The sequence below is a fragment of the Micromys minutus genome, assembly GCF_963924665.1.
Source record: "Micromys minutus genome assembly, chromosome: 5".
Taxonomy (NCBI): Eukaryota; Metazoa; Chordata; class Mammalia; order Rodentia; family Muridae; genus Micromys; species Micromys minutus.
Window position 1 is genome coordinate 4,556,054 of NC_137974.1, and position 288,358 is coordinate 4,844,411.

At 43.3% G+C, this 288,358-nt stretch overlaps 2 protein-coding genes across 5 annotated transcripts; both read right to left on the reverse strand.

Moving 5' to 3' along the window:
• Positions 1-2,097: 2,097 nt before the first annotated feature.
• On the reverse strand, positions 2,098-46,166 carry AKAP11 (A-kinase anchoring protein 11). Of its 4 annotated transcripts, none has more exons than XM_080916805.1 (13): positions 46,076-46,156; positions 36,526-36,617; positions 35,562-35,672; positions 33,608-33,721; positions 30,720-30,767; positions 26,224-26,358; positions 24,688-24,952; positions 19,747-24,190; positions 17,610-17,765; positions 12,551-12,634; positions 11,806-11,852; positions 8,409-8,566; positions 2,098-5,628 (listed from the first exon to the last, which is right to left on the reverse strand). In XM_080916805.1, the coding sequence occupies exons 3-13, from the start codon at positions 35,619-35,621 to the stop codon at positions 5,488-5,490; spliced, it is 5,652 nt and encodes a 1,883-aa protein (XP_080772931.1). In that variant the 5' UTR covers positions 35,622-35,672; positions 36,526-36,617; positions 46,076-46,156; the 3' UTR covers positions 2,098-5,487. The 4 variants fall into 4 exon arrangements, with proteins under 4 accessions (XP_080772931.1, XP_080772929.1, XP_080772930.1 ...); XM_080916803.1 differs by having other exon boundaries at positions 12,551-12,637; XM_080916804.1 differs by lacking the exon at positions 36,526-36,617 and having other exon boundaries at positions 12,551-12,637; positions 46,076-46,166.
• Positions 46,167-85,184: 39,018 nt separating this feature from the next.
• On the reverse strand, positions 85,185-237,309 carry DGKH (diacylglycerol kinase eta). Its single transcript, XM_080917356.1, has 30 exons — positions 237,187-237,309; positions 229,831-230,025; positions 169,479-169,589; positions 167,410-167,490; positions 144,454-144,558; positions 144,058-144,190; positions 141,691-141,797; positions 140,495-140,620; positions 136,741-136,843; positions 135,504-135,663; positions 135,082-135,190; positions 134,821-134,960; positions 129,406-129,490; positions 126,206-126,291; positions 123,086-123,185; positions 120,361-120,634; positions 119,301-119,408; positions 113,075-113,206; positions 110,825-110,942; positions 109,259-109,369; positions 109,036-109,132; positions 104,362-104,469; positions 101,907-102,020; positions 101,543-101,677; positions 99,885-100,048; positions 98,679-98,784; positions 95,604-95,696; positions 92,965-93,084; positions 92,200-92,308; positions 85,185-85,320 (listed from the first exon to the last, which is right to left on the reverse strand). The coding sequence occupies exons 1-30, from the start codon at positions 237,244-237,246 to the stop codon at positions 85,268-85,270; spliced, it is 3,543 nt and encodes a 1,180-aa protein (XP_080773482.1). The 5' UTR covers positions 237,247-237,309; the 3' UTR covers positions 85,185-85,267.
• Between the last annotated feature and the right edge of the window lie 51,049 nt (positions 237,310-288,358).

The following is a 288,358-nucleotide window of genomic DNA, read 5'->3' on the forward strand; positions in this document are numbered from 1 at the left end:
CAAATGACCATTCTCCAAGACTCAGAACTAAGGCAAAAAAAAGTAGCTAGGAAAGTAGCCTGGGCTACCCAGGGAGTTCCTGTCTCAAAACCAAACCAAGCACCACCTCCACACACAGGTTCCAAGGAAAGAAACAACACACAGAAGACTATGACTTTATCTTGGTACAAGGGCAAATTATCATTCATCTCCGACCGGATTATTATTCTATTGTGGCCACTGAGAATCCAACCAGTGCTCCTGAGCATCCAATTAATAAAACTGATAATTCAAAGCATAATTTAAATGCAGCATCTCCTTTTAGTACTTACCTTAAAATATCTTCTATGAAGCTACAATTTGTCAGTAGAACTCTGCAAACCGAGTCCAGCCTTGGTCCAACAGATGTCTCAGTGGGCACAGGCTGCCATGCCTGAGCTTGATTCCCAGAACCCACAATGCAGAAGACAATCACCTCTCACAAACCGTCCTTTGATTTCAGCATGAATGCTTCGCCATGTACAGCCCAACTTAAAAAATATGGGGTTGTTTGTTGTTGTTTCTGGTTTAGTCTTAACCACTTACTGCAAAAGAAATCCATTCTGGTGTTTATTGAAAGGGGGAATAGGTACAGAGCCAAACAACAACAACAACAAGACCAAAAAAAAAAAAAAAAACAAGTCCTTTTTTAGTCTAATTAAAATTTTTATTGGTCTCTACATTTTAAAAAGTGTGTGTGTGTGTGTGTGTGTGTGTGTGTGTGTGTGTGTGTACACTTGTGTACGAAGACAACTTTGTAAATCAGTTCTCCCACCTTGACATCGGTCCTGAAATCTAAACTCTTAGTCCTCAGGAAGGCCTTGTTCCATAAACATATTTACCCATCTTACTGGGCCTTGAATTTCCTCTCAATGTCTCTTTGTCACTCGTTCCCATCTGCGTGTTTTCATCCTCAGCCTATAGAACAGGACTAAAGTCAGTGTGTGACAATTGCAAAGGACGAGGGAACAGTCACCTGTGCTCTTGCTTGCAGTGTCATAAAAACCTCCAGACTGTCCCTTTACCCTTCTCACATACAGGACACCGTGCAGTGCCCACACTCAGAGAACTGGGAGGACACTTCAAGCCCCACCTCATCCCCAGTTCTGTGCTCCCTAGGAAAGAAGTCCGAAGTGGTCCCGACTTAAATCGGTCAGAAAACTTTTGCTGCATGTCTTATTTTCTGCCCATTCTCTTCTTGGAATCTTCCTTAGTTAGTGTCAATGTTTAATTGTCTTCCTTATACACAATGAAGAACGATGTACTGAACACCCAAGGCTCATGTCTGCCATTATCCCAAGCATCGTGAAGCACTAATGAGCTCTTTTCTAGCTTCTGGGTAGTAAATGCTCACCAGGCAGCAAGTGTACCTGTGTGACCCTACAAGACATTACATGCATGTCCAAACTCACAGGATGAATAATACCAAGAGTAGACCTTAACAGAACACATGGGCTTGCAGGCTTCTAGAGGGTAGCATGCTTCACTCTGAGGTGTGTACATTCAACTCATCTTTGTCTCTATACCCAGTATTTCTAAAAATAAAAAAGCATTTAAATTCTACTAGTAAAATCCCACTATAAACTTAGCCCACACCTGCACATCTATAATACTTTTTCCTCCATTTCCTGTTGCAAACTAATGTAATTGTAGAGTCCCCACTACTGTTAGCATGTTTGCTAACACCCACAACCAAGAGCTACATTTCACATGCACCTGATGTGTCGGGGGATGATGTCTGTGTATTACCAAGAAACGCTGAAGCCAGATCTGAAGAATTTCAGAATCCTGTGCATGTGCTGAGGCAATGGCCTTCAACTTGAGTTAAATCCAAAATGAGCAGCCTAGCTTCAAAGTCTACCACATTACCCACTAAAGGCGCCTCTGAAATAGAATTCAACTCAAAATACTCTTAATTTCTGTCCTGTAAACCTATGATATAAGCACATGGCTCTTCTATGTCTTCTGACACAGCAGTCTTGAGCACCTTTGCTTTGGTTCAGCAGAGTGAACAGGATGTTACATGAAAAAAAACATGGCTTGACATTTCTTAAATTTATTGAATGATTCTTGGCTGGGAGAGGAAAGATCACAGGCTTGAACAAGAGTAAAGACAAAAAACAATTAACTGCAAATTATTACAAAAGTAATTTCTGAAACATTTTTTGAGCCACCACTAAACAAAACTTTAGTGCATCTTGACGTTCCAAGTTTGGTAAATGAACATTAAATTACTCAAGAGCAAAAAGAGAAGTTACTATTACACACTACAAGACCTTAATGCACTAAATGAGCAAACCCAAATAAATGGCCGAAGTTATTTAAAGTTGCTTCTACTAAATATTCATTAAGTGAGCAAGAATGCAGATTACTTGGAACACAGCACAAGTAACTGAAGGCAGCAAATCCAGCAACATATAACCCTGGCATTAAATAGTACAACAGACTGAAGTAGGAACCTGCAGAAATGCAGCTCTAACTATAGGAAAGGAATGTACAGATGGTCAAAATAAATAAACAGAGGCCGGAGTGACCAGCACCGTGCCCGTGTGTGCAGAGCAGGCGCACAGAAAACAAGGGGTGCCTACAGGGCTGCGCACCTGACTTGAGGAGGCCCCTCCCAAACCCCACAGGTGCTCCACGGTTCTCGTGCGCTGCTGACCGGCAGACACATTTTTTTAAACGGAGAGCATTTTCCCTGTCCGTGTGTGGACCCTACATATTTAAACTGTGCAAAGATTTCTTTGAAAAATTACAAAATAATACACTGACTCGAAGCTGCTGAAAGCAGCGGTGGAGAAACACTAGTAGTGGGACCGCAGGTAGCCGCGAGGCTCTGGACAACAGTGGAGAACATGCACCCCCACTGTGGAGTGGCCAGCTGTCAAATGGGTCGACTACCTTTACTTTCTACACAGTGCACTCAATACATAGCTTCTTACCTGCAACATAAATCCTTTGCTAAGCAGAATTACAGTAGTATGGACTGAACTAATTCACATTGAATATCATTAGGGGTAAATGGAGCATTTCTGAAAGGTACTACATGTGTTCAGTGAGGGCTGTTATGTTAGCTTCACACCAAAAGGAGCCAGCTCACCTCCACTGCCATTTCTCCTGTGGGTTTGGTTTGGTTTGTTGGCTGTGTTTTCTGGCAGAGGTCTGTCTATGGATCACAGGATGCTTTTAAAACTGGTGAATCAAGAATCAGCTCATTGCACTTCACACCTTTTTAACAATTTTGAGTAAAATATATTTCTTTAGGAGCAAAATGGATATGACAGTATACAACATTCTACTATAAATATGTCAAGGAACCCGTAATAAGATACAGCGCCTTAACAGAGATGCTCCAAAGACACAGTGCTTTCAAGCAGCCTCCGTTGCTGTGTGTCCGGCCCACAGCACTGCTCGACACGCAAACGCTTTACTTTCTCAGACCCTGCTAATACCTCTTCCTGTTTCCCGTGCTCCTGCACAGAACCAACGCAATGTGAGTTCCGCTTCTGTCACTGCGGCGCTTAATAAAGAGCACAGAGCGTGCGCAGCGTGGCTCCTCCACAATGCAAAGGAAACAGGAGCACACGGTAAAGCTTGCCTCAAGTAACTATACCAGCAACAGAAACATGCCTGGGCACTTCCAAGTTTATAAAAACAACACTGCCATTTGCGCTTCAAGGAAATTTAGAAGTCAGTTTTACTGTTAATCTAAGCAATACATCTCATGCAATTTACATATGTGCAGTGTGCTGGTTCCTCAAACTAGTGTGAGAGAGTGCACATGGGTATTATTCCCTGTGTTTCCCTACTCTGAGAACTACTTGAAGGAACATTCAAAAACCTGTATGTTTAAGGCAGGCCTTATGTTCAATGGAGAAAAAGTAGAGTTTATAATGTAGTTTCAAAATACTTAAATTGCTTCTGGAGTCACAGCAAAGGTGACATGTCTATAAAAATAAGTTCTCCACCTTAAACACTAATTAAAATTAATTCAAGTACCTGGTAAGTGCTGTCTTCTGTTTACTGTAGCTTCTAGAAAAGTCAGAGCTTTTCTAGTAAGGTGGGGGTAGGGGAGAAATACAGTGGAGAAAAATCAACAGCCCCACACAACATGACTTGCCTTAGATTCCAGAATGGGCTAGGGGAGAGCCTCCCTCCCATCTACACACATCTCAGACACACTGAGACAGTCTTTAAAAATACGGTGGGGAATGTAGAGGCCAAAAAACGATCATGAGAGGAACTTTGTAACAGTGCAGACACATTTTACTGGGGGAGGGGTGCTTTAGTGCTACAATGGCAGTTCTCAACCTGTGGGCTGCAACCTCTCTGGGGGTCAAACGACCCCCATAAGACCATCAGAAAACACCAATTTTCACAAGCCATAATGGGAGCAAAATTAGTTATGAAGTATCAACAAATAACTTTATGGTTGGGGGTCAGCACAACATGGGGAACTGTATTAAAGGGTTGCAGCGTTAAGAAGGTTGAGAACCAATGAGCTAAAAGAAATGCTTGGGGAGGTGAGGAGGTTTTTTTTTCTTCTTTTTCTTCAAAAATCCAACACTGAAAATCATTATTAGGCTCCTCTGAGTGTTTTTTACATTAATTTTTTAAATTTCAATGTATTTTACAACCTGAATTTTTATTAGTGGAATAAATCAAAAAGACAAAAAATTCTTACCGCACAACATTTAGACATTTTATTTAATGTTAATAATGGGTTTCTAACTAATGAAACACTAAAGTAAAAGAATAAACTAATGGGAAGGTTAGAATTGCACACACACACCCTTCTCCTCATTTCAGAACACTTGGCAGTATTAGCAAGTAACATCACTTGATGGAAGGCGAGAGGAATTCTTTCATGGTGATCCCAGAAATCTAAATCTCATTAGTCTGCTAAGAAATTAAAGGTCTGGGGAAATCTACAAGGACCAACAGCTGAACTAGGGAAATAAAACTGATTTTAAAGAACAGTACGTAAAGAATGCAAACATCAGAAATAAATAAACAACAAATATCAGCCTCAGTTGTCTTGCTTGGTGTCAGATGACTTATCATAGACGCTGCTTGTTTTCAAAGGAACTGAGTGATCGCCTGGGCCAGGCCAGACACCTCAGCCCTGTTTGCAGCAGCAGCAGCAGCAGCACTATGTGGATCCAAACAAATGCTGTCAGACAATGCACCAGCCTCGGGCGGGGTTAAATCGTCCTTCACAGAATATTATCTCAGGGTAATAACACATACACATGTACAGAAGAATAAGTAAAGAGAATATCTTGATAAAGTTACAAAAGTATGAACTATATACAGTGTCATGACAGAAAGCACTTAAAAAGCTTCTTTCTTTCCTCTCAATTCAATTAAAATGTTAATATTCTGTATTTGAATTTTACCCTACATGTAAATCATCAATTTCTTTACTTTCTAAAACAAGCAATAAGATATACTGGTCTGGAGTTGGTTCTAGGCATTCTCTAAAAGCCAATCAAACAGCGACTTGCGTCTTTCCTCCCTTGAGGACTTTTCCACCACTTCGTAGTATTTAAGCACAGCCTGCAGGACATCTCCCACTTTCCGTCCTTTCTCTTGTAACTGCTTTGAAAGCTAAGAAAGAAGGATTAACAGAAACATTAACAGAAAACCATTTGAGGCAACAAAGTTTTTGTTTTTATTTTCAGACAAAACTAGGAATCCTGCAGTTTACCATGAAATATTCTTTCCCAGTTATAGATCTCCCCACAACCACCAGCCCTTTGCCCAAATTAAACATTTTCCTTTCTTGACCTTTAGAAACACATCTCCACAGAATGATACTTCAGGATTGCTAGAAACAGAAACAAATCTTGGCAGTGGACAATCTGCATGAGAACGCAGAGTAGCTGTCTACAGGAAAATTCTTCACCTAACTAAATACATCTGCCACACCCTCAATTAGGAACATAAAATAACAATGTCAATGTCAAGATTAATAAAAGAATGTGGATTTTCTTTCCATAGCATATGGTGTGGTTTATATTCTGGAAAACACTCCAGAAGCATGGCTTTCTAATTTAAGAAATGTAATGTTTCAACAAAAAAGCAAACAAAACAGTAAACAGGAATTAAGCAAACTCTACCACTGCAAAACAGAACATGACCTTATTCACTTTTCTGTTTACTCAAGTATTTAAAAATTATTAAGTTTTAACAAAGGCTGTAAAATAAATTTTAAAAAACTGTTTTATTGGAAGTGTTCTTTTCTTTAACCAGCTTTGAAATATAATTCATGTGCCATGGGTTCAGTCCGTCACTGAAGACAAGGGCCACAGTCAACACTGATGCTCTCTCCTCCGCATCAGAAGCGCCTCTCCATCTTCCATAGCACCCTCCAGTAAAGCACTCATCCACTTGGGGCCTTGTAGCTTTGCAACTTGGGGGTAATTCATAGAAATGGAACTGTGAACTCTGTGTGTGTCTTGGGCTTAGCATGGTTATCTTGTAGTAAAGCAAGGCTCAGTGCCTTACCACTTTCTACTAAGCCACAAAGCTCCTTCTCCATGCATTAGCCGATAAGACAGATGGAGACCTCTCACTGTTTTGTTCTGGTTTGTTCAAGACAGGGTCTTACTATGACCAGAAAGAACTTGCTTAATTTAGACCAGGGTGGCCTCAAACATACAGTAATCCTCCTGCCTCTGCTTTTGGTGTGCTGGAATTATAGACCTATACTGTAAGCCTAACACTAATCTACCATGAGTAGGTTTCGTGTCCCCCAGTGCACACCGAGCAGTAAAATGCTGGTAACATGGTAATGTCGTACACAGCATTTGGGGGACCTGTCAGGTGTTCTTCCACCACAGCCTGAGAACAGAGTCCCATGTCCTCCCACACTTGCTGTTACACCTTGACAGTCAGTCACCCTGCTGGTGGTGAGGTATGCAGTGATTTTGATTTGTATTTTCCTAATGGCTAGTAAAGTTGATCACCCTCTCATGATTTTATTTTCCAAAGATGGGCAATAATAACACTAAGTCCAATTTAAAATTAGATTTCATGCCTTTTTATTTTTTAAATGAAGAAGTATTTTTTGTATGTGCTAGGGCTAAGAACTTTACAAAAGCAAAATTATAAACATTTCCTCTCATATGTGAACTATCTTCTCGCTTTGGTGACAATGTCTTTCTCTTTTGTTATCTAATATGTTTATATCTTTTTTGACATACAACTGTGTGTCATTTTCTATTTATCCTCAAGATGATACTGTTTGTTCTATTTAATAATGAAAATGTTGAACTTTAATATATGATCCAGAATGATATAAAATATTTCTATTACTTACTACCACCAAACAGAATCTGCACTTGTCAACTGTTTCATGTCTTCAATAGCCTTGTGGAGTCCTAGCTAGAAACAGTCTCTGAGAGTCATTATTTTAAATGAGCAAGTAGTTAGAACGAGCCATAAACATAAAACCCTGCCATCCACCACTGAGCACTGTACTTGACTCTATCAGGCAAAGATCCCCGGGCTAGGTTACATGGTGACAAGACCTCCTTCTCTAACCACTACCTGTCGCCCTCATGTAGCCAAGGCTCATCTTAAGCCTAAATTCTTACAATTCCTCTAGCCACATTTCCACTTGATAATTCACTTGAGTATTTCTTCCCAGACTATTTTTCTCCTCCTTCAAACAGAAGTCTCAAGCTAATTAACTCCATATCAGAGTATTCACATCCTGAACAGTCATCTTCCAACAATACTATCATCAATTTGAACCAGAAAATAAGAGGACCTTGGGTTATTCTTTCCTGCCCTTTTTTGATTGTCTATATTGTTTAGTTACTGAACTGATTTATACTATGGTAAGGTTATACTTTTTTATACAGAAAACTGGGGAAGAACACTCTTAAATCTAAAAACTAAAAATACCTACTTAACAGCATGCTTGGTACATACTGAAGATAAGTATCTAATCTTATATTGGTTTTTCATTATACCTGCCTCTACTCACATAAAGATGAGAAAGATCTAATTAATTAGGTACAATTATGAATCAGAGAAATTTATAACTGGATCTTTTCTTTAGAATTCATTATCTGCTTATTACTGACATCTAACTTCTAGGGTTAGGATATTAGATCAAGTACTTGCTCTTTACGCTATTATAATTAAGCCTCACAAACCTGCAAGGTAAATTCTATGTCTCTAATCCCACATGCAACTAAGGAAACTGAGACATTCACTAGCTCATCTATCTGCCCAATGTTATACCTACTGAAAAGTGGCCTCACTGTAACCCAACTGTAAGACTCTTCCATATCCATATTCTGCAATCAACAAATGAGTTAAGATCATTACATGGCATTACTGTTTCCTCACAACCACTCCAGAAGGCAGGTACTTACTAATATAAACTCCTTCTTTGCAGAGTCCTGAAAATAAAGTTCTCCAACTTCAGCCTCAGAGGCAATGAGCCACTGAAGAATAATCCTCAGCTGAGGGTCTACTGCTCCAGGTTCCATATCAATGTTCATAATTAGCAGGGTCTTTCCATCCTGCAAACCTAGTAGTGAAGTTAAACAGCATGAAGTAAAGTTTATCCACTCCACTTTCAAACCTCTAGTCCTCAGTTAAGATCCCAGGGAATGCTTTCCTTGACTATTATCATATTGTTGGGAAGAAAAGCCCTTGGTCCTGCCAGTGTAGGGAGTGTCAGGGCGGGAAGGTGAGAGGGGAGGGTGGGTAAACACCCTCATAGAAGCAGGGGGAGGGGGATAGGATGGAGGGTATGAAGGAGAGTCCAGGAAAGGGAATAACATTTGAAATGTAAATAAAACATATAAAAAGAAAACTATATCATACTGTTAAATAAAACATTTCTTAAGGACAAAATAATGCTAAAGCAAAGGAATGCCTTTGATTATTTACTATGGCACAAATGTAAAATACTATTTGGAGTGAATTTAAGTAAAACACGAGGAGGAACTGCTCTCAACTTTACTTTCTTGTTAATGAGAATGTTTTCAATACAAAGGAGACAGCCTAGCTGGATGATGAAACCAGTGTCATGTTTAATACTCCCACTCAAAGATAACTAAGGACAAGAAGTATCTAGGGCATGCTGCCATGTTGGTGAATTTCTCTGTTGTTGACAGACGTTTATATTTTATGTTACAGTAGTTAAGGCACTCTAGACTACTGCTAATCATTTTTAGAATTTGGGTTGACCGTCTATTCTTAATGTAAAGGTTTTGATCCATGTTATACTCAGGAATGTATCTTTTTTCACCCTTTGTGTCAGTAAGTCTCAATCAAAAGTAGGCGTATGTTTTCTCTCCTATGCAGAATCTACATTTAATTATACATGTATATATGCACTTACATAATGCATGTTTGTATAGATCGTGAAAGTAGAAGGAAGACCCCCGAGAGGAAGAGGGAAGCAAGGGTAATGGAGTGAGGTGACATGAGCAGAGGGAGGACTGTCGGACAGGGACAAAGAAGCAGAAGCCAGAGGCAAGCATGGGGAATGGGACAATGGAGATGGCAATGAGGAAGAGGAAAGTACAGTGAGATATGTTCAGAAATTACACATGGAATCACCACTTTGTATGTTAAACATAAAAATAAACTTAATAAATGGTTTGTATGTTTGTTTGTTTTAGAGGAGGTCTTAAATACTCTGGGACACACTGTATCGGAGACCCTTCACAGGCCCTGTGTTCCTGGGGTTGGAACTGGGTGAGTTTATGCTGCCCTACAGTCCTATGGCTTCCAGTTAGGGTCTGCTGGTTACCTGGCCTGATGGGAAACTTCATCAGAGCTCAGGGCTGATGCCGCCCAACCAGCAAATAAATACATTGGAAAGAAGGAAGGTTTAAAAAGCTGGTATCTATTATTGTAGAAATCTCTAATTTTGAGGCTTTCTGTCAATCTAAACCATTTTATCTTCTAATGGGACAAATTTCAAAGTTCACTACAGCTTCATACATGATTGATGCCCATCATCTCAAGAGCTGAGGAATGAGGAGGCATCTGCATATAATTAACCTCCTGGTTTCTACATATTATCAGAAGACATTTTCAGGCCTACTACTAAACTATTTTTAAAAATAAATTAATTTATTTATATTAAGTTATATCTCTTTTCTTAATTATTCCTCAGCAAAGTTAGTTAAGTAATAACTAGCTTATTAAAGACCCACAACTTACACAAAGACACACATACACACACAAATAGTTTTTGGAATAATTATGAGTATTATTAGAAGTATCTGACCAACACAATAATGAACAAAATTAAAGCAAACAAAACCTAGATTATCACTAACTCTAAAAATTATAGTAAGGGCTGAAGAGATGATGTACTAGGTTGAGAACACTGGCCACTCTTGCAGGAGCCAGCCTCAACACCCAACTCCTAGCTGTCTGTAACTCCAGTTCCAGGGGAATCAGATGCCCTCTTTTGGCCTTGCTGGGTATTGTTCACAGATGTAGGCAAAATACCCACTGACATAAAATAAAAATAAATCTTTAAAAAATATATAGAATACCTGGGTTAATGGGATGGCTAAGCTAGTAAAGGTACTTACTGCCAACCTTTAAGACCTGAGTTCAAATCTCAGGACCCACATGGTAGAGGGAGAGAAAACCGACTCCATGTGAGATACATGACATGTGGCCTTCATGTGTTCACACACAGGCACACATACAAAACAAACAGATAAATGTAATTTTAAAATATAAAAATAGCAAATTTAAATCAGAATTTTCAACTTAAGAATGGTTATGTAACTTCCATTAACAAGAACAGTGTGGCTGGAAGCAGAGGGATATATGTCGATAATTCTCAACATCTCCTGGTGGCTCAGTGTGCCTACATTACTGGCACGAGGGATGGGGCAGAACTCCCAGCACAGAGCACTAAGCTAGCTCCAGCCCTCATTTTTCCTACTTCTAAAGAAATAATTTTTATTAGTTCAAAAATAATTATATTAAACATTATTTCTAATTTAAATATGCTGTTTTATAGAAAATATTTATCATTTCATACTTTTAAAAACTAAGATCTGAGGCGGATATTAAAAAACCATGTAAGTACAGTGAAATTTTAGGTTTAATATTATGAAGTCTCTAGGTTCTCCTGGATATTCTAATATAAGAATTAAGACCGCAAACTATGTTGGCATAGTAAGACCTCTGCTCACAGAAGAAGACTATTTCCTTTAGGGAAGCATATGAGTGAGTACAGATTCAGAAGTGGAAGAGACAGATGGACATTTAAAGTTTCTCTCCATGTTTACTTTCTGGCTTATAAGTTTGACAAAAGTACTAATTCTGTAAGTTACCAATTTGAAGGAAACTGAGTTTCAGTTTGAGTGAACTCCTCATCCCTGGCTAAGTGGCACTGCTTCGGGACACTGGGAAGTCATTACTGCACGGGGCTGATGTGCAGGTCACTAGGGTGAGCCTGTGAGGACTGCAGCCCACCTGCTCCTGTCGGGTTTCCTGCCTGATTTCCTCTAGTCACCAGTTCCCACTGCCATGTCCCCCTGCATGAAACTCCTTCCCATTTTGCAGGCATTTTGTCACAGCCACAGAGAGTAAGTAATACAGAGTAATAAATAGCATGCTGTAATTACAATATATTAATTTCAGACTTAATTTTGAAAACAAAAATGGATCCTAAGCTTCTTCCTTGAACTTTTTGTTTTTGAAATGATTTGAGATGTTTCATACCAACAATCCAAATAAACCCTAGAGACTTATACAAGCAAACACTGAAGAGAAACTGTGACTCACCTTCAACACCGTCCTCCTGCTGGTCATCTTTATCATCCGGTCCATCACTTTTCAAAGAAACCAAGAGTCGTTTCAAAAAGGGAGGGGGGAGCTTAGTTAGTAATGAATCAAAATCACTTCTCAGAAAGGTAGTAAGGAATGGAATGTTACAATATGACATATGACATTTAGAAAGGAGAAAATGGCAACCAAAAGGAAGCTTTGCTTCTCACATTATTTCATGTTAAAGTCTGAATTACACATGACACCTACAGAAGCCATACCTTATCATGACATTTAAAGTCAAGCAACTTCAGGTGAAGTATTCTAATCTGGTTTTAAGTAATACACTATCTGAATATCATAAAATGTCATGATTGATGAAGTACTACTGCTTCTACTAAGGCCATTTATTGTTTTCAAACAATTTTCCTATACTTTTATTATATATGAAATTAAACTACATAGGAAAACAAAACAAAGTAAAAACAGAAATCCTGTAGGAAGCAAGCTCTTTTCATGAAATCATTGGTAGAATGAAAAACAGCAAGCAGAGCAACCCATGCAGACAGTCACACATTTTGCGATTAGATGTCAGTCACAGTTTAGCTAGTTGAAATTTTCATTAGATGTAAATATATTGAGCAGAACCATGTCAAAGCTCAGGAGAAAAGCAGGTTGACACACACTGGCTCTTTTAAGAATAATGACATCATGCATTAGTGGTGAAAGAGTCATCAGTGTTAAGTGTCTAAACTGGACCAACCTGTCTGATGTTGGAAAGGATAAATTGTCCTCATACAAATCTCCTTCTAACCCAAGACTGCTCCAGCTACTGCTGTTACCATTACTGCTGGAGGGAGAGAAGAACAGAGCTGAACTAGAAAGTGAATAGTGAAAATCACCCATGTTTCCCTGGGACAACATCTGTCCTAAAGCTGCCACAGTGGAGTGGCACATCCACAGAGGGGGCGGGGGACTGTCACTGCTAGTCCATAAAGGATAACTGGCAGGGCTGGAGATGAGGAAATCTTCTCATTGTCCTCTAAACAACATGGAATCATTCTAAACTTACATTGATTTTAAGATTAAACCAACAAAACTGTTAGGATGGCAAATGACTGCATGATAGAATTAATATATCACTTATTAAAAACAACCAAAAAGGCAACACTTTCCTAGAAGGAAAAAGACCAAAGTTGAGGTCTCTGAGATTTCTGAACAGTACAAAGCAATGCTGAGGTGCAGGAGAAACTGTCTCAGACAGCCCTGGCCTTCCTACTTTAAAGAGACCAGACGGACATATGCCAATCATCTTTATTTCTGACATTATGCACACTAAGCAGGTGGCAAACAGCACAGATTTTCTTCAGAAGAAGTCTAGAATAAGCAAGGCTCATTTAAGCAATACATCTGCATGGCTTCTTGTACTACCTAGGCAGAAGGCAGCTGTGTCTACAACTACAGCAAGCATTTGTTTGGGGAAAAGAAAAAAAAGAGCAATCATATTAAAAAACAAAATTATAGGCTACTCTTCAGATTAAAATTTTCAACATGCAACTTAAAAATTCTAATCATTTCTAATTATTAAACAATTAGTAAGCACATTAGTCTGCAGTGACAGGCAGCTTTACTTCCCACTCTCCCCCAGTCAACGCTGACCTATCCTCCATACACACCTACGTTTTCTCTCTGACATGAACTCACTTCTTATGCATCAGCAGGTGTTGTCAAGGTAACCAAAGTCATGATCACCTACAGTTCTAATTCCCAAATAATTTACTTACCCATTTTCACCTTAACAGTATTAAATTTTCACTAATTACAATGTATTCAAGTTAAAAAGTCATTTTTCAACATATATTCAGACAAATATAGTACCTTTATAAAACCATAAAAACCAGAGGTTTATCATCAGTCTGTCATTTGACAAACTAAAATGCAGAAAACACAGTAGCATAGACTAGACAATTATAAACAAAAGAGAATTAATGACCTCAAATCCTGCCTACTTTAAGAAAATGATTTTCTAAAGAATCGAAACCACAAAATTAAATTCTGTTCCATATTCTATTAGCAATACTTTTTCAATCTAATTAGTCATACAAATCCATCATTTAACATTACAGAGGTCTGTCAGATATATTCTGGGCCAGAGGCTGAAGACTCACTTTCACATATTGCTAACAGGGCACTGTGCTAGTGTAGAGTTGTCTCTGCAACTTGTCTCAGTTTTGGAAGCCATGTTAGATTTCGTATATTTATAGATATTTGGCCATTCTCAGATTTCTGATGGAGTTAAAGACTAATTTAGTTTTATAGCCTATGCAAGCTAATGAAGTTTGAGAAAACGGTCATTTAGGTGATTTTCAAGTGGTAATAGTTGTACACAGCTTACATTTGAGAGAAAAGTTTATTTTTAAAGTCAACAGAAAGGGTGACGTGTAGGTGGATGGCAAGGCTTTACATGATTGGACAGTTAGAGAGTGGGCGGGAACAAAAGTTTGGTAAGGCCTAAGAGAAGTAGGAGATTCAAGATGGAGGCGGCAGAGGACAATAGTTCAGATCAAGGTGAACTAGGTCTGTTTTATCTTGTCTAGGTGGGCGGTTTATATATTTATTAATGGGCAGTGAATTTACTGCTTGGAAGTATTGTGGATTGAGAACTTAACATATAAATCTATTTGATAAATTATTGATGAGTCATGAATTTACCGGGCTGTAGAGGACAGTGTGTGAAAGCAATGGCTGAGAGGCAGCTGGAGCGTGCTGATCCAGCTCTGTGCGTGAGGGTGCGTGGAGCCTGTGGAATGAGATGTGTGGGTACCAGGCTTGATATCTAACCTCCTGGAGATCCGTGTGGGACCGGTGCCCAGCTCCACACTGGAGTGAGACTGTGGACCGGTAGCAACAGAATCTTTTTTAATATTTTACCACAATACACACACACACACATACACACATGCACACACACACAAACTTCCTAAACCCTTTTTAAAATCTAATTTTAAAAACTGATGTTCTTTACAGAACTTTCTATTTAAGGTGAAAATTCAAAATGCTTACTGCCAACCTTGATCTCTATACCTGAAAGAACAGTAGCCACAGCAAAGGTCATCAAAAGATTTATTGTAAGGCTACTCTCTCAAATGTGGTCCAGACACTCACACTGAAATCATTAAGGTGCTTCTCAATGCATTTTCAGGCCCCTCGCTGGCCTACTGAGTTGATTAGGTAAGGCTCTGGAAGCCTGTATTCAACACGCACACTATCAACCCAGGACAAGTTCCAAGAGCTGTTTCCTGTCTAAATCTTAAAACCACTGTAACATCACTAGTTCACTAGCTCCTACTGACAGTAGATGAATAAATCAGATCTTCTGACTACACACTCTCAAGCCAGATGTGCTCCCTACCTGAGGTCACATAATTAATTTCTGAGCCTAAATGCATTTGCTCATATTATGTATAGTTTTATTATAAGGCTGTCACTTCAGCCTTGTTTCTGAGTCATCAATATTAACAAACTAAACAGTATAGGCAAAATGAAGGCTAGAGCCCAGTAAAATACTCCCCCTCGCAACAACTCAGTTAAACCCTCTCTAATTACAAAGCTTTCTACAAACCCTCTTAAGACCACTGGCTTCTTCCCAGTTTAACTGTCCTAGGCAGCAACGTCACTCTTGCTGAAGTCTTGGAAGCTTGTTTTTCTTAAAGAAAACAAAACAAAAGAACAAAAAACCTTAAGTGTTATTGTAGTGTTCCAGATAGGGAAAATCATGACTGTGACCTTGCTCTACTTTCCCATTTTAAAGGCTGTATTTTTGCATCCAAATTACAAAAAAATACTCGTTTCCCATAGAATAACAAACAAACAAATAAATAGAAAAAAGAAAAGTAAAAGGAAAGAAAAGAAAATGTGTAACTACATAGAAAACAAACCCTCTTAGCTTTAGGTAGGATGACGTGCTCTACCAGGCCAGAGGCTATCTCCTTTCCTTATGTCAAGTCATGCTCTCCCCAACTTCACATTGTCTCCCTTCCCTCTCCCAACAAGGACATGTCAATAGTCTGGGTCAGCAGGAACCTCACAAGGTTCTTTCCATAGACACCTCCCCACAGAGATATGCTGAAAACTTCTCACTTCCTAAGGTCCAACTGTGCTTGTTGCCTACTATTCCAACTGTCAGTTAATATGGACAAATACTTTATGGGAGTTCATAAGCAACCGATGAATGCCTTTAGTCAGAGGTGAGAATTAAGAAACTAGATCATCATGAAGTATTTCAAAGATGACTTTTGTAAATAAAATTAAAATTTACATGTAAAGTAAATGTCTTCATGTATACAAAACTATTTCATTACAGATTCATGCAAAGTGGAAATTTCTGGATTCCTTGGAGAGTCAGTTGTGTCATGTGATGAGAGGATGTTTTGCTAAAAACAAACACATGGTGTTTTTTTTTTTTTTTTGGAAGCTGCCTGGAAAGGGGGCATGTGATGTTTTGCTATAGAGAACACATGATGTTTGGAAAGGGTCTAAGTACAACCCAACAGACAGTGGACTGCGCTGTGGCACTGGTTTGCCTTGCTGCTCTTTGCTGTTCTTCATTGGGCTTTGCAGACGCTGGGCCTGGCTGATGACACTGTGGCATGGGTTATCCTTGCCTTCTTAGCTAATGTTTGTCATGACCTCATGAAGAGAAATGCATCAAAGAACTTCTGGTGGTGTTCCGGCAGCTTCTCACCACTTCTGTGGACTTGAGCTGACTGGCAGAGTCTCAGTTTCTTTTGGATTGAACTGCCATTGCTGATTTGTGAACAGTATTTGTGAGTGGATGGAGCTACTGCTCCTGATTCGTGTGAACTAAACTGCTGATATCCTGACCATAAAGATTGGAATCATCCCAAAGAACTATTTCTAAACATGTCCACATTCCTCTTTGCCCTATAAACTTTCCTTTCCACTACCTCTGGTGGGTGGTAGACTAGAAGGGAGGTTAAATCATGTATAAACCCTTATTGAAGTAGGTTTTGAAAAAAATCTAAGCCTATACAATGTTGTATTTTCTTTTTTAAAAAATGTTAATTACTCAAAACGCTTATGACATTGTTTTTCTCAGTATACATCTGCTGTATTCATAAGTCAAAACAGATAATGCTTAGGTGATTTATTTATGCGTGAATCCTAGTTGTTGCCTTGAAAAAACATGTAATATATTAGGGAAGGCAATTATTTTTTTTCTCTGTATTTTCTAAGAAGCAACATAACTTGTCACTATTTTGTTCCTAGCAGAAGTCCTGTCCCTAAAGACTTATTTTAGCTTGTAGCAAAAAAACCTAGAGAATTATAGTAATGCCTTTTACAGACACCTAACTACCCTTCTCACTTTCTAATGAAGGTATGCTCTTTCAATAAATTATATTCCCAGAACATCCACAAAAGCTTAAAATGTAAATAAAATATGATGTTGCAATATTTTTTCAAGTCAGCTATCAGTATATCCAATGAACATTAGCTCTGCTCCCTTACTGTACTTAATATGTGTCAAAACCATTTACAAGTCATGGATGGCAATACAATCCACATCATGATCCTGGATAGTTAAGAGAACAACTTAACTTGAAGAGCAGATTGAGCTACACCAGAAGAGAGCCATCCCCTCAAGAAGAATTAAACTAAAAACAACGAAAAGCCACACTGTGAATAATAAAATGGTGGGAGTATAAACAAATTTCCAAAATGAGAAATTTTAAATCATGTAAATCCATTGCTCCCATTTCCCATTGACCTGTATCACACAATTACTATAAAATCAGAGTTACCTTTCACTGAGATGATGGAAACTGCTGCTTTCATCTTGATGGTCATCCTCAAAACTTAAGTTGGACCAGCTGCCCGTGCTGTCCTCACCAACACTGAGGTTCATCTGTTGGCTGCCAAGTGACTCAGCTGACTGAAAATCTTCTATTTCTTTTGAACTAAGAGAAGAGCACATGGTAATAATTTCTACAACTGAAACATCACAAATTGTGACAAAGAAAGAAGATGATAATGCTGACACTAAGGAATGACATACCTGGTCACCCTAGCATCCCTGAACACTTCACTGCATCTGCAAATGATGAGGACCACATCTGCTACCTACACGATACCCTTGTGTATCTACACTCTGTTTAAAGCACTTTACACTTTGTACAGGACACCAAGCAGAAGTACACCTTACTACAAGTTCTAAGCACATCATCTGCCCTATAAAAATAGTACCTTCATTTGGATCTAAAAGAGCCTCCTTCTGGCTTTTAGTGTAAGAAATGCAGTTTGAAATTCTAGCTGTGTCAACCAAGCCTGTATTCAAACTAGACAAATCTCTTCAGAACATGAATCATAAACGTCTTTCTTATTAGGGAGTGATGCTCCAGCGTTTGGGAGGTATCTCTATGATTCAAGACCAGCCTGGTCTACACAATTCTGGGCCAGCCAAGACTACATAGTAATACCCTGTCTTTAAAAAAATTAAACAAAGAGACATTTGTATTTTTATGACATAGTAAATAAAAAACCATTTAGAGCAACTAAACTAATTGTTTTCTCAAACCTTCCATTGGCTTCCAAACATCATGAATGTATTAGCTGGTCCTTCACAAGGTCCACTTTCTTACCTGCCATCCTCCAAGTCGAGTCACTCTACAGCAAACACACATGCAACCCCAGCCCTCTGCCTGAAACACAGTACCCCAAGCTCTTGAAGAATACAATTTTGTTTTGTTTGTTTGGTTGGCTGGCTGGCTGGTTTTTTGCCTGTTTCAGTTTCTTTTATATTCCTAAGACCTAAAATAAGGCATGAACTGCCCTTTCCATTTTGAAGGCACTTCTCACTTTGCATTTAAGATCTAACAACTCAGTTAGGCCTGGCATTCCAAACACAGGTATCTTACACCACAACTTTATTTTGTTTAACACTTCTTCCTGTTACCTACCACATTAAAAAAAAAATGATTCACAAGAGGAGGCTAAAAGAAGGGTTTGTAATGACTGCTAGGTAACTGGACTCATGGTAATTGAAAATAAAGTCTAGATCTATTATTGTTCTAAAATTCCACTATCATATGTTTTCCTATTTAATATTCATATGGCACCCTGGTGAGCAACATGGGTTTGTAATGTCCTATTATATATTCTACCATTATGATTGCTTCCATTGATCAAACAGCTATGAGAAAAGGAACATTAGTGAAACAATTCAGTTAACATCTTAGTGAATTATCTGGATCGATCACTCTTTGATCTTAAATCATTTCAACTTTATAAACTGTGAGCAGAACTACACACAGCTGAGAGGACTGTGCAGGAGGTACAGAGAATGGCACAGCTGAGACGGGAACAGAGTCCGCCAATAGCAGCCTGGGTAAAAACAAGCTAAAGGCAGAACCCAGGCCAGGTCTAAGGAGGAAAATGAACTGTCTCAAGGATGAACAGCAAAGTGATTTGCTGAGTTTTGGGAGTGAAAGCCTGGGAATGGCCACCTGGTCTCCTCTTCTGGAGCTGCTGTGATAGGAGGAAGAATGGAAATAGCCCAAAGCCGTGTGCACAGTTGTCTCGACCATAGAATCAGAGTAGTAAATATTCCAGTCTGAACTCTTGAATAAAACTCACCATTCTATTTATTATTCTATTTATTCACTACTCTATCTGCTTCTTAGTTCTGTGAATGATGTTACCACGCTTTCGCTCATCTTCCAGCCCTGTAAATGAATAATTTCTCTCAAAAGGAACTAGGCAACAAAAATTTCACATATAAACCATGCACATGCAAATATGAAGCCACATACCAATGCAACAGAGATTTCTGTTAAGTTAGAATGAAAATAAGTAGACTTTTTATGAATAAAACCTAAAACATGCAGGGCAAAGTTAACTTTTCATTCTATTACAACACTCCACAGTAAATGTGAAACCTACCTGCTAACAGCATGCCCAGCATCTGTTATAGCCGCTGTCACTATGTCTGTGGTAAGGCTCTCAGCAAAGCTAATGCCATCTTGTCCAATTCCACTGTCAGCTGCCAAACTTGTACTGCTCAACTCTCTCTCTGCTTTCTCGATAGCATCAGCAACTATCTTCTCTGCAAGCAACGCCCGTTTATCAAGATTAACATGAATTTGAGGTACATCAAGGTGAAAAATTCTTGATTTCTGGCGGATGCTACTAAGTTTTAAATGTGAACTTGGCTTAGCACTAGCACATGGAGTCTGCTTTGAAAGGAGCTGAGTAGAATTTCTGGTGCAGCCATGGAATTCCTTAAGATCACAGTATCTGCAAGCTTCGTTTATAAGCGGTGACAATTTTTCTGCGTAAGTAATCTTATCTGCTGATGTTGGGGTCTCTGAATTAAGGAAAACTGCAGGTCCTAAAGTTAGCTCTAAAGTGTCACCCACTACCTTTTTAGCATACTGTTCTACAGCTTGAGGATTCTCTCTACAACTATAGCCACTTAAACTCCCTGCATTCTGGCAAAATCCATGGTTTTGCAAAGGTTGACAAGACTTTGAAAATTCTGGTCCAGTAACACTCTCACTGTTGCCAACACATTCAGATTTTTCAAAAAGACAACAGTCTGTTGAAAATTTTGGCAAATCAACTTTGGGTGCTGTCAGCTGTTTCTTTACATCTCTTGTTATGCTGCTAGCAAGAGAGGCTGAAAAACTGTATAGTTCAGAAAGTTCATTTCTGCATGGATCCGGTATCCTTTCACATGTCTGATATTTGCAAAGATGGCTGTTTCTTCTTCTTTGTCTTTGTCTATCTACTTCTTGGTGATGCTCTTTACTTGAGAAGACCAATAGATCCTTGTTTGTTTTCCCATGAGAGCTGTGCACAGGTAAGAGTTTTGAACCACACTTCATTTTTACTGTCTTAGCTGCTTCTTGTACTCCTGACTTGACAGAGCGGTAGGCCAGTCTACTGGCATACTGATCCACGATTAGTTCACCATTGCCACCTTCCTGCTTCAGCACTTGAATCACATGCCCTGCGTACTCATCAGTCACACTTTCACAACTGGGATACCTATATGTCAGACCTGGCATGCAACTTGGTAATGAAAGAACACACATATCTGCCTCTCTTGGATGTGCAATATCCTCCACATCCAGCTTCTCTTCTGCTTTACTTCGCTCACCTTCAACATAACAAATGTTCCTCTCATGCCTGAAAAGCATACAACTCCTAGCATTCGCAATTTTCTCGGCCTCTGCAATGACATCAGCTGCCATATCACTTGCAAAACTGCAGGTCTGTATGTTTTCATCTGAATGACTTAACAAAGGCAGCTTGCTTCTTTGACTGGGCACACTTACGTGAGAGTTTTGAACCTTGAATTCTTGAGTGAATTCATGATCTAAGTGGGAGGCTGCCACTTCAGTTGCAAGAGAAATGATGTGCGTAGCTAATGCTTCTGCAAACTGAACTTTTTTCCCCGAGTACTCTGACTTCACATACATTTCTGGGTGTTCTTCACCTTCACTGCTCTCAACCTCTTCTGAAAGAGAGCGCATGAGTTTCAACATGAACTCTTCTTTTTCTATAGTAGTTTGTTCATTCTCAGACAAACCTCCAACAGATGAGTTGTGCGGTGTCGAAGGTGGTGTCGCAGGTGCAAATTCTTTGGCTAACTCCCCCTTGAGTTGTTTGCTTAACTTCTTGATGTCCCACTCAGAACTAGTCTGGGATGGTACTAAAGGAGTAGATGGGGGAGTATCAGGAATTACATTTCTGTCTCTGACTTTCTGCTTCTCCTCCACATGCAAACTATCTACACAAGTAAGGACTGCAGATGATAAAGTCTGTGAGGGATGGAAAGAACTTTCCTGTCCAAACAGGGGCTCAAGCGCAGTATTATTCAAATTATGCCTTGTCACTGCTTTATCCTTCACAACTTCCTTCAAGTCAGACTTCTGACTTGTCATCATTGAACAAGGTGGCAGTGTCTCTAAAGAAAATCCAAAACCCACAGAATCTTTACATTCTGTAACACTATACTTTCTGACCAAGAGTGCACGGTGAGGTGAGTTATCTGAAAAGTCAAGGCATTTGGGAGCTTCCCCCAAGGTCAACTGTGATTCTTCTCCACGAACAAGCACGTGTTCCTTACTAACTGGTTCTTTATCTGTATTGGGAAGCACCGACTTGCTTTTATCCAGGGAATGTTTAATAATAGACTTTGATAACTGCTCAGCAAACATGTCCTTACTGCTAGCTTTGTTCTGCTGTGGTGCTGCTTGGTCACAAAGGGAAAGAGAACAGGCTTTTCCCTTTGTTTTCGTTAAATAATCTGCATCTGTATCAACAGTGTTTGTAGCTTTGAAGGATGTCATGGACTCTAAGGTTTCATTTACTATCGTATGTACCATTGCTGCAGAAAAGCTACTAATAATCATAGGGCCACTCGTTAATTCTGGCGGACTCTGCATGTTGCTATCACCGTTAGTAGGTTTGAAGTCACTCTGGTTGCATGGATTGAGTTCGGAAGGTAGACAGACATTTCTGAGACAATCAGCTTCCTCTGCACTGCTTTCTATGGCCATGTGTCCTTGGGTGGAACCACCATGTGCTTTACTGTGCTCAGATGATGAGAGAGACTTGGACTGATACAAAGTAGATGACACATGGTATGGGAGAAGGGCACTACCTGCCAAGGGCACTGGTATGGAAGTGACAATTCCTGAGGTACAAAACAAAGCCTGCTGCACTGTGTACTCCTTCCTGTGCTCCTGCACTGGTTTTGTCATTGTAACTGCTTGACGGCTAAAGGATGAGGAAAATGTAAAGGTCTGCGCAGGTGATACATTTTCTGCACTCTCATACTTGGCATTACCCATGGAAACATTAACTGCTGCCTTTGTTGTGAAGGTCACCTCAGTCTGGGACAGCTCTATGAATGCTTCTTGTATTACAGATTCAGACAAATCTTTGGCATACAACTTCACGACTTTGTCTTCAGAGTCAAATGACTGACACTGTGAAGATGCAGGTGTCTGAGGACATGAAAACTGACACACTTCCATGATACCTTCAAAAACAAGCTCTTCAGCAAGGTCCGCAGCAAACCTAGCAACCGTGTTTGTAAACATCTGCTTTTTCACATACTGTAACTCTTTCAAGGCGTTTGATAAGGCTTCACTCACCAAAAGACTGGCCAGGCTACCAATGGCTCGTTCCTTTAGTGAAAATGCACACTGCCTTCTAAGTTCACTAAATGCCATCTGAAATACAGATGATGTCAACTTGACAGCCAAGTGGCACAATGCATTGGTACACGAAGAAACTCCTTTCTGTAAGTCTTTAAATGCACTGCCAAAACTTTTTCCCACAAGATCTGCTGCAAACTTTTGAACGCTCTCTGTAATCATTGAAGATTTTCTACATTTACTTTTTTGATCAGAGTCTCCATGCTTAAAAGTTACAGTATTATTTCTTCCCCTTTTAATACTATTAATATCTGACATTGGGTTTGCATGTTGAGTATGAAGAACTGAGCCTAGCACTTCACATGAAAGATTGTTTGCATAATCTTCATAAGTGCAGTAATTTTCATGATTCCTATTTTCACTAGTATCTGTTTGGCAAAAACATTCAGCTGGAGTACAGCTTCCAGGAGGACTGAAAGCAGAGGTTCGGATAGGGCTGAACAAACCACTGTCCTCTGACGCCATCACTGGACGAGGGGAATCTGGAGCATCACACAGATGGCCATATGGAGACTCAGGCTTGCGAGGAGTCGGCTTTCTGACATGAGCTGGAAGAGCTGGGCGCTCAAACTTGAATCTCTGAGGATTCATACAAGATTTTTCATATTTGTGCCCCATCTTCTGTGATGACTTCCCTATGCTAGGATCCTCCATGAACAGGTAAGCTTCTAATGTTTGTTCTAGTTCATCAAACTGATCAAAGCTATCAAAAAACTCACTCACTTCTGAGTCTGAATCCTCTACATCATCTTTTGTCACGGGGATTTCAGGCAGCTCAAGTTTCGCCTTTAAACTTTTTTGATATCCCTCTTCATCCAAAAAAATCACAGGGCTTGGGCTTGAGCACTCAGACTCTGAGGAGTGGGCTGGAGAAGGGGGAAAGAATGTTTCCTGTCTGTCCTTGCCTTTATCTGAGGCACTGGGTGACCTGTAGAGACTCCTTTGGGTCCAGGGCTCAGAAATCGATGTTGTAACTGATGTCTTCACAGAAGCAGCTTCTTTGCGTCCCAGAACACTCACTGAAGGTGAGGGCTTAGCCAATGACTTCTGTGATCCGCAACTAACCAACACTTTAAAATCATGGCTTTCTAAATGGTGACCTGAAGTAGTCTGAGAGGCAGCATCACACCGGTTCCTTACTGTAGCAATATTTATCTCTATAGGAAAAGAATAAAATTCTTACATTATTCCAGAAAAAAAAACGCTTCAAAACACTGACATTATAAATGTTTTCTATATGCTACTTAACAAAAAGTTTATCCCCAGTAACACTTGGGAGCAAGTTCACCTTTTAATAAAATAATCCCATTTTACCCTATGCTTACAGATACACTGCCTATGGGAAACTCAGCTCCTTGCCGTTTGTTAGAAAAATCACTAGTGACTGCCAGCTAACCACTCGGACATCTGAACGCAGCAAAGTGCTAGCTAGATACTAGGTTATAAGGCAATCAAGGCTTGAACAATGCAACCATAACAATGGCCTTAAATGTCACAAGAAAAGTAATTCCTTTAATTAAAAAAAAAAAACTATTATACTGTTTAAACTAGGTCAATTTAAAATAAATTTTAATTGTTAAGTCTCCTTGAAACTTTAAAACTGAACTTTGAACTTCGATCTATTTTAGGAAAAAGTCTAATAAAAGGCACACACCATCATTATATAGCTTTGCATTCTCTTCCTCCTCTAACTGCTCAAAAGCAGTGACAAAGTCATCCTCTATGGAAGACACAGACTGGTTCGTATCATCATCATCTTCATCAGTGGTCTCAAGATGGTGCTTCTGATGCAAGTGCGTGTCCAGGGTGTGTCTTATGCCAGCAGCATATTTACTTAGGAGACTAAAGATAAAATCAATTCTGAGTCCTGGTAATGTGGGTGACACTCTCATGACACAAAGCATTCCCGAATGATGACTCTTGGGAGAGATGAAAGATGATAAAAATCAGTTTTAATTTTAAATATAAACCATCTTCTGGAAGTGAAGCCTAAAAGCAAACCTCAGGTGAGAGGGGGAACAAGAAGTGCATGCATCCTGAAAGGTTCCTTCATTCTGCAGTGTTTAATGATTTTAAGTATTTAATTTCCTGAAGATATCTAAAGATGTATATTTATTTTTATTTAAGTATCACTTTAATATTTTTCCTTTCCAATCTTTTTTTTCTCATGTATTCAAATTCTACCCAATCTATCTCCTTAAATGTTACAGAACCTATTATCACAGCAATTGTTTTCTATTACTGTATATTTGTAATGTATCCTCTTTAATATTTACAATCTCACCCGCTACACTATGAATGGGCACAAATCAAAATCTAGTTTACTTGTTATTCCAGTTTCCTATAGCTCCCAACATGTCACCCTCTCTTCTACCACAAAAGAACTCTCCTTATTTCTTAACTTATATGTTTCAGTGTCAAAACTTACATTCATGGTTACAGAATGAATGAGAACACAAGCCATTAGTTTTTTGATTGAGAACACAAGCCATTAGTTTTTTCTATACACACTGCATTTTAAATGCAGACATTGGTAAGTAATTTGTTTTTATAAAGAAACCAAACATAACAGCTGGTCACCCTTTATGTCCCAGCAAATAAAGCAAGTGTGTCAGACTGTACAACACGGTCCAGGAGACAAGGCACAGCTCTAATCACTGGACCTCACAAAGCATTTCACAGCTGCAATAAGTTCTCCAGATCGTAAACCTACTCATACAATTGTAAATGTCTTACTTGCTAAAATGCAAAGCCTTTTTCTTTGATATATTATTAAAAATAATTAGTGATGAACTAAAGACTGTCTTATGAAAACATTTTACACAGACAGTCTTTAATCAGAAAGTGAACTGGAAGTCCATTTTCTGTAACATCCAGCTTGCAACACATATAAATGTGGGATGGCCATAGAGCAGGGGCAGTCCCTCAAATGTGAACAGGAATATTTCACTAGGATATTAGTGCTATGCATGCACAGCAGTGGCAGAACTTCCCTGGCGGGAATTTAGTTTATAAGCCATCATCAGAATTCCCTCACACTCCCAGGCTGGCAGTGCTTTGTGAGTGACTTTTCATCAACACCCTTTCCTTGAGACTAAATCAAAGCAAGGAAGACCTCCATCACACGCTGCTACTGAAAATTACTGTAAAACCTACCCTAAGAAAGCAGATTAGAGGATCCACCAGTTACCTGATTTAGAGGACTACTGCTTACATCTGACGATTTACGGGTATCCTTCATACAAATGATTTCATTTTCACTCAGACTGCAGAAATGGAGCGAATTCAGAAGATCTGGAAGTTCCAGTGAAACTGCAGCCAGATCCTAGTTTTAAATTACAGTGACAGTAATGAACAACACTACAGAGTAACACTGTCAGGTTTCCACAATGTTGTCCATATCCAACGCATCAGCTGCACTGCTCAGTAAATGACCTGCAACAGCTACATGCTTAAACAGTTTATCTGCAGTCACTTTTAAACTCACAGATAAGGCAAAATTTACTTAGTAATACTTTACAGCCTTTCAACCACCCTCTCCTACCTCAGCACCTTGGCATTCCCCTACACTGGGAAAATGAGCCTTCGCTGGATCAAAGGCCTCTCCTCCCATTGATGCCAGAGAATGATACCCTCTGCTGCATATGCACCTGGGGTCATGGGTCTCTTTATAAGAACTCATTGGGTGGTATTTTAGTCCATGAGAGCTGTGGTGGGTTTGGTTAGTTAATAATTATGTTCTTCCCATGGAGCTGCAAACCCTTTCAGCTCCTTCAGTCCTTTCTCTAGCTCCTTCATAGGGGCCCCCGTATTCAGTCAAATGGTTAGCTGCAAGTATCATCCTCTGTATCAGTAGAGCTCTGGCAGAGCCTCTGAGTAGACATCCATATCAGGTTCCTGCCGGGAAGCACTACTTGGCACCAGCCATAGTGCTTGGTTTGGTGGCTGCCATTGTGGTGGATCCCCAGGTGAGGCTGTCTCTGGATGACCTTTTCTTCAGTCCCTGTTCTTCTATTTGTCTCATTATTTCCTCCCACGAGTGTTTTGTTCTCCCTTCTAAGGACTGAGGCATCCACCTTCTGGCCTTCCTTCTCTTTGAGCTCCATAATTTCTGTGAATTGTTTCTTGGGTATTCTGAGGTTTTAGGCTAGTATCCACTTATCAGTGAATACATATCATGAGCGTTCTTTTGTAACTCAGTTACCTAAATAACTCAGGATGATAGCTTCAAGTTCTATCCATTTGCCTAGAAATTTCATGAAGTCATTTTTAATAGCTGAGTAGTTCTCCATTGTGTACATGTACCACAATTTCTGTATCTGTTCCTTTGTTGAAGGATATCTGGGTTCTTTCCAGTTTCTGGCTATTATAAATAAGGATGCTACAAACATGGTGGAACATGGGTCCTTGTTAGATGTTGTAGCTTATTTTCGGTATATGCCCAGGAGTTGTATAGCTGTACTGAGGAACTGCCAGACTGATTTCCAGAGGGATTGCACCAGCTTACAACCCCACCAACAGTGGAGAAGTGTTTTTCTTTCTCCACATCCTCACCAGCATCTGCTGTCACCTGAGTTTTTAATCTTAGCCATTCTGACTGGTGTGAGGTGGAATCTTAGGGTTGTTTTGATTTGCATCTCCCTGATGACTAGGGATGTTGAGCATTTCTTTAGGTGCATGTCAGCCATTCAAAGTCCTCAGTTGAGAATTCTTTGTTTAGCTCTGGACCCCATGTTTTAATAGGATTATTTGATTCTCTAGAGTCTACCTTCTTGAGTTCTTTGTATATACTGGATACTAGCCCTCTGTCAGATGTAGAGTTGGTAAAGATCTTTTCCCAGTCTGATGGTTGCCCTTTGTTATTTTCACAGTGCCCTTTGCCTTACAGAAAGAAGCTTTACAATTTCATGAGGTTCCATTTGTCGATTTTTGATCTTACAGCATAAGCCATTGGTTCACTTTTTAGAAAAACTTCCCCTGTGCCTATGTGTTCTAAGCTCTTCCCCTTCTGTTCAATTAGATTCAGTGTACCTGGTTTTATGTGGAGGCCTTTGATTTACTTGGATTTGAGCTTTATACAAGGAGATAAGAAAGGATCAATTTGCATTCTTCTGCATACTGACTGCCAGTTGAACCAGCACCATTTGTTGAAGAGGCTGTCCTTTTTCCATTGAATGTTTTTAGCTCCGTTGTTGAAGATCAAGTGACCATAGGTGTATGGGTTCATTTCTGGGTCTTCAATTCTATTCCACTGATCTACCTTCCTGTCTCTGTACCAATGCCAGGCAGTTTTTATCATAATTGATCTGTAATACTGCTTGAGGTGAGGAATGGTGATTTCCCCATAAGTTTTTTATTGTTGTGAATATTTTTTGCTATCCTGGGTTTTTTTTTATTATTCCAAATGAATTTGCAAATTGTTCTTTCTAACTCTATGAAGAATTGAGTTGGTATTTTGATGGGGATTGCATTGAACCTGTAGATTGCTTTAGGCAAGATGACCATCTTTACTATGCTGATCCTTCCAATCCATGAACATGGGGATCTTTCTACCTTTCAATTTCCTTCTTCAGAAACTTGAAGTTCTTGTCATACAGCTCCTTCACTGGTTTGGTTAAACTCAAAGGTATTTTATTCTCTTTGTAACTATTGTGAAGGGTGTCGATTCTCTAATTTCTTTCTCAGCATGTTTATCCTTTGAATAGAGGAAGGCTACTGATTTGTTTGAATTAATTTTATATCCAGCCACTTTGCTGAAGTTGTTTATCAGCTGTAGAATCTGGTGCAATTTTGGGAGTCACTTAAGTACACTATCATGTCATCTACAAATAGTGATATTTTTACTTCTTCCTTTCCAATTTGTATCCCTTTGACCTCTTTTTGCTGTCTGATTGCTCTGACTAGGACTTCCAGTACTCTATTGAATAGGTAGGGACAGAGTGGGCAGCCTTGTCTAGTTCCTGATTTTAGTGGGATTGCTTCAAGTTTCTCACCATTTAGTTTGATGTTGGCTACTGGTTGGCTAGCTGTATATTGCTTATACTATGTTTAGGTATGGGCCTTGGATTCCTGATCGTTCCAAGACCTTTAACATGAAGGGGTGTTGGATTTTGTTAACAGTGAAACCTAAATCTGTTTTCCTTAGCAAGAATTATCAACAAGAGCTAGTCATGGCAGCACAGTTATCTAGCACCTGGGAGGTAGAGGCAGCAGACTTTCTACAAGTTTAAGGCCACAGCAAAGATACAGGATAAGACCTTGTCTCATAAATAACAAAAAAGAAATCCTTAGGAAAATGCTGAAATTAAAGATGTACAGATCACACTCAAATGTTATCTTTGTTTCTGAGGGTTTGGGGTATGGACAGAGACTCACTAGGTAGCCCTGGTACAGACCAGCCACTGGTCCTGGACTAAAGTTCAGCCTGCCTTTGTCTCCTGAGTGTTGGAATTAAAGGTATGAACCATTATGCCAGGCTTCAAATGGCATCTTTTAACTTGAATAGATACCTTAAGATTAGTGTAACTCAGCCATTCGATATTCCTCGATTGAGAACATTTTGTTTAACTCTGTACCCCATTTTTAATAGGGTTGTTTGATTCTCTGGTGTCTAAGGAAGTGCTCGACATCCTTAGCCATCAGGGAATGCAAATCAAAACAACCCTGAGATTCCACCTCACACCTGTCAGATTGGCCAAGATCCAAAACTCTGATGACAGCAGATGCTGGCGAGGATGCGGAGAAAGAGGAACACTCCTCCAATGTTGGTGAGGATGTAAACTGATACAACCACTCTGAAAATCAGTCTGGCGATTCCTCAGAAAATTGGACATAGTACTACCTGAATGAAGACCCAGTTATTCCACTTCTGAGCATATAACCCAGAGACACTCCAATATACAACAAAGATACATGCACCACAATGTTCATAGCAGCCTTATTTACAATAGCCAGAAGCTGGAAAGAACCCAGATGTCCTTCAGTAGATGAATGGATACAAAAATTGTGGTACATTTACACAATGGAGCACTACTCAGCTATCAGAAACAATGACTTAACAAAATTCTTAAGAAAATGGATGCATCTAAAGAATATCATCCTGAGATAACCCAGTCACAAAAGAACAGACATAATATGCAGTCACTGATAATGGGATACTAACCCCAGAAAGCTCGGAACACCCCAGAAACAAGTCACAGACTGTGTGAAGTTCAAGAAAAAAAAAAGTAGGTCAGCTTTTCACCCTGCGTATGCATTAGCTCAGCTACACTGCTTTCTGGGATTGTGTTGCTTTGGCTGTGATCTGAGAATGGTGCCTTTATTTCATGTTAGTGGACCAAAATCTTACTTTTAAGACAACAACTATGCTTTTCATATTGTTTCAGCTTTTAACAGTGGCTTTATATTTTAAAGGCCCTGTACTCTGATCAGCTTTTAATTTTCATCAAACTCCCCTAATTTCACACCTGTTTTTGTTCAAAGGGGTTTCTGATAAAGAACAGCTAAGAACACAGACATAGAGAAACAAATTATGCATTGTTACTATTTGTCTGAACCTCCCAGATGTGGATTAAATAAATAAAGGGAAAAAAGATTAGTTTAAAATTTGAGCACTAAAGTAAAATTTTCAGTCTCCAAAATTTAAGTAGTCTCCTAGTCTTTGCCAATTCAATAAATTGACCCTACCTGCATATGAGCAGCATCTGTTTCTTCATTAAAGCCCAGAAATGTGACCTGATTAAAAAACAAAAAAACAGGTCTGTTAGTTTATTGTTTTTAAAGTCCTGGGTCAGGATGTTGACAAGGCATAGTAGGCATTCCTCTACACTGTAGCTCCTGAATCTCCCCGTCCACCTTCCCTCTCCCTCCTCATCCCCATCATCACTGCCACGTGCTCTTTCACCATCAGTGGACTTGTCCACCACCATGCCTCTTGTCCATGCTTCCCAGGGTTTTCATGATGCCTTCAGCCTGACCTCATCTCATTCAAACCCATGAGACCCCTTTCTACATCTAGCACATGCCCTGTACATGACAACTTAAGGTCCCTGCAGCAGTGTCCCCTGGGTATGAATCTCTTTCTTGGACAATTCTAGGCCTGGCTCCTCTTCATTCTGCAAGCTCCTAAAAGTTCAGCAGCCTTCTTAGAAAAACCTTCCCTGTGTAGATGCCCCAGGCTCCTTCCTTACTAGATACAAGTCTACTAACATTCCCTTTAGCACTAATATAGATATACTGCTCCCTGCACACATTTATAAAAGTCAAGTGTCTGTGGCATCTCCAATGGTATGAGGAAATATATTAAGTAAAAGGAATAAGTTATAAAAAGATGTGTCACACACATAATTTCTTCCTTATTCTTAAAAACATATGCATGAAAAATACACTGAAACATTTAGCAGTGGCTAACTGGAAAGTTTCCCATGGCCTTATTTTCCTCTACTTCTGTCCTCTGTGATCTTTTTCCTAATTCACTGGATAAACAATATGCACTTTCTTTTTAAATTTTCAGTACTTTCATTTTCCTACCAAGAACTGCAGACTGAAAAGTTATTTTTTAGATTCATATTTATGTCCTTGTCATCATGCTAGCCCTTTTGGCTAGGGGGGATGGGGTGGGGAGAAAATGATCCACCAAGTAAGTGCTGTGTCTAGAAATATAAAATATTTAAATACTAGCAATTAAAGTACTAGAGAGAAACTGAATGGTTAAAATGTCAGACTACATTGAAGATACTTTGATTTCTTTCTGATGACTAAGAAGCTAGTCAGAATCTAAAATTACCCTGGCACTTTCTTAATTATGGCTACTAATCCAGTGGAGTGTTAGGTTCCCTCTAGGCATTTATAAACTGTTATCCAGTTTATGCCTGTCTTTTCATAGCATTCCAGGCAATATAGCATCCCTTCCTAAACATAGGCACTAATTTCTCTCCTTTTTTCAAACAGATATTTAGTTCATAGATTTTATACAATCCCATGTACTTATTATGTGCTGCGTAAGAGAAATAAAATGGTCTAGAGAAACAGGCTAACAGAAGAGAAGGGATGTGTATACACACACACACACACATACACACACACACACACACACACACACACACACACACACACACACGGATAAAACTGAAAACAACAAAAATTTTAAGTCAGCCAAGCTGCAACACTTTTCATACGCTCAGATACTTGACTTAAAATGAACCAGTACCCTGGGAAGGAAAAAAAACTAAAACTTTGATATTTGAGATATGTATACCCTAAAATGGAACAGAAATCTCTACTATTCTTTCAAGTTTCCTTGCTGAACACAAAAGAGAAAATACGATGACCTTGGATATTGAAGGTACCAAGGGAGCCTGCTCCTTCTGGTGACGTGGAAGATCTCATGCAACAGGCTGAAAGAACAGCCTGAGGACAACTAGGGATACAGCTACAAAACTGGGGGCTGAGCAGGAGACAGAGTAAGAGCAGCTCTGCACTACAGAGATACTGTAAAAGAGGGGCAGAGAAGATAAATCCAGGGGGAGATCCAGGCGGCAGAACACTACTTTGCTAGCATGCTCCTCTTTCTAGGGAACAACGCTTTTCAGGTAAAGAATTCCTCAATGAACAGAAACCTCCCACCCCCAAGTAAGAAATCAAGGTTTATTAGAAACCTAACTTCAGAAAGCTAGATTTAGATATGAGAACCAGTTTTAATCTGTGAAGACCTAATACTAACGTGAGGTTTTGCACATGCTAGGCAGTGATCCACTCTAAGTTATATTCTCAGCCCCCAATAACACATTCCAATTTGTAATACAAATGTAATGATGGAATACAGGTGCTTTAGAAAACATCACTCTTTCTAGTAACAATGAGTTCAAACAAAGATGAGAAACAATTGCTATTGCAGAGAAATAGGTAAACAAGTTATGTATGTAACACACACACATGCATACACACAAATACTTTCCAAGTGGTATCTTAATTCCAAAGATAAACCTACCACTTTATACTTTAAATCAAAGCACTGAGACAGTCAAGAAAAGGACTTTAAAAGTGACTCCATGAAATAAGTGTATTTTCTCATTTCAGGATAAAAGAAACGGTATTAAAGTAGCAGCCACTGAATAAGCCCTTCCTGCCCAGTGAGAGGCCAGTAATGCCTGTGCACTTATAAACAGGCTAATAATCACAGTTGGACAATGACATTAGCGACTAATAATTAAAATAGTTACTTCTTTTCCAGTAACATTTTTATTAATTATTTACAATTTCCCACAATGTATTTTGAGCGTTTTTGGTCTCCCCAATTAATCCCAGATTCACTCCCAACCCCAGACCCACTTTATATGGTGGTTATCATTAAAAAAAAAAAAAAAAAGTCATGTTCAATTAGCGTTGCCCAAATACTTTTCTTTTTGAGGCCTGCCTTGGAACACAGTCAATCTACAAGGTTACACCCTCAAAATAACCTAACTGTTTCCCAATTATTAGTATTATATATAAGTTTTAAAAATAGACCCTGCAGTTAGACCCTGCAGAACATACTGAGCACAGTTGCAAAGGGTTCAGAAAGTTGTATGGCAAACCTCAGTTAACTGGGCATGCTCATCCTGGTTTAAACACTCTCCTGATACACGGCATAGCTCCTTCTCACTCTGTAATAAAGACTTTACAGACTGGAACACATCTTCACTGAAACTCTGTGGAATAAATAAACAAAACAACTTAATTCTAAGACAAGAAAACTTGCAGATAATTTTTACAGTTACTCATTCTCCAAATAATATTTTTATATGATTTGTGAGGCTCAGTTCAGCTGAGAAGAAAAGTCAAGTTACTAGAAGACCAGACAGACCTATGCTCCAGACTCACTTATACTTACCTTCCTACACCAGTGGCTCCCAACCCTCCTGACACTGCCGCCTCATACAGTTCCTCACGTGTGCTGACCCCAACCATAACATTATTTCACTGCTGATATGACCCCCCAAAGGGGGTCAAGAGGGAACACGTTGAAGGTCACTGCCTTACACTAAAACTAGCACACTGCAAATATTCTTCACTAGCAGAGCAGACACACTTCATATGCTGAGTGAGGCGGTGTGGCTAGAAGAGGGCGGGCACAATAGCATCAATTACTCCTCCCTTAAGAACAAAGGACTTAACCGAAAGCAGGTGAGAGACCCCATGTCTGGGAAAGGAAAGAAGTTGTCAAAAATAACAAGTACTTGGAGACAATGAATATTACAGTCAGACAGAAAGGCAACACGAACTTCCCACCAACTCCAACATTCCTCTTCTCATATGTGGCCTGCTCTTGTCGCCTGTGGGAATGCCTCAGACCACAGTCCTGCCCTATAGAAACCCTATCTACACCAAGACTGAAGATGATTCTTCCCACTCTTTAGTTTCCTCCTTTACTGTTTGCAGATTAAGATCACTTGAACTGTTTTATAACATATTGTGATTACAATATTCTTATGTATATCTTTTCTACCCACTATATCCTGAAAGCTATATTCTATTCACTTAATCTCCTCACATTTTATATAAAGCCAACAAACAGCAAACTACAAAAAGTTCATCTAACTCAAATCTGTAATCTAAGAGATAATATTAAGGAATTCAAGAAAAAAGTATGTAATGTTAAATTTCAATCTCACCTATAAAGATGTGTCTATATTTCTTTAAAACACACACACTACCTTTTCTAATGCAGTGTCTTAGAAACAATAACCCTCAAGTAGCAATGAGCAGATCCCACACTCAGATTGTGGTTTCCAAACACTAACCAGCAATTAGAAGAAACAGAGCTCCTTGGAAAATGTCTAGATCTAGATGCTGGACAGAGAGAGCATGCAAAGAGGCTGTACAAACAAACCATGCCAGAACACAGAGAAGTGCTCAAAGACTAATGGGGCAATCTCGAGAGAACACAGAAGTCACTAAAAGACACTAAAATCATCACAGTACAGTACCTCCTCCCTATTTCTTCTTCACACACCTTTTCCATCTTTTTTTAAAAGTCTCTAAGTCTCTAAAATCATTACAATCATGACTTAACATCACTATTTCCATACACATTCATCTTCATAGTATTTTTAAGTTATAATTTATATAAATACTAAGATTCATTTAAAAACTCTAAAAGCCCACATTTTTGTTTTATTTATTTATTTATTTTAGCTGGATATTTTAGTAATTTACATTTCAAATATTATCCCCATCCCGGTTTCCCCTCTGGAAACCCCCTCCCATTTGCCCTCACTCTGCGTCTATGAGGATGCTCCCACCCACCCACTCATTCTCTCCCACCTCCCCACCCTGCATCCCCTACACTGGGGCTTTGAGCCTTCACAGAACCTAGGGCCTCTCCCCTTGCTGACGCCTGACAAGGCCATCCTCCGCTACACATGCAGCTGGAGCCGAGGGTCCCTCCATGTGTGCTCTTTGGTTGGTGGTTGAGAACCTGAGAGCTCTGAAGGGCAAACCCACATATTTTAAAGTTGCACTGAAAGCATCCTAGTGTAATGGACTTACTTTTCGGACAGATGCTTTACTCTTTGCGTGACTATTCCTGAAAGGCTGGAAAGCTGCCATACTGTATTACTGTGATGTGTGATATTGTTAGAGAGTAAATCCTCAGAACACCTAAAGGAGACATAGTAAAAGAAAACGTATTTATTCATCTTTGTGATTCAAGCAAGCACTTTACACTATAGAATTTCTTCAATGTAGACATTTAAAGAAAAGTCTGAACACAAATACTAAGACCTACAAGCTTATTTAGCACCATGGATAGGTATGTGGGGGTGGGAGAATGAAAAGCAGATGAATATGGGCACCTTAATGAGATACAAAAGTATTACAAAATATTTTTAGAGTTACAATTATAGTTTGTTTTTACATTAGATCACACTGCTCCTCTCAGCTGCAAATCTTAACAAAGACAATTGGAAAATGTTTATAAACTTGGACACTGTCACAGAAGGGATCCATTTCCATAGCAGAGTCACTCACCTGTCCCTGAAGCAACACTAAATGGGGCAGGTATTATTACCCCTTCAACAGAAGGCTTTAAACTTCTATATGAGAATGTGAAGTTTGTACATATATTATAAAATGACAGATGAACGAAAACAAATCCTTATCTGGAGTATGCCAATGAGTAAAACTCAGAAAATTACCTGTAGAATTATACACTTTACACACAAAACTCTCAAATTAAAACTAACTTTTAATTGATACTGTCATACAGACTTTGGGGACATCAACAGACTCAAACACTATGCAGCCAGCTGACTACTCTATCTCAGTGTGCAAGCTGTCCGCCCACTAAGGGCAGCTTGCACCACACACTGAGGACAGTGAGAAGACAGTGGTCCTGTTGGACCCGGGCCTGGGTGGGAAATATCTGATTACAATAAAGGCTAAAAGTAGAGAACCAAATTCTAAATAACAAAATGCAGAAAATTACAGTAGTAAGTATTTAAGAAAAGCTCACGTAAGTTCCAATCATCTTCAGTTAGCCACACTGTTTTTCAAAGGCACAGCTAATTGAGGGTTCCAAGGCAGTGTCTTCAGCACAACTTCATTCTAGTCCTCAGAATTTAAAAAGGCTAAATTTTAGTAAAGCTCCAATTTTATATTTTCATACTTTTACTACAGAGGTGTGAGCAATGTGACCACTCATGATCTTAGTCACTGGTCTATTGCTGTGAAGAGACACTATGACCAAGGCAACTCTTATAAAAGAAAGCATTTGACCGCGGGCTTAGAGTTTCAGGTATTAAGTCCATTATCATCATGGAGAGAGACACAAGGCCATGTCACGTTGTATTTAACTCAAACCAAACACCTAACAAAAGAGTATCTGTGCAATATAAAAGTGAACCAGTTTGGAATAACATGGCACTCTTCTAAGAAAAAGAAACAAACAAAAAAAAATTGCAAATCCCCTGAGGAACAGCACAAACACAATACTCATCAGGAAAACCAAGTTTAATACAAACAACTGTACATACATATCTAGAATATTTTTTAATAATCACAAAATGTATAAAGAAACATGAAAAAAACGGAGAAACAACTGTAAAGAACAAAGAACAGAGCCGCAAGGAGCTGAAGAAATCGAGCACTCTGATCCTGCTACTTCACATTTCAAAACCTCCCTGCATACATGCTTTTCCAAAATACAGTGCAAGACTAGTCACTAGTCACTGTCACTTGGACAGAAACAAAACCTAAAAATAATCTAGTATTTCACTGATTTAAATAAATTCCCATATGATCTATTACCCAGCTGTGGGAAAATAAATAGTACACGCTTGAGTGAAGAAGCAGGTTTGCAAAATGCTACAAATGACTTCAGATTAGCAGACAGACGCCATCATGTATGAATGTTTGCACAAGCCTAAGAAACATCTTGAAGACAGTGCTGGAAACTGATAGTGAGGGCTTTCTTTTTTTTAATGTTACAAAATCTATCTGATTTACGGGAAGATGATGAATTATCAAATAAGATAGTGTCATTTCCAGCATGTACACATTATCCCATTCAGTGTAAAATATGTAACTATGTATAAATGTGTGTATACATACGCATGTACATATACATGTATATACCCTATAAATATATAGGGTTTTTACCTATATATTAGTAATGGGTTTTTAAAAACTTACTCTTTGTGAATTTCACATCATGCACCCCAATCTCACTCATCTCCCTGTCCCTTTGTATCTTCCCTCAACCCTCACAACCTCTCCCTTAAAAGAATGTATAAAAATGAAGCTGGCCAGTGTTAAGAGTCCCTAATTTAGAGTTTCAGCTCAGTCCTATGCTTTAGTCTCAGTCCCTCTTATCTAAATGCTCCACTAGGTATTACAGTTAAGTATCTTTGCTGTGGTTTGGACGGGGGTTGTCCCCAGAGGCTCACATCCTAGAGAGCTGGTCACCAGTATGGTAGAGAAAGTGGAATATTTAGACTTGGGCTCTGGGGTCCTCTAGGCCCTGGAGGTACAGCAATCAGAAATGAATTACTGTTGCTCCATGGCAGTTCTGGCTCCCACTGGACTAGAACAAGCACTCAAGAGCTGTTACAAAGCAGCTCCTTCCAGCTCTCTGGCTTCCAGCCCCACCACTCGGTCTCTTCCCCAGCACACATTCAGGCCACGATGTTATCTACTATGTGTCATTTACCTGGAGAGCCCTGACCAGGGGCCGAAAGGTACAGCTCCTCAATATGGGACTTTCAGTCTCCAAATAAGTGAGCTAAATACACTTATTCTCTCTAGAAAAAACTCAGACAACAGCAATGCAGGGTGTAACTGAAACCTCAGAAAGGAAGCACTGCCTGCCAGCTACTTCCAGGCCACAACACAGGACAGCAAAGCCAGGCAGTCTGGCAGTCACAGTAAGTTTTGGAGACAATGCTGGCTCATGCTATAGAACAGAACCTTAAGGAAAAATGCAAGGACAGCAGTGCTCCAGAGTGTGAGGGAAGGTCTCCTGTAACTGTCAGCGCCTGAGCTGAGAAGTGACCCAAGAGCAGCACACCAGCAATACTGAAGACTTCAGACTCTCACCAACAGACAAGAGAAAAGCAAAACTCCTGGAGCCCATCAGACAACATGCAGCCTCCACAGAAGCTTCCCACATTAGGAAATCCAAGCATCACATCACCACTAACAAAACTTTAACATGGGCCTTGACACAACCCTACCTACAGAGTACAAATAATCTAACTGTATATTCCATCTACAGCCAGCTCTCTGGAAAAGTGCACATCCACGAGGCAATAACAACAAACTTAATGGTGGGCAGACAACAGGCAAAGAAGGGAAATCTGACCCTAGCAGGGAGAGAAAAAAGAGCAACAACTGCACACTTAGAAGTGATACACTGGAAAGGGGAGAAAGAGACCATGAATCAGTGTTACGGTGTGTGATGGCTAATTCTGGTTGTCAGCGTAATTTCATCTGCAATCAATGAAAACCCAGGTAGCAGGACATGCCTATGAAAGATTTTCTTGTTTACATCACTTGAGGTGAGAAAATCCCCGAAATCAAAGTCACATGAGGCAGAAGACTCATCCTAAATGTGGGCTACACTTTCTGGCGGCAGCCTACATAAAAGGACTTGAAAAAAGGAAGCTTTTTTGACTGCTTGCTCATTCCTGCTGCCAAGTTCATCTACCCTGTTGCTGAGGCATTGCTTCACTGGTATTAGAGGCTACTTCTGCAGAATACCAGCATAGACCAAAGACCACCCAAGACACTCAACATCAAGGAATAAACAACTGCTGGACTTTTGGGGGTTTTTAGGATCAGCCATTTCTGGCCCAGCCAGCCCATATCCTGTAAGCCACACTAATAAATCCCCTTTTAATACACATAAACACACTCAATGAATTCTATTCCTCTACAGAACTGACTAATACACCATTTTGCTCCATACATTCAAAAGGTAAGGAAACATAATCATGATAAAGAGAGAAACACGAGACACCAGACTAAAACAGAACTTCTGGGAATGTGAGAAGGGGAGCCTACAGATGAGCAGATTGAGGGAAAGGAGTAGTTGGGGAGAAGGGAGAGAGAATGAGGCCAAGGGTCCACAAAACCAAAGATTACAAAAAATGCCATACACATGCTTGATAAAACTAAGTAGGAAGAGGTACCCTGCACAGGTTATTACGTGAACAATTCAATGCCAGGGTAGGATACCTCCTAATGAGTTGTTAGGGAGGTTCTACAGTCCCCAAAATAGTAGAGGTAACTGCTACTGCTGATGGTTGCTGGTGGACCATATTACTGAAGATACCACATGGAAGAGATAGAAGCTTCCTCCCTGCTGGTTAGCCCTCCCTGCTGGTTAGTGCTGGAGTGCTATGTAGGCTGTTGGGGTGGATTTTCATAAACAGGCTTAGTCATCTGTACTACATTACTAACCTGCCAGGCAAGATCTGCCCACAGATGCAATAAGGGCAAATTATGGGAATAACTAATGGCTTTCTAAATGGAACAAGAGTGAGTTCACATCTGGTACTGCAGTACCAAAGGCTTTCATGCAATCCACAACAGCTGGTGGGTGATGGGCCCTAGTAAGGAAGCTACAGCTATAGTCTTACAGAATGATGTGCCCATAAAATTATCTTCTAAATCACTCTTGTTTAACTCCACAGATCAATGATAGTCGGTGGTAAATGCAAACTAGTGATCAGCCAATGGTATGAATAACTGACTACTGAATGCTCAGGAGACCTGCACCACCCTTCTAATTCAGAGACCATCAACAAAAGGGAGACAGATGGAATGCTGTATTCCCTGCATGACTTGGCATGGCACTCTTGAACTCAAAGAAGCTGTACTCACTTAAGACTGGGCCCATCAACATCTATTTCAAAGAAGGAGAGACTCACAAGGCTCAACCCTTCCCTGAGGATTTATAGACCGTTAAAAGTAACTATGAAGTAGGGCCCCATGAGACTTCTCCCCTCACCAACAATCAATAGGGAGTAAATGGTTGATGAGGAAGAGAGATTTCCTTTAGTGTTGTAGCCACTGATGAGGCAGCTCCTGTAAACAATTCCTCACCTATATTATGTAAGCAAGCCTACTGAAACTCACTGAGTCACCAAAAAGTCATCAAAGTAAAAAGAGACTAGTTAGAAAGAGAAAGGGAGTCACTAGGAGTGGGAGGACATAATAAGTTAATGGGGTGAATATGATTAATACAATATATTCATGTACAAAACTGTCGTGACACTATGTAAATCCTATATTAATAAAACGTTAAAAATAAAGAAGGTATTTCTAAAATGAAAAACATGCTAGATACATTAAAAGTAGATTTTATACTGAAGTGAAATTGTAAATAATATAATTGAAAATATCACAGCAAAACACAGAAATTTAAAAACAGGCAATTCGACAACATCAGGACCTATTAAGCATCGTTTTTCAAAAAAGAAAAAAAAAATAGGTACAATGAGCCCCAAAAGTCAGTTGGGGGACTGAACTAAAAATAGAAGGGGGGAGGCAAAGCAGTCGGGAATTGGTCTAGAATATACCAAATTTGATGAATAAAATGACAGATCTAAGAAAATCCAGTAATAAAAACATTTTTTAAAAACCACCCACATGAATCACAACCAAATTGCTAGAAACAAAAGAGCATGTCCCAGCAATGAGGAAGAAGCGTGGGGAGGCCAGCAGGCCTGACACTAGCAGCCTGAAGCAGGACAACGATCACCAGTTCTCACAACAGAAAGAGAAATGTGAACAGCCATACATAGTAACAAATATCTTTCAAAGATTAAGACAAAATAAATTTCTTCTCACTAAGCAGAGCTGTGAGGATTCATCACCAGCTGATCACAAGAAATTAACTATGAAAAGAAACTCTTCAGGCAAAGAAAAACAATACCAGATGGAACCTGGACCTACCAAAGTAATAATGAAGGATGAAAGGGTAAAAACAGTGATAAAAGAGTATTTCCTCAGTTCACGTTAAAGACAGCAATTGATTAGGCACAATAGAGAGAACAAAGGATTGGTGAGTGCGCAGTGAGAAGCCAGCCATTAGATGCTACGTCACATGTGAAATGGTACTGTGCAAACCAGGCTGTGCTGAGCTAAAGCTGTAAGTCGAATTTGAACTAACAGTGAGCAGTGGAAGGACAGGGTGATGCCATCCTCTCCTGCAGAGGTAAGACTAAGGCACGCCTCACTCATGACAACAGCATGGCAAAGCAGGACTCACACGGTGGTTCCTCCCTCAGGCACAGAGTGCTGCCTGACTTACTAAATCTAAAAATACCACAACTGTCTAACTGCCTTCCAAAACAATAGCCAATTATATTAAGAAAGAGCATTTCTACAATGACTAAGACACTTGCTTTCTGATAGTTTCTGGCTTTTATATTTTACTCCTAAGTCAACCCATTCTTGCATGTACAAGATACACCTTGTTCTTACAGCCATAGGTTTTCATAGCTAGCACCAATGGCTAGATCAGTCTTTGCTGTAGGCTGGACCTATCTCTCCTCTGAATGCCAGCAGACCTACTCAGCTGTGAAAATAACTCTTCAGAAGCCATCTCATGTACCTAGCAAAGCTAACTTTAGCACTTGAGACTATGGTGCCTTGTACTACAATTTAATGGACACATCTATGGCTTGCATTAACTACTAGCAACATTCCCTGCCAATCCTGAAGTGTCTGTAACTGTGGCTAAGATACAACAGCTGAAAACCTTTCAGTCAAGAGTTCATTTACACTCCAAGGCCAGGCCTTACTTATCTCTCTGCATTTCTCAAAGGCTTTATCAAAACCAAAACCATTATTTACTGAACTGAACAAACTGGAAGATGAATGAAATTGTAAAGCATATAAAATTGAGGAACACATGCCAACAAGTGACATCACTGAATGTCTAAGTGAGCAGGGTCACTGAGACAAGAACTGTTTGAAGTTAACCATATTTGTTTCCTTTAGACAGCCATAGAAAAATTTAACTGGTCTTTCAACTACATTAGAGGTTTGTCTTCTCTTCTAAAGTACATCTAAGCCCAGCCAGCCATTGGTATTTCAAGTATCAGGGCCTTGTTGACAGATATTAAGTATGAACTGTAACTCCCTCTAAAGCAATTGTAAATAAAACTTCAAAAAGAAAATATACAAACTAAAACCTTAAGAGTTACTGTCAATGTGATCATGCTGTAATGACCATACAGTTATGTTCATAATATTATACACTATCCTCCATAAGATGGTTTCTAAACAAAATCATGGTAGATTTTGGAACCATGGAACAATTTTCTCTTTATCAGTATACCTGTAACTCCCTGACTCCAACAGTACATTACTGAAAAGCATCGCAGATATAGTAAGCCTCTGCCCCCTGCTGCCAAGAGCAAAACTATGTGACTCTGATGCAGAAGGCCTGCTGCCTGGCTCACGGGAGAACTCATATAAGCCTGCACAGAGGCCATTATAAGGAGTATAATGTATACTAGCAGCATGTATAAGGAGTAATTTAAATGGAGTGCGAAACATGAAGTTAAGGTTTGAACTTAAGAGAAGCAGAGGAAACGCAGGCCTTCAACGATTCTGCAACAGCTGGAGGACAGTGCTTTATCTCCATACGGCAGTATCCAAAAAGCAACTAATAAATAGGCAGACCTAATATCACACTTGGAAATGTTACTTTAAGAATCATTTATATATTCAGAATTTAAAGCTGATCAAAGACAGTAGAAGAGAATATAAGATTAACCAAAATTCTAAAGGAATAATTACTATCATTAGTCAAGGCAGGTAAAAAGAAAAGAAAGCAGTGGGGAACCACAATTACACACGTGGCAATATAAAACACAAGTGGTGGAAATTTTTAAGGAATAGTTCTAAGTACATGTGGTTAGCATGAGACTGAAAAGAAAAATGACAATTTCTTCTCTGAACACTCCAGAAGCCCAGACCACAGTCAGCAACAAAAGGTACATGTCATACCTCTGCACTGTGCCTGCCATTTGCCAGCTAGGAAAAATTTTCACACATGTGAATCTACAATTCTCATGGTATCATTATGCCCTTTACATAAATTTTAAGAAGCCTGTCACCTAACAAACCCAGGAAAACCTGTCCTGGAAAGGAACCACTCAATCTGGTTACAACTCACGGTAGCAGAGGCCAAGTGCAATGCAGGGCTTAGGGGAAGAACTCCAACTCCAGATACTACATACAGTACACCAGAGGTGCTCATCATTTCCTCCCAACTACAGACCTCCCCCATCCTAAAGACCTTGCTGAAGCAGTCTGAAAAGTTGACCATCCATCTCCTATTCCCATCTTCCTCCTACTCTATGCTACAACCAACTTGACAAGAAGAGGAAATATGACCATGGCATTCTCTCGATATAGAGACATGTAGAACTAAGAGCTGATAAGGTCGGTGGGAACCATGATGCAAAGTAAAGATGGGTCTGATGTGAGCACTCTGGCAATCCAAACAAAAACCAAGAGGTTTCAAGAGAAGACCATTATTTAACAACTAGTAGTAGAAAACTAAGAGAAAACTTAATAGGCTTCAACCTCATGACTTTGCAGTCTCCAGTCCACTGAGCTAGAATCACAAGGACCTTGGCCTCAGTGCTCCAAAAATGAGACAAACGCCTTTTTCAAGTATGCTAATTCTAATGGCTTTTTATTTTGGCAGCCAAATAATCCTCAAACCATTAAGGAAGGTCAAAGGAAAAGCACCCAGTAAGGCAAAAGCTAACACAAAATCAATAAGCTTCCTCCTGTCAAGTTCAGTCAATAATCCATACATTCTAAATGCTTATCTCCAGGAGGTTATTTTCAATTAATTTATTTCTGTAAGGAAGAACAGAAAAAGAAAATATATGGATCTGCCCCATTTGCTTTTAAGCTGGTAAAGCACATTTTCCCCCTGTGGCAGAACACCCATGTGTATGCCCTGAGCTACTACTCAAGCTAAACACAGTTTTCTAACCTCTCAGCACTCAATTCTGAGTGGTTAATTTTTTTACTACTGGGACCACATCACAAAAAGAAAAAAGAACACTTTACATAAGTAATTACTCTATCCAAAGCTACTTCAATTGCTTTCCAAACATAAAGCAACCATTGCCCTAAAAGTCTGAAACCCTTGCCACAAGTTAGAACTTCATTTCCCCAAGATGAATGGAGGGTAACTTTTGTTATCTCCTTTGCCCATTCACCTAAGTTTTTCAAATCTTTGTGTGTGGTTAGAATTCCCCTATTTATACTGGAAATTTCCCTTTAGACAACCTGCTGCGCTATGGTCTGAATTGGCTGAGTTCCTTTCACAGACACTAAATCTTTGGAATTAAAATAAAATGTACCACTCTTTCTCCCAGAGGATTTTCTTCTGTTTGCTAGATGCAGCTCTGGAATTCAGATGCTAGAGAAGGTTAGCAAATTTCTCACTATAATTATGGGGCTCCAACTTCAGTATCTTCAACAACTGAGAAAAATTACTGGCCACAGAGTATATACTGCCAATTCCTTTCTAGGCAGATCGGTTTAGCAGTTTTGTAGGTATCTACATTAGCCACAGCTTAGCTTATAAACCCACTTCTTCCCCAATTCCCTCCTATCCCTTTATCCCTCCTAAGTCAGTTACGAACACAACTAATTGTTTAATTTACTGCCAACCTATGATTCACAGTTCTGCCTGGAAAACACAATTAAGTATGAATAACCAGGATATTCCTTGAAAAATGTTCCTATAGTTTGAAAGATTAAGAGGCGCTATTTAAAATGACATCAATCATACCAGGCACTAGGCTGCCTTTTCCCAAACACACACACACACACACACACACATACGCACACGCACATGCACACGCACACGCGCGCGCGCGCGCACACACACACACACACCAAACACGAAGATAACAAAACGATCTTTGCATAAATATTTTTTCTGATATTCTTAAGTATTTTTATACATAACAAAATTGGGAATCAACATAACACTGCTAACGAGGTAAGCTGATACAAAGGAAAACCAACGTTTGGGAAGCATATGAATAATTACAAAGCTAAAAAGAACTGCGAATATTAACTCCAGTATGTGCCAAGGCCATTAGCGATGGGTCTCAGCAGTCCTGCTCATCATGAAATGCTTAATGCCTAAAGATAAGCCACCTCCAACTAACAGAGATTGTTTTTTTTCTTTTTAAGGACATAAGCAGAGGTAAAGGACTGTCACCAAAGCATACCAGGGGGTTCGGCTGTACTGTCACTGTGGTCTGACCAGCCCACTTTCTATTTGATAGCGCAGTTCGGATGCTTGCCCAGCCTGTGGGCTATGTGACAGCCATGCAAACCGCCGCATCTGAGGTCAGGGCAGCGCAGGGGACCCGGGCTTGGACGCTGACAGGGAAGGATGCTGCTGCGGAGGACAAAGTGCACTGTCCTCCCGCCCGCGCCCCATGCACCGAGGCCACTGCGCCGGCCGCCGTCTGGACCTGGCCCGCTGGCTCCCAGCTCCCCGCCCAGCTCACCCTGCGACGCAGCCTCTCAGCTCCCGGGCATGTCACCCTCCCGTCACGGCCCGCAACGCCCGGTGGCGCGAGCCACAGCGCAGCGATGCTCCCTCGCCCGCCCAGCCCGCGACGCCACCGCCGCCGCCTCCCCACGCCGCCCACTCACTCTCGCGAGAGCAGTCGCACCTCTCGCGAGAACGACCCCGTGGCCAGGCCCGCGCAAAAGGAACGGGAGGGGGGGAAAAAAATCTTCCCACGTGCTCTGGAGGGCAAAGCTGCGGGTCGCCCGTCACGTGACACGGAGGCGCCTTCTCCATTGGCCAGGCGGCCCTTGGCCCATGGGAGCGTTAAACCCGAAGCTGACCTTCGAACTCTCTGCTGACGTCTTGCGCGCTTCCTGGTGCGTTGCCTTGGGAACAGCTTAACCCTTTCCTATGGCAAGCACAGGAGTCTAGGGAACTGGCATCCGCCTCCCTTAGACTATGTGCCTTGCCCCCCCCCCCCCCCCATCTTCCGGAGGCTGGTTTCCCACAGCCGCAGCCCACTAGATCAAGAGTCCATGCACAGCCCATCCTTCAGAATGGCTCTGCCTGGTCCTCAACATCATCAGTGAAAAGCACTGATGCACCAGGCCTAAGACCTAATCTGAACCTCTGGAGTCAGAACACTCCCCTACCCCACGGGCCGTTGAAATTAGGACATAAGGCTTTGACCACCAAGAAGCCTAGCCTTGGATGACAAGCTTTGTGACTCCTGTTTAAATCCGAAGGATTAGTGCAGTCAAGTTGCATGGTCTCAAGGACGATCAGTCCTCAAATTGGCTGAGAAATGAGAAAGACATTTTGAAGTATATACTCTTTATGGTTTGTTTTGTCCTCTTTAGGGGAGAGGGACAAAAAAAGAGTACATTCATATATTCGTTCTCTTCAACAGGTTTTGACTGTGTGACTTACAGGTTTTAGGCTTTATTCCAGGTTGTCTATCGAACCATGATGAACAAAAAATAGACTAGATTGTAGACGTAGGGGGTGGGTAGGTGTTAATTCACAAATTATCATAATCTGATGGTGGCTACAATTGAGCCACTACTGGGGGCTGTGCCATTCTGGGAGGAGAGATTCAAGCAGGGATTTGGATAACAGCCCTACAAAAATGGGAGAGAAGAACATCTTTAGCAAAAACTGGGATAATTCACAAGCCTGAAATTGGCGTCTCCTCTAGCACATTTGAATGACATGAAATAAACCTGGGGAGAAAATGAAGGCCAGATCCCATACAGCTTTATTATGGAACTGGATTTTTTTTCACATTTTTTAATTGGCTATCTTTTATTTACATTTTAAATGTCATCCTCTTCCCCAGTTTCCCCTCCAGAAATCCCTCTGATTCACTCTGCCTCTGATTCTATGGGGGTGCCCCCTACTCACTCACACTCTTCTGCTCTCCCCCCACCCCAACATTCCCTACACTGGGGCATTGAGTCTTGGCTTCTCTTCAAGGGCTTCTCTTCCCATTGATGCCCAACAAAGCCATCTTCAGCTCCATATGCAGCCGGAGCCATGGGTCAATCTATGTGTGCTCTTTTGATAGTGGTTTAGTACCTTGGAGCTCTAGTTGGTTGATATTGTTGTTCTTAAGGGGTAGCAAATCCCTTCAGCTCCTTCGATTCTTTCTCTAACTTCTCCATTAGGGACTCTGTTCTCAGTTCAATGGTTGACTGCGAGCATCCTCTTCTGTATTTGTCAGGCTCTGGCAGAGCCTCTCAGGAAACAGCTATATAAGGCTCCTGTCAGCAAGCACTTCTTGGCAATAGCAATATTGTCTGGGTTTGGTAGCTGTATATGGACTGGATCTCCAGGTGGGGCAGTCTCTGGATGGCCTTTGCTTCAGTCTCTGCTTCAAACTTTGTCTCTGTATTTCCTCCTGTGAATATTTTGTCCCCCTTTCTAAGAAAGACTGAAGCATCCACTCTTTGGTCTTCCTTCTTCTTGACCTTCATGTGGTCCAAGAATTGTATCTGGAGTAATCTGAGATTTTGGGGCTAATATCCAGTTATCGGTGAGTGCATCCGTGTAGAGTTTTTGTTTGTTTTTGTTTCTGTGACTGGGTTCCCTCACTCAGGGTCATATTTTCTGATTTTATCAATTTGCCTAAGAATTTCATGAAGTCATTTTTAATAGCTGAGTAGTACTCCATTGTGTAAATGTATCATATTTTCTGTATCCATTCTTCTGTTGAAGGACATCTGGGTTTTTTCAAGCTTCTGGCTATTATAAATAAGGCTGTTATAAACATGGTAGAGCATGTGTCCTTGTTGTATGTTGGAACACATTTTGGGTATATTCCCAGGAGTGGTATAGCTGGGTCCTCAGGTAGTACTATGTCCAATTTTCTGAGGAACTACCAGACTGATTTCCAGGTTGTAACAGCTTACAACCCCACCAACAATGGAGGAGTGTACTTCTTTCTCCACATCCTTGCCAGCATCTGCTGTCACCTGAGTTTTTGATCTTGGCCATTCTGACTGGTATGAAGTGGAATCTCAGGATTGTTTTGATTTGTATTTCCCTGATGACTAAGGATGTTGAGCATTTCTTTAGGTGCTTCTCAGCCATTTGATATTCCTTAGTTGAGATTTCTTTGTTTAGCTCTGTATCCCAATTTTAAATAGGGTTATCTGATTCTCTAGAGTCTAACTTCTTCAGTTCTTTGTATGTATTGGATATTAGCACTCTATCAAATGTGGAATTGAGAAAGATGTTTTCCCAATCTCTTGGTTGCCGTTTTGTCCTAATGACAGTGTCCTTTGCCTTAGAGAAGCTTTGTAATTTTATGATGTCCCATTTGTCAATTCTTGATTTTAGAAAATAAACCATTGGTGTTCTGTTTTCCTCAGTGCCCATGTGTTCGAGATTCTTCCCCACTTTCTCTTCTATTAGTTTTAGTATATCTGGTTTTAAGTGGAGCGCCTTAATCCACTTGGACTTGAGATTTGTACATGTCGATAAGAATGAATCGATTTGCATTCTTCTACATGCTGACCAACAGTTGGGCCAGCACCATTTGTTGAAAATGCTGTCTTTTTTTTTCACTGGATGGTTTTAGTTCCTTTGTCAAATATCAAGTGACCATAGGTGTATGAGTTCATTTCTGGGTCTTTAATTCTGTTCCATTAATCTACCTTCCTGTGTCTGGATCAATACCATACAGTTTTTATTACTATTGATATGTAATACAGCTTGAGGTCAGAAATGGTGATTCCCCTAGAAGTTCTTTTGTTGTTGAGAATAGTTTTTATTATCCTGGGCTTTTTATTATTCCAAATGTGTTTGCAAATTTCTCTTTCTAACACTATGAAGAATTGAGTTGGAATTTTGATGGGGATTGCATTGAATCTGTAGATTGCTTTTGGCAAGATGACCATTTTTACTATATTAATCCTGCCAATCCATGAACATGGGAGATCTTTCCATCTTCTAAGGTCTTCTTCAATTTCTTTCTTCAGAGACTTGAAGTTCTTGTCATACAGATTTTTCACTTGCTTGATTAGAGTCACACCAAGATATTTCATATTGTTTGTGACTATCCTGAAAGGTGTCATTTCCCTAATTTCTTTCTCAGCCTGTTTATTCTTTGAGTAGAGGATGACTACTGATTTGCTTGAGTTAATTATATATCCAGCCAGTTTGCTGAAATTGTTTCTCAGCTGTAGAAGTTCTCTAGTAGAATTTTTAGGGTCACTTAAGTATACTATATCATCTGCAAATAGTGATATTTTGACTTATTTCTTTCCTAATTGTATCCCTTTTACCTCCTTTTGTTGTCTAATTGCTCTGGGTAGTACTTTCAGTACTATATTGAATAGGTACGGAGAGAGTTGGCATCTTTGTCTAGTTCCTGATTTTAGTGTAATTGCTTCAAGTTTTTCGCCATTTATATTGATATTGGCTACTAGTTTGCTATATATTGCTTTTACTATGTTTAGGTATGGGCCTTGAATTCCTGATCTTTTCAAGACTTTTAACGTGAAGGGGTGTTGAATTTTGTCAAATGCTTTCTCAGCATCTGATGAGATGATTATGTGGGGTATTTTTCTTTGTTTATATAGTGGATTACATTAATAGATTTTCTTATATTGAACCATCCCTGATCCCCTAGGATGAAGCCTACGTGATCATGATGGATGATCATTTTGATGTGTTCTTGGATTTGGTTTGCAAGAATTTTGTTGAGTATTTTTGCATCAATATTTCATAAGGGAAGTTCTGAAGTTTTCTTTCTTTGTTGGGTCTTTGTATAGTTTAGGTATAAGGGTAATTGTAGCTTCATAGAAGGAATTGGTTAGTATTTCTTCTGTTTCTATTTTGAGGAATAGTTTGGAAAATATTTGTATTAGGTCTTCTATGGAGGTCTGATAGAATTCTGCACTAAATCCATCTGGTCCTGGGCTTCTTTTGGTTGGGAGACTTTTGATGATCATTTCTATTTCTTTAGCACTTACAGGATAATTTAGATGGTTTATCTGATCCTGATTTAACTTCGGCACCCAGTATCTGTCTAGAACATTGTCCATCTACTCCTCTTGGGTGCATTTGCTTCTTTTTGATTTAGGTGTGCTGTGAAGTTGTTAGTGTGTGCTCTCTCCAGTTTCTTTTTGGAAGCTCTCAAAGCTATGAGTCTTCCTTTCAACATTGCTTTCATTGTGTACCATAAGTTTGGGTATGTTGTGGCTTCATTTTCATTAAATTCTAAAAAGTCTCTAATTTCTTTCCTTGTTTCTTCCTTGACCAGTTATCATTGAGTAGAGCTTCCATGTGTATATGGGCTTTTTGTTGTTTTTTTTGTTATAGACAACGAGTCTTAGTCCATGGTGATCTGATAGCATGCATGAGATTATTTCAATCTTCTTGTATCTGATTGAGGCCTCTTTTGTGACTAATTATATGGTCAGTTTTGGAGAAGGTACCATGAGGTGCTCAGAAGAAGGTATGTTCTTTTGTTTTAGGATAAAATGTTCTATAGATATCTGTTAAATTCATTTGGTTCATAACTTCAGTTAGTTTCACTGTGTCTCTGTTTAGTTTCTGTTTTCATGATCTGTCCATTGATGAGAGTTCATTGCTGAAGTTTCCCACTATTATTGTGTGAAGTGCAATATGTGATTAGTAAGATTTCTTTTATGATTGATTGTAGGTGCCCTTGCATTTGAAGCATAAATATTCAGAATTGAGATTTCATGTTGATGGATTTCACTTTGATGAGTATGAAGTGTTTTTCCTTATCTTTTTGATAACATTTGCTTGCAAGTCGTTATTAGAATGTCTACTCCGGTTTGTTTCTTTGGACTATTTGCTTGGAAGATTGTTTTCCAGCCTTTTACTCTGAGGTAGTGTCTATCTTTGTCACTGAAGTGTGTTTTTTGTATGCAGCAAAGTGTTGGGTCCTCCTTATATATCCAGTCTGTTTGGCTATGTCTTTTTATTGGGGAACTGAGTCCATTGATGTTGAGAGATATTAGGGGTCAATGATTGTTGTTTTCTGTTACTTTTGTTGTTAGAAGTGGAATTATGTTTGTGTGGCTGTCTTCTTTTTGGTTAGTTGAAAGAAGATTACTTTCTTGCTTTTTTAGGGTGTAATTTCCCTCCTTGTGTTGGAGTTTTCTATATACTATCCTTTGTAGAGCTGGATTTGTGCAAAGATATTGTGTAAATTTGGTTTTGTCATGAACTATCTTGGTTTCTCCATCTGTGTTAAATGAGAGTTTTGCTGTATATAGTAGCCTGGGCTGGCATTTGGTCTCTTGGGACCTGTACGACATCTGCCCAGGATCTTTTAGCTTTGATAGTCTCTGTTGAGAAGCCTGGTGTGATTCTGATAGGTCTGCCTTCATATGTTACTTGATCTTTTTCTCCTACTACTTTTAATAGTCTTTCTTTGTTTTGTGAATTTGGTGTTTTGACTATTATGTGACAGGAAATTTTTTTTCTGGTTCAATCTATTTGGAGTTCTGTAGGCTTCTTTATGTTCATGGGCATCTTTTTCATTAGGTTAGGAAAATTTTCTTCTATAATTTTGTTGAAGACATTTTCCAGCCCTTTAAGATGGGAATTTTCACTCTCTTCTATATCTATTATTCTCAGGTTTGATCTTCTCATTGTGCCCTGGATCTCCTGGGTGTTTTGAGTTAGGAGCTTTTCACATTTTGCATTTTCTTTGACTCAGTTGTGTCAATGTTTTGTATGGTATCTTCTGCCGCTGAGATTCTTCTCTATCTTGATGCTTGCGTCTATGACTCCTGCTCTCTTTCCTAGGTTTCCATTGCCAGGGCTGTCTCCCTTTGTGATCTCTTTATTGTTTCTATTTTCATTTTTAGATTCTGAATGGTTCTGTTCAATTCCTTCACCTGTTTGGTTGTTTCCTCTTTAAGGGCTTGTACCTGTTTACCTGTGTTGTCCTGTATTTCTTTAAGGGAGTTATTTATGACCTTCTTAAAGTCCTCTAACATCATCTTGGGTTGTGACTTTAAATCAGAATCTCGCTTTTCTGGTGTGTTTGGTATTCCGGATTTGCTGTGGTGGGGAACTGGATTCTGATGATGCCTGAGCGGTCTTAGTTTCTGTTGCTTAGGTTCTTGGACTTGCCTCTCACCATCTGCTTATCTCTGGTGTTAGCTGGTCTTGCTGATTCTGACAGTGGCTTGTCCTTCCTGTGTGCTCTCAGGTGTTTCAGAACTCCGGGGGGGGGGGGGGGGGGGCAGTTCTCTCCCAGTGGATTCTGGGTATAGAGAGCTGTACCACAGGGTCAGCTCCAGGTGCAGGCTGAAAGCGGAAGGATCCCGTCCCAGACTGCTCCACTGTTCTGTGCCCCGAGGGCTCCAGCTGGGTTCCTCGTGAGACTGGAATTTGAGCAGGGGTGTGGTCCCACCTGTGCTCTCAGGTACGTCAGCACACCTATGAGACCGCTCTCGTACAGACTGCTCTGCACAGTGTTAGCTCCGGGCACAGGCAGAAACCGGAAGAAGTGGGAATTCAGTCTACAGTGAAAAGCTTTGAAGACTCATTTTTTAAAAGAGGGATCAATAACAATTACTTTAAAAAGCAAAACAAAACAAACAAAGAAAAACTAGTAAGCTCTTCCCCATAGATTTTAAGGAAGCCAAAGCAGAAGCCAGGAGTCTCCTCCAGGTGAGAGACGATTGTAAGAACCAGTTTCCAATAACCTTGACATTCTCCAAAACCTATCAAGTCAGTGCTGGCTGCGGACTTCTACTTAAAATGTGTAGATTTTTATCGTTTTGTTAAACTACTTAAGAAGCAAATGCCTTTGGCTTTCTGTAAGTTAATTCTAAACAAAATGAAACATAAAATAATGTTTTTTGTAGATATTTATTAGCGTAAGATTAGAAAAGAGGGGTTGGAGGCTGAAAAGAAAAAGAGTTGAGTTCAAATGGGAAGAAATCAGGAAGTCTTCCAGAACAAAACCTCCACTGACTAGTGACACAAGCAAACCAAGGCTCTTTATGATCCTGAGTTTCAACTTCCTCAAACATAAAACAAAGCAATTTGGTCTCCACACAGGCTGCTGAAGACTCCGTTCCACTCTGTCCTGCTTGCCTGGGCAGGGGAAGCTGGAGAGGGAAATGAACTTTGCTGAAAGATGTAAGAGTCAGTGGGTTGTGCAAGCCAGTGAAATTGGACCTCACACACCAACTGAGAGACTGTAACTGATCGAGCCAGATACCAGGAATGCCTTCCTAAGAAATGCTGGGGTGTGAAAACCCAAGTAGCACCACCTGCTCAACCCCATAGTCCCTTCCTCTGGAGCTAGTGTGAAACTGTATCGCATCCAAAACATTCCCATGTGCCTGATCAGAGCAAGACAACATCTACAAGTTAACACCTTACTTTTGACAAGAAAATATAAGAAGGGAAAATGTGTCACAAGTATTATTTTAACAGGCCTTTTAAAAAAAATTCCCCACTCCTTCAAATAAGGCCATTTTAAAGGCTAGTTTGGAGTGCTTTTTGGAATCTTTGCAGCTCTCATAATGATTAATAGAAGCAGCTGCTAGGTATTGCTAATTTAGACAAACAGAGGACTCAACTCTACCATCCAAACATGTTAACAGGATCATAAATCATCCCATTTACTCTAGCTGGGACATGACTGTGGTCCCTTCTGCTAGCTGCTTGGAGTGCTATGGATATACAGTGAGAAGAAATGTAGGACCTCCTATAGTATCTTTAGTTCTTAGATTCTTTCAAAACATCTTTACATACATACATACATACATACATACATACACAAACGCATATATATACATTGTTTATATATAGTTGTACTTCACTATAACCTACATGCATTTTCATGGTTTTTCATATTCACATAACCGTGAACCAACATTATAATCTAATTTCCAAAATGACTTTATCCTCTAATTTTCAAAAAATACCCATTAGCAACCAGTAATCCCCTATCTCACTTCAGTCCTAAGCAATCACTAATAATCTTTGTTTCTATAAACTTGCCTAATCTGGGTATTTGATATTAATGAAAATAAATAGTATATGACAATTTATCCACTTAGTACATTGTTTTCAAGAGTCATTCATGCCATAATGTATCAGAATTTTTGTTTCTTTTTAATAACAATGATTCTATTCTATGCATATATCATATTTTATTGATCATTTTATAGTTGGTAAATATGTGGGTTGTTTTCACTTTAAGCTATTAAAAATGTGAACATTTATCTAAGATTTTATGGTACATGTTGCTTCTCATTCTTAATTTTAAAAATATGTGTATGGGGCTGGAGAGATAGCTCAACAGTTAGAGCACTGGAGGCTCTTCCAGAAGACCTAGATTAGGTTTCCAGCACACACATGACAGCTCACAACTGTCCATAACTCTAGTTCCAGGAGACCTAACACCTCCTTCTGCACATGAAAGCTGTGGGCACTGCATACACCTGGTACACATACATGAATTGAAGTCATGTGCATATACATAACGAATCTTTCTAAAATTGAAGAATGTAAAGTTGTCTAGTTTACAAAGTCCTTACTTCCAGTCTACACACACTTGCTTTGTTCTATGGCTTTTTTTTTTTTTTTTTTTTTTTTTTGTCTGCGCTATTGAGTATGTTTAGTGTACCTGCAGGAGTATTTGTACTCAGACAATTCATACCTGACCACATCATTCACCAGCTTAGAATCCTTTGCTTCTCCCTGAGGCCTGTCTTGATTTCTTTGCTCTCATGCCGTTCTCTTTTTCAGAGTCTCAGAACTGGGTCCGCCCCTGCTTCAGACATTACCCCATTCTCTGCCTTCCACCCTGCACTTATTTTCCTGTTTCCCTTCATCTATGACTGCCCAGAAACCAGGACCTGTCTGCTCTGTTGTCATTTCTGCAGGAAGTTGTGTCCTAACTCCCTACATGAAGTACTCTCTCTTTAGTGAGGACTGTACCTTTTCTCTGAGGCACTTGCCCAAATATACCAATGTTCATTTATGTGATGATATTTCACATTGCCCATCTCTTCCACTACACTAAAGGATCCAAGCAGGCATCACATCTATATTTCTTAGCAGTTAAGTCTTCATGAAAGTTACAGTCTAAACTTGTGTTAAGGGTAGCCAAGGCCAAGGTCTGCTCTAGACTTATTCTGATGCAAACAATTCAGGGTTGAGAAGAAAGGAGGCCAGTGTACAAGAGCCCAGGCAGCAGGCTGCCAAGTTACAGAACACAGTCTGTTTCTAAGGACAACTGTGAAAGTGGCAGAGAAGCCCTCTCATGGCCCCAGCAAATGCTTGTTTCTTGCTTGTGTTTATAGCCCTGGCAATTGAACCCAGGGCTCAGGCACACTAGACAAGCAGTCCCACCCTGGGTTATGGCCATCTCCAGCCATAACCTGTCTATTCTGAGATAGCCCTACTAAATGAACCCAAGCTGGCCTGGAACTCACTCTGTAGACTGGGCAAGCCTTGAGTGTTGGATCCTCAGGTCTCTGCAACCCGAGTAGCTGAGATTACAGGCCAGGCCTGGCACCACAGGGACATTTTAGCAAACAAATTGGTGGTGTCTCCTCCAATGTAACCTTTCGTAATGAATGAAAAGGGTGCTTTCACTTGTAGACATGATCCAGTGCAGCCCACATCCTTAGGTGATAGGCACATAGAAGATCTATGTCTACCAATATTGATCTGTACTTGATCCCATCTGGCACTGTCATAGTGCATGATAAAATCAACTAGTTCAGTCTGCTCCTGCCCATCAGTGAAACTGAGCAGCTACACAAAGCTGACTCCCAACTTAATCTCTGCATGGCATTCTGACCACAAAGGAAGGCATCGTCTTTGCCCAGAAGCTTTGGAGCTTTACACCAGCAACCTCAGATATCCAGGGCGCTTCCTGTTTGAAAACTTGGCGGGCCTCTTGGCTGAGTGGCTGGATTCCTCCCCCAGCCATACTGCATGAGTGATGGACCTAGCTTGTTAAAACCACTGCAAGTTCTAGGACACGCCCTTCAGTTCTTATCTCTGGTTTGTTTGTTATGGCTATATGTTAACACAGACTCGTAAGACATCAGACAACTCCAGAAGAGACAGTGACCCCTCTTGTACTGTGCATTATTGTAGCATTATTACTAAATGATAATGACCCAATGTAAGGACTCTGAAAGTAGAAAATACAAACTATATAAACCAGTTCAATATATTGAAAGCTTTTAAAATTGAACTGATGAAGTTCTTACAACCTTTCTCATTATTTTTGCTGTGTTTGAAGTGGTGGGAATCCAACCTAGGGTCTTGTACTCTACCTCTAAGCTCTCCCCTTAGTCTCCACGCCTGTGTTTCAAGCGTATATTAACAGTGTTTATAAGTGTCTTAACAGTTTCCCATTGTTGTGATAAAATACTATGACCAAAACAATTTAAGAACAAAAGGCATTGTTTCAGCTACAGTTCTAGAGCACTGGAGTCCATTAATAGTGGAGGACCGGGCTTAGTGTCAGGAGCAGAGGTAGATCACATTTTGTCCACACAGGTAGCAGAGCAAAGAACAGCAAGAAGTGGAGTAAGGTATACACCTCAGAGCCTCGGGTGTGTGTGTATGTGTGTGTGTGTTTATGTGCATACATACATAGACATATTTCTTCCATCAAGATATGTATGTGTATCGGTATACATATGCATACACACATCATATATAATATGCTTTATATATATGTATATATACTGTACTCCAACTCCTGAAGGACCCATAACCTCCCCAAACAAGAGCAGAGGACCAAGTAACTGAACCTATCGAGGGAATTTCTCATCCAGACAATTACAGGAGCATATACATCCTATCGCAGCCTATTATAATGTGTATAACATATAACATATACATCTATTACTTCACAGCAAGTCTCTAGACCTATAGAAACACAAGTGCACCATTATTAGAATATAGTACCTAGTAATGTTTTCATATACAGAAAGTAGTCATTAAATACTCAAAGGATTCTAAAGCCATAACTCTGCTTACACTTTGTGTATATGTTTTGGGGGGTCTGTATACTGCATGTATATGTTCATATATACATATGATGTCTGCAGAAGCCAGCAGAAGGTACCAAATTGTGTGATCCGAAATGCTTGAGAGCTAGGAACCAAACTCTGGTCCTCTTCATAAGCACTGAGTCAAGTCTCCTGCAACCACAACTGTTATTAATAAATAGCACAGGGGCAAATTCAGAAGCACTGCTTCAAGTTAAGACCTTATAGAATAATTATTCTGATTAAGTCATCAAACCTTAGGTATCAACAATTTCCAATGTATAACAGTAGAGTATATTTTCTTTTAAGAAAATGTAATGTGTGATTGTCTAAAATTCAAAAGCAAACATTTTTGAAAGGATGTACTCAATGCATTTACTTAATAAGACAGTTGTCATTGCCTTGCTCACTTTAAATGGCCCCTATATAGAGAAGCACAAAGCCTAATAAAAAGCTATTTTTAGATGTAACAAGTTCAAAAACAAATCACAAAAGGTACCAAGGGTGCACTTGAGGACATCAAAGTGGGGAAACGATGTCCACTTTTGCTTGATGAACCTTTTTATCATGTGATAGCACATGCTGAAAGAGCCCAGATCTGCCCTTACACTACATGGTTACAGGTCAGGGCACTTGTTTGTTTTGGTTGCTCTCACAATGAGAACAGATAGAAGAACAGATTTAGAGTGGGCTGATCCATTCCCAGCCCCCGTTTGTTCTCTTCTCCATGGTGGCAAGAGCCTCTTCGTTCCTTAGTTAATGTGAAATGTCACACGAAACGAGAGCTTTAGTCAGAGCTCATGTATGTGAAAGATGGATGTGATATGTGTATTTCAGTTATTAGATGCTATGATAAATGTCTAGGGCAAAAACAACAGAACTTTGAAGACACCTTGACTGTAGGAATTCTCTGATCTACTTGGAATTTTAGGTTATTAAATTATACTAGACACATAAGCCATTAAATTATACTAGACAGGTATAGTCTGGCTCTACGCTGTTTCCTGCTTGTTTCAGATTCTCTGAGGACATCTTAAATAAACATGGCCAGTTCCCCACAATGGATCGTCAGAAAGCCGCCTCTATAGCCAGTCTTCATGAACACAAAAGTAACCGCCATCGCTGGCCTGTCTCATCCCATGATGAGTCTAAGCTCCTTCATCTGAAGGATACTGTTATCAAAAAAAGGACAGCAGGAACAGGAGAGGCACAGAGCCTGATGGTTTGGGCTAGCGTGCCTCACATTGCCCAAGTGAACTAGTGTCGGAGGTGAAGCGACTAGGAAACACGGTACACATTTCAACCTGTTTGTATATACTCTGGGGACATCCAAGATAACTAGCATATTTCCCCAAAGTTAATAAGTTCAAATGCTGTGGTGGCCAAGGTCAATGCTAAAGAATCTTCATCTTCTCAATAACATCTTGGCAACTGTTCTCCCCATATGTCATTGTGGCCGACTCACTGGCAGGTTTCTACAGAGCCTCATGTTCTCCATTTCTACAGTGGACATCTTTAACTCTGCCCCATTCAGTTCTTCATACTAATCAAGAAGATGAAGCTCATGTCATATCAGAATCTTGAATCCCCTAGAATCAGACCTATTCCAGCAAATACAATCCAAACACGAATGCTAAGAGGCTGACACTTCATCTCTACGACCCATCTGGAATCTTCTGTGCACTGATAGGAAACGCTCAGTGTGGTGGTTTGGATAAGAAATGTCCTGCTCAAGCTCAGGCATTTGAACACTGCTCCAGTGGTAGCACCATTTGGGGAGCTTAGCTGGCTTTTCTAGAGGAAGTATGTCACAGGAGCTTTGAGAGTCCAGTTCAGTCGTTCTGTTTCATGCATGCTGATAAATAAACATGTGGTCTCTCAGTGTCCTGCCACGCCTCCTACCATGGATGGAATAAGCTCAAATAACTCTTCCTTCCATAGTTGTTTTGGTCATGGTGTTCTATTACAGTAACCAAAAGCAAAGTAATGCAACCAGAGACCCAGAATACTGGAATTCCCACGGCCTGTTGTCCCTAGGGAGTTCTTTATCCTTCACCTACTCCCAAGGATTTGACTCTCCTCAAGAATTTCTAAGGAATCATTTGTCAGAGACTCCACATGAGATTAATTTCCCCTAGCCGGTTAATCTATTTTACTCATTAGCTTCGATTCTACAGAACCAGTTTGGTCACAATGCCACTTAAACACAGTCAGAAACCAAGTCTTATCATTCCTGATTCCCAAGGATGTGTCGCGGAATTGGAAAATAGGCATTAACTGGAGTCCAAGCGTATCTCTGCTGATCCACAGCACCCCCTAATTCGCTCTTTTCATATGCTTTCTGGGGGGTCTGGGACTGAAAACTCGCAACCAAGCCAGGAGCAGACAAGAAATTCAGTGTCGGTACCCTGGAGAAAACACAGCTCCAAGGTATGATGTCATCCAGTTGCTAAAAAAGCTAAGTTAGGTAAGTCTGAGCTGCCTGTAATAGAATAAACAGAGGTGGCTTGAAGCAAAGCAAGAAGTCAGCCTAGGGTACAACCAAAGCAAAATCTTCAGATAGCAGGAAGGCCTAACTGATCAATGCAGAGTTGAAACCAAAAAGTCTGCCATGTCCCCCAAAGCAAGTAGTTTTCAGGTAAGTCTTCTGGAATGCAACTTAGAGAACATGTCTGTCCCCATCACTCAAGGCAAAGGGTTTCACTTCCGAAAGGATTTAATCTTAAGAGCCACTGAGGGACAGCTGTGTCCTAATAAATGTTCTATTTTAGGAGCCTGGCTCTCCAGAGTGCCTCATATGATCAGTCTGACACAGGCTAGGAGGAAGTCAGGAAGCTTAGCAAGTATTGAAAGCTGTGCAGGTCGTGAGAGCATTTCCGTCCCCCACATTGGGGAATCTACTGCACCCCGCACAAAGTAGGAATGGGTTTCAGGCAACAGAGCTAAGTGAAAATCCAGGCTGGAACTCAGGGTTCCATATCCCAAAGATAGCATGTAAATTTGGCAGGTGTCAAACAGTTCAACCTAGAGAATGAGAGGTAACCCAACATGCAGACCAAATGGAGCATCAGGGAATCTAAGCTCAAGACACTCAAAACATGCAGGCCAACATGACTCTTGACAAAGGGATAAAAAGCATGAATTAAGAAAAGACCAGAGAAGATGTGTCTTTGACAAACAGCATTGGAAAGCTAGGAAGAATGATACAAGAGCCTCATCTCTCAGCCTGCACAAAGATGGATTAAAGGCATGGTAATAAGACATAAACTTGAAGAGTCTTAGGAAAAGCATGAGGGAAAGTCTCCAGGGCATAGGCTTGGGCATGTGACATGTGGCTCTGTAGGACAGTGCTCACCTTTCATGCACAAGGCTTGGGATTTAATCCCTGGTGCTTCCAAACAAACAAAAACAAGGGAAAAAAAGAGATAGACAACAAAAATGACAGACAGGCTTATGTCAAACTAAAAAGGTTGCAGAGCAAAAGAAGCAACCCAGAAGGGGAGGGATTTTATCAGCTATGAGTTCAACAAAGAATTAATATGCAGGTAACGACTTTAAAACATCAAAAGAATGAATGATGCACCCAATAAACAGACATGTGAACCAAACAGACAATTCTTACAAAATGCAAATGGGACCCCTGCTGTAAGTACCCAGAGGCTCCATTCCTGCCCATAATCCTAGAAAGGACTGCATGCCAACACAGGGGTGAGCACACTGCCCAGAAGGCTCCGGTCATACCCATCCCCTGGTAAGCACAGGCAGCTGGGAGGCCCCAATGCCCATCTTCACCCCACTGACCGTAGCATACCCAGGAGGTTCCATCAGCCCAGAGAGGACTGGCCACCTGGAAGAGTCCAACCCCACACATTGACTAGAGAGCACAGTGTGCACAGAAGGCTCCAGCCCTGTCCACAATCCCAAGAAGCACAGTGTGCCTCTAATGTAGATGTAAAGTCACAAACTAAAGCCCATCATAAGCAACAGTGGGCAATGTTAGCATCTTACTGTCATTAACTGATAACTCAAACAAGTAACATCCTAGGCTAGTGAATTTAAGAGAAATCTACAGAACATTCTATCTGAACACTGAAGAAAAAAAAAAAAAACATTTTTCTCAGGAGCCCATGAACTTTTTCTAAAGTGTATTATACATTAAGATACAACACAAGTCTTAAGGGAAAAAAAATCACAGAAAAAGTATAATATAATTCCTTGTATTTTATTTGATCACAATGGACTAAAAGTACAAATCAACAGCAAGAGAAACTAGAATATTTATAAACTTGTAGGGATTAAACAACACTATTGGACCATGAATGGGCCAGTGAAGAAATCAAGAAAGAAATTAAGTTCCTAGAAATGAATGGAAATGGATATGCAATACATTAAAACCCATGGGAATAGGGAGAAAGCAATCTGAAGAGGGAAGTTCCAAACCAGCAAACACGAGGACCAGAGTCCATATCTCTAGCAGCTCACAAATGTCACCTCCCATGATGGCCGTCCTGTAATTCCAGGGCTTTGAAGGTAGAGAGGTGATCCCTGGGGTAAGCTGACTGACCAGCTAGACTGGCAATATTAGCAAGCTATGGATTAAGCTGAAAGGCCACGCCTCGGTACAGAAGATGGGAGAGGGATGAGGAAGGCCCATGGCGCCATTCTTGAGCCAGCCCACTCGTACCCATTCAAACAGGCACACACAGACATACAAAAAAAATCAGAGCTCCAGAATAACTTAATGACACTCCTTGGAGTCATAGAATAACAATAGGGCCAAGTCCAAATTCAGCAGGAAGAAAAGAATGATGGGTAAAGGCAGAGGTTAAGGAAACAAAGAACTGTAACCTACCATGGAAACACCCACAAATCGGTGTTTGTTGTTTCTCTAGTCACAATAGCTAAGAAATCAGGACAGATCATCCACTGTGACACATACACAAGGGTATATTATTAATCCATGAAGAAAAATGAGGTTATGATTTTGCAGGAAAATAAACGAGACTGGAAAGTCTTGACCTCAGGTTAACCAGGCCCACAAAGACAAGCAGGGCGTGTTCTCACTCATATTTGGTCCAAATCTTCACCAGAAAGCCACCAGGAGGAGGGAGGGAAAGAGGGCTTAAAGTGGGGGTGGGACTCATATGGGGGTATGGGAAAATAGAGGACAGATATAGAAAGGTTGAAATGGAGATAGGGGTTTGGAGTTAAAGGTGGGCAAGAGAGGGTAAACTGAAACTAAGTATGCTTGAAAGAGTTCTATAAAAACCTAGTACCTCTTAAGTTAACACACACATACACACACACACACACACAGAGTGTTTAAACAAAAGTACATGTGTGATGTGTCTAATGATGTTCCCAGAAGCCATGATTTTAATTTCTTTGCATTTTTATCGGATATTTTATGTATTTACATCCCAAATGTTATCCCCTTTCTTAGTCCCCCCACCCCACCCCCCCTGCTCCTGTGAAGATGCTTCCCCTCCCACCCACTCACTCCCACCTCACCACCCTAGCATTCCCCTACACTAGGGAATCGAGCCTTCAAGAACCAAGGGCTTCTCCTTCTATTGATGCTAGACAAGGCCATCCTCTGCTACATATGCAGCTGGAGCCACGGGTTCCCCCATGTGTGTTCTTTGGTTGGTGGTTTAGTCCCGGGGAGCTCTGGGGGGTCTCGTTGGTTGATATTGTTCTTCCTATGGGGTTGCAAACACCTTAAGCTCCTTCAGTCCTTTCTCTAACTCCTCCATTGAGAATCCCCGTGCTCAGTCCAATGGTTAGCTGCAAGCATCCTCATCTGTATCAGTAAGGCTCTGACAGAGCCTCTCAGGAGACATCCATAGCAAGCTCCCGTCAGCATGCACTTCTTGGCATCAGCAATATTATCTGGGTTTGGTGGCTGCATATAGGATGGATTCCTAGGCGGGGCAGTCTCTAGATGGCCTTTCTTTCAGCCTCTACTCCAATCTTTGTCCCTGTATTTCCTCCCTTGTGTATTTTGTTCCTCCTTCTAAGAAGGACTGAAGCATCCACACTTTGGTCTTCCTTCTTCTTGAGCTTCATGTGGTCTGTGAATTGTATCTTGGATATTCCAAGCCTTTGGGCTAATATCCACTTATCAGTGAGTGTATACCATGTGTATTCTTTTGTGACTGGGTTACCTCACTCAGGATGATATTTTCTAGTTTCATCCATTTGCCTGTGAGTTTCATGAAGCATTGTTTTTAATAGATGAGTAGTACTCCATTATGTAAATGCAACATATTTTCTGTATCCATTCCTCTGTTGAAGGACATCTGGGTTCTTTCCAGCTTCTGGCTATTATAAGTAAGGCTGCTATGAATATAGCAGAGCATGTTATATATTAGAGTATCTTTTGGGTATATGCCCAGGAGTGCTATAGCTGGGTCCTCAGATAGCACTATGTCTAATTTTTTGAACAACCACCAGACTGATTTCCAGAATGGCTGTACCAGCTTACAATCTCACCAACAATGGAGAAGTGTTCCTCTTTCTCCACATCTTCACCAGCATCTACTGTCACCTGAGTTTTTGATTTTGGCCATTCTGACTGGTATGAGGTGGAACCTCAGGGTTGTCTGGATTTGCATTTCTCTGATGCCTAAGGATGTTGAGCATTTCTTTAGGTGAAGCCATAAGTTTTAAAATGAAAGAACTCAGTGCCAAGTTATTGGCCATGGAGTTTCCAGGAGCCCCCATGGCAATCAATAGAAGCTACGGTTATTACCTCTGGTTACCAACAAGAACCAGATGTTAAGACCCCTATTGCTGAAGATACCAGACATTTTGGTTGCAGAGCACAGAGAAATGAAGCTAAACCTGAGCTGGAAGCTCCTAGATTTCATAGGCCCAGAAGTTACTATGCAGCTGCAGGGGGTGAGGGGCCATCGATGGCCTTAGCTACCTAATGATAACATCGTGTGTTACCTGTGGAACACGCATGCCAACTCAGGTAAGATGTACACTGCCAGATAAGGGATACTCACCAGGTAAGACATGCCCACGCAAAGTAAGGTATAACCGGTGGCTCCGGAGTGGGGAAGCTGCTTTGGAGGTAACCAGCCACGTTCGCATTGGATTTGAGGCCTGCTGCTGATGAGAGAATTGATCTCCAATACCCAAGACAAGGCTGGCCAGAGGTCCAGGGGGGACCCTATTATTGCCGTTTCACTAATCGGATACGTTTCAAACTGCCTCTGAATATTTATACTCATAAATCTTGGTCGGAGAAGTTTCTTTTTTACAGTGGGCAGTGGTTAATACAGAGACTCAGAAGTGGTCAGTGCCAAGAATAAGTAAGTACTGGGTGCTCATCCCAAACAGAATACCCATTTCACACACACACACACACACACACACACACACACACATACACACACACACACACACACACACACACACAATTAATCAATAGTCAGTCAAATGTATGCCTTTTCAAGGGACTTTTGAATGTCATATTAAAATACTCCCCGAGATCAACTGTATAAAATATATGTGTGTAATAACGGTACATCTTATTTAGTTTTAAAACTTTTCAAGTTGGTTTTAAAATTATTAGTTCTTTGAGAGTTTTGTAGGTTTTTAAAAATCATATTCACCTCGCAAATGTTTCCCAGATTAACCTGATTCCTAATCAACTTTGTGTCTTTTTTCATTAAACAACCCATCAAGTCCAATTTGTCTGCCCAAATATTCTTGGATGTGTGGTCTTCCACTGGGACACACTCAGTTTACCAGGGACTACACACTTATAAAAAACTGTCTTTCCTGTTCCCAGAAGCTAACAATCACACCCGCTCCACAGCTTGGGACAGGAGTTCATGTCCAGCTCTCATATCTGTGCTTGGATTTGGTTTGCCTTGGGCTTGCACAGGTCTTATGAATGCTATAAGTTCTTATGAACAGCTGCTCGGCTATGTCTGGAAGACCTTATTTCCTTGGAGTCATCTACTGCCTGAGGCTCTTACATTTTTTGTATCCTCATCCACGAAGATCCTTGAGTGTGGGAAGAGGTGTTGGGGGTGCTATACATGCTCTGGTTAGGACTGAGCAGTCTGGAGTCTCCCACTCTTCACTTCGGCTGGTTGTGGGTCTCTGGGATAATCACTACAAATAGAGGCTTTTCAACACACACACACACAGAGAGAGAGAAAGAGATAGAGAGGAAGGGAGGGAGGGAGGGTAGGAGGGGAGAGGGAGGGAAGGAGGGTGGAAGGGGAGAGGGAGGGAGAGAGGGAAAGAGGGAGGGAAGGAGGGAGGGAGGGAGGGAGAGAGAGAGAGAGAAAAAGAGAGAGAGAGAGGGAGGGAGGGAGGGCGAGCGAATGGAGTTGCCCTGTAACAGGGAAACAAGGCCCTACGATGCGTGAGAGGATAACAAATGGAAAGGTAACTGTGGTAAGACCCCGTTATCCAAGTCACACATATCTGAGTTGCAGAACATAGAGAACTGAAGCTGGTACTGACCTGGAAGCTTTATGTCTGCTGTGTAGCTTCCACAGTGCTGGAAGGTGCTGTGCCCGATGTCAGAGGACATCCCCAGCTGTGGACCGTCTGCTGCTGTCCTGACTATCCTGTGGCATAAATATCACAGGAATACCTACCACTTTCTAATTGGGTTAAGTCCTACTCCATAAGGTGAAACCATACCTGGTACCATTACCAGACCATGAACCTATAGCCAGATAGGTCATAGGCTTTATTTAGGGGAGAACCTATGACAATTCTTCTGCTAAATAGACATCATATTGAACTGATTCCTAATAACTTTTACTCATAGATAAATGGATTCCTTAACCTTTCTTAGAGAAGCCTTTATTTTCAATAAATGGAGACCCACAGAAAGATCCACAATTCTGAATTTTATATATTCTTTCTTTATCAGGAATTCAGATTTTGAGTTATAATTTTGTCCTTTCCTTATTTAAACAAAACAAAACAAAACAAAACATGTTGCGCTGTGGAACCAGGGCTAATCTATTCTGGAAGGCACAGCCCAGCCCAAGCAGGCCTGTAGCTCACAGCACTGCTGAGATCATGGGAGGGAATCACCAGGCCCACTTCTTTAATTGTAAGTATCAACTTTTTCCTAGGACATGCTTGTCCTAGTTCTGATTTATCTATCCTCTTTCTTTATATGAGATTTATTTTTAATTTCAATTATGTGTCTGTCTGTCTCTGTGTGTGAGTACCATGTTTGTGGACGTGACAGACTCCTGGTGCTGGAGAGATGGGCAATTGTGAGCATCCCATGTGGGTGCTGAGAGCTGAACTCAGGTCCTCTTAGCCACTGAGTCATTTCTCTAGCCCCCAGCCTCACATGACACTGTCTAAAGTATCATTGTGACATTTTACGATTAAAATGCCCCCACATAGTGGAGAACACTGGCCCAATTAAGAGAAATTATGTAAATCAGTCTCATTAATTTCCAGAGAGTGCATGTGCTGGGTTTTAAAACAAACATTATAGAAAATATCTAGAACTTTGGGTGTCCCTGTCTAAGCTAATTTTTAAAAGAAATTGTTATTCGTCAATAAAATAAAATCTTTCTGGAGGTGATGGTGTATGTCCACAATCCTATGGTAGCTCAATGGTAGACTTGCATTCATAAGAATCCTTGTCTTCTATGAAAATAGATCTCCACTCATGTTCATGAAATGTGACCCTTCTTCCAAGTATCCTGTCATGAATATTGGGCAGACTGTACACAAGAGATTAATCTAGAATCACGCTTATAAATGACAGAATTTTTTTTTCCTAAATCAAGTCTTCACCTCTGATCACTTTTTGCCAGAGGAAATTTTACCTATATATGTGTAAATGTAAAATGAGTATTCTAATAAAACACTCACTAGTATTAAGTCACAAAGAAGTGTCTCTGTTTACTTACATATTTGTTATTTAATGACATATTTAAATAGCTATTTTGAGACAAGGTGTCATGTGTTCCAGGCTGGCCTCATACTTGCCATATAGTGAAGTCTAACCTTGAACTCCTGACCCACCCACTCTCTTGCTCTGTCTCTAAGTAAGAGAATTAAAGTCATTTGCCACCAAATCCAGCTTCAACCCATTTATTTGAAACAGGTTAAGTTGGGAACCTGAACAATTTTTCCCATTTTACTGTATGTGTGTGGGGGCTTCCCTGCCCGTGTATCTGTGCACCACATGCCCTGCTTCTATGAGGGTGCCCCCCATTAACTCCCTCCTGCCCTGGCATTCCCTAACACTGGGGCATCGACCCTTGACAGGACCAAGGGCTTCTCCTTCTATTGATGCTTGACAATCCTCTGCTACATTTTCAGCTGGAGCCATGGGTCTCTCTGTGTGTACATATTGGATGATGGTTTAGTTCCTGGGAGCTCTGGGGAGGAAGGGTCTGCTTGGTTAGTATTGTTGTTCTTCCTATGAGGTTGCAAACACCTTTAGCTCCTTTAGTCCTTTCTTTAATTCCTCCACTGGGGACCCCATTCTCAGTACAATGGTTGGCTGCGAGCATCCGCCTCTGTATGTGTCATGCTCTGGCATAGCCTCTCAGGAGACAGTTACAACAGGCTCCTGTCAGCAAGCACTTCTTGGCATCAGCAATATTGTCTGGGTTTGGTGGTCCCATATGGGATGGATTCCCCAGGTGAGGCAGTCTCTGGATGGCCTTTCCTTCAGTATCTGCTCCACTCTTTGCCCCTGTATTTTCTCCCATGAGTATTTTGTTCCTCCGTCTAAAAAGGACTGTAGCATCCACACTTTGGTCTTCCTTATTTTTAGCTTCATGTGGTCTGTGAATAGTATCTTGGATATTCTGAGCCTTTGGGCTAATATCCACTTATCAGTGTATACCATGTGTATTCTTTTATGACTGGGTTACCTCATTCAGGATGATATTTTCTAGTTCCATCTATTTTCTTGTGAATTTCATTATTTTTAATAGTTGAGTAGTACTCCATTGTATAAATGTACCACATTCTCTGTATCCATTCTTCTGTTGAAGAATATCTGGGTTCTTTCCAGCTTCTGGCTATTATAAATAAGGCTGCTATGAACATGGTGGAGCATGTGTTAGGAAAAAGATGAAGAGAGTGGGGGGAGGGCATGCTCCATGGAGGTGTGGAGAGGCACAGGAGGAAGGGGGATGTCTCTGGGGAACCCAAGTTGGGAATTCCTTTCCCCTGAGGGACCAGCCACACGGCGGTATAGTACAGAATAGAGTTTATTCAGAGCATGGAGAGGAGAGTTGAGAGGTAGTAAAAGCAGAGAGAGGGAGGGAGGCAGGGAGGGAGGGAAGGAGGGAGGGAGGGAGAGAGAGAGAGAGAGAGAGAGAGAGAGAGAAGAGGAAGAGGAGTAGAGAAGCCGGCCATGAGCACACGGAGGGGGAAGGTCTAGGGTGTAAGAGGGCAAGAGAGAGAGGAGAGGCAAGGAGCCCCCTTTATAGTGTCAAGTAACTTAGGGCAGAACATACCTGGCTGTGGCCAGGTAACTGTGGGGTGGGGGTTACACAATCCCAACTGTATGTGTTTTTGTTATATGTTGGAACATCTTTTGGGCATATTCCCAGAAGTGGAATAATTGGGTCCTCAGGTTGGACTATGTCCAATTTTCTGAGGAACCACAGACTGATTTCCAGAGTAGTTGTACCATCTTGCAATCCCAATAGCAATGGAGAAGTGTTCCCCTTTCTCCACATCCTCACCAGCATCTGCTGTCACCTGAGTTTTTGATTTTAGCCATTCCGACTGGTGTGAGGTGGAATCTCAGGGTCGTTTTGCTTTGCATTTCCCTGATGACTACGGATATTGAACATTTCTTTCACCCATTTTATCTCAATAGACTGAAGTCTCTATGTAGAACCTCCTTCAACATCATTTGTGTAGTGGCAATAATGAAGCCAACTTGTGCTTTTTAAATTAAAGAATGCTCTAGGCAATAAAATGTTAGGAACAGTAGTCAGCTGTTGTAACTGCTTTCCTTAACAATCCCATTTCCAGTTGGAGCCGTGCAGGTTCTCAGATCATAAGATCTGTCATTCTGGAGTAATGAGCCCTTATACATTTCAGCCTTGAGATGCTCAATACTCTTATTATCAGTGAGGGGTGTTGGCCCCGTTCCTTTAGTCAGTTATGAACAATTTATGATAAAGCTATGTTCATGTCCAGGTTCGTGAACATTGCTAGTGTGACTGACTGACTGCACGGCGCTCCGAATCGCCCCATCTGTACATCCCAGAGACTTCGTATTCGTTTCTTTTCACGCTACTGAGGGGTGCGTCTTCACTTCTGTGGATACTCGGCAAGTGCTCTACTATTGACTTACTTCCCATCTATCTCTTCAGTTAAAATAATTTTTTTTAAGATAACGTCTAAGTTACCCAGGCTGGTTTTGAACTCCCTCTGTAGCCAAACCAGGCCTCAAACTTGTGATCCTCCAGCATCCACCTCCCATGTAATTTATATACATATATAAGCAATGTGTACATCATGTTTAATAACAGCATTTATAATGGCTCCGCTCCCATTCTTCTGTATGTATGGTGTGTGTGTGTGTGAATACAGGCACTCATGTGTGTGCGTGTCCATATGGAGGTCAAAGGTCAACAGTGAGTTCTGCTCCTCAGCAGCCCACCTTGTTTTTTGAGACAGGGTCTCTCATTTGAACTAGGCCTTCACAATTAGGTTATTCAGGCTGGCGAGTGACCCTCGGGGACCCTCCTGTTTCTACCTGGATTACAAGCAAGAACCCCTTCTTTAATGCGAGGTTTCGAGGATTAAAGCCAGGCATGAATGTACCTTACTGACTGAGGCATCTCTCTAGCTCAAAAAAAAATTTTTTTGTTTGCTGGTACCAATAATCAAAATGACAAAACCTTCAAAACTTACATGGTTATGACTTGTGTGACTCTTGCTATGACATCTCTCGCTTGTAGCCTCAATCGGTGACACTGTGTTATGTGGCAAGCAGAGATTTTAGTAGGACAGTGAATTTCATCAGGGTGGAGCTGAGCAGGGAACAAGGTCCACAGGACTGTGGTTCTTGGAGCTGCTTCTCCCTATTAGTGCCAGTCTCTCAAGGGACAACGCCATTAAAAGGACCACGTTCATTAAAAATATCATCGGAAAGAAGTGTCAATGTCTTGGCCTATGAATATTCAAATGGGGCCAATGCTAAACTTGTGTTTTGCACCCTTGTTGTAGATATAATGGCATAAACTGAAAGTTGCTGCATTCTGCTAGGATGCTACTAGGTTTGCTTTATTTTTCTTGTAGCCCCTTATCCTTGTGGCTGGCACCACCCTTGCAGCCATGACACCAGGCAGCCATTGCCAGATTTTGTGAATGTCCCTATGGTGGCACCAGGAGAAACCTACACCAGGCCCAGAGCAAGGAAGGATCTTAGGGAATTTGAATGGCTCCTGGTGTTCTCATCAGGAACATCAGCACGAGTTAGATTTCCTGGCGAAAAGCCTAAAATGCTGGCCTCAGAAGCCACTAGCTTCTGAAAGCAGAGACTGGGTCTGGTGATTATCTGGGACTTGAAGCTACACAAACAGATTGAATTAGCATGGAGGACAATATGATCTGCATTTGGAAATGATCTGATGACTCAGAAAGTCCATCAGGAGCAGACGACGTCATGGGATCCTCATGTAGATGCACAGAAGCACTGGCTAATCAGGGTTTCCTTTAGAGGGGCACTAGACTACTCTTTGAGAGTTTAAGTTTAAGCTGAAGTTCAGATGCATACTTTGTATTTATATATGTGATCAACTGTAAACAAAATGAAAGTGACCTAAGACTCTCTGGTCCTTTGATTTGACATAATAATTTCCAATTTATTCAACTAAATAATGTGTCGAGCACTGTCGTACACATTTGGATACAGAGAGGAAATGGTTCTCTTCCCTGTATTTCCATGGGTACTGTAATGGCTAATCTTGGCTATGACTTCGGCACATCTGAGGAAAGGAAATCTCAGTTGAAGAATTACTCAGTCATGCTGGTCTGTGGGTGTGTCGGTGAGACATTTTCTTGATTGTTAACTGATGTAGGAGTGCCCAACCCACTGTGGGTGCTACCACTCCTGTGCAGGTAGAGCCTAGGCTGTGTAAGAAATGTAGCTGAGAAACAAAGCTGTGAGCAGCTTTCTCCCATGGACCCCTCCCTGACTTCCTTCAGTGATGGGCAGTAACCCAGAAGTGGAAACAGAAGAGACAATCCCTATTCCCCAGACTGTCTTGGTAAGTTTTGTATCACAGCATGGGAGAGCAAACTAGAACAGGTTCCAAGCAGTTTCCAGGTGGTTTTGTACCCCCGCCTCTTAGGAAATCTTTTCCTATGATGTATCAGGCCTTCAGACGTCAGTGTTTTCCATCGGTTTCATTTTTCTCATTGGTGAGCCTGCTTTCCCATGACGATCCCTTCCATATTTGAACAGTTCTCCTGTCCACCTTTATTCCTTCTGGTTTGACCCCACTCTCAACGACCTCCACTCCTCCTGGGCACAGTGCCCTGTGAATGAGGTGAAAACCAGGTTATCCTAAAAGTGCTTTTTTTGGTTCTGGTCACAAATGGGAGCTCTTCCACTGCTCTGCCGCCCTGGGCGTGGGGCTCCACACACAGCTTCTCTTCCTGCCTCGTCCCTTTCCGTCCACAGCAGCCTTCGAGACTGGGCAGCAGCAGGAAGGACGCTTGTCTGTCAGGCTATTGTCAGCGTCCTAACAGTGTGGGCTCTGATTCTGACTGAGGCAGTTGGCTCCATTTTCTACTCTCCTCTGGGCCGAAGTCTGTGGGGCTCACTTTCTGTGTTCACACGGGGTTTTTCTAGGACAACTTCCCTCTCTCTAATGACTTTAGCTCACAAGAGATTGTCCTTCACATCTGCATTTCCTTTCAGAAGTTCTCCCAGTATTATGTTTGCTGTGAACATCCTACCCACGGTCACTTTAAACTCCTGTGAAACCAACCCAGACGTCTGAGCTCATGCTCCTTATCGTCTACAGCCAACCTCCAAGACCAGGCCATAACTGAAGCATTTGTCATTGTTCCCTCCTTTCTGTCTCATTAAGATTGCCCCCAGTACTCACTGCCTGCCTGCCCCGTCTTTGGCCCCTTTCCAGTTCACTTCTGTACATGCACACATACCCCACACCCATCTTCTGCTTCACCCTGCAGATAGGTTCTAGTCACGCTGTACCATCTTCCCCACTGTGCTGTTCTGCTCTCTTTTAAAAAATATTTGTGTGTGCATACAGGCACACATGCATGCAGAGGCCTGGCGAGGGTCCTGATGCTCTCCAGATGTTTGAGTTACCCATCGTGGAGTGGAGTCACATTTTCTCAGCAAGCCTGTCCCCAGAGGTACCCTCCTCAAGATGGTCAGGCCTGTTATAGGAGTGCTGGGACTTAAACTCCAGTCTCCCTGATTGGGAAGCACACATTTTTAATAGCTGAGTTATCTCTCTAACTCCCACGCTGGGAACTTATATCAATTAAAAAACAAAAAAACCCAAAAATGCACACTGATATGTACCATGATTTGGATGTATCTGGGCGGTGGTGTGAGTCATATAAAGTCATGAACTGTATGATCCTACTAACTCTTGAAATAAGAAAGTTCTGCAATGGAAACAGATTATCAGTTGCCTGGAGTTGAGAAGTAGCCAAAGAAAGCAAACAGGAAGCAGCTGTGTTCATAAATGGGCATCGAGAGGAGCCTTGGTGTGGGTGACTCAACTGTTGAGCAGTATTGGTACCAGCATCCTGGTGATACCGGCTGGACTATTGCCAGTTATCAAGAAGGGTGCGTGTGGGAGGCGGAGTGTGGTTATGTGTACTTTATTTTTCCTACAACCATCACGACGACTTCCCTCCAGAAAGAACACAGACCTCACACCTTCCAATGCAGTCTTTTATTTGAGAAGGTCAATCTGAAGGCAGTGCCTGTGGGAAAGACGCGCCTCATCATCTTGTACATCAACCATTACTCTCAGCAAAGTACAAAAATACACACATCAGTGACTTCCTTACAATAAATTCAGAGCCATGCATCCCACAAGAGAAGGCACCAAAACTGGTCACTTAGTAGTCATAAAAATTATTAGCTACATTAACAAAGCCACCCAAATTATCTGTACAAGGAAATGTAACAATATATTCCAAAGGTGAAAACACATTAAAACATCTTTAAAATAGTATGCAATAAATATCTCAGTTCTCATATAGATTTTTAAAAATTATGCCATTGTAAACAGCATGTAAACAAACAAAACTCACGTCTTATCATTATTAAAAGTAATTAGAGCCAAAGTTAGAACCTCTGCTCTGTCAGGTCCGTTTCAATGGCAAGTGTGCTAAGCTGGGAACGTTTCACTCCTTTCTGTAGCAAACAGAGCCCACGGTGTAAGAAATAGGCAGACTTTATCTGCATCTTTAAGATATAAGCTTTTAGTTTCAAAACAAACTACCAAAATGTAGTAAATTCTTAGCTATAAATATGGCAAGACTAAATTAAAACTATCTTTTGCAATATAGAGAAGAGAAGGAACTACACTGTTCGGTGTTTACAGTGGTGGTGACAGGCGGGAAGTTAGTCCTGACTGTGCCTATTGAAATGTGAAATGGGTGCCCTGGGCAGAAGGACACAGTGCCCAGCCTCCCCTGTCTCTTTCTTTTATAGAACATTTACAAAGTTGAACTAAGCATAAAAGTTATCAAGTTAAGACCTTTCTTCTGCTAAGAGATGCATCTCTTATTTTATATGGTATTTTATATGATGGGAAATAGTGATTCCAAAATATGCTTATTGGAATGTGAAAACACAAACCTGCAGATCCCCTCCCCCCAAACTTTACTTACAGTCAAAATAAAGGCAGTTTATTTCTTCATCCAACAAAGGAAACCTATAGCCTACCTGTCAATAAATGTTCAGAAGTCAGCATCATAACACAAATGTTTCGGCAGCTCATCTATACATCAGAACCCTGGGGGACGCACGTATCACTAATGCTGAGATAACAGCTGTGCTCCCTGCTAAGTGTCATTGCTTCCTACCTCCACCATCAGGACATCTAAGGCAACACCAACCCACTTCATGCAGCTTCAAATGAAGCCTTCTGGTCTACAAAGCATCACTGTGTGACCTCCATCCTCTCCTGTGGCTTTGCAATGTCACCTCATGTACCTTCCTAAAAAGGTCGTGAATTTCTTCTGTCCTCCCAAAATAAACCTGAGACTGATTCCTGTTCTATAAACCAGACATGTGTTCAGCGCAGCCCCTCTACTATCAGAAGTAGCATGGTGCAGGGTTAATGAGGCTCACTCTTGGTCAGCAATGGCCAGAAGTGTGGCTGACAGGGCAATATAATCATTGTGGGAATAAAAATAGGATTGCTTTGTGGCGACTCAGATTTGGTTAGTGTGGAAGGTGTTGGGGCGGAAGGAGACAAGGCCAAGATAACTGGAGAGAAGAAACTGCTTTTGTTTGTTTTAAAGTCCTCCCAATTTTTCAACAGACTTTAGAAAGATCAATTCGAGAACAAACTTAAAGCCTGCCAGACAAGAGGCCTGTCTTATTTCACCTGTGTCCTCAGCATCTAAGGGTTGTCAAGGTTACAAAGAAGTAGGAAATGCTTACCAAGTACCTAGAAGAGGCACTATAATTAATAAAGTTGACTAGTGTTCACTCAAGAAATTTAACTTAGAGAGCACTGCGATAACGTTTATCATCATTTGGCGACACGGCAGAGTAGGTTTCTGAGAGTCATAAAGAAAAGCAGTCCCATAGTAACAGCAGATTTTTAGTTACTATGTTTTATAAGATAGTCACAGCTCTTCCTACATTTGTAATGCAATAATCATTACCAGTAAATGGCCCCCCAAAAATCATGCAAATTTCATCTGTGTCTTCTTGGGCAAATACTGTCTAAAAATTTCACCTTTATTATTGTTTCTTATTCTTTTCCAAGTCCATAATCAATACATATTTGTCTATGAAGACTGTCAATAGTCAGTGTATAGAATGGAAGACAATCTGTAGGCAGGCGTATGATTTACAAGCAAGAGTTTGGCAGGAATGTTGAAAATTATGTGTCCCTTTCAGAAACAAGAATTCATATCTGACAGATATTTTTGATGTAAAGAAATGTGATTATTATATGAGGAACAAAACAATTGCTTTTCCCTGATGATGTTCTTTTGTTTGTACAGGGGGCATGCATCCTTGCAAGCACAAGACTTTGAAGGTATTTTGAGTTTTTATCTCAGACAGTATGAAAATAGAATTGAGAAACATTTGTCAAGGTCCTATGTGCTAGCTATCCTATGGGACTAAAAAATAGAGAAAAAAATCAGTGAGGGGTGTGTGTGTGTGTGTGTGTGTGTGTGTGTGTGTGTGTAACTGGGTACGGCATGAACAGAAAACTTTAAATATACATGAAGTATGGATGAAATATTGGCCTGAAAGTTACCACTGAGATTGATTAACAACCACCACCACCACCAAAAACCCAACAAAAAGCATGCTGTACGGAGACCGAAGCGAAGACTTTACTAGTTGGAGGCCATCCAACAATGCTTCCGAGAAGGTTGGATGTGCACTGTTTCCTGGATGAGCTGACCCGTGCCAGGTCATTCTGCCAAAGCAGTAAACCCCAAGCTGGGGCTGCTCTGCATCCCTGGGTTAGAAAGGTTAAGAGACAAAGACAGGGCTTAGTGGGCGGGGCGGGGCTTAGTGGGCGGGGCGGGGCTTAGTGGGCGGGGCAGGCAGTACTGGGCTCATCAGCCCTCTGCTCCCCTGCAGTGCGCTCATTAAGCCATTCTTGAGGCAACGTCCTAGGGACTGATCCACACTGCTATGGGACAGGAAAGCTTACTCCATGACTTTCAGCAAAGGGAACACAAAGCAAATTTGGGGTGTGAGAATCCACATAGGAAATGGAATTGCTGAAGAATTAGCAAAAGGACTGAACAAAAAAATGGCAAAGTTGGAGCCAAGGCTGTGGAATTATTACTTTACTATAGCCAAGGCGACACAGAACTAAAGATGCCATTTGAACCTTTGAGATAATTTAAAAAAAAAGGAAATACACAGCTGCATTAAAAAATACTATAAAAATTTACCTCTATTTTCCAAAATCCACTAGGATGAGCATTTGTTTTGTTCCGTAGTTTAGGTTATAAATTTCTTGTCAGAAAAACATAATGTCATAAACACTGTGTTACCTTTTTGATGGCTTTACAAGTAAAAGTTGAGGAAACAAAAGAATTATGGGTCCCAAGACCTGTCTCATTTGCATATCAAAACACTGTGCTATTCAGCTGCCATCCACAGGACCAGCTTTGAAGTTACAGTTAGGTGGGGGCAGCTCCATGACAAGTCATTGTGGAAACAAATTCCCAGCAAAATAATTTCTCCAAGTCAATGTGCTACAGCATTCTAGAATAATCATTTAGAGATCTGTCACCATGAGAGTTGAGTTGTTGTTATGATACACAAACAACTTGCTATGGTGGTATGTGGAAAAGGAATACAAGTCGGGGCTATCTTGAGCTACATTGTGAGTTTGAGGCCAGCCTGGACTATGGCCATCTGTTAAGACTGTATCTGAAAATTCAAATAAGCTCAAAGCAAACAAAAGTCATGTAGATGAATGCTAGTTTAGGGTCTTTCCTTGTCACATGGGGGAGGAGATGCCACGGGAGCTCTGAGCATCAAGCTATGCCACAACAATTCCCAGCTTTGAGGAAGAACCCTTCAGAGCAGAAATCAGATATCATGGCTTCGTCACCAACTAGCTAAAACCAAAAGAATCAGTTTGTGACTAGATCAAAATGTCACGTGAGCATACGCTCACATTTCTTGGTGTACAGTTACAATCTGAAGCTAGCACATTTCTCTCAGTCCACTGTGGCATCAATCAGGACGACATCTGCTTGGTTCTCTGTGGGATGTTTTTGGAGCTGTGCTGCACACCAGAATTCCAAGCCTGTCAGGACGGGGGAATGCTCCAGCTTAAAGATGACGTTGTCGAAGGTGCTTAAATATCAAGAATGTAACATCCCAGGGGAAAGCTAGCCAGGAATCCTGTTGCTTTGCTTTTAGGTGACTGCTTTTCTGTGATGTCTTTTTTGGGGGCACTCTAAGGAAATATGTGTGGGCCATAACTGGAAACTATATTCGTCTCAATAAACTAGCTACTTAACAGGAACATAGCAAGCCTAATATGGAGATTTAAGGACCCATGACGTCCTCTGGGTAGATGTTACTCATTCAACTTCACTTCCATTTTGTTGTGGTTGTCCGCGTCTACTATTGCAATGGTGGGAGTGAGCCAGGGTTTCCCACTTGCAGTATATACACTCTGCCACTGAGACACCTACTTGCCTTCCACTTTTACTTGTAAATGCGATGTCAAGGGTTACCAGATTGGACCATTCCTTTTTCATGTTAGATCTGGAATGCCTTTCTTCATAAAATGTCACTGGAGAAAACACAGTAAATTTAGGTAGGACTGACGACATCTGTCCTTTTTTATGGTAGAAAACAATTTGCCTACTTGTAACTGTCAGTGTCGGGCAACTCTTAGAGCTGGGGAGTGCAGGCACCAAAATATATTAGTGTACACAGAGGACACAGTGGGCCAGCGACAGGGTGTGACCAGATGAGGTGAGAGAAAAACAAGTATTGTCTCAAAGGGAAACATACCACAAACAACACACTTCGTGGCTCAGTTAAGTCATGAAAATGTCTTTGGTGTTCATCATATGGACTGAGCCACCTTTATCAAGTCCTTTAAAGGAACCAGCTAACCGCCCCTCCCCCATGCCTGGATCCACCTGTGTCCGTTCAGTATCGAAAGCACAGACAGCTCTGCCCTGGGATTAAACATCTGCAACGGCTTTTCTAAACGTCTAAGAGGTTAGCTCACCCACCCGGATGACCTCCTCAACTGACTGTAAGTTTCTGCAGTAAAATGGGCCCCTGGAGAGTTAATTAGCTCACTTCTAGCTAGGACTTTAGATTTGTCCAGTGGAGCGCTTTCTGAGGTGCTCACCACACCACACATCTTACATGAGTTCAGTCTGTCTGCAATACAAAGAGAAAGATGTGTTCAAACTCTTTGCTCCAGGGTCTCGCCAAACTGCCTCAAGTTACTATGACATCTATGTTTCTAACACATTCTCACTTTTTCCTATCCTCAATAAATACATCTATGGTAGGGAAATAAATATAATGCACTGTCATTAAAAGCAAGTTAATTTTTAATCTCTTGAATGGGTTTATATGACACCTGAGTCACCTGGTGTTTACATCATAAAACAGAAAAAAAACGGCTAGATTTAGGGACTAAAGCAATTTCTCTGCCCTGCAACATTCAGCGGGATTTTTGTTCCTTCCTTGAGAGATGAGTGATTTTTATTCTGCATGACGTGCTGTGTAATTACATTTTAAATGCTTAGGATTCTAAATTTGAGTCAAGAATGCAACTAAAACGTAGCCAAAATTTCTGGTTACTTGATAGAAATGAGCAAAGGTTATCCATTGTGGTTCCATTTGCAGTGTATCCCGAAGCCAGAGAACGGGTTTCAGACGTCGATTCTGGAACCATGGGCTAGGTATTAGAGGTATGAGATTTGTGGTAGGATTCAAGATTCAGCATTAATCGGAATGCCACATTGGCTAGTGCAATCACAGACATGTCCCCACCAAAATAATTAAAAACCCACCACAAGAAAAACCTTACAGATCAAAGAAATAACATATACCAGGCCAAATCTATCATAATGGAGCTCACCACTACATTACCCATTTTAGCCTTTCTTTCTGCTTTGTGCCTTTTTAGATATAAAAATCATTTTGTAGAAAAGTTCTTATGATTGGTAACTATGACTCAGTTACCTAAGACAGGAGAGAAAATATTTTTTCTTTTTTTTTTCTTTTTTTTGACAGAAGAAATACACTGGGTGTCTGTTTCACAGAAATGAGCATTTCAAGTATATAAGTCAACCATTAACAGAGCTATTACACTCCAGGCAACAGCAGTAAAAGTGAAAAGAGCTAAACAACATATTCTGTATAAAGATTACATCTCACAACATAATAAATAAAGGGACTGATTTATACAACCATTCTAAGTAATACTGTCAAGGGGCAAGGCTGATGTCAGCATTGTCCCATGGAGGGCAAATCAAAGGTACAGTTCTGTCCCCTAAAGCCACAAAATATACAAAGCTTTTGTATCTGCTTGTTATGAAGTATTTTTATCTGCCAAAAGTCTTGCAAACTCAAATACATCTTGGCAAGTTTGAATAACCAGCAGGAGAATTCTTTTGGTATAAAAAGGTAAGAAAACCTGCAGTATGAAAATTAATCACACCGGTAGGAGAAAGCTGTTGTACAAATAGAGATTTAAACACACGAGTGACTTTTATCTCACCTAAAGAGAAAAGTCAATCTCATTTACTTGATGGTTCGAAAATAATTTTCTTATTTACCAGCTCTAGAGAAATATATCACTCCACTGTATTAGTCATCTTCAGTGTATAATGTATAACCACACGACTGTGTTCTAATCCCCAAACCATCCAGAGAAGGAGCTAACAGCACTGTTAGCAACCTTCGGGCACATATGTGGTTAGTACTCAGATTGTAGAAGCGGAAATAGCTATGCTGTGTGAACAATGCAACAATGAAATAGTAAGGACCACAAAAACGCCCTCTTCCTGGTTTGCTTATGCACCAAACTGCACTATTCCACTTTGATAGCATCAGCTGAGCATGAAATGTCTTTACTTTAATGCACTTTATAAGTAACCCTGTGTTCTTTGATTCATTTACTTTTGAAATGCAGATAAGAAGAAATGTCCAAACTATTTACAAAGTCTTACACATAGGTAACTTGTAGCTAATAGGAAATGTTCTTATGTGGATTTTTTAAGTAACTTTTAGGCTGTGGCTTGGTTTTTATTTCCAACTAAAACTTGAAGTGCAAAAAAAAAAAATAGAAGCATATTAAATAATGTAAATATTATATCTTAAATTACATAAACGGAAGTGAGCTGCCCATCTGTATACAATGAGGAGTCTATCCTAAGCACTGTCACCGAGTAAATGTACTCTTGATTTAATTTCTTTCCCTGAAAATAACAGAGTATTATACAGAAAGACAGGCACAGTCCAGCTGCCTTTAGCTCTTTGTTGTCTGTATCAACAAACCATTATATATTTCTTCTAACATAAATATCTCTAAACAAAACCTAGAAAACAATATAAAGAAAAATAATGTTTTGCTCATTATAAAAAAAAAATTACCACCCTTTCTTTGTGAAGAAATCCTATTGCTCAGGTAACACTACCAATGTGACAGACTGTGCCACAGAAGTCACCTGAGGGACAGCACAGCAGAAACAAGGACTTGCTTCCCTTGGGGTGGGTGGTGAGAGAAGGGAGACCAGTGAGCCCTTAGCATAGCAGTCCCACTGGTCGAGAGTCCCTCCGAGGATGCATCATTTCTAATGCCTTTATCCCCACCTGTACTGGGTAGAGTTTGACAACTGCTATTTTTTTTAACCCAACCATAAATCCCATATCTGATAAACTCACAGTTGACAGACAGAGAATGTGTCCATTGAGGTTGGGGGCGGTGGACAAGAGAGAATCCAGATGTTAAAGTTGGGACTGACTTTTACAGCTAAATTAAAATGGATATCCCTAAAGAATTCATCCTTGGAAAATGAAAGTTCATAATGTACTCTAGTTCAGTTGCAAGTATAAATGACTTACTTAAGAAGTTATGTATAACCTATAAATTTTCAATTAGTAGCCTGTCAATTCATATAAGAATAGTAAGATCTTATATATCAAAGAAGCTAGGAAGTTATGTTTGGGTTATTTATACTAAAATACAAAAATCTTTAAGGGACAGATTCCTGACAATAAATCACTGGAAAACATCTCAGTGTAGAATTAATTTGAATTTGGAGGCCAAGAACATACTGCCTTTAGCAACTATTTTTAAGAGATTATGAACCACATGCAAATCAAGATAGGTTGTCATAAATAAAAAGATCCAAATCTAGCAAAAATATGCCTGCTTTCAAAGTTCAAAAGGCACATCCAGTTGTTTTACAATCATTCTGGTTCTTTCATTTTTTTCTTTTGCACACCTAATGACTCACTTAGCATGCATGCATGGGCTGCCTTGTCCCTTTGGACATGAAGTGTGTCCACAGGATGCTCTACTGATATAGGAAAATGAGAACATGCACACTGGAGGAGACTGCCTAATCTTTATCTCGGTACATGTTCTCCTGAAATGGTTATTGTGAATGAAGTCATGGGCAACTGAGCAAGAACAAACTAAGCCTAGTGTAGGACAAGGGAAGCTAATGTCCCCAAGGGCAGGAGAGGGGCCCCAGGAGTGTCATCAAGAGGAAGACTCCAGAGGCTGACCTGTAGTGAGTCTGAAGTTCTGCATTTTAAAAATGTACCTATTATTGTACGTATGTGTGTGAAGACACCATTCTGGAAAGATGGAGGTCAGAGGACAAGTTTATATGTGTTTCTCTTTCCACTGTTATATGGCTTCTGGCATCACACCTGTTGCCAGATCTGTTGAAACCATCTTGACATTTCCAACAGTCTGCATTTTCCTGAGCTCCTAGGGAGCAGTGACGCTGACTGGCAGCCCAGGAACCACATTTTGTTAGCAGCGATACTTGTTCTCTGCTGTCAAGTGAAATATTTTTGTAATGGTGGAAATGTTCTTCCTTTGTATTTACAGGGTTCTCAAGATTAGGTAGTGAAACTGATAAACTGAATCTAAGAATAAACTTCAACTTAATAGCCACAGGTGTCCAGTGGCTAAAATGCCAAACGGCACAGATCTGATCTGGACTCCACAGTTTGCATTTCTCAGCCACAGCAATGTCTCCAAACGATCTAACCCATTAACTCATTTAAATCGTCTCGCAAACTGGAAACGCATGTAATCCCCTCCAACATTTCGCCATGGGGAAACTGATGGAGAAAGATGCGCAGAAGCCAGAGAGAATGTGAGTGGACGTGAATGAGAACTGCCTAGTCATCTGAGAACATCCCATTCTGTTCCCTTCCTGGGGTGCGGGAGTGCACATGAAATGCTTTGGAGGGGAGAGAGCGAGCAACAGAGGGGTGCACAGCTGAACATCTCTCTCTACCAGCCCTCAGCACTCCGGATGTGGCTGGATCCGAGTGAAGGGCAGGCAACTCACACTTTCCTCTGAAACCTCACAGAAGATAAGACAGCTTCTCTGTGACACTAGAAGAGACTAGAAGGGAGCTCGGGGAGTACAGTGCTGGTGAGCAGGTGTCAGAACTCACTGGAGTCCAATCCAGACCCATGAAGGCATGGATTAGAGAGAAATGTTCACGTTCAGACAAAATTGTTCATCCAAACTGTTATCTTAAAGAATTTCCATCATCCCAAAGCCATTCCACTTAAGTGTTTCCATGAGTCAGGATTTTACAGAATATATAAAAGGTGTTCGCAGGAACTGAAAAGATTACCAAGCAAAATCTGCCAACCATTGTGCACCCCCAGGGCAGCAGCCATTAGAATGTCTTTTCTGTTGACAATGATGTATTTGGGGGGAGATGAAAACTCAATAATGTGTTTCATATTAATACACTCTTTATACACTCGAGTCCTCTCCCCACCCCACCTCTTTCTCTCGAGTAATGATCTGGGGAGTGTTCTAGGATGATCTGGTTTCACAGACAAAGTTGGCAAGGTGATGTAGAATAGGGACTTCACAGGCATGGAGCTTAACATTGAAATTATTAAGCGACTGGTTTATTATCAGCTCAAAAGCTTTGATAGGAATTATCTTTGGAAAGTGTTCATGTGCACAACTTAGGTAAAATATAACATACCTTTATGGCCAAAAACCCACTGGGTTTCTCTGTTGACCCCTTTGTTTTTGCCCTGCTCTGGGTGCAGCCAAGGCCCTTGTCTGTCTTAAGCAAGCTCTTTGCCACTGAACTTCATGCTAGGCCTTTATTTATTTTTAAGGTATTTAAATTTTGTGATTTTTTTGGTAGCAAATACCCAAGTTAGAAGTTAAAATAAAACATTAAGCATCAGGCAAATGATTGTCTAAAAAGTACCAGGGATCCTATATCTCAAGATATTATATGTCAGTAAGTGTATACATGCAGGTAAAGGTGCATGGCTTCTGTATGCACATGTATGGGTTTGTATGTTTACTGAGCACATAGCGGATTACTTTGCCAAAACCATCTCCTCTGGGTCAGCAATCCTGCTTGCTTCTCTTATAGAACATTCAAATATTACAATTGATTTTTGGCATATAATGACCAGAAAACAAAGATTATTTTTTTACTTTTTTGACATGTATACCTTTGGCTTTCAAATAATTGATAGCTCTACTTAGCAACACTGACACATAATGACTTAGAAAAAGGGGGAAATCTACCTGATAGACTATCACAATGTGAGATAACAATACAAAAAGCCCTTAAAAAATAAAATAAAACTCACTCCATTGCTGAGTTCCTGTCAACAGTCACCTCACCTAGTCCCCAGAACTCAGTGTAGGAATCTCAGTCAAGACCTTGGAAAACTCCTGGATGTCAAGTCTTACAAATTCAAGCAGAAACTCAAAATGGTTATTAAATTGAAATGAAAAAACATGGAAACAAAATGTGCCATTTTGGGTTTGGAAAGCTGGAATAAGTTTTGTTAGGCAACAGATCATGTGAACTTATGGAAATGCCTAATAATTCTCTTTTGCGCACACTGTGGCTTGGGACAGGGAAATAATTTGGTTTGCATAAGACGCATATCATTTGTTGATCATGGCACAGACAAACATTCACAGTCTTATGTGTGGAATATTTACTCAAAAGTGCCCTTAATCAACCAAAAAGTGCTTGGGTAGTTGGGTGGTAATAAGTTAAATTTCATTATAACAGACATTAAAGCTATTGAGCTATTACAATAATATATATGACATGCAAGAAAAAGAAAGACAACTCAGGCAAGAACACCGTGCATCGGGTCTGCATCAGTCATAGTGTGTGATGGGGTTGGTCTCACCATATTCTTTGACCAGTGGATACTGGGAACTTAGGGTGAACAACTTAAAGCACAGCTCCTATCTTTATCTCCTAACCAGCGGCTTCTAGGGAGGAGCCAATGCCTTCCTTGGGAATCCTGTGAAGCTTCAGAGGCAGTGTACACTGTTACCCCAGCTGCAGGCGCACCCAGGAACCTCCTGGGGGCCCAGATCTAAAGACACCAGACGATGGGCAAGCAAGCCCACCTTCTAGACAAGGCAGTCATGTCTGATCCGTCTTCCTACTGTGAGCATATCTTAGCATGTCAGGTTTGCACAATGAGAATCATGGCTTTGTAGAACGGTCTCTTTTTTTGGCACAAAAATTATTTTCTAATACCTCAGATCAAAACCTTCACCCACAGCAAGATATCAACCGAGAGAGGTGCTCCAGAGGTGCTTATCTGTGCAGTAAATCTCGAGGACAGCCAGCAGCTTCCAAGGACTCTGTATTGAGTGGTAAGGATTTCTCTTCCAGAAATAGCACCAGGGTGAGCGCATCTCACGCCAAGCTGGGAGGGTTCCGTTCAAGCTCTTTAATTCCCTGGAGAATTCGCTTCATGTGGCCCACTTTCGGAATCCCCAGGTCCTGAAAAAATAAGAGAAAAAGGTTAATAAGAAAGGAAAGATAGTAAGAAAAACAACAGTAATCGAATGAGAGGGAGAAAAAAAAAAAAAGACACGTTTACCAATAAGCATTTCAGCTAGTAATTAGCTAATTAGCATTTACTTCATTTTTATCAACAGTTCACATTGGTTGGCTCTGGAAATGACAGTTAGAAAACTAGGTTAAATAAAACAAAATACCATACTTAAAAATGATCAGTCAATAAAAAGATACATGCAAACTCCTCTTAAATATAATATTTTCATGAATTATGTACAGCTAGGGAAAGTGTTCAAGAGTCAAAACTGATATGGTTTCTTCCTCTCTCTCTTTTTAAACTGGCTCCTCTGTGATCTGAGACAAAGGATGGAGGTCAACTGGACTTTTAGGGCACAGGTTCTTATCGTGCACACACATACATTTTTCTTTCTTTTCCTTTTGTAGACAAGGCTCTGCTATCTTGTCCAGCTTACTCTTGGATTTAGTGATCCTCCTGCCTCAGCTTCCCAACCTTTGGGAATGTGTGCCACCACACCCCATTCTTGAGCTTTGTTTATATCTTGTACTATATGACACTTAAGCTTGAGGTCTGCTAGGCAGAATGCTACATGCCTGAAGTCTCAGGATGTACTACTCAGGGGTTGGCGGCTAACAATGTTAAGGTCATCTTTGGCCACATAGCAAGTTTGGAACCAGCTTAAGCTACAGGAGACCCAGGATTTGGGGAGGAAAAGGAGTGAGGTTAAAACATAGAGTAAGATACCAGTGCCCACTACGTATAATTTAAATTTTGATTTATTTGTATTTGTATCAGGAGTCCTAATTTGATGAGAATATCTTATCAAGTAGTGTGTGTGTGTGTGTGTGTGTGTGTGTGTGTGTGTGTGTGTGGCCAGCTTTTGGAAGTTGGTTCTCTCCCCCCACTCCTTGAGATTCAGTCACTCTTGTTGATTCCTTTGCATAGCATCCTAGGCTAGCTGGCCTCAGCCCTTGGCACTTCTAAGTGATTCTCTTGTTTTTCTCTCCTCTCTTGCTTGACACTCCTTTCCAAAAGCTAACTACAAGATGACCAAAACGAAATGTCCCAAGAACGTTCACACAGTTCTATAGTGTAGGGACTGGATTTATTTTTGAAGTTATACAAGAAGCAGATCAAACTGGTTTGAATCGCACACAAAGACACAGCAGACACATTCTCTCTCACACACTTTAGCACAGTGATCATAACCATTCTACATCCTTCTAGAAAACCATGTCTCCAGAGCCAGCACAATTCAGACTTGAGATAACGTTAGGGTAACATACATATCAAACTTAAATGACAAATGACAAATATTCCCATGCCACCTGGGTAAACAAGATTAGTCCTAAGTTTATTTCACAGTTCCTGGGTATCTGAGGGTAAGCCCAAATTCATGTCTGCTATGTAAATTTACAGTGTAAATGAGTGTTTGAATGGGACTGGAGGGTTGGCTCAGTGGCTAAGAGGGCTTGCCACTTTGCCGAAGACATATGTTCAGCTCCCAGCAACCATGCCAAGTGGCTTACATCTACGTCTCACTACAGATCCAGTGACCCTTTGACTTCTGTTGGCCCCCTGGGCACATGCTCACATAGCATTCCCTTACACAGACACACACAAAAACAGAATTTCTCTTTTGGCAAAAAGAATGTGAATGCTACATTTCAGAGTTCCCATTTGAACAGAAGACTTATTCTTTAGACTTTGCAATAATATGCTGCTTATAAAATATTATTTAAATATTAACTGTGTTGTTTTAGGCCACACAAACACTGCTTTCTCCAGAACACAAACTTTATCTTTGATGTTCTACTCAGAATTTAATGCTTTGGTACAACAAGAGTAACGCTTTCTAGAGGGCAAGACAGTCATGCTGGCTTCGTAGCGACAGCCTCGGGGCCTTCATGAGTTCTAGTCATTAGGCTATGAGAAAAGATTTGCTTTACATTTGATAGAGTGCTCACTTCAGCGAGTATTGTGGGCATAACATACTTGGATCACTGTATACTTACTCCTGATATGTATGTGTTTGTGTGGGGGATGTACGTATATAGACAGATGTGTGGTTTGCTCATGCAGGTAGAAGTCAAAGGTCAACATGAAGTGTCTTTTTAAGTTGTCGCCCCTCTTATTTTTGTGATGGGGCATCCCTGAGCCTGGGGATGGTGGACTTGGCTGGATTCCTGCCCAGTCTTCATCTCCATGGATCTACATTCTCAGTCATTGTAGCTATTATATTCGTTATTATTGATTTTTGTGTTTCTCTGGATGAAGAGATATAATTTCGCCAAATATCCCTTTGTAGATATTGAGTTCCAGCCAGCATATACAACTTTCTGGGTGTGTGTGGAGGCATCGCCCCACCATGCCTTTACCATCTTCTCCAGTATCCCCACTGGGTTCCAGCAAGGGAAAGACCACTGCCTGCCTCCTCCTCTGCTAAAGTGTGTTAGAAATGTCTCTCTCGGCCACGTTAGGCTGCCAGGTTGTTATGGTCGGTTGTTCGGGAATGCTTAGGCTGCACTGTGGGGCAGAGTTAGCTGGGTGAGGGACAGTGAGACATAAGCCATCAGCACACATCCTCATGGTCAGAAATAGCATCTTTAAGCAGGAGGGTCAAAGTGGATGGGCCATGAAGCAGTAAGGAGCCAGAGACAAGAGGGAGTGAATAAACAGGCAGTGCCTTTGGGCCCCCACAGGGATAGACGCCACTATTCTCACACAAATGAGAAGCCTCTGGAAGGTCTAAGCAGAAAAGTAATATACTTGATTGAAGGTGACAACCTATCCTGGTGGTTCCATGTGGATTATACGGAAGGCCAGAGGAACAGTGAGAAGATCAAAATGAAAACTACTGATCTTCCGAGGAAAGGTGGGCTGCAGCGTGAAGGAAGGGCCTGGGAGAACTGGAGAGCAGCGTTGGAGCGGAATCTACAACAGAAGAGTTAGGCAAGAATTGCCAAGCCGGGTCAGGACGGGCAAGATGCTAAATGTTTCTCCGCTTCCGGCACCCGAGGGGCTAAGGACATGGTTCAGCAAAAGGCAGAGCTGGTGAGGAAACAGAGCAGGAGGGAGACAGAAGATGAGAGTCTGTCTTGGGATACGGTAAGATCTATGCCCTTTGTGATGTCCAAGTATCAGCAGCCGGTTGGTAAGAGAACCCTGAAGCTCGCTAATGAGGTCATGGTTAGAGAAGCTTGTGAGTCCCTGACATGTTCATAAGCAGGAGCTGAAGCGCTGTGTGCCTGGGAGAAGACTCAGCTCGGCAGTAGGTAATCCTTCCCCAGCAGGTAGGAACCAGTCTGTGGCAGCTCAGACACAGGCAGGAAGGAAACGGTTCTTCAGTTTTGTGGTTTTCTATAAAAATGGCCTCTTCCCTTTGCCCATCCCCCGTTTTAGAACCCAAGGTCTTACGTGTCACTACAGAGTTCTAAAATGGCAAGGGAGAGAATATAACCAGCATGAAGAACACAAAGAAAGCAAAACCAGGCCATGAAAAACGAATGAGGACGTTTACTAAGTTAACCCTCTGCCATCCCTGTCTTTCTCTTTCCCCCCACAGGTCACTCTAATTCAGCTTCTGTGTGTATGCATGAGCGTTAACATTGGGCAAATACTTGCTATATTCAATATGTGTGTTTGCATACATACACATCTGTGTTGAGTATACACCTGTATATGTATTCATATAACATGAACATGTATACATCTCTGTGTACTTTAAGACACACAAGTTCTGAATGTGTATAGTGTGAACCTCCAGAAAGACAGCACTGGTAGAATGTAGCATAATCCATTAACCAGCAACTGGCTCTTCAATAAATGGTGCAACCTGCCAAGGTCACCAGAAGCCACACACACACTAGTTAAAATAAGGCACCACAGTTCTGGGGATGTGTCATGTGTGCCCATGTATATGCGTTCATTTCGAGTTTTGAGGTCAATCTTTGCTTTATGAGCTCGAGCTCTGTGTATCTCGAACTGCATCAGTGAGGACGAACAGAGTAAGTCATTATTTTATTACCATCGGCGCTAACATGCTTAGATAGGCGCAGTGTGCTCCATTGGATCTGTTAAATCACTGCACAACTCTGTAACGAAGAGAGAAACTTTACACTATGGGCCAAGAGCTCCACTGAACTACACAGATGAAAGCACCAGAGATGAATGCGCTGAAAGGGCAGAGCTCTGCGAATTCTAGAACATTCTATTGGAAAGGGACAGATTGCATCACAATGCTATTTACTGGAGTTGTAAAGGGGCAGGTATGTGCAGAGAAAATATAGCAAACCCCTACCATGCATGGCTTTCCGCATGCATGTGAAGCCGACCTGTGTCTCCCAGCAGCACTCACGACCTTGCGTTCTGAGTCAGGGTCTCTCATTGGCTAAACTGGCTGGCCATAGAGCTCTTGGGAATCATCTATTTGCCCCAGTTCTGAGGTTTAAGACACAAGCCACTGCCCCTGTCGCTGTTATCGCCGCTGTTGCTGTTGTTGTCTGCATGTGTGCTGTGACTGACCTCGGGGCTCCAGGCTCCTGCAGCAGGGCTTTAGTGACTGAGCCATCTCTCTAGCTCCTGTCATTCTCCTCAAACCCTGGGCAGAGTAATCCCACCTACACTACTCTGAAACGTACAGAGATTAAAAAGGAATTGCTGCTTGTCGTCAATGAAGGTGTTCCTCCTCTGGCGTACGTGACAGAGAAAGCAGCTATGCACATGTTTAGCTCCATTTACTAAGAAAAGAAAGCATTTCTTAGACAACTAAGACATGAAAGGACGTTTCAATATATTGTTTAGTTATTCCTGTGACCTTTAAAGTACAGCTAGAAACACAGCAAAATCAGAGGGCTCTAAATTATCACTGTTGTCTCATCTGTAACTTCATACTGTATTTTACATTAATTTTAGTGAACCTTACAGTCCGCTCATCTTTGGTCTTTTCCAACAACAGTCATTGCCATCCATGAAGCTGCGACACCGTGAGGTGGAGAGACGTGACCCACGTGAGGACATTAGGACAGTAACACCAATGGATACAGAGAGAAGTTCTGAGGCGCATGCTGTGCCTCTGCTCTGAGAGTCAGAGTGGTCCCGGCAGCAAAATACTGCTAACAGTCTCACTGTGAAAGCACCCAGGGACATCAGACTACAAATAAATGTGAGAGATGACTGCACATTTGCATAACACAAGCCAAGCCGAAAGCACATGACAGGGGACTCACAGGAGAAAAGATTCTGTACTGCAAGAAAAATATCAAAAGCCAAAGAGAAGCGCAAAAAAAAAAAAAAAAGAAAAGAAAAAGGAAAAAAAAAAATACCTTAAGATCTCGTCTTTCCAGATGCAAAAGTTCAGCCCCTCTGACGTCATGACGGATGAAGATTTCTTTGTACTCTCCCAAATTGAGCAGATCCAGCCAAGCAACAACTTCCTCTGTGCCCCAATTCTGAACTACCAAAGTTAAGAGCAAAACCCCCTTAATGTCTACATGCGCGATGCATTACGAAGCAAAGGTCAGCCAGAAGACAGACAGCAGGGGGCGCTAGCAAAGGAACAGTGAAAGCGGATGTTTCCACGGGGCTGCTTGCCCCTCCCCATGCAGGGTACCGACTGCTGACAAGGGTGTGACTACACAAAGATGGTGCCACCTGCACCCTCGCCTCCGCTCACAGTCCCGCTTCTCACCAAAAGCCACACAACGTGCGTCAAGGGCATTAATTTTGCACTACTAGGTCCCACGATGCCAAGCTCAGAATGAGCGCTGCCTAAGCCCGCAGGTGAACGTGTTTACTTTAGAAACGCACTACAAATGCAAGTTAGAATCTGATCTGGGCTACTTGGTTTGACCACTGCTTAAAGCCTCGCTGACTTTAAGTGTTGCCTCTATTGACTCTGTCACTGATAACTGCAACAATAAATGGCCACAAGTCACTACTTCAATGTCATTAAAAAACTCTCCAAGCTGCTGCCCAAGACTAGTGGGACTGCTACTTTTCAGTATGGATAACTGTTCTTTCAAATCTTCCACCCAAAAACCTACTTTCCACCCCCTGTGTTTGGTTTTTAAACATGTCTCAATAGCATGCCTAATAATAATAAATCCTGTAGATGTAAGATTTTATATCACTGTTTATTAAAAACCACAGAGCTAATTCAGAAGAATTTATAAATTTCTCCTAAGGACATACAAAATTCTAAGAATGTATAAAGTGATTTCATTACAAGAGGCAGATCTAGACATGGAACCCAAGGTGCAGACAGCATAAAGTCAATCTCTAAGGGACGGAGCTTGGGAAAGCAACAGGGTACAGAAAACCTTGTCTTCGCTGAGAATGTAAGCACACACGCTCTGGTATTATCAAAGGGTGAAATGGTGTCCTTAAAACAGAAAAAGGGGGATTTGGAGCTTCAGTGAAAACATATATTCAGCAAATCGAGTAAAAGAAAATATCTATGCTTCCCTTACCAAAGGCATCTGGATTTTTAACTCTGAGAAGAAAATGAAGTTACACACTGATGCCCGGAGGCAGCTGTTGAGAAGATAAACCCCCTTTCATGGACACATTGACTCAACTGGGCAGAACAGAAACAACTCAGTGAAGGCCTTGTCTCCTTCCTTGTCTTCCAGGACAGATTCCTGCCAATACCTGGACGTGTTGGGTATGACATGACTTGTGTGGTTCACTGTGCTCTTAGCCATTTTACAGCTTACAGTTCAATGACAGCATATTTACAATGTTGGGACGTCATCACCACTGCCTAGTTCTAAAATATTCCTCTGCCTTCATCGGGAACTTTTCAGCAAGCCCTCCCTCCCCCGCACCATGGGACCACCTACCAGGCTGCGAACTTGTTTTCTGTTTCTGAGCCTTTTCCTTTTTAAACTTTGGCACTATGCGAAAGACTGTGCTTTTGTTGTTTCTTTTGGTGCAATCCATAGGCGGCTCCTGCAAAATGCAAGCAAAAAAAAAAAAAAAAAAAAAAAAAACCCAAACAAACAAACAAAAACAAAACAAAGCAACACTCTTGTTACCAAGTATAAACTAAGAATAGCATCCTAATTAGGGTTTCTATTACTGTGATGAAACACCATGACCAAAAGTAACACAAGGAGGACAGGATTAAGGCTTCAGCTTCCAGTGAGGGCAGGCGCTGATGCAGAGGCCATGGAGGGGTGCTGCTTACTGGCTTGTTCCTCAGGGCTTAACTCAGCCAGCTTTCTCATAGAACCCAGACCACCAACCCAGGAATGGCCTTACCTACAAAGGACTGAGCCTTTCCCCAACAATTACTGACAAGGAACATGCCTTACAGGTGTTCCTACAGTTTGATCTAGTAGGTACATTTCCTAACTAAGGTTCCCTCTTCCCAAACATCTCTAGCTTTCGTCTAGCTGACATAAAACTAGCCAGCACAAATGGATTCTGAATATTGACCATGTGCTACTCTACGGAGTGCCCACGTTCACAAAAAAGGCCCTTTCTCTCTTAATGACAACACATTTCAAAGTAGTATTCAAACTTCATTTCCCTGAAATGTCTTTTTTCAAAGTTAAGTTTAAATTCTAGTCTTACTGTCCACATTCGATAGTGGATTGAAGTACCTCGTCCTCATTGGGCTGGAGGATGTAATACAGCCAGGGGATCTCCGTTAACTTCCGCAGCTCCATCTCCACAGTGTGCAAGGCACTGGACACTCGCTCTTCATGAGGAGATTCCAAGTGCTAGTCATCAGTAGGGGGAGAAAGCAAAACAAAGTGAGACTCAGGGAGGGACCAACTTTATACAACTAGGCCACTTTGAGCATCTTTCCTTCTGGTTGCTTTTGTCCTAACTCCTAATCCCAAAGCCAGTATGTAACTGATGTGACTGAATAATTTCCCTCTAAACCTACTGAGTTTACTGTTTCTTGATCCTCACACCCATCCCTTCCCATTCTAACTGTTTTTTCACTGCTCTAAGCACATGGTCTGTTAACCGTCAGATTTTCAAAATTCTTCTGACTTATATACTTGTTCCATGAACAAATAACAAATTTTAAAACTAATCATAACCAAATACCTAGCATATAAAAAGCACATCACTCACACATACACACATATCCTGGCAAATCAAAAGAACAAGTTTTAGGGAAAAAATCAATTTCCGAAAATTTTATGATAAAGAACTATTATGAAAAATCAGGAGGCTCACAGGGCTAGTAATCTGAAACTGGCTGTGGTCACTTTAAAGAGAGTATAGTTGCCATTTGTTATTCACCGGAACATATTTGAGGTAGTTACTATGATGCGCAGACCTGGAAGGCGGTCGACGAGATTCTAGTGGTCACTAACTACAGATTTAGGATGGGTGACTGACTTTCAGGTACCTTAGTGTCTGTTCTCTCTCAGAAACAGCCCAACGTCGTGACTAGAGTATTTCTGAGAATCCTTTCAGCAACTCCATCCTTTCCTTGACTATTTTAAAACCCCACAGTACCAACACTGATGTTCACAGAATTTTGCAAAGTTATGAGATTATTATCATTGTCTATTATAAGCATCTTTTTGTTGTAGATTCCACATATTTCCCAGTTAATAAATATAAGATTTTTCACTCTACTGTATGACATTTACTGTTTTCTTTTAATATAGGAATGCATATCTGACAAATTGATTAGATGGTATTTCACAATTGTTCTGGAAGATGGCAAATCTTGGTGCTTTCAAATATAATAAGCTATTATCATATCATTATTGTTAAGTCTTTGGGTAAAAATTACCAGGACATATTTCAAACCAAACATCTATGTTTGAGGATCACAGAGGATTAGAAATGGAGGGGAAAGTTCTTATGTTTTAATATAATCACTAAATATAAGACACCTTGGTGTAAAGGACGAAGTTATGCTTTTATTTCTTATCATAAATGTCCTTAAAAGTCTTTCAAGTGACACAAAAAACGCGCATCCTAATCTGAAAACTGGAACCTTAGTCACAGCCCACAAGATTTCTGGTAGGCTTATTTTGGAAAAGCAATGGAAGATTCTGGTTAACAAAAGCAGTATCAGCAATCTCCAAGGCGGGGCCTCCATTGATCCTACCAACAGGTAACCAATACTTCTTCCTACTGGCTCTGCATCGCAAGAGTGGAGACAGCCAGCCTGCACTGTGTTCCCTTCCCTGGGAGGTGGTAAAGAGAACTGGACCCAACAGAGTGTCTGTGTGTCCGGAAGCTGAAGGGAGACTCTGGTGGCGGCATCCTGCTGGGCCACCATCACAACCCAGTGGGAAGTCCACTGATTCAAGGACTTACATGATTTTACGTCCGTTTATGTTTGCCCAAACAAATGACACTACTTTAACAAGAAATGCTTTGGGGTCATTCAGAGAGATGCACGGAAAGGAAAGACCGCTGACGTAGGAGGCTGTCCATATGTCTAACTCCAGGTGGTGACAAGACTCAATGTCAGAACATTCAAGAACAGTTCGGGTGATTTTACAGAAAGGGTTGTATTTATGCCCCAGGCCTGTGGGCTTTCGCCAGATTCACACTTTCTTACGCTTAATTTCCAGGACCAAACTGAATTAAACTAGAAACAGCTCTTGAAACACAGTGTTTAGAGAGCAAATCTGGAAGACCATACCAATCATCTTTCCAGCACTTACTGGGGGCATGAGGCCAACGTCTCCTAGGTTTGTGCGTGTGTGGGCAGCTGTGGACAGCCACTGTACCTATACTCAAATCTCTCAAAGCGAGGGAGGGATGGTGTGAGAAGATGGTGGCCTGAAGTCCCCCTCTACAGTTTAGCACTGCTTTCCTGAAGGCAAAATTCTGACCAAAAGGAAGGTCCAAAGATGGAGGTCAGAGGTCAACCAACACACATTCACTAATGAAGCAAGGCTCAGCCTCTTGGTCCATCTGGACGACTGTCAGCATGAGCTTCCAGTGTCCACGTGACCCAAACCTAGAGTCGCACGGCAAAAAAGGAACTTCGGCTGAGGAATTTCCTTCATCAGATTGGCCTGGTGGGCAGTGCCCTGCACAGGCTCCGGGCAAGGAAGCAAGGCAGTGAACCGATTCCACCATGTTCACTCCTTCCCCCACAGCCTCTGGGACGCTGCCCTGACTTCCCTCAGTGATGGGTGATGGCCTGGGTGTTGTAAGATGAAACAATCCCTTTCCTCTCTAATTTGCTATTGGCTACAGTGTGTCACAGGCAAGAAGCAAACTAGAACAGCCATCAGTCACTTCTTTCTCTTACCAAAGGAACCCTGCCAACTAGCAAAGACTCGGTTTCATTATAGAGCGCCTTGACGTTGATGGCTATTTCAGTAGCAGTGTCTCTCGTAAGACTCTAGAAGAGAATGACAAAGATATGTATTTCCACATTAAATTAAACCCCCCACCAATGCATTCTGTAAATTGCCTTCTCATTACAAGTGATTTTAAAGAAAAACTACCAAAGTTCTATAACAGGTTCAAATTTTGTACACAGGTTTGTTAATAAGGTTATCTCTGTTAATAAATAAATCACAGAACCAAAAGAATGAACTAAAATATCTATAATCTATATATATTTACTCAGGATCACATCTCCCATCTACAAGTACACATATGCTAAAAAATACATATTTTTATGTGTGTGTGCATTGGTGTGTGTGTTAAAAGAAAGTTATGCCTTGAAAGAGAATGTTATCGAATTACACAGAGGATCTTTGCATATTATGGGTTTGAACAGTGGAGTTATGCATATTTTTGTTGATTTTTGACAATTTGAAAAATCTTTAAGATGAATTACGTAACTAAGAGATATCAGACAAAATTAAAAGAAAGTTAAATAGGTCATAAGTAGTAAAATATAGGCAACAGATTAAACAATCAAAATGTGGCGAAAGGGAGATAAATGCTCATCAGATAAGAGCACTTGCTGTTCTTACAGGACCTGAGTTCAGTTCCTAGGACAGTGTCAGGTGGCTCACAACTTATGAACTCTACTCCATGGAATTCAAGCCCCTCTTCTGTCCTCCTGGGGTGATACCTGCAGTCACAGGCTGCACAAACACATATATCCCCACAGACACATAAACACATAGACACACATACAGAGTTGAAAACAGAATAAATTCCTTTAAAATATGTACTCATGCACTCACTAAAATAGTGCCACTCAGTTGAGGAAAGTGTACACAAATGTAAAGTGCACTATTAAATCACAATTTGGTGCAATGAAGAATAGACATCACTATGGTAACCAGCTCAGGGGCGCTCTGTTGACCTTGTGGTGAATCACATATTGACGGTATCTGCTTAAAGGTCTAAGTGACATAACCAATCTCTGTCTGAGCAGCTTCCCAGGCCGTCATGTGCTGCAATAAAAGTGCTTTCTCACGATTCTTGAATATCTTCCACCATATGTAATGTATACAATGTGTGCTAAGGGGCTGGAGAGGTGGCTCATCCAGAGGATCCAGGTTCAGTTTCAAACACCCACATGACAGGCAGCTCACAATCATCTGTAACTCCAGTCCCGGGCGATCTGATACCTTCTTCTGGCTTCCACGGGTACCGCATACATATAATGTACAGATATTCAGACACATACTACATACTCATACACTAAAATAAATACATGCGTGTAAAACATAAATAAGTAAAATCACAAAAAAATATGTTTAAGTTACTCTTTGACATCACTGGTCAATAGCAGACAATTCTAGTGACCCATCTGTGGAAGAGTTGCGGGTTACACAGATATTTCTGCTGGGCATAGGGGCTCACCCTCCATGGTGTTCCCACTGTGGTCCTGTCTGTTTTCACTCAGTGGCTCCAAATACATTGACTTTTGAGCTTTAATCATGAGCAATAACATTTAGTAGAACACTGGTTTGAGTAGTTTCAATTGAATCAAAGAATAAAATAAAGGTGTGAGCTTTCCCTAGACTCCCACTGCCCAGTAGTTCACAGTACAAGACTTACAGTATACCCACTCCATTTATCAACACATACAGTAAAAACTACAGAAACATCAACTTAACAATTTAACAAAAAGTGAAGCCCAACATTAGAGCCAAACCAAGAAATGACTGAACATCTCCAACCAAGCTCACATGAGCATTTCTAGGTTTGTCTTTTCTTTTAGATTCAGGGGAGATGAGGGTAAATCAAAAGGAAGGAGAAAGAAAGAAAGACAGATGAAAAGGCTGGCCTGTGGGATGACTCAACAGGAAAGGGAATTAATCAGCAAATAAAGATGCTTGCCATCCAGCCTGAGGACTCAGTTTAATCCCAGAAACCACATGGTAGACAGGAGAATTAACTCTTGCAAATTGTCTTCTGATCTCCATATGTGCTCTGTGGCTTATTTCCATCCCCAAAATGAATGAACGGATAAATGAAATTCAATGAAAGCAGTAGAAAGACTTGAAAGGAGATGTCAAGGTAACAAATGATTGATTCCAAGTGAAATAGAAAGAAATATAGAAAATTTGAGAGTAGGGAGATTATAGATGATGGATGGATGGATGGGTGGGTGGATGGATAGATGGGTGGATGATAGATGGATGATAGATGGGTGGATGATAGATGGATAGATGGATGGATGGATGGATGGATGGATATATGGGTGGATAATAGATGGATGATAGATGGGTGGATGATAGATGGATGATAGATGAATGGATGGATGATGGATGGATGGATGGATGATGGATGGATGGATGGATGGATGGATGGATGGATGGATGATAGATGGATGGATGGATGGGTGGTTGATAGATGGATGGATGGACGAACAGATAGACAGATGGATGTCAGAAAAAGGGAAACAAAACTGTGGCCACAGATTTGCTATAAGCTTCTTGTAGAAAGTCATAAAGAACCTGGGATCACCGAATTACCAACTTGACACAAACTACAGTCTTCTAGGAAGAGCAAACCTCCACTGAGAAAATGCCTTCATTAGACTGGCCTTCAGTCTTCACTGATGATTGATGTGGGGGCCCAGCCCACTGTGGGCCGTGCCACCTGAGTAAAGTGGTCCTGCGGGGTACAAGTCAACAGAAGGTGAACCTGGAGAGCAAGGCAGAGCAACATTCCTCCCTGTCTTCTGCTCTGGTTCCTGCCTGAGGCGTAAGACAATTTCATGATGGACAGTGGTGGAGACAAGTCAGCCAAATAAGACTAAGGCTTGCTCATTGAGTTGCTCTTGGTTACGGTGTTTTAACCACAGCAACAGAAAGACACTACTGTCCTTCACAGAGAGCGTCTCCACAGAATTTTACAGTAGCTGAAAAGCCAAAAGAATCTGTGGAGTGAGAATTTACCATTAAATCCTCACCTCCGGGGAACGTGGGTTGGCTTTGTTCAGGGCATGTGAGCACGCGTTCACCGCGTGTGCCAGCTCCTGCTCCAGGAGACAGTGAATCGTGGCCGCATCACAAATCCTAGAAGGAAGAATGAGACAAAGTAAACGCTTTGTGGCATCACTGAAGACGAGCCCTTTGAAGAGTGTCCCCTGACCTGGAGAGAGCAGTGCTGGAAAGGCACAAACAGTGTGGCTTTCGTGTCACCAAGACATCACCTCATTGTGGGTTTGCTGAGGTGCGCGGTTGAGCCCAGGACCGGAATGTACAAAGTTGCTGTTCTATCATTTGCGCCCCAGTCCTGAAATTTATCTTTCATTCTTTGAAACATCAAATGCACTGCACCAGGGGACAACTTACCATATTCATCACCTGCATGGTAACTGGTAATTATACATATTATAAAAGTTAACGTTCACAGCCCAATGATGCACTCTCTCAGGTCCTCAGATGAACACATGGAGGCTCACAGAGACTGAATATGTGTACGGAGTGGCAGGCTGATAATCCATTCCCACTCGGTAGGGGACAGCCTCTCTTCCATTCTGAAATGTAGCTCCGTCATAGTGGTTTATATAGCTTGTTTTCTGTTGGTTTGTTTTTTGAGGAAGGGTCTCTCTGTGTAACCATGGCTGTCCTAGAACTCACTCTGTAGGCCAGGGTGGCCTCTGCTGCCCAGGTACTGAGGTAACAGCATGAGTCACCACCTTCGACTTTTATATCTTTTATATCCATCAATTTTCAAAGGTGTCTCCCATTTCTGTCTAGAAGGATCAGTATGTGGGGTCTCTCAATCTTTGGAATATACTGCCAGAGTCTACTCTACAACCGTTTGTTCTGTCTCATGACGTGTGGGAACATGGTACATGTTCAGACCTCTTCCAACATCCCAGAAACAGTGAGTAGTTCCAGGGTAACATGTGAGCAGAAATACTAATGAGAGGGTGTGTCAGGACGTTTATCATTGTTTCTAAAGCTGTGTAAGATGTAGACTACAGGCAGCGTGTGTGGAAGACCCACCCGAGAAAAGGGGTAAGATACAGCTGGACCACAGAAGGCAGGTAACAAAATAAGCAAATACATCCCTCAGTAACACCCTCTCATCAAGACAACTTTAAAGAAGACAACACAACTGGCTAAAACCAGAGTTCTCCTGGCCACAATCTCCAGCAGCACTTCACCTGGTGATGAGTTCCTCCGCGGCCTGGGAGCAGAGCCGCATCTGGGACACTTCCTCTGTCGCCAGGTCGGCGGCGGGGTGGATGTACAGGTTGGTTCGAAGAACCGGCTTCCCAGAGTCACACTTCTGCTTGTCTTCCCAAGACTTCAGTGTGCTCTCAAAGGCCTGTTTAAAACCAGGATAGCAAGGAACAGCTGCGTTAGACCACGGAGAGGAACATAACAAAACACACACACACACACACACACACGCACACGCACACGCACACGCACACGCAGAAATATGGATATATGGTAGCTAGGCATTACCTAAGAGTCTGAAACTCCAAGTCCTTTGCTCTACTCTAAAGATTCATTAAATTGGTGAAGGGAATTCTCAGCTCTGTCACTGCACCCCATCAAATCCCATCAAAGAGAGAGAAGTGAACACTAAGGAGAATCACACCACCGATGGTCACAAATGGCGCTGTTTCAGTCCTACTTATCCAATTAGTGATCGATCATAATTTTACCTCACTCTTTTACCACGTGATAGGAATGCTGCCAGCCTTATTAGGTAAGGGCTAACCTTAACTAAAAATACTTACTTTGGGTAAGACCAAACTATGGAGGTGGTTAGAAAGATCAGTCGCTGCCAGGGATAAGGGTGAGAAAGGCAGAAAGAAGATGGAGTACAGCGCAGCAACAGGGAGAGCAATGGCATCTGGGAGTGTGAATGTAAGGTGTGTGTGTGTGTGTGTGTGTGTGTGTGTGTGTGTGTGTGTGTGTGTGTATGTGTGTGTATGTGTGTGTATGTGTGTGTGTGTATGTGTGTGTGTATGTGTGTGTGTGTGTGTTTGCATGTGCACACATAAGTGAAACATACATGTGCCCATGTATGTTTCTGTATGTGTGTGTGTATGTGCATATGTTTGAGACAGTTTCACTGTACAGTCCTGGCTAGCCTGGAACTCAATATGTAAACCAGGCTGGCTTGAACTAACAGAGCCTGACCTGCCTCCGCCTCCCAAGTGTTGAAATTAAAGGTGGGTGCCACCATGCCTGGCAGTTACAAAATATTAATAGATTATTAGTTGTAAAACTGTGCCACACTACATGTGTGCATAACCTATGAGTGAGAGGGATGTCTGTGTGCTGGGGGGGAGAGAAATATATAGGAAGAGAAGTAGAGGCCTATGTACTTGCTGATCAATTGCTCAATAGACCTAAAAGTTGTTTAAAAAAAAACAAAAACAAAAACAAAAACCCAAGTACTCAATTTAAAATAAAACTGAGTGGCTACTCATATTTAAAACTCCAGTGACATAGATGCAGCAGACATGCTACACAGTGTATCTAAGAGATAACTTAAGTTACTGTCAATGTTTTCTATTTTTCGTAATTTCCAACTTTTAAAAGATTTGAAAGAATTCTAGGAGTCTATCTGGGGGACAGAGAGATGGCTCAACAGTTAGAACACGGAATGCAGAGGACCCAGCACCCACCACAGGTGGCTCACAACCACTTGTAACTCCAGCTCCAGGGAGAGCCAACATCGTCTTCTGGCTTGGGTCGGCACCACACTTACATGCACCACACCTCCCCAACACACACACACACACACACACACACACACACACACACAGAGAGAGAGTTAAAAATTAAAGTTAAAGTTACATACCCTGTCTCTGGTTAGCATCTGAGCTCTGTTTTTGTGCACAATTTTGATGATTCCTGGAGGCTGGACCCATGCTTCCCCATCCACCTGCACTGGGACTCCCTCGTCACCAAATATAGTGATTTTTACTGTACGGCACTGAAACAAAGCCAACAGAATATTTGAGAGCACATGCCCACCTGAGCACCAACGCAGGCTACGTTATCTGACTTGGGTTGACTCCACTCTGGAACAGAGCACCATACTTTAGCACTACAGTGACACAGTGAGGCAGGACAGAAAGCCAGTCATGACTTTTACAACAGTGGTACGCATTTCTGCGGTCCTTATCCAGGAAGGACGGTGTGCTTGGATCTGAGAGACCAACCTGCGCTATCCGGTGATGCTGCAACTTGATGACCCGCGACACTGCCATCTGCACACTGTCAAACACTGCGACAACTTCCAGAATCTTGTCATCAAAGGACGGGGCAGCAAATATCTACGAGGAAAAAAACCATATCGCACACACTTCTGCCAACGGTTTAGGTAGAACGGAATATCAGGCCCCCAAAACCCTGCCGTACAGATATACCAAAAACATAAAAGCAAAAAGGGAAACATTCATAAGTAATAATAACCCATGGACATATTCAAGGGCAGTTCAAAAAAAATGTAATTTCAAAATAGGTTCAACGTCTACATAAATATGATATTCAACATCTCATATAGCACTCTGGACCAACATGTTTCTAAAGGACTCATCTTGATATGAACTGTTAAATACTCCACATATAACTGGTAGACATCTTCATAAGATGACATGTTTTCAGAAATCTACAAAGACCCAAAAGTTGGTGCTAAAACACATGCAAATCGTGATCTTATGCACCTGGCATGTTTTAAAGACACACTTGTGAAATACTCAAAGCAACATGCATCTGTGCTGTTACTTTTTTAAATGGTTTGTTTTTATTTTTAATTACACACATGTGGGTGTATCTGCATGTATGTGCAGGTGCGGGCAGGCGTCTGAAGAGACCAAAAGAGTGCATTAGTTTCTATCATCTTGGCACAGGCTGCGGGTCACCTGGGAAGAGGAAACCCCAGTGGAAGAAGTGCCTCCATGAAACTGGCTTGTAGTCATGTCTCGTAGGTGTTTCCTTGATTACTGGTTGATGTGTGAGGGGCTTGCCTACTGTAGGCAACACCACCCCTAAGGAGGGAGCCCTAGATTGTGTAAGAAAGCCAGTTGAGTAAGAGTCACAGGAAAAAAGTCAGTTAGTAGCACGCTCCATGTGGTCTCTGCTTCAGTTCCTGTCTTGATTTCCTTCCATGGTCAACTGTGATCAGGACAACAGAGCTAAATGCACCCTTTCCTCCCCAAGTTGCTGATGGCATGAAGTTTCGCATAGTAATAGGAAGCAAGCTGGGATAGACTGAGCTGCCGGGGGTGGTATGAGCTCGTGCTGGGTGCTGGTGCTGGGTGCTGGGTGCTGGGAACTGAACCTGGGTCCTCTGCAAGAACAGGAAGTGCCCTCAACTGCTGAACCATCTCTCCAACTCTGTGCCTTATATTTTAATATAACAACCTTTCAGGGCATTCATGAGTATGGAAACAGAAACCTCAGGGGACAAAAGTTCCCCAGACATGCGCTCCTTTTATGTTAAGTGCATGTTCACAAAACTGATGTCAAGAGTTTAAGTTTAGTCATGGCCACATAGCTGCTGTTACTTCTCACTCACTGAATAGAACAGGTAATGATGACTGGAAGAAACTCACTCTAAAGGAATACCCTAACTAATACCTGTACTGGAAAAATGAGGCCACAAACCTGCTGACGCTGACATAAATTCTGTCACCACACTGCCTGGATCCAAGTTGCTTCTTTATTAGTAACTGGAAACTTTCCTTTGTTTCAAGGGTGAAAGTAAAAAGTTAACGCTTGGGCTTGAAGATGTAGGTCAGTGTTACAGGGTTCTTCTAGTGTGTGCTGGGACCTTAGTTCTTATCCACTGGCTCAACCACTCGGAAGGAAGGAAGAAAGGAAGGGAGGAAGAGAGGGAGGGATGGATGGAGGGAGGGAGGGAGGAAGAAAGGGAAAAGGAAGGGAGGGAGGAAAGAAAGAGAAAGAGAGGGGGAAGAAAGAGGGGGAATAGAAGGGAGAAGAAAAGGAGAAGATGAGGAAGAAGATAAGGAGGAGAAAAATATCCCATCACATTGGCATTAAACAATGGCTACAAAGCTCTTTGAATGGTGAGTGCCTAGTGAATGCCCAGGAATGCCGACTTTATCTGACTCTACTGATTTCACATCTTCAGAATATCTGAGTGGCGGTGTAGGACCGGAAATCTATCCACGTCATGAGCACTATACCTTGCATGTTCGTTTAAACCTCAAACTGAAATCAGAGTAAGACTCCTCAGGAGCATGACAACATCACTTTTCACCATGGCCCACTCCAATCACTGTGTCCTCCTCTTCATCCCTTCCAGAGCAACGGCCATGTGCCATACAAATGTGACTCTGGCTGTTCTATCATAATGCAGGGAAACATACAAAGAAAACAGAAATCGTCCCAAACCTTACCAGGGGTGGTGGTGCACACCTTTAATGGCAAAACTCTGGAGAAACTTAAGAGTGTAATCATCACTCTTGTAATCATCAATGTTGAAATAAGTTGCTAGGAATTCTACCTCACACCTTCCAAATATTGTAAAACACTTAGCATGTTAATATTGACATATGCAATTAGTATCATGAAGCACATTTTAAAAGCTAGGCGTTCTAGGAATTTAATTACCACCGAGGACATACACTCCAACCCCACCACGCTACTTACGTCGTCCTCTTTGGTTCCGCCCCAGAAGTTGGTGCCTCCTGCATAGCTAGGGATGTTCAACACTGCTATGCCTTGTAAACTGGGGAGAGGAATATACTGCCCATCACACTGCAAGGCAAAAAGCTTAGGTTAGAGGGCCTATAGTCTAGCACTTTGAAGTGGATGCAGGAAGAGCAGGGACTCATGAGCATCCTCTGCTACATGGCAAGATCAGACACAAGTGCAACACTGTTACTTCAGAGCTATGGAGACAGGAAGGTGTCCATGGTGCTTCCTCTCTTGTAAACACACTTTCACATCACAAAGGTTGAGACACACTGCAGTTTCTCTCTGGTGCTAGCTTGCAGATACACTCATACATTACAAAGGCCTTTATCTATTCTCTTACTAAAACAATTAAAGCATAAATAACTAAAGAAACCTTTATAACGAATTAAAACCATACTTTCCTTTATCTTTCCTCTCAGAGCATGCAGTCCTCCTTCAGACTGCCTACAAACTTCTAGCCCAGCGATCTTCAACCTTCCTAATGCTGTGACCATTTAATACAGTTCCTCATGGTGTGGTGACCCCCAGTCACAAACTTACTGCTACTTCATAACTGTGATTTTGCTACTGTCAAGTCATAATTATCTGTGTTGTCCAATGATCCTATGTGAACCCTGTGAAAGGTCACTCACTCCCCAAGGGGGTCTCGGACCCACGGGTTTAGAACTGCTGTTCTGGTGTCTGAGCTTGTTTTAGACATTCTGTCTAAATGATCACCTCACTCGAAACTGCCATAACTGGGTACTCACCTGGGCTTGGTAACTAACCAGCAACCATCTGAACAGGGGCTGATGAGAGGGTTGGGTGGGAAACAGTGCTTGGCACCAACCCCGACAAATTGAGTCGAATATGGAAAACCCACAGTATATGAAAAGAACAAAATCCTCAGGTTGTCCTCTGACCTCCACATGTGTGCCTTGGCACATGTGTACATATGCAATCACACACACACACACACACACACACACACACACACGCACAATCAACATTTTTAATCAAAGCTGTATTGTATAGCTAGATGCAGAGGCAAGGAGAAACTGCATACTGGCTAGCACAGTACCCTCCCACCTTCTAATTCACCTGAAGGAAAATTACCACTTAGATGGGAAAGGGTAATTACATGCTATCAATGAACACGGTGCCTGAAGAGGCCAGAAGAGGGTGACAGAACCCGGAAGCCAGAGCTACACTTGGTCACTGGCCCATGTGAGTGACAGGAGCTGAAACTTAATTCTCTGAAAGCAGCCAGTGCTCTTAAAGACTGAGCCTCTTCAGCCCCTCTCCAGATGTAAAACAAAACAAAAAGCAGAGAAAATGTATAGTAAGTGTGTTGGCACACATCTGCAATCCATACTTGTGGGGTGGAGGCAGGAGAGTGGCTACAAGTTCCCAGCTAGTTTAGACTAGAGAGTGAGACCCTGTCTGAAAAATACAAAACAAGGCAAAAGTACTTTTTATATTTGCAAATGAGCGAATTTTCCTTGGAATAAGCAAAACTGGCATTTTCATAAATGTCCCTCCACAAAGGTATTTTAATTTCATGGATTTTTATTCTCTTTATCGGTTTTTAAATAAAGCTTAGATTTTGAGATGGTCAGCAGCTACCTCCACATCTCAAGTGTCATGATTACAGGTACGAGTGACCAGGCCACACTCATCTGGCCTGTTGATACCCGTATATACACATCTCAGCTTGAAGGATGAAAATCAGGAGGCAATGGACGAGTCCAAACAACGGAAACTTATTCATTTTTTTTTCAGCCACTAATTAACCTATGAATTTAGCGTTGCCTCGGTTACACAATGCAGACTATATCAAAGTATGGCGTTCCACTATCATTTCATTATCATTATCACTTGTCGCTCTGCATTTCCGCCACGCTGAGAGGTGTCAGATCCCCGCGGAGATACCGCACAGTGGAGGCAGGACATGTGCATCTCGTCTCACCCAGTCCAGTCGGGAGCTTGACCTCGCCAGTTCTTCTGTCTGGTGGCTCAGTTCCACTTAGGCCACAATAATTATTTATTTTAGTGTGCGTGCGCGCGTGAGAGCATTCATGTATGCACATGTGCGTTGGCCAGAGGACAAACTGCAGTAGTCACTTCTCCCTCCTACCATGCGGCCCCAGGAACTGAAGTCTGGTGGTCAGGCTCAGCAGAAGGCACCTCACAGGCCTCTCATTTGTTTATCCCCACTTTGAAACATTGTATTGATTAGATACCTGTTTGATTTTTATTTGATTGGCAATAATAAGATACGTTAGAAAAATACTTAACTGAGTTTTATACTATCCACTACATCCACACAGCTTATTTAATGCATTAAAAACTTTATTAAAGTGATCCAGTTTCAGCACGTGTCAAAGGATCCCCACTATCAGGGTCTCTGAAAACAAAAGAAAGAGCTCAGGGATCCGCAACAAAGACCGCTTCCAGTCACAGAGGCCACTCAGCAACGCAGGCTGAGAAGCAGTTTTTCTGCTTTTAGCTTTGTACCCAGAATCCTATAAACTACATGCCAGAGTCAACACTTCCTCACAAAGCAGCACTTGGGTCAGGACATCAACTATGGGCGAAGTGAGCATTCTGAGCATCTGTGGGGTTGGCAAGCCCATGAGAAGCTGTTTAGCTTATGTGATGGTTTGCACATGCTTGGTCCAGGGAGGAGCACTATTAGGAGGTGTGGCCTTGTTTAGAGTAGGTGTGTCACTGTGGGCGTGGTCTTGAGACCCTCATCCTAGCTGCCTAGAAGTCAGTCTTCCACTAGCAGCCTTCAGATGAAGATGTAGAACTTCAGATGAAGAGTAAAATTCTCAACTCTGCCTGCACCTTGTCTGTCTGGAGGCTGCCATGCTTCCACCTTCATGATAATGGACTGAACCTCTGAATCCGTAAGCCAGCCCCAATTAAACGTCCTTTATAAGACTTGCCTTTGTCATGGTGTCTGTTCGCAGCAGTAAAACCCTAACTAAGATAGTTTTACAAGTATTAAATGGTTTTATAGTTGTTCTGTTTGTTTGCTTTGGTCATTCTTTATAGCCTTGGCTGGCCTGAAACTCCAGGCCTGAATATGGGCAACTGTCCTGCTTCCAAACCAGAAGAGCTGGGATTACAAACATTTGCCACCACACCTGGCTCTCAGTATATCTAAGCCTGTCCCCTCCAACCCAATTTATGATCAGACTCATTTGTAGGGAGCAGAGAAGTACTGAATGAGTAAAATCCTGACTGTATTGTAGACACAGGCACAACCATGTCAAGGACCCTGTAGCCTCGGGCTCGGAGGCATGGCAAAGCCTTCCACAGGAGACCACTGTCAACTATAGACCACTGCAGACAGTCTGTGCAGAGTTTGTTCGTTATATCATTTTGCCCCTGGACGTTTACTGCCTGAAGCTGTAACCTTACAGAGACAGCTCCTAAAAGGCTAGCCAAACACTCTCCTGATCCAGCTATAGGCCATAAACCCTACAGGCTTCTCATTACAATAACCCCGCCTCTGTGCTGCACAGTTCCTGGGATGCTCAGCTCCTGCAGCTCCGGGCCTGTCACCAATCCCAGCTTTCTGTCCGTGCTTCTGTGTGTCAGTCCCTCATTCCCTCATGCCCCACTCAAGTCTGTTCCGGGAACCATGCATGCTGCACCATGACAGTCATCATTATTTGAGGAGCCTCTTCCTTATCTAATTATCATTTCCCTGCCCACCTCTTCCTGGAGGCGGTGTCAGTTACTGTGTTACACACTAGGGTTAACAGCAACAATTACAACTAACTGTTCCTAAGAAGTGTGGGCACATGGGGCCAAGGATCAAGAGTGACAGAAGTTATACAATACAGACAAGGGCACCTACATTGACCGAGGGAGGGGCTGTGGAGTCTTGCAAAGGGTGAACCTTCCTGATTTGTAGCCTTTCAGGTGATAGTCTGTATTTTAATTTCACAAGCAATCATGAATCAAGGCAGCTGATCACCTAGAGATAGGTCTAGGGTGGTAAGGACCAAAAGGCTTATTGTTATGACATTTAGCTGATAAGAGTCTGAACCGCCTAGTGAACCTACACCCACTGGTAAGATAATGCCAAGACAACAATACTCAGTTTAGTTAGCTGACCAGAGCATTTAAGACAAGAACTATAAATTCCTCTGTATTAGTGATATGCCTTAAATAAAAATATTTGATCATAAAAGGAAGATGGAAAAGATCTGTCTTGGACAAAAGATTTTAAAAATTACAGTAATTGACAGACTTCAAAGATTCCCAATCATAAGTAACTTTTGTTATCCTGAAGTTTCTACTTAAATTAGAAAAAAATGTCAAAGTCTTATTTTTAACTAACTTGTTAGGAATCATTGGATCAAAATAAATATATGTTTAAATCAAGATGTATGAGCTGCAAATACTACTTTCAAGGATGTTATAAAAATATTGGCCATTGCAGACTGGAACACTTGAGTGTAGAAATCCATTATTAAAGACACTATTCTACTGAAGTACTTGCATGGCTCCACCCTGGTTTTTCAGGACCAGATGAGACTGGTCAGGTTAAGTCTGTTGTTTCTAGGCAGGATTGACACTACCTTTACAATGTATTTAATCACTAGTTAAGAGAAAATTTGGTCAACTCACCTCAAGTTGAACCCTTTGCTCCAGATTCTTGTATGATCTCTGTAACAACTCCCGGGTGCCAAGGACTCCGTACCACATCAAGTTTTTAGTTCGGCTTCTGAAAATAAATATGGTTGTGCAATCTCAGGAAATGTTACGTATTTGCTCCTTAATCAAGACATAGTAAATAAGATTAAATTGAATTGCCTTCATATAACAACATTATAGCTACTGTTGAAATTACCTGCATTTTCCAGGGTGTTCCTCTCTCTTATTATTAAATTCTAATGAAATTTTTGCATCTAATCCAATCCCAAAGTAGTTGTTCATGACACATTTTTCTGAGTATCCATCCCTATGATAATAAGGAAAGGCACATAGAAGTCAATTTCAGATTCATTACAGGTACAGTTTACTTACACGGTTACACTTACACCTTAGGTAGCTATTCTTCTGAGAGAACTAAAAAGCAGAAGCCATACCCGACAGAAACCCTATGGCACAAGTGCCATTAAGTGACATCATTTTTGGTATGAGGCAAAAGTTGGGCAAAGAGGGCCATTGCTTTTTTTTCTACTAAACTTGGCAGCCTTAAGCCTTCTCTTGCATGCCAGGGTCTGCCTGTGCGGACTGTCTATGGGAAGACTTTCCAGTCAGTGCAAGGCCCTCCCTATTCATGAGAGCGTTTCTTCCATTTCAACCCTCGGTAGTGGACAAACTAAGAAAAACAACTTCTGAATTCAATGCATTCTTAGAGATATTGTCCATACTTGATGTCTTCTGATTTTCAGAATTACTTTTTGATGGGGTGGATGGGCGTTGCACAAATGCTATGACATATTATAAACATCTGAAGACAATGTCTATAAATATCAGAATGTAATCTGCAAGAGTCAGTTCTCTCTTCCTACCACGGTAAAGGTGCTTGCCACAAAACTTGAGGATCTGAGTTCAATTCCCAGGACACACATGGTTGACAGAAAGAACTGACTCCTGCAAGCTGTCCTCTGACCATGTGTTATAGTATGTACACACACACACACACACACACACACACACACACACACACATAAAAGAAAAATTCTTAAAATAAAATACTGTCCTTGAGAAGTGACACTACAAAAAAAAAAAAAGATTTAAGAAAAGCATTTCTGAGTTAGGGAGATTGCTAAGTGGAGAAAGCTCAGCGTGGTACAAGTGTGGGAAGACAAGAGGTCAAGCCAGCCAGCATGCAATCTCAGCACACAGGAGGAGACAGGGAGTAAGCTGCCTGCATATGTCTAGACATGCCAAACTGGCAGGTCAGCTCTAGGTTCACATGAGAGACCCTGCCTTGGCAGGTAGAACACTGGTCAAGGAAGACTCCCACCTCTGGCCTCCACCTATGTATGTGTACTCATTCACATGTGAACGGAGACACACAGACACACATACACACAGACACACACACACACACACACACACACACACACACACACACACACACATTCATAAAACAATTTTTAAAATGAAAACAAAATAAATATATCTCAGGCTTCCCAAGCATTTTTGGGAGTCTAAAAAGAGATGCAATCATTGTGGGTCAGAAACTAGAAATGAGCTCTAGGTCACCCTTCAGGGTGAGGCACAGAGTTCTAGACCAGGCCTGAGCAGTTGAGAAAGGGGCCTGCTTCAGGGACATAATCAAAATTCTCACCACCCTTTTAGCAGACAGGCTCCTGCACTTTAAAACACATGCAAAATGTTAGGATTTGAACAAAACAGAACACAAACAAAACGGAAGCTAAGTAGCTACAAAAGTGTTCCTTACAGTGAATCTAGATCCGGGTCAATAAACGGCGTTGCACCGAAGGGGTCGATGTTCGCCAGCAACATCTTGTTGATGATAGAGCTCCCAGCAATGGAGGCGGCCAGTCCTGCTCTCAGACCTGCCAGAGACATCAGGATACTGTGTTAAGAGGAAACAGAGTCAAGCCTGGTCCACCTAACCTGTCCTTATCTCAAACAGCCTCCTATCAAAGCCTGATTTCCAGTGACCACTCAGTAGCCAAAGCCCAAAGGATGATGCTCACGAGCATGAATGTCTACATGTTGTAATAAAGAATTATGAGGAAAACATGAAACGGACTATCTGTGATGCTTTCTCACCACTCAGCAACTCTACAATTTGTAGCTTTCAGCATTTCACTTTCTGGATTAAACTCATTCCTTAGTATTTTGACATGATGCAATTTCAAGTGGACTTTTTGTCGTAGTTGCACAGACAAAATGCTCAGTTGTGGTGTACAGAAATATAGTGACAAAGATGAAATGCCTACAAACTGATCATTTACTCTATAACCCCGATGCACTCCCTTATTAGCTTTGGTGGCTTAGCTGGCTTGTGTGCACATATGAGCACATGTATGCACATGTATGCCGCCCTCAGGGTTTTCCTTTCTTACTCGTCCCTCCCTGAGCAGTATCCCCTCACATAAGTCTCCCCCACCCCCCTAGAAGGAGAAGGCCCACTCTGGGTACTATATGCAAATAAGTGTGGAAAGGCAGTTATGCTTCCTCTTTCCTGGTTTATTAAGACATTTACTATGTAGTCCTGGTTGTTCTGCAGCTTGGTAGGTCAGGCTGGCCTTGAACTCACAGAGATCCACTTGCCTCTGCCTCCTGAGTACTGGAATTAAATGCATGTGCTCCCACTCCTGGTTTTTATTTCTAGTAATTTTTTTCTTCTTGAATGGGTTTTTTAGTTTATATTTTTTTGTGCATTTTCCTGTTCCCTCTGAGTTCTGATTGGTCATCCCAGTTTATATTTCTCTAAGCTCCTCGGTGACGGCTCAAGACTCCTCCCATTCCTGAATTTAGTGAATTGAATCTTCTCTCTTCAACTCCGTGTTCATTTCCTCTACTGGTTTTTAATTCCTGTGTTTATTTCCACTCTCACATTTATTCTTTGCTTCCCCATTAGCTCCCATTAGTTAGCTCTTGTCCTTGTCTCCCAAGGTGTGTCCAGTGCTCCACGTAAGATGAATGTACACTCCCTCGGCCGGCCCTCCCTCCACTCTTGGCAGGCTTCAGCTGCATCAGCTAAGTTTTAGGATGTGTTTCTGTTCTCATTTGTTTTCAGTTGTTTCATTATCTTCCCTAATTTACTCCCCTCCAGGGTTCCACAGTTGTGTGACCACATGCCTCATCCTCCCCACACACAGTGTTCAGTTCACTGTGCTGGGAACAGAGCTGTGGACTGGAGATCCTCTTGGTCTCAGTGAGAATGCTGTGTGGTCTCATCGGCTCGCGGACTATCCTAGAGTGTCCCACATACTCCTGTAAGAAGTGCATACTCTTCTGTGTCTGTATGTCCTTCAGATGCTGACTGGGTCCTACTGTTTCATGTGACTTCTGGATACACTATGTCCCTGACCATCTGTCTGGTTGATCTGTCACTATAAAAAGAGAGGAACAAAAGTCTCCAACCGGTACTTGAATTAAAGCCCATATTTAAAGAGAAATTCCATGAGAAGGTATGTTCCAGGGTCTAAATGGATTCCAACATGTTCTAAATGATGACCAAAGGAATTAAAAAACCTCTGTAGATTTAGGAAGCTCTAAGAGACATGTATAGCTCCCTCCGACTCCCACCTGTACTCTTTGGTGTCTACCTGTATCGGCCTAATCAAGGCAAACTCATTTTGTCCAGGTTGAAACAAATACAGGCTAAAAATGTCTACAGAGAAAGTAGTGGCTTAAAACCACAGGGAAAGCTGTGGGGATCCCTGGAAGTCAAAGAATAGACTCTCCAATTTGGGTACAGACTCCTAGGTTCTGACCTAGAACCAATGAATTAACATTTTTTAGGGTAAGGCCTAAATGTGAGTTTGAATGTGTCTCATACATGGGATGATCTAAAGACCCGGATTTCTTCAACTAAGTTTGGCAAAAATATTCTCTTAAGGAAACATTTATTACTAAGGACATCTTTCTGTAGTTCACGAATAAGAGAGGTTGAAGCTACTCATTTTCCCAGATATCTTAAGCATGCACGGACCACATCACACAACTATACTACCTGGGCAGATTATTCTAGTGTTGAGCACAGGGAGGTTTTCTTTGGTGGTGGCTGTAGCTGGACCAGCAACAGAATCAGTTTGGAAGTGGCCACGGCTTGCCTGGGCATCAGGAGACTGAGATGTGGCTTTGGCTGTTGACAAAAATCCAGATTAAAAATGGCAACTGAAACCAGTATAAAATTAAAGAAGCCCCTCTAAACAGACACACGGCAACAAGCGACCGTCTACTTAAATCAGCGAGTAGAACTAAAGAAGTTCATTATATTTAACTTCACTGTCAGTTTACTTGATTTTCTTTGTCTTCCAAGGGAGACATACTGACCTCTGGGTTTGAGTAGATGCTACCAGAGCATAGATATCTACTGTCATTAAAAGTCAATAAAATGCTTAATTTGAGTGTGATCGACTCACATTTGATGAGTAGACATTTTAAACCCTGGTAACTGTTATGCTGCATACTATGCCAATCACCCATTAATCATGAACACTGGGTACATGATCTGATGTAAGTGATCTGACTCCTAGCAGAGCATGTGAAGGCATGTGAACGCACATGAACACACATGAAGTGGGAGTTAATATAGACTTAAATTACTGGAGACACTTGGCTGGACTCAGAGCTGGGCATCACTCAACCCACATCAGAAAAGCTTCTTCTTGCCACAGATGGTAATTAACTAGACCCACAACTAGACAGTGTGCAGACAGTGAATGACTTTGGAGCATTCAAACTTTATGTCTTTACTATAAAGAATTTTTTATCATATCATTTATCATTTATCACATCATCTTGATAAATGTCTTTTTCAAACTCCTCTTCAGAAAGCTCAGGGAGCTATGCAGAGGAGGAGGCAGAAAGATTCTGAAAGCCAAAGGTGGTGGATGGCTCCAAACTTGGTTCCAGACACCTGAGTACACACATGAACTCACAGAGGAGATATCATGTACAAGATATACATGATTTCAAACCAGACAGAATAGTGGGACGGAAAAGAAAGTGTAGACACAAAGTCTCACCTCTAACCAAGAAGCTATTTGCAACTCAACTGATAACCTTCTGGGACAGGGAAAACCAGTTTTCTCCAATGGAATGTCTTTGGGTATGTCACCCACACGCCAGTGCAGGCTCTAGGCAACACATAATAGACCTCCATGTGGTTTTGTGTGTGCTGTTTTGTCTGTTTCATTTGTTTGTTTTGGTCTTTATTTTTGTTGGAAGAGAAAGAGGGAAGGAAGTTTTTATTGGGGTGGAAGGGAGAGAGATCATCAACTTGGGTTGGTAGGGAGTTAGGGAGGATCTGAGAAATTGGAGGAGGAAAAGAAATATGGTCAAAATAAACAATTGAGAAAATATATTATTTATTTTCAAATAAAGCTTCCTTGCCATCATTTATTTGAATGATAATACGCTCCAAATGGCTTTGTTATGCTTTTGTAAAAGCTTCATACAGTTAAAATATTCAGGAAAATATAAAAAAGGAAGATTTAATTCTATCAAACAGGAGGAAAGTTAATGGAGCAAAAACAGCACCTTGAACTAATCTAGAGGCCAGCAATAGGTATTAAAAAAACAGTTGCGATTAAATTCAATTTAAAAGTACTCTAAAACTTAATTATCCTCACTCTCCCTTAGACTAATTACAAACATAACTACATTAATCTTGCATGTATTTTCTCTGATCAGAAACAGTCCAGCTGCACAAAACAAACAGAAGAGTCACACTTGTGACTGTGTGACAGATGGAGCTCCTGGAACTAATTCCTAACACAAAGCACCTTTTGATGTTTACCTCTGATAAAAAGCAGAAAGTACAGTACTGACGAAGATCAGTGTTCTGCGGCAGGGAATCAAATTAGTGCCTCATGTGCCTTTCTAAGTAAGACACCACCTTGAACCCACTGATATACTGTATTTCTCACATCTCCGACACCGAATGCATAATTTAATAATGACACAATACGGATGATTCAATAAAGATAATGGAAGGAACCCTTCGATTGCCAGTGATTTTCAGTAAGTTGGGTTATAGGCAAGATTGGCATCAAATGTGGCAAGATTAAAGACTTTCCTAATCTAAGTTTATCTCTTTATTTAGCACCCCAACAGTATCTTTCTGTTTCCCCTCTAGGCAATGGCAGTGTGAGTCTATGAGGGGGTGGTGAGGTGGAACAAGGGCTGACTGGAAGGCATGGGCAACAGTGCACACCTAGAGAGCAGACATGTGGACGCCACCATTGCTAGCCCTCCTATGGCCAGTAAGTAGTTTAGCTCACAAGCCTGATTACCAACTTCACAGATAAAATCCACTGAGATAACAGAAAAATTTAACAGGTGGAAATGTGATGGGTCCAAAAAGAAAGGAAGGAAGGTCATAAAGACGAGGGAAAGCTATTGCAGTTAAATGTGGTAAGAAACTCAGTAGTTTTCACATCAAAATGTGCTCGATGAGTCTGGGGAATATCTATGCCATTGCCTTACAGAAAACTCCTGGAGTTTGTTCAAAACATTTAAGCAGACACTGGCCTAATGGATAGATGCAGCCAGAAAAATAAACAATTCAAAAGTCACCAAATCACAGACTAGTGGAAGAAGGTAAGTGACACCAGATATGAGAGAAAACATCAGATGTATCAGGGATCTTTATAGCACCATCTACGGGCTCCATAGGGAAGAAGGGGAGACAGCCCCAGAAGACAGATTCAACTTAGAATTGGTAAAATGCCATCTGGGAAATTAACTCTTATGCCATTTCTAAAAATACCATATTAATGCCAGGAGTTCTTACTGCCTACAGTGTGCCACATAAAATCACTAACATTCTCCATCATGGATTGAATTTTAAGGGAGGAAATGCAAATTTATGATAAAGAATATTCTTCTAACAGTTACAGCCAGACACTAGAGAGAAACATATTAGAACTGAATACCCAGAAGGTTCAGTGACCATCTGGAAAGTGAATATAAGAATTTGCATGCAAACATATACGTCAACTTCTGAACTTCACCAAACCTAATTTTGATTTTTCTTGAGAGTTTTTAGTACAAACACATTTTCTCGAGGCAAAAGCAACAGCAGCAACAACAAAAATGACAGAGAAAAGCCGATGATGAAACCAAGTACAGCAGACGCCATTCTGGGCACTTTCATACGGTAAATTAGTCAGCCTTCACTATAAGCCGATTCAAATCAGATGCTACCATCTTCATTTTTAGTTGAGAAAACTACAGAAAAGCATAGAAACCACTGGCAATCAGTCCAAGTTTGGAAACAAAATGTTAATGATTTTATCCAATCTCACTTATAAACACTGATGCAAAAATACTCAACAAAATCCTTGCAAACCTAATCCAAGAACACATCAAAACGATCATTCACCATGATCAAGTAGGCTTCATCCCTGGGATGCAGGGATGGTTTAATATACGGAAATCCATCAAGGTTATCCACCATATAAACAAACTCAAAGAACAAAACCACATGGTCATCTCACTAGATGCTGAGAAAGCATTTGACAAAATCCAACACCCCTTCATGTTAAAAGTCTTGGAAGATCAGGAATCCAAGGTCTATACCTAAACATAATAAAAGCAATATACATCAAACCAACAGCCAACATTAAACTTAACGGTGGGAAACTTGAAGCAATTCCACTAAAATCAGGGACTCGACAGGGCTGCCCACTCTCCCCCTACCTATTCAACATAGTACTGGAAGTCCTGGCTGGAGCAATTAAACAGCAAAAGGAAATCAAAGGGATATAAATTGGAAAAGAAGAAGTAAAAACATCACTTTTTGCAGATGACACGATAGTGTACTTAAGTGACCCCACAAATTACACCAGAGAACTCCTACAGCTGATAAACAAGTTCAGCAAAGTGACCGGATATAAAATTAACTCAAACAAATCAGCAGCCTTCCTATAATCAAAGGACAAACATGTGGAGAAAGAAATTAGGGAAAAGATACCCTTCACAATAGTCACAAAAACTATGAAATACCTTGGTGTGACTCTAACTAAGCAAGTAAAGGACCTGTATGACAAGAACTTCAAACCTCTAAAAAAGGAAATTGAGGAAGATCTCAGAAAATGGAAAGATCTCCCATGCTCATGGATTAGCAGGATCAACATTTTAAAAATGGCCATCTTACCAAAAGCAATCTACAGAGTCAATGCAATCCCCATCAAAATTCCAACCCAATTCTTCATTGAGTTGGAAAGAGCAATGTGCAAATTCATCTGGAATAACAAAAGACCTACAATAGCAAAATCCATCCTCAACAACAAGAAAATATCTGGGGAAATCACCATCCCTGACCTCAAGCTATATTACAAGGCAATTGTGCTAAAAACTACATGGTACTGGTACAGAAATAAGCACGTGGATCAATGGAATAGAATAGAAGATCCAGAAATGAGCCCTCACATATATGGTCACCTGATTTTTGACAAAGGAGCTGTAAACATTCAATGGAAAAAGGACAGCCTATTCAACAAATGGTGTTGGTCCAACTGGCACTCAGCATGCAGAAGAATGAAAATAGACCCTTTCTTATCTCCTTGTACAAAGCTCAAGTGCAAGTGGACCAAAGATCTCCACATTAAACTAGGTACACTGAAACTATTAGATGAGAAAGTAGGGAAAACCTTAGAACACATAGGCACAGGAGAAAATTTCCTGAACAGAACACCAATGGCTCAGGCTCTAAGGTCAAATATCGACAAATGGGACTTAATGAGATTGCAAAGTTTCTGTAAGGCTAAGGACACTGTCAAGAAAACAAACAGCAGCCAACAGAGTGGGAAAAGATCTTTACCAACCCCACATCAGATAGAGGCCTAATATCCAAGGTATACAAAGAACTCAAAAAGCTAGACACCAGAGAATCAAACAACCCTATTAAAAATGGGGTACAGAGCTAAAGAAAACATTCTCAATTGAGGAATATCGAATGGCTGAGAAACATCTAAGAAAGTGCTCAACATCCTTAGCCATCAGGGAAATGCAAATAAAAACAACCCTGAGATTCCACCTCACACCAGTCAGATTGGGCAAGATCCAAAACTCAGATGACAGTGCTTAGCTTTTTTTTTCCCAAAGGTTTGATAGTGTGCATTAAGATCTTACTAGTTACAATGAGCAAAAAGTACATGTAAAACAGGATGTAACCCGGAATTAGTCAAAGTTTTCTTGGTGTGTAAGAATTGAGCATAATGTTTATTTTTTTTCTTGAAATTCATGCAGTCTGTGAGTTGTTTCTGGAGTGTTCAGAGCTTTCTGGGGTTAGTATCCCATTATCAGTGACTGCATATTATGTCTGTTCTTTTGTGACTGGGTTATCTCACACAGGATGACATTCTCTACATGCATCCATTTTCTTAAGAATTTATATACATTTATGCAAAAATGCTTAAAATTTGTTCTCTTATCTATCTTTGTTTTTTAAAATAAAGTTGTTCAAAAAAAACCCAATTTTTTGAAACAGTCCTAATATATTATGCTGACTTTTCTTGAGTACATTATAATTATTTTCATATTACTTCATATCATTATTATTTTAACTTCTGTCTGTCTGAACCACAGTAACTGGAAACTTTCACTTACATTATCTGAGTACTAAATGGACAAATTTATTTCCTTTGAGATCAGAGGCGGGGAAACAGTTAATAATCTTCAAGCTACAATAGAATCATTTCTAGGCAAAAAAGAAATTGGGTAGAGACAGAGTTGTAATTAGATGTCTTTTGGTTTTAAGGCTTAACATAGCAGCAAGCATTGGTCAATTAGCAAAATATAAGGCTCTACTGAATCTTTCAAAGGCCCAGCTCATTGCAGGAAAGGCCAACACCTTTCTTGTAAATCACCAAGGAATCTCAAGGCAGCCCCAGGCTCAAGCTGGGAAACTTGGGTATTTATTCTAAGGAAATCATCTTTAGTCCCACCACACTCAGTTTATTGTTGGTCTCTGGATATCTCCAGCTTCCTCTTAGATCTCACAAGGGATATATGAATACTTGTCAAGCTAACTGATCTGTTCCCGTTACAATTTTAGTGTTCATGAATAACACAAACTCTCCAAAGGCCTTTAGGAAAATAGAAATTCAGTTTATTTCAAACTTAATAACTAAATGCAAAGTCAGTTGTAACCGATTTCCAAATGACATCATCACTGACTTCTAAATGAGATCACTGATTTTCAAATGATGTCATCACTGATTTCTCACCTGATACTGACTCTTTTGTGTCATCCTCTTTAGCTTCATCCGCTTCTGTATCACAGTCACAAGATGGACTGGCTGGTTCATACGGTTGCATTGTCTGCTCCTCTACAACTTTAAGTAGTAAGAAGGGAAACAGACTTGTGTAAGCGGAAATAAAAATGAATTCATATTAAGATATGCTCGGGAAAGAGAAACTAAACCAAGTACCAACAGAAATTGTACATTTACAAAACATTATTTATTAACAGAATTGGGAGTGATGCCTGTGCGTACTGGAGAGCCTAAGACTAAATAAATTTTTTATGGTTACATATTTACTAGGATAAAATTATGCATGAATTTAAATCAAAATCCAAAGCCCAATTACAAGTTCCACACCTGGAAGTGGATTCCCAGCATCAGCCATATTTCAGTAACTTTGATCTGGCCCTAAAATTCTAAGAAGTGTGTATATTATACTCATATAGAAGCTTAACTCTAGGGGCTGCAGACGTGGCTCAGTGGCTGAGAGCACAGACTGCTTGTGTTCACGTTTGGGTCTGAACATCCACAAGCGCCCGTCACCTCCATCTTGGAGGATCCAGTGCCTCCTGTGGCACCTGCTCTGCCTCACACACTCCCCCACACAGACACTCCTGCACGCACAGAAGCACAAGTAGAACGTCAATCTTTAAAAACTCAGAGATGCATATACTATTAAAATGTAAATGATTTTTAAGAAATCAACATTATTATTCCATTATCAGCAGCTATAGGAGTCATCTTAAGAAGAGATGACGATTAAGTAGAAAGACTGAAAATTGTAGGTTGGCTCTATAACTGTCTTTCTATGTGAGTTGGGATAGAATACGACTCCAATTACTTCGGAAATCCTAGTTTGCAGATCTTCACTTCTGAAGTCAGATACGTCTAAGTACAAATTCCCTTCAGTGAACTTACTGTCTTCTATCACATCACAAGCCCCGTTTGCAAATGTGCACCACATCCGAGCTCTATGCATACTATACTGTTCATGCTTGCAGCAGGGATGCTGAGGCCTCTTTGAAGCTAATTTTGTGTGTACCTTTTCCAGCTTCTTCAATGACTTGCCTCACTGCTTTCTTCAGGCTGTTGGCCCGCAGCATTATTTCCCGGGGTTTCATGGCCTTCTGGGAGGAGGGTTTCCCAATGTCATTCACCAGCTGGTCCTTGCTTTCACCCAAGGATTCTTCGCTGGCAGAGTCTACAGTGTCTTCTTCAGGGATTGCAGGGCCGACCCCTGGAGGAACTCGGCTGGTCTGACATTCCGCATGCAGGGCTTGTAGCAGTTGTTCAAGCTTCTCGTTCAGAACTGAGCACTAAGAAAACAAACAAAAGGTCAACGGTGGTGACAAGCGAACAAACTGGTGTCAGCAAGGGCGATGGTGATAATATAAGATGTATCTTTATGTAAGATAAATCTTTAACCATTGGGAATGAAGACTTCAACATTCAAGTCTTTTATTCTGTAGACTTTTTGTTTTAAATTTACTGAAGACAAAAAATAATCTTTGAGTGGGTGGTTCTTAATGTATAAAACTGCTTGCTGTTATGTGACTGTCAAACATAAATCTACAGCATAAATGACTGAAACCACTCCAACTCTTATGTGTATCTATTAACTCATACTTCAAAATCATTAAATGGCATCTAAGACTGAAAGTCTTCTTAGAACAATTTTTGTGTATATGGAAATTTTGCCGGAATGCATGCATGTATACCATGTGTGTGTCTGGTGCCAACAGAAGCCAGAAGAGGGTTTCAAGTCACCTGGAACAGATGCTATGTGACCCACCACATGGGTGCTAGAAACCAAACCTGGGTCCACTTTAAGAGTTGCAAGTGCTCATAGCCCCTGAATCATCTCTCTGGCAACCACAGGTTCAAAGTTCTACAGCCTAGGAACTGCTTTTCTTCCTTAGAACTCGACCAATACTAAGTTGAAAGATACCCAATACACAAAAACCCCAGAATTCCCTTTAAAGTTACTGACTTAGCACACACTTTCTAACATCAGGAGTTGTGGGCACAGCTGAGCTGAAGGTCTACTTTGCAAAGAACTGAACAGTGCCCACAGGACTACTAGGTGCAAGAAAGACCATGAAGGAAAATGCACAGGAATGAGGAGGGGAAAGAGGAGGGCTACAGAAAGATCAAGCACACAGGTCTTGTTTCTTTCTGCTTTGCTTGTTTTTCCACAGGTGGGAAAAAAATTTAAACAGTTAATGCTGCCGCCTGTAATCTCCACGGAATTCCTGGTCTATCCTCCTCTATTCTACTCCATCTATGATGAGAAGCCAAGAAAAGTCACACGTGAAGGACGTGTGAGACAGAGGTGTGGCTAAGCGAGTGTCCCTGCTTTCTGAAGTTCTCCATAGAGCATCTGAGTGAAACACCTCACGTTTATTTCTCTGTCACTGTCAACGGTGCACAAAAGGCTGCTGAATTTTTTGTGCTATCTCTGTATTCTGCGCCTTTGCTGGAGGCTTCATCAGTTCTAAGAGCACTCTGGTCGAGTCCTTAGGCTTATGGGAAGAATCGTAACATCTATAAATGGTCATAGATGTGAGACATCACATCAAAACCCTCCCCACCCTCAAGTCTCAGGGAAGGAACAGGGCAGAAGGAGGGGCAGAAAACATGTGGAGCTCAGGGAGAAGGAGTGTGGAATGGTGGCCTCCATACATGGACCCACAGCAGCTGTGATTACGCACACAAGACCTGCATACGATCAGCAGCTAAATAGTCCAGCTTTGGGGACAGGAAAAGTTCTGGAGGTCCCGCCCATCAGCTAGTAGGTTATTTACAGCTGATGACTTCTGGGAGAGGGAGGACTGTGGCCACTGGCGGAATTCCTATTCCCCAGGGGACAACCCCACGCCCACATCCACATGAGCAGCACCAACTGTGGGATAAAAATGATAACTATGCAAGGAACACCTAAAATTGTGATGGCTATGTGACGGGGTGGGGTCCTGTGGAGATGTGATGGGGTCCTGTGGAGATGTGATGGGGTCCTGTGGAGATGTGATGGGGTGGGGTCCTGTGGAGATGTGATGGGGTGGGGTCCTGTGGAGATGTGATGGGGTCCTGTGGAGATGGGGTGGGGTCCTGTGGAGATGTGATGGGGTCCTGTGGAGATGTGATGGGGTCCTGTGGAGATGTGACAGGGTGGGGTCCTGTGGAGATGTGGTGGGGTGGGGAAGCTAGTGGGGGGAAGAGAGCAATGGATATACGTGTGAATAAAACTGTGAAAGACTAAATAAAACTTTAAAGGAAAATTTTCCACTTTCTTTTTCTTCCACTTGATTCTGTTGTATTGCTTGAACCTAAGGGACAGAAATCCTTCCCAAGCCTTAAGTAAAATGACCCTTTCATGAACTTTAAAAGTGGAAGTAGAAATGCTGGCCTGTAAAGTCTATATGCTATTCTCTTCTTACCTTAGCATCAGAAAGCTCATAAAGGAGGAAAAAGTCTGTAAAGGTATGAAAGAAAAGGTCATGAAAGAAACAGAACTTCAAGGGAGACAAGGACTTGAGTCTAGAGAACTGAGATGCCCGTGCTGGGAGGAAACTGGGCCACCAACGTTTGCTTGACATGGAACAGGACCACGGGTCCCCTAACATCCTCCCCTTCATGTCCCTTTCACAATGTCAATCACAGAGAAAGGCTGGCTTGCTGAATACTTCCAGCAATGATCTTTACAGCACAGCTTCATGCTCAGAATATCAACAAACAACTCGAGTGCCCTTGATGTGTGTCCCCCTTACTTTACTGGCCACGGCTTCGGCTACTACGGCATTTTCCAGTGTTTTGTCCTGTGCCTTCTCCACTTTGGCAACGAAGTCCTTCACGGTTTCACAGAGTATCCTTTTAGGAAGAGAAGATACGCCATTACAGTCTGTGCGCCCTCATATACAAACATAGCTAAAAGTAAGTGCAAGGAGCCAGGCTCTGAATACCCGGGATTATGGCTTACATAAGACCACACTTCCGTCAGTGGTAACAGATCTATTTACAACTTTCAAGTGAAAAACCCATACACAAGTAAGCCTCGCTTCCTATGCTTATAGTGAGGCTGCGCTAAACCACCTTAAAATGCTTAAAATGGCTTTATAAGCCCTAAGAAGAATACTTTCGGGTCCTTTAAAAATGTAGTATCTTCCAGTTTAGATGCATTTCTTCATGTTGAACAGACACAAGGTCTTCACTATCTCCAGGATCTACTGGGTTGTCCTGGTAGCACACTACCTGAAGAACAAGGAGGTTGTGTGCATTGGTTACCAACCAATCAGACACTTGAATCCAGTTATATTCTCTGTGAATTCATCCATTTTCCCCTTAAGATAACCAATGCAATAATATAGAACCCTAATTCAATTTAGGTCTTATTAGTGTCAGCAGTATATGGCTAACTTGTTTATTTCTTTTAATTATATCTGGTGTATTTGCAAAAAAAAAGTGGACTAAAAAAAAACAAAAACAAAAAACAAAACCAATGTGCAACTCGTCTGCCTCTCAGAAGGTTGTATAAAATATGGCCAGCAGAAAGGCATGTGGATAGATCAGCTTTGGCAAAAAGTGTACTTGGATAGAAATGTCTTGAAAGTAAAACATTTCTGTTTCTATCATTGATACAGTAAGAATTTAAAGACAAAGAAAAACGTGTTCCACCAGTGGTTTTTTTCTACTAAGTTCACAACTTTCTCTGGTGGTCAAGAAATGGTAGCTTCTGTGTCACCAATATTACAAACCGGACTATGTGACAGGCACAGGGCACACAAATATGTGCCCTCTTACACTCCAGACCGTTGAAACGGCCGTCTGGGTGCATTATTCAGAACCATTTCTGCCTCACTTCTTGCCCAGGGGTTAGATCTGCTAGCACAGCCCTCGGCCTGCTCCCTGGTGCACAGCTAGAACCCGTGCCTCAAGTGTGCTGAGCAAACAGTGCACCACTGATCTCTCGGCACAATTCTCTTGGAACCAGCTGACATTTCACATTCTGGTTTCTAGTCTCTACTTTTCATCAAGATTAAAACAATGCGTGTGTCTGTGTGTGCTTGCATGTCATGCACGTACGTGCACTCCACTCAGTGACTGAGGACACACACATCAGACCTCCGGGACTGGAGTCCTCCACAAGAGCAGCAGGCTCTTAAATGCTGAGCCATTACTCCAGCCCCGTAATTTCTAGCCTGTAAGTGAATTAGGAGAGTCTCCTTCATGTACTTCCTAGATAATGTTCTTCTGTGTTAATGTATAATATGCCTTTATAGAATCTCTTGACATATGTCAGATTATAAACATTCTTGTACATGCTAACAGAGGATCACTCCTGAGAGCAGACACTGCAACTCTCACCAGCTTGTGTAACTCCAACCTAGAGCTCCGGTTTGCCCTAATTTCCTCCTGGGCCTGTGAAGCTGCTCGTGCCAGAGCAATGACCACTGCAGTGCTTGTGTTGACTGATTCAGGGATGGAGCCCTTCCGTGCATCACTGTAGAGGGGAAAGGGGCAGCCAAGGTGTCCTACCCCAGTTCCCCCGCATCTCAGGTGGGGAGAGGCTGAGGGAACAGCCCGGCTCTGTGTACCTTGTGTGAACAGGACTCATGACTGATGCACACATTAGGGGAGTGCTCGGTGCCCCCACTGTGGGAATAGTCAGAAGTGCCCTGCCTTATGGCTCTATGGCCATTACAAAAGGAATGTGGGATGTTTATATTCTGGAGGGAAGAACATAAATAGCGAAGTTAGAGTAGTAAAATATGTACTGAAGGTGGGCCAGGTGGTGTGGGGATGGAATTTTATCTAGTCGATGTAGGTTCAAAGACTGCCTGCAATACAGGGAGTCAAAGATGTGCCCTATTTTCTACAGACATACATTTGATTGATGGATCAAGGTTGGCAAAGTCAAATGTCTGCTGAGGCCAGGGGGATAACAGGTGGGTGGAACCCAGGACAAGGGAGACAAGGATTGCAGGGGCCTGAGCAATTTGGAAGCACAGCTCCATAAGCAACACAATTCATCAATCAAACACAAACCAGCCGGAACCTCTGACCGAAGTGTATCTAGCACAGTGGCCCACGGCCTGAAGCCATTTCCCCTTCCTATTGCTCAGTGCTGTTTCCTGTTCCTGGGGGATATATCCTCAAAAGCAGCTGTTACTACATTTGTACTTCTGATAGACATAAACTTGTTTTATAATGACTTTTTTGTGATTCTTCTTCATTACAAATTAGGTACGCAATGATTAAAATTTGCGTTTTCCTTCTGGATTTCCATCTTTTGCTTCCCACATAACAGTAATAAGTTCACTAAGCTGGATGTTAAAGAGCATCCCTTGTTTATGAGCTGACATTTCAGCAGCTTCTGACCTCCTTGAAATGCAAGTACAGGATGCTTCAAACGTAAATTCCAAATCCCACATTTGGGATGACATCATAAAGCTTTGGCTCCATGTTTAGAAGTAAAATCTGATGACTTCGAAATAAATTATAATTATGGATTTTAAACACACCAAGAGATGTCATTTTGGAGAATCTCACTATTATCCTTTTGGTGATATAAACAGTTGCTAAATAAAAAGTAAATTGTACAGGAAATAATAAATTACAAGATAGGATTTCCGTCTTATAATTAATCATTGATGATTTGCAAATATATATTTAAATTCTAAACATTTTTTATACTTTTATGACTGAATGTTTCAAAATAAGCAGCAAAACATACTCTCTGAATAGTCTCTGTGCAGATGCTAACGGGACGAAAACTCCAGTTCAAACTATTATCTAAGAAAAATCACCAGAAATGGTCCCCGTCAGGAAATACCTTTCCTCTCATGCTCTCACGTAACTAATACCTTCTTCACTTCAGCCCCACAACTCACTTGGCAGACGATATGACCACTGCATGTTCATCAGAATTGAGGATTTTCGTAAGATGATTTGCAACAGAGTCTTCATAAATTGTCATCTGGAAAAGAAAACTCTACACTATATGGTTGCTCACAACCCAGTTATGACTGCTTCAGAAATGCACTATTCATGACACTTGGAAAACATGGCAAAGGCTGTCATGAAAAATTAGTGTGGGGGGCATGTCACTATGCAAAACAAAATGTACCCTGACTCCCATTTTGTAGAACCTGGAGTTCTTTATGTTTACAAAATCCAATTGATTTTTCATTGTGTTTTTTAAATTATGTAAAAGTGAATTATATATAAATATAATATTACCAAAAGAAGTATTATTTAAAATAAGTACACTAAAGCCAGTCTAGCACTTACAGAACACAGAGAGAACACTAGAGATGCAGGTAGAATAGCCCAGTGATAGACACTCAGCTTCTTCACACATCTGCAGAACGAAAACTGAAACCAGACACAAAATCGCTAAACTGTGAACGGCAGCCAGTGGAACCTGCCAACTGGCACACGTGATGGGAATATAAATCTCTCCTTCATCAAAACTGACAGGCCCTAGGAAGCTACTGGACAGTGTCTGTTAGACCTGAACACAGGCCAACACCAAAGGACCAAGAAACTCAAGCTCTACATACACACCCCAAAGAAACAGACGTGTGTTCCCCAATAGACATGGCCTAGGTGGGATGTAGACACAGTGTCGAATGCAATGTATTTATTCCACAGGAACACTATAGGACACTGGGAAGAACTGAGCTTAGTCATGGTGCAGTACAGAGGAATCAGACAAGCCTGCAGTGGGGAGAAGGATACAAAATGACTTCCATTTTATAATCTACTTTTCACATTTTCCTAGCCAGTCTAGGCTGGCACAGTGACAAGTGGCCATCTGTAAGGAATGTGGGGAGGTGCTCACAAGGGCAGGAGAGGGGATTCTCGGGCACTTAATGCTGTCCTGTGATCTAGGTGTCTGTTACATAGGTTTTCTAATTTATAAGAATCTCCTAAGCTGTGCATCTAAGACATGTATGCCTTTCTGCCATATATTACACCTCAGTCACAAAAGGCTTTTTAAAATTGGGTTGTGTAGCCAAACAATCTGGTACGTAACCATAAAATTATGTAAATAAATATTTCTAAGACAGTGGCTCTCAGCCTCCCAAATGCTGTGACACTGGGAAGTTTAATGCAGTTCCTCATGCTAAATGACCCCCAGCTACAAAATCACTTTGTTCCTACTTCATAACTGTAATTTTGCTGCTGTTATGAATCACAGTGTAAATATCTGTTCTGCAGGATGTCTGACCCAATAGGGTTACAACCCACAGGTTGAGAACGGCTGTCTTAGGACAGTGAAACACACTACATTGCCCAATGTCCTGTAGGGACTCAAACCATAACATCCCATCAAAAGAACACACTTTATGATATATAGAAATGTGCACACTACTTATGTGCATTGTACCTCATGTACAGAGGCTCTGTCAAATGCTTTCTTCATATGCATCACATGTCATAAACTAGGGATTTTCCAGTAGAAATGATAATCCTGTTCAAGCCGGTATCCAGTGTTTGTCCACCTTGCTTGGGCTTCTTTTCACCGAGCATCATTTTATTCACACACAAATGGAGTTTCTGTAAATATTCTCCCCAGCAAAGCCATTCTGACTGGCATCTTCCCAAAGAAATCTCATTTTAAACTTATGGTCAGGTCCACCAGTGGCTAATTTTCAATGTCTACCTCACCTCCTTCAACTGCAAACTACACCTGGAAAAGCAATTTCACACCAGAGTAGCCACGAGTCTCCCAAATTACCCAATATTGCGCTGTCCGACTAACTTCTTGGCTTAAATACAAGAATCTCTATCTTTAAAGATCAGGACAATGGAAGGGAATCTTTAAAAGATGCAAACGGGGGAAATGTTCTTCAGGGATCACCTTATTCCCTTCACTGTGGGGTGGGCAATATATGGTATGGCCCCTAATGCTATGAAGAAATGCATTCATTAATGTCACTAATTAATTTATTAATTACTGTAATTTAATTAGTGCTACTTAAAGCTCGTGTTTATTTGTTCATTAAGGATAATTAGGAAGAAGATCATATTTATGTCAAAGGACATAATTTATAGATGCCACAGTTTAATCTACTACAGTGTCACTTAGGGTCATGACCTCCTCTCCTCATTTTGGGCAAAAAGTTAGTAACTATTGAAAAGTGCTACTGAGAAGATTGGCCTCCAGAAAACCAGGCACTATAGGTATAATCAGACAGAATTATACAACGAAGAGTTTCGACGGAAATTAAACAGTAAACATATTAACGTCAACAGTTGTGTCTTTTCAGATGACGGCCCTGTACATCACTTGTTTCCATTTCATGACTCTGCTTTTTCATGTTTTAGAATTTCTAAAATATTTTCCTATCTGAAAAAATACAAGTATGCTCTCTAAGAATGCCCCTTTCCTAGCTTTGACAAGATAATAATTTTCCCAATGGAAACATAAAGATTTCAGCTCTAAAGAGGTGAATTTTCCTAGAGAGGTAGATCAAAGGGCCTTAATGAGTCAGAGCTAATCTCCTGGAAGCTAGATTGTTTTAAGTTTCCACTGCTCCGAGGTTTAAACATGTCTGAAAGGTTTAGACATTCATGGTCAGCAGCAGAGACAAAAGGAAGTGAGCAGCTATTGTTCCTTTGCTTGCTCAGGCTTAACGTGGGTCTCATCCGAGAAAGTAAACGGGAAGAGAGAAACTGCAGGACCAGTGCTGGAACACGAGTGGGAGGGGATTATCCGAAGCTAGGGGGCGCCAGTAATAAAGCAGGTGCTCACGGCAGATGCAGAGGGCGAGTGAGCCCCCACTGGAAGCCGCTATCTGTTGACCTCCTGGGTCATGTCTGATGCTGTATGTGCGTCTGCACCATTAAATCCTTGGGGCACCAGGGCCCATGTTACAGACAAAGTGGTAAGGTCCAAGAAGGTCGGTGACTTAGGGTCCATTGTCACAGAGGGACTCTAACTTTGATCCTCAGGATTCTTTGCTCTGAGAGAGAAGACTGGAAGCAGGCAGCGACTCCTGAAACAAGCATGTCGCCACTGCCGTCTCCCCCGTCCCCGAGATACCCCATTTCTAATGATCAGTAGATAAAAGATTAGTCTTACGTAAAATTCTTCAGTGGCTTCCGCAGGTTCAGGAAGCAGAGAAGCCTTTGCTGGCAATTTGAGTTCATAGGTCATTATACTCCACCTGATGGGAGAAAGTCCTTTGGTCTAAAACATAAATCTTTACATTAAAACTTTAAATCTTAACAAGCTATTCCTGAGTCACACACGCACACACGCACACACACACGCGCACACACACACACGCACACACACACACGCACACGCACACACACACACACGCACACACACACATTTGTGGTGTATAGTTTTATTCTATCTTAAACGGAGGCTGGGACAACCACAAAACTGTAACAATCCCACAGAACACTGGATTCATAGTTTATGATTTCCACATTCTACCATTTCTCTGTCCAGTTAAAAACATCCAAACATTTCAACACCAGGTCACAGCGGGAAATGCTGGTCACTCTGTGCCTTTCTACTCTAGATGCAATGCGACCTAGCCTTCTCTCTTCCATTTTCTAAGTAAGGCTCATTATAAAGTACTAACTAGATGTGTTACTCACATGCTGCAACCCAGAATTCCAAAAACAATGTCCTGGATGAAATAAATGCCTATTACTCATGAAAAGAAACCATTTCTCATTCAGCAAATGCTCTTGGCCAAAAGATATGAGTGCAAGTGTGTGTGTGTGTGTGTGTGTGTGTGTGTGTGTGTGTGCATGTGTGTATATATGTGCATATGTAAGTGTGGTTATGTGAGCATGTGTGCATGCATGTAAGTGTGTGTATATGTATGCATGTGATGAAAATAAGGTAAACATTCCTTAATTTAGGAAAAAGTAATTTAAACATGAGATGAAAGGAAATTATTTATAGAAATAATACTTCATTGAAGAAAACGTACTCCAATTATCACTAAGTAGTCACTATGCATTACTAAGTAGTAATTCCAATGTTGAATCATTTGACAAAGCAATCAACTTGGTTACTTCCAGATTAATATTTAAAACAATTTCCAAATTTGGAGAGAATAATGGGGCAAGACATTAATATAGTCTAAGCAGATAAGAGAGAAGAATTTCTTATAGATAAAAATCATTATAAAAGCAATATTACAACACATACAAGAAATTTATAAGAAGCACAAACAGCCAATGATCTAACCTTCAGGCGAACCCTAAACTCCATAACTAAATCCTAGTGGATCATTCAGACTAATGAGAGTAAGTCTTCACAAAAAAAAAAAAACAAACTTCCAGAAACTTCCCCAATAGGCATTTGTTATTTAGACTCTGTGAACTCAACAGCTACTGTAGCTACGGTTCAAGTCCCCATCCACATGGACTGGCTCCATGGCTTCAGCACCTGCTGTGAAAGCGGAAGACTAGAGTTCAGACGCCCAGAGCCCATGGCAGTGCGGGGGCGGAAGCCAGAAGCTGGACAGCCAGAGTAGCCATCTCAGCCAGCTCAGGGTTTGAATGGGAGACCCTGCCTCACTGAATAAGAGGAAAGACCAATCAAGGATGATTCCAACAAGCTTAGACCTCCACAAACACGAGCAAACACACATGCGTACACTCATGTACATGCGTGCATACACACACAAAACCAAAGAAGAAAACATTACAAGTATAGCTGTGTTTATTTAATTTTCCATCCCTCACAGATATATACACTGAACATCACAAAGCAAAGGAATGGCAGGGTCTGGACACAGCCTCAACAGGCTTCCAAATGAGGCACATGAACAGGCGCAGAAATTAGAGACCGCACAAATACCCAAGTAAGAGAAAGCTGCAACCATGTGAAAGCCAACCTTCTGGGGTTGGGGATTGAGCTCAGTTGGTAGAGCAACTGTCTAGCAAGTACAGGGCCCTGGGTTCAGTCCTTAGCTCTGAGGGGAAAGGCAAAATGACAAAAAGACCAAAACCAGACCAAACCGGAACAAGGGAGCAGCTTGCTTACAGCTGACCTACTTCTGTAGTCAAAGACAGGCAGCAGGAAAGGATTCCTCCGACAACCATGACCTCCCCTGCTGCAACTCTCCCCGACCCCGGACAGAGAACTCCCAGGGAACAGAAGAGTGGCTACAAGCGAAGGCTGAGGTGCGCATGAGCACTGACTACGAGTCGGTCAGGGCTTCTCTGGTGCCCATGTGCTAAGAGGCAGAGACTGAATGCAGACTGGGAATCTGTTAAAACACCAGCCCGACTGCTTCCAGCCCTACTGCCTGCAAGCTATGTGACTTTGATGGTGTCAGGAGCGGAGAGGAAGAGGCTCGCTCATTTGGGGGTTGTAGTGGCAGCGACACGGGATGGGCAGCCCAGAATGCCAGGCAAACAGCCGGGCTCCTTTCTGTCCTGTCTGCAGAAGCCCTTGTCTGATCTTCAGAAAATCGTCATAATGACGCTGTTAAGAACCAAGCGATAGTGTCGCTACAAAGGTCAAGTAAATACTATTGAAAAGCATAAATAACACAAACTATTAAATCGATTTTTCATCCCCATTTTTACGGGGATTAGGATCGCCTGTTTTTTACAAACAGGAAAGCCACAAGGAAAACAAAACAATTCTAATAAAGACCCCCACCTTTTTCCTCGGCTGTTTGTGGCACACCAGTGGACGTCAAGGATTCTGGCCACAGGGGTGCTATCTCTCAGCTAGCCACTTGGGGGAGTGAATTTCTAGAAAGCATTTCCTAGGCTGCATCAGGACAGCCCTGTAAATCTGTCTCAGAAACAAGCATTTCAAACACTGAGCTGGGGCTGGTGAGACAGCACAGGAGTAAAGGTGCTTGCTACGAAGCCTGACACACTGAATTAGATCCTGGGAGCCACGTGGTTCAAGGAGAGAACTGACTCTGGAAAGACCTCCACGTGACAAACGTGACAAACACGCGCACCACTAAATATTTTAAAAGCCTCGGCAAATACTCAATGTTGTTTGTAAAGCGATGCACCAAACCATTTAGGAAATTACTTTCAGGCTGCTCTCCTCTCGCCCCCAAAGCTGACTTTACTACATGCAAACCCTTCCTGACCCTCTGCTTTACTAAGGTGAAGACTGCAACATACTGTGTCGCCGATCTACAACTGCTGTTTTCACATCCATACACCCGAGAAGTACGACACCTAGGCTAGTTACTCATCTGTCACCAGCTACTTCTACTTTCTGTTTCTGTGTGTGTGTGTGTGTGTGTGTGTGTGTGTGTGTAGGGAGAGTAGGTGTGTGCGTGTTTGTGCACGCATGTTCAAGTATGCATGTGCCACATGTGTAGATGGTGTGTCGGTTCTCATTTTCCACCTCGTTTGTCACTAGGTCTCCTTGTTTGCAGCTTATGTGCCAGGAGAGCTAGCCTGGGAACTTCTGGGGACTCTCCTGCTCCTTCCTCCCATTTTGCCAGAAGGAGCACTGTAAAGACACTTTGAACAGGCTCTGGAGAACCAAATTCAGGCTTGCACCAAGACACTTCCCCAGCACTACTGTACCGCTTTTATCCCCTGGTCCTTCCTTCCTTCCTTTCTTCCTTCCTTCCTTCCTTCATTCATTCATTCCTTCCTTCCTTCCTTCATTCCTTCATTCCTTCCTTCCTTTCTTCCATCACCTTGGAGATTCTGAATTTACCTCCATCCCAGATTATAAAGTACTGTGGCCCAAATGAGTATCCCTATCATGCCATTTTGAATCTATGCAGGCTAAGGGTCTGCCATCCAGGCTAAGGGTCTGCCATCCAGGCTAAGACTCTGCCACTCAGGCTAAGGGTCTGCCGTCCAGGCTAAGACTCTGTCACTCAGGCTAAGGGTCTGCCGTCCAGGCTAAGACTCTGTCACTCAGGCTAAGGGTCTGCCGTCCAGGCTAAGACTCTGTCACTCAGGCTAAGGGTCTGCCGTCCAGGCTAAGACTCTGTCACTCAGGCTAAGGGTCTGCCGTCCAGGCTAAGACTCTGTCACTCAGGCTAAGGGTCTGCCGTCCAGGCTAAGACTCTGTCACTCAGGCTAAGGGTCTGCCGTCCAGGCTAAGACTCTGTCACTCAGGCTAAGGGTCTGCCGTCCAGGCTAAGACTCTGTCACTCAGGCTAAGGGTCTGCCGTCCAGGCTAAGACTCTGTCACTCAGGCTAAGGGTCTGCTGTCCAGGCTAAGGGTCTGCCGTCCAGGCTAAGGGTCTGCCATCCAGGCTAAGGGTCTGCCATCCAGGCTAAGACTCTGCCACTCAGGCTAAGGGTCTGCCATCCATGCTAAGGCTCTGCCATCCAGGCTAAGGGTCTGCCGTCCAGGCTAAGGCTCTGCCACTCAGGCTAAGGGTCTGCTGTCCAGGTCTATTTTTCAACGTGTCCTCAGCAGAGGACTCAGGCACTACATTACAGCGTGACAGACAAGGTTACCACACTGAGGTTAGTGCTCATCTGAGGATAATTACATTTTTGACTGGTGGCTCCCTGATGCGATTTTGTTCTCAGGAAGAGCTCCACAGATGGCTAATCCTATCAACGTTGTTTTGATTCATGCGAGCTCAGGTCTGTAATGATATTTTGATATTTGACTTGTACTCTTGGGGGCGGGGTAATTATGGCTTACCGAATCTTGTTGTTCTCTTAACCCAAATACTAAATGCCTTCGCCACACGCAGTTAGGCTTCACAAACTGACTTCTGTTTTATACATGGCCTTTCAAAATGGGGTAGTGGTGAGGACAAGGGAGGGGACCGAGGGCAGGGTGAACAGTGACAGGGCCTTCTTCTTCATGGGTGTTCCTGATAATTCCCTGTCTCTGGGACAGGACTCATATTCTCCCTCCCTCCTTCCTCCTCCCCCAATCTTTCCCCTCCCCCTCAGCCAAGGCAAGCATTCTTCTATCACTGAGCTACATCTCCAGCCTGGGCAGGACTCCCTTACCTTTTTACCATTTATTATTTGGGGAACTAGTGTAGGAGGAGCCTCTCCAGCAAAGCGAAAATGACAGTGCTTTTCTTAGGTCGGCTGAAAGCTCGAGCTGCTGGGTCTCACTAGTCCGTTATGAGATGCCCCAGCTGCAAAGCTAACTTCTTAGCTTTCTGACTTGAACAGTGGTTAAAGGCAGTTGGTAGCCCAGGCATGGTGGTACACCGATAGAATACTGTAGCTCAGAGACAGGAGATCTCAAGTGTGAAGTCAGTCTGAGTTACAGAGGGAAAGCCTATCCCCAAACCACAACAAAACAAGAATTAGTAACTTCACAGTCATCTATATTTAAACATGGAATTCACTGGAATTATCTTCAGGCTTTGGCCATCCATCCATTCATCTATTCATCATTCAAATGCACCTTTTACTGAGTGTCTACTTTGTGCAAATTCTATTCAGGATCTCAAAGATTAATGAACAAGACCAGGGATCTTGGACTTACAGTTGCTAAAACTGAAAAGATCAAATAACCTCACGCTGACATTTTCAGAAGGAAAACTTCTTTTACCTGTCCAACATTTTGGTACTGGCTCGTTCCAGCTTCTCGAGTATCTGAGGAAGTTGGGTGTCGTCATCATACGAACCTCCCCAGCCAAGAACTCGAGCAAGGTCATTGCCTGTACCCAAGGGTAGCACCCCGAGCTGGCACTGCAAAAGAATGCAATGCTGACACTTTCAGGAAAGTTGGGGGATAAGGGACTTGGGGGGTTCAAGGCTCGCTTAAGCTACACGGCAAGACCCCACCTCAAACACCCCAGTGTGTACTTGCCTGTTTATTCAAGTTCAGTTTATCGATCTCTGACAAAACCCAGCCTACACTTCCATCTCCTCCACAGACAAGGATCCGAAAATTGTCAAACTTTTGGAACAATCTCAAGCTGCAAGTAAAACAGTCAATTTTAGTGTTGAGTACATAAAAAGTATTTTTCTCCAGTTACCATTCACTCTGTATCCGTATCTTCTTTCATTTAAAATATAAGAGTTCATGTGTGAAAATTAACCTGAGTGCCATAGTTCACTCAAGAAAACCTTTGAAGAAAGGGGGGGAGAAAATCAAGTGAGGCAGAGCCAGGAATGAGAACTGAAGGCCAAGCAGGCGGTGGCACGTGGCTTTTCCATTACAGACAAGGGAGACGCATCTTGTGCTCAGAACTGTGTTTTACTCGAGTAGGATTATCATAAGTGAATTACCCTAAATAAGGCCCTCCGTTCATTAAATCAAACACCTGAGCCGGGTTGAGCAACTGCTTAAAGCGACGAAGGAACTTCACCCCCTGATTATCTCCACTCTTAGAGTTGACAAACACCAAGAGAGGGCTGACGCAGAACGAGAAGGTTGCTCGGCAGAAACCTGCAAAACAAGCCCGGGACAAGGTTAATATGAAAGTCTTCTCTCTTAACTTATTAGCAGGCATTCAGAAAAAGCAAGCGAAATGGGTAAAGGTGAGGACCCTCTGTCACTGCTGGCACACCACTGTCCAGTCCCCTGTTGAACTAGTTCAGTATTTGCATCCTAGCGATATAAAACTCGTGTTTTAGGACACACTTTGCAGTGAAAAAAACACACCAGAGGCACTAAGACCCTCAGTCATGGAGTATTTGAAATGGACCACCAAATTTACCAATCTGTGCAAGAGAAGTAAAACTGGGCTATGGGTTCACAGTTGTCAAATAATTCATGCCTACACACGGTATTTTACAATGTTCTAATTGTCTTTGTAGAGGTCTGAGAAGATACTTTAGACTGTATAATAGGTGAAAGACATATCGGGGTGGGGAGAGTTATCGAGAGCACGTCCCTCAGCTGCTGAACATCTGTGTGGAAACACGGCAGACTAGAACAACATTGCAAAGCCATTTGTAGTGCGGCTTGTGGAGAAGAAAGCGTCCCATTCTAAAACTGGCGATGTCAGAAAGTTAAGCCTCGCCAGGTTCTAGAAATAGCAAATGCATTTAGAGGGAGACAGATTCCTGCAATGAAATTACAGGAGAGCAAATCTGAATAGTAGCCCATGCTAATGGGCAGTTTCAATTATGGAGAGAGAGCACAAATTAACCTTTCAGGAGTTCGGTACAAAATGACGACCTTCCTTCATTTGTTGGGATATTTAAAAAAAAAAAAAAAAAAAAACTGCAAGTCTTGTGCACTATGATCCGGCCAATGTATTATTGGCTGCACTATAACCTTCATTTCAAAATAATTCGTTTGGACTGGGGATGTAGCTCAGTGGTTAGACGCATGCTTAGCTCTTCAGGACCCTGGGGTTTATCCCCAGAATCAAAAGAACCAATTAATTAGTTAAATAATCAAATATGCCTTCCAGCATTTACAAAAACTTACTAGAAAAGCCAATTACAGTTTATCATAGGAAATTAAGTCAACATTAGACATGCCAGAAGTACACATACTTACAGTACTGCTACGTACCATCAGAATCTGTGCTATTTAGTGCAATAGGAGGGATGATGGATACTTTACACTGGCCTAGTGGACAGACGGGGTGGTACACGTCTTTGCAGGCAGTGTGTACCTGACAACAAACAAAGAAACGGTCAAGAATTGTAACAACAACAAGCCAACACCATGACACCTACAGACCTGCGCTCGGAATCAACACCATCAGAAAACGTTCAGTGTTTAGGAAACCACTAAAGGCGCATTTACCCTTCTGGGAAGCAGGCTCACACGTACCCGAGGTTGGCTAAAGGGAGTGCTATTAGTCAGTGCAGCTAGTGAAGGGGAGGGAGATGAGGAATGGGATACAGAGGAGGGAGAGAGGGAGGGTGGGGAGGGAAGAAAGAGGAAAGATGGAGAAACGGTATCTCAAAGTCATGGTCATAAAATTTAATAAAAGTGAATAAAATCCGCCATGTGCAAGCTCTTTTTGCAACGATCCTACAACCTTCTAGCCTAATTTGTCTTAGTGTACGAGTGCCGTAAAGCACGTGGTTTCCTCCTCAGCCAGACCACTGCCCTGCAAGACCGGGAGAGATGCAGACCAGTGAAGCCACTGTGAGACACTCTGAGTGAGAAAACACGGCTTACTTCACCACAGAGGAGCCTGGTAGCTCAGAAAAGTTCGTGTGTCCACCTACAGAACCTTTCAAACTGTCGGCTGGTCAAGCGCACGCTCCACAAACAGTTATTTAAAATGGCTTTATTTAATTGGTCCTTTATGAAATACATGCATTAACTAAGCCAAACCTTTCAGAGTATTCTCCTGATGACCTATTTGGGGACAATTCTCAATCACGACATAATAATTAACAGAACTGTTTTCCAGAAAAATTAATGTGCACAAATAGTTCTGAGAGTGTTTTTCCCCCAAGCCAGGATTTCTCTGTGTAGCCCTGACTGTCCTCGAACTCGCTCTGAAGATCAGGCATTGTGCAGCTCTCTTCCTGTGCCACTCCACGATTCTCACACGTTTCTAGCGTTGAAACTACCAACCAAGCAATGGTTTTAGTCTCAGCTCTCAGGGGCAGAGGCGGTGGAACTCTGAGTTTGAGGCCAGCCTGATCTTCAGAGCGAGTTCGAGGTCAGTCAGGGCTACACAGAGAAATCCTGGTGGGTCAGCATTACTGGAACGCAGTGTCCAGGATGGTGGACCCTCAGGCTTTGCTTGGGTTCTCCTTTGCTTTGTTGGCCCTTTACATGATGGTAGCAAGCCCTAGGGACCCTCAGGTACAATGTCCTCATCCGAAGGCAAAGAGCAAGCACAGCATAAATGATAGAGTGTAGGAAGTATTAGGTTAAAGGAGTTGTCCGGGGAAAGGTGAAGGAGGCCAGTATATGTAACTGACAGAGGATAGAAATAACTAGTGTGAGAGTTTGGTTCACCAGGGAAGAGCAGGGAAAGAAGGACATTCCGGGATGCCACGTGCACCACCTGTAACAGCAACGCCGGTCTATACAATTTGTCTAAATGCAGAATTGCTCTTAAGTACAGTCTCATTAGCTCAGACTGCTAAGGGCTGCTAAAAACTAGTGAGTGTGCAAAGTCAGTGCAAAGTCAGTGCACGGGCACCTCAGATGAAGGCAACCTGCACAAAGCCTGACACAGTTAGTTCATCACGCATCCATGTGCTTTCCAAAAGTCAGAAATGAACAGCTAAGCCCCAGAGGAGCAAGGAGTGAGTGCACAGTGGGGGCAGCAGGAATCGGCAGCAGGAATCAGGAGGAGCCCTGGGCCCCAAAGGAAATCAACGGTGGGAGGGGGCTGAGAGCACAGGCCAGGACTTAGGGCCTCCCTTAACTCAGCTCTCGGGGAATCTGGCGCCACCTTCTGGCCTCCATGGCACCAGACGCACACACACATTGCACATACATGCATCCAAGAAAAATACTCACGCACGGAGAATGAAAACTAATAAATAAGTCTGGGGTTTTAAAAACTGTTGTTTGTGTGTGGTGTTCCTTTAAAATAAGGAATGGTTTAAGAGGGCTCTAGGAGCTAGAGTTTCACTGAGATGCAAAGGGCACCCGTTATAGTCTACACGGAAAGTCCTGCTAGTTAGGTTTCTGTGAACTTGACACATGCTAGGGGCCACTTAGAAGAGGGGACCTCAACTGAGAAGATGCCTTCGTAAGACCATCCTGTAGGCAAGCCAGTGGGGCATTCTCTTGATTGGATGAATGCGGAGGCTCAGCCACAGGAGGAGGTGTCACTCCTGGGCTGGTGGCCCTGGACTGTGTACTGTGCAAGAAGACAGGCTGAGAAAGCCATGGTAGCAGGCCAGTAAGTGGCTCTTCTCTGTGGAATCTGCTCCAGTTTCCACCTCCAGGTCCTGGCTTCCATCCGTGATGGGCTGTAATGAGCAGCCAAATGAACGCTTTCCTCTCACTTTCACTGTGGCCACGGAGTCTCTACCACAGCAACAGAAGCCTCCCAAAGACAAGAAGGATGGAACAGGCCACAGCACCAGTACGAGAGTCTCACTAGATCTAAAAGCAGGCGGAAGCACGGGCCACACGGACTGAAATGCTGTAGCATTTAGAAGTCAGTCTCATTAATTAGTCAATACATCAGAACCACAGCCTTTGTGCTTTCTGCTGATCTGCCTCACAGTTAACAAAAGCAACAGGTTTTACACATTTAAAATGTGTGTGTGAGTGTGTGTGAGTGTGTGTCCATGTGTGTGTGAGTGAGTATGTGTGTATGTGTGTGTGTGTGTCCATGTGTGTGTGAGTATGTGTGTATGTGTGTGTGAGTGTGTCTGTGTGAGTGTATGTGAGTGAGTGTGTATCTATGTGTGTGTAAGTGTGTATGTGTGTGAGTGTGTGAGTGTATGTGTGTGAGTGTGTGTGTAAGTGTCTATATGTGTGTGTAAGTATGTGTGTGTATGTGTGTGTATGTGTGTGTGAGAGTGTGTGTGTGAGTGTATGTGAGTGAGTGTATATCTATGTGTGTGTGAGTGTGTGTGAGTGTGCATGTGTGAGTGTGTGTGTGTGTGTGTGTGTGTGTAGGGGGTCAACTGCCAAATCTAAAAGACTAAAAGACTCAAAACATGGCCATGCAAACCAGCCCAGTGGAAGGCAGTCACCGCTGTGGCAGGTCCACAGGGCGGCAATAAGCAGAGTGCACACGGCCGCCTGTCCCAGAGCTGTCTGCACACTGCCACCCCGTCACACCGGCTCTCCTCACGCAGTCCGAAACAGAAAGAAAATTATTCCTTGGACCATACGCAAAAATTTAAAACTATGAATTTCTATCACAGACATGCATAACCTCCTGAGTCTGGTCTTGTGTCAGAGGACAGACACTGGGCTGCAGCAAAATGACAGCAATGACAACCTACTGGCACCTTGGAGCGAGCAAGGTTTTCTGAGGGTGGCTTAAGTGGGGGCGGGGCTGAACAGAGGCGGCAACGTGATGACACCGATGTAGAAAACCTGTATGAGACAGGGATCCTTCTGAACACAACCTCTAAATGGGCCACTTGAAAAAAGACCAGGAGGGAAATGAGAGCACACGCGTGTGCGCATGAACACACACACACACTCACACACACCGCTGCCATGCTAGAGGGAACGAGTATTCTTCAGAGACATGAATGAGTACCATTATGTCACAAAGGAACGTAAGTGCAGCCAGGGTTATTTGCTTTGCCTCTAGACCACACAGAGGAGCCAGCTAGGGAAAGATGCGACTTTAAAAGTACAGACTAACGCTCAGCCTTACCATGGTCTTACACCACAGGCATTTCCAATCTTGCAGGCGAAGAACACTGCCACATGTTTTGTCACAGACTGCACACTTGGCACTCACAGGCAAGTTGCCTTCAAGCCACTGGTGAGGCATGGCGACCTACGGACAGGGAAGAGGAGTGGTCAGAGCAAGGCCGGAGGAGACGGGGAAGAGTTTCTTACTCTACAGACTCAACCATGTGTATCCTGGGAGCTCTCCGCTCACTTCATTCACATCTGTGTATTATCTAGCCTTCCTGGGTCCCGGAGGTACACACAGGAAGGACAAAGGCTCACTTCAGCAGAAATCTAGCTGGGGAGAAAGGCTTATAGTACAGTGATCGCCAAAGGTTTCACACGCAGGATGCGGTGGAGTCCAGGCTGGAAGGGGCACTGCTGAGGGGCAGACCCAGAACGGGCAGCATGAGCTGTTCAGCTGATCACTGAAGACCACTGGGTTCCTCAGAGGACGGTCTTTCACAGCAGCCCAGCCAAGAGACATTCCTAAGCCTTTCTTAGAACAGATTCCCTTACAAGCAGAAAACTGAGGGACGCTATGAAACAGCTAAGTAAAAAAAAAATCAAAGCTCACAATAAGCTAACACTTGCAATGCTACTCAACCCACATTCCCATTTAACTTGGTCATCACACTCCACAAAAGCATGGGGCAGGGAGGGGCGAGTGCAGGGATGGGACAAGGCAGGAGACGGGGGCGGAGACAGGGCGGGGCGAGTGCAGGGATAGGACGAGGCGGAGAAGGGGCGGGGACGGGGCGGGGATGGGGTGGGGCGAATGCAGGGATGGGACGAGACGGGGACGGGGGGGGGGGGGTGGGGGTGGGGGGGGTGGGAACGGGGCGGGGCGAGTGCAGGGATAGGACGAGGCGGGGACGGGGCGGGGACGGGGCGGGGACGGGGCGGGGATGGGGTGGGACGAGTGCAGGGATGGGACGAGGCGGGAACGGGGTTGGGGACTGGGGCGGGGATGGGGTGGGGCGAGTGCAGGGATGGGACAAGGCAGGAGACAGGGGCGGAGACGGGATGGGGCGAGTGCAGGGATGGGACGAGGAGGGGACGGGGCGGGGACGGGGCGGAGATGGAGTGGGGCGAGTGCAAGGATGGGAGGAGGCGGGGACGGGGGTGGGGACGGGGGCGGGGACAGGGTGGGGACGGGGCGGAGCCCCAGCTTACACCATCCTCATCCTCTATGATGTCTTTCCCGATGGAAGCCAAAGTGGTCCATTTGCAGTTGTTTGTTGCCCTTACCGCACATCTTTTGTGAGCCTTGAATTTACATACTAAAAAGATAACAATAATCATAAAAAGGTTAGTGGTCTTCAAGTGAAGGAACTTACAACATGGCATTTTTAAAGGAGAAAAGAGGCAAGTTTTGTTTTGTTTTTTAAAGTTTAAGATCCAGTGTCTTTGTTATATATAAAGCAGTTATAATGTAATATAATAGATTGCTGATAGGAGGAGAAATTAAATAAACTCCAAAGAATTAGTTCTTCAGAAGAAAAATGTATAGACGTGCACATACCCAAAGTAATCCAGTACCAAGAATACTGTAAAAACCCACTCCTCACTCTGGGTGTGGACTCCCCTCTTTGGATGTGTTTAATCTGAGAAAATCCATGGAGGTAAATATTTCTGACATTTGCATTGCTGTGCATTTATATTATCCGTGGGAAGAAGATTCAGAGGTGTTTCACGGTGCAAGCACAGTAAGAAAACAACCAGGCGGCTTGGGAAACTGTCACAAAGACAGCAAAGCAGTCAGTTGGAACTGGGCTTCTGGCTTATTCCTTTAATCCCAACACACAGAACCTCAAGGCTGCCTGAAATATAGTGAGTTCCATGCAAGGACATAGAAGACGATAAAAATTATATAATTCCTTCATTACTTCAAAAGCTTGACATTAAAAATGAAACAGCTCTTTGGTTGGTGGTTTAGTCCCTGGGAGCTCTGGGGGGGTCTGGTTGGTTGATATTGTTGTTCTTCCTATGGGGTTGTTCTTCTCTAACTCCTCCTTTGGGGTCCCTGGGCTCAGTCTAATGGGGGACAACATTTAAAGTGTAAATTAATAAAAAAATGAAACAGCTCATTTAAAACAAAAATGGAGCTTTGTAATACTAAAGGACTTCGCGCAAGGGGCCTTGAGACTCACAGCCCTGCATAACAAGTAATGATGACAAGCCAGCTGTTGCTATGGTCACCAAGAAATGCAAGTAACTCTTCTGCACCTATATTTTGTAAGGTGGCAACTGAGTTCCTCCAGAGAGGGATGAAAAACATTGCATTCCCTGGCCTACAATATTATTACCTAAAACCACAAAAACATCACAAATACTGTGGTAAACGTATGAGTTTTATTCCAATAATTAGTCTTTACCATACTGAATCTTCCAAAATATTAAACAGCAGTTAAGTGTCCATATTTATTATATTTGACATTATTGATTTTTTTAAAATTACCACTTAAACTTGTTTTGCTCAGATACTATTTAACTGTGACAGATAATTACTCCCTGGAACTGTACTTAACACTCTCAGTTAAATTAGGGGATTGTGAAACGTATTGCTTTAATTTTTTACGGTGAGTCTATCTGACCTCCATGTGAGTTAAGCGCACACACAGCCTGAACCGGCAGCCGAGGGAGAGGGTGTGACCCCAGAGCTCAGCCCCAGCCTGTGTGGAGTCAGCAAGCAGTGGACAAGGGAAATTTCAGATTTTGTCCTTTGGAATCTACTGGGAGTGGGATTCTTTCAGTACTTTAACTTAAACAGGAAATGTTCGTGCTCAGAATTACTCACGGTGTGACTGTGTTTGAGAAGCAGCTAGTACTAGTCTATACACAATTCAAAAATAGTGCCCAACACTCTCCACTCGACCCCACTGAAGAAGTCGTGAGCTTTCCCTTGGTGGCGACTGGCAGGCTTACATTTGGTCCTCCCAGTTCCTAAATTGAGTTATAATGCACATCTTATCACTAAAGCCTCTAGCAGAAGAAAAGGAAACAAAGAAGGCCAACGCCAGCCTGGGCCTTATTTTTCGAGAAGAGTCACGAACTTTGATGTCATGAGGGTGGAGGACGGTGCTCGCCTAGTGCACGAAGCTCTGGCCTCAACCCCCAGTGTTGTGCACACAAGAAAGGAAATTACAATATAAAGTCCACTTAAATGAACCATGAGTAAAGGGAAATATTTCAAATAATGCAATAGAAATAACCATTAGGAATTCCGTGGAAGTTTATACACTGGTCTCCGAAGTCAGAACAATGAAAACTGGAATGTACTGAGCTCAGGGGATTTACACAGAGGTAGTGCCTTCAAGAGAACACTGAATTTGGGCGTCGAGCAACAGTATTCCCCCCAGATCAGTCCCATGTGTGTAGAGCCTGGGCACTGAGCAAGAACAGAACTGGAATCCTGACTTAAACAAGTCTCCCAGGCCTGGCCCTGACCTGCTGCTTCCTTCACTAAGACACAGTGCCCACGATAAGGCATCTATGGGACGCCAGCCGTCGGTAGGACAAAAATGCAGAATGCTGCTGTACCTTCGCAGGACAGGCCGTGGGAGGTGACTCCAGAGAGGCTCTCTCTGCACACGTTACAGAAGGTGGGCCGGGCGTGGGAGCAGGCGTACCAGTTATGCATCCCTGAGAAATGTTCCACATTAAACTGGGCCACCTAGAAAGACAATGTTCAGGCAGAGTTGTCAAAGAGGAGAGCCGGGGCTATAGACTCAGGATGATGTGCAATTGTGCGTGCTACAGGGACGACCAAACTTTCAACCTCTTACTCTCAGAACCAGGGCACTTTAAGGAAAAACAAAATCTACTTGTTCCAATGAGCTTGCCAAGACTGATTCTGCACAGGCTAGCTTTAGCTCCTCGGCTACTCTCATGGATGCCGGTGCTCTGAGGACAGGAAACGAGTGGATGGTACATTACCTCATAGGGTTCTCTGCTCTGCACTGACTTCAGAGAGCTGATCCAATCCTCCATCTCCTTCCTGTTCTCAGCACATAGCATCAGCCTTCGGAACGGAGTGATTATCTGAAAGAGACGGTTCAATCTAATGATCGCAAATAACCAATGGTGGGGGTGGGAGGGGCGTTCTCTACCGAGTCTTTATGTCCTTGGTGAAGGAAAGAGAGACCACGATCACACAGATGAGTTTTGTTCTGTGTGGTCTCCAGGAAAGGACGGCCCTTGGAGTCTTTGCTGGTTTCTGAAGGTGTCGCCACTAACCCGGCTTCTTAGCCCTTTCTAAAGATGACTCCCACAAGCAAACAACAATCCTTACTGCACAAATTGTATCTTGAAACCTGGTTTTAAATATGCTTTGAAGTAATTTGAAAAAGGTTTGAATGTGGGAAAGAATTTTAAACTGAAAATAAAAAGAAATGTGGTATTAAATTTCCTAATTTACTACAGTACTTCTTCCTATGTGATCCAGACTCACATGAAGGCCTGTCCTTCACTGTGCAGAAATGTACACTGCCACCCTTCAGAGCACAGCAGAAGACCTAGACAAAAATCTTTTGTTTAGTGTGAAGAAAAAACAATTGTGACTTCATTTTTTCTCATGTTGTTGAAAAAAAAAGCAAATTAAGTGTATTAAGGACCTGTATATAGAAAGGAAAACCCCCAGATGTGATAGCAGCAAAGGTGTTCCAAACTCAAATTCTGACGTTCTGCTTCTAAGTGCAGTATCACGCACGCTGTGTTGAATTACTGAGACCTTAGCATTCACTGCAAGGAAGAGATCATTTATATACTTGTAGCACAAAAGCGAGACATTTTACACAGCCAATATAAAATTTTCCCAAGCCCAACCACTTGATCAACTAATAAACATAAATATTTTACTATATACACAGCAGATATCATGAGTAATAATTACAAAGATTACAAATCTGTAAGAAGAATTAAAGGGGACCATTCTCTAAAGTGGAAACTAGGGGACTGAGCCACCACTGATCTAAGCAAGTCTACAGTGGCAAGGAAGAGGAGCGAGCTCATCTGAACCACTCACCAACCATGGTCTTCTTGCTTGTTTTTAGACTACGCCGTCTTCCTGAAGCCCAGAAGCCTGCATTGCTTCTGACAGGCATGTGCACTTAAATAGACCATGCACGGCCACGTGGTGCCGGGGCCCCACCTGCTCTGTTTGCGTCTCTGTTAATTGCACATGAAATCGAAGGCAGTCTCGCTTTCACATTTTTCTTGTTTTAAGCGACCTTCTTTGGGTAAAGCTTATTAGCAGTTGGTCACTTCTCTTCCTGAATAAATAGTTAATGCAAAGAGCAGTGCCTCTCTCATTACGTGGGAGCCAAATGGATGCTTTATTGCTTCAAAATGTTTTTCTAGGGCAGTTCATCAAATGTGGCAGAGAGGTACCATTAAATCATAATACACTCCTGGCTCCGGCGGCTGGCACGGCGTCCACAAACTGCCATGTTTCCCTGGATCACTGCTGTTATCTGAGTAAGCATTGCCTCCAGCCTTTATTTGACTTTAGCTGTGTGTCAGGGTTCCTTTTAGGTGTTTTGTGGAATTCTGAGCAAGGCATAGTGACCAACAGCCAAAACTAAAGAGCGTTTAAAACCATCTTGAATGTAAAAGGCAGAACAGAAGGCAGGCGATGACTTAGAACTAGACCCAGGCTTCCGTTCTAAAGGGTTCCAGCAAGACTGCATAGCTCCGTGCTCGGCACCTCCCACTCAAGTTAAGAATACGTACTTGGGATTTTCTTAAAGATTGCTTAAGATTTCCTAAAGTGTAATAACCAGTAAGCTAAGAGCATCACATACTTCAGACCAAGAACTCATTTTTTCAAAGACAAAAACAACTAGAGCTATTTTGATGGGTGGGTCTTGTGATCGCAATTAAAAATCTATTTATCATAAAGCCACACTCTAGGAACTCAGTGTGAAAAAGCAGTATCAGCTCTCTGATATGAAACAAAGATGGCTCACCGTGTGGCTATGGCATCAAAAAGCCCACGCCGTCTGGGCAAAGTCAAGCTTGGCTCAGCCGGCAGACCTGGCGCTTCCAAGCCTAGCCCTTTCCCAAGGCTAGCCCCCAAGCCAGCTTCCACACACTACATCTCCTCCCCAACTGCCCATACCGGGCAGAAGCCCACGGCCGTAGGGCTGACCAATCTGGTTTTCCTCCATCACTCCAGACCCACTGCTCACCAAATTTTGCAAGGGAAAAGTTTGAGGAAGGGAAAATCCAGGAAATTATTTGCTTCTTAGCTGAAAATATACCTGACTCGGACTTCATTATAATCACAGGCAGCCCAGGACTAATGGCAGATGGGGCTTTCCTCCATCATCTACTGGGGCAGGTTGGGGAAGTTTGTGGAACCAGAGCTGTGTTACCTTCTCCAAAGGCTCTGAAGCTTACCCATCCCGCAGTGCTCCCTATTCTCTCTGCAACTCTTTCTTCTTGTCACCCCAACGTGCACTCACTGATCGCATGGCCATCTGAACTTGTGTTCCCCCGACTACGGCAGCCCCCAAGACACATAAGCCCATTGGTCATTTGCTAAGTGTGTGCAGTGAGCCAAAGCAGGTTTGTCAGAAGTTTGTAAGGGAGGAAAGGAAAACATGGACTTGCTTGTCTGGAAAACTGTGTGATGCTAAGCAGTAGTATCTAAATTGGTTTCTTAAATGGTGCCTCAGAAAACAGACAAAAAAAACCCTGTAGTAGGCATAGTTAACAGTGAGTTACCGGCAAAATGACCAATCCAGCCACACCATTACTCACGTCTAAGACTCAAGAATATCTCAGCCTGGCTGGGGAGGGAGTCGCTTTAATCCCAGAAATTGAGGAGGCTGAGGCAGAAAAAAATGTCTTGAATTTGAGGCCTTCCTGGGCAAGATAGTAAGTTGCTGGGCTGGGTACACGGTGAGAAAAAAAATCAGTCTGATAAAGCATTAAATATAAAATCCTATGAACATGTAACACCATGGCACATAAACTAAAAAACAAAACCCAGATAGACAGCCGAATACTATCAAGAGATTATAGGCCAGTTTAATCTTTCTTGTTTATTTATCTGCAGATTTTAGAGCAAATATATAGTACCTTTTTAATAAAAACCATTTAATTTTTTTTACTGACAGATGGAGGTTTAAAATATAAAGTGTGCAGGAAGGTTTATATGGGAAGAGAAATGAGGGGAGAGGGAAGAATGAGAAGGCCAGAGGGATAGGTAACCAATCCTAGAGAGGCTTGGGAAGCCATGTGGAAACCTACAGTTTTGTAAGCTTCCTAAACAGATTAACTAAAGTTACCCTCTGTGGGGGATAATGGTCCTATCAGAAGCAAAAGGTTGTCAAAACAAACAAACAAACAAAAACAACAAAAAAACAAACCAACTGTCAGATGTAGGGTACCTGCCTTCCAGTTGTTGGTTAACTGTGTCCCAGAGGATAGAGGACCCCACACCCCACTCCTAACACTCTCTCTCTCTCTCTCTCTCTCTCTCTCTCTCTCTCTCTCTCTCTCTCTCTCTCTCATACACACACACACACACACACACACACACACACACAGTTACATCATTGCTCTTGGTTGACCACAAGAACTCCATGTTAAGACCCTATTGCTGAAGACACACCATACTCTTTTGTCACAGGACATGGAAAAATCAAGCTGGTTCTGACCGGAAACAGTCCTCCCTGCTAGCTAGCTTTCGTGTCACTGGAAAACGTGATGCTAGGTGCTTGGAGCGGGACGGAGAGTCACCATCTTACCCAGCTGTGAACCCAGGTAACTAAGGCACTCAAGAGAGTGGCAAGATATATCCACAGGTGAAGGATGGCCCAAATGTTCTGGGGCTAACCCACCGCTTTCTGGTTGGCTTTAAAGCACACTCCACGGGAGGAGATGCATGCAGGTGCTGTAAACCTAGCCAAGAATCCAGGGCTGGAGAGTTGAGAGGCCCCTGGGGTGAACCTACTATGGTTATTCTGCTAAATGGATACAATGTCAAACTGCCCTCTAAAATCACAGTCTCTCAAACCCTACATTAGTGCAGACCTCAGACCTCATCAGAGAAATTTCCTTTCAGCAATGGACTGTGGTTAGTGCAGAAACCCACAACTGGTCCAAGCACAGAGAATGAATGTCTGAGGAAGGCTCAGCTTCAAATAGGATTCTCTATCTCCTCTCATCAGCATCACCCTCACACTCCAGAGATCCCTACAGACAAAGACTGGGGGAGCCTGGAGGGGGAGGGAAGGTGTGAAAGCCAGCAGCTGGGGAGGACTGGAGCAAAGCAATGTCTTCAGACGTAACTCCATTGTACTGTGCAGTCACGAAGCAGTTCCGGTTCCCTGCAGGAGACCTGCACAAGGTGAAGCCAGTGACCAGCACAGCACCGGGAGAGCTCATGAGTTCTCAGGAGATGCTGTGACCAGCACAGCACAGCACAGGGAGAGCTCATGAGTTCTCGGTGACCAGCACAGCACAGCACCGGGAGAGCTCATGAGTTCTCAGGAGATGCTGTGGAAGGGAGAGTCGGTTTTCCTCAACTGTGTGACCTCTGGTAGGTAAACCCCACTGCCGAGGTTGGCTCCATATCCAAAAGTAAACAAGAAGCTCAGACTGGACTCAGCGGAAAGAGAAAGAGAGGAGGAGGTGGGGGAGGAGGAGAAAGAGGAGGAGGGAGGAAAAGGAGGAAGGAGAGGAGGAGGAGGAGGAGGAGGAGGAGGAGGAGGAGGAGACAAGGACAAGAAAAAGTTAGGAGAGTGCAGAGAGGTGGGAGGTATATCTGGAAGGAACTGGGGAGAAAGGTGGGAGATGAATTTGATCAAAATGCATTGTATGAAAATTTAAAGAATAAAATATATGTCTCTAAAAGACTATTTAAATGTATGGCAGACCTAAGTAGGATACCTCAAGCTCCTCTATATCTCAGAATAACCTGGTTTGCTTGCTTTTCAAATCCCAGTTTACAAGCTACCTCTCTCCCATCCAATGAAGGTATAGGTAAGTACCAATTCTTAAAAAAACAAAACAAGCAAACAAACAAAAAAATCCAGGTGATTCAAAAGTAAGGATAAGTTTGAGAACCAATGTCTACAGGTAATTTTCGTTCTATACAACGTTTGAGCTCCCAAAGGAAAGATGTTTCCAAGAAGTGAATCAGAGGAAACTGTCTGGAGTCATGGCAACCTAGCCTGAATCATACCAGAAACTTCTTTTATGTCTGGGCTGTAACCATGCTTCTGAGCCTCACTCTTTCTGCTGCTAACTAGGAACAGAGCAATAACTCAGTGGTGGTCGGGTTCATTCGATGAGACAATCCAGGTTAGGCTTAGCTAATGGCTGACTATCTCTTACCAAAAACAGAGACCTGCAGTGTTATTTAGATTCCATACATATTATTTCTTGTATTTGTGGCCCAAGATAAAAGTCATAAGAGCTTTAATTTTTAAATAAAAATGGAAGTATCTACCAATAAAACTGTCTAATTACAACCACCATCAGAATTATGACAATTGCCTACTGACATCCTCCGTGGACAAAGAAAATAACCAACATATTAAGGCTGTGGGAAGGAGATTCTCCCAATACAGTATAACCAGCCTTACCTAAAACAACAGTGGTGTCTGAATACAGCTTGCAAAAATAAGAGAGTCAAAGTCCCTCTCCAGCGGAGATGCCTTTAGTACACCATTGTGACTGTTGATCAGAGTCACACTACAGAAGACAGACAGCTTTAACTCAGATACCTGACATTCTTGGGTCATTATGGGTCTGCCAATGTTTTCCATTAAGAAATCTTATTTCTGACCTAACATTCTGACTACATCCACTCTGTTCAGGACTAGCTGTGTTTTCATCTGGAACTGCCTTTGCTACAATACAAGTAGACACAGGGTGAGAAGTCTTTCAGGAGAACAGGGTAAGCAGGAACTGTGCTGAGGCTCCGTCTTCGCTGTCTATATTTACTATGACGTGACTAATCCGCTCTAACGGTAGTGTACCTTTTCAATACCAGCTTCGCTCTCTCTGTAGCTGCCAGCTGCTCGGTCTTAATATATTTCTTCCATCGTCCCTACCGAAATCTAGATGCAGCTGTTTAATTATGTATGTTGCTTTTTTTTTTTTCTCTCATTCTTTTTTTATGGAGTGAAATAATTCACTTTGACAACTTAAATGTGCCAAACTGCAATGTGATCATGTATCATAAGTGACTATTTTAGAAGCAGAGATGCTCACATTTTTCAGTGTAGCCTGGGGACCTCCACTACCCAACCACATAGACATGTAAGGGCCCAGGTGCACACCTTCGTCACAACGTGCTCAGCCCAGCCCTCACTTGGCTTTCAGAAGCGCCTTCATGGGAGGTATAAGGAGGTGACAACGTTTTGGGGTGTAATTTTGGATGTGCTCTGGCACAACTACCCAGACAATATTGTCACTTACCAGGTTATCAACCATGAAAGGTCATTTATGTGCCTAACTTCCCATTGATGGGCCTCGATTATGTCAAAAAGGTAACCTTTGTGGGGCTTGGTCCCTCTTTTGGCATCCTTCTGATCCCAAACCACGTTACTCCCATTTGCCTGCAACATTACTCCTTTTGGGGTCACTATAGCATTGCATGTAAAACACCTGATATAATATACAAGATCATGGTTTCTGATGCTTCATTTGGTTGTCCTACATAAACTCTGTACTACTGAGCTGTCTGAAATAGACTGAGATCTACCAGAATTTGATAGGTAGAAATAAAAACAGCTAAAGTCCCTATTTTCACCCTGGCCAGTTCATGAACTTCCATGAGTCCTGGTCCCTGTATGGATTTGCATTTTGTAAACCTTACGTTGGGCTTCCCAAGTGCTCTGGTTTCGGGGTCAGTACTCCTCCTAACTGCTCACCCCACTGCTGAAGCCCCGTGTGTCCTCTCAGCGGCAATGAGTTGCTCCAGCTCTTCCGAGGTATTGATAAATTTAACGTGTTGCTGACATCTTAGTGGAAGAAATGGCATCTCACTGTGGTACAGCACACAATGACACTGAACAGTAACATGGTGTCACAGTGAGTTCATTCGGGGCACTCTGACCATTGAAAGGGCCTGAGTATTTTCAACTGACAATAAAATTTAAGTGAGTAGAATTTCGGGGTAAGAATAGGCCTTGTGGTGCTAGAGACGTGGCTCAGAAAGAGCACTTCTTCTCTTCCGTAGGACCTGGATTCAACCCCCAGCACCCACATGATGGCTCACAGCCGTCTGCACTCCAGCTCCGGGGCCTCTGGAATCCTCTTCTGGCCTCTGTTAGTACTGTTAGTGCACAGACAGAAGAAAACTTTTTAAAAGAGAAGGCACAAGCCAGGTGGTGTTGGTGCACATCCTTAATCCCAGTACTTGGTTGGGAGGCAGAAACAGACAGATCTCTGAGTTCGAGGCCAGCCTGGTCTACATAGTAAGTTCCAGTACAGCCTGGGCTACACAGAGAAACTCTTGTCTTGGAAAGAAAGAACTAAAACTAATAATAAAAAGGTGTGCTTCTCAAATTGATTCGATATCCACACACTTACTGTGTGAACAGTACAGAATCTCCTCTGAGCAGTCAAGGAGAAAAAGAAGTTCCACTGAAGTTCTGAAACAAATTTTACCATATCCAAGGAGAAATAAAATGATTTATAAAAATGCTGCAGAACACTGATAAAATTCACACACACACACACACACACACACACACACACACACACACCAGTACTAATCTACAGACAAAATACTAAGAAAGGTTCTGTTTAGGCAGCACACCGTGAACAGGGCTCTGGATCACTCCCTGTGGAAGGTCGACAACAAGCCACGTTTACATTTGTGCACAAAGATGCCTCCTGGGCTTTTGCTTCTCCCTGGCCAGTCACTTTCACTGAACTGACTAAAATAAAAACTTACAAATCCGTGATGGGGGTGGGGATCCCTGTCATGGAGTCTGGCAATCTCAGATCACAGGCACTGAGAACAAAGGAAGTCTGCGCTGTGCCCGCTGATCTATCTGGCCTGAAGACTATGTACCTTCTACAAAGCCAGTAATCCTCATACACAACTACACTGATGTGGAGAACTCTGTAGCAGCATCAAACCAAACACTATTCACTTGTGACAAGGACCAAGGGAGACAGAAGCACACGTACTGAAGAGTAACTTCTGATGGGAACTTTTAAAGTACAGAAGCGATTATTCTAGGTCAGTGAATGACAGAGGGACATGGGCAGAAAGGCACTGCCTCGTTGACCCCCACTGTCTCAAACATCAGGTGATCTCTCCACAGTCTGTCATTTCTGATGTAGACACAAAAACAGCCACAGTGGTGTCACGGTGAGGAAAATGAAGCGACAAGCTGGGCCCTCACTGCGCAGTGGTAAACTGCACAGCTGCACTGAGTTCCCCTCACAGCAGCCTCGCTTCCGTAGCCGCAGGGATGTCCACGGAAGTGTGGTGTGACGAGGTGAGCTTTGCCTCTTCACCTCGGGTAGGAGGGAAGAGAATGGATGGAGCAACAGACAAAATGAGGAACAGGGAGTGGGCGGGGCAAGAGGCAGCCATCAGAGAGCCGTCCTGTGTTCCCCAGTGTTTTAAATGTGTCCCATTTCAAATGACCGTGGTGGCTAATCTCCAACATTAACTTTATACACATGGCAAGAGGGATCCTCGAATGAAGAACTGCCTCGTTCAGACTGGCCTGCGACTACATCTGTGAGGCATTTTCTTGGTGACTAACTGGTACAGGAGGTCCACCTACTGTGCGCTGCTACTATCCCTAGGCAGGTGGGCCGTGTAAGACAGGATGCTGCACTTGAGCCTCTGAGGTGAGCCAGTCAGCAGCGCTGCTTGGCTCCATCCTCCGTTCTCGACCTGTGGCCACATTCACTTCCCTCAGTGCTGAACTGTGACCTGCAAGTGGAGGCCAAATAAGCTCTTTCCTCTCCATCTTGCTTTTAGTCATGGTGTTGATCATGACAGAAAGCAAACTGAGAAAACACTGATAGGTTTTGAACCCCAACCTAAACTCTTTAAGGGATAAAGTGGAACACATGAGGGTCTCAGTCTCCTTACAAATACGAATATACTAAGCAATGGTTGGCCCTCAACTCTAACACCCCCTGACCAAGTGTCTGGCCTCCCACCTCCTTCCCAAGACCAAACTCACTTCCCACAAATATGTCGTCTTCCTTTTTGGTGTAACTAAATGTCCACAGAAGCTAATGAATTGAGGCTTTTGAGCATTGTATATGATGGGAAAGGCGTACTGACTGATAACAGCTATCAAATTCAACTTCCATAATTCATGAAGTCAGAGGCTTTTCTTAAGAGAAAGTCAGCTTGTCTCCCCTCACACATTACAAAGTGTTCTTGGAGCTAGGGGTATATCTTGGTGGCCCAGTATGTTTATCCTGAAGCCTTCAGTTTAACCCTCAGCACCCACAAAACAGAACAAATCTGAGCTCACGCCTCTTTCAAGACTAAGAAGTCAGGGGCAGTATTGCATTCCATGTTAATCTAACTTGCATCTACAGCTGGAGTTGTTTTTTTAACTGTCTTAATGTAAAACAAAATTTAATGCCAATTTCCCTGAAAGAAATAGACATGAATTTAGTGCCCTCTCAGTACTAATGTATACACAGACTTCCTCATATTCTCCTCTCTTCTCTCTCTCTCCTCCTCTCCCCTAGCATTTCTACAAAAATATCAAGTACTAAAAACTAAGTTTTATGTAAACTTTAAAAATAGCATAAAACTAAAATTTTCCTCAACAGTGGGAAAGGCATGAGAAGTGTGAGCTAGGATGCAGAGAGGCAGCTATGGCTGGAACATTCCATTAGGATCTCAGCACATGCTAGAAAGGAGGATCATGCTAGAGTCACATGCTAGAGTCAGCATTAATAGCATGGGACACGGCTGCAAGGTTAGATAGTGTCCGTGTAAAATTGTGTAAGTCTGCATGTTATGAAGAGTTATTTATGGAACAATTGTAACAGGCCAAGAATACATCCTCATTGTGCTGGTATAATCAAGAAGTAGTAATCTCTGTTTTCCTGGTATGACGCTAAAGCTCTAAACAAAGGTTTAGAAGTCAGCAAAGGACATGAATTGGGTTTGACCTAAAGTCTTCTACCTGTGGAGCCATCAGACACGGAAGAATGGGAACGATTGTGCTGATCAGTCTGGAAGCTCAGGCAAGTGTGCACACCCTCTCTCTCTTATTCAAATAATAATGGTGGGTACTGGACAGATGGTGAAGTGCCAGCCTTGCAAATAGGAGGAGCTGAGTTTTAGTCTCCAGGTCCCAAAGGCAGGCATGGTGCTGTGCACTTCTAACTCCAGACCCAAGCGTTGGAAACAACAAATTCCCCAGACTTTCTGGCCAGGCAGAACAGTACACCTAATGACTTCCAGGTTAGTGAGAGGCTCTGCTTCAAAAAACAACCTGCTATGTATGACCGGAAGGATTATAGCCAATCAACAATGTCCTCTGATGTACACACATGCAAGCACAGCACACATATGTGCGTGAGCACATGCAAAAACACAGGCACCTATACATATGTACCATGCACATACACACATACACACACACATACACACAGGCACCTATACATATGTATCATGCACAGACACACACACAGGCACTCATACATATGTATCATGCACACACACACACACACACAGGCACCTATACATATGTATCATGCACATACACACACAGGCACCTATAAATATGTACCGTGCACATATACACAGCCCTATAGATATATGCGTGCTTTTAAAGATGAACAATAAAAACGTAAGAAAGCCTCTGCCAAAAATTAATCATAATGATCATAATCATAGCTTCATCGACTAATAAAAAGGTCACTAAAAACCAGGTACCCTCAAGGAACAAAATATTTGCAAGGTACACAATCTGACATGGCATTGGGGGTTTTACAGTGTATGTGAGAAACAGAATTTTCTGCATTAATTGTAAGGCTGAGAATCACAGTGTTCCAGGAATTACTTACGTAGGTTCCTACAGACACACCCACTGTAAATTAGTGGTATTAGTTAATGGGCACATTAAAAGTGTGACCATTCACTTAGTATTTTCAGAGTGTGCCTGAGACTGGAACAATGCATTAGCTTCTTTCCCCTGGCGCAAGCTCTTTGCTTTGTAACTGTAAATGGCTTTGTACAGGCCACATGTGCAACGGGAAATTTCAAAACAAAATAGTTCTCTTGCTTTGTACTGCTCACTACAAAATGGGACACTTCTTTAAATTTTCCATTAGTCCATGCTCAAACTTAAGGATACTTGACTTGGCTGTAAACTTAAAACAAGCCATGGAAATAACAACCCTCAATCACTTTGATAGAGTTGGACGCACCTCTATAATTGCCTACTTGATGTTCCCAGGAGATCTTACAATTACTTCAAATTCATACCGTCCAGTTTTCACTCCTTCAAACCTGCTTTCATATCTATTACCTACCCTTGATTCAAGCACAAATTATTCCCAGATCCAGCTCTGCATTAGCTTCCTCCTCTCTCACCACACTTGGGACACAGCCCTCTAGTCTCTGCACAGGGCTCCTGTCCACTTCTTCCTTCCCGTGGTAGACAGCCAGACTCCAACAGTATTGCCCAAGGTGCTTCCCAAGCTAAGTGCCAGCTCTTGTCTAGTGCATCAGACGAGAAGCTGCCAAGAAAGTTGATAATACATAATTCTTGATAGAAATTAGAATGGAACTGTCTGATGCTTAGGCCTGTTTCAGTTACCAACTTCCCTTTCTACAGATAAACACTGTCCAGCTTCCTTGTGTATGTCTTCAGAGACCATCTCTCTATGCATGAGAACTATGTGCTCTCGTGAAGCTTAAATACACAAAACGGAGTGCATACACAGCACACAGTGATATTATGAAATCTTAACTGGTCTATATCTGGGTTTTTCTCCCGGAATAAAATGCGGAATTCAGCCCTGTACTGTTACACACACAGCTGACTCAAATGGATGTACTGAATTCTCGGGTGACCGTTTTCTGTCAGTCCTCTCTGATTGACATCCCTGGGGTTCTTTCCAGTCTTTTGCTACAACAATGTGAAGTCGATGCCCAGGTAATGCACCCTTGGCAAACAGACACAGAATGGCACACTATCCATCTGATCCTGAGGCTGAGGCAGGGAAGGCTCGAGCAAGACGGAAGCAATTCCTTTATGTCCCTTCTTGTGAAATGTGTGTCCTGTTTACATTAACTCCCAAGTTAGAATCTATCAGATATTTTTATACAATCACTTTGAGAATAACAACTTCAGTTCTTGCTAGTGGACATAACTCTACCCATCATGAGAAGCTTGTTAAGTACAGTAATGTGAAATGTTACAAAGCCTCCAAGAAGGCACAACTGCCCTGCAGACAGCACAATTGCTCCCAACAAACGTGGCTCTGCAACACTCCAGTCACCGTGATGTTTACTGATTGATGGGACTCTGACAAAGAAAATTAACAAGGTTTACGCAGAAACCAGAACGTAACTGGAAAGATGCTTCAGTCAGTAGAGAGCTTGCCAAGCACGCATAGGGGGCCAAAGTCTACCCCAGTGCTCACATAAAAGCTGAAAGGGAAAGCAGGCACCCGTAATCCCAGCACTGGGAAGGGAACAGGAGAATTCTGGGGCTTACTGGCCAGCCTGTCTAGCTGAAGAGCAGAAGGAAGACATGGTCACACTGGGAAGAAGCAACGAGTTCCAGAATCCTGAAGTCCATCTTCGGGGTCTCAATGTACAATTTAGGTTAAACTGAAAACCTCGCGCATGCACACACTCACACACACATACCTAAGCAATTCTGGCCACAGTGTACTCTCAGTCTCTATCACTGATTTGGTTCCTGTCTCTCCTGCAAGTTGGTCTGACCAATTGTCAGAACTATGCGTGAAATCTCTTTCTTAGAGACAAGTTCCTCCTCTGGCTGGCACCAGGCTTCAGCATTTTGTCTGCCAGAATAAGGTTCCCAGGGAAACTCTAATTTCTTTAGGGACCACTGTTTCAGACATCTGATAGCCAAGGATATCCTTCATTATGATATCCTCTAGGCTCTTAACAGTTCTTTGTTACTAGCCTGTTTTCTCTCAAAACGAAAAGACTTTGGCCTAGAGCTCCCTGGCAGTGTGTGGGAGCTTCTGAGAGGGTCCTGGGAGGGCTGGTGGACCCTCCCACTCAACCCTGGTTAGCCAATGCAGCCTGGGTTTCAGGATTGTCTGGCTTCCTTAGCTCACCCACCAACAGGTCTCAGCTGCTGAGCCCAGTGAGAATGGAAGTCCACAGCAGGTCATCAATGGTCATCAGAGAGGTCACTGTTACACTGAGGCCAGTCTGTCAGCTGTCCTGCACTAACACAAACCCATCTCTGTCATCAGGAATCAAGATGTGGATGGTGTCCAAGAGCACAAAAATGGATAAGGCAATAACTTCTACAAAAACTTAAAGAATATCACCACCACCAGCAGCAGCAGTAACACCATCACTACCCCCACCATCACCACCACCAGCACCATCACTACCACCATCACCACCACCAGCACCATCACTACCACCATCATCACCACCATCACTACCATCACCATCACTACCCCCACCATTACCACCACCAGCACCACCATCACCACCACCAGCACCAGCACCATTACTACCACCATCACCATCACTACCACCACCATCACCACCATCACCACCACCAGCACCATCACCATCACTACCACCATCATCACCACCATCAACACCAGCACCATCACTACCACCAGAAGCACCAGCACTACCTCCAGAAGCACCAGCACCACCACCATCACCACCAGCACCACCACCATCACCACCAGCACCACCACCACCACCACCATTACCACCACCACCACCATTACCATCACCATTTATGGAAAACCTCTTTCTGGCAACATCTAACTTAGTGACTTTTTCAGAAAACTGGATTCCTCCCTAAGACACTAAGTAAAGTGGCTATTCCCCAGTTGTCTAATAGGGACAGCCCAGCAACCAGCATAGGGCTTGACGCTAGACAATAAGCAAGTTCTCTACTCACTGCTAACTGTTCCCTAACTACGATCTTTATGCTTAATCGATGATGAAGGTTCACCGTGAATGGATAGATTAGAACACATCCTATTAACAATGGTGATCCCTGGAGCTGGAGAAAGTGCTCAGCACTGAGGAGCATTGGCAGTTCTTGCAAAGGTTCAGTTCCAAGTATCCATGTGGCAGCTCACAACAATCAGTAACTACAGTTCCAAGGGACTAGACACCCTCTGCTGGTCTCTGTGGACACCAGGCCTACACATGGTGTGTATACACATAGGCTGGGAAATATTCATAAATATAAAATAATTTCTAAAACGCAGACCTTTGCCAGGTTACTACCATCCCATGAGCCTGAAAATTCTAACATGCCAATCATCCTCACAGACAACACTCAAAATTTAAATATGAATTATGCTATTAGATGACTAAAAAAGTTCAACCTGAGTGAGTTGTCTGAACCTCTCAGCCCCTTTAACCTGTTTACCGGAAGAAGGAACATTCCCCGGGGTCACTGAGGTAATGGGGTGAGATACAAAATGAAAAGTAGCTACATACGTGCTATTCACTATGGTTTATACACCAGAGCTTTCGGAATCAAAGGTATGATTTGCCCCTGTATAATAAATACCTTCAACTACTAAGATCTTGAAAAATAACAGGCTTTCCTTAGTACTATTTTAATTTTTAACATTCAACATAGACCATAATTATTAAGATACATTTTTAAAACCTAAAGGTTGATACTTTAAATTGTCCGATGAAGCTAAAATCTGTGCTGTCTGAGAATTGCTCTATTCTTCAGAGCACATATCTCAGGATGCAGGGCCTCTGCAGCTCAGAGTCCTGCTGCCTCATTCAGAAGGCTGTCACCTAGCAGGCCCTCTTTGGACATATCCAGATACTTAACATTCTATTTTTAAGATTGTTACTACGGCCAGTAACACATTTGCCCGCATTAGGCTCCTAGTCCAAGCACTGTGACCAAACACCTCGTGAGAAGCAGAGCAGGGTGACCATAGAGACTGTGGCTGCTGCTTCAGTACCTGAGACAGGGACTCTTACCAGTACCCACAAAGTTCTACAGGAAAAGGGTGGCTCTTAATGTTTAACTCCGTATACGTAATTATACAGGTCAGTTGCAGGCCCTGGTGAATGTGTTGTCATCAGCTCACAACCATGTATTTGGAACGGATGAAGGGCCTTGAACATGAAACATCCACAGGAAATAGATTTATCATTTGTCCCAAGGCCAAGAAGGCTGTGTGGCATGCTACATTCACAGGGCACTGCAATGTGACAGAAACACTAGGGAGGTCAGTCCTCTAAGACACCAAGTATGAGAACCTTCATCCAGACAGAAATGCCCTACTGGTCTTGCACAGAGTGCCTCAGATTAAAGCCCACTTAGGACACCAGTTTCATACATTCCTGGCAACAGGCCCAGTGATATGAAAAAGAAAAGTTGGTCTGCTGTAGCCTAGACTGGCCTCAAACTCACGGCAACGCTCCTGCCTCAGCTTCTAACAGTATGTTAACAAGGAACCATTTTAAAGTACCATAAAATATTTTAATCAACATAGATATAAAATAATTAGGCTGGCTTACTCTTAGGATTCCAACAGTTATGTAATCAAAGCTGAGACCACTGCAATGAATCATATCTGTAAGACTTACTGGTTTAAAAACTACCTGAGTCACTGTATATAATATAAAAATTTCATGAAGATGCAGATACTTACAGTGATATTATAAAAACCCAAACATCATAGAGGGAAATGGGGGAAATTCTGTGCCTACGTGAAATTCTGTGTTAAACATGAAAGGCTACTGCTTACCCAAAGAAAACAATAAGTTTATAAATATCAGTCATTAATGCATCCAGTTCACAAATCTGTACTAGCTTTACTTTCTGTGCCAAGCGCCAAGCTGGGGAGTCAGTGAAGCCGCAGCATTTGAAGCTAGAGGGGAATTTATTTCCATCAGCGAGCGGCTCATTGCTCCTGTCACTGACACCGGGTCACTGACCCCTCAAAGCCTTCTTGAAGGAAGCTCACTGAGTTCTTGCTGCGTGGGATCATGGCCCAGCCTATGGTGAGGGGTGACATTCACAGTCGTTTCAGTCCATGCTTCTGTGACTATCTAAACCAACAAGAGCCCCATATTTACACAGGTCTTCCTCGCCCAACCTTGAGAGGTTCATTTCAGCTCTGAGCCTGGGCCCGTCCTGAAGACTGTGGAAGCCCCTTTCTGCTGACAGGGAAGAAGAGACTACAGAGTTCCAACAATGGGCAAGGTCGTTACCTCACAACGGGCCTGTTCTATTCGATGATTCTAGCTAGAAAGTTCTTTTATGTTGAGCTGAAGTCAACCTTCTGTGGATTCAACCACACAAACCCATCACTGCCTTTCCTATACAAAACTTTCTCTGAAAACTTTAAAACTTAAAGAATGTCACCACCATCACCACCACCACCACCACCACCACCACCATCACTACCATTACCATCACTACCATCACTGTCACTACCCCCACCATCACCACCACCACCACCATCAGCAGCAGGTATATATATATATATGTATGGAAGTCACAGGACAGCTCTGTGGAGTCAGTTCTCCGCTTCCACCTTTACATGGGCTCTGAGGACTGAACTAAACTTGCCAGCCTTGCGTGACAAGATCTGTAACCTGCTGGGCCCATGTTGCCTATATTCCCAATTTTATCATCGTCATCATCATCCTCCTCCAATTTATATCCAAAGTTTTAATTTAAAAAAGTCCTTACATGCCATCCAATCCCAAGACTCCCAAGCAGTTCTAGAATACCGCCCACCTTCTTCTACATTTCTCTTTAAGATCCAGCGCCCAGAATGTAGGGAAATATTCTAGATTTGTAGTCTGGCCAGCATGTGTGTCCTATACATTGGGTAGTGTAGCCTAAGATTCTCACTGAGTTGACGTAGAAAAGACAGCTGAACCCAGGAGACCGACAACAGGATCACCATCCTCGCCACAGAGATTTAAATAACAAGCAAGGAGGTCAGCAGAGAGGCGGAGAGTAGAGACCGAGGCAACCGCCCACGTGGCTTCCATGATTTAGAGACTGTCCTCTCTGTTTCTTGCCCATACAGTAGTATGGCTTCATTGGATTGGTATAAAAAAATTAAACAGCTCGTCAGGTATAAAACATATAGCACAGGAATCCATGTTATTAACTAGGGTAGGTGACTTGTTTAGCTAAGGGATCCTTCATTAGGGTGATTATCTATGTACCTTTTACACGACATTCTTCCGCAGATCACATGGGAAAAGGCCAGTTCCAGTCTTTTCCTTCAGGATTAAATATTGAGATGTTACTGGATGAAAACAAACTGACCCTTTCTTAGGTTCAAAGGATGCAATGTCCCTCTGCAGAGAGACAGTTGATCAAAGGATGTGATGTCCCTCGGCAGAGACACAGCTATGCAATGTCAACTTCGAGGAAGCTGAGGAAGAGCGGCATAAACAGAAAGCAAGCACTTCAGAAACAAACTGTGGGGAATACTTCTCCTTCCCAGGAAACCCAGGCTGCTCTGCCAAAGACGGCATGGATGCAGAATTCCTGTGCCGCAAGGCCCACAACAGCATGCTCTCCTTCTTGACGGTTTCTTTGAAAGTAAAAACACTTCATATCCTCCTGTGAGAATCAGAATCAAATCTAATAGTGGCATCTTTTCCAGGCACTGTGACCAAACACCTCATGAGAAGCAAGTGTGGGAGAAAGGACTTATCTGGGCTCACAGGCTGAGCTCCGTCACAACAGCTGCCCATCAGCTCTACGGGCACAGGACTAGATGCCCCTCCCCCATGTCTGAAGAGCAGGGCACAGAGAAAGGAGACAGTAACACTTACTGGGCTTTCTTCTTCTGTTCTAGGCTCAGTGCAGGGACGAGGCAAGACAATTGCAAGGCTAATGCATCTGAGCAACTTAGTTGGACCTTGTCTCACAAGAAGACGTAAGACAAAAGTTGGGCGAAGGGAGAGGAGAGGAGTCCACCTCTGCCTGTCTGCGATTACTGAGGATCAAAGGCCGTAGGCACTGGGGCCAGGTGGCAAAAGATGGCAGAAAGCCTCATGGGGTGTTTGTGTGCAGAGTCTTTGGTTAATCTAGCCTTCCTTAGCATTTTCCATTGAGCCGTGTGAAGTTCAATTCTCAGTGCATCTGCACCTGGGTGTCTGACTGCATCAAATGTTTGGCCACGTGAGCAGAAGCCTTTATGTTTTTCTCTGGAAGAACAAAGAGCTGTTCTGCCCAGGGTTCCTCATCGGAAGGAACGGGACGCTGAAAGCTGCTTGCACACCAACTTCCACTTGATTTGGGATCATCTGGAAACACATCTCTCTCTGTATAAGGGCTTCTCCAGAGAGGTTTCATCAAGAACTTGAGACCTGTGACTCAGCCATCAAGTGTGATTACAGACCTGGGTCACAAAGCCTAGCCCCTGTCATCTCAGAAGATTTAAATACCAATGCAGCTTCTTTAAAATGAGGAAACACTTATCCAAAGTTTATCTTAATCTTCACTAAAATTTAAAGGACCCACAGAACAGCTCCAAAAAGCTGTGATTTGGGGCAGTGTTTAAATCATCCCAAAGCCCTCCATCAGTAAATAACATTGCCCTAATAATCTATGACTGGCATGTCACTGCTAATTGGTTGCTTTTACCAATCATTCTTATTAACCTAGAACAAAAAGTAGACATAAATCTTCCCTAAACCTCTCAAAGACAGGAAGGATACAATGTTTTCTCAAGATGGAATTCATCTAAATAGCCTCTGAAGTTCCCAAACATTCATGAGTTGGCCACATAGTGCCAACTGTGAAGGGAAAGATAGACACTGCGTTCGGAATAAAAGCCACTACCATCCACTAAATGGCACGTGCTCAATACTGCCCTGGGTACTCTATACATTAACTGATATTCAGGGCCATAGAAGGCAGATACTTTATTGCTGTGGCTCTCAACAGACTTGAGGAAATGTGGATCTAAAGAGGTTAACTCATGTGGCCTAGGTTGGGTAACAGGGCTGAGCTAGAAGCCAAACCCAGGTTTTGTGACTTTATAACAGAAAATTCTGCCCATCACAGGAGAATTTAAGCTAGCGATAACTTAGTGAACAGCAACCTCCTTTATTCACTTACTGGGAAGGGTATCTGTGACTGTCCTCTTTTACCCCTTGGCTGCAGCACCGCCACCCGAAGTCACAGAAAGGTGCTTTCAATGTTAGCAGGCTTTAGTGGTTGCCTCCACAAAGCCTACTCAAAACTAACAAAAAAAGCCCAATTTAAGACCATTAAAATTTGGTGTGGGGGCTCATGTGATGGTGCAGTGGGGAAAGGCGCTTGCTGTCAAACCTGAGGACCTGAGTTCAAATCCCCCAGAACTTACACTGGAAGGACAGAACCAACTCCTAAGTGTTGTCCTCTGACATCCACATACCAGAGTGTGCACACACACCTACCCACCCCTACACAAATAAGTGTAATTAAAAATAATAAGTAAATCTGTAAAATTCATCTGCCAGTTTTTTAATTTGCCAACAGTGTGAGACTTGGGGAAGAGGAGTCCAGCTTTGCTTCTCAGCCCAGGGACTGTCAGATCGATGGGCAGCTTTTGAAATCTACTGTGATCATGACGGTGCAATCCATAGCAGAAAACTGATTTAATGCCCATGATGATTTAGACAACTTTAAAAAAATCATTGATGACCGGGGAGGAAAGGAAGGTGTGGACTGGGAGGCTGTAAGCAGGACCCTCGGTATACACGTCTTAAGCCACACCCACAAGCCGCTGGCTGTAGTCTTGGCGTCCTCGGGCCTCATGGAACTCATGGATCCTGACCACAGAAGGGACTCTGAGCTGCTTCAAGGGTAAGTTGGCAGCTGCACTGCTTTGTGGGACACTCACTAGGGAAGCTATCCTTGCAGAGTTGAGCATTCGCTGTTCAAGTGTAACGTACATTTTCTATTTTCCACCAACTATTTATACATTGCCCACGTACCACCACTTCTTGTCAATATATGACCCGTGGGGACTTCAGGAAGGGCAGAATGTGGCCACTCCCAGAGTCTTTAGCGGCAGTCCCGTCATACTGCACCATTAACCTCTGACATGAACCAGCTAGAATAGCGGTGTCGGGAGCAGCCAAGAGGATCTAGGAAGACAGGATATTTAAATATTTAAGCGGGAGGGTTGTCAATTACCTTTTTTTTTTTTTTTTGCTCCATTTTATGCTGTGGAAAGTTCTACCATGTTTCTATCTCACTTTCCTGCCTCTACATCACCAGTGTGATGAACTTCAGAAAGAGCAGTTTGAAATACCCAAGCCGCTGTGTCTTCTCATGCTGATAGAAACTTTGACCTTCTATATCAAAGCCAACAGACACTCCTGAGGAAAGTACTTTGAAGTATAAAGACAGTCAGAGTCCCTACCCTCAGGGAGGCCATGATAAAAACACAGATTTACCTACGTACAGGGCAGGCTAGGGACAAGTTCTGTTGATAACAGGGATAAACAAGAGCAGCTGGGGGCAAGGCAGAGTTGCACAAGTGATTTGCATAATCTTTACCAACCCAGGTGCTTCTATTTCTTTTGCCTGTATATAGTCTAAGTCCCAAACCATACCTGAAATCAGTCTAACCACCACAAACTCTCGGTCCTTCCTCCAGATTAGCTCTCTGTGACATGGATGGACGAACAGATGGATAGATAGATAGATAGATAGATAGATAGATAGATAGATAGATAGATAGGCAGGCAGACAGGCAGATAAATCCTTTGTTCACTCCTAGAGGAAGGCAAATCGCTAGTTCCAATGGTAGGGCTAGCAAGGTACATTCTATCTCAGGCTACCCTACCCTAACTTGGATAATAAACAACATTTCAGCTTTAAAGGTAAATATAGAATATTTACATATGTAAATGGAGATCGATATAATCTCCATTTCTGAATTTCTCTGCTTATCATAAATGCCAATGATATAATGGGAAGTCAATTTATATTCTGTGAATGAAAGAAGCCAAAGAACTGGAGAAGAGGTAGGGTCTCAAGAGCCACAAGGAGAAGCCACCAGCACACAACAGTCTCACACGTAAGCCAGACGGAGAAAAAAGGTCATGAAAGCTACATTCCACGTGTTTACTGGCGCCTGCTCTGAGAGGCAAAGCTACCTCTGCCTTCTAGTGTTTTAGCCTCCAACACTGAGCATAGAGAGAAGAAGCTATAAGCTGCTGAGGCTTCATCACCCAGCATTATCTTCACCCCTGTGCCCCAAGGCCTTGTAAACCACACTGCTCTGGATCAATTCATTTGCTTGCTATCTATTAACTGAAAGACTATTCTATAAGCACAGAGAGCATGGGCATCTCTACAAAGCCAGTCTTTAGTGGCTTTACAGGTCCCCGATGCTTTCTGCGCTGGCTCTCTGCAGAAGCTATTCTAAGCCTTCCAGAGCTCCCACTCAGCCACACAACCTTGTCTTCAGGTTCACCTAGAAAATGGCACTATTTGGGCTTGAAATACACATTCTTGCTGCCCACACCTGCCCCCATCTCGGCTCTGCTCACGCCACACACTGCCTCTTACACCCATCAGCTCAGTCAGCAACCCTGCCCCATCGAACAGCTCCTTCTGATCTTCATATAAACACATTCAAAGGTTTTAAAGCACAGAAAAAGGGGCAACAAAACCACAATGCTCTCATCGTCCAAATGCTCCCCGGCTGTATCTGGCTCCTAACAGCCAAGCCGCAGGAAGAAGCCTGCTGCCCCACTCCAAAGTAACAGCCTAATGCACACCACCCGGCCCTGAAAACCACCCCCAGCCACGTGACCACGCAAGTCCCAAGTTCACAAATTCAAGTCACCTCTCGATTCCTCCCGGGCCTGCCCTCTCCACAGCACCTGACATTTAGCAACCTCCATCTTGGAACTGTCTGATGCTGGGGTCCTATGACATCACCGCCGGGGTGACGCTACTCTTCACTTAAGAATGCTCTTGCTCAGCCTTCTGGTCAACCTTGCATTTTAACATTTTCCCAGGATTCTATTCTTGGCTTTCCTCTTCTCAAACTCAGCTCTCCCTGGGGAGAAGGAGCGGCAGAGCACTGTTTACACTATGAATTATCCCACACGCCCGTAAATCAGTAAGACAGACTCTGCACCCACTCGCTTCCTCTCCTGCCTTATCCCACCAGCGCTCACCTCTGTCACGGTCCTTTCTGTTTGCTTCCCTGGCTGTCCCGTGCTCCGTGCACCCAACCACCAGACACTAGTGTCGCAGTGGGGATGTCCTGGTGGGAGGGTTGGAAGTGTGGGTGGGTGTGATGACTTAGCAAAAGCAGTGCATCACAGGGGAGTTAAAAAGTGTGTCACTGCGAGAAGAGCCACCACAGCTCCCTAAACTAAGAAAAATCTAGAGGGAGATTTACATATGTCTGAAACACAGTCTAATTGTGTAGCTCAGGCTGCCCTGAAATTCACGGCAATTCTTCTGCCTCAGCCTCCCACGTGCTAGGATTATAGATATGGGCTACTGTGTGTGTGTGTGTTTTATGTATGAATGTATTTTAAATATACATATTCAAATATATATATGTGTGTGTGTGTGTAAAAAACATTTAAACCCAAGTTTACTGAGGCAAAACGGATAATATATCTGGTGTTAGAACATAAAACATTCATCAGAAGTGATGGTGTCGGTGAGGACCGAACATTAGAACAGCCTCCCCCAGGCCTTGAACAGGGAACATAACCGTACCTACCGTGAAGCTGTTGTTGGCATTTTTTGTGCTTGCTTCGGCGACACTGGCATCTGAGAGGTCAACTTCGTCAAATATCAAGGACTGTTGACAAGAACACAAACACGTTATGCAGAGCCCCAGCTCCAGGCTCTTCACCATCAGCCCGTGGCCATAAAGGCAATGGCAAGAGTTAGGGATCAAAAATGAGGTACCTTAGGGACACTGCATGATTTTGTCTCGAGAATGAGCAAAACCGTGAGACACGGCTGCCCTATAAAGCTGTGCAGCTTCCACACAAATGACTGCTAGCCCTGTCTGTCATGGTGATGGAGCAGTAACTGAGGGACACACACACACATGTGCACACACATACACACACATATACTCACACATACACACACAAGCACACACACATATACACACATACACACATACATACTCACACATACACACACACAAGCACACACACATATACACATACACACACACAAGCACACACATACTCACACACACACACACAAGCACACACACACATACACACATACACATACTCACACATATACACACACACACAAGCACACATACATACACACACACACACACACACACACACACACATGCACACACATGCAAGCTGTGGCCCATAGGTTTGTTGAGTGTAGACTGAGAACTAGCCCTGGCTCAGATCTTGGTAATGAATGCTTTAGACACTGACTGTTTCTTTCAAACTCTTAAACATTATTTTCATCGAAAAGTGTCAGTGGTGAAGGCTCTGGGGAAAAAAATTGGCATTTTTTAAAGGAACAAATTAGTCATTAGTACATACGAGTAAATACATATCTTTCCCATTTTTAGTGAGTCAGTCATTGTTCAACTTTCAGGCACACGTGGAGGTAGACTCTGCAGTCTACCTCCAAGGCTGCAGAGAAACATCGCCCCCTTTGTCTGATAGGTTCCACTCCCACACCTCCAGGGCCTTGCTGTTTGCTACACTAGTTTTCTTTAACTCAATCAGACTTGCTTCCTAACCAGAAGGGATGTGCATCGTAGCCAGCAGATGAACAGCAAGGCTCACCGCACTGAAGACAGACCTCAACCTGGAGGCCTGGAGAGGCAATGCGGTGGAAAGTCACCAGCAATCTCAGCAGAGAACAAACTCACCGTCTCATACATGGGACTAGCTGAGGGCCCTTAACTGGACATACAGTCATGGCGAACACAAAGCTGATGTCTCTACAGGGCAATGCACAATGACACGATGGAGCGGACCAGGGACAACAGTCAACATCGGACTTTAAAAATAAGATTACTTTGTTATTACTTAAACATAAGTATTCAGCTATTCCTTCTACTGCATTCCACAGACTAACAATTAGGTTTCTTGACTGGTTGGTTTTTCAGTTTCTACTAATGGCTCTACTGATTATATCAGGAACATACACTTTTGAAAATGGAAATGATTAGTTCTGTGGCATCCAGGCAACATTAAAATGTTAGTTTTAATAGGGATCTACATTATTGTTTCATTCAACTGTAATATAAAAATTATTTTGTCTCAGTTGTATTACAATATGTTTCTCACTCTGAACGTCTATCATAACGAAAGCATTATTTATGCCAGGGATTCTGAAAGCACTCGGCATGCATGGCCTTAAGCTTTCTCTCAGCAGCACATGGTAACCCCAACACACGGTGAACTGGGAGTGAGTTGAGCTCTGAGTTTATGTCTGACCCCAGAATGTAATTCCTCACCTCTACTGCAACCCTCACTCTCTTGTAGTCAGAAAAATTCAGAAGGGGAGAGGGAAAAAAGCCAAAGTTTTGAATCTATTTTAAGTTGTTTATAACTTATTTTAATGAAAAAGAAAGGGGAATCAAACAATATTAGATAATCTTAGGTCCCCATAAGATTATCCCTCAAGAATAGGACTGACTCGATAACTCCCCCTTGTGGTGGGGTGCAAGATGACCACATTTATAATAAATATTATGAGGACAATTAAGCTATAATGAATCCAAGACAAATGCAGCTTGTACAACCGAGGCTTTATAGTCTGAGAGCAGTGCCGAGAGCAGTCTTCTTGAGTTACCTTGGAGTCTTTCGCATAATAAAGTGTGCGGCCTCGAAGCTTGAAGTATCTCTTTTTCCACCTTTGGAAAGAGCTGGTTTGCTTGAGCAGCTGCCCTTCTTTAATACTGGTCTGGGGACAAAACAGAACCATAATGACAAGATGAAAATGAAACCCCAAACCAGACACAAGATCATTAGCATTCTTCCCACCGTGGCTTATATCTTACAGATTACAAGAGAGAATATTTTGTTCACACCATAGGGCAATCGAGAGAAGGTACATTAAGTGCCAGAAAATAAAAGTGAATTTGACATAGTTCTCAAAGATCATTTACAGGTAGGATTGGCTACCGACAGCATCTAGGAGACCTGGAGTCATTGTGTCCAGCTGGATACCCCTGAGAAATCTACCACGATCTTCTGGACAGTTACAAAACAAAACAAATGAATGTAAGAGACTTGTTGGGAGAGAGGGCTCCGTTAAGAAGGAGATAAAGAAAGTAGGGTAGAAAACAGCCAGAATTCATCAATGAAATTGTCAAAGAAAAAAAATTAACAAAATAGTTTATGAACAGTTTAAAAGGCGCATGCACCTAAACTAACATCCGCTAGAGAGTGACTTTCACACTGCTTGCATACAGTGAGAATGTTAGAGGTGCAGCGTCAGAAGCTGACTATTCAGGCAAACGACCTCTGGAGCCAGAAACAGGTTTCATTCCCAGCTGCAATACAGGCAACTGATGAACTCAGACAAGTCTTTAATGTCCTCATATTCATTTGTACAAAGTATATTGCCAGGACATAATGGACAGCTTAGTGTAATAAACAAGGATGCTTGTTCTTACAGCCAACGCAGATGCGAAACAGTACATGTGCTAGCCCAGCATCAACATCAGCAACCCAAGTGGGAGTCGAGGGTGCCCTCCGCAGAAGGCCTTTATACAACAAAGTCAGCATATGTGGGGTACACAAAGGTAGAGAGGCTGGAATTTGTTATGGCCCTAAAAGGCTCACATATTGAAGGCTTAGTCACCAGTGCGGCAGTGATTGGGACAGACATCAATCATGAGGGCGTGAACTTCACTTATCCATTGATCTATTCCTGAGCCATCAGGAGACAGAAGAATCGGCCTCCCCAGGAAATTAGGTCATTCATTGGGGGAAGGTGGGGGAGGCACCAAGTGGATACATTTTGTCCCCTACCTCTCTCAGTCTCTGTCTCCTTGCTTAGCCCTGCGTGTCTTCCCACAGCACACCACCTCACCACAGGACACTGGCGATGGACCCAACTGACCACCTGCCGAACCTTCGAAAACTTGTGAACCAAAATAAGATCCTTCCTCCTTTCAACTGTTCTCCCGGGGACTCTGTCAGCGCGAAGCAGATTCACAGACAGAAGACAGCACAGACATCCGAGAAGTCTTCAGAGAGCATTGTGTAACAAATGCATGTGTCTGCAATGGGCAGCAGGAGAAGGGTCTGGAAGACACAGTGGGCCTCTGTGACTCTGGACTAGATCCTGATGACTACACGGTTCACTTCCACTGTCAGCAGCAAAAAAAACTGAACTTCTCTAACTACACACAGCTAGTCTCCGACTCTCTCAGGCCCCTCCATTCACAATCAGCCCAGGGAAAGCATGGCTCAGGTATGCCTACGACCTGGTCCCTCAGAGAGCCATCTGGTTAACTCTTGCACTTCCCTCAAGTCTTTGGGCCAGGCGAGGATGTTCACATCCGTACATGTTTATATGTTGGTTGCGCACATACATGCACATGTGTGTGCACTTTTGTTCACCTGTGGAGAGGTGAAATGATATTTGTGGGTGTCATTCTTCAGGAGCCATCCACCATCTCACTGGGCTGCACCACACAGATGGGCCTGGCTGACTAGTGGGCCCCGGGGCCCCACAGGCCCTCCTGTGTCTGCCCCCCCAACTCTGGGATTGCAACAGTACACCACTGGGTCCAGCTTCCTTTAAGCTTTGATCTCAGTGACTTCCACCTCACATGGAGAATCACAATGCCTGCAAACTACTCCCGGTGATAATGAAGACTTTGTGAATGTCTGATTTCAGGATTTATTTGCAAGCTTTATAATAATGCCTTGTATAGTCAATGAGCTAGAAAACCTGAGGAAACGTTGTTTGCTAAAGCAATAAGGTCATGTTAATGTTTGCTTTGATTTTCAGTCAGATGTCCACTTTGCAATGTGCTCTAAGTATCCACTGGGAAATCACTGCATCTTAATGGTAACAAAATACTTCTGAAATTTCGGTACCAGAGAAACGGGTCTAGAATCAGCCAGATTTCCAGCCAGGCTCTGTGACACATGAACAGTACAGATCTAGGTCACTCTACTTCGTTATGACCACATTTTCTACCCCACGCCCCTCCCTCCAAAAGCCAGAACAATACCAATTTTACAAGCTTGTTGCTTCTAGGTTCGTGAAACAGTAACAACTGGAGAACATTCGGCACAGAGTCCAGGCCAGTCTCAGCAAGTGGGACCAAGTGTTATTATGATGATATCATTATGCTATTAAGTTCAGGCAGTATTTTCCAGGCATGAATTCTAAGAGCTTCTTGGAAAAGGTAAATAAGTGTTTGCTAGCTGCTGTCAGGACAAATAATCGCCGGAGCAGACAGAAAGGATCAAGACATGAAGGTTCCGGAGACCAGAGTCATGATCGGCCAGCCTGGAGAGAGGACCTGCCTTTCACTGAGAAATGTTTGAAGCAGGTAAGTAGCTTCTACAAGACATGTGAGACACGCTCAATGACAGAAAAGCCAGGAGACTTCATCCCAGGCAGCTAAAGGCAGAAAAGTGGTCAAAATGGGCGGCTGCTAGGGGGATGGAGGCTGGGGGCGGGGCTAAGTCCCACTCTTATTTCCTATCAGGAATGCAATAGAAACTACGGCGAACAGGTGAAAACCCAGGCTCCCCCTGAAGTCAAGGCCTCCCAGAAACAGCTCTGATGGGCTCTCAGAAGCCAGCATGCCAAGATCAGAGCAAGTGGTGGCCACACACTGGGTCACCCCCTCACAGATCCGAGCAGCCCACATTCTGGCACCTTCCTTGCGCTGCACAAGATGGCTCATCTCAAAAGCTCTCCCTCCCAGAACCCGAACAGAACGATATAAATCATGAAGAGACTCTCGCTTAAGGAAGCAGCATGTAACAGGTCACAGGACACCACACGCACACATCCCCCGCTCTCCTGTCACAGGACACCACAGGGCACACATCCCCCCACACCCCCGCTCTCCTACCTGCAGCATCTACTTCCACCTCTTAGCCTTTCCCTTTGGGCAACCAAGCAGCATATGTGACCTCTACCAAAAACCTAAAATACAACTGCGGGGAACTGTCACCGCTCATCAAGAACCTTCTCTGGTAGAAAGAACAGACACTTCACACTGTACTTTATTTAGGTCTGATTACAAAGATTTCGAACAAATGGCCACTGGTCACGGAACACTCCTTTTGAGAGAGACTCCAGAGTTGAGACAGCGTCCCAGGTCATGACACAGAGGCTGGTGACCCAGGAGCCTCACACTGGGGACACACCTTTGGTGGCATACAACTGCCTTTATTGAGTCTCTGGATCCCAAGGAGACTGCTCCAAAGCTGTCACAGACACATCTTCCCACTGAGGATGGAAACTTAAGAGCAAACATCTCTCCTCCCCCCACTTCTGAACTGAAGCTCTTGGTGTGAGAGAATTGATCCTGATGCACTGGGGGATACAGAGACAGGAGAATCCTTAGGGCTCACAGACCAGCCAACCTACCACATATGCAAGTGGCAAGTTCACTGTGAACCACTGTCTCAAAAACCAAGAGGAAGACACCTGACATCTTTGGCCTTCACACACCTGTGCTCGTGTACACACACACACACACACACACACACACACACATGCATGCAAACTCACAAAACAAAACAAACAACAAACAAATATATATAAATGTGTGTGTGTGTAACAATTTCACTCTGCATGGCTTATTTTAAATAGTAATTAGCCTTGTGGAATTCTCTGGGTAATCTGATTTTAGTTTGAGACAATGGAAATTCGTACTTTCTTACACCTTAATAGCCTACAATTTCTGAATAACAGTTTCCAGCCTTAATCTATTCTGTTTCATTGCTTGGAGCTTCAGAAATATAACTATGACTCATAAAAGGACAACAACACGAAAAGGTCGAGAGGGGATTCGGGAAGATATTAGACACTACAATAGTGTGGTGATTTGAATAAGAATGCCCCTAACAGGCCACCATATTTGAATGCTTAGTCATCAAGGAGTGGCACTATTTGAAAGGATTGGAAGGATTGGAAGGGGTGGCCTTGTGAAGAAGGAAGTATGTCTCTGAGGATGTGGAGATGGCTTTGAGGTTTCAAAAGCCCATGCCAAGGCCATTGCTCAGTGCCCCCTCCCCCTCCCGACTCTTTCTCCCTCAATCTCTCTCTGCTTGTGGATCAGGTTGTAGCTCTCGGCTGCTTCTCCAGCCCCATGCCTGTGTGGCACTATGCTCTCTGCCATAACATGATGATAACCGACTGAAGTCAGCCCTAATTAAATGGCTTCTTCGTAACAGTCGCTGTGGTCAATGACGTCTCTCCACAGCAATAGAGCCGTGATGAGACATGAGGGAAGAGAGCATCAATGGCTACACTTAGGAAATCTCCCATGAGTAATTCTAGGATCAGTCAGTCCTTGAAGAAATGTTAACTTAGCATCTGTGCTTAAGATGGGAAGCTCGGTCTACAACTTAGTTGCTTGCATGTTTTATAAGCTTTTCACTGGACACGTGTTCTGCTTCATGGTTCATCTAGTCAGGGGAGATCCACAAAGTCAAAGGACTTGCACATTTTCCTCTTTGTTTATGATAGAAGATACAGACTTGTCTCGATTTGAAAGAAAAAATGTACAAAACATAAATGCTTCATGGCTTATCTAGAGATAACGTGGAAAATATTGTTGTCATTTTAGTGAAGAAAATCAATTTTATATAGCTTACTTCAACATAAGTAAAAAGTGAGTTTCTTTGAAAACTCTCTGGTCTGAAAAGACTGAAGTTTTAGTATACAAGCAAAAAGACTGAGCAAAGACAGAGAAGAGACTGGAGGGTGAGGTCCTACTCCACTCTAAACCATTTCCTATGGACACATTCGGAGCAAGAAGACAATTTCCGCCTTCCAGTTGTCTATCCACTAATAACCAGGCCCCAGTGGATAACCAAATCCAGTAGCCACGTCGATGGCTGATTAAACATGGGCCACACAACAAAAGCAAAAGTCATGAAGAGGACCAGTGGGGTAGGGGAGGCATTGGTAAGGCTGGGAGGAAAGATAAGAAAAGAAGAGAGAGGGACCAAGCCAAGTAACTAACTAACGACCATATTGCTGGACAATGTAACTACGTACTAAACACTACTGAAATGTGTGCGTGTGCGTGCTAAGACAGTAAACTTTATGTTCCGTGATATCTTTTAGCAAAATAAAAAAATATATTTTTAAAAGAATTTAAAATGCAGCTAATAGTCCAAAAGCCACTGGAATAACAATGCCCTTGGCAAAATATTCCTTAAAGGGGGCAGTGTCTGAATCTATTTTAAACCTGGTAATAGAAAGAAAACCACAGTGAGGGACAAGAGCCATCCGTATCTCCAGCCCAAGCCTAAACACCTGGCATCTCCCACAGGGCTGCCTTTCAGACCAGACAAGGCCACTGTGGAGGCTGCATGAAAGCAGGCTCCGGCAGCATGGCTGCGGCCCTACATTAGTTACTGCCAATCTGTCCTCTTGAAATAGTTGCTGTTTCTTTTTCACGTACAAAGTATTTACTTTTCACCCTACAACTGTTTTAAAGCATACAGAACAGACATGTCCCTCTGCCGTGGCCTCGTTTCCAGACATTTTGAGGTTACCAAGGAGAGATGGGAAGAAGGGGACAAGGGGAGTACACCCCTTCTGAAGCATCTCAAATCTCTTGTGGTAGAATCCTCGGATCCTCGGGTATAGACAGTGTTAAGACACTGTTAAAATCAAATTTATCCTAGGAATAAATCATTGAGAAATTCAAATTGGAGCAGTACAAGTATTGAGATATTTGTAAAGTTCTGTTCACAATAATGAAGAAGCTAAATACAATGCACAGTTGAGAGGGGGTTTTTCTTGGTTTTTGGTTTTTTTTTTTTAAAAATAAAGAAGTCACAAATGGATCTACTTTTCTTATACAAGCACTATTTTACAAAGACACAAATAACCTACTTCCATCCTTCCCTTGGTCATCAAGATAATTTTTTAAAATGAAGCCCTGAATATTCTATGCCTTCGATGCCTGCACTAGCAAATCCACAGCCATCAGAAAGACTAGAAGTGATGCTCTCTAACCTCTGACCTGTGGCTTCCAGGATCCCTTTGCTTTGAACCTCCTCCTTTAATTTGCCTATTTTGAAACCTAAATACCTCCCTCTGATGCCACCACACTGTGGCTGCCTGGAATCTCCCTGCCCACCTCTGTTTCTCTGGTTCTTCCTCACACCACTGTGCTAACAGCTCTTACTCTCAAGAGCACTGACAGCCTGATTCAGCTGACTTTTCTGAAGAGAAGGCATCCGTGATCTTTACCCAGAGATGGACCCTTGTGCAGGGTGCAGCACTCACCTGCCCAGCAGAAGTGTCTCCTGAGGTAGCCACTTCTTGATTAGACTTGACACCTGCTCCCACAGGAGGGAACTATCCTCCCAGATTATACTACAGAGCTATAGTAGCTAAAACAGCATGACACTGACACTAAAATAGACACAAAAACAAAATTGAAGACCCAGACTTAACCCCATCCACCTACAGGCACCTGGTTTTTCAAAGAACCCAAAAAACACTCTGGAGAAGAGGTAACATCTTCAACAAATAGTGCTATCAAGCTGGCTAGCTGCATTTCGGAGAATTAAAAGAAATACTTGTCTAAACAGAGCTCTCAAAAGATGAAGCACAAATCGTTGAGAACCAGTCTGCAGACGTGTTCAGCATCCTTGGCCATCAGGGAAATGCAAATTGAAGCTACTTTGAGATTCATCTTTCCCCAGTCAGAATGGCCAAGATCAATAAACAAAGGGCGGCTCCTGCAGGTGGGGATGTGGGGGACCGGGAACATTCGATCATTGCTGGTGGGGGTGGAAACTGGTAAAGCCACTATGGAAATCAGTGTGGAGGTTTCTCAAAAGGCTCCTCTGCATCTGACCAGAACCTATCACAGCTCTCGGCCTTCCAAGTAGCTCGGAATAATTGTTCAATGACCAAGTAAGCAGGAGCAAAGACTGGCGTTCAAATAACACTGCAGAAACGACCTTGTGGGAAACTGGAGCTGCGGGCTGTCCTTAGGAACTGCTCAGGCACAACCTAGGCAGGAAAGCTGGCTACATCCTGAGGCCTACAGCCAAGGTGCCTGCCTTGTAGCCAACCTGTCTTTTTCATAAGCAAATGCCCCTGTGGCCAGTGTAAGCAGTTGATTGTCCAATAATCTGAAGTTTATGCCAAAATTAGAAGCTTTTCTGTTTTCATGCACTGCTGGCTCCTAAGGGAAGCATCTGTCTCATGAGCACTCCTTGGGCGGTGTATAAAGGAGGCGTGCCTATGAAGTACTCCATCCCTGCCGGCACAATGCCTACAAGGGAGGAGAGGCATGTCTGGCTCAGCTGATGATCCAGTCCGCCATGAAATAGAAAGTCATGCCCGCAGCTGCGGGAGTTCCCTCTGTGTCGGCAGGAACTTGTTCATACAGGCTCTGAGCCAGGAGAGGTGGTGATGCCTGGTTCCAGCACGCAGAAGGTAGATCTCTGTAAGTTCAAGGACAGCCAGTGCTACACAGTGAGACCCTGTCTCCCATAAAAGGGGAAGGGGGACAGAATGTCAGGCTACAACTGCCACTCACCTCTGGAAACTCAGTTGTTCCTATCTCCTTGTTCATGAGTATAAGGAGGACTTAAAATAAATAAATCAATAAATCAATCTTACTTCATCTGGTAGGCTTGAGTCAATAAGCCAGATAGGTAAAGGAATTTACACATATTAACACCTTCTGAGTCAGCCTGACATCTCAGGTCTAGAGTCAGGAGGAGGGGCAGGAAGATCACAAGTGGGTGAGCTCTGTAAAAGGTAACTCAGTATTTTGGGTCCTTTTCTTTACTCGTGTTGTTCAGTGTATGCATTTACTCTCACCTAGCTTTAAACATTTAAAAAACTTCTGTGTGGGGCTGGAGAGACCACTCAGAGATTAAGGGTACTGACCCCTCTTGCTGAAAACCTGGGTTGGTTCCTAGCATCTACACAGAGGCTCACAACCACCTGTGACCAAATTCCAGGAGATTCAATGCCCTCTTCTAACCTAAGTAAGCTCCTGAATACATATGACACTGACACACACACACACACACACACACACACGCACACACATTAAATTTTTAAAATATTTTAGCGTTAAATATTTTTTGACAAGACACATTCACAGGAAACAACTGTCTCCTCACCCAGTGTTTCTTTCCTTGTGTGGAGCCCTAGTCACTAAGACTCTATTCTTTCTCCTCCACCATCAGTCTGGTTCCCCGCCTCAGAAAGGTAGATGGGTGTAGATTGTCCTGAAGCTGTTTGTATTTTATGTTAATTCCACTTCCCCAAAGAAGGGCTGCCTACTCTGAACCTTCCCATTTTAATTTAAAAAATAAAGGAGAGCCAGTGACTGGGTGGAGTGAGGGAGGTGGAGAGAGGGGTCAGAGAAAGGAGGAGGAGGAGAGAAACTCCAAGGTGAAGATCCAGAAAGATGAGCTAGATCCAGTGGGAATAATTGGCATTAAACAGCTATGAACATTAAGGATTTTACAGGTCTAATATCTCATATAGAAGGGCAGTTTGTATCTCTGTCTATTTGATGTAATCTTGTTGTGTAGTGGGTTTGTGGATTGAGAACTGAATACATAAACCTGTATGAAAAGCTACTGGGCCGTAGAGTTGTGTTTCTATGGATTTTGGGGTGAACAAACACCCCGGGACAGAGGCGGAAAACAGGCAGTGGAAAACCGCCAGAGAAGGGAGTCGTGCGGACAGTTAGAACGTGGGGGTGGCTCGGACCAGGCGACAGAGGTGCGGTGGCTCCAATAAAGAGATAAACCATTTTTATTATTTAATATTTACTGCAACAGATGGGCACCTGAACTTCATGACTGCACATGCTCACTTGCGACAACGCTTCCCATCTTCCTCTTGAAGGCCCACTTGCCCACACTTACCAAGCTATACCCAGCTACAGCTCAGACTGACACTGGATTTCCCAGCAGATGAAGATAGCCACATGTGCACAGCAGTAAGAGCTCAACACTGTCACCCAAAGCCAGTGCTGGCTCCAGCCGGATCCAACCCAAAATAAAACCTCTCCTACCAATGCTGAGTTAATTTTTTTTTAAATCAGAAAGCAACAAAGCTGGAGGGGAAAGACTACAGTGTGGACCATGAGGGACAACAGTATCCCAGCTCAGAGGAGAAGAAGCATTCAGAGAAGTTTCTAGAATCAATACTTAATATGAAGAGTGGAGGATGACACAGTGCATTGTCATTTAGAATATCACAAGCATTTCCCTGCTTTTAAGCTACAGTTGGTGCAGTGTGTTCAAACAGTTTTGTGTATCAGCCTAATCTGGGGTGTTTTCCCAAAGGTATATGGCCAGACACTCGCAGGGGAGACCCACACCAGGGCCAGCTCAGGTTTCTGGCCCAAGATATCATCTAGGATTCTTATAGCAACAGAGTTCAAAGGCCTGGTCAAACAAAATGAATTTACAGAACAAAATTAATGTTCAAAATAGTTTAGTTTTATGCACACAAAAATACGTTTTAATTATCAGAAATAACTGCTTAATTTTACATACCAAACACACATCAGTGTACACTTTCCTATTCTGGTTCTTTGGGGTGTCTGTAATGACGGGAAGCCGTAGTCTGGCCACCAGAGGGGGGTTCCAACAAATGCAGCTCACACCAGTGACTTAGGAAGGGAAAGCAAGCAATGGCCTGCAGCCTCATGGGGTTTCCTGGCTGTGGGAATTCCTATGACTTCATCTTTATTTAAGGAAAAGGTTCAATTTGTGAAAACACAAGCCGATTATACCATAGGCTGAACGGACACACGGGGTGAGAAGTGAGGTATGCCTACCTAAACTGGAGCAACAGATGCTCAGGAAAGCATCTAGGGGACTCCACCCACCTCTAAGTAGATCCAAAAGACCTACATTATGTATGTAATATTGTAAAATGTTAAGATAGCTGTGCTTAAATGCAAATTAGTATGTTCTAAAGCAAAGCAGTAGTGACCATATAATATAGTCAAATTACCCTTCATACAAAATGCCCAGTAGTTTTTAATATATTCTTTTCCTTGACTAGTTCATAATTTTCTTTTCTAAGAAAAGGTATAAAAGTAAAGTCAATTGGAAAATAATTATATCCTGTGAATTCTTATTTAATCCCTAAAATTAATCATTCTGTTTTTAATATGTACTCTCTTTATAGAAGTTCATAAGTATAAATTTCTAATTATAGAGATAAAACTGCATGGTTTTAAAAAGGGTTATTTTACCGAGAAGGAACAAAATATCCACGTCTCCTTAGAAACATTCTTTCACACATTACAATGAACTGCAAAATCTGACCACAAGGTGGCAGGAGCGTCACACTGATGCTCAGTCCTGGCTTGTTTCATGGGTGGTGTAAGGGAACTGTCATAAATGGTTATAAGACCTTGGCTGGGTGTGGTGGCACACACCTTTAATCCCAGCACTTGGGAAACAGAAGCAGGCAGATCTCTGAGTTTGGGACCAACCTGGCCTAATATAGCAAGTTCCAGGTCTGTCAGGACTACATACATACAGGCCTGTTTTTAAAAGAAAAACTCTTTCTAATCCTGAATTAACTTCTGCTTTATCAAGTGCCCATACTCATTCCCAAAAATAACCCTTTTTCCCACACATGACATTTTGATGTAACCACTTTCCCATGTGGCCACAATGATAAGGCTACTTTAAGAGGGGCATGTTGATGGGGCCTAAAATTAACTACTAAACACTATGTCCGGTTTTTAATAACTAGTAACTCATGTGCAAAACAGAAAACCACACCATTCCTGGCCCTCCGTAAGCCTGGCAGTCAGCATGCTCCCATTTCTGGTTCAGGGCTAGGGACGGGCTGGGGTTACTGGTGTTGTCAAGAACAGGATAGAAAGAAGGAAGTACAAGGAGCAATGATGGGCCATGTGCAGAGCATTGTACCATTCATACGATGTCAGGAAGAGCCAGTCCTCCCTATTCATATATACACACCCATGTCTGATTTCTGGAATTTTAGTCATGTGTTCAATATTCTCATGGTTTCTAGTTCTTCCCCCAAGAGAATATCCGGGTCCTGATAACACAGAAATACTCAATTAGACAGTCGACACCTCTAAGAATTCAGTCTCATGGGCTAATTTACATACAAATACATAGTGCCAGAAATTCCAAAAAAAAGACAAGCTAGTTTGTGTTGTTTTGTGTTTTTCTTAGTACCATAATTTCTCACAGATACACATAAACGCGCTCGTTCACGAGCACGCGCGCACACACACACACACACACACCACATACCACACACCACACAATAGAAACACATTTGACTGTCCTCCGTATTTAAGATGAGACAGAGGAAGAACCAGAGATGGGAGTCTGAGCAAATTTCTGGATTTAACAGCAGTAAACCCAGGGAGCTCCTCAACAGATTCCTAACTGTTGACAGCAGCATGCTCCCTTACCTGGATCCGTCCCTAACGTCATCAGAAAGGAAAGTCTCAAGTGAGAAAGTGCTTCCCTAAGATCCTGCCCGTAGGGAATTTTCTTAATTAGAGATTGATGGGGGAAGGTCTGGCCTATTGTGGGTGGAGCCATCCCTGGGCTGGTGGTCCTGAATTCTACAAGAAAGCAGGCTGAGCAAACCATGGGGAGCAAGCCAGTAAGCAGCACTCCTCCATGGCCTCTGCATCAGCTCCTGCCTCCAGGTTCCTGCCTTGTTTTAGTTCCTATCCTGATTTTTGTCTTCAGTGATAATATGTTCTCAACCTGTGCATTGAGACTCCTTTGGGTGACTGAATGACCCTTTCACAGGGGTCACCTAAGATCATTGGAAAACACAGATCTCCACATTTCGTAACATGAGCAAAATTAGTTATGAAGTTAGCAATGAAAATAATTTTATGATTGGCGGTCACCACAGCATGAGCAGCTGTACTGAAGGGTCACAGCCTTAGGAAGGTGGGGCCCTGAACTATGACAACCTGTCAGCAGAAGAAACACTTTCCCCTTAACTTGCCCGTGGCAACTTGCCTTTGGTCATGCGGTTTCGTTACAGCGATAGAAACCCTAACTCAGACACCCGTCTTCTGACTCAGGGACCTTTGGCGACTCCACCCCGCGCTACTTCTCCACGGGGACCTCACCTCCAGCTTTCACCCAGTGCAGGCGTTTGTCTTAACGCACAGAGCTGCAGAATTCTGACCCCAGATGGCCGCTGGAGACCCGGAGCAAATCGCTGCTTCTGAACCTGGATCTCCTCTTCTTATGGAGAGTAACCACAGCCAGTAGCACGCTGAGGTTTTGTGGGTCCGAAGTGTTTGCCCAGTGCCACGCTGACAGCTGAGTGGATGCTACAGTTTGTTAAACCATCCCGACCCCTTCCTTGTGTCAACAATCATTCCCTCTCCACCTACTTCCCTTATCTGAAAAGGTAAAACCTGTTCACTCTTGGCTCTGCCCCGTGTTGCAAGCCAAGGCCCCTCTACTACAGCAAGCCATGAAAGGCAGATGCTCCCCGGTCTTGTCCATCAACTGTCACCTTGCAGCACACGTGGGCCGTGACTGCTCTCTGTTCTTCCAGTTGAAGAGAGCTGCTCCATTGGCTATTTCCAATTACAGCCCGTGTGCAAATCCATGCGAAAACTCTTTCCACGACTGCTCCAATTATCCCCTCTAAATAGATATGCGCATACACAACTCCCAAAATAAGTGTCTCTCTTTATTCACAATTTTCATTGCCTGCACAACCCCACCACCTGGGGAGGCCATCCCACCTTAGACGCCTTAGTCTGTGTACGTAGTCTCAGGCCAGCAGAATTCACTGGCTTCAGGAAGTCTCAATTCTATTTCCAAGCTTCCTGTAACTAACCAGGTACATGACAATCTGTGGAAGTACCTCCTGCAACCACTCTGCCCTTCTGCCTGTGATGTCGCCCGTTAGCAATACCATCACCTCCCTAATCTGCAACTTGCAAACAACCTTTTTAATCTTCTTGCCCTCTGTGTCTTAAAATGCCATCCAACTGCCGCCTGCCCAAAGATGCAGCAATCTGTGTGGCTTCACTCTTTCTGCTCCTGTGACGGGAACCCGAGGAAGGGGCTCGTGAGGACAGCAGAGCGGAAGCTCGCCACACAGCACCCCACTAACCCTCACACACAGACCAGATTTCCTCCCGAGCTGGACCCACATGTCTACTCTTCCTTTTATATTGAATTCCATTGTAAGTGAAATGTAAACGTACACCTTTTATGGGGTGTTTCAAGACATGTACACATGTTTAAAGTTCAGTCGCACTGAGCCACCTCCGTGATGAGAACGTATGCTCTTCCACCCGATCTTCAAGCTCTGGCGCACACAGGCATCCTCCGTGACATGCCAGGATTTCGGACTCTCTAGCTGCAGAACCACATCACCAATCCTGATCCGACCCTGTGTCCCCTCTGAGACACCCCAGCCTGGCGGCCATTGTGCTGAGACCGACGCTTGGATCCACACAGGAGTACAACCCTGCAGCACTCGCCCTCGGTGCCTGGCTGATTTACACAATACGATGAGATACAGCTCCGTCCGTATCTACAAACGGCAGGGCTTCATCCTGTTTGTGGCTGACTGCATTCCACCGCATCCTTCCTCCTACAACTCTACTCACAATAAAGCAGGGGGGAGAGATGCAAGCACAATTTTACTAAAGCTTGACAACAGCCAAGCATGTGGTCGTCATGACAACCAAAACACCCCCTAGTCCTCCATGTCTGTAAGCCCAAAAAGAGAAGCTAATGGCTTTCTGTCTCAGGCTGCCCAGGAGAGGTATACCAGGGGTCCCCTAGAAGCAGAGTATAAGCACAGGGCCACCACATTCAAGGTCTACAAGCAGAGCCTAGAGAAGTCTAAAGCAACCTCTCTTGCTCCCCTACTCCCCATCTGTGCTGGTGTCAATAGAAATGGCCCCCAGACTCATCTATTCAAAAGCTTGGCCCATAGGGAGTGTCACTGTTATGGATTATGGCCTGGCTGGAGTGGCTGTGGCCTTGTTAGAGGAAGTGTATCGCTGTGGGGGGTGTGTTTTGGGGTCTCCTATGCTCAAGCTATGCCCGGTGTGGTGTAGTTTCTTCTGCTGCCTGTGGATGAAGATGCAGAATTCTCAGCTGCTTCTCCAGCAGCACGCCTGCTGCTCGCTGTCACGCTCCCCTCAGTGACGATAATGAACTGAATTATAAGCCAACCCCAATTAAATGTTTTCCTTCCTAAGAGTTGCCGTGGGCACGGTGTCTCTTCACAGCAATAGAGATTCTAACTAAGACTCTAACTACAGCTTTTTCTCATAGCCTGTCCCCCACAGGATTACTGCCTTGAGTAAACAGACCTCACTCCATCCCTACCACCACGCAAAAGCCACGGCTGGTCTCCAAGAACACATGAACACGAAATCCATGCACTTCCATACCAGGTCTGCCCTGCCTCCTAATCAACACCCTTGACATTTTCTGAGACCCAGATGAGCTGCGACTCTCCAGGTCAGCTTGCAGCCCCACACAGACATAGCAACTTTGTATGAGGAGATCTCTCTTCACCTTTCCACAGGCCAGGGCATTTCCCCAGGGCTCCTCGTTCCTCGCCGCCTCACTTAAAATCTTGGTTTTCGTGCCCACTCGTCTAAATGTCACCCACGTGGAGCTCACGCATCTGCACGCCCTAGCTCTGCGGCTCCACTCACCACACACATTAGAGTCTTACAGATCACACTAAGGCTGTGTTTGCCCTGGAGGCTTATGTTCTCATTATGTCCCCTCCTCTTATACCTCCCTCCCTCCTGTGCACTTCCCTTGGAAGGTGGCGTGACTAAAGATACTTCCATTGGATGCCTGGGTAAGGCACATCCAGCAGAGCGGGCCGCATGACCTGGCACACATGATACACACACATACATGCAAGCACTAAATAGTCACCTATTTTAACCTTCCCAGGCTTCCAGAAGGTTCTCCTGACAGTCGCTGAGAAGACTGCATAGCCCACTGGCCTTGTCATGAAAGACTCACCAGCAGGCCCTCTCCTGGCCCGTGGAAAATCAGACCACTGTTATTAAGGAAGCAGAGCTGTGTCCCTGTAGGCGTCCCTTGGCAGGCAGGCAGGAGTCACTACAGCAAGCATTTGCAGGATCCAGTATCTCTGAAGCCTCCAGAGATTGCATTTCATATTCTTATTAACTCTCCATGCAACTCGAGGTAAGCCGGACTCATTCCTTCCTGACTGGATCTCCAGCCACATCTTGGACATGTTCAAGATGTGGAGCTAGGCCCCTTGACTAGCATTAGATTCCATCCCAGGCACAAGATGGGAGAATGGGAAACAGCATCAGGTTAGGGCTACAAACCTCTGCTAGACCGCGTGGGTGTTGCTACCACATACTGTTCTGTCTGCGGCATTTGGGGACCTCAGCCCAAACTTAGGCAGAAGGAAACCTATTCCAACAGCATCCATTACAGTCTTTCTCGCAGCATCCGGCGGGTCTCCTTCCTACAGATTCCTCCTGATATGTCTAGAATAGGTTCAGTCTTTCCTCTGTCACACTTCCTAGCTTGATTTAAGGGTGCTCTTTTCCTCCCCTGCCCTCCTCCACCTCAAAGCTCTTCACTCTCTCCTCCTCTCCTTTCACTTGGCTGTGATGTTTCCTTTCCACTTTTGTCCTGCCACCATCAGGCTCTCGACTCAACAGTACAAACCACATCTTTCTGAAGCTCTCTTCCAGGAAGCTGTGTCAAGCTCTGCCCACCAGGTCTCCCTGTAGACTGGAGAAGGTCCTTAGCTATGCTGCTAAAGGAGCAGCCACCAGGGATGGTGGATAGTGACACGGAATCTGAGTTTTCTGACATGCTCAATTAATTGGTTTTCATTTAAACCGACACGCTTGGCCAGCGACAGGGGAGCTCTCCAGTCATCAAATGACCCAGCCAGTTCCAGTCCACCTCCTTTCTGAATCGTTCGTGTAAGAAACTGTCTCTTCTGTTTTGGTTTTTGGTTTTCTGAGAGAGTGTTACAGCTATCTGGGGCTGGCCTGGAAGTCACTGTGTGGCTCAAGCCAGCCTCAAACTGAAGCAATTTTCTGGCCTCAGCCTTCCGAGCGCTGCAGTCTACAGGGAGCAGCTGCCACATCGAACTCCAAGAAACTTTCTTTATACACTCTACAGGACTGTGTATCAAGAATGTGAAGAATTTAAATTAATGAGCTTAGGAGGTCAGTCTGGCTTGGGAAACAATATGCAGATATGCCGAATGTAATTGATCGGCAGACAATATCTACTTCGGGGACAGGAAAGATGGAACAACGAAAGAGGAATGCACAGGGGGAGGGCAGGCAGGAATGGGGGTGAGGGGCTAGAAGAATTAGTTACAGGAAGATCGTAAAGGTTAGGGGCAAAATTAAAGGTGAATCACAGAGGAAGACAATTACAAGGCAATAAAGCTTTGCTTGGGCTCAAAGCTCTGTGGGAGTGTCACAGGTAATGGGTAGTTCTACTCTCCCACACAGCACCCTTAGAGCTGCAGGCATTTAGTTCAAGCACCAAGAGGTCTCCTCCTTTAATCCCAGCACTCAGGAGTCAGAGGCAGGAGAATCTCTGTGAGTTCAAGACAAGCCTAGTCTACATAGGGAGTTCCAGGAGAGCCAAGACTACACAGAGAGTCTCAAAAATGAAGACAAAACCTCCAAGTCTGTCCAGTTCACCGTGTCAGTGAGAGAGGAGGGGGAGAAGCGACAGAACCCTGAGTGAAAAGATTGTTCACTCAGCATCTAATTCTCTGTCTATGATAGTGAGATATTTTGTTCATTCTTGTAAAGTCAATCAATACAAATAAAACTGCATTGAGGTCCAAGCTTTTCCCCAAACATAAGCAGCATAAATAAGTCACATGGGTACCATCCAAGGATGAACGTGTGAGGGTAACACATCTCTGTGCCCATGATATGTTGGCCAGTGCCTCCAAAGCATCCTAAGAAATACAGTTCCAGTCTGGTGTGGGGACTTACACCTGCAATTCTGGCACATAGGAGGAGGAGGCAGGTAGAGTCTGTGAATCTGAATTGGTCTATGCAGCCAGGGCTACAACAGAGTGGCCATGTCTCAAAAACAAAACAGTAAAATAAACTTCCCAGCAAGTGCTTCTAGACCCCATGATGCACTTCTGTGGCTTCTGAGTTCTGGGAAAATCCTTAAACTTCAGATGAGGGTGGATGACCAGAACAACCTGTCTGGTCCTTTTCCTGTTGGTACCTCTGACCACCATGTGACACCAACATATTTGTCTAGCTAGGGTCCCTACCTATGAAGGCAGGGATTTACTGTTTGGGTAATTTCTACATTCAGTGACAAAACAGTTGGCTGGTACATAGTTGACTACACACACACACACACACACACACACACACACACACACACACACACATTTGCTTAATAAAACCTCGAGCTTTACCCTTGCTAACTGGGCTGTCTGACAAACAGTGGAGCTGCCTCAGTGAAGATGCTCTTACATATCAGTAACTACACTCGGCTACTCCCTGCTATCTTAGGTCACCATCCAAGTCCACTGACCTTGAGGCTGCCCTAGAATCCTGGTCAATACACAATACCCAGCACATAAGAGGGTCCAAATAAAAGTGTAGAGATGCTAGAGATGGAGGAGCAGACTGGGGACATTATTGGGGTCACTAACGAGCCTCCATAAGTGGGGGAAAGACACACTGAGGTCGAGCCAGAAATGGCTGGGAAAGAAACAGAGACTTACTGGTTACTTACAGATCTATGGAATGGTCACTTACAATGCTACAGTTACTCACAAATTCTATGAACGGGGGATGGGGGATAAAAAGATGAGGAGCTCAATCTTAAATAGATGTTAGTGACAAAAGGGAACCCACAAGCAGAGACAGCAGTCATCTTGGCCCACTACGGCTTCACACCTCCATTGCTTTTACAGAGGCGAACTTCTGATGAAATACTACATGTAAATCCGGAAGGAAACAGTGCCATGTTAAAACATGGGAAAGGAAGACTAGAAGGACCACACTTAAGGATCTTGTTTTGGAGGTTGGGAGGGGGATGCAATACTACCCAAAGAACTCTCTTAAAACACAGCTCCACTGTAACCACCCATCAGCAAACAGAGCTTAACTGTTCATGATCATGAGTTTATGATATTAACTCATTGTATGTTTTCAATATTTTTCAGAATCCATATTTAAGACTGCTAGTTTCACACAGGCTTCTGAGCTCTCATCACTCTCAGCCTTTGGAGTCCCAGAGGGTTCTGGAAAGGCAGAAGATGGTGAGGTTCAGCCAAATGAGAGATCAAAGCTGCACCATTTACAATCGATGAGGCAGATGGATGAAGGAGGACTTGGTACAGCAGTGCGAACAGCTGAGAGCCAACCCTCTGGGGCAGACAGTCCCCGAAGAGCTCAAGATCTGACAGCAGCAGGTACCTCTAGTAAAGCAAAGACAAAAGCAAAGAGCTGGGTGGTTTAGAACCGCTGTCCCCGACCCCACACCAGCACCCCCTCCCCAACCCCTCTTTTCATTTCTTCAGCTCTGCGTTATCCCAAATGTCCCTCTCCCACAGCAGAACAAGGCTGGGGGCTTATTCTGGAGAGAGCCGAAAGGAGCGCGTCTAGAATAAAAGACCCAGAAATAGCTGGAGGCAGATGTGGAAATGTGAGCAGCTCCAGCTCCCTGGACTTGCTCTGTAACAGACGTCCAAGCTGATGGCAGCCAGGACTACAATTTGCCACTAGGAAGCCCTTTGGGGACCTGGCAAAGCAAAGGGGCGATGATGTCACAGGTTGCCGAGCAAAAGAAACACCTGTATAGAGACATCAAACAGCCTCAGGGGTGCAGCTCAGGGGATGATGGTTCTATGGTGTTTGGGGGTGGGAAGATGTTCTATATCCATGGAATCAGCTGACCACAAATTGAAACTTCTGGGGAAAAAAAAAGTATTTCTAACTGAACTTAAGAGACACACTTTTTTCTTGTCATTGTTCCCTAAACAATACAGGACAGCTGTTACTCACATACCATTATTAACACCCACCCTGTGCTAGATATGAGTTATGCAGAGATGGTCAAAAGCTCACAGAAGGGTGTGCCTGTGTTAAATACAAACGTTCACATTATGTAACATACATTTGATCTTCTGCAGACTTTTTTTTTGCATCCTTTAGGGAGCATTAAAACCAAGCCCACATAGATGCTAAAGTATGATACCCATCACAGGAAACCCCGTGTGCATGCACAAATGTTTATGTATTTATCCAAAAAGAAGGAAAAATACAATAGAAAGATTGCAAAATAAAGTCAAGAAATCTCATAGGAAGCACAATGAACAGGCAAAAATGGTACAGAATGGGGAGCAGGGGAGAGACCGGGAACCTGAGATGACAAACCCAGGGGCCAACGCCCAAACAACGATAATCCCAAACAGAATACGTGGAGCAAACGGAAGGAAGAAATAACTCAAGGTGATTTCCCAGAACTGAGCACTGAATGGGGAGAAGCCCACACAGCCGGTGAGAATAAACCCACACTGTGGATTCTGCTGTGAAGTTACAGATCCCTGAGAAGTAGAGAAGATCCTGAACACCTGGGGGGGCCACTCCACAGCATCACACAGACTGACTGCACAGGCTTCTTAGTGCCGGGAGCTACACAGCAGAGGGGTGGTTTCGGAGTTGCTCCAGTGATCTGAGCAGGGTTTTGTTTGTTTGTTTGTTTGTTTGTTTTGTCTAGCAGAACACTTTCAAGTTCCTGCTTCTCTTCTCCTGTACTGGCATCCATCATGATGGGCTCCAGGAAGACAATTTCTTTCAGTCTTAAACCCATGTGAGAGAAAGGTCCAGCGTGAGGGGAAATGGTATCATCAAACATGGAAGCCCAGCTCATGGTTCCCTCTTACTAGAGGCTCAAACCAACACACTTCAGTAATTTTTGCTTACTTTCCTCTCTCAATAATTCCTTCAACCTCACGGCCAATAGGCTTTCACCTTTTTAATGGCCCCCATTCAGACAGGAACATCACCTCCCCTAAGACAGTTGCTTATTAATTGTGTAAATTGTACAAACCCTTGAAGAATATATAGTACATTGTATCTCTGTAGGTGAAGGGGAGACTGGAGAGATTGAGAGGTTTGCAACATAAATAAGATACATAATAGTTACTTTTCTAATGCTGGGGGTCAACACCTGGTAAGAAGCAATGACTGTGGCCAAATTATTATTTTTAGCCCCCAGATTGAGCAATACATCCATCCTAGCATGGAGGCGGGGCAGTAGGAACTTGACACACTAGCCACACAGCCCGGACAGTCAGGAAGCCGGAAGGAGACAGGAAGTAGAGCCAGGCTTCGTGTCCTCAAGGCCTACCACAGAGACCTATTTCCTCTAGAGTAGCCCCACCTCCTCAGGCTCCACCACCTCCCCTACAATGTCACCAGCTGAAGACCCATAGCCAAACATGAGAACCTGTGGGGAACATTCTACGTCCAAACCACATCAGGATCTGGAGTGATTCTGAAAAAAGGGTTACTTGTGATCTCAAACTGCTGAGTTTACACAAATAAAAACTTAACTATTCACAAAAACAGAAAATCTTATGAAACAAGCAAAACACAGAAATAAACGTAATTTCAAGATAAAAATGACATTTACAGGTGTGACTCTCTTCTTCTAGCTTTAGGCACAGAGTTGTCTCACACAGAAAAATGTTATTTATACCAGAATATCGCCAAATGAATAAATGGCCTGCCAGTCACGGAAATGTCAAGTCAAAACCTTAATTAAGCTGTGTCAATTATGCAAATTGTAAGCTAGTGGTTTTATATAGCTCCTGAATTAACTATTTTATAAATGGATAAATGTAAAAACATATTGTTCATACCAACACATAGCAGCAGTAACATTTTTAATTCATATGCGCGCGCATGCACACACACACACACACACACACACACACACAAAGAACTGGTTTTTCTCCAAGTGAAAGAAACAAAGTTGAGAGGTACAAAAACACGATTAGCTATCGGTGTCTAAGTCAAGTTAACAGTGGATGAGCGTCTCTAAGAACACAACCACTACGGACATCATCGAATTCCTCCTTCCGACAAGGATTCCTAGTTCAGCATCTGTGCCATCTCTGAAGCCCTGCTGCTCACTGGCAACAAGAACAGTGAAGTCCTGGAGGAAGCCTACTCACGATCCAAGGTCCATGCCCCCCACCCCACCCTTTCTCCTTCATCAAGTTTCCTGATGAATTTCAAGTCTGCTTCTAGCCAGGGAAACTAATGACATCAGAGTTCCTATCTGTTTTCCGAGAGCTTTGCGTAGGTTTTCTTTAAATGAATGTTAGCTGTGTTCCAGGAGTATCTTTCAAGATATGAAGTCAGGAATCTGTCCACCTCCTGGTTTACCTGAGACTGTGTAAAATAACCAAACTCTAAGCCTCTCTCTACATAGAAACTTGACAGTATGAAATTTTAAATCTTTTCAGAATAAGTCTGTAAAGTGTCTAGTGCTGCACACTCGGCTCTTAATGCCTACCGAGTAAGATTTCCCAGTTCACTATCATATCTGTACATTTAAGACTTAAAAAGTGAATATATACATACATAGTACATAATACGAACATACGTATGTCTGTATTACACACACGTGCACACACACACAAACCTATGTGAAGCAAGACTGTATGTATCCATAGGTCCAAGGTCTTTGAACTTTCTCATGTTTTATAGAAACCTAGGCTAACACTCAGTATTTCCTCCCAAGCCCAACTGGAAACACACTTTAAGGAAAACCCTGACAATTTGGAGTCAAAGTGTGCATCTGAAAGCCACTTTCAATCCCTCTTTCTGACCCTACGAACTTGACCAATTCAGGTAGCATTTAGGTGCTTATCTGTTTTCAGGAGACTTGTTTCATAGCATGATGTCCTCCTCTGTGTAAATCAGTTTCCTATCCCGTTTCAGATGACTAAGTATCATTTCTTTCATCAACACGTGGGATTCTTCTACCTTTCAGACATTATGAACTGAGTATACAAATGTCACTTGGAGACCCTGAATTCAACTGTTCTGAGTAATGACCTAGAAGCAGCACCGCTGGGTGATAAGTTGGGAGCCGACTTCACAGTCCCACATGTGTGCAGAGTCCAATTTCCCACACCCCTTTCACCTGATTTGCATCCATGACAATACTCCGCACCCCCTTCTCTTTGCTCATCATAGGAAGCATCTAAATGCATATCAGGCCATGACCCATTTTGGTTATTTATGTAGCCCTGGCTGGCCTGGGGGCTGCAGTGTAGACAGACCGTGGAGCCTCAAACTCTTCCAGGCCCACCCACCTTCACCTCCCTCGTGGTTTTGATTTGAAGTTCCCCTTCGTGTGTGTGCATCGACAACCCAAGTGTCTCTTCTGCAGCCCACTCTGTACACGTCGTGTGCACTTATACACACATCTGTGGTGTGCTCAGGGGCACCTTCTTCAGTCACCCACTGAGCCTGGAGCTGGATGTCTTCATTAGCCTGTCGGGATCCACCTGTCTCCAGTCGGCCAAGAGGAGTTTCCATGAGTGCCGGGATCCAGTCAGGTCCTTGTCCTGCGTGAGGCGCCCGCCCAGAGGCGCACGCCCAGAGGCACCTTCAGCTGTGTCCTGCTCCTCAGTCACCTGACGCGTGACTTAGAAACACCCCTCCTATTCCGTGGTCACCATTCACTCTGAAACGTCTGCTCTTCACCGCCAGGGTTTCTGTTAGTGACAGTACTGGTTGTTTCTTTCTTTCTTTCTTTTTCTTTTTTTTTTTTTTTTTTTGGTTTTAAGATTACTATTTTTAATGACATTAAGTGCATTTATATCACTGTGCCCCCAACACCACTATGTATTTTCCCAGCCTCTGCCACCATTTCAAATAGAAACTAGAGACTCTTTAAACACAGTTTCCCTACTTTCCAGCTCCACCCAGCCCTGCAACTGCTATAGTACTTGGTCTCTGTGAATCTCTGTTCCAACGATATAATACTTATAATGGACGATTCTTATTTTTATATAGTCTAATTTAACATCTCCTCCTCTTATTGTTTATGCTTTGGGTACCATATCTACAAAATCATCAGCAAATCGAATTTCTTGAAACTTTTCTCCTGTTTCATCTTAGAGTTTTAAAAGCGTTAACTCTTACTTTGGGGTCAGTCCTTGAATAAATCTGAACTGACATTGGTATATCTGTAAATGGGGGGGGGGGTTCCCATGGATTGCTTCTCCATGTAGACACCAAGTTTTGGGTTTGTTACAAATTGCCATTTGTCTTCTTGATGCTCTTGGCATTTGTAGTGATTTTAATAGGAACAGTCCCCATAGCCTCATAGGGAGTGGCATTATTTGAAAGGATTAAGGCAGGGGGCCTTGTGAGAGTAAGTGTGGCTTTGTTGGAGGAAGTCTGTCACAGTGGGTGGGCTTTGGGGTTTCAAATGCTCAAGCCAGGCCTGGTGTCTCTCTTCTGGCTGCCTGCAGATCCACATGTAGAACTCTCAGCTCCTCCAGCACCATGCCTGCCTGGATGCTGCCATGCTTCCCACCATGATGACAATGGACTGAACCTCTGAGACTGTAAGCCAGCCCCAGTTAAATGTTGCTCTTTGTAAAAGTTGCTGTGGTCATGGTGCCTCCTCACCGCAATAGAACACTGACTAAGACAGCATCCTTGCAGGATATCCTCTGACCAACACACACAAGCTTCTGGGCCTTCTTTACAAGCAGTGTATATGCAAGTACCTCGCTGTTTTTATAGCTCCAGCTCTGGTGTAGGTTTTGGTATCAGAAAGTGTGAGATATCCAACACAGTCCATTTCGTGATGGCTGCCTATCTGGGATACCTTGAGAATTTACGTGACTTTTAGAAGACATTTTTGTATGTTTGAAAAAGATGCCATTGGGATCCTGAGACGGTTCCTGCCAGCTCTGTAGATCACTCTGCGGGTAGCAGTCTCAACAATCTGAAACCTGCCTACCTCAGACCCAAGCTATCTTTGTGTCTACTTTTGCTTCATTATACCCGGCACACAGGTTTCTCTCCTTTTCGTAGGAAGTATCGGTAGCTCGTCCACATTCCTGCACTCAGCCCACTCACGGCTTCTGTAACTGCTTCAGAATCTCTTTCTACAGTTAGGCTGCCTCCGAATGAAGGCTGTTTTCTTTCTTTTCAAGCCTATGTCCCTCCTTTTTTACTCACTGCCTTAACCAGGACCTCCCCAGCATGGTGCTGAACAAAAACATCCTAAGGCTGAAGTCATTCTAGAGGCTTTATCATCAGGACCTCAGCAGATTGGCCCGTTAACTGTTTCATGTGTACTGATAGAAGACAAATTCCAGGTGAAGGGAAAAGACCTTTGCTATTCTCAGCACAGCAAGCATAAAGAGCAAGGTTCACTGGTTTCTCCTGTCCTTCACAGTGGTGGAAGGATGCTCAGACAGACGCTTCTGCACGCAGAAGCCTGTGCTTCTGAACAACCGGCTTTGGGTATCCATTGCTTTAAGTACCAAGCCACCCTCCTCTGTCCCTCAGACAAACATAATCACATTCTTCATAGGTGCTCCCTACAAATACTCTGAGAAATGACTCAGGTTAAAAGTGTTTGGGGCATGTTTAGGTAGTCATGTTGGTGAGACTTCCTGATGAAGTTTCTCTGACATTTCTAGGAGACGCAATTTCACACCAAACTTCTATTCTGGCTCTCACGATCTTTCTAACCTCTTCTTCCAAAACAATCTCTAAGCCTTAGGTGTAAGAGCTGTGTTGTGGATATTTCAGTTGGGACTGTGTCAGACATGCTGATATGGAAAAGGGAAAGCTCATGAGACCTCTACCACACACAAAGGACTACAGACAACTAAGAAATGCTGAAAGCACCAGCTGGTTCTCCAATATCGTAGGATCAGCCCTGAAAACACACATGCAAAGCAATATATATATATTATATATATATATATATATTATATATATATATATATATATTAATCAGTCTATTTACTATATAAGTACATTTATCTCATTGCACCCCTAAAACCACTATGTACTTCCTAGCTGTGTGTGAGTGAGTGTGTGTGTGTGTGTGTGTGTAATTACAATTAAAGAAAAAAGGTATGATTTTTGACTGAGGGCAGGGGGTATGAAGAGTTTGAAGGGAGGAAAGGGAAGAAGAGAAATGATATGATTATGTTATACTATCAAAAAACTTAAAAGAAAGAGAAAGGAAATTGATTTTTAGAAGATGTTTAAGATTCCACAATCCTGGCATAGCGACAAGATGTCCTAGATCGCAGGAAACCCACGGACCACCATCTCTCTCCACAACACAATCTTTTGACACACTGATTTCTAGCAATGTACACATTGCCTTGACATCCAGGTAGTTGGATGTTCTAATTAGTCCATCAGAGACTAGAACCTAATCTGATTAATTGGTATCGTACAATATGTAACGAAAGCTATTGTCCTGAGGAAGCCAACTGTAATACTGGCCACACCTACTCCTTCTAGACTCTTAGACTCTCAGCCTTAGGGGAATCCTAAATAACCAGGATGTAGTCTAAGGGCCGGGCAGTCAGTTATTCTTAAATCTGATACAATGGAGTTTTAAGTGATCTTAAACATTACAGAAACACTGCATACAGTTAACATTGCAGAAATAGTGACTTATTTCTGTAATGTTAACAATCAGAGGGAGTGACAGGCCAAAAGCAGCCTCCATGTTCACCCCAGCGTATACACAAACATGAAGGAGCAAGCCACTGGAGGATTTACTGCTAAACTCAATCTGAATCACAATGACAGTGGCAGTGGCTTATTTAAGCTGCTGCCCAGCAATGGAGGTCCTCGGAAAACTTAGACTTCTGGAATGACAGGAAGAGCAAATGAATTTATATTAGATTAAGACAAAGGATGCTCACACCCAACCACTGAACTGAGAACGGAGTTCCTAATGGAGGGGTTAAAGAAAGGACTGAAGGAGCTGAAGGGATTTGCAACCCCATAAGAACAACAATACAAACCAACCAGAGCTCCCAGGGTCCAAACCACTATCCAAAGAGCAGAAATGGACGGACCCATGGCTCCGGCTGCACACGGAGCAGAGGATGGCCTTGTTGGGCATCAATGGGAAGAGAAGCCCCTGGTCCTGCCAAGACTTGATGCTCCAGTGTAGGGGATGTCAGGGCAGGCAGGCAGGATGGGGTTGGTGGGTGGGGGGCATCCTGGGGAGGGGTTAACAGAGGGGAAACCAGGAAAGGGGATAACATTTGAAATGTAAATAAAATATATTCTATTAGAAAAAAAAAGAAATATTTGGAATTCTGGGTACTTTTCTGAGGGTAAATATATGCCAGGGACCTGAAAGGCGGTTTATTAGCTGTTCCATTGCTGTTGCTTCCAACTTCTTAAGTATGTAAAGAAGAAACAACAAAAAGTAATTAGATTTAAAAAAAGACAAAGGAGATGGGGAGATGGCTCAGTCAGCAAACTGCATGTCCCACGAGCAGGAAGACCTGTGTTTATACCCCCAGCATCCATGGGATGACCAGGAACGGTGGCTAAGTCTCCAAATCCCCGCTAGGGGATAGGCTAGGTAGCTCCCTGAGTTCAGGGACAAACTGTTTCAAAAGATAAGGCCAACAGCAAGAAAGACACCCACGTGGATACCTGCTTCCACAGGTACATGTGGTCCAGCACGTGTGCGCTCATGTACCCCGATCAACACACATCTATCACACATTCTCTCACCCATCCCAACACACACATACATACCACAAACGTTCGCTCTCTCAAATGCAGGCACGGGAGAAACCGTTAACAAAGCATGTTCATAATTCAGGCCCCAGAGCCTCTGCTGCTGACATCAGGCGCAGCTTCTCAACTCTGCGCCAATACCAAGTTTCCTGATTTGTGTGACATGGGAGTGACCAAACCAACGGCCGGCCAGCTGCTGCTTGTTACAGAGTCCACTGTTATTCTCCTGGTTGTACCAGGGAAAATAATCGCTTGCTCCAAATCCTTAGCTTGAGATCCAGCCTTTCCCCATCCCAAGTGCCAACTCGCAGCTCCAGAAAGCAGTGTGCCCCCTTCCCAAACCTCCTTTTCCTGTCAGCTTCTCCGGGCACTTCCTCTACTATTCCAAGCAATAAACTGAAAATATCATTTCTTTTTTGGCCCATGGATTGCTTTCCTTGATTTCTAAGCATTTGATGGTTTTTAAAACCCCACTTCTGACTCCTCCCCTGCCACCACCCCTAATTCAAGTCCCATAAAGTCAGAGAACAAACCTGGTCAACCATTGAAAGGACAAGAGAGAGACTGATGACCTCTTTGCAGTGTCGGGATCCCCGGAACCTGGGAACACCTGATCCCTTTCGTGACACAGGGTAATAAGGTTCCTGTCGATTTAAAGTTCACTCGCCTACTAACCTACCAGTGGGCCCAGCATAACCACAAGGGTCTCTACAAGCAGAAAGAGAAGCAACAGACAAAGGGCCAGACAGATGGTGGTAGAAGAAAAACCATTGCCGCTGCTGAACCGGCTAACCTAGAACAGCAATAAAACATGAGCGAGCTTCAGCAGGAGAAGGCCAGAGAACAGTCTTCACCTATAGCTTCCAGAAGGGATCCTGCTTTCTGAGAGGAGATTTTAGCCTGAGGAGACCCAGCAGCGACTTTAGACTTTCAGACCCGAACGATAACGTATATGGCTTCTGCTAAGCCGATAAGTCTGTGGCAATTGTCACCCCATCCTAAAAAATGAGGACACTAAATACTCTGAGACCGGTTTATGACCAGAATATATGCTCTGCTGGGTAATGAACTTACAAGAGTACCCTGCCACTGGGCTGAGTGCTCTGCAATGACCAGTTAGTCCAAGTTCTTGAAGGATGGTGTTCGGTATTAATGTCACTGCTAGTGTCTATTGGGAAGGGGTGGGGAAATTTTAAAATATAACTGGAAATTTGCCAGCTTATTTGTTTTCCTTTACAGACTTTAAGGCTGTTTTATCTGCCTATGAAATTAGAACCACTGTATTCTTAATGAATTCCTCCTTGTTCCTGATAGTAACATTTTTTGAATACTTTTTAAAGATTTGTTTATTTACTTTATATGGAATAGTGGCTTGACTTTGTGTATAATGTGCACTGCGTGCGTGCCTGATGCCTTCAAGACTGGAAGAGAGTGTCGGATGGAGTTACAGGTAGTTCCAAGCCTCCTGACCCGGGTGCAAGTCCTTCGGAAAAGCGCCAGAACTCTGAACCACCGGGCCATCTCTCCAGCTCCCTCTGTTTGTCTTTGATTAGCATTTGCATGTTGTAACCTCTTTTTTTAAAGATTTATTTATGTATCATGTATACAGCACTCTGGCTGTATGTGTGCCTGCAGCCCAGAAGATTCGTATAGATGTTATTACATATCTCATTATATGATGGTTGTGAGCCACCATGTGGATGCTGGGAATTGAACTCAGGACCTCCAGAGTAACAGCCAGTGCTCTTAGCCTCTGAGCCATCACTCCAGCCCCGAGACCGTTTCACACTTAACATAGATGCATTGGTAAATTTGACATGGGTCTCAAGAGACAGCAGTAATTGGATTGTACTTATCTACCTACTCTAAGAGGTCACTCATTCACAATCACTATGCCTACTAATATTGCTGTTGTCCTGTTCTTCCTTCCAAGTATCTTTTAGGATTCTACATTTGGACAGTTAGAGAGGGTTTTTCTTTGGTTGTTTTGGGTTTTTGTTTTTTGATTCGTTTACTTTGTGTGTGTGCCTACGGGAAGCAGGGCATGCATGGGCCATGGTCTATCTTTGGAGGTCAAAGAACAACTTGCAGGACTCGGTTCAACCTACCATGTAGACCCTGGGATTTGAACTGGAGTCACCAAACTTAGCATCTTACTAGCCCTGTGATGGTTAGTTTCGTCAACCTGACACCATCCAGAATCACCTAGGAAGAAAGTCCCCGGAGATCCGTCCCGTGGATGGTAGATGGGGATTTTCCTTGGTTGGGTTCACTGAGACTCACCCTGCCGGGGTGTGGGTGGGGCCCAGGGCTGTAGACGAGGAGAGAAAGTGAGCTGAGCAGTAAGCACGCACGCATTCGTTCTGTCTACTCTTGACTGGATGGAACTAGCTACTTCCAGCTCCTGCCATCAGAAATGATGGGCTGGGACCTGGAACTGGATAAACCTTTTATCCCTCAAAATTGCTTCTGCTGGGATATTTGATCACAGCAACAGAAATGACGCTAGAACAAATGTCCTCTCTGTCACTGGCTTACCGGTCACACTTCAGGCTAGCTTACTTACTCTGTTTTCAGAGGTTTCGGTTTTTTAAAGTGATTTCTCCATGGTTTACCTCATCCGTTCCTTCAGTTTACCACAGTGAACACTCAAAAGGTACTTTATTTGCGTGGACACGGTGGTAAACATCCATTTCCTCCCCCACATTCCCCCCTCCTTTGTTCTACTGTTATCTCAGATTTTATTTCCACTGCTTTGTAAGTCCCACGGTGCATTGGTTAATCTCAGTTTAAAGGAAAGTTTTGAAAATCAGAGAAGGTATTTTGTATTTAACCACAGCCTGACTCACTACTGCTCTGCAACCCTGTCTGTGTTTCTGGATCTCAGGTGGGACAGCAACCATTCCTTTGCCCAGCGAGCCTCCCTTGGCATTCTTCCCTTAAGGTCTGTGGGTTGGATTTTTTTCAGGTTTCATTTGTTTGAAAGTTTTCATTCATTCCTCAGAAATTCAACTATACTTATCTGCTGCGTGTGTGTGTGTGTGTGTGTGTGTGTGTGTGTGTGTTTGGGAACTAGGGGAGGGGACAGCCACAGCCATAACAGTCTCATGGAGGTTGGCTGATAACTTACAGCAGCCTCTGCTTCTGCTTCCTAGGTGCCACAGGCCAATCTCAAGCTGTCAGGGTCACAGGTGTCCTAGCTCCTGAGCCAGCTTGCAGGCCATTCGCGGTAGAATTTTGCTGGGGATGTACTTACTGATTGGTAGCCTCTACCAGCAAATGTCTGCTTTAACATTTGTCTGTTTGTCTGGCTTACTCTCTGCTGAGAAACCTGCCTGTTCTTATCTTTGTTCTGTACTCGACTCACGCCCCTGGCTGCACTTAGAAATGGATCCTTACTGGTTTCCGGCAGTTAGATACTGATGGGTCTTCACGCTGTTTCCTCCTCAACTACTTCCTTGAAGACACACATTTATAATTATAAAATTTGAGGGGGGGGGGAACTGTGGCCATTCTTCCTTTTATCTGAAGATGAGATCTTACGTATTCCAGTCTGACCTTGAAATTGCTATATAATCAATAAGTGACCTTCGGTTCCTGATCCCCTGCTTCTAGTCCCCAAATGCCAAGACTGCTGACATACAGTCTGCTATTGCTTTTCATTTTCTTTGGTTTTTTTTTTTTTTTTTTTTTTTTTTTTTTTGTTTTTCCTGTTCTATGGGGACTTCAAATTATTAGTAGATATATAATTGTGTATATGAGGCTTATTGGGGAAAAAAAAAACCGCAGAGCACCAGCCTCCCCCTCCCTACTACTGACGATCACTTCCAAGCCTCATGGCCACTCACCAAGGTCAACCAGTAAGCTCCTGCCCCACTCTGTTTCTTCACGTTTTTACTGGGAACGGCTCTCACGAAGTTGCCCAGGAGGCCTTGAAATCCTTATCCTTCCGCTGTGGCCTCCTAAGCAGATGAGGTTACAAGCATTCAGCACCAAGCTGGGTTTCGATTGGATAGCTTCACAGCCTATGTTGTCTAATTCGGTGCACTTTCTTCTGCAGTATTTAACCTACAACTAGTAACAGTATTTCAGCATTTAAGAGAGTACACTGTTTATTACTAGAACTTAAATTGGGGTAATTTTCTATGCATATGTTGTACGTGTTTATATGCATGCATGTGTGCATTCCAAGATATGTAGATGTGTGTTGGTGTACACAGAGACCAGAAGCTGGCAATAAATGTCTTTTTAACACACATGTGGTAACCTCCAACTATCCATAACTATAGTTCTAGGAATTCTGATGGCCTCTGATCGCCTCAACCGGCACTGAACTCACACGGTACACAAACACACATGCAGACAAAACACACATACACATAAAATAATTTTTAAAACTATAAAAAAATTAAAGAATCTTTGTATGATTTCTAGGCCTGTTCTTGTATCTATATTTAGATACTGCAAAGTAAGAGATGGCAAGGCAGGCCTGCCTACATCACTCATTAATAAACACTTTTTAAATACCTGCTTATAACTCGGGAAGTGCTTTAGGCACCAAGACTGAAACAAAGATACCTGCAAGGAGCCTGTTCTCGTTGCCCTCACAGGAAACTTAAAGTCTAGGCAGTGAGATAAAAATGCAGACACTACAGATTTAGATGTGTACACAAAGGCATGTAATAACTAGTACAAAATAAACATCATTAGAAAGGTTTTTAAGCAGTATGAAAAATGGCAGAGCAGAAGTAGCCCTCAGACACGAACTTTAGGTACGCCTAAGTAATGTAAGAACTAAACTGGATCTTAAAGAGACATTATTTAAGTGGATAATTTCTAGCTACTCCAGCATCAGGCACCAAGCAGAGGATGGTGTCTCAGATTCTGACTCCTTAAAAATGTTGGTTCTAGAGTGGCGCAGGGTGGAGCAGATCTTCAACCTCAGCATCCAGGAAGGAGATGCAGAGCACAGGTGGTTAAGCCCATGGGTATCCATGTGCACTGAAGGCCAGCCTGGGCTCCATGGACTTGTCTCAAAAGAAAAAGTTAATGCTGAATGCATTTACTCTGGCGTTTGCCACAAAACAATCTACTGTCGCATAAACAATGGGTGGCCTCTGCTGCAATCCTGCCATGTTTGTTGGGTTCTTTCTCGTACGTCACAAGGTGTGCATGAACCAAAACAATGTTTTAAGCTGTCTACTGGCATCAACTCCAAACCACAATCACAGTGCACTACGCTAGCATCTGTGTGTCTCCGCCCTCGCAGGATGCTGTGGCCGTCCTGGAGTTCAGGAAAATGTTCAAAGGGACCATGGGTCGGGGTTGGGGTTAATCAAGAAATGAAGGGAAGTCTCATGACATCATGAGATGTCATGCGACTACATTTCACAAATATGAAATTTATTATGATCCACACATCGCTCATATCCTCAGCTACTGGGATTTTTAATATTTGCTCAGTCTTTGAAAAGTTTTTGGCCCTCTACTGTGCTGAAGCTTAAACGTGCTAGAACATGTTCTTAGTGTGGTTGGGGAGGCGGCTCTATGTTTGCTGAACAAGTGTGACGGCCCGAGTCAGGATCTCCAGAGCCCAGGAGGAAGGCGAATATAACATACTCATCTCTAATGCAGCTGTGGGGGACTAGGAGGAGACAGAGGCACCCCCCCCCCCAGAACTCTTTGTTCAGACGATGTAGCCATTAAGCAAGTTCCAGTTTCTATAAGAAATCCTGTCTCAAAAGAAAGTGAAGGGCAACTGAGGAAGACTCTGCATCAGTGCATCCATACATGTATAGGCAGACATGCAGGGGCACCACACGCACTCCTGAACACCAAAACACACTTTCTGGTAACGACATCCTATATCTATGTAAAACTGGCCTGAGTGTCAATTTTTAATCGTGAAACTCTTTGGATGAATAAAGCTATTGGGAATAACTTCCCTCCGCCCACCCCACCAAAAAAAAAAAAAAAACCAAAAAACCCTCATTGTTTACACGTCAGCTAAAACCTCACAAGCACTCTTACACACAGCCCTGAACAGCAGATGGGATTGTCTCCCATGATGCAGTAGCTACGGAAGAGCAGACTGTACTGTTTATGTTTACACAACGCAGGGTGAGCAGCCAGCCAAGAACATCCAACAGATACCTGTGACTAAACACAGCACGGACACATTGTTTCTTACATCCACTTTTTGTCTCAAGTATCTGTAAACACATAAAGAACACATGTGCACACACACATCTTCATGCCACATGCTGAATACACTCACACAGACACAGATAAATGGGAGTCGTTTTATTACTGAGAATCTTATCTACACTGGGATTAAGGGTTATGAGCCATCTGGAGCCGTGAGTCCACTTCAGTTGGGGTCTGGATCCATTCACTTCTTCTCCCTGGACTGCCCCGGCCTTCCCCCCACCTCTCCCTCACACTTCTTAGCACTGGTTTTAAAGGTTGTTTTTGTTTGTCTGTTATTGTTTTTGCATATGTGTGTGAGTCTGTGAGAGTTTATGTATACACATTCCTGGAGGAGGGACTCATAAAAGAGAGCATCTGGCCCCCTGGAACTGAGTTACAGATGCTTTTGAGTTGCCATGGGGATGCTGAGAACTGAACTTGGGTCCTCTGCAAGAACACTGAGTACTCCTAACCACTGAGACATCTCTGCAGCCCCTTCATATTGGGCTTACTGTCAGATCCACTTTTATTTGTCTTGAGAAAGTCTAAAAGAGGGAAAGAATAGCTGGCTAGAAGGTATTTTACTCTCTTCTAAGAGAGATGGAACTTTTGTTTCAGTGTCTCTCTTAAACCTTTGGAGACTGTTCTAGCAGCCCCGGCTCCCTGGAGAGGGCATCCAAGAAGAAAAAAAACGAGGAAAGGAGACCAGCAAATAGGAGGGTGTGCGCAGTGGGGCAAGCTGGGGTTGCAGGGGCAGCCAGCTGGTGAGTGTTGGAAGATGTGCAGAACCCAGGTCAGGGCTAGGTGCCCTCCCTGGCAGTGCCAGGCTTGGTCAATTCCACTCCCCAGCAAGCAGTTCATCCTGGCTCTTGCTGGCCATGCCCTGTAAGGTGGCTGTGTGAATCTGGGCTGGACCCCATCATTACTGCACAGCCCAGGACAGTTTCTCCAGCTGCATATCACAGATGAATAAGGTAGAAAGGAAAGGTGTGGCCCTGACCTCTCCAGTCTTAGTGCATTTATTTAATTCTCAAGTTCCTAGAGGCAGGATCCCATTCTCTGTTTAATAGGTTATTTTGTTTCTTTCATTTTGATATTTGCTCATTTATTTTTGTTTTCTGCTTTGCTCAAACGTTCCTAAATGCTGACAACTGCCAGCATATTTACTGAGTGCCATCATTAAAATAAACATCTTCTTTGAATTCATTAATCTTGAAAATCCATGGGATCTGAGCAGTTTTTGTTTGTAAGGAGCCCGAGCCCCGAAGTGTCCCATATGTTCCTGAAATCACTGCTGTTGCTCTAGCTGAGGTAGAAATTTCTAGAATTCATTTCCTAAAACTGAAATAGAAAGAGACTCTCAGCAGTAAGAGCCCCTGACATAAACGGTTTTAGCTCCCCGTATTCCCAAAGCTCTCGAACTGGCTGACTATTCATGCCCACACTTTAGTTCACAAGATTCAAGAAGTCCTGTGCTGGGCCCTGGGGGGTGCTTTATAGCAAATGAGGACAGTGTGGAGGCTTTAGTGCAAAAGCAAATGTAAACTGTAAGTGTGAGGAATCTGGGAATTTGGTGACACTCCCCTGAGGAGCCCACATGCTTGGGTATGTCCTGGTCTTTCTCTAAGCACCTCTGTATGTACCAACCTCTGTCCTCAAGTCTCTGTTGAAATTTCCTTTTAATAACTGAGAGGGAGGGAGAGAGAGGGGGAGGGGGAGAAGGAGGAGAAAGATAAAGGGGGAGGGGAATAAAGGGGGTGGGGAGACAGAGACTTGCATTTGCTGCCTTTCTCTGAACAAAGTAGCGTGTTCTGAAACTAGATAAAAATGATTCTTAGAAAATACTAGGAGCATGTGTGGTGGCAAACACTGGCACTTAAGATTAATGGCCAGACAGATGCCAGACCCTAGGCCAAGATACACACAATGTCAATTGATGCTTTGAACACTAACATTAGTTTGCAGCCATTAATTTTGCTATAAGATAATCAATGGGAGCCGATCACGTACACAGGCAAACTACCATGAAGTTTAAAAAAGCCTCTGCTTCAGAAACAGTAACCCTGGGGGGACAAGTCTCGAGAACAGAGCTGAGTCTGGAGAGGTGGCTCAGGGGTTAAGAGCTCTTGCAGCAGACCAAGCTCAGTTCCCAGAACCCACAAGTCTCACAGCAGTCTGTAACTCGGGTTCCAGGGGGTCTAACACCCTCTTCTGGGTTCCTCAGGCACTAGGCACACAATTGGGACACAGACATGTGCAGGCAAACACGGCACATATCTTTAAAATAAAATTTAAACAAATAATAAAAACTAGGGAAGGAAAGAGTCTAACTAACACTGCAGACCCGGCTTCTCTTTCACCCTGAAGCACCCCACACTCCCTCCCCAGTAATTTCCCCAGAATCTTGCTCTCACGGGAAGATTGCTGGAGATTGTTATCTGAAATGGAAACAGTTCTGCATCATTATGCCAACCATGATCCTCAGTCGACAGATTTTATGTGAATATTGCCCATGTGTGGGCTTCTGAGATGCCAGCGTAAATGCCGGAAATGTGGGGAAGGTGGGGGTCATCTCTCTAAGACTCCTATCCCAGAAGGCACAGCTCATGACCTCACAAGCACTGTGTACCTCTAAGATAGGTGAGACAGCACTTCCTAAGAACAGAATCTGACCAACCTCAAACCGGGCCTCTCAATGCCCCAACCCGGCCACTGGCTGCACCATATCACAAGCCTGAAGCACTGGGGTGCAGAAAGGCCAGAGGGACCTCAGGTACAGTGTGTAGCCGCACTGGATTTTTCTATTTGGGAAAAGCAGACATCAAATTACCAAACTTCAAGTGAAGAAACACAGTATGAAAAATTAGGCCAACCCAGCAATTCTCAACAATAAAAAACTCCAGCAGACAATAGAAGAAACCTCAGAGAGAAGAAAAATAAGATGGAGTGTGAGGAGGAGGAAGATGTGGCTCAGTGGACACTTGCCAACCAGCCTGTGATCCCTGGAACATACACGGGGAAGGGGAGGGGGAGGGGAGAACGGAATCCTCCAAGTTGTCCTCTGATGTCCACACAGGTGTCATGGCACATGTCCACATAATACACGTCACATTTACACACATACATGGACGGTTTTTCAAATGAAAAAAGGAGAAACATGAATAAAAAATATTATAATCAGCCATGTTATTGATGTGCACGTGTGTGTGTGTGTGTGTGTGTGTGTGTGTGTGTGTGTGCTTTCCTAGAAATTAAACTCACGTCAGCAGGCATGCTAAAAAACTGAATGCCCGGTGTCCTTTCCCTCACAATGCGTGAGCTGGAAAAAGAAGTTTAAACGCTGCATTCCCAAGGTTTCCTTAGGTTCTGCCAATCAAAGGTACAGGCTTGAAAGTTGCCAATGAAGGAAAAGCTATGTTCTAACTACTGGACAGTGTGTCTGGTACAGCAACCAGAATCCATAATACGGTGTGTAGAACAGCCCTGTAGGGTGAGGCTCCTAGGGTAGTGTTGGGTGCACCCTGGGAAACAGCAGCAGCCTCCTACCCCTGGGAGCTACTGTAACCCTGTTAGACTGCTGTCCAGTGCCTCAGACCTACACTTACCCAAGACCCTCAAGGGTTTTCTAGGAACCCAGTCCTGCACCAAAACTTCACTGATGGCACACCTCAGTTATGAACACTGCAAAAAGTCATTTTAGCTTAAGAAAAGAAAAGAGTAGAAGAAACTCTAAAAAGATAGCCATGCTTCTTAATTATGAAATCCACTTGAATTTTCTATATCACCCCCCCCCCAAAAAAAAGCAACTCTTTTTCACAGGAGCAGGATTACATTAGCCACTTAGGGAGCAAGACTAGAATCAGGCAAACCCCTTAGAATGTTCCTGCAGTAACCCCAGACTACCCTTGCAGCCCACATTACAACTGGGTATTTTTATCCTAAATCTATTTGGATGAAATAGAAGACTTCATTTAATACGGGTGCTCAGCAGGCCCTGCCGCCATCTTTAGACGGAAGAGAAATGAGCTCCTTCAACCAGGAGGCAAAGTCATGCACCATGTCATTCAGAGGGATCACCCTGACATTCCCATTAAACAGATAAAAAGGTCAAGTCCGTGGCATGGCCAGAGAGTTGCTTTCCACGAGCAGTAAGTATTCTGAACACTGCATCTGGCGCCCACTGGATGCACATATTACTAGGCCTCTTCTGATTTCTTAGGTAGAGGACTATAGCCCTTCTTGGCTTGCAGCTTAGCCAAGTGGCACCAATGATAACCAATAGCAGAGCATCCTGACGCTTCTCTGATGATGTGTTTTCTGCTCTGAAGTTTGCAATGCTGTCCTTTCCAGTATTAGCAAAAAAAAAAAAAGTGACAAAGACATTTTTCTTTCCTTTAAAAAAAAAATTTACCTAAAGTTGCTTTTCACAAAAATGTAAAGGCATAGTTTAATATCCTATAAAACTTTGTAAAGAAGAACTTTGGAAGCTTTTATTTTAATGAAAGTCTTAACTACAATGTATAACATAACAAATGTGCACACAAACAAAATCAATGATTTCCTTCCTGGTATCATAAAAGTTTGGTCTCTATCAAATTCCATTGATGAGCCCTAAGCAGGTCCCCTGGGATGGACTGTGCTATCAAATCTGTAGCTAAAAAAAATCTCAACAGCACACTTCCCCCCCTTTTAACAAAATCAATAATCTGTTGCTAACATATTCTGGGAAGTGCCACATGATACTTTTGAAAAAATTAATAAAGAACTAAAATTTTAACATTAGAGCTCTGCAGTCAAGGATCCAATATAAGGAGTGATTAGGCTGGACTTAAAGAGCTGTAAGGTTTCTGGAAAAGTGGGAAGTAAAAAATCCTAGTGCTTTCTTCCAAAACTCTATTGCTAACAATGTTTCCTTCCTTCCCAGCCCCATGTTATGGGCGGATTCTCTTCAACTGGTCACCGAGTAAAGGGCAGGCACATAAGGTGTCCTGAGACTAACCAAACATCCACACACGAAATTTTATGGTCAGTCTTCCATTGTGAGGTCTAACCAAAAACTGGGCTGTCTTTTTATGTTCTTTTATACTGTGTATGTTTTACCTGCATGCCTGACTGTGCACCACATGCACACAGTAAGTACTCTTAGAGGCTAGAAGAGGGCATCAGATCCCCTGGAACTGGAGTTAAAGACGGTTGTTAGCCATGTGAGTGCTGGGAATTGAGCCCAGGTCCTCTGGATGAGGAGCAAGTACTCTTATCTGCTAAGCCATCTCTCCAGCCTTGGCTGACCTATCCAATCCTGGGGGCTCTTACACAGGCAGCAAACAAGAATAGTACTTTAAATCGGGTAGGGGGTGTCATGGGCACAGACATCATGCATGCTTGTGCAGGTGCGTGTGAGTGTGTGTGCATGTGTGCGTGCAAGTGAGTATGTCAGCATTTTATTTTAGGGCAAGGGTCCCTCACAGATCTTGGATCCCCATTTCAGTTCAGCCAACTGACCAGCAAACCTCCAGAATCTTCCTGTCTCCTTCCCCCCAACACTAGGGCTACAGGAGCACACGATTTCTCATTCTGGCTTTGTGCCCCCACCTGTGCAAGCGCTGTGCCCTCTGAAGCATCTCCCTGGTCCCAGTCAAGGAGCACTTTCTAATTTATTTTAAGTCCCTGTCTTGATGCCTTGAGACATTTTTTTTAATTATAGACTAACTTTTGAGAAGTTTATTTATAAGGCTTTTGGCTTGATATGAACACCAGTCTGGAATTCCCCGTCCGAGGCCCTCAGGGGATTACAAGTGACAGTGCGCAGTGGAGCTGCATTGCAAGTGGCCTCCCGGGGCAGAAAAGCTATTATTGCATGAGATTTAAAATTCTATAAAATTGCTCAAGAGATTTAGTTCCTTCAAAAAATAGGAAGTTTTGGTTCGAAGCACAGAAATCAGGGGTGGAACGAGGTGACAGTGGTAGAGTGGAGGTGATGAGTGTGTGAAATGAAGGGAGTCCAAAAATAGGATGGAGTAGGAGGAAGCGGCTGAAACAGGTAGCAGCTAGCGCTTGCCATGGTAACCATGATCAACAGATGGGCATCCATCACAGCATGAGGCTTAAAAGAGCCCCCATCTGTGCTACACTCAAATTTCAATTGGTGGGGACAGCTATCAGTGGACATTAATAAATAACATTTAAGTAGACTAAACATGCTGGTAGCCGCAATACTGACTAGTGGACAAACCTGTTATGAACCCTTACTGCAAATTAAGAGAATGACGGTATTTTATTTATAGGTTATCCGCGGTACACAAATAACACTGGTGAAGCTGGACCTGGAATTTATAGCACTTTTACACACACATCTCATATCATTGATGTCCTTAGCCCCAGGAGACATGCTTTGGTGATGAAGTAAATATTTTAGTTACTGAGTTCTTTCCCTCTAGATCAGTGAGAAGCAGCGTGGCCACAAGTCTGCCAGCTCAAAATTCATACTCTCAGGGTTTTGCCAAGTCAGAGGGATTAGTGAACTGTCAAACAAACTAGCCAATTTATACTCAAGCATAACAAATGTCACCAGCTTGACCTAAGACAAGAAAAAGTACAAAAGAGACAGTGAGATTGAAATGCACCCTAAGTCTGTGTGAAGGAGGAATCTAAGGGTCTTGGTTTCAAAGGCTTTTGCAGGAGTTAAACAGTTCACCTTTTATTATACAATTTCTATCCATAAGAGGTGAAAGGAAGACCGAGGCTGTAGGTCAATGGTAGAACCCTCGATTGTCAGGCACACAGCCCCCGGAACAACCTGCAACACCTTTCCTGCAAAACTCTGACAAGAGGCAGAAAGTCTATCTGCTCTAAACACCAGTACAGCTCCAGTGCCCACCAGTGCAGCTTTAGTGCCCACCAGTGCCCACCAGTACAGCTCCAGTGCCCACCAGTGCCCACCAGTACAGCTCCAGTGCCCACCAGTACAGCTCCAGTGCCCATCAGTACAGCTCCAGTGCCCACCAGTGCCCACCAGTACAGCTCCAGTGCACGTGAATCCTGACGCCCCGGCTCAAGGACTAAGGCTCAGACTGTGCCCATTTCAAGAGTGGAGTATACTTGAAAATATTTCATTCTACTCACAAAAATAAAATTTTTGCACCTATTAAAAACAGAGCTACTGCTTTTACAGACACACCAGCTAGTGAACAGCAAAGAACATGGGCAGGAAGCCAGACATGGAAGTGCACATGTCAGTTCCAGCCGATAGGGAGGGTCATTCCAATTCTGAGGTGAGCCCAGACCCATTTAGAGACACTTTGTTTCAAAAGACCAAGCAAATAAACAGAATAACTAAATACTGAAATGCCAATGTGTTATATTAATCTCTGTAGTTCTAGCACCTAAATAAAATGTAAGCTCAAGGTGTTAGGGGATGAGGGTAAAACGGAGTGGGAGGGTGGATGAGGTGGGCACACGGACAGGGTGGGTAGAAGGGATGGGTACCATACTGCCACCTCTGAGGATCACATGTTCTGGGCAGCACACAGATGTACTTCATACATTACAGCAGAGAGACAGCAGCTCAAGAAAAACCTTAATATTTTTAGAGTGATACTGATAAATAAAAATTTTGCAAATGTTCCCTTTATTTAATTTAGACAAAGGGAAAGCTGAAAGCTATGTACTTTTCATCACTGGTTTTGAGGGACATAACTGAACGTCCACAGTGTCAGCAGACACCGGTAAGTAGGTGCTGGCAGAAGAGAAACTGAAAATGACTAGGTTTGCTCTGCGTCTCATGTCTGAGCAGGTGTCCAGGTGAGCACGTGTGCGCAGTGACAGAACAAACTCAGTGTCGTTCCTCAAGCCACCCACCTTGTTTTTCCTCTGCCTGGGAAGACATTTTATTAGAGGAAGATTCTCTTTCCTTTGCTTAAAACCGTGGCTAAGCCATAACTGTGTCCTGTAAGACGGTGGCTATAAAGGTCCACATACATCATCCCGTCTAGACCTCCATGATGAGATTTCACAATTCAACAACTTCAGACACCGGCTAAAGCAGAACCAGCAGGAGGCCACGGCCTTACCACAGTCGGCATGTTTATGTTTCCTTATAAAGGGCAGACTTTCCTCTCCCTCTCGTACAATTGGAGTTTGTTTTAGAGGCTGGGTTTATTTTAAACATTGAACTCACTGTGGTACAGCCTCAGCATGAACATAACAACTGACCAGTTCCTGCATCGCTGGGTTCCAGCCCTGCTTCTAAATATCTGTGTTGTTTACAGCCTGGAAACTGAGGAAACTCGGTTAGTATCCTAATTGTAGAGATAAATTTTGTTTGTCACATGGGAGACATTTGGGACGCAAAACCAGTTCCTCTCTCAAATAAATCCATCACCTTACCCAGAGCACTCTCCTGCCCCGGACATATTCCACGGCAGCCCTGAGGCACACCTGCCGATAGAAACTGAGAGAGAGAGAGAGAGAGAGAGAGAGAGAGAGAGAGAGAGAGAGAGAGAGAGAGAGAGAGAGAGAGAGAGAGAGAGAGCTCAAAGGGAAGGCTCAGGACAAATGCTTTTCTTGCAATACCTCCCTTACAAAACTGGAGCTCATAAAAGCAAGTAGAACCTCGACTTTTAAATGCCATCCTGAGAGCCTACTGTATACACACAGCAAGTGACAAATGCCGGAAGGCTCACACTGAGCAGGCAGAGATCAAATGTACGGCAAAACAAAGGGAAGCCGCATCCTTGCCTCCAAGATTATCTCTGATCTCAGAGTTGTTCCATTTACATCAAACTGACATCTCAATGAAAAATGTATCACTGATTGCTAGATCGATTGAAGCAACAATGAATAATTAAAACTGATGGTTAAGAACTAATGAAAACTGTCGGCGCTAGCACACAGGAACATACATACATATATATATGTGTATACACACACACACACACATATATATGCTTGTCATCTCAAGCCTTTCTGGGCTAACAGCCATCATCTACTCTGTGACATAAACAGGTTACGTCAAAACCAAATGTGTATTTAATGTTGAGGAAAAATGGGTCATCTTAATGAGCAATTATTCTGTGTTCCATCTCCAAAACCCTTTTTTAAGTACAGAAAACTAGAACATTCAAGCTTAGTAAAGTATATCCAGACTTACTATTCTGCCAGAAGGACTTTTTTTCCCCTGATGTGCCGTTATGATTGACAGGTTTTGAACTAATGGGTTTCAACACGAGTAGTTTTTACAACACTTTCCCTTTCAAGAAGTTTCACAGGCAACTGTTTCACGTTATGTGCCAGTCTCGTGTTCTATGACACGGCTGCATCGCTGAAGGAGCAATACTGAACGTGGAGGGAATATCTTCTCTTAGGACATCAGTCCCTGCAAAGGCCTGGTCACATATTTTACACCCAATCGAAAGCCTTAGCATGTATGTGCTTCTGCTTTGAAGATGCCTTATTGGAGGGAGGGTATATATATAAATATATATATACATATATATTATGTTATACTTGTACACATACATATACAACACATACATATATGATTCATGAACATTGAGTTTAGTGCTGTTCTGTAACTCAAGCCAAAAAAAAAAAAAAAAAAACAAACAAACAAAAAAAAAAAAAAAACCAACCTCCTCATCTTATACCCATTTTCTGCATAAGACACCTCCCAGCATTCTTGCTTTTAGGAACATCAAAGGCACGCTAGCATGACGCTGAGGGCAGGGTCGTGCCTGTTAGACGCACAGGATGTCAAAATAAGGGCTGAGGGGCAACAGAACACCCCTTGGAGCACCTCGGGAACATGTCCATGTAAGGCAACTCGAGCTTCTCACGGCTTTAAAGGTGTCCACAGGCGACGAGAAAACCCAAGAGTTGATTCTGAAGTTACAAAGACACCTTACTGAGACGGCGAACTGGAACGTTGGGAAGACATGAACAAGCCATCGACTCTGTAAAATGTCAAGTCATTCCATAATGCTTTCATTACCTGGGCAAACTCACTAAATACTATGCTGAATTCAGCCAACACAGGCAACTGTACTAAAGGCCACCCGATGGGGGTAAGCAGACAGCTCAGTTGGTAATGTACTTGGTTTTCAAGTATGAGGGCCAGGCTTCAGGTCTACATAAAAAGCAAGGCACAGAGGCTGGAGAACCGCTCAGCTGCACGAGCGCTGGCTGCCCTCCTGGAAGACTCTGGTTCCAGGTTCAGTGACCTCAAAATCATCTATAACTCCAGTCCCAGGGAATTCAACGCCCTCTTCTGGCTTCCAAAGGCACTGCATGCACGTGGTGCATAAACACATCCATACAAATAAATTCATAGGAACAACAAACTCCAGGTAGAATAGTGGGAAGAGAAGGAGGCTAATGACGCATTTGGGTCCCTAGAGCTGGCTGGCCAGCTAGTGTAGCCAACCAATGAGCTCCGGTTTCAGTGAGAGATTTCAACAATGACAACAACAGAAGCTGGAGTGACCTCCCCAGTGGTACAGTTTATGAGGTGGCCTTCCGGAGAAGCTGGAGACTTTGAATACCCCAAGGTTGTCTGGCTGATGGGTGTCTGTTTTCTCCAGAACTACCTGAGTCCAAAGTGACCCTAGTGTGTGAGCATACAGACCAGGACAAACACATATGTGAACAGGGCACACCCAGCAGGTTTGTGACCCGAGATGTGAAGGATCTAATGCACTAATTTAAAAGAGGTCCAGATTCCCTTCATAAAAATTGCATAGTACACGGAGAACCAAAGCCAGAGAACATTCTAGCGCCGAGTAGTGAGACAGTCAAGCTGGCTGATTTTGTCTTAGCCAGAATCTACAGCTAACAGATGGCCCTCACACCTGTGGTTGCTACACTCTGGGCACCACACTCCTGGAATTCTTCTACAGTCTACATAGGCAGCGCCTGTGGACATGTGGAGTGTTGGCTGTATCTCTGCAGAGATGTTTCAACAAAACCTTCTCTCCTGTGGACATTCTGAAGCTGACTGGTTAGACAAAATCTGTGACCAGATTGCCCTACCTCCAGAGGATACGGTGGCCTGGAAACATCTCTCCCCAGAGCCTTTGTCCCAAAAGGGACTCGGCCAGTACAGTCCATGGTGACAGACGAAGGAGCCTGGAGCACGGTCCATCTGGAAGGGCTGACCTCTGAAGCACATGAGCAAAGCTTCACCTCTGAGCCCTGCAGCCTGTGACCTCCACAGCAGGACCCTGACGCAGACAGCAGTGGGTCTGGTGCTGTCCCCATTTCTGTCCACTTCTGTGGACAGAGCCCTACAGAGACCAAGAGCTCTGTCTTCCTCCAAAGCCAGGGAGACCCCCCTCCAACGTTTTACCTCTTTAAATGACACCTGTACCTTCCTTCTGAGGTACTACAAAAATGATACAAAAACACCTAAAACACAGGCCCACTTTAAGGTAAATTCAATTTACAAGTCAGACCGTTGTGTCTATAAAATGGTAAGTTTTAGCACACTCTTTAGAAGCTATTGGTTCTAGTATCAGGATTTAACCCTTTACTTGTAATTTTAAAGTTGGCTTATACAGACTAATTTGAGCTCTAAACCTATGTCACCATTTCTTTTTAACAGTAAAGACGAAGGAGGTTTTTAAAATCTTATTATTATGGAATCTGTGAAGTACTGAATTAGAGCCATCAGGATCACTCACATCTAAGGTACTTGGCACCAAGCTTGATGGCCCCGGTTCCATCCTGGGATCCATCTATTCCAGACCCTACACATTGTCCTCTTTCCTCCCCATGCCTGTGGCAGATACTCATGAGCACAATAAATAAACAAAATTAATATATCTTTATTTTTAAGCATTGAATTACTATTATTCTATTGTTATTTCATGTAGTAATTAAATTTAATAGTGTTCGTGAGTAATTAATATCATTTCTTACTACTCCAAGAAAAATATTTAATCTCCCTCTAGAAATATGAAGCTCTGTGTAATCTAATTACGGAATGTTTTACTAATACAGCCAATTTGTATTCTTGAGTAGATTGAAGAACACATTTTTTTTGCAATATAATGAACTGTATCCAAATTCAAAAGCCAAAGTTTTTTATTACAAAAACAAACATGTTGCCAAAAAAAATTTAATGGGAATGAGCAAAGAAAAGTAAAAAAATAAACAATAAATACTTCTGGGACTGGGTGCTTATAATATAGACTCACAGACCTGAACTGATCCCCAGAACCTACATAAAAAGCCAGAGGTCAGAAGCAGGCGGATCTCCGTGAGTCTGAGACGATACTCAGTGAGTTCCAGGCCAGCCAGGGCTACATAATGACACCCTGTCACATAACAGTAATAAAAAGAAAGAGGAGGAGGAAGAGCAGGAAGAGGAGGGAGAGCAGGAGGAGGAAAAGGAGGAGGGTGAGCAGGAGGTAGTGGGTAGAGGAGAGAAGGGGAGTAGGAGGAGGAGGGGCAGGAGCAGGAGGAGCAGGAGGGGCAGGAGAAGGGGGAGCAGAAGGAGGAGCAGGAGGAGGAGCAGTCTCAGCAGAAGCAGCATGGTAGCCTGCACTAGCAATCCCAGTGTGGGGAGGCTGAGACAGGAGACTCCCTGTGGTCCCAGTATAAGACTGAGAGAAATAAGGCAGGTGGATGGCTCCTGAGGGATGAGGCTGAGGTTGACCTCTTGTCTCCAAACACAGGAATACGCACCCAGACACACAAAGCATGCTCTTCCCAGACCTTTCCCAACGCCCCTGCTCTAACATATATATACACAGTCAGAGAATAATGCCACCCGTGATATTTCCCCCGGCCCTCCACTATATCTACTCTCCTTCCCATCCCACAGAAGGAAAGAGCAGAGCCAACAGGCAAGGGTGACTTTTGCTTTAAGAGAACAGCCATGACTACTCAGAGGGTTGAGACAGAAATGGATGGTGATGAGGAAGACGTGTTTATTACCACAGACAGGCTGGATCTCCTTCAACATTCTTTTCTTCTTACTGTGGAATTTTAACAACATCTATGATTTTAAAAAGATCTCTGTCTACTCCTCAGATGAGACCCAATCTACAAAACAGGGTCACAATCAGAATCTCCAGTTTCTGGCTCATCAGAGACAGACAAGAATCCTTTGCCTATGCTTGTGAGATTTCATTGTGCCCCTGCTCATGTGAAAACTTCTTAAGAAAGGGGGTCCCCTACTAGGAAAAGTGCCATTCACCTCAGTATCCCTAGCATTTGGCTGCTGGCATCTACTAGGTGGTAGGCATGAGCAGAGGGTTTCCTCTTACCTACCCACAGCATCCTACTAGGTTCACCTGAGGAGAAAGTTCTATCCAGCTTTCCTAATAAGAATTGGAACCAGAGCTGGGTGTGATGGTGCTTGCTTACAACCCCAGAACTCGGGAGACAAGAGGAAATGAGTTCAAGACCCACACACACACACACACACACACACACACACACACACTGCTAGAACCTGAACTCACTTTATTTTATGCATTTCATGGTTTTGTACATAGTTTTTTTTAATTCCAAACTAGATTTATTTGTTTGTTTGGGCAATCTTTCTTTTCATTTTCTAAGTAAATGTATCTTTGTATTTTACAGAAGGTATACCAAGCTTCATATAGATAACCTGGGGGTTTCCCCCCAGCAAAACCTATTACTAATGCATCTCTAAACCGCACATAAAGAATTGAAGCTGTATAGTTTCTTTTAACAGACTTTCGTTTTTCTTCTTCCTTTTTAAATTTGAAGAACGTTTCAATCTTAATTCCACCTCTAAACTGTCTCTTCTCGGTCTCTCAGTCACTTGTGTGCAGATGACTTCCAGAACTCACTCTGTGACCTCTTCTCCCCGGGATCCTCCTGCAGCCCCCTGTCCCCTCTTCCCTGGGCATGCCTAGACAACCTGCATGCAATTCTGTCTATCACAGATCTCTATTTACCCTGCAGTGATCAGGGTCCCAGGGTGGCAGTGTCTACTTGACCTTCCTGGAGAAGGCCCCTCAGGCTGGTATGCACTAGGCATTCCTCAGTCCCTTGGCTTCCATTTTTAAAGTCAGGGATTTCCTCTCCTGAGCCTCACCTTCCCCTCTCCAAATCTCCACATCTCTTCTGCCTCGATTCTCAGCTGCAACTTAGCTTACACTTTTACTGAGGAAATCAAAACTATAAAAGAACTTCCAGAAACATCCCTCCTCCCTCTGCTTCATGCTGAGGCCAAGCTGATAGGGTCCTAGGAAGGGCCATCCCAACCTGCTCAAAAGAATCAGTCTTCCCTCTCTGCTGCAGCTACCTTGCCCTCCCAACTAGACGGTCCTCTTGGTTCATTCAGGTCAGGGATCAGGCACCACTGCTCTTGAGAAGCAACCACGTTCAGTTCACAGCACCCAGTTCCAAGGGGCATGATGCCTCAGCAGGCACCTGCACATGCCTGCACAAACATACACGCGTGCGCGTGCACACACACACACACGCACGCACACACACGAAAACAAAAATTAAAAAGAAGGTTTCAAAAAATGTTGTCACTTAAATAAAGCCTTCGAGTACTCTCCAAAACCCTCTTCAATTATGGTTCATGTCTCTACTGACATCTAGAAGATTTTAAATTCTGACTTTATCTTCAACTGTACCTTCCTTATGAACACAGTAACGTGCATCTAAGGCCTAATTACATGCTCTCACGGAGCTAAGTTGTCAGGGGCAGTGTCTCAGCAACCTGTCTGCTCACCCCACCCACTGACCTGTAAGTTTTTCCTGCTGCTCAGCAACCCTCACACACAGTGCCCCAGGAACCCTTCCCCACAGCATGCTGGGTAGTGTCAGTGCGACATCACAGCTTTTCTTTGCAACCTCTATTCTTTCAGCTTGCTCTGTTCCTCCTTTAGATAAGTTCATAGGCAAAAGGAAGAAAGGAAGGAGGAAGGGAGGGAGGGAGGGAAATGGAAGAAAGGAAAGGAAAGGGGAAACACACATACACTGTAGTAACCCAAGGATTATTCAAGGGTTCACAGGATCAACACTATTCTCACAATAATATTGTGAAACCATCTAAGCACACTTTCAAACATTTTTGTACAAGGGTCTCATCATTTTCCCATGATCTTTAAAGCCACCAAGAACTGCCAGACTTCCCTTGCATTCTTACATACTGTCCAACCCATACTGTCTCCACTGCACAGATGGGAATAAAAGCAGAAGTCTGAGTTCTGCAAGGAAACCCAGTTTAAAGACAGGGCTATTCAAAATCCTGATGCTTATTCAATCTTCAGAGACCGTTTGGAAGGTGGCGTGGGAGGATCAGGAGTTCAAGGCCTTTGAAGCACTGCCTCAGAAAAGCCAAAGGGATAAAAACTGCTTGGGCCTTTGTGCTTCCCAGAATGACAAGTGTCTCACTTAGATCTCCTGAGTGGCAGCTGTCATTCAGTTAAATTTGGGTTCTATGTGTCCCTACATGTGAGGATGTCATCATGGTACCTTCTGGGTTTGGTATGATGGATGTGATGAATGTCCAGGAGAAAACACAGCATGTCCTGTCTGAACACGCTGCTTGCTCCACATATACTGTCTAGTAACCGTCCTCCTAGACACGGCCGCCCTTCCATACTTTACCAAACAGCACCTGATATGGCGTGTAGAACATAAGAAAAATAACAATGCACAGAACCTAACCGGGGAGAGAAACGGAGAAAGTGGGCAGGATGACACAGGCACACATTCACAAGCACCTGCCTTGCTCTGGAAACAGACACCAGTCTAATCTGATTGGCCAGGCAGCGGCTCTCAACCTTCACCATCTCAACTCTTTACAGTTCCTCGAGCTGTGGTCGTAACGGAGATGCCTGACAGGTAGGGTGTTTGATGTGACCCTTGTGAGGGTCGTGACCCACAGGCTGAGACAAAACCACTGGCTTATAGGTTGACAAAGCTGAGGATTTTAGTGCATTATAAACATGTGACATGCAAAACATTAAAATTATGAAGCAGTCAAACTCCACGCTTACAGAAGCGTTATGTATAAGATCCCTTGTCTTACTTCAGGTCACTGTTTCCGTGATGAAACACCAGAACCAAAAGCAACTTGGGGAGGAAAGGGTTTATTTCCGCTGACACTCCTACATCACCGTCCGTCTCTGAGCGAAGGGCTCATGCACAGGCCGTGGAGGGTTGCTGCTGACTGGCTTGCCCACAGGCTGAGAACCACTGGGCCAGAAGAAGGGCAGAAACTGCACCTCCGACTATGTTGATGTGTCTCTGGTCTGTCTTCTTTCTGCCCTAAAATTTCCTCTTACAAATCAATGGTTTCAGCCTCTGAGCGTGCACACAGACTAAATACAGAAGGATGTCCAACACCCAGGCGAACGTTACAGATGCACAGACTCCGCTAAGAACCACGCAGTGTCTTACTGTTGGCCCTGCTAACCGGCTTCCGACCTCTCCATCCTGCGGAGGGCTCTTCTGAAGGGCCACACAGCACAGCTGGAACATGGCCTTCTGGGAGAACACCTCTCCTTCAGCTCTGCCCACCAGACCCCACTAGCATGACCTTCACGTCACCTTCTGTAGACTCCTCCTCTTCACAGATGTCGTGCACTCTACATGCTTACATAACTCATCATGCACTCTACATGCTTACATACTCATCATGCACTCTACATGCTTACATAACTCATCATGCACTCTACATGCTTACATAACTCATCATGCACTCTACATGCTTACATACTCATCCTGCACTCTACACGCTTACATACTCATCATGCACTCTACACACTTACATAACTCATCATGCACTCTACATGCTTACATACTCATCATGCACTCTACATGCTTACGCCTTCATCATGCACTCTACATGCTTATATACTCATCATGCACTCTACACGCTTACATACTCATCATGCACTCTACATGCTTACATAACTCATCATGCACTCTACATGCTTACGCCTTCATTATGCACTCTACACGCTTACATAACTCATCATGCACTCTACATGCTTACATACTCATCATGCACTCTACATGCTTACGCCTTCATCATGCACTCTACACGCTTACATACTCATCATGCACTCTACATGCTTACATACTCATCATGCACTCTACATGCTTACGCCTTCATCATGCACTCTACATGCTTACGCCCTCATCATGCTTATGCCTTCATAAATTCGATCGGTTCTCATTGTCTGCCTGGCTTCCGGTGCTATCCCTGGCACCTACCACAGTAATGGAACTGCTGTATTTTTAGAATGCGTGACCCAAGGTGCGACAAAGATTTAAAAAACACAATGCACAGTCAGAAAATGTTTTCAAATGAATGTGGTGGTCCACACCAGTAAGATCTCCTGGGCTAGCATCTCTCCCTCTCTCTCCCTCTCTCTCGATTAGTGTGTGCACACCTGTGTCACACACACATACGCACACACCTTTTATGTACTTATTTCACGCTCTGTATGTTTAGTTTGCTTTTATTTTAGAGATGGGGGTGTCGTTTGGATTATTTGGGGTATTTTTATAAAAAGATGGGGTCCTGTGTTCTTTATACCTAAAACCCCTGGCCTGAAACTATCCTCCTGCCTCGGTTTACTGAGTAGCTGAATCTATAGCACACAGCACTGTGTCTGGCCATCTCAGAGAGTACTTTTCTACCTAGTGCTTTGTTTACAAACACTCTTTGTTTGTTTGTTTGTTTCAATTGGCTTTTAGAGATAGGGTCTTTTGCTTCATGGCCCTGATTATACACCAGGCTGACCTTGACCTCACAGAGACACACCTGCCTCTGCCTCCGTGTTAAAGCACCACTGGGACCAGCCAGATTAAACAGTTGGATAAAATTACCTAAGTTTTCAAGGGGGAAAAAAACAAACAAACCTGAGTCTGACACTAAAATTTAACTGCTGAATTAATGGTACGGCCTGACCTCAAAACAGGTCTTCAGCCTTCGGGTCCTTACCCTTGAGCCCCAAGGAGTGTGGTGAAGGAGGCAGCAATGGCTGGGGTTCTGGCCTCAGCGCTCATGGCAGGGAAGCCATGAGAGGCAGCACAAGAGAAAGAGCCTGTGGTAAGCTCCTGGCTTTCCCTCCCGCTCCCCCACTTCTCCTTCGTCCCACCCCACCATTGTTAACATGCTAAATCTATAATCATATCTCTCACCTCGGTTTAGATTCCATAATACCTTTCTGCAAGTGAACCCTTTTGCAAGAACATCCTTTTACTGATAAGCATGAGTCAGTACTTGAAATATAGAGTTCAGACTTACATATTTCAGCTAGAATTTTCATGAATTCTAGCTAAAATTAATAGAAATCATTTAATTGTTTTTTTGTTTTGTTTTTTTAATCCTCAGAAGTCCTAATTTAGTAGAAAATATTTCTAGGTTCCTAACTTTTTAAATGGGTTTTCATAGAAGATTTAGTTTCACTTCTGTAAGGTACACTGGTATTTTTAAAAGGTCACAGTACAGCTTAAAAGACTCATATGAAGTAATTTTCCATTTGGACTATTAAGATATATTTTTGGAAAACATATGAGTAAAATTTATTTTTAAGGAATGAAAAATGACAGGTTTTGGAGGCCGGTTTTTACCACCTGACTGTTTTATCTAGAAAGAAAACCTACATCAGTCTGTCCCTGAGCAGGCAGGACATTTTAGGTTGGACTGTTAGTACAAACTCCCACGCTGCTCTAAAACCCTGAAGTATCCTAATATTCAACGTCTACATAAGAATGAGCCGTGTCCACACCACATGTGACACACAGTAGGCAGGAAAATGGACACCCATGAATCCAGATTTCGAATAAGAATACTTTCTGTTCTCTGTCAAAAGACAAGATCTCAAAATGGTAGTGAATTAGAGACAACTCTCCTGTCTCAGTCTCCAGAGAACACAACTTAGGGGCATGACCCATGACACTTGGCTGTAAAGCACCAGTGATGTTAAATTGCATCATGGTAGTCTGATAGTTCAAAGGCAGGAGAGAGGGACTGTTAAGGCTTCCGGTCCTTTAAAATCAGTAACGGCAGTTAAGATTTTATAGTGCTCCCACAGAGGAACTGAATTCAGTTCCTAACACCAACACCGCAGCTTATAACTGCCTATAGCTTCAACTCCAGGGGATCTGACACCTTACTTCTTTTGACCCTCTAGGGCATCTGTACTCAAATGCATATATCCAAATATAGAAACACAGAATTGAAAATTAAAATACTTTTTAAAGCATCCAGAGCTGAGCAAGACCACTCACTCCTGTAAGCTAAGAACTAGGGAGCTGGAGCAGGAGGATTGCTGAAAGTTTGAGTTCTAGGTTACCTGGGCTAAAATAAGACCCTGTCTCAAAAGATAAAAATAAAAATTTAAAAACCTACCTATGTAAAATGGCCAGCTCCCCCCTCTAAACAACAACAACGAAAGACCAGGGAGCACTGAATGCTCTGTTAAAGCTGTGATCAATGATAACATTGGCCATCTTAACCCACATGGCCAAACATAAATGGCTAAAGAGTCACAGAATGAAGCCACATTTGTCCAGGGCGACTGTAACGTACTAACATGTTCTTACATGTAAAACAAACTCTCTTTAGCTAAAGCCTTCCATTGTAAACAGTTCCCAGTATCAACTAATCCAGTATCAGAGCAAGGCTGAAGGGAGCCCCTAGCCCTCTCTCCCGCCAGCCTAACAGCAAACATGCAATCTTCGACTAAGCCAAAGAATTCTAAATTTAGACACGCTGAAGCAACGCATCTTAAGCTATATGTAAACGTTTAGTAAATTATTTATGCCTCTTATCTTTAATAATGGCCCATCATGCTTGACTTGTAATTAACATGGAAAGAAAGCTGTTGTCCTATACTGTACCCCAGAGTCAGAGTCTCCGGGCTATATTTAGCTCACATTAAAATGGAAGCAAAGACGCAAACCAAGCTAAAAATAAAATGTTCTACAAAGATGGGTTTTTTTTTTTCAAATGGATTGAAATTTAGCTTTATTTGGTGCCTTATATGCCGATATTTAGCAACGCTTTAACTGTGCATGCCTTTGAGAGCCCTAACCACACACCAGCTCAGTCTCCTACGGTGGAGGCCAGCCTTGGCCAACAACAGCCACATCCTGCTGGTACTTGATTTTTACGCAGTCCACAAGTGAGAAAGGGTTTTACATATTTAAACAGGTTGATTTTTTTTTAAGTTGTATTTTTAACCCAGTAAACTTAGTTGATGTTAAAATCCGGGTTCGTTACATGAAGCTTTACTGGGGTACAGTGACACTCACTCAAGCACTCTCTGCAAACCATGTGACAGTGGCAGAGAAACTATTGGGATGGGGTGGGTGGGTTGCTTCATTTTATTTTCTTGGTTGGGGCCCCCGGGGGTTCTCTGTGTATACCTGGCTGTCCTAGGACCCACTCCGTAGACCAGACTGGCCTTGAACTCAAGGATCTTCCTGCCCCTGCCTCTGGAGTGCTGACCTAAAGGTGTGCAGTTCCCACCACCCACTTTGTTATCCTTTTTCTTGTTTAGGTATTACTGACAAGAATTATGAGCTAATGTTGATATTTGACAGCTTCTGGGGAAGGGAAAGTCATTTTAAGGGTGTGGCCCCTGTTAGGTCTAGCTTATGCCTGTGGGTGGCCCATCACACTTAAGTAAACGGACAGCACAAACTAGACATGGTGGTTTGAGGAGGAGGAGCAGAAGGAAGAGAATGGAAAGAGGGAAGCAATGGCTCTGGTAAGGAATAAGGGAAGGATGGAGTGAATATGAGCAAAATACATAAAATCTCAAAAAAGTAATAAAATATACCAAAACCAGTAAGATGATCACAGTAGCTCATAACTATAATCCTACCAACTGTGAAGGCTGAGACAGGAGGCCTACAAACTGAAGATTAGCCTTAGGCAACTTAGGGAAACCCTACTGCTAACATAACTTGAAGGAAAGCGAAGACAGATTGGCAAGGAGCCCACTCAGTGGTCAAGTAGCCAGTGTGCTGGCTAATTTTATCAACCTGACGCAGGCTAGAGTCACCTGACAGGAGGGAACTCTGAAAGAGAAAAATGCCTCCATAAGGCTGCAGGCAAGCCTGTAGGGCATTTTCTTAATTAGGATTGGTGTGGGAGAGACCAGCCCACTGTGGGTGCTGCCATCCTGGGCAGATAGTTCGGGGTCTATAGGAAAGCAGGCTGAGCAAGTCAGTAAGAGCACTTCTCCATGGCCTCTGCATCCAGTCCTACCTCAGGATCCTGCCCTGTGTGAGTTCCTGTCCTGGCTTCCTGCAGTAATGAATGTGGAAGCGTCCGCCAGAGAAACCCTTTTATCCTCACCTGCTTTCGGTCAGGGTGTTTCACCACAGTAACTCTACCTAGGACACTTACCACGCTCAAGGTCCTGGGTTCAATCTCCAGCACCCTGCATATGTTACATTAATGTTATGTTATATGCTATGAATTTTTCATATTTACAACAGTATGAAATCATTCAATCAGCACCATGATAGTTCCAGTAGAACTTATTCTGCAGTGCAGACCATACCTAAACAATCCAACCGAAACTTTGCACCCTCTGACAAACACCACTCCACCTCTCTTTCACCTTCCTTCCTGCTCCATCATACTCAGAGCTAAGCAATTCTGAGGGAATCCTAACAGCCCGAAACTTACCATCTTTAGTGCTCTAATCAGTTCATCTGATGAACTGGTCAAATGCAGACATTCTTCTTTGCCTCTAACTTGTCTGGAAACCTTTGGTCTTGATTTTCCCTTTTCATCTTATTTGGATCTTGATTCCACTATTTCTACAGAGAAGACAGGCTGAAGATTCTTAATGATACCTTGTGGTTTGTTGTTAGAAACTCCCATGACCCCCTAAGACACTGTCACAATTTGAAACTCAGTGGCCAAATGCCTTCTGGTCTCCACCCAAAAATTATGATTAAAATATTAATAATAATAATCTGTGGTGGTAGAGTGCTTTGTTTGGTTTTTGTTTCTGCTGTGTAGCCCTCACGGCTGGGAACTTACAACATAGACCAGGGCTGGCCTCAAACTCACAGAGATCTACCTGCCTCTGCCTCCCAAGTGGTGGGATTAAAGTCGGGCACTACCACATCAGATAATAACATTTTAATTGCATAAACTGTATCTCATAAAGCAAAAGAAAACAAAAGTCCAAATTGCCTCACCAAAAAGATAAACTTTCTTGATAAATTAAAACCAAGGTACTTATCGGCTGACTGTGTTCTCTGCTTAGCATGTTTTTGCCAAATTTAGAGAACAACTTATAGCCACTCAGAATTAATATATGAATACACATAAATGTCAAACAAAATAAAAACTCTATTTCCTAATCAGGAGATATTTCTGACACACAAAGCTTCCTGACCTTGGCCGAGAAAATTCAATGGCTGAAAGTCATTGAGACAGTTCCCATCCATTTTGCACCACTGTGTGACAGTTAACCATGCCTGCTTGCAAGCTGAGCAGCAACCTCCAGCCATTGCTGCAAAATGAAAGATTATTGCACCCACATGCCAACAAGAGGCGCACAGTCTTCACACAATCTTCTTCAGGCATGAAACCTAACTTGAGGGTTTATAGTGATGTCCTTTCAGACCCTCAGTACCTATGAAATGCATATGAAACATTCTACGGCACCAAGTCTATAGGGGACTCAATCCCACAGGGAACATACACATGGTAAAGGGGCAGCCGAAGAAACTAGAGAAGAAACAGAGACTGGGAACCTAACTGCTCCTGTTTGGCTTTTTCGAGCCAGCAAATCTTTGACCCCTACAGAGTTTTTTGCCTTTGGGAAATAAAGTTCGATACAAAATTATCTGTTTAGCTCCTGGGAAGTTAGATGTAAGTACCTGAAGTTCTTCTACTCAGCTGAGAGAGAAAAGATACACCTGAAAAGCAGAGATGAGTAAAGAGGAAAAAAGATGTACCTAGAAAATAACCCAGCTATTCCACTTCTGGGCATATACCCCAGAGACACTTTAATACACAACAAAGATATATGCACCACAATGTTCATAGCGGCTCTATTTATAATAGCCAGAAGCTGGAAGGAACCCAGATGTCCCTCAGAAGATGAATGGATACAAAAATTGTGGTACATATACACAATGGAATACTACTCAGCCACCAGAAACAGTGATTTAACCAAATTCTTAAGAAAATGGCTGCATCTAGAGAATATCATCCTGAGTGAGATAACCCAGTCACAAAAGAACAGACATAATATGCAGTCACTGATAGTGGGATGCTAACCCCAGAGGCTTGCACTGCCCCAGAAACAACTCACAGACTGTATGAAGTCCAAGAAATAAAGAAAACAAAAAAAAAAAAATATTTACAAAACAAGAAAAAAAAAAAGAAAATAGGAAGAAAAATGAAATGGACCAAAACATCCAACAGATGGAGGTGAGGAGAGGGCTAAAATATTGGAGGTCACTGTCGAACTACGTTCCCCTTAAAGCACATGCTTACCCTTGGGCTGGAGAAGCACCAATGCCTAGCATGTGTGAGGCTCCATCTTAAGCACCTGTCTGTCTGTCTGTCTGCCCCCCCACCCCATCTCTCTCTCTCACACACACAGTCCTATTCTTTACATTAAAAGTTGGCAAAATTTCCACTACAAAAAAAAATGCTGTGATTAGTGTACTGTCCTAAAATGACCAATTTCCTTCCACAAAGCTGATTAATTACATGATCACGTACCATGTCAGTTCAGCCAAATGAAACTTTTACACTTTGCCAATTTTGAACTACTGAGAGCATTTGGCATAGCTCAGCTGAATGGCATAGCTACTATCACTAAAAAGAATAAAGACCATTAGAAAACAGTCCCAAGTAGCAGTCTTTTAAAATAGTGTATATTTGTATGTGCAGTATATATACATATATACAACATGCATATGTGTGTGAATACCTATGAATATAAAAATAGACAGTGAAATCTTCTAAATATCTATTTTTTGAGAGAGGGTCTCACTATGCCACCCAGGTTAGCCTTGATCTTGAGGCAATCCTGCCTCAGTTTCCCCAGTGCTGTGATTATAGGTGTATGCCATGATATTTGGCTATTTTAAAGAAATATATAAATGCATTACTATACATATATATAATACATATATATATCCTTACATGTGTGTTGTACATATATAATATACAACACTTGTAAGTGCATAGAAATTTTCTGCAAACATCACTTATGTCTGCCTCTGAAAAGCAACCAGAGGTCAGTGACGAGATAGGATTTCTTTCATGGCTAGGATCGCACCAGACCTGCCTGGACGCTGCCATGCTCCTGCCTTGATAATAATGGACTGAACCTCTGAACCTGTAAGCCAGCCCCAATTAAATGTTGTCCTTATAAGAGATGGTTGTGGTGTCTCTTCGTAGAAATGAAACCCTAACTAAGACAGTATGTCTGACTACATGCATGGACTATTGTTTTAAGATCCTTCTGTGTCTGCCTAGCCCACACTTGGCTTTTTCAAACATGGTAGAAAGGTTTGAATGAGAATGACATACACCCCCAGCGCACCCCAAGTCTGTGGAATTTAAACACCTGAGCCTTGGTTGGTGGAAGGTTTAGGAGGTCCTTTCTGGCGGAAGTACGTCACTGGGGGGCGGGGTTTGGGCGCTCTCTCTGCTCCTGGGTTTCAATGCATCATGGGACACCGGCCTGCTTCTACTGCTATGCCTGTCACATGCTGCAGTGCAAAAGCCCAAACAATCTTCTTTATACACTCTCTGGATCACAGTATTTCTGTCACAACAACAGAGAAGTAACAAAGACACACGGGTAGTGGACGTCTCTCAAGTAGGGGAAGCACTTCACAGACCAAGTCATCAACTCTAGCCCTGAACTATCTCACTACTGGATCAGAAGCAGATTTACACATCGTACGCAAGCAAGTAGTGTGTATGGGGTACAGAACTAAAGGCACTATTTTAACCATAGCCCATCATACTTTGCGGGTCTTAATGTACTTCAGGATCACTGAGAAAGAACTATTAGTGTTGCCTCAAAAACAACTAAGCTTTGAGCTAAATCTGGGACCTGAGCCTCCCCTCTCCCAGCCCCTCCCCCCCCACCCCCCCCCCCCGCTCCCCTCCTTCCCCTCCCTCCTTCCTTCCCCTCCCCCCCCCTCCAGCCTCTCTCATCTTACAGCCCTACAGAGAAGATGAGGAAAAATCAACATTTTTCGAAGGGTGCTTCTCTTCCTATCTGGATAATTCCCCCAAATCAGGGACCTTCAGTACTTCTACTTGAATGAACCCCCACTGGCCTCCCCCTCCCCCTCAGAAGCAGTGTGAACTAGAGCCTAGGTGATGAATTTGTTACAGTCTGGACTGCAGGAGATGGGGTGAGGCTGAGGCCCACTAGTCTTGGCAACTTAATGCTCTCATCAGATGTTCGCACACAAAAACATTTTATATCAATACTGTTATATTTATATCAATAATGTTAATATGAGACAGTAAAAAATGTAGATTTTTCTGACATTCTCTTATGAATAAATATCAGAAGCAGTACTCCAAAGCTTGATAATTAGCCACAATTGTGGCAAATGTTTATCAGAAAACAGAAAAAAAAAAAAACACAAAAACAAAAAAACCCACTTTCTTACACTTAGTTTAGTCTTCATAAACATGTTTTATCCAAAAATAATACGATATAATCTTTCAAGTTCATTAAACCCAAAAATTAGTAGTACTTTCTATCAAAGTTTTTGTTTAATTTTATTTCCTCAGCCCAATGTATAACCATCCCCAATTTTTTTCAAATGGCATAAATCTTACTAGCCAATCTTGATATTAATCTGCATGGAATTCTGACCATTGCATATAAGTATATGATTTTTGAAACCTTCTGTTTTTCTCTTCACTCAGTTTTTCAGGTTTTTTTTGTTTTTAGATTAAGATTTCATATGTTAAAAGCATTGTTAGTAAAGACTCTATATTGGTTGGCTTTAGTTTTCAAAAAAGAAAAATCTAAATCCAGAAGTAGTACAAATGCTTTAAAATTCAAACTCCATCTCTATTAAGAAGTAGTTCCAAGATGTTTGAGAAAAAGTTGAAGCAGCCCTTGACTCTAGTAACTGCAGTCATTACCCTGTATTCTCTGCTTCATTTTAGAATCCAACAGGCACTCAAGCAAACAGTAATCCAAACTGTTTCCATGCAAAACTCCCATCAGCCTTAGGAAGCTAATTGTCATGAAATAACTGTAGAATGAATTGCTTTTGCAAGTCTGTTACTAGAGGGAGCATCCACTAATTGAATCAGCTCTTCCTTTAACTCCTCCACTAATAACAGCCTAGGTGTTGAAGACGTCTATACTAAGAAGAACATTAGACTAACTTTGTCAACACCCAGTAGCCCCTACTGTCTGTTCATCATTACAGGAAAGCTCAACTTTGAGACTGATCAGCACAACGCCACAAAAGAACTACCTCACCCTGCAATACCCTGAGCCTCACCCTGCAATACCCTGAAGAGGTAACTTGTGATGAGCCACCAAGAGTGTCTGAGCTCTGCACTTTGAGGAAACATGTAACACAGAAGCCTTGCCAGCCTGTGAGCACAGCACACCAGAGAAACTGAGAGGAGCAAACAGCTTGCTGTGGGTGGGAACGCGCGGTGGCTGGCGTTACACAGCTTCCCGCCGGTCTTCCTGCGCGCAGGGGGTTGAACAACTAAACTCCCTTTAAGTTTCCTAGGTGGGACCCCCCAACGCAGCTTTAACCATGCTCCAAGCCGCTTGCTCTGACGGCTAGCCGGGCGCCCGTTCTAGAAAGCACCCTGGATATCTCTGAAACCCCAGGCAGGAATCCCGAGAGCACCATCCAGCCCCCTGAGCGAGGCCACACCCCATCCAGGCTGCGCCCCCGCGCCCCTCCTTCCAGTACCAGTTCTTGGGATCTCCGGAGCGCTCCCCTTACCCACAGCCCTCCCGCAGATCCCCGGCCCAGCCTCACCTTGGTCCGGATCTGTCCAGAGGTGGACACTTTGCGAATCAGTTTCTGGGGTCCCTCCTGCTCCGCTTCACTGTCGGACGAGTCCTCTCCCGGTCCTGCAGCAGTGGGGGAAACCGCGCCGGCCCCAGCGACCGCTCCTCCCGCGACGCCCTGAGGGTGGTGCTGGCTGCCGGCCCCGGCCATCCTCTCGGATTCCTGCAGGGACACAGCAGCGCCCCGAGGGGCTGTGGTCAGCTGCTGGGCTCTGCCCGAGCGTCTGAGCCCTGCGCCTAGCTGGCGCCATCTTCCGCGATCCCCGCCGAGCGGCTCAGGGGACCCGAGACCACACGCCGCCCCTGCCGAGACCTCCTCGGTCCTCTGCCAGCTTCACGTCTGTGCGCCCAGCCTTGGGATGTTTTGGGGTTGCTGACCCAGGATATGACCAGCACCGGAATGAGAGGATGGAAGTCGCGATAAGCCTTGGACAACCTCCCTCTAAAACCTCCTAGGGTCTGGAAGGGCTCAGAGGGAAAGGAGAGCAGAAATAGGCGGGAGCGTGCTGCGGCAGGTTAGGCAGTGGCGATGCCCCTCCCCTGGTTCTAGGCAGTGGGAGTGAGAAGGCTCCTGCGGGAAAGGGGAACAGGGAGCTACCTCCTACGTCCTGGGGTGCACCTCTGGACCCCGAATCCCTCCACATACTCGGGCCTGTGGCACCATTCCAGCTAAGTAAAAGTTTCCTCTACCCGAGAGATGAACTGGGTCTCAAGGACCCTGAGCACCATTGCTAGGACCTTACCTCCCAACCTCTGCCCGGGAGTTCGGGTCCTTTCGGCCTTCTCAACCGTGCGGTTTAGTTTCGGGCCCACCCCCATCCGGCTCACACGGAAGAGAAGAGCATTTTCCGGGAGGTTCAGCTCCGCTCTGAGAACTTTTGGTTCAGAAAGAGCGATTCCCTTTGGCTAACAGGAAGCTGGGAAGGGCGTGGAGAGATCGCAGAAACAAGAGAGGACACGCAGCCCAAGACGACAATATGCTGAAATAAATGTTAGGCTAAAGCGCTCATCCAGAATGCCTGGAAGAACGGACTCAGCGGCGTGAGCAAGTATTAAGCAAAGAATGTATATATACAAACATACACATGAGAGAGCGCCACTCCCTAGTCCAGACTAAAGTCTGAGGAGAGAATCCACAGGCTGGAGCCTGGGTTCCAGAGGCTTCCCTAGCCAGCTGCAGGGCAATGGCAGGGAAGAGCAACCTCGCAGCAGCAGAGAATGCACATTCGACCTCGAAATCTTACACAGGCTGGCGGGTGGTGAGGGAAGGGGCACTAAAAGGACAACTTCCCTGCTGTCAATGGAAGAGAACTTCACAGTGCTGTTAGTGATTTTCCAACTAAGTAAGGAGTCCCTACCGACTCTGGAGGCTTTCCTTGGTAGAGCAATCTTAGTTAGCCCTTGCCCTTCAGATTCTTCTCCTAGTTTGTCACTTGGTCTTGACCTTGAAAATTCCAGGAAACTAAGATTTGGGGTTTTGTTTCTTTCCAGGTGCAACCATCAAGGCCAGCAATGACTCGGCTCAGCATGAGAGCGGCCTAAGTGCCTCCATGTTCCTCAAAGACAACCTCTCGAGCTTCAGTTACTCCCTTTAGTAAAGCACAGGGTGACGCGGATTTCAAAGGTCCCATGGCCCTATGATAAGAAATTCTGTACCTACAAGAACACACTGCTGGGAGATTTTTAAGAAACATTAACATTAAATGTCCAGGCTGGAGATCCAGATCGGTGCTTAGAATACAGAAGGCCCATCACAGCCAAAAACAAAAAAACGATGCCCTTTAGTGACCTTTATCCTGCTCTGGCTATTTGGTCACAGACAAGTCTAATGGTTTGGCAACACAAAGACCCCTAGTAAAGAGAAAAAGAACACAGTTCAGACTTTTAACGTAGAGAAGACAGAGAGCACAAGCTGGGACCAAAGTATAAAGAGAAAAAAAGGGGGTTATGATTCTAACGCTCTCTTCCCCACTCTCCATATAGCTAAATATATATACAACTACTGTGTATTCACGCCACACATTAAACTTTCAGGTTTTATACAGCAACATTTCCAGCCAAGGGTGATTGAAGTGAAAGGGGGTCTAATACCCATGCCTATTTGGTGAAGAAGATGGGGTCCATTTCTTATTCTGAAAGGATACTATTGCTTCAAGACACATTACACAGCTGCACATCCAGGAGCCAGGCAGTTAATTCCTCAAAGTGTGGGTATCTGTTACTTATAAAAACAGTCTTGCAGCCAGCTCTGCTCTACACGGGGTTCGGGGAACAGCTCCTCAGGCTTGTGAGGTTGGAAGCAAAGCCAGTGTGCACTGGTTCCTGCTAAGTAAACGGCTGCTACCCTGCAGCACCTGCAGTTAGAGGGGAACCCAGGATGGATGAAAGTACTGTGTAGGCAAAAAAAAGAGAGCTGCCTTATTTCCCACTAAAGACAGCTCAAGGAAAAAAAAACGCTGGTGGAGGACCATCTCTGCCGAGAAACTTTCAAGGAATCCCTAATTTAAAATAGTATCTGACCTACTAACTGCTTCTCCCAGGGCTAAGCACTCAAAATGATTATCTGATCTAACTGAAGTGCACATGCTTTTGCTTTGTTTAGTTTGTTTCTCTGTTTCGAGATAGCCCTATAGCACCCCTCAGGCTGGCCTGGAACTCGTTACATAGCCCCATCTGACTTTTTTATGGCAGGTCTCCTGCATCAGCCTCAATTTCTTGAAGTGGTTATTAAAATGGTCTCATTTGACTTATAAAAAGTTCCTTGGCTTTTTCTTTAGTGTTTTGGATTTTCAAATAATTTCTCCGATGCTGCTCATGAATTCCTTTTCACTGCTGTTACTTTGTCGACAAGTTGCGGTAGTGCACGCCTCTGGTCACAGAACTCCAGAGGCAGAGAGGCAGGCAGGCCTCTGTAAGGTGAGGCCAGCCTGTGCTATACAAAGAAACCTCCACTGGACCATAGCCATAACCAAAACCATAACCTCCAGTGGACTCACATATTGGAGTTTGACGCTGGAAGCCAGTCTGAGTTACATAGTGAGTGACAGGCCCACAAAGGCTACACAGCAAGAATGTTTCCAAACAAACAAAAGCAACAAAGATTCTGACCATACACTCTATAGATGCTACAGTCAGGATCAACCGGAAAGGAGCAAAGCTGACCATGGTTTCTACTCAATAAGGTGCCATACCAATAATAATAATGATAATAATAATAATAATAATAATAATAATAAAGTACTAAAGAGACATATGCCAAACCTGATTAAAACTTATGAACACTATATTACTACTTACAGAGGTATTGTGAATGAGTCAACTGCTCACAACAAGCAGGACCGTTAGTCACTTAAAGTGCTTACTCCCATGTTCTATGGTTTTACCTTCAATTGTGATATAACATAGGGGTCACATGTTATACCTTGAAAACCGTAAATGGGTACTTGATAAACCATGTTCCAGGACTCGTGTTCCCGATTAGTACAGAGCCAAAGGACTGCAGATTGGACCAGCACAGACCAGGAAGGCTGCTGTGATTTCAATATGGAACGAACTCCACAACCTCTATTTATTATATACTCAGAACCTAACATCCAAAAAGTTTACCCTGTGTGAATCCTCTCAGTTGTTACCAGGTAACAAAACATTCCAAGAGCAATGGTGCTGTCAATCACAGGAACATACTGTGGTCCTAACCCACAAGGCAAAACCGCTCATCATCCTGGCAGAAAGTGCGACTGTATGACCTCTTGCTTGTATTTTGGCTTGTTTGCTTTGAAACACTTCCCTTTCTAAGTGTCCATTAATTCTGGACTATTAACCAGTATAATGTTAACAGCTAATGCTAACTGGTACAAAGCAATTTGAAAATAAAAACCAATTTTGAAAATGAAGCAGATTCAAGCTTCCCTCCACTTTAAAAAAAGGGGGGGGGGGAAGGTATTTTGTAAATATTCCTACGTTTTTAAACTGAGCTAGAATTCTAACTACCTACCTGCTACCCACTCCCACCCAAGATTAAGTACCACTTTGATAAATATCTTCCTACTTGCTCATTCCCAACAGAAAAATGCGTTTTGTTTACTTATTCATCTTAGTGATGCTAGGCCTTGCACCAGCATGTGCTCTTTCACAGATCTACATCCCGGCCCCATTAGTTTCTTTACTTGGTTTCTGGATACAGAGTCTCACTATGTAGCCTGAGCTGGCCCCACAGTCTGAACCCTCCTTCCACACTTGCTTGTTATGATTACAGGTGTGCAGCACCTCACCCAATTCACCAAATACTTCTTGGTCTGAAATTTAAGTTATGCCTGTGTTCACTAGCACTCGACTATATTCTAAAGCTATCATCAAAGAAAACCCGAGAAACTGACTGTGCTAGCAAGTATCTCCTCCAGGCTCAATACTTAACCAGAATAATGCTACATAAAGCTAATATGTATCCAAATGTTCTGACTGAACTACTAACCTAGTCTCACCCCCTCACAGAGAGAACATCAGCAAGTCCCAGAAATTCCTTCTGCTCCACATCAATCTCCAAAGAGTCCTTTGATTTTTTTTTCTCTGAATAGTAAAAATCACATCATCATGATTTCGGCTCCATCAAAAAAAAATGGAGAGAAAAAAAATAAATTCTTACATGCATGCTGCCACATGCCAAAACAATATAGTAATTCCATTTCCTCAAGTTTGTATGGTAAAATATTAAATTGCCTATATTTAAACTTTTAAGAAGTTTTAAAAAAAATACAACTCAGAATTGGAATCCCCATGAAAGCAGGTTTGTTTTCTTTGCTGTTGTTTCATTTTGTTTTAAGAAAAGAAGAATTTATTTTGGCTCAGAGGATAAATGTATCTTGGTGGGAAAGGCATGGAGCTAGGGCTCCACCTCTGGTAGCCAGAGCAGCGCCAGCTACTTATTCTGTGACACCTACTAGGAAGCAATGGGGGGGCGGGGTGGGGAGAACACAGGTATTTCAAAATGGGCTTCAGGAAAGCTGTGATTCCACTATGTTTAGATCTGTCTGTCTGTCTGTCTCTCTCTCTCTCTCTCTCTGTGTGTGTGTGTGTGTGTGTGTGTGTGAGAGAGAGAGAGAGAGAGAGAGAGAGAGAGAGAGAGAGAGAGAGAGGTTTCTTACAGTTATATAGGTTAGAATTAATGTTCTAAGTATAGCATGCTGCATGACTGTCATCTAGGTTCATTTTGAAGGAAACCAGAACTCACTTCATTCAGATTCTTGAGATTACTGAATCAAAGTTAAAAAACCTAATTTTTGAGGACTTCATGATAATTATGATGCCTAGTACTCTGCTGATCGAGCAGGGCGTGCAGTCCCAAGCCTGCTTGGCTATCTAGTAAATCCCAAATTCGCTTGTCCTACAGTGTGAGGCTCTGTCCCCAACATAAACAAAACCGACTCTGATGGACCCAGAGTTCCTTCAAAACATATTTAGATTAAAACTAACATCAACCCCTTTGCTCCCCAAGCCAGACATATTTAACATTTAAAGCTGTTTCCTCTAATGGATTCTCGATTTCTCCCTTTTTAGTAGTGCAAGTAACTCAATTATATAAAGCTTTTGAAAATCTTTAAATGTTGTAGTCATTACACAAAGTTCAGAATAAAATCACTAATGAGAACTGTTTTATGACACATACTTGAATAGATTTCAACTTCGGCTATAAAAATGTACGTTTCTTGGGGGCAAAGCTTGTCTGAGAGTTAACGGCTTGCCCAGCAACCTCAGAATGTGATATGTGCTGGATATAAATATCTGCTGAACTAATAAAATGCCTTAGCCACTTAAATACACCTAGTTTTGAAGAGTTCAAAATTTAGCTAGTATTACTGCTCCATCTCGCATCTCTGTGAAGGTTTTAGTTTTAAAAGTTCATGTTTGGAGACTAATACTTAAGATTTTTCTATGAGAATAAGAAAGGACTTGGGTTCTTGGCACTTTGGAGAAGAAAGCGGGGATCTCTGATTTTCTAACAGCAACTAGGTCCTAACATTCAGCACCCAAAAAGCACTACACATAACTCAGAGTTTCCCACTGTAAATGGTGTGAGCTGATAGGACTTTATACAGTAATGTTCAAAACAGGTCACAGGATTTACTTCCCAATGATCTTAAATGTCAAGACTGAATTGTATTTTTAACCAAGAATAGCTTACTACCTACCAATGATCGCAATAGAACATGGGCAGATGGGATGCCTAACGCGCAAACTCACAAAAACAAAGGCGGCTGCAGAGGGATCAAAGTCGAAGGACACTCCTGAAAGGTCAGGAAGCAGAAGGCAGAGAAAAGTACCCTGGCAAAAGGGCTGGAAGTCTATGGGTAAGAAAAGGAGAAGCAAGCCTGGCACCTGACCTACAAGCTCTCAACAGGCAGAGGGCCCGCCTGAGCAGACTCAGGAAGTCCCTAGGAAAACATCTCAGAAACAGCACCGCAGCACGGATGAAGCCAGAAATTTTGGACCAGGCTTTTGAGACGGTTCACAATGTCAATCAAAAAGGATTAACAAATACGTAGACAGGGCATGCATGGCCAAAATTCATTGCCCACTGGAGATTACTGGGATCTACGCGGGACGGGGATTCCTGGGAGGAATCCCTGGAGGAATGGGTAACAGACGGTTGTTTGAGGTGCAAGAAATAAGTTAAAGGAGTTAAAGTTCAGGGAACAAATCCAAAGACCCCGACTCTCATCTTCTCACACGCAACACTGAGCCCCTAAAATGACTCAGTCTCCGCGTGGCGTGTGCTGTGAAATCCAGGCGAAAGCGAAGTTAGCTGGTGGTTGGATCCCGGACCAGGTCCCCTGACCCTCGGAGCAGTTCGGGGCAGCCACGGCCACGGAGTCGGAGGCGTGGCTCTGGGCTTCTGGCAGCCACCGGCCTCCCCAGGCGGCGGTCCTCGGGAACCTGCTGCGCCCAGGTGACTGCCAGGGCGCGGTCAAGAGGTGAGCCCCGTCTCCTCCCGGCACCACCCGTTGACCGCACAATCCCGCCGCCTCCACTCCCCCGGCCGCCGCGCCACACTCGGGAATGAAGTGCAAAGTTGAGGAAAGGATGGAGCGCAGAAACGGTCCTCGAAGGACCGTCGCCAGAGGCCCCTCGGGGAAGAGCTCCTGCCGACCGGACAAAGGCGCTCCGGGCGGCGAGCAAGGAGGAGCCCGGGCGCCGGAGGAAGCGCTGCCCGGGCTGGGAAGCAGCTGGGGACCTCATCCCGGACCGCTTCCTGAACGGAACCTGGGCCGGGAGGGGGAGGCAGGGAGCAAGGACAAGCGGGAGGGGTGGGCGCGGGCGCGGTACCCACCGGTTCCTCCCAGGCCGGGCTCCGGGCTCCAAGCACCGGGCGCACGTGCTGCGGCTCCATCGCGCCGGCCCGCGCCCGCTGGCCGCCGGAGCGCACGGACACCGGCCCCCGCCGCCGCCTGCGCCTCCCTCGCCGCCGCGATCGCTGTCGCTGCCGCCCCGGCTCCCGCCCGGGGCCAGCCACGGGCCCTCCCGCGCTCTCTGGCTTCCGCCGCGCTCGCCCGCCCCCGCGCCGGTCCCTTCCTCCGCCGCCGCCTCCGCAGCCGCCTGAGTCCCGCTGCCCGGCGCGGCCGCGAGCGCTCGGCTCCCCAAGCCGCCGCCGCCGCCTCCCACGGCCGCAGAATCCGCCCCTCTCTCTCCTGTCTCCGCCCCCGACTCCCTCCCCTTTCCTCCCGCCGTCCGCCCCTCCCCCAGCGGCCCCTCCCGGCGGGCGGCCCGGGACGCACGTGACCCCCCTGCCAGGCCTTATAAGGCGCGGAACCGAAAGCGGCCACCGGGTGGTCACGGGCACCGGGCTGTGGTGCGGCTGGGAGAGGCGGCCTCCCCGCGGGGCCGGGCTCGCCGGGAGCATCGGGGGGATGTCGGGGCCGAGTGGCTCGCGCCAGGCGGGCGTGCGGGTCCTGGCACCCCTTTCCCTCCGCCTCCCTCGCCCCAGCAGCCTGTAGCCCTGGCGGCCGCCTCCGGGGCTGAGGCTGGAGCCAACTGCCCAAGACAGTACCCGGCTTCAACAGAGCGAGGCTGCGCTTCGCACCCCTGAGCCGCTCCCGAGCACCCATTCCAGCAGCTGGGATGGATGGCTGGCTTGCCATCTCCAAGAAAGGTTAAGCGTGGGGAGCCCGCTTTTGTTCCTTTTCTACGGCTGAAGGGTTTCGTTGAAAGGAAACCAGCTAAGGAGCCGGTCTGTGGTCCGCTGTGAGCGCTCCACTCAAATTAGGGACAGGGGCAGTTTCCGAGAGAGCTCAAATGTCAACTACCTCCTCCTGCTGCTATCCGGGAAGAAGAACATGAAAATTGCAAGGAGCGTTTTAAATCATCTTTCCTGAAATCATCCTTACTGGCACCGAAGACGGTTTCCATGTAGTTGCAACCGAGCAATGACTACATTTACATGGGTCATTTCCTCTCGTGGACTTCAGACTCCTGCCAGCACCGTGGCCCTCAGTCTGGTAGACAGATGCATTCACACATTTTGGAACCGAAAAATCAAAACACTTACTTTATCCAGCATGCTCCCACGTCATACTAATTTCCGAGGCTAATATTCCGCTGAAGCTACACTCATAAAGGTCACCTAAGGATTGTGGAGAGAGCTAAACCGCTGGATGTTTTCCAGCCCTCACTTTCTATGACTTGACTGACTAGATTTGTATTCCTCAATCTCTCCCTTAAACAGGCCCTTCTTAACAGGGTCTTCTTTGTTTCTGACTAGGCTTTGTTCAGTGGCCGCCCACCTACTGCCTAAGTAGCCTGTCTTTCATTTACTTCGAATGAAGGTTAGGTGCTTTTAGCACCCATGATAATTCACAGATTTCCATCATTTCTGACCATGCTGCGTTTACCTCGGCGCTGGGATTGCAGCTTCAGAACCGCTCAACCCCAGCCCTTCATTCCTGTTGGCAAGCATTTACCTGCCAGCCAAGCGATCCCAGACCAGATGCAAACGTCTCCTTTTCAAACACTGTTTAAAATTTTTTCACTTAGGTGTCTGTGTCTGAGTGTCTGAGCCCATGAATGCCGATTCTCATGGAGGCCAGAGGCATCCAGTGCACCTGGAGATGGAGTTAGGAGGCTAACTAATTCCGTGTAGGTGCTACCAATCAAACGCCTGTCCTCTGCAGGAACAGTGTGTGCTCTTAATCACTGAACCATCTCTCCAGCGCAGAAGCCAGCCAACTTCCTAACCAGAAATATCTACCTTTATCCCCCTGGCCTTCTTTTCAGCCTGTCTAAAATAATGTGCTTTCCTGACAGCTGACTTCTCTCTCTAGTCTTATGTAAATGTCACTACAATTCACTTGGTCATGCAAAGGAAAAGCAAAAAAAAAAAAAAAAAAAAAAAAAAAAAATCTGGGCTCCTCCTTCCCTCATTGCTTCCCCTTCCCACCACTTTCTCTCCCCTACTGCTCTGCCTGTGTTACTTTCCTTACTAATTTTGAATTTCCCATCCTATTTCTACTTGTCTGTGGGCCCGAGGGCAAGTGTGGCGGTCAGAAGATAACTTGCAGGAATTGTTTCTCTCCAGCCACACGAGAGCTGGGTACTGAACTCAGGCCGTCAGGTGCCTGACCCATCGAGCTGCCCCTCCAACCCTCTAGTTCCACTCATTGGCTGTGTGGCCTCTAAACTGCTTATATCTCATCCCTCTTGCTGTGGCCCAAGTCACAAGTTGAAGTCCTTTGCCTTCACTAATATCTACATCGCTACCCCCTTCAAATGCTGGGTTCCTTGCACTTGTTTTTATTCTGTGCCCTGTTCTGGAATGTTCTTCCTCCTTACTCAGTCCTGTATAACATGACTTAGCTGCATGGTAAAAAAAAAAAAAAAAAAAAAAAAAAAAAAGTCTGCTCTCTCTACACTAAATGACTACATGCCATCCTATCATAATGCCTTAGGAGACATTTTTGAAGTGAGCTTTCACATATGATCTTCCTGGAAGCAAACACTGTAATTGATGTATTGCACACTCCTGTCTCCGGTACAGTTCTCAGCACACCCTATGCTTCTCAAGTGTGCTGAAAGAATTAATTGTGATGTAGTGTGAGGTGTGTTTCTGAGGATCTGAAAACTCAGTTTCCCCTGCATTGTTGTCCAGAAGATACGTCAGTGCCTTTCATGGGAAACCAGAGCTGAGGCTGGTGATAACTCAGAGGTAAAAGCGCTCACTGACAAGCCTGCCTTTCAGACTCCCAGACCCATACAGCAGGAGAGAGTTGTTCTCTTTCTTCCTCCTTTCCTCCCCCCCCCCCCGTCTCTGTTTCTCTCTCTCCCTCTCTCTCTCTCTCTCTCTCTCTCTCTCTCTCTCTCTCTCTCTCACACACACACACACACACACACACACACACGTAATTAAAAAAAAAAAAAAAAAAAAAAGACAAGACACTAAAGCTGGAAAAGAAGAAAACAGCTTGCCCAGGGCCTCTCAGAGCCAGGGTTCCAATCCAGGTGGCTTCTTTAACTTGCACATCTGCAGCGGTTTCTGTGGTCTAAGTGTTTGAATCTCCTCGGTTCCCCTTGAAGCCCTCACTTCCATGAGCACCTAAGGAAGGAGTTTGTTACTGTAGCAGATCCTGTGTAAATGGGACTGGTCTTGTAGAGATGGTCAGGGGCTGCAGGGATGCCTCAGTGACTAAGAACACCCCATGATCTTCCTGAGGGCCCAAATGCAGCTCCCAAAGTCCACCATGGGGGCTCACAGCCACCTGTAACTCCAGCTCGAAAAGATCCAATGTTCTCTTCTGGCCTCAAGTACCTGCATGAACATGGTACACAGATAGCCAGGTAGGCACACACACATAAAGTAACTCAAAACATATGTCAAGAAAAAGAACACTATATCCCTTGTCTTGCATAATAAAATATCTTTCTCTTTGCTACTGATTACACAGTACAGCTAACTAGTTCTGTTTTTCAGCTCTTTCAAGTCATTGTGTTTTAAGGATGTCTTAAAAATACACAGTTTGATCTCACGACTATCAGACCATGCTAAGAGCACTACTTTTAGCGGGACTGTTTTCATTCATTATGTGAACTAATCAGACTACAAGGCTCTAGGACAGCCTTGCTGCCACAACCCCTCCCCCGCACCGTGTTTCCTTCTCACGGAACAGTACACATTAGTCGACTGTTGGGTGTGTCCTCTGTTCCACATTACCATCCACCTCCAAAGGCTTTGCCCTTATAAAGAGGACGGAAGTGATACAGCGTCGGCTGTGGAAGACAAAAAGAGACAGGGAGGGGCGTGTGCTTCACAGACCCTACAGACACTGGTGTGTGTGTCTGTGTGTGTGTGTGTGTGTGTGTGTGTGTGTGTGTGTGTGTGGCTGAGAACGTGCTTTTCAGTTTCATTCACCAAAGGCCTCTAAGTCTTCTACTTTAATTCCTCCTATTCCTGAATCATTAATTCTTTCTCTGTGGAACTCTGCATTGAAAATGACGAACACCAACCCTCCAAACACTAACCACCGTTTGGCATCTAGGGCTAACAATGAGATGTCTGCTCTCAGTCCAGTATGCTTCTGTCCAATAGATTTTAATATTTTCATTTTGTGTTTGGACTAGTGTTTTGAATCTAAGTGGATTTTAGTTTTGGGTTTTGGGTTTTGTCTAAAATCTTGATATTCATTTTACCTGAAAACACAAATCCTTCTTTAAATCTGAAAGTGTTTTTACGATCAAGTGTTATTTTCTTCATTCTTGCCCCGTGCAATTTTTCTCTGTTTTGAGTTTCTATAACTCGATTTGCTGCAGAGGTTTTTATATGAGCCTCCAAATCTCGATTTTTCTTTGACAGTTGTTCTCTTTGGGTTTTGCCGTTGTTTTGTTCTGTGTTGGTTTTGCTGGTCTTGGATAACTTCCTCTGATATATTACCCAATTTCCTAATTTTGCTTACAACGATGTTTACTTGTCACTGTTGCTTCCTTATCCCTTTGAGGTCAGGTTTTGCTGTCAACGACAGCCCTCGCTGTCCTGCCACTCACTGACGGGTAAGGGTTAGGATTGGGCCTCAGTTTCACAGATATCCACCTGCCTCTGCCTCCCAGATACTGGGACTGAAGGCATGTGTCACCACACCCAGCATCTCATTAAACATTTGAAGCACTTCTATTTAGAAATGTTTCATTATTTATAGTCTCCTGCACGCACTCTCCCGTGTGTGCACATATGGGCCCCATTTGTGTCAGCTTCCTTCCTTGAATGCTTAGTAGTATGTTGCTGGGCAGTTCTCTTCAGGCACCTTGTTTGCTTTGGTTTGGGGGGGTGGTTGCTTTGGTTTTCTGGTTTTTGTTTTGTTTTGGGCTGTTTGGTTGGGTTTTGTTGTTGCTGTCTGTTTGTTTTGCAGGGGTGGAGAATAAAACATGCATTCTGGAGGTATGTACCTAAGAGGGTTTGATCTGGATTTTGCCAGTAGCCATCAGATTTTCTTGTCTGACTAGAGTTTGTAGTTCTTAATTCTTTGAGACTCAAGATTCTGGACTCTGGTACAGGCAGGGCTTCTTGGGAATCTGCATCTCCAAAACCAGCATCTTACTTGTTCCAGCATGCTGGTTTCACAGTAGTTGAATGGAACTTTTTACACTGAAGGTCGGGTGTTCCAAGGTATCTGCTGAGAGAGAGAGAGAGAGAGAGAGAGACCTACATGCACACTCTCCTTTCTATGAATGCTCAGAAGTCACATAGCATCACCAAATTAGTTAGTTGAACCTGTTATAAAACCCTTCCCAGACTAATAGGGCCAGAACATAGACCCTTGAAAAAAAAACATTGTAAAATGAGCATGTAGATGAGATGTGTGTGTGTGTATATGTGTGTGAGTATGTGTGTGTGTATATGTGTAGGAGTGTGTGTGTGTGCATGTGAGTGTGTGTGTATGTATATCTGTGTGAGTGTATTGTGTATGTGTGTGTGTGTATGTGTGTGAGTGTGTATTGTGAGTGTGTGTGTGAATGTGTGTGTATGTGTGTGAGTGTGTATGAGTGTGTGTGTATGTATATCTGTGTGAGTGTATTGTGTGAGTATGTGTGTGTGTGTGTGTGTGTGTGTGTGTGTGTGTGTGTATCTCACGTTCGAAGAACAAAGAGCAGCAGTTTTTACCTTTCCAGCCAGACCTCCGTGGAGTGTGCTGGAGACTGATACAGACTCTCAGGTGAGGACTGCCCTGGAGGGAAGCTCACCAGCAGATTGCATCTTAACAATACATCTGAAGCAAAGGAGGAGAACTCTGGTCTGGGTTCCATTCTATGAAGCTCCTGCGGACATGAGAAGAAGGAACTGCTGTGTTTTAGGTCTGTGGGCTAACATCGGCTAACATGATCTGTGGTCTTGCTGAGAGTGGCCGCTGTGGTTCTTCATGGAGTAGAGTGGAGCTTTGTCTTAGTCCTTCTTTCTTCGAGGGTGCAAAACCACACCCATCCCAGATACACTGGTGTAAATTCTACAAATGACCTTACTTTCCTATTGTCCTCGTCTCACATAATATCAAGAGGAGAAAAATGCCTTAAATGTCTTTTTAAAATATTGAACCCGGTAGAGACGGTTAAGTGAACGATTTTTTTAAATCGCAATATACGTAGGTGGCTCAGCAGGTAAAGGTACTTGCCATACAAACCTGGTGACATCAGTTAAATAGTTAGGTCACTTAATGCACATAATGTAGAAGAAGAGAATGCGTGTACAAAGTTGTCCCCTGAGCCCCACATGTACAGAGTAGTATGTGCTCATACACACACAAATACACACACACATGTTAATGATAGTAAGAATTATTATTAATAATAGTAAAACAATATTTTAACTATTTGAAGCCCAATGTGTGCAAAATCTACATATGGCAAAAATATTCATTTTTTTTAATTGGCTGGTTATGTCTCAACATGGTTACTGGTTACTAATGTGCAACAGGATTCCATAATTGAGTGTGTTTTTTCTTCTTTTTGTCTGAAGTATGGTAAGATCATGATTTTTTTTTTCTCTGCACAGTATTTTTTGCTTATGAGAGAAGAAAATGATTAATAATTGCCAATGATTCAGTTAACAAAGAAATCAGTATAGGAAAAATATGAAGAAAAAAAGTATTTCAGGACTGAGGGATGTGATTGTTAACAATACAGAGGAAAGAATGAATAACATGAGGTCTGCTCTCTACAGAAAAAGGATAAACAATTGAGTCTAAATTGATAAAATGTGACAGATTTAGTTAGTGTTCAAGAAATGGCACATTCAGGGAGAGACAACAAGTGGTTAAGAGCCCTAGCTGTCTTTCAGGGGACACAGGTCCGGTCCCCAGTACTCACACAATGGCTAACACCCTCTTCTTTTCCTGTATTCACACTGCAAAGACATACATTGCATGCACATAAAAGAAACTTAAAAATAAATAAGTTTTCTTTTAAAGAAATAGAAAGTGTGAGGTTTCCTCCAAATGTGCAGGAAAAGCATGATTCCTTGAGTACTTGCAGCAGAGTTCTTCTAAAGGTGGTAGAGCCCAGCCACTTAAGATTGCAGCTTAGAGCTCTAGGGCCAAGACTGGACAGAGTCAACCCAGGTGTGGGACTCGGGAGGATAATCAGGAAAGGAGTCTGAAGGTGTAGGTGGCTCAGTAGCCAGCATGACATTTACCAGGGAGACAGGAGTCCTGGAGACTGGAGAGGGCTTTTGAAACCTGAAGGCTAGGGAAGGGAATTCAGCAAATGTCCCCAAGCCAACCTGTGCTACACAGTAACGATGGCGGAAACCGAAGCTCCACATTGGCAACTGTGCCACCTCAGGAGTTCCCTGGGGGACTCAGGACAACTGAGACTCCTACACCGCAAAAACAACTTCAGGACAAGTCCATATGAACCAAACTTGGAGTTTATTAAGAACCGATTGGGGTGGGGGATAGTTGTACATCTCAAGGTGCATCCTTAGTTACTTTTCTATTGCTATGCAGAGAAACCATGGCCAAGGCAACGTATAGAAAAAGGAGTTTAGTGGGGCTCATGGTTGATTGCCTATTGTGGTGGGGAGAATGGCAGCCGCAGGCGTGGTGCTGGAGTGCAGAAAGCTAAGTGGGAGTGCTGTGGGCTTTTGAAACCTCCTCCATTAGGCTATACCTCTTAATCCTTCCCAAACTAGGAACCAAGTACTCAAACAATAGGGGCTATTCCCATTCAAACCACCACAGTGACCATGAACTGCTCAAGAGAGAAGTTATCAAAATTATATCTAAGTGCCTTAACAATAAACACACAAAGAGAGACACACACACAAATGAAAGAGGGGGGTGAGGGAGACAAACAGAGAGAGAGACAGAGATAGAGACAGAGACAGAGAGAAAGTATTGTTGGTCTCCTGCCTGCCCATCCCCCTGCAGCTCAGATTCGTCTCAAACTTGCTATGAAGCTGAGGACAGTGACTTCCTGCCTCCATCTCCCCTGTTCATGGTAGGCCAGCCTTCTACCAACTGAACAAACATCCATAAAGCAAATTTGTTTCGTTTTGTTTTGCTGAGATGGTGTCATGTAGCTCAGGCTGACCCTGAACTTGTAATGTTCCAGACTCTCCTTTCTGAGTCCTGGAATACTGGTCACGTTCCATCACATCTGACTTAAAGAATCTTTCTTTTGTAAATGAGACTATCAAGTGGTGTGTGAGGTATACTGTCTGTGTCTAAAGGCTGATAAAAGATACATAGGTCAGAAAAAGTCAAAGAGATTCATATTCTACTTAGGTTACAGTGTCAAAGTCTGTTTGGTGTGCGTGTGTACCTGTGTATGGACGCAAATGTACAAGTGTTCAAATTTGTGCCGAGGCCAGAGGACAGCCTCGGGTCTTATTCCAGAGGACAGCCTCGGGTCTTATTTCTCAAGCACCATGTTCCTAATTTCTTCTTCTTCTTCTTCTTCTTCTTCTTCTTCTTCTTCTTCTTCTTCTTCTTCTTCTTCTTCTTCTTCTTCTTCTTCTTCTTCTTCTTCTTCTTCTTCTTCTTTTTGAGACAAAATCTCTCATTGGCCTGGACTTGCAGAGCAGGCTAGGCTGTCTGTCTGGTCATCAAGACCCAGGAAGACAGTCTACCTGTCTTAGGGTCCCCAGCCCTTTTTAATGCAGATTCTGCATATCCAACTCCCTTATTCTTGGGAGACCAGGACTTTGGGGACTAAAACTAGCACCCATCCCAAGGCAGGTGTTTTAGGTGTTTTAGTTGTAAACATGACTCATAATCTTGTTTATGAGATTTTTCTCAGAAAATGAATTATAGTCCTTTGTAAACAATCTGTTTTCAGCTACCAACAGAAATAAACCAGATTTCATTTCTGTCTCATGTCCCTGGTCTTTCTATTCTGTCTCGATGACACCTGTTGGAGAATCTGGATGAAATAAATAATATGCTATAAATTCCTGGTCCAGGGTAGATACTTCTTCAAAGCTAAGGGCTTCAGAAGAAAAGAAAAGGGATTGTGTCCTTGTTGAGATTTCTATTGCTGCATTGAAAAGCCATGACCAAAATGCAAGTTGGGAAGGGAAAGGTTTATTTCACTTACCCTTCCATATCACTGGTCATCACTGGAAGAGCTCAGGACAGGAACTCAGACAGGGCAGGGAGCTGGAAGCAGGAGTTGATACGGATCATGGAGGGTGCTGCTTACTGGTTTTCTCACAATGGCTTACTCAGCCCGCTTTCTTATGGATCCTAGGACCACCAGCCCAAGGATGGTACCACATTCACGGTGGGCTAGGCCTCCTCCATCAGTAACTATTTAAGAATATGCCCAACAGGCTTGCCTTCAGCCAGATTTTATGAAGGCAATTTCTCTTTTTCTTTCTTTTCTTTTCTTTGTGTGTGTGTGAGAGAGAGAGAGGGGGGTGTTTCTCTATGTAATTCTCGATGTTCTGACTTACTTTATAAACCAGTCTGACCTCAAGCTCAGAGATCTGCCTGCTTCTGCCTCCCGAGTGCTGGGATTAAAGTCATGTGCCACCACCCTAGCTTGGAGGCAATTTCTTAACTGAGTTTTTCTTCTTTCAGCTAACTTTAGCTTGTGTCAAGTTGACATAAAACCAGGCAGATTGTTAACTTTTTGTTACACAGATCAGCTGGGAGCAGTGTTCCTCATGATAAGTGAAGGAAGTCATATTCTTTTTGAAATTGGAATGAGGAAGCCATAGATTGACATGTTCCACATAAAATTCCATTTTAAAAGAACAACATTTTTGAGTCATCACGAGAGTCATGTGAAGTTATTATAATTGCCCCCTGTTTTAGGAGAGGATATTAAAGATTGGGGACTAGACAGTAAGCCCAAGGTCACAGCACATAAGACACAGTGCTGGTGTGAAGAACTTTCAGCATTCAGAAAGAGAAAGAAGCCTGGGATGACACACACTGGGAAGGCTAAGGAAGGATCATGAGTTCAAGACCAGCCTGGATTACATAGCTGGACAGTGAGACCCTTCCTGTAATTGGGGGTGGCTAAGTGAAAGAGGAGTCTTGAGAAAAGAGAGAAGCTCACAGGGAGAGAGGTGCATAGCAAGGATAAAGAACAGAGGACATCACAAAGCCAGGCATGGTGAAGCCACTGCAGGGGTTACGCTTTAGTCGTGTAATAAGGAAGTGTTTAAGAGAGTAAGAAGGAGTCAGCAGAGAGAAAAAACTACAAGTCCCTAGAGGACTGCAGGACAGGGAATGTTTTCAGCACAGGTCCAGAACTGTTTCTTCAGAGCCAGGAATAGAAAGACAAGGAAGACACACGCACTGTGCTGTAAATGTCAGCTGTTGTCAGGACAGAGACTGGAATCCAGGTCTAAGGAGGGTGTTCTCTGCTGTTGCCCCAGGATACAGCAGCTGCCTTCAGCCTGTTTCTCCCAGATCCCAGCCTCATGCACAGGACACCCCCTTTCCGGACCCTTCTTCATGCTGCTCTTCCTGAGCCACTGTTCTCCTATGCACAGGGGCCTGGCAGGCCACCCTGCTGTGTTTAACCTGGGGGGCCATCATCGATGGGCAGTAACACGATCTGCCCTGTCCCGCTTCAACCCATGCAGCCTCCACCTCAAGGACTCTCCGGTGGAAATTTCACCCGGGTGGGCCCAGGAGCAGGCTGGGTTCAGACTTTCTTCCTGGTGGAGAGTGCACTCCACAGCAAGCTATGGAGGACAGTATAGTGCCAGTGAGTTCAGCTGTTAAAAATCATTTCATTCCAAAGATGCTCCAACATATAACAAGGACACATGCTCCACCATGTTCATAGCAGCCTTATTTATAACAGTCAGAAGCTGGAAAGAACCCAGATGTCCTTCAGTAGATGAATGGATACAGAAATTGTGGTACATTTACACAATGGAGTACTACTCAGCTATTAGACACAATGACTTTATGAAATTCCTAGGAAAATGGATGCATCTAGAGAATATCATCCTGAGTGAGATAACCCAGTCACAAAAGAACAGACATAATATGCAGTCACTGATAATGGGATGCTAACCCCAGAAAGCTCTGAACACCCAAGAAACAACCCACAGACCATATGAAGCTCAAAAAGAAGGAAAGCCAAAATGTGGAAGCCTCAGTCCTTAGGAAAAAAAATAAGTGTATAGCACCCTCTCAGCGTGTGTACACCTAGACCTTAAATCATTAGTAATTCAAGAGCTAAGAAGATAGCCTTGTGGCAATGCTTGGTATTTAAAAATCATATGTTTAATCTTTACACACCAAGAAAACTTTGACTATTTCGATGTTATGTTTTGTTTTACATGTACTTTATGCTCATTGTAACTAGTAAGTTTTCAATGCATACTATCAAACCTTTACAAAAAATCAAGTACTGACAATATATATATATATTCATACAGTTTTATGCAAAAATGCTTTTATTTTATTTATTTCTTTTGCCACGAGGTGTGTTTTGTTTTCATCAATCATACAAATAATTTTCTATAATATCCCAGGGCAAACTGGTGAAATTTGGCAGTCCGATTAGTGGGTGGGGGGGGCTTCCCTTCAGAGACCCACGGGCCGGTGGCATTGGCGCCGAGTGCCCGGGTTCACAGCACAGCTTGTGGCTCCGGTCCATCTTGCAGGTGGCTCTTCCTCCACATCACAAGGGGGTCTTAAAGATGACAGGGTGGGGTGGTGTGGGGTGGGGAAATCTTCCTGGGCTTTTAGGAGATTTCACTCCTCTTTTCCTGTCGGCAGGGTGTTCTTCTCCTGCGTCTCGGCTTTCTTCTTGGACTTACCGAAGCTGGCGATTTCCCCCAAGTCTGGCTTGTCTGCCATTTTCTTACAACTCGTGGATTCTCGTTCCGAGCTGGCGCTCCAGGTGCGCCCACTCGCGGTTGCTGCAGCAAGAAACTGCAAAAATGCTTTTAAAATCTGTACATTTATCTCTGTTTTTTTTAAAAATAAAGTTGTTTAATTAAAAAAAATTAAATCATTTCTTTGGGTTTCTGCTTTTCTGTGACATCAAGAAAATGTCTCAATATCTTAAAGTATAATGTCTTCACCAGTAGAAAGTTACTGATGGCACACTTTGTGGGGATCACTAACTTTGCCTTGCTCACATGTGGTGCTCAGTGGTCGGTTGTCAAAACTTGTCCCACGTTGTACGATAAGAAATCTTGAGACTGTGACAAATGGTGACTGTGAAGCTAATGTGTTCATTCATTCAGAGTTTTCTTTTCCCAGTCCTTTTTTATCTTTTTAATGGATGTTTTGCCTGCGTGTATGTCTGTGCACCATGTGTGTGCCTAGTGGCCTTGGATTTTCTGAAACTACAGTTCCAGATGGTTGTGAGCCGCCACGGGGAAGTTGGGACTTGAATCTGGGTCCCCTGGAAGAGCATCCAGTGATCTTAACCTCTGAGCCAATTCTCCAATTCCAGTCTTTCTATGACTGTAAAACTCTGTTAAAGGATCTGCGTAGTGTCATATATCTTTAATCCCAACACTCAGGAGGCAGAGGTAGGTGAGTCTGTGAGTCTGAGGACAGACTGCTCTACATAGTGAGTTCTAGGCCAGTTAGGGCTACGTAGTGAAACCCTATGTCCAAAAGAAGAAGGGCCGGGATGGGGGAGGAGAAGAGGAGGAGGAAGAGGAGGACAGCCATAACGTCAACTAATAGTAATGGTTTGGGACAAGGTCTCATCAAGCACATAGGTTGGCCTTGAACATGTAATCCTCCTGCCTCAGCCTCCTTGGCAATCAGCCTTAGCAGCTATATAGTTCTGTGAAACAATGGGTACCAGAACATGGAGAAACCTGAGGGCTTTGCCCCTCAGGGGCAAACAACCCTAATTATTTATAAATACCAAGAGGTCTTCTATTTCTTTTAAATGATATATGAAACACACACACACACACACATATATGTTTCTCTGTGCCAACCAGGCCATCCTGAAATTCACTCTATAGGTCAGGCTAGCCTTGAACTAAGAGATTCACTGCCTCTGCCTCTCTCCCCCTGAATGCTAGGATTAAAGGCATGCACTACCACCGCCCAGCTTACAAATCATTTATATACAATTATATTATATATCTTATGTGTATAATATATATAATTTTATATATGCACATATAAAATGTATGGCTTTTAACCACAGTATGAGGCAGTGAGTATAAACAAGGGCACAATGAAACCACCAAATTGGGCCACTCTGTGGGTAGAAAGAAAGGTTCATTGGGGATCAAACTGCCAAGACTGTTCTCTCAGGGGGAGAGAAGCAAAACTGTATAAAAACAAGCAATCAGAACGGTGGGGAATTTGAGCTGATTAACACTGACAGCCAGGGATAGTTGCCCTTTGGGGTGAATAAAGGGAGGTCCTGGTAAACAAAACCCCACCCTTAGGCTTCTGTTTCTCCGGCCAGAGTCCTTCTGTTTAGGACATTGTCACCAACACTGCCACTGGGGTGGGACTGGGGGGGGGGCACGTTGACCCTAGTAGTGAGGAAGAGCTGAGCCTCCAGCAATGAACGGAGAGTCTGGGGGACAGGGGGCTTCAGACAGCAGCGAAGACTGTCCCCATCTTTAACGCAGAACAGTGAGCAGTGGTCTTGTCTGATCTTTATAAATTCCAGCAGCTAAGTGAAGCTTTTCCATCTCTAACACCTTGATTGTATGTTTTCAAAACTAAGGTGTGTAGACACAATTTTTTTTTAAAGACCTACTTTTCTCTTTTTCTCTTTCCCTCTCCTCCCCCTCCTTCTGACTTTATGGAAAGGGGTGGGAGCCAAGGAAGCCATGCTGAAGAGAGGAGGCATTCTGAATGAATGTGGATGCCTCTGACTAACCAGTTTAGCCTCTGAAAAGGCCTAGAAATAAGTTTATCCATGGTGGAGTGCAGAAGGCGAGTCAGGACAGGCTCTACCTCTTCGGGAGATTTGGGGAATGAGGCTGGAACTGAGTTCAAACACAATATTTTTGTTCTTTGGTTTTCTAAGGAACTGCTTTGCCTGAGGAAAGGAAAGGGACTAAACAATCGCAGACTCCACTGGCTCATTGTTGGGTTTGGATATTCTTGCCTCACAGCCCATAAATTACATTATCTATAACTAGACATCAAAATGAATGTGCATACCAAATGAACTTTTCCTAAAGAGAAACTTCTTGTTGGAAGTAGTGACTAGACCGCAGCATTAGTCATGTTGTTAAATTTGTTTAAGCATCTCATTAACAAGGTTGGAGATTCCCAAAAGCTTGTGGTAAAGGTAAAGGGTTATTAACATTAAATACCCATACAAAAATGATTTATAAAATGAACATTTGATTGTTTCTTGTCAGTATTAAAATAGTGCCAGGCTGGATTTCTAGGTGTATAGAAAAAAGTATATACTACAATAGAAAGCTTGGTCTGTGCCTGCTGTGGGCCACCTTCTTCCCAGTTCTAAGATGAGGAGTGAATAAAGAAACTCTTGAAGTGAGCCTCTGGATTGTCTGGCTGGGGTAGGGGTGGACTGGGGTGCTTTGATGTAGTCTTGGGCTGAGCTGGGCTGAGTTGGGCTGAGCTGGGCTGAGCTGGGCTGAGCTGGACTGAGCTGGGCTGAGCTGGGCTGAGCTGGACTAAGCTGGACTGAGCTGGGCTGAGCTAGACTAAGCTGGACTGAGCTGGACTGATCTGGGCTAAACTGGGCTGGGCTAAGAATGACTACCCTTGCTTTCTGACTTGGAAGCAGAAAGGTTTTTATTTGATCCTTCCCTTTACTACCCCACTATTGAAAGATCAGTAGAAAGACCAGTCACCTGCTCTAAGGCCTTCCCCCAACTCTCTGTTCCACATTCTTCACCAAGTCTTTACTTTTTCCCAACTATAACAGCCAATCTTCAAAAGGACATGAGCATCTTCCTGGTTGTCAAACCCACTTCTCAACTGACTTAACCTTTCCATAGAAGCTGACACGGTTGCCTTTGACCACTCCCTTCTCCTTTGAAATGCTTTCTTCTCTTGATTTCTCTGTTTACAAAGGATAGTGAGACTGTAGCCATCTCTTCTTCCTTCCTCATCGGCTCAGCCTTTGAATATCGATGCGAGCCAATGCTCAAGTTCAGGGCCCTCTCTCTTCTCTGTCTACTCTACTGGGTCCTCCCATTTGTGGAGAGTTGTCCTCTAGGTTAACCCTAATGTGACCTGTGTTTTCAGTCCTGTCTTCTTTCCCCATGCATCCTCATGTATATGATGGGAACAATGGATAGAAACTGGCCTGGCAGTCTTGTGATAAGAGGGAAATGGTGTTGGTTTTATCTTGGTCAGAAACCAAAAATGGCAGAGAGGGGCTTTGGTTCCTGCTCTTAGGTCTTGTCTCTATTTTCCTTCTATACACCTGGATGAGCACCATTGCCTAGGGTCTATGTGTACAGATGTGACTGAAGTTGAAAGGCAGGTGGACACAGCATTGGTGAGCCAAGTGACTGTCCCACCTCCCATGCCTCATTAGTTTCTGCCATAAGTCCTTGGAGGCCCCCAGAGCAGCAGTGAGATGGGAACCACCTCTGCACTACTTGCAGGAAGTCCTCACCTGCACGCTTACAATAAATCTGTCCTCATATCTCTGCATGCTCTGTCTGTAAATTTCATTCTTTGGATACATGAGGCAGAAATCGGGAAGCCACTGATTCATCCGGTACTTCGTGCGCTTTGTACCCCTGATATGAGAGATGAGAATGCCTCTTTGCTCTCAAGGTCCCCTGCTTTTTCCCTTGTATACTTGACACCTCTAGTGTGATGACAATTAGGGATATGAAATTTAGCATGCCTTAAGTAGCTACCTGCCACAACTTACCTCTCAATGTCCCCATAATAGTAAAAAGTATCAGCTGGCAAGGGCACTCAGCAAGGAAAGGGACTTGCCATCAAGCCTAGGGACCAGAATTCAATCCCTGGAACCCACATTCTCACAAGTTGTTTTGTGACCTCCATACAAGAAAACACACACACACACACACACACACACACACACACACACACACACACACACACACAATCTTTAAACTGTCAATTCTCTTAATGTTTACACAAAGTTTAAATCAGAGACCTACAATGAGTACCCTTTTGTCTTCTGTCTCTACATCCACTGTGGGGTTACATGGGTATAAGGAGAATGGCTTGAAGGTGATGCAGCCCCAGGGATGTTTGAGTACAGTAAGGGCTGACTCCCACCATTCATCTGGTACATTCCATCTGAAAACCCTATGAGGACACACACCACTGACGAGTCTCAGTGTTCAACTGACTTGACCTTCCCAAGACAACTGACCTACTTCCAGGAAAACCAGACTGTAGTCCCCTGCCTGCCACCTTACCTCATTAATCTTCCATTGTCCCCAGACTCCTGCTGCTGCCACTCTCTTGAGATGCTCCTCGCCTGTGTATGTTGCCCTGTTATAAGACTTCCTCCTAAACATGAGGAACCCAATGAAGGAGCTGGAAAAAGGATTGAATTAGCTGAAAGGGTTTGCAAGCCCATGGGAAGAACAAAATTATCAACTATCCAAACCCACCACAGCTCCCAGGGACTAAAACACCAACCAATGAGTTCGCATGGAAAGACCCATGGCTCCAGATACATATGCAGCAGAGGATGGCATTTTCTGACATCAGTGGGAGGAGAGGCCTCTGGTCCAGCAAAGGTTCATTTTTCCCAGTGTAGGGGAACTCCAAGGTGCTAAGGAGGAAGAGGGTGGTTGGGAGAGAAGCACCTTCATGGAGGCAATGGGAGGTGGGGAGGGGATGGGATTGTGGGAAAGAGATAACATTTGAAATGTAAATGCAGAGAATTTCCAATTTAAAAAAAGGACTTCTTCCTGCTTCCTTACTTTGTATTTTATCTGAATTCTTTATCCCTTGATGATAAAAACCCAGAACCATTAGTTGGAGGTCTGAGACTCTATCCCTCCCGCCCCCATCCCCAGTTTTCACTACTAGCAACCAAGTCACCAGTAAATGCTGCCAACTTTGACTCCAGTTTGTGCCCACCCACTCAACTGCCCTCAAACTACGGTAGGAGTCTCCCTTTCTGCTCATGAGCTAAAACGTGTCTATTTCCTAACTGGGCTTTTGCTCCCTCTGCCTCCTTTTAAATCCACGATCCACAAGGCAGTCTGGCTTAGTCTTCTGTTGCTGTGAAGAGACACCAAGACCACAGAGGAAAACATTTCATTGGAGCTGGCTTACAGGTTCAGAGAGTTAGTCCATTATCACCACGGTGGGGGAGCATGGTTGCCCATAGGGAAACATGGTGCTAAGTGTTCTACATCAGAATCTGCAGGTGACAGGTGGAGAGGGTGTGAGCTACTGGGTCTGGCTTGTGTTTCTGAAACCCTAAAGCCCATCCTCAGCAGCACACTTCCTCTAACAAGGCCTTGTCCTAACAGTGGCACTCCCTATGAACCTATGGGGGTCATTATCATTCAAACCAGCACAGAGTCAGAGAAAGGGTTCAAAAGCACACTTTGGATCGCTATCCTTTGACTGATTAGCATTTACTAACCACCTAAAATGTTTATGAGCTTATCTGAAATCCCACCATTATAAAACTCTCCAGGCCTGCAATGCTCTGTCTCCACGCTGACCTTATCACACACACTCTCTTATTTCTGTACTCTAATCACAATGCCCTTTATGTTCTGTAGGTAACCCAAGCATCTCCCGGGCCTGGATGTGGAACAAGTTGTCCCCTCTGCCGATGAGGCTCCTTCTCCAGCTGCACAGGATTGCTTCTTTCCACTCCACATCACAGCTAAGAGGCTGTCTGTACCACTGAAACTGAATCGGCCTGTCTCCACATCTCATCCCCTTCTGTACTCTCCACACTACCTAATACCGCCTTCTTGCTTATCCATTAGTCAGAGTACAAGCATCCCATCAACAGATGCCCTGCTTTTGTTCACTGCCTAATTCTCAGTGATCCAGCCTAATAAAGGCTCAGCAAATTACTGTTAAACAAATACTTTGGACCATTGTCTCAACTACTACTCAGAGTGATTACATACATACACACACACACACACACACACACACACACACGGACATACATACATATGTGTATATGTATGTATGTATGTCTTTACTTAAACCACAAAATAGCTCTGGATCCATGTATGAGTATTTCCATATTTTACCAATTAAAAAAATGCAGCCTGGAGTGACCACAGCCCCGGGACGCTGTGGTTTCACCCAGGCAGCCTACCTCCAGCTTCTCTGTTGCTGTTCACTGCAGCTCACGGCTTGACTGAGGCTGCCTGTCTCCAGACGTTCCCAACCAGGTTTATCCGTGTAGTGCCGAGGAATGAGACACCCAGGGGAAATAAAAAGAGCCCAATTCCATATCATAAACTTGGGAGCCACAGTGCATTGAAGAAGGATGGGTCTCTTGACCACCACAGAGATAGCCAACGTTGGCTCAAACTTGTGAAGTCAGATTTCAAATAGTTTATTTGAGTCATATTTAAGCATAACACAATTTGGTGAAACTTTTCCTGGTGTCTTACCTAGGGTTTTCTATTAATATGATGAAACACCATGACCAAAAGCAAGTTGGGAAGAAAGGGGTTTATTTGGCATACACTTTCACTGTTCGTCATCAAAGGAAGTCAGGGCAGGAACCTAGATGCAGGAGCTGATGCAGAGGCCATGAAGGGGTGCTGCTTACTGGCTTGCTCCCCATGACTTGCTCAGCCTGCTTTCTTATGGAACCCAGGACCATCATCTCAGGGATGGTCTCGGTTGTAATGGGCTAAGCCCTCCTCCCATCAATCGCCAATTAAGAAAATGTCCTACACTGTAGCCTGGAGCCTACAGACTTGCCCACAGCCCTCTCTCCCCTTAAATGACTTTAGTTTTCATCAAGTTGGCATATGACATATCCAACATACCTAATGATAATTAACTTAATCCTGTGCATGCAATAAAGCATACATACATTTCCTTGAGGAACAGAGTAAGCTTTCAATAATAACCAGATGTGACTACATTGAAACTCTCTGTAAATTACATGGGACACCGTTCATAAAAATGGGTTCTATAGATTGACTGAGAAAAGCAGCTTATGGTTGGGGTCTAGGGAAGGGTCTGGGGTGGTCTCCCACCACAAAGAGAGTGCAAATGTCACCATGCTAGAATGCTCAACTGCTCCTTGTCTTCTGGACCCTTCCCTTCTCTTGACGGAAGAACCACATGTGCTAGCACTCCTGGTTTCCCTCTTGTTTATCTGCCTCCCACAGTTCATGCCTTTAAAGTTAGCACTTAGGAGGTTGAAGAAGAAGGATCCCCATGAATTTGAAGCCAGTTTGGGCTCTGCCATTCTGATTGGACTTTAAAAAACATACCTCAAGTGTTGCACAGGAGGGTATTTGTCCATCCCTCCCACTCTCCAATGCTAATGGGGAAGGAGAACAGACATGTGGACAGTGTCCAGATTCCATTGGGAGAGCTCCATCCTGCACACCTGATCATGTATTCCAGGTGTGGCCCTCAGGACCCATGATACATTGCTTGTCTCAGTTAATGCAAGCTGCTACAACGAAATAGCACAGATGAGGGATTTACAGGCTACAGGAACCGATTTCTTGCTGGTCTGGAGGTTGAAAAGTTCAAGATGAAGGTAGTTTGGTGATTAGCAGGGGGTGGCCTGTTCCTGCACACAATGCTTCTCACTGAGCCTTTCTCTGTGGGAGGAAACCAATCTCTGCTTTTCCTAATGGCCCTGTCTCTTCAAACCATCACACTGAAGATTGCCAGGCAACATATGGGGTTGGTTGGGACACAGACACTCAGATCATAACCGGAGAGTTCAAGTCTCTGGGAGTCCCGGATGACTTGTTATTGCCTTTCCAGTGCAGTGTTCAAAAGCACTTCTCATCCTTTTGGGGTGTAAGGTTGCTGTCAGCAGGCACTCTATACAATCTGTTCTCTGACCTCTTCTACTCACGACTCAGCCCTGAACTTACAGCAAACACCCTTACCTTCCCAGTACCAGGGGGGCACTGATTGGACCTTTGGTTATTTCCTGTGGCCCTGTTTGGAGCTTTATGACCTCCAACCATGACCTTTCCATTTCTGGAATCATCTAAACCTAAGACTGTTTCTTAGACATCAGCTACTGTTTGTTGTCTGTAATTGCCTTTGTTGGTCTGTTGGGCCACCTTCTGTCACAACTTTTTGAGTCAACATGACCCACAAAAGCCTTTCAGGCACAGGGATGTGTGTGTGTGCATGTGTTATGTATGTGTGGGGTGTATGTGTGTGTTATGTGTAGTGTGTGTGTGTGTGTGTGTGTGTGTGTGTATGTGAATGTATCAGTATGTGGGAATGTATCAGTATGTGGTAATGTATGGCTATGTGTTATGTGTGGTGTGTATGTGTTATGTGTGTGTGTGAATGTGAGATTAGTGTGTGGGAATGTGAATATGAGTGTGTGTCTGTGTTTTATGTGGTATGTGTGTGTTATGTGGTGTGTGTGTATGTGTGTGTGTGTGTGTGTGTGTATGTGAATGTGAGTATCAGTGTGTGGAAATGGGAGTATGAGTGTGTGCGCCCAGCACTGCCAATGCTTGGATTTCAATGATCTAATTTACTCTTCCCTCTGATAAGGAGATGAGCTTTGACCAGATCTGCTCCCTGCCCAACTTCAGCATCCCAGTGTAATAAATGCCAACTGTGACGTTTTTATTAAATACTGTAAAATGTATGATTAGGACAAGAAACTTAAATCTTTTTATTTCCTCCCTACCTTACAAATGTTTTACTCTCCCCACACAGTAAAACATTTATTTACAGAGATGCCCACTGAGGAATTCGAGGGCCTGGGGAGTGGCCCCTCTCTCCTTCCTTCACCTCCACTGCACTAATTCTTTTTAAACTAGCAAATTAACTTAAGACTATGAAGTCAGATACCAGTCAATGGGAGAAGGACATAGTTATCACCTGACAGAATAAAAACCAAATGCATTTCCTGCCTCGGTGTGTTCATTCTTCCCAGCACACTCTCTTGATCAAGAGTAAAGTTCCCTTTCCCAGACTCTTCAAGTAGTATGGTGATCTCTTTGTTTGCAATCTTAAATTGATTTCTAACACCAGGGCTCTCTGATCCCTAGCTATAATCAAGGTTTGTGCAACATCCCTGGGGCTTTCCAGGAGTCTTGCTGTCAAGTCACGGGAACTACTGTGCCTGGTCTTTCTGCTTCCTTCTCTGACTACCTTCCCACAAAATTATAGGGAACAGAAAGCTGTAACTGCAATCAACCTGGCACATGTCGTCAAGAATCCAGAAAAGCTGCTGGTGGCCCACAGGCCTTCCCACAGTGGAACACCACCCTGGCTCCTGTCTGAGCCCTGGATCTGCTCGTGATGTTGCCAATGATAGGAGAGCAGTAAGAAGTATTTATAGAAAGAAGTGTGGCCTGGGGTGACTAAACTACAGCTAACAATTAAGAAGGCCACAATTCTCATACACACTGACATCTGAGAGAAGTTCTTGTTAGTCAACTTTCTGTTCATGTAAAATAAAAAGACTCAAGATAAATTAACTTTAGAAAGAGAAAATGTTTATTTTGGCTCACTGTTTGGAAGATTCCAGGTAATCACCAAAAGGCCTGAGGCACCACAGTGGAACAAGCCTGCTCACCTCATGGCTGGAATGCAAAAGAGAAAGGAAGAAATTGGGATTCGATGTTCCACACCCTCCAAAATGACACCTGTAATGTGCCTCCCAGTAGGCCCCACAACCTTGAGGATTTCCTAATGTTTTGACACTACCTTCTTCTTTTGGTTTTTGAAAACATGCTTTCTCTGTGTATCCCTGGCTGTCATGAAACTCATTCTGTAGACCAGGCCGGCCTTGAACTCAGAGTCCACCTGCCTCTGCCTCCCGAGTGCTGGCGTTAAAGGTGTACGCCACCATGCCTGGCTTCAATACTGCCATTCTAAGGAGTAAGACTTTAACACATAGACCCTTGGGTGGCAGGAAGGGCCAACTTGTAGTGTGGCAATGTCAAATCTCACTTTCCTTGTGGCTGCTGCTATTTATTCCTTATTCACAGCATTCTTTCTGACATGGTCTCTCTATATGTCCTGGGCAGCCAGCAGTAAATAAGGCTCAAGTAAAGATGAACCTGGATGTCAGTTTCACTCTGCCTTTGAGGACACATATCTACATTTCCATCCCTTCTTCAGAGGGGCAGGGTCCTAGGCATTGTCATGAATCCAAGGAAGTTTTCTTCTTTCCCCCAGAATGCACCATCCCATAAAGTATAGAGCTTAAGAACATGCATGCAGTGTACAAAACCCTGAGCAATTTGACTTGTTCTTTATGTATTTATATATGTGTATTCACATGTGTGTGTGTGTCTCTGTGTGTGCATGTATGTGGAGACCATTAGTCAATACAGCATTGTATTGTAATGCTAAATACTGGTGGCCTGCAAAGTCTAGTTGCCCCAAGGGACAAGAGAATCCACACATGCAATGTGACCTTGCTCCTTATTTCAAAACCATTGGTTAAATAAAGATGCTGACAGCTAATAATTGGGCAAGGGAGACACAGGAAGGGTTTGTAGTTCCCAGTCTTGGAGTAAGAGGAGAACAACAAGAAGGGAGAAAAAAAGGTAGAGAGAGGAGGAAGCCACCACAGGGAAGGTGACTGGAAATATAAGCATGAGGGCTAGCCAACTGGAGTTAAGGGCTGCCCAGATGGAACATGGCAAATTATAACTTGGGGTTATTGATGGGGAAGTAGATTCTAATAGCACAGAGGGTAGATATCTGCCCAGTTTTGGTGCTGATTGGGGCTTATTATAAATTAAAGGTTATGCATCTTTTATCTGGGAATTGAATAATCAAAGGTGGTGTAGAAGCCCCTAATTGAGAATAAATATTTTCTACAACATTCCTCTATCCTTCTCTATCTATCAGTGAATTAATTAATCCGCTCTATGTTCCTGGCAGGTCACACTCCAGACACCCAACAGAGCACTCTGGAAAGACACATATGTGCACACACACACAAATACCAGCTTAATTTTGATATGCCTTGACTAACTCAGTGGTTGGGCATTTCTAAAACTCCCTACAGCCAGCAAATACACCCCTCTGGCATTCCTGACATAACACCTCCTAAATCTATATTTTCTCTTTGCTGCCCTGGCTCCTTCTGAACTAACCCCTAACTTTTGAGACACTTCTGGGCAGCCCTTCTTGAGACAGCTTTCCTTCTGTGCCTTCATTCCAGCCATTACTTTCTCCTGTTCCTTCCTGGCATGGGAAACTTTAAACACTCTACAAGATCTCCCAAGATCTTTGCCTACTATTGTGCATAGATAGATTTTCCGATATCATGCCTAAGTTTAATTACCTATAATGACATTGGCAGATGCTCTCTAAAGGACACAAAACTGTTCTTTGTGCATATATTTGTAAGTGGCTTTAGCATTCGTTCCAGAAATGGATACAATCTATTAAATTCCTTTCTACTGTTTTCCAACTGACTTCTATAAGGTCCACCTGACTTCTGCATATCAACAAACAGGAGTGCAGCTCCCTCCAACAGCTGTGGCTAATATAGCACTGCCTCATTTGTCTATTGCTCAGAATAACTTTAAAGGTCTTCCTCGACAGATACAATTTTGTGTAACTGATGATTCCACATCACTCATAAGAACCAGTGTTAGGTGAGGTGAAGCCTGCCTGTGTTTCATCACTGATGAAGCTGAATAAAAAAAGATGCAGCTTGAGCAAGTCTGAACTTCAGAGTGAGTGGGAAGCTTGTCCAGGCTCCTTCCCAAGACCTTGTCTCACAAAGCAAAATGAAACCAAAGATGCTCGAGATAATGGTTGATTTGGTCTTAGATCTTCACACTCCGGCTTCTTTAGAGGATCCACTCAACAGAATCCCTCACAAGATACTGGTCCAACGCATCAGTCAAAACTACCCAAGTTAGGAAAGGCATTTGCTTGCTTGCAGATGGCATCAGAGCCAATAATGAGAAAGAACTCGAAGGGTGCAGAACAACTGCCAGGAGAGTTGTTGATCAAAGGAAAATCTAAAACATTTTTTCTTAAACTTCTTTTTAAACTTTGGGGATTGGATAGATAGCCCAGCAGTTAAAAACACTTACTGCCCTTTCATAGGACCACAGTTTGGTTCCCAGAACTCATAGGAACTCCTCACAACTGCCCGTAGTCCAGCTCCTGGGGATCTGACACTGACATTTTCTTCTTGCCTCTGAAGACATATATATATATATATGTGTATACATATAGTAAGTGATCTCAACTATTGAGCCAACCCTGATAATTTTGAGATAATTTAAGAATTAAAAATTACCTTTATTAAATTAATAATTATATATATATATATATCTTTTCTCTTTTAATCTATTGCATGTTCCTTTCCAACTTACTCTCAAACTATGGCCTCTTTTCTGTTTATCATTGTGATAGCATCATACAAACGTGCACACACAGTATTTAGATGTATACATACAGCATGTATAGGTTTTGGTTTTAGGCCTAATCACGTGGTATTGGATAACCAGTTAGGGTGCCATCCCTGGGGAAAACTCTTTATACCTAATTTTTAAAGTTCTGTTTAAATTCTTTTTCTATTTTGAAGCATTTTGAGGCTTATTTAGTTAACTAGTTTAATAAACTTTTAGGCAAATGGGTAATTCTCAGTCTTTTACATGGGATAGATAAATTACTTAGGATAGTTCCACAATGTAGCAAATTACTTTTATCTACCTGTTCTCATGATAAAGCAATCAGAATGTTTTATACTTCTTTATTATCTTTGATATTTTAAAATGAGTACAAAAAAACCAGGCTGAGTATAAATTATATCACTTATTGTTCATTTTTTCATGTATTATGCTTGCCTGTTTATTGGGAGACACTGTCCCTCTATGCCACCCTGGCTGGCCCTGAACTCTGTACATAGGCTGAGCTGGCTTTGAACTTGTATCAGTCTTCCCGTCTTTGCTTCAAGTCCCAAGATTACAGGCATGTACCATAGGACCCAGCAGTTTGGTGTATTTTCAAGTACATGTGTGAGAGAGACATTACATTGTTTTACCCAACTGTCTGTGTGTGTGACTTTTGTTTTCTGACTTATATCATCTTGTAGGTTAATCAACCTTCTTACAAATGCCAGAATCTCCTTTTCTATGGATGTATAATGTTCTGTTCCAGAGGGTATTATGTTTTCTTTATCCATCCATCTGATGAGGGGCTGTTTTTTCTTTGTTGTCCAAATGTGCATTAACAAACACCACGACCAAAACCAGGCTCATATGTTTGAATGTTTGGTCCCAGTTAGAGGAACTGTTTGGGAAAGATTAGAGGTGTGGCCTTGTTGAAGAAAGTGCATCACAGTGGGCTTTGGGGTTTCAAAAGTCAGGATCAGTCTCAGAGTCTTTCTCCCTGCAGATCAGGGTGTAAGCTCTTAGGCATTGCCCTAGCACCATGCTTGCCTGCCAAGGGCCATACCTGACGATCATGGACTCACTGAAACTTTTAGCAAACCTCCAGTTAACCGCTTTATTACATACGTTGCCTTGTTTATGGTGTTTCGTCACAGGAAGAGAGCAGTAACAACAGCAGTGACAACAGCAGACAGGAGTTCTGTTCATCTCAACCTGTCACGTAGCACAGAGTTCATCTCAGCTCACAGTTAGAGACCGCGGAGAACTGTAGTCAGGGCCAGAGGCCATGGAGGGTCACTGCTTAAAGGCTCGCTCCTCATGGCTTGTTCAGCCTGCTTTCTCATACCACTCAGAAGCACCTGCCCAGGCAGCCGGTTCTTCCAGTGGGCTGGGTCCCACCACCTCAATCCTTAATCAACAAAATGGTCCACAGACTTACCTACAGGCCAAGAAGAGACAATTGCCTCAAACACCCCATGAGGAAGTTAGCTCTATGTATGTATGTATGTATGTATTTATTTATTTATTTTTGAGGAATGTTGTTTTTCCTAATTGCTCCATCAATTTACATTCTTGCCTAGAGTGCTCACAGCTCGCCTTTGTGGGTCAGTGGACCGTGCCACCAGACAGAAGAACTGATAAGGTTGTCTCAAGTTCAGAAGCCTGGTAAATCTCATCACTGAGAATGGCAGGAGTTCAAAGTAGCTCTCAACCAGACTCCTGTCCAGGAGCACTTGACCATGACACCCCACTAAGAGGACCATGACAACCTGTCACGTAGCACAGAGTTCTCCATGGTAATGGGATATCCCTTCCTGTGAAAGATACTTACTCTCTGGTTCACCCTGAGTACGACATGTGCATCTTCATCTGCTATGAATAAAACAGTTGGACAAGGAAGGACTGTCTTCTTCATCAAGGACCAAAGGGAGAAGGGTGGGGGGACTGGACGGGGGAGGCTCAAACGGAGGCGGGGCGGGGCTTTGTCATACAGAACTGCAGCCTTAGTCTCCTGTAGAGGCCCCTCAGTGTCCCTGGCACTCACTTGGAGCTAAGCCAGAATCCCACATACTGCATTCATAGAGAGCCCACTGGCTCCTATTCCCAAATCCTTGAGGTCCCCAGCGGTGTCTGGGAGCACAGGAAGATAGGAACCACCGTTTTCAACCCCTCATAATTCCTGGCAGCGTCTGGGTGCACAGGAGTTTGAGAACCACAGCCTCCACCCGAGCCTCCGCTGTTTTCAGCCAGAGAAACCTTTATTTTACACTGCATTTCACCTTCCCTGAGCAGTGTGTTGGTGGCCCAGCACCCAGAGGCTAGGAGGAAACACACCCCTGAGTTTTGCCTCCCCTGAGCAGCACATTGGTGGCCTTCTAAAGCCCCAGTGGCAAGGCAGAAACGCAGAATGATGCCCCCCTGATGCAAACCTTCACCAGTGCTTGGTCTCTCTGCTCTGTGTGGGATATTTGTACTCACAGGTATGAATGAGGCAGCAATGTCACTGTGGTAGACACTTCCTTGGTGCTAAGGGATATCAAACAGTTTTTTATATAAATGGACATGTAGAATCTTACTTGCTATCATGTACCAACATATATCCTAATAGATTTAATCGTTGGATATATTAAATGAAAATTTTTTATTGTAATTTGTTACTTAGGGTTTCTATTGCTGTAACTAGGGAAGGGAAGAGTCTGGCTTACACTTCTACATCACAGTTCATCATAGATGGAAGTCAGGACAGGAACTAAAGCAGGGCATAAGTCTGGAGGCAGGAGCTGATGCAGAGGCCGTAGATAAGTGCTGCTTACTGGTTAATTCCTTATGGCTTGCTCAGCTTGCTTTCTCTTTCTTCTCTCTCTCTCTCTCTCTCTCTCTCTCTCTTTATGAAATGCAAACTTTATATATGATATGGCTGTTACACTCAAGAACTCACAGAAGCTGTGAATAATTACATTAGACTGGTATCAGATCAAGACAGTTCAATGACTCCATCATGGAATAATGAGGGGGCCCTGAGGCTCCATCCTGAGCTGAGGAGCCATAAGCAGATGGCTATTGTCCCTTTTCTTTAGGAATGTGGATAAATACAAATACAGAATTAAAGCAAGATATCATATAGGGTGATAATGTATGTGACAGCTAGAAGGTCAACACTGAATGTAAGTCCTCAGGCATTGTTCACATTATTGGTAAAAATAGTGTCTTTTAGTGTTCTGGAACAATGCCAAGTAGGATAAGGTGGCCAGAAAACCCTGGAGATCTGTCTCTGCCTTTTCTTAGCACTGGGGTTGCAATCAGTCAGCTTGCTTTCTTATAGAACCCAGGACCACCAGCCCTGGCTTGGTACCACTCACAATGGGCTGGGTCCTCTTCCATCAATCTAATTAAGAAAATTCCCTACAGGCTTGCCTACAGCCTGATCTTGTGGAGGCATTTTCTCTATTGAGGCTCCCACCTCTCAGATAACTTTAGCTGGTGTCAAGTTGACAGAAAGCTAGCCAGCACAGAATCGATCTGGGCAAGAAGTTAATTTTACAATGACACCAGTGATTTGGTGAGCTCTTGTCCCTGGAGTTCACTGATATTAACAAATCCCCATCATCAGAAACCCCTTAGCAAATGCTAGGTTAGAGAGTGCTCCCAAAGGGGCACTCTTTGAATCCTTGGCCAAAGTGACCAGTATCTGGTGGCATTTTCCTAACAGCCAGAAGTCCAGGGCCACCAGTCTGAGCTGCTTGTGGAAGTAACTCTCTAACCCACTTCCAAATATCTGCAGCTTCCTAGCTCTCACGCAGCAACATTTCCTCTGAAACCTATAAACCCACTTGGAGAAAACACCTGGGAGCTGGGATTGCCACGAATTAATTTTCTGGTCAGGAAATAAACAGAGAGGAGAGCTTCCTCCATCTCTGGTCCACAAAGAGATCTGCAAGCATCTTTAAAAGTGAACAGCAGTGCAGAATGAAATCCCGGGAAAGAAGCCACTGGAAACAACTTGTCCTCGGTCAGGAACCCTTTCTTGAATGTCTGGAGGACTATTCAGGATGCTGGCTGGTCCATCTCTCCAGCTGTGAAGACGTGATATCTAATGGAAGTAGATGATAGTCATTAAAAGTTTCAAAAGCCAAAAGGATTTTAATCTCACAGATGAGAACTTAGGCAAACCCAAGGGTGAAGTGATATATCTTTTAATTTGATTCTCACAACTACTGCATCATAATGTCACTCTGTTGAGTTTGGTTATTTCTCATGATGCTGGTTGTAGCTGTGTGCGGTGCAGTGGTGTCTTTTGTAAATACAAAAACTGAAATACTTTTTCAGTACAATCTACCGCCACAAAAGCCTCCAGCAAAGGGGCTGGAGGCTCAGTGCTAGAGCGCTTGCTTGCCTAGCTTGCACAAATCCTGGGCTCCAGCATCTGCAACCCAAACAACATCAATTAACAACAAGCCAATAACAAATGAACCATAAAAACTACACAGCACTGGGCTGCAGAGGGAGACAATAAACTGAAGTAATTTATTGTCACAGAAAAGGTAGTTAAGCATCTTTGATAAACACTACTGCCGTGAGACCCAGGGCACACAAAGATAATAATTAAAAACTGTTTCGGAATAAAATTTAATGTTTGTTAAAATATTAACCGACAAGTAATATGCAAATTTGGAACATACCAGGGAACTTGACAAATGCTCATTTCTTTCCTTCTGTTCAACAAAAGAATTAAGACAAGAAAGGAAGCAAAAGAGAAAAGACATTAGCTTTTTGTTTTGTTTTGGACAGTGTCCCTATAGGTCAGGCCGACCACAGACTCACTGTATGCTGAGAATGACCTTGAATTTCTGATCCTCCTATGTCTACTGGTAGAGTTCTGGGATTGCAGACACGAGTCACCACACCTCCCTTACACAGGGCCAGGGGTTAGAACAAGGCCTTTGTATATGCTAGGCAAACACTCTATCAACTATTCTACATCCCAGTCCAAAACACTTGACATTTTACAAAAAAACAAAAACCAGGGTGTTTCTAGATAGTAGGCAACAACTTTACTACTAACCTAAGACCAGAGTTGGCTTCTTGTTTTATTACCAAAATTGTCACCTCACCATGAGGGGAAAAAATTAAAGCTTAAAATAATATAAAAGGCTGGAGAGGTGGCTCAGCGGTTAAGAGTACTGACTGCTCTTCCAGAGGTCCTGAGTTCAAATCCCAGCAACCACATGGTGGCTCACAACCATCTGTAATGAAATCTGATGCCCTCTTCTGGTCTGTCTTAAGACAGCTACAATGTACTCATATATCATAGATAAATAAACCTTAAAATAATATAAAAAAGCAAAGCCAGAAGAAAGAATACCCGTATACTCACAAAAGATTACGGTCGCTTTCTTCCTGCTTTGTTCTGAAGATTGTCCAGAGATCAAGAGTGAACCCCCAGGCTTGTCCACTGGAAGTGTAGCGGGGAAATTGGGCGAGATGTCTGAGCAGACGGCCCAAGATAAGCCAGCGTATGAACAGAAGGCAGCTGATCAGAAAGAAGTATGAGATACGGGCTAGTGCACACCTTGCAGAGAATGGAAGTGACTCGAGAAAGAAGGGACCTGCCGGGCAGCAGGCTCAAGGAAGAATGAATAGAAGAGGAGGAGGAGAGGAAGGAGGAAGAGGAGGTGATTCGGGTGGAGCGTGTGGAGGCCCAGTCGTTTGTTACAAATGTTAAACTGAAGTACAGCTCAACGCTGGCTTCTGTATAAATAGCATACAGTTTTTTGTTTCGCTTATAAGATTCTTCATAAAACACGTTCTTTAAAAAAAAAAATCATACTGTTCAAAATGTCAAGGCTGTATATATAGAAGACGGCAGGATTGTATGATCCCTATCCACCTCAAGGCTCGGGGACAGGACTAAAGAGGCTGTGGAAAGAATGAATGGAAAAGCCGGAAGAATGGAGAGGAATATTGTGAGAGGCGTGAACAAGACGCGGCTGCCACACACACATTCACAGCAGCTGTGTTTACCCATGCCCTTCACAGGATCCAGAGAGGTAAACATTCCATTGTGGAGGGGGAGGGGTTCTCAATACCCCAACCCCCAGCTAAACTGCTAATGGCAACTGCTAACTGCTGAAGGACAGAGTCTCTTTTCTTTGGGAAGGGTAGCCACTGGCAGGTTTCCCACACCCCTGTCTATAACCCAACAGTCATGCACATATACAGAATCACCAGGTTATTTTACAAAACAACATGAAATTGTTAGGGGTCCAGGAGACTTGTTGAGGGGAGCTGGAAAGGTATGGGAGAGAGATATGGTAGGGGCAGAAGGTGGTGGCCATAAGGCTGAAGGGAGTGACTGGGAGATGGGTACAACTAAATACATTGTACACACTTATACATTTTTAAATTATAGCTTGTTAGGATCTGGGCACTTAGCTCAGTGGTGGGTGCTTGGAGGGCTAACTTAATATTCACAAAGTTTTGAATTCAATCCCTAGTCTGTGGTAAATAAAAACAGTCTTTAGTGGAGACTGTAGCTTTTGGAGGGTTTGTTTTCCCTGGTTGGTTTGAAACATAGTTCCTCTGTGTTGATCAAGTTGGTCTTAAACTCACACAGATCCACCTGCTTCTGTCTCCTTAGTGATGGATTAATGGAGTACTCCCCCATGGCCTGTAAGTTGTAGGTTTTTGAGGGGCTGCCAAATAGTTAGATTTTAGAGCTTTTGACGTTGAATTTTCATAAATACTTCATGGCTTCTTTAATGTTTTGAGTGTGGTAACACAGTCAACTTCATAGGAATATATATTAATATATCTTCTTTAAGGGTGTTTGTAATACAAGTGTGTACATTAAAATATTTTTTAAAATGTCTAGAGACCATTGTGTATAATTTACATACTAGTTTATAAACTCAAGTGAAAATGACATGTATGAAACTGATATAATAAAGAAACAGAAAACAAAGTGCAAGGCTCCTACTTGGATCCCAGAACAGTCTTTTCCTCCTACACGATTGAGCCCTGGCCAGCCCTGCCACTGTGTTGGTCCTGTAACCTTCCATCGTTATTCTGAGAGCTCCATCCAACTCACCATAAACTCCATCTCCTCCCAAGAAAGAACCGCTTGGCTCAATGTTTCTGAGGTTCCCAGAGTTACTAGGGAGATACAGCCCAAGCACCTCTCACCACAACCCCTACCCTTAATATGTCCATATCTAACTGTTCTCCATGAGTGTCAATAGATTCCACCCAACTTAGCTGGAAGAAAGATCACACACACACACACACACACACACACACACACACACAAATATTTAAGAAATGCACCCATGAATCAGTGACTTAAAAGCTGAGGGATATAAAAAGCAGACAGTCTATCCAAAGAACACAAACGTCAACTGGGATCTGGCTGATATGCCCTATGTGTTGATGAGGGTCCAAGTTGGAGCAAGGAGCACAGCCTGGGTACTTCAGCAGCAAGAACGACATGGGGGATATAATGTCCCAGAGTGCTCTATGAGTCTGAAGTATCACACATAATGGGAGCCACTATTAACCAAGCCATCAGCAAACTCCTCAAGCCTGTCTATTCCATAGTGTCCCCAGCTAATTTCTTTGTACTATTCCAAGCTTTGGGACAATTGCCTTTTCCTGAAGCTGTTCTTCTTTAGTTTCCCTGTAAAAGGAGTTTCTTAATCTACTCAGTCACACTGGGATTCTTACCAAACTTACCACTTAACAACTATCAAATGAATTAAAGCAGCATTAATGACAAGGGGAAAATCTTACAGCTTGAGAGCAATAGTATTTTTTATTTGTGTTGGATTTTTTCATCAAAACATTTTTTAGACTATATTAAAACATCTTAAGTACTTTCCCCCCAGATAGTTCACACCATATTTCTGTTCTTGTTTTTAATGAAAAGGAACCCAAAAATGGGAAATGAAGTCATACAGCATTTAAATCTATAAAGTGAGCGATTTCTCCAGCACTCTTGAGATAGGCCTGACTCCTGCTTGTAAGTTTTGCTTAGGGATATGAGTGCTTCTTCAAATAATATGCAAATCAAAAATTTGGGGGGTAAGTTACAAGAGCCAGAAAGCACTGTTTCCTGTCACCTCCTGTTTCTTCTTTAACTCCTTTGTTTGTTCTATAAGAAAGATATTAAGAAAGATCCAAACCTAGTTTGTGCCATTATTTTGTTTTTGCATGACTTTAACCCCAGAACTCCAGAGGCAGAGGCAGGCAGATCTCCGAGTTGGAGGCCAGCCTGGTCTACAAAGTCAGTTCCAGAATGGCCAGAGCTACACAGAGAAACTCTGAGGGGGGTGGGGGCAGTGTCAGATTTATTCTGTGCTTCTGCATTTCTCATGTTCACAGTCTGAGGGCTTCTATTGCTACTGCGAAACACCATGACCAAAAACCAAGTTGGGAAGAAAAGGTTTATGTGGCTTGTACTTTCAGATCACAGACCATCACTGGAGGAACTCAGGACAGGAACTTAAGCAGAGCTTGAACCCAAAGGCAGAAGCAGAGACAGAGAAAACTGGCTGGTTTTCAAGTGTCAACTTGACCCAAGCTAATGTCATCAGAGGGGGGAATAAAGTGCTTCAGTTGAGGAAATACCTCTGTAAAATTTATCTATAAGGCATTTTTTCCAGTTATTATTGATAGAAGAGGGCCCAGCCCATTGTGGGTGGAGCCATCCCTGAGACTGTGGTCCTACATTCTATAAGAAAGAAGGCAGAGCAAGCTGTGGGAAACAGGGCAGTAAGCAACAGCCTTCCAATGTCTCTGTCTCTGCTTCTGCCTTTGGGTTCCAGCTCTGCTTAAGTTCCTGAGTTTCTCCAGTGATGGTCTGTGATCTGAAAGTACAAGCCAAATAGACCTTTTCTTCCCAACTTGGTTTTTGGTCATGGTGTTTCACAGTAGCAATAGAAACCCTCAGACTGTGGGCATGAGAAATGCAGCTATCTCTAGGCTTTTGATAGTACGGCTTGCAATGAAAATATTCAGAGTCATTCTCTGCTAAGAGTAACCATAAGGAGGCCAATTGTCTAGTGGCTGCTGTCTGCTTCTAAATTGAAAATATTTCAATATCAAATACTTAGAGTTTCTATTACACAAAACTAAGGCATTCACAGGAAGCTCCAGAGAAACACGTGCAGCTAATGAAGACTGAATTCCATACAGTAAAAAACTGCCATCAGCAATAGTGCCTGGGTTTGGTGGCTGCATATGGGATGGATCCTCAGGCAGGGCAGTCTCTGGATGGTCTTCCCTTCAATCTCTGCTCCACTCTTTGTCCCTGTATTTCCTCCCATAAGTATTTTGTTCCCCCTTATAAGAAAGACTGACGCATCCACATTTTGGTCTACCTTCTTCTTGAGTTTCATATGATCCAGACACCCCCCCCCCAGAGCTCCCAGGGACTAAACCACCAACCAAAGAATACACATGGGGAGACCCATGGCTCCAGCCGCATCTGTAGCAGAGGATGGTGTTGTCTGACATCAATAGGAGGAGAAGCCTTTGGTCCTGTGAAGGCTCATTTCCCCAGTATGGGGGAATGCCTGGGTGTTGAGGTGGGAGTGGGTGGGTGGGACAGGGAGCATCCTCATAGAAGCAGGGGGAGGGGGTATGAGAGAGGGGGGAACTAGGAAAGGAGATAACATTTAAAATGTAAATACACGAACTATCCAATAAAAAAAATACTACCATCTGTATCTGTTCCTTGTCTTGCTGCTGTGACAAAACACTTACAAAAGTAGCTCAAGAAAGGTTTGTTTTGGCTTGTGGTTGGATGGGGTACTTCATCATGATGTGTAAGTCACCTTGGTGGGAGCTGGTCATGTTGCATCCAAGGCTAAAAAGCAGAGAGGCAGAGAGATGTATTCTCCGTGCTCAGCTTGATTTGTTTCCTGTTCAGCCCAAGGCCCCGCCCCGTGGAATGGTGCCCCCTGCAGTTGTGCAAGTTTCCCCACCTCCATTAACTTAATACAAGGCAGTCCCTACAGACCTGCTCAGAAGCACGCGGGAGGCTTGTCTCAAAGTGATTCTAGACCTTGTCAACTTGACAGTATTATTCATCACACCATTTCTGCAAATGCGTTCACAACCTAGCAGAATGTCTCCTTAGACTCTGTTTTCACAGGCAATGGTGTAGCACAAACTTTCCGGACTGCAAATGAATGAAATCCTGGTGGATTCTGAACTAATAGTTTAACTGAACTTTAAGAAGTCAAAACTTTCCATATGCTTCTAGGAAGTTCTAAAAAGGTTACATCTGCAGGGGGTAGTTGCAATCTTTTGTATGATTTGAGGTGTTTTACCAGGAACAAACTTCCTATGCCTCAGACATTGTAAATATGAGTGCTTTCTAAAAGTATAAACATCTTTATCAGTTGAGTAAAATTCAAGTACAAAATTTTAGCCTCACTTAAAATTTTTTTTTTACAATACATATGTCATCAAAATATGTATGTGTTTAGGAATCTGAAGAAGATATATATGTTTCTACTTTTGTTTTCAAATCTCAGTTATATAAATTTCTTGAAAACTATGTAAATAGAGAGGGGTCTAATGAACCCACAACACTGACTTATATAATAACTGTTCATTCAGAATTTGAAATTTTATCAACTTAGTAAAATAGGACTGTAGAATAGCTCAGTGGGTAAAAGCACTTTCCACCAAGCCAGATAAACTAAAGTTGATCAAGGATCCACAGGGTGGGAGGAGAGAACCAGTTCCAAAAAGCTGCCCTTCGTCCTCCACATATAGACACACTCAAAAATAAATAAGTGTAAGAAAAAAACCAGAAAAAAAAAAAAACTTGAATCTTTGAAAAGTTTGCTGTTGCTATTGCAATTTAAAAGTGTACTAGCATTTAGAAGATCTTATAAATCATAGTAACCTATATGACATTTCTTTTTAAAAAAAAACTTGGTTAAGTAGGTTATACTTTTAGGTTGTTAGTGTTTCAGAGCTTGTTCAAACAACAAAGAAACTAGTAATATTTTGAAAGCTTCAAGGCTTCTCTAAGTATCCCTTTTTTCTGCCCTCCCTTCTTTCTTTATTCATCTTTCCCTTCTCTTCCCTCCCTCCCTCCTTTTCTTATCTCTTTGTCTTCAAAACCATATTTCACTCCACACTCCAAGTTGGCCAGGAGCCCACTATACAGTCCAAGGTTGGCATCGAACTTTCACTGTAATCCTTCTGCCTCAGTTTCTCGAGTACTGTGGTTGGAGAGGTTACCAAACCCAGCTTCTCCCAAAGTACTTAATGAAATGTTCATGAGCTGGTGACTGGTTACAGCTAACGTGAGTGTGTGTGCATGCTGTCAGTCCCAACTTCACCCTACCATTTTGTCTTGTCTTCTCTCCTTTACACACACACACACACACACTCATATCACTACCAACACAGACACATACCACATGTACACACCACTACCACACACATATACTAGTATCACACACACACTACATCACCACCACATATATACATACTACATATAAACACATACAACATACATACACACAACTACCAACAAACACACTCACAACTACCACACACACATATACCACATACACACACACATACACACACACACACACACACACACACACTCTACACAAACACCCCACTACCACACACACCACTACCAACACACAGACACAGACACACACACACCAGCATACACACACAGATGCTTAGGCTGCGGTCCTCTTAGCTGTTCTCACATGTGTGAGGCACAAGCCCTTTAGACCTTCACAGGGTGATTCCTTTGCCTGGAATGTTTTGCTTAGAAAACCTCCTGACTCATGTCCTCCCCACTGCCAAATCTTTGCCCAAAGGTCACCTTACGGTGGAGGGAGGCCTCCTTTGCCTACCTGACTAGGAGGCACCCCAGGCACACCAGTTCTGCTCCGCCATTTCTGCACAATTCTCATCTTCAAGTATTCACAGAACATTTCAGTCTATGTATGTATATATGTATCTATGTATGTATATATGTGTGTGTGGGTGTGTGCATGCGTGTGCGTGTTTGAGCCATGCTGCACATATGGAGGTCAGTCCCTGTTGTCTGGCTCTCAGCAAGCCCCCTTATCTGATGAGTCATCCTGCAGGCCCCTCATAGAGCATTTACTGGATTTGTGTTAATTTTGTGGGTTTGTATGTTTTACTAAAGAACTTTAAATTGGCCTTGGGAGTTACTGCTAGTTTTGAGGACTGTGGGGAACCCAACTTCCTGGGGAGTCTGTATCCTGTCATTTCCAGGATCTCCCATTCTTTGGGCAGAGGGGAGAGCAATTGTTATATCTGCTTCTCCCAATTCCACTACACCCACCTAAAGACCAGCACACTCTTGTCTACTTCATCGAAGAAAAGACAATAAAGATATGAGAAAAGGAATAGAAGTCTCTGGGTAATCCTCAAGTCAATACTGGACCTCGGTGATTCCACTGAGTACGACCACTATCACAATTGTGAGCCACAGCTGAAGCAAGCTGCCCAGGAGGATCGACTCCGACCAGGTCCTTTCCAGGGATTCCCAGGAAATGGCCACAAGCTGTACTTCCAGCCTTGACACGATCAGCATCAAGCATGTATCCTGATGTTTTCCTGACTCCTTTTCCACCCACCTGTATCAAGCGCATCAGGTGCAGCCGGATCCACCAAACTTGTTTAGGGAAGTGAAGACGTGGGGCTTGTCATCTCATATGAACAACAGCCACCAAAATCTCGGGGAACATCTGTCCTTGGGCCAGGGGCTTACAGGCTACAGGCATTTCTGTTGTATGGATCTCTTAGGCAAGCAAATTAAAATTAAAAACATAATTTTGGCTCTCACAGACTTTATGGAGAAATGTTATATCATTACCTGAAAAGTAGAGCAGGGAAGAGACATAGTATTCAGTAACAGGCACTAAATCATACAGAGAAGATAAAATGTCTCAACCTTACACCTGAACAAATTCTAGCAATTAAAATAGAAAACCCAAATCATTGGACACTCTTCCATATGGCAGCTCACAACCATCAGTAATTGTAGTCCTAGGGGATCATAGGCCCTTTTCTAATGTTCTAGGGACACACACAGTGTACGTATATACACATACAGGTAAGCACAACACTTTTACACATAAAATAAAAAAATTTAATTTTAAAATTAAAAAAAAAGAGAAAGAATAGGTCTATCAATGTAGAGACATGAGAGCCAGCCAAACAGGTGTTCTTGTTGTTTTGTTTCTTTCTGAGACAGTCTCTGGTCCAGGTTGACCTTGAACTCACTAGGTGGCTGAGGATGAACTCAGTCTCCTGATCCAGGGCTTGGTTTAATTTGGTGTCTCATAAATACCGAACAAGCATTCTTTCACTTAGCCATATTTCTAGCCATCTCTTTAACTTTTAAGCTGTTCTGTTACATTGGGCAAGTTCCTTGGAGTGTTTCCTAAGTGGTCACCTCCCCTGTACCAGCTCTCCTGCTGTGGTGAATGGTCTTCTTTCTTTTAACAGCCCTTCCACCTTGGGTGGCCCCAATCAGGGCATCCCAGGCCTCAGAGGACAGAGTCACAATAGAACAGAACACAGAAGAAAACATTCTCAACCTTTTCGTTTCAAAATAGACTTCTGAAGCTTCTGGCAGAGACAATACCTTAAGCATTAGCTTTAAAGGGAATGGCTGTTGAACTGAGAACATGTTTTCCTGTGTGGGGCAAGATAAAAGGTTTTGATGGGAAAGAAAGAAAGAGCAGGGAGGGAGAGCTGTTGGGAGCAGTATGGGCTCAGCTTCAGCCTGAGCCTCAGTTCCCTATGTAAGGTCTCCACAGAGCTCCATTTGCCAGCAATACAGTGCCTGCTGTAAAGGAGGGACAAGAAACCTGGACCAGAGCCTGGAGGTAGTGGCTCTTTCTTTAATCCCAGCACTAAAGAAACAGAGCAGGTGGGTCTCTGAGTTCAAGGCCAGCCTGGTTTACAGCCTAAGTTCCAGAACAGCCAGGGCTACACAAAGAGAAACCCTGTCTCAACAAGCAAACAAAAACACAACAAAGTTGGCAAGGTGAACATAGGTGGTTGGTTTTGGCTTTCTCTGCTGACAATACTGGGGATGGGAAGAAAGAGAGGAGAAAACTCTGGACTGGGCAGATGGGCTTCACTGGCTGGAGCCCAGGACACAACCTTCAGTTTCAAATAAAAAGCAACAAATTGTTAGAACCCCTGGACCAGGGTTAGGCAACACCTCCATCAACAGTTGCAATGGAAGCCACAGGGTCTATATTAATTATATTTCTCATTGCTAGAACAAAATATCTGACGAAATCGATTTATGGAAGGAAAGGTTCATTTTTGCTCATGGTTTGAGGATACAGTCTGTCACCATGGAGACATGAGGAAAGGGGGTCATTGAGGTAGCTGGTCCCATTATACAGTTGGGAAGCAGAAAGAGATGGAATCTGTGTTTGCCTCACTGTCTTCCGGTCCAGTCTTGGTCCCAAGATCATGGAAAGATGCCACTCACATGCAAGATAGGTCATCCCACGTCAGCTAACTCAAACACAACCCGAGGTTTGCCTCCTGGGTGGTTCTACATCCTGTCAGGTTGATTCTCACGAGCAGCCACCAGGTCTGTGGTCGATGCCGGTGCAGAGGTCAGTGAGGAGCAGCAGCTGCTCAGTTAGATGTGGCAGAGGCACTGTAGTTGGCACCAGTTTGTGCAGACGTCTGCCACGCATCAGAGCCGGCCATCCTGAGTGTGTGGCAACTGCAGTGGCAGCAACCATCCACGGCAGAAGAAAGGACAGGGGTTCCCAGCTGACAACTCTCAAATGCCTCCTTTGCTCTGACAAATGCTGCATTTCTGCTGCTGGCAAGACTAATGCCCAAAATAGAGATTAAGACTAAGGTTATATTTGAAACTAGAAAGATAGCTCTGACCTCCCCTCGCAGGTACATACCCACACACAGACACATGCTTAAAAATAAAATGAATCCTTAACATGCTACATTTTTGCAGCTCTCAGTACGTGTCTTAAAAATCATCATGTCTAATGGATGGAACTAGAAAAAAATTATTCTAAGTGAGGGAGCCCAGACCCAGAAAGATAAATATGGTTCGTACTTACTTGTGAGATTTGTCATTAGATAAATAATAACCAAGCTACAGTCTGTAGCTTTCGAGAGGTTAGGTAAAGAGAAAGGGTTTAGGGCAGATGCAGGGATCTCCCTTGGAAGGGAAAATAGAATGAATTTTACTGGCAGACTGGGGCTGGATGGGGATGGAAGCAAGGGTGTATTTCGGGGAGATGGGGCAGAAGGTCTGGAATTAGGGAAGCGTTTGTGGAGTGATGTGGAAACCTTGTGCAGTAGAAACTTCCTGGAACCTACGAAGGTGGCCTTCATGACAACTGCTGATAATGGGGGTCCAGAATCTCAGCTGACTGTCTCTTGTAGTCAGGAAAGGATCCCAGTGATACGACTTGGTTGTATCCAATCTAGTTGCTGGCCAAGGGGTCCCATGGGAAATCCCCGAACAACCTAGGTTGTTGCTAAGACAAAAGGTTGCTTTCTAGGAACTGACAGCGGAACCTCATCGCTGAGGACAACAGCCACACAGCTCACTGAACATGGAGAAGTCAAGACAGTGCCTTCACCCCTACATTCTAGTGTCTTTGGTGCTTGATGGTACTCTGTAGGCTACCGAAAGAGAAATATGAACAGTAAGCCAGCCACCACACCTTTGCCCCACAGACTGTCCTGTCTTCAGAATATACTAGGACAATGGTGGCTTAGAACTTGTAGTAATAGCCAACAAGGTCTGATTTGACCCTAAAGCCCATTTTGCAAGATGGAACCCACTCCTGTCACTGCGTGGGTAATGAAGAGAGACTAGACAGCCCAGAAACCTGGAAAAACAAACACTAGTGATATTAAAAAAATAAATAAAAATCAATAAAATAAATCAATAATGATATTCTACTGTATTCATAGATCAGTGCCTTATCCAGTCATCATCAGAGAGGCGTCCTCGGGCACCACATCGGAATGCATGCAGAGGCCCACAGCCAGGGATTATGTGGAGAGAGACTTTAGATTGCAGGCCTCCATCAAATTCCCCATTAAAGAGCTCAGGGAATCCCACCAAAGAGGAGACAGAACAATTGTAAGAGCCAGAGAGGATGGAGGACACCAGGAGAGTCAGCTCTCTGAATGGACTGAACAATGAGCTCACATAGACTATACCAGGCCCTCTGCATGTTACTATGACTATTAACTCAGCGCCTTTATTCTTACCTGTGAGAATAAGTAGGTCCCTCAGTCTCTCCTTCCGGTTGGACTGCCATATCCAACTTCAACATGAAAGCTTTGCTCTACTCTGGTGTGTTTTTATTTTGTCCCGTTTGGTTGTTATCTCTCGGGAACATTTTGTTGTTGTTTTTTCTGAGAGGCAGAGAGGGAGTGGGCTGGGAGGGGAGGGGAGATGGTGAGAAACTGAGAGGGGTAGAGGCAGGAGAAACTGTACCCAGGATATAATGTATGAGAAAATAGTGTGTTTTCAATAAAAGAAAACAATGTGAAAATAAAGTCATGCCTTTGATGTAAAGATGTGTATTTGTTGATGAGTAGTAGAGAAATACAGAAATTTGGCGGGAGACATCCCTGGGAGAAGGGGGCTGCAGGAGTCTTTCGCTTTGGCAGTTTGCCCTTTCAGAATGATTAGGTTTATAATAATTACGAATGACCTTGTCTTAGGAGAGCTCAGAGGACACAAAGAAAAGCTCATGGGACTTGCCATACAAGCCTGAGATACATCATCAGCACAACACATCGTACATCCCAGCACAAGCCTCACAAGTGTGCTGTCTCAGACCTGATACCCGGAACACATAAATCATTGCCGTCATGGTGGTTGGCACTTGCTTGCAGTTCCGGGGAAGCAGAGACAAATGGCTTTTCTGAACTCGATAACTAGCTAACCTATCCTAACTGGTAAGTTCTGGGCTGACGAGAGATTGCCTCCAAGAATTTGGATAACGTTATTGAGACTGACACTTAAGGGTGTCATCGGACCCTCAAAGGCATGTGCACACGCATGTACCCACATGCATGCACACACATGTACCCACATGCATGCACATGCATGTACACCCGCGCATTTGTTTAAAACAAAATCAACCTGACATAAGAGACATACCTCTGTTGAAGCAGAACACATGTCCCTTAGAGGTAAGCACGTGAGGGTGTAGCCCAGCCTTTGAAGCCCCATGACAGTACACTGTCACTGAGCAGACCCTACCCCACCCACTCACAGCTCTTAGGACGGTTGTAGATGATCTCTGAATACTCAGGGTGTGAAGCAAGGATGACACTGGGAGAGAAATGGCCATTTTCCAGAGAGGAACCAGAAAACCAAGACTTCCATTTTTATTCTAAATCCAGGAAAAGAAATAATCCTGAGCCAGTCATGCGTCTCAAGCCCTTCCTCCTTTATACGAATCCATGTAAAACCCTTCAAATAAAACTTTCCCCAAAACCTGGATGGAACTAGCTAAAAAGGAGTGACCAAAAGAGATGATTAATGTTGTTTAAATATTTGGGTCTGCGTGGCAGAACACGGAGGGGGTGTGCCCTCAGCCACTGCTCCTCCAGTATTTCCTCTTTCCAGTGGTGAACGCAGACAACCCTGTTCAAATGATGACCAGAAGGACAAATATTCTCATCTGGATTCCTGTTGCTAGAATTATTGTTTTCCTTATTATTGAAAGGGGGTGTTGTAATGGCTGCTGGTGGTGGTCAACTTGATCACATCTGGAATGAGCTAAAACCCAAGCAGCTGGGCACAGCTGTGAGGGAGCTTTCTTAATTAAATTACTTGGGGCAGGAAGATTTGCCTTTAATCCAGATCGTTTGAGGTGGGAAGACCCACCTTTAATCTGGGCCACTCTTTCCGGCTGGCCGCTATGTAACGGGCAGGGAAGAAGGGAGCTTGCTCCCTGCCTGGCTGTTTTACCAAGTCCCTTCCTTCGCTGGCATTAGAGCCCACTTTGGGGGACAGGGAAGATTCTGGCAGATCCAGAACACCAGCGGAGACATCTAGCATTGTGGACAGTCACTGATGATGCATATTTATCCTATCAGTTCTGTTCCTGGAGAGAACCCTGACTACTACAAGGGTGGATGGAGATAAAATCGTCATTTGAAGAAGATTCAGATAGCTAACTGGGGGAAATGAATTCTAAGATGGTGGACTAACAGGAGCATAGGTTTGGGGGGGGGGCTGGTCTGGAGGACTGCAGGGAGCAGCTGAGGGCGGAGCTCCAATAGTTCTGTGATGCCCTGGCTGCGGAAGGGGAGGTGCTATGCAAATATTGAATTTAAATCTCCACTGTGCTGCTGCGACTGAGTAGGGAACCTTGCTAGCAAGCAGAACTCAAAGGCCTGTGCTCTTCAGGTGGGGCTTCTAAACTGCCCTAGGTGTCTTGTTCCTTCTTTTAGAAGGCAGGCTTATTGTTAAGTATAATTTAATCTCGCCAAATAAAAATGTCAGGTTAGAGGCAGGTGGGTGAGTAGCCCATAGTGTATTTTACGTCTCCGGTGTTCATGAAATGACTGCTTTCTGCTGATAATTACAGAAAGTACAGGCAGAAAACAGGCAGGGTAGCTGGTAAGGCCGCGTGGATTAGGGGAATGAAGGGAACAGTGAGCGATGGTCTGGCCTTAGGGGAGTCTGGGTTAGGCGGTGAAGTAGGTGTGGGTGATGAGTCAAAGCAGAGTTGTTGCCTGGACACTCGGTTAAGTTCCCTCTTACCCTGTAATTTTATTCTGCAAGCAGTGACCTTCTGCGGAGGTTCCTCTGCACTGCCATGCTGTTTCGGGCAGCAGGATGGACTCCTAGCACACTTCAAACACTTGAGGTTTGCCAGAGCCCAGGAAGCTGGAGTGGGAGGGCTCCTCACAAGGAAGGCAAGGCTGAGCCAACCCTTGGAAGGGGTGGAACTGAAAGACGTCTCATCCTTTCAGAACGCCACAGGCATAAGTGCTAGCATTTCGTCTAGGCTCCACCCCACAGTTACCTGGCAACAGCCAGGTATGCCAATCTCACTGTAAAAGGGACGGCTTGCCCCCTCTCTCCTGGTTCTTGCTTTCTTACTCTCTTCCCCCTCTGTCCCTTCTCTCCTCCCCCTCTCTCCTCAACTTCCCTTTCCCTGTCCTAAACCTATTCTACACTATATGCTCTTCGTGTGACTAGTACCTCAGGGTGAAGGGATGCCTCAGCACGAGCTGGTTAAAAATATAAACAGATTCAGCTTTTCTCCTAGTCTGTGATTTGCAGATGGTGACCTTCTGGCTCCACACTGCCTTTCTTCCCTGAGTGTGTTTCTTTGTATGTCTAAATCTTCGGTTCATGTTGGGCTAGCTAACATATTGAACTAGGTCCCAACAATCCCTTCCCATTCTGACATACTTTCCTCTCTGTAGAGGACCCCTGTCTCCAAAACCAGTCACATCCTGAAATATTAATAGTTTGGGTCTTCAACATAGGAATTTGGGGGTATGTAACCCCATAGTGCAAGGATTCCACGTATTTTTAACATATCCCCAAACACACACAACAATAAATAAATTGGTCTTTCGGGGGACAAGGATAGAGAAGGCAATAGGAATGAAATTTCAGTGAACAAAATCCAGTGTGAAGGAGGGGAAATGCTTAACTGAAGAAAGACATTTCCCAAAAGAGTTAAATGACTGTCAAATCATTTCAACCCAGTGGTAAGCTGGATTAATTGTCAAATACTTGGAGACTAGTGGGGGAGTTAACTGCAGTTATTATCTTAAAAAGAACACATTTCTTTGAAATGCCAGTATGCTTCAGAAGTGCAGAAAAGGTTTCCTAGGAGAGACCCTTTTGTGTGGCGCGGCAAATTGAGCCGAGATTGCTCTGCATCCTTTCTGGGTGACGTCTGCGGGTGAAGTCAGAAAAAGCCAGAGCTACCTGCAGTGGAGACAAATGCTCTTCAGCTGGAGGGACTGAGGCAGCTTCTAAAGATGGAGCACATGCGGTTCAGGAAAACAGAAGTAATGAGAGTCGCAGGCTTTAGAGTCTTGTAGGTTCCCTGCTGTTCGTAGCTCACAGATCCAAATATAGCTGGCTCTTAAGTTTTTAAACCATTCGGTTTGTGTGAAAATCCTTCTCTAGAGATAGCCAGAGCCACGGTGACATTGACTGGGTCCGGTACCTCAGCCACCACCCAGAGCTCTTTCAAAGGGAGCCATTCGCAACGAGGATCCCTGGCTGGCCGGATTTCCTGAATATAAACAAAAGGCCTTCTGGGAGAAGAAGAGTCATAATGAAAATAACAAAGCTAAGGGTGGAGAGAAGAAGAGGGGAAAGGAGATGTAAGTGTCTGCTCTAATTCTTACTTCTCCTAAACTGCTGTTTGTTTCCCCGCACTAATTCCCCGTGGAGAGCGCGCTTCCGCCCACTTCCTCATGCTCTGTTAAAGCAGCTTCTCCAGAGATTGGCACTCGGGGCCGTCTGAAACAATCGGAACATGTGCAAATGCCTCTGCCGTGCGTGGCTTTTTGTTTTTCATCTCTGCGAATCCATTAAGCATCTGTCTGGGCTGCATTTATGAATGCACCCTGGGTTTCATAATGCCCGGATGCATCTAGGCCAGGCAGCAACCAACTCTAAGCTGTCACAGGGACAGAACTTTGTAATAATTATGCAACCGGGTGCCACATTATTCACCAGGGAGGCATACACGTGTTTGAAGTTGTTTTTGAAGGGGTTTGCTTAGCACATTCTAGTAAAAGACTCAGAGGTTCTCACAGTACCCACTCTATCTACACTGACACCCATTTCAGATCCTCCCTCTCCATCACAATCTTCTGAAGGGAGCTGAGTCCTTAAGGACAGTACCTCTGCTAATGCCCTCGTGAGTGTTTTGTTTTAAGGGTGTTCTGTAAAGAACTACTGCTCCTTTGGCCCGACAGCTGTTTGTTCAGTCTGAGCCTGAGACAGTGTGATACGGTGTTTGCCAACCTGATGGCTTCCAGAATTACCTGGGAGATGAGCATGTGTGCGCGCCTATGGTGATGATCTTAATTATATTATTCAATGTAGGGAGACCCATCTAACTGTGAGCAAGGCCATTTCCTGGCTGGAATCAGGACTGAATAGATACCTGGTTTTCAATCCCTTGGTTGAGGGTCTTTCTTTCTAGAAGATTCTTGAGCAGTGGTTTTTCAACCTTCCTAATGCTGAGACCCTTTAATACAGTTCCTCATGTTGTGATGACCCCAACCATAAAATTATTTCCATTGCTACTGCATGCCTGTAATTTTGCTACTGTTATGAATTGTAGTGTAAATATCTGCGCTTTCTGATGGTCTTAGGTGACCCCCGTGAAAGGGTCATTCTATTCCTAAAGGGATCTTGAGCCACAGGTTGAGGACCACCAGCATAGTCGGAGGGAAGGAATTGTGCCATGATATATATTTATCTACCTTTACTTCCTGATTGTGGCTACAGTGTGACCAACTTGGTTGCAGTGCTTTAAGTTCTTACTGCCTTGGCTTCCCTGCTGTGATGTACTGTACCCTGAACCATGTACCTTTCTCCCTTAAGTTGCTTTGGATAGAGTATTTTATCACGCTAGCAAGAAAAAAAAATGTTAACACAATTCACAAGGTGATATAACTTACAAAATAATGTAACAGAGGCTGTAGCATTGGCTCGAAGGTTAAATACTGGCTCCTCTTCCAGAGGACCAGGGTTCCAGTCCCAGCACCCACATGGCAGATCATAACTATCTGTGACTCTAATACTAACGGTTCTGACACCCTCTTCTAGTCTCTGAGGGCAACAGACATGTACACATGCAGGCAAAACACCCATGCACATCAAATAAAACAAACAAACATAAATGTAACACAATGTAGCTTAGCCTCATATCTTATAATCACTTTTAAATGAACCCACAAGCCAAAGTTCTTGCTGTGCCTGACTTTGTGTTTCATTTTCCATCCACACTGTGCATTTGTATAACGTTATGTCAATGTTAGCCCTCCTATAGCAAAACCCACAGCAGTGAGAATGTGTTGGTATTAGGATGGCTCCTACCCTCAGTGATGGCGCCACCCACAGGTGACAGGGACCTGGTGCATCCATCACCATGGAAACAGTCAACCATTCCCAGGATACAACAGTTCAGAAGCCCACCTCCACCTGGAAGCAAATGACATCACTACCCCATAAAAGACTGAACCCCATCCCCTTCTCTCTCTCTCTCCTCTTCTCTCGACCCCAACCCCTGTCTCGTCGTTCTGTTAAACCTCTCCACATGGAACTGTGTTGCTTTGGTGTGGTTTGTCCAGGCACGAGCCTAGAAATCTAACAACAGAATGGAGAGCACTTTGGAAAGTGTTGGTCTCTCCTCTCTGTCTGGGTGATCCGGTTTCATCTCCATTACATATTGTATACAATAGTCACTTTAATTACATCCGGACACTAGGACAGTAAGTATTGAAGAGAGGACGATGAGTAGGTGAAAGAGCAATGCTAACTCACTTCAGTACAAGCCGAGAGTAGTGCAGATCACAGGCTGTTTGAATGCACCCTGATATGGGCTCCCACCTACGGAAACTGGAGTCTTAAGAACATTTGGGAGCAAGGCGTTCACTTGGGTGTTTGTCCGGGAGCAGAGATGAGAAAGTGTGGAGAATAACCCACTAGTAAAGGACAGCAGTGAGCTCCTGAGGGTCTGAGGGCATAGTGAATGAAAAGAGAGATCCGGTCTCGAGGAAATCTAATCTCCTCACACGGCGCACCAATGAAAGAAAAGAGAATGTTAGGAAAAGGATGGTGTCCTGGGTTTTGGCACCAATGTTAGGAAAAAGATGAAGAGAGTTGGGGGGGATATGGCCCATGGAGGTGTGACAAGGTATGGGGGCAAAGGGGCTGCCTCTGGGGAACCCATGTTGTGAATCCCTTCCCCCTGAGGGACCAGCCACATAAAGGTAAAGTACATAATAGAGTTTATTCAGGGCATGGGGGAGTTAAGAGGGTGATAGAGACAGAGAGAGGAGTAGAGAAGTAGAGGCTGGCCATGAACACATAGAGAGAGGGGAGAAGGGATGGGGAGAGGTGGAGCAATGGAGGAAGAGCCAGAGAGAGCAAGAGGCCAAGAGTCCAAGAGAGAAAAGAGAGGAGGGAGCAAGCAGCTCCCTTTATAGTGTCAGTTAACTGGGATGGAGTTTACAGAATCCCAACACATAGTCCCTGTGGAGGTGCACCCTTAGGGTCTAGTGAAGTAAAGATCCATGGTCCCCTGGCAATTGACAGTTGCTTCTGGGACCTTAGCTTCCTCAGTAGCATCTCTGTTATTTCTGCAAGCAAGAAGCTCAGCTTCCTCTGTGTTAGGGAACAGCCATAGGACAACAGGGTCAGCTGAGAGAGGACTTGAAGTGGGAGTGGCTAAAGCACACAGGATGTTTCCCAGGTGACTACAAAGCTGTGCCCCAGAGCTGGAAGAAATAAAACCTAGCCTAAAGCTCTAAGAAAGGGACAGGCTGAGGCATTCACTCCTGAGAAAACAGGAAAGGGCAAGTTGGAAATAGGAAAGAGAACAGAAGAAGAGAAGTCCCTAAGAGGGATTGAGGCAGGGGAAGGACGGTTCACATTTGGGTATAAAACTTGGTGGATACAGGAGGAGGGGGAGAGAACTCTTTTATGGGGAAATATTATGCACAGAAAACTCAAAAGTGCAGTTCTTGGACAGATGGTACAAATCCTATGGATAATTGGATGTCTGATGCATGAGCCATTAGGTCCCTGGTTTTGTTGTATTTATAAAAAAATCATTCTAAGCCATCTATTTAAAGCATTGGGTACATCTGGCCATGCATAAAGTATCTCCAGGCTCAGGGGTGAGGCAAGGTCTAGATACAGTAGATTTACATAAGCCCACCCTCGAGGTTACTCAAGGACACGTGAAGAGCTGAAGCACTGGCTAGTTTTACTTCAACTTGACACAAGCTAGAGTTACCAGAGAGGAGAGGAGGCTCGACTGAGAAAGTGCCTTCCAAAAAAATGTACGGTGGGCAAACCGATAGAACATTTTGTAGATTAGAGGTTCATAGGGGATGGTATAGTGCATTGGGGGTGTTGCAACCTCAAAGTTGGTGGTCCTGGGTTCTATAAGAAAGCAGGGTGAACAAGCCTTAAGAATCAAGCCAGTAAGCACCACCCCTCCATGGCCTCCACATCTGCTCCTGCCTCCAAGCCTTTCCCTGTTTGAATCCCTGCCTTCCTTTCTGGTGAAAAATGATATGAAATCATAAACCAAATAAACCCTTTCCTTCCCAAGTTGCTTTGATCATAAAGCATTCGTTTCATTATAGTGTTATGAAGTTTCTAACCCCTAGGGAAAAAAAAACTATAAACTCAATCTAGTTATAATTAAAATATTTATTGATTACAGCTATCAGGACAACGATTTATGAGCCAGTCTTGATACTGCTTTGCAAAGCAGGGTTAGGAAAGGACTTCTAGAGACAGAAAACACAAGAAAGGCTTGAGTATCTGCACAAACAGGTCAGGAGCTGTTCTGCTCTGTCAAGGTTAGGTAGTTAAGGAGATCTCAGAATAGTCCTTAACTGTCTGCATAATCAGGTCACACAAACAAACAAACAAAAACAGTTAGTCATGACTGTACATTTCTGGAGCCAAGGTTCACTGGGAGCTTATCTTTCAGAAACTAGAGTCAGAGACAACCAGCTAGTAGATGCCTAGACCAAAATGGAGTTTCTTTAGTCACCACAACAGAAATAGTAATCCTAAGACATCATAATGGGACATTGATGTGACAGAACTTGCCATGTTTGTGGATAATTGTGGAAGGACTTTGGAATTTGGGGCTAGAAAAGCCATTGAGTGTTCACGACTTGGTGAGCTTTGGTTCTATAGGAGCATGGAAGATAAGAATATTGAGAGAATGCAGATGATGGAGGCCTGGCTTGTGACGTTCCAGACAGAAGTTTTGAGAGGTAAAGACTCTGTCAGGGCCATTGCATATTTTGAGTTGAGAATCTGTGGTTTTGGTCAGCTAGAACTGAAGAATCAGCTGTGGTTAACATGAGACTAGCACCACTGGAGTGAAACGTTTGCTTTGGTTGGACAATTAGTGCTGGTCAGCTGGAGTTGAGAAACTGGTGGCAATTAAGCAGAGACCAGCATCAGTGAGATGAAATCTTCTGGGAAGTGTTTCCTCAAAGTCAGCACATGGGAGTTGTGTTCCATGAGGAGGCCATGGTTGTACCTCATGTTGGTAACTGAATATGGCATTATACGAATCACCCAGGTGCTACCAGTTTTGAAGGCATGGAGGGTCATGGAGAGCAGCTGAGGCTTGGCACTGTGAGAGGCAAGGAGAGGCCCCTGAGGAAAGTGCAGCCTCAACAGCAGTTGAGGGCCAAGGATTGAAGAGTCCATGAAGAGAAGTTGAGGCTTGGTGCCATGAAGAGAGCTCAGGAGAAGCTATTGGTGAATGGGCAGCCCAGTTAGAGCAAATGCCACTTTACAAGTGCAAGTACCAAGAAATTATAACAGAGCCCCAGACTCGAAGGCCTTGAGACCTTAGCACGACTAATTATGATGGATGAGCTATTCAGACTGTAAAACTCAGTGTGTGGGCAGCACCGTCTGCCAAAATGAAAACAAAAGGCTAATCCACCAAAGTCTCTAACCTTGTATTTGGGCTTCCATAGTTCTGCTTCTGGCTAACTGTTCTTGTTAACTGAAGCATGTCAACCTCGAACATGGTTTTTGTGCTTAAAAGTTTGTCCTGAAAAAGGCTTGTGGCTACCCGAGGATCCAGAGCAGCCAGTGTTGTTCTGGCCCACCAAGGCTATCTGTTGGATTAAACCCACGTCTGAGCAATCTTTTCTGTTGAATACCCCACAACAGGATGATCACCAGAACAGTGGCTGGTGTGGACTCACGTCACCCTGAACCTAGAAGACCCAGCTGTGTGTGTTGCAGATGGTGGAGCCTAAGAAGTGACCCAGGCTTTTTGGAGGAGCCCAGATACTGAGTGATCTACACTGTTGGAGTTTGGTTTGGTTTTGATATGTTTGTTACTATGCCCTAGTTCTTCTCTCTTAAAATAAGAAACTGTTTAATTAATTAATTAACTAATTTATTTATTTATTTATTTCTATGGTCATAGACTTTTGATTATTATTTTTTGATGGTGCTGTTGCTTTCAAGATAGGGTTTTTTCTTTGTAGCCCTAATTTTCCTGGAACTCACTTGTAGATCATTAGGCTGGCCTCTCGCCCACAGAGACCTCCCTTCCAAGTGCTGTGATTAAAGGCGGTGATAGCTAGCAACTGTGGGTTTTAAAAGAGACTTTGAATTTTTAAGGCAGGCTGAATTTTAAAGTGTTTGAATTTATAGACTATGGGACTTTTTAAGTTTGTATTGTGATGTCTATACTAATGTGTGATCTTGGGGATGAGCAGGGAAGGAACGGTTGTGGCTTCACAGTGATGTGTTTGTGTGGTG

What these genes read in the sequence shown, in the direction of transcription:
- AKAP11 (XM_080916804.1), bottom strand. Translation starts at nt 35,621, where the DNA reads ATGGCAGCTTTCCAGCCTTTCAGGAATAGTCACGCAAAGAGTAAAGCA. An exon ending in AGCATGCCCAGTTAACTGAG is followed by an intron (nt 30,768 to 33,607) that starts GTTTGCCATACA and finishes TTTTTTAATCAG; the next exon opens with GTCACATTTCTGGGCTTTAA. An exon ending in GCTGGGCATGCTGTTAGCAG is followed by an intron (nt 17,766 to 19,746) that starts GTAGGTTTCACA and finishes CTCTTCTCTTAG; the next exon opens with TTCAAAAGAAATAGAAGATT.
- DGKH (XM_080917356.1), bottom strand. Translation starts at nt 237,246, where the DNA reads ATGGAGCCGCAGCACGTGCGCCCGGTGCTTGGAGCCCGGAGCCCGGCC. An exon ending in GACCCGGATCTAGATTCACT is followed by an intron (nt 109,370 to 110,824) that starts GTAAGGAACACT and finishes TTATTATCATAG; the next exon opens with GGATGGATACTCAGAAAAAT. An exon ending in TAGTTGGCAGGGTTCCTTTG is followed by an intron (nt 93,085 to 95,603) that starts GTAAGAGAAAGA and finishes ACTGATGACTAG; the next exon opens with CACTTGGAATCTCCTCATGA.